This window comes from Gopherus evgoodei, chromosome 6 (genome assembly GCF_007399415.2).
Source record: "Gopherus evgoodei ecotype Sinaloan lineage chromosome 6, rGopEvg1_v1.p, whole genome shotgun sequence".
Taxonomy (NCBI): domain Eukaryota; kingdom Metazoa; phylum Chordata; order Testudines; family Testudinidae; genus Gopherus; species Gopherus evgoodei.
In genome coordinates this window covers 3,870,810-4,159,167 of record NC_044327.1, presented here as the reverse complement: position 1 = coordinate 4,159,167, position 288,358 = coordinate 3,870,810, and the positions used below count along the sequence as shown (strand labels likewise).

At 43.7% G+C, this 288,358-nt stretch overlaps 4 protein-coding genes and 2 long non-coding RNA genes across 9 annotated transcripts in view; 4 read left to right on the top strand and 2 right to left on the bottom strand.

Moving 5' to 3' along the window:
* Positions 1–58,768, top strand: part of FSD1L (fibronectin type III and SPRY domain containing 1 like) — a 60,764-nt gene extending 1,996 nt beyond the window's left edge. The window contains 15 exon segments of the mRNA XM_030567237.1: positions 2,020–2,115; positions 3,962–4,093; positions 14,218–14,319; positions 18,942–18,964; positions 24,449–24,570; positions 31,017–31,045; positions 31,048–31,109; positions 31,111–31,226; positions 31,668–31,766; positions 36,529–36,658; positions 38,720–38,752; positions 49,056–49,156; positions 50,404–50,655; positions 51,839–51,927; positions 53,603–58,768. Of these exon segments, the coding sequence (XP_030423097.1) occupies positions 2,020–2,115; positions 3,962–4,093; positions 14,218–14,319; positions 18,942–18,964; positions 24,449–24,570; positions 31,017–31,045; positions 31,048–31,109; positions 31,111–31,226; positions 31,668–31,766; positions 36,529–36,658; positions 38,720–38,752; positions 49,056–49,156; positions 50,404–50,655; positions 51,839–51,927; positions 53,603–53,725 (1,509 nt within the window). The 3' untranslated portion in view covers positions 53,726–58,768.
* A 3,673-nt stretch (positions 58,769–62,441) lies between these two features.
* FKTN (fukutin) lies at positions 62,442–107,721 on the top strand. The gene is given in 11 exon segments (XM_030565870.1): positions 62,442–62,517; positions 65,666–65,855; positions 68,934–68,993; positions 79,619–79,822; positions 83,746–84,023; positions 86,449–86,498; positions 86,501–86,580; positions 91,108–91,237; positions 92,462–92,602; positions 93,720–93,846; positions 104,726–107,721. Coding segments are annotated over 10 exon segments (1,389 nt in total). The 5' UTR covers positions 62,442–62,517; positions 65,666–65,750; the 3' UTR covers positions 104,940–107,721.
* Positions 107,722–156,335: 48,614 nt separating this feature from the next.
* On the top strand, positions 156,336–170,443 carry TAL2 (TAL bHLH transcription factor 2). Its single transcript, XM_030565869.1, has 2 exons — positions 156,336–156,474; positions 168,380–170,443. The coding sequence occupies exon 2, from the start codon at positions 168,390–168,392 to the stop codon at positions 168,741–168,743; it is 354 nt and encodes a 117-aa protein (XP_030421729.1). The 5' UTR covers positions 156,336–156,474; positions 168,380–168,389; the 3' UTR covers positions 168,744–170,443.
* Positions 170,444–175,681: 5,238 nt separating this feature from the next.
* Positions 175,682–186,652, bottom strand: LOC115653121. Its single transcript, XR_004000849.1, has 3 exons — positions 186,611–186,652; positions 182,953–183,069; positions 175,682–176,095 (listed from the first exon to the last, which is right to left on the bottom strand). It is a non-coding gene; the product is annotated as an uncharacterized LOC115653121 (long non-coding RNA).
* Positions 186,653–197,412: 10,760 nt separating this feature from the next.
* Positions 197,413–209,538, bottom strand: LOC115653120. Its single transcript, XR_004000848.1, has 4 exons — positions 209,409–209,538; positions 208,763–208,943; positions 207,295–207,400; positions 197,413–198,517 (listed from the first exon to the last, which is right to left on the bottom strand). It is a non-coding gene; the product is annotated as an uncharacterized LOC115653120 (long non-coding RNA).
* Positions 209,539–209,943: 405 nt separating this feature from the next.
* On the top strand, positions 209,944–279,954 carry TMEM38B (transmembrane protein 38B). 4 transcript variants are annotated; one of them, XM_030566559.1, is made up of 8 exons: positions 209,944–210,102; positions 239,640–239,796; positions 247,252–247,436; positions 254,614–254,701; positions 256,796–256,913; positions 260,338–260,443; positions 260,936–260,976; positions 279,709–279,954. In XM_030566559.1, the coding sequence occupies exons 1-7, from the start codon at positions 209,997–209,999 to the stop codon at positions 260,941–260,943; spliced, it is 768 nt and encodes a 255-aa protein (XP_030422419.1). In that variant the 5' UTR covers positions 209,944–209,996; the 3' UTR covers positions 260,944–260,976; positions 279,709–279,954. The 4 variants fall into 4 exon arrangements, with proteins under 4 accessions (XP_030422419.1, XP_030422417.1, XP_030422416.1 ...); XM_030566557.1 differs by lacking the exon at positions 279,709–279,954 and adding an exon at positions 261,543–263,350; XM_030566556.1 differs by lacking the exon at positions 279,709–279,954 and having other exon boundaries at positions 260,936–263,350.
* Positions 279,955–288,358: the final 8,404 nt, after the last annotated feature.

Below are 288,358 nucleotides of genomic sequence, written 5' to 3'. Positions count from 1 at the left end.
ACTTTAACCAATGGGAAAGCTTCTATTCTAAACCGAATGGTAGAAAATATATTCATAACAGTAATTTGAGAGAAGTAATGGATCCTTGTATACATCACCATAGCAATTTGACTGTCCTTAGTGAATAGTAATAAAAATTGGCAAGGTCTGGCAACTGTATGCAGTTGCACGCAATTAACCAGAGTAATATTGCATGGTTACCTCCTGCCAACTCTTGATAGGTGTAGAGGTAAACTTACCTTCCAATTTCAAGTTTGGAATCTTTTCCTACCAGAAGGCCCTTAGGAACCAGGGACTGTAGATAACTTGCTGATTCTTCCACTGAAACACTAGTCAGTGATGATCTCATTAAATAAAATTCTCAGAGTGCAGGTAGGTGGATGCTAGTATAATTCTTAGTGTTCTCCATGGCTTTCCTTTCAATATTCTACTGAACTGGATGTTGGCATACCCTCTAGAGACAATGGATACCATCCCACCAGTTTTAATTACCTGAGTGCTATACCTCTAGGCTGATCAGCAGGCTTGTTTCTAGGCAGTTACTCAGTTCCAAGTATTTTTTTAAAATAATTCTAATGAACTGGAGAATGGCAGAAATGCTTTATTTGTGAGGTCAGAAATAATAAATTTCCTGTGATGAATTCGTAGAATGAATTAAGGATGGGACTAAGAAGAAATGTTGGTATATAAGCAACTGTGTTTAAACGAACTTCTGTTGATAGCAAAGAAAACACTTAACTTTTAGCCACTTCTTATACAAATTACATGATCAAATATGTAAAGGAGTAAAAAAGACTTCTGAAAATCAGGAAAAACCTCTTAGATCAGTGCTTTTCATGTGGCCACAGCCTCCTGGGTGGTGGTATGGGGGGGGTGCAGGGAATGGGCAAAGCAGTGGCCCCTTCCAGGGCTGCCAGTAGGGGATGGCTCCTGTCCCCCTCTGGAGCCACAAATGCTGGAGGAGAAGGTAGGTGGCAGGGCTTGGGCTTCATATCTGGGGTGGTGGGTGGCAGGCTCCAGCTGTGTGATGCCTGGGGCCAGGGCATGGAGCCTGCCTTACTCCCGCCACCGCCTGTTGCCTCCTCTGGCTCTGGCCATTTGCTCTAACTCTGAGCTGCAGGGTTTTGGACTTCACCCCTGGGCCCACCTCATCCAGCCCCAGCCATGTGGCAGTGACTGCTGGCCCCAAGCTCACACCCCCACACACATCGCCCCTAGCTCCCACGGTGTCTTCTGGCCCGGACTCACGGGGCTATGCAGCTGCAGGGCTCCAGTCCCTGGACTCACCCCCACATCATCCCTGGCCCAAGCTGCCTCCCTACGCACCTCCCCATCCAGGGCTTAATTTGTCCCCCAGGGCTGAGTAAGTCTGTTAACATCACGTTTCACTTCCTGCTAACTAGCAAGTCTGCTGTGATGAAAAATGATCTTAACAATAAAAATATTAGTTTTCACACAGACTTACTAGCTAGCAAGTCATAAAAAAATAAGCAAGCAAAAGAAACCCCAACAAAAAGGGACAAGAACATGCAAAACACATTTGTTTCTATTCTATTTAGGTCCAGTAAAGAAGAGAGAACTGTATGTTGTTTTTATTACTGAGTCCGTGGAAAAAACCCTACATGAATAACAATGATTTGGACATGTGTATATTTGTTTTTCCTAAAGTTAATTAAGCATTTTAGGGAAAATTGTCAAAGCGGCCACCAGCAATAGTTGCTGGCCACACGCTGAGGCCACCAGAAAATTTCTTGTGAGAAACCCCTATCTAGATCTCCCATCTTGACTGTTTTGGGCCTTCCTAGCTTTAACAAAACTGTCATTTTCGCATTAGGACCTGAATTCATGTTTATGTTGTCCTTGTGGTGTTGCATTGGGAAGTGGTGGTAGGCAGGCAAGGTTTTCATTAGGTAATAAACATTGTCTTTGGGGTGGCAAACGATTTAAAATTGCTCACAAGATGTATAATAATCTTTACATAGATATTGAATTCTCTCTTGAATTTCTTTGTAATCCCAGGAAGCTCTACAAAGGATTATCTCTACTCTGGCGAACAAAAATGAGGAAATCCAGAACTTTATCGACACACTGAACCATACATTAAAAGGTGTTCAGGTACATGTGTTAATATTATATTTGCAAATGTGATGAAGTTGGGAGGTGGATGTCCAGTTCAGTCAGACTTGAATTATTTATGTTCCCTTAAAAAAAATTCTGGGTGTGTAAAGAGGTGATAATAACTCTTAAAAACAAGAAGGAAAGTTGTTGTGGTGTGTTCTGTTTATGGGTGATTCTATTGAAAGTATAAACTTTTAAATTCTGAAACTGGAAAATCCCTGTTTTTTGTGAAATGCTGTGACTGGACTCCTCTATTAGGGAAGAGTCTAAATTACTTTGAAGCTTCTGCCACCTTGTTTGACGTGGAAGCTGTGGTAGTTGGAGTTGTGTGTAAACTTTTTTCCTAGTTTAAATCCAGCTCACATTCTTCTGAAAAGCCAATATTCATCTGACATGTTGAGATTTCTTTGGTCTGAGCATCAACACTTGTCTTGCTTTTCAGGTTAGCGCTTTTAAATCAGTAAATTGGAGGATGACAGACTGTCAGGGTTGAGTTGATTCTTGTATTATCTACCCCTTATCTCAGTCTAAAACAAGGATTAATTATTTTCTAATTTCTCTACTGCCTGATGCTTATACCTCTGTACAGTGCTCTTTGCTCAGCATTGATATGCATGCGTCTGACGAAGTGTGTATTCACCAACAAAAGCTTATGCTCCAATACTTCTGTTAGTCTATAACGTACCACAGGACTCTTTGGTGCTTTTTGTAATACTGTAAATCTAAAAGCTAGTTTCTTAAGCAGGGACAAATAAAACCAATTGCTGCTCATAGAACTAGGTAACTTCTATTTTTTAATTTTTTTTTGTGAACAACTAGTCTTCTGTGTATGAGAGCTTGAGACTCATTAAAATGAGGGGCTTGTATTATTGGATAACTAATGGTCACACATGCCTGTGTGCTGTGCAGGATTCTGTATGTAGCTTTGCTGACATAACGGACTGGTGGCCAGTAATACTCTAAATTCTCTAGTCTGCTTGACAGGTTTCAGAGTTGTAGCCGTGTTAGTCTGTATCAGCAAAAACAATGAGGAGTCCTTGTGTTACCTTAGAGACTAACAAATTTATTTGGGCCTAAGGTTTTGCTGGCTAGAACCCACTTCATCAGATGCATAAAGTGAAAACTACAGTTTGCAAATTAATTCCAGTTCTGCAGCTTCACGTTGGAGTCAGTTTTTGAAGTGGTTGTCTTTTTGTTGAAGAATTGCCATTTTTAGGTCTGTTGAGTGACCAGAGAGATTGAAGTGTTCTCCAACTGGTTTTTGAATGTTATTCCTGATGTCTGGAATTAACTTGCAAACTGGATACCATCAGATTAGGCCTGAATAAAGACTGGGGTGGTTGGGTCTTTACAGAACCTAAACTTAATTTCCCTAATACTAATTTCTCCCTACTGGTACTCACACCTTCTTGTCAACTGTCTGTAATAGGCCACTTTTACCACTTCAGAAGTTATTTTTCCTTCCTTGGTATCCTGCTGTTAATCTTGTTAGACTGACCTCACACTTGGTAAAGCAACCCCCAACCTATCAGGTATTTATACCTGCACCTGTATTTTTTCACTTCATACATCTGATGAAGTGGGTTCTAGCCCACGAAAGCTGATGCCCAAATAAATTTGTTAGTCTCTAAGGTGCCACAAGGACTCCTCATTGTTTTAGGTTTGCTTGAGAGGCCACCATACCAAACTGCATTGTGGCTAGCAAATTTTCATGAGATGGAGGAGCATGACGACATGCAGAGTGAACACTGCAAATTGTAGTGTGTGGGGGAGCTTTCACTCTGGAAGACTGATCTCGTCACTGTTCTTGCACAACTGAAACACAATTACAATTCTCTCTTAGGCTAATTCTTCTAATGTAATTGCTGAGCTGGATGAGGAATTTGATGGTCTGTATGCTATATTGGATGAGATGAAGGAAAGTATGACCAGCAGTATTAAACAAGAACAAGCTCATAAATCTCAAGAGCTACAGGTAATTACATACATCTGAAAGCTTTTGCAGTGCTTAGAATGTAATTCTTGACAAAGTAGCTAGTTTCAGTCTTAACACAATAATTTTGCAGCATGTATTGATAACAAGTATGTTTACTCTAGCTAAGGTTGTGGTTCTATCTAAGTACTTACACGGCTTCCATTGCATGAGTTCCTCAAATTTTAAATCTATTTAACTCACAGGGATATTGAGGATAAGGAAGTGCTGTTGTCTCCCATTTTACTGATGGAACTGAGGCACAGAGAAACTAAGTGACATGTCCAGGGCCACACAGGCAGATGAATCAAACCCAGGTCTCAAGTCCTGGGCTAGCACCTACTTATTGATCCGTACTTTCTCCTCCTTGCTCTTTACACATAAGGAGTTATCTACTTTTCCAGTAGAAAGCAGATATAAGGTACTTGTTGCTACGCAGTTCCCAATAACATATGTTTTTCTTCTGAAGTGTTGAATTACTAAATTTGATATAAGAACAGGTATTACAATTTTACACACCATGTAGGGGAATATTTTTGGGAGTGTGAAGAAATATGACAAAATAACTGACTTTCTGAACTGGATATCAACTTTGGATTTTCTCCAATAGTTTGTCACTGATAAGTATATTTTTTGGAAGGTAAACATTGGCATGTTTGCAAGGGACTATGACTGTCATCTTTTTAATTGCTGTTCCTCTAGTTAAACACCAATATTTTTTTTAACATTGGAGTCCTCCTTAAAATAATTTCAATGTGGATGGAATGGCATCCTTATTTTTCTTTATTTTGAAAATGCCTAATTTTCCTCTTCGGCTTCCCTCCCTTTAAAAAAAAACAAAACACATCAGCAAGGAATAAAGTCCTAGAGGGTATGTCTACACTATGAAATTAGGTCACATTTATAGAAGTCGTTTTTTCAGAAATCATTTTTATACAGTCGATTGTGTCCTCACAAAAAATGCTGTAAGTGCATTAAGTCGGCGGACTGTGTCCACAGTACCAAGGCTAGTGTCGACTTCCAGAGCATTGCACTGTGGGTAGCATTCCCACAGTCTCTGCCATCCGTTGGAATTCTGGGTTGAGATCCCAGTGCCTGATGGGGCAAAAACAGTGTTGCTGGTGATTCTGGGTACATGTCGTCAGTCCCCCCCCCCCGGTGAAAGCAACAGCAGACAATCTTTTCATGCCTTTTTTCCTGAGTTACCTGTGCAGACGCCATACCACGGCAAGCATGGAACCTGCACAGCTGACCATCACCGTAAATCTCCTGGATGCTGGCAGCTGTGGGACTGCATTGCTACACAGCAGCAGCTCATTGCCTTTTGGCAGCAGACGGTGCATTACGACTGGTAGCTGTTGTCGTATTTCTGGGTGTTCTTTTAACTGACTTCCGTTAGGTCAGTCAGGACACCTGGGCAGACATAGGAATGACTTGGCTGAATCACTCCCATCTTCCACCAAGCACCCAGGAGCTGATGATGGCTAGCAGTTGAACTGCAGCATCTTCTGCCACCCTAAAGATCTAAAAGATAGATGGAGTGGATCAAAACAAGAAATACTCTATTTGTTTTGTATTCATTTGCTTCCTCCCTCTATGAAATCAACGCCCTGCTAAACCCAGGGTTTTGAGTTCGATCCTTGAGGGGGCCATTCTGTGTGACAGTTGTTTGTGTTTCTCCTTGATGCAAAGCCACCCTCTTTGGAATGTAATTCTCTGTAAGCCACGTCATCAGTCGCCCCTCCCCAGAGCAACGTCAGACAATCGTTTCACACCTTTTTTTCAGCCCAGGTGCCATAGCACTGGGATCATGGAGCTTGCTCGGATCACCGTGACAATTGTGAGCACTGTAAACATCATGTGCATTATCCTGGAGTATATGCAGAACCTGCCAAATCAAAACCAGGCGAGGAGGCGACAGCAGCATGGTGACGAGAGTGATGAGGACATAGACTTCTCACAAAGTACGGCCCCGCAGTGTGCACATCCTAGTGTTAATGAGGCAGGTTCATGCTGTGGAATGCCGCTTCTGGGCCTGGGAAACAAGCACAGATTGGTGGGACCACATAGTGTTGCAGGTCTGGGATGATTTCTAGTGGCTGCAAAACTTTCACATGCATAAGGGCACTTTCATAGAACTTTGACTTGCTTTTCCCTGTTCTGAAGCACCAGAATACCAAGATGAGAGCAGCTCTCGCAGTTGAGAGGCGAGTGGCGATACCCCTGTGGAAGCTTGCAATGCCAGACAGCTACAGTCAGGCATCAGTTTAGAGTGGGCAAATCTATTGTGGGGGCTGCTGTGATCCAAGTAGCCCACGCGATAAAAGATCTGCTGATATCAAGGGTAGTAACTCTGGGAAATGTGTAGGTCATAGTGGATGGCTTTGCTGCAATGGGATTCCCTAACTGTGGTGAGGCAATAGATGGAACCCATATCCCTATCTTGGCACTGGAGTACCAAGCCAGCGAGTACGTAAACCGCTAGGGGTACTTTTCAATGGCGCTGCAAGCACTGGTGGATCACAAGGGATGTTTCACCAACATCAGCGTGGTATGGCTGGGAAAGGTACATGGTGCTCGCATCTTCAGGAGCTCTGGTCTGTTTCAAAAACTGCAGGAAGGGGCTCTCTTCCCAGACCGAAAATAACCGTTGGGGTGTTGAAATATCTATTAGTTATCCTTGAGGACCTAGCCTACCCCTTAATGCCATGGCTCATGAAGCCGTACACAAGCAGCCTGGACAGTAGGCAGGAGCTGTTCAACTATAGGCTGAGCAAGTGCAGAATGGTGGTAGAATGTGCATTTTACTGACTCAGACTTCAGCAAAATCAATATTCTCATTGTTATTACTGCGTGCTGTGCACTCCAATATCTGTGAGAGTAAGGGGGAGACACTTATGGCGAGGTGGGAGGTTGAGGCAAATCACCTGGCAGCCAGACAGGAGGGCGGTTAGAGTACAGGAGGCCATGATATGCATCAGAGAAGCTTTGAAAACCAGCTTCATGACTGGCCAGGCTATGGTATGTAAGTTCTGTTTGTTTCTCCTTGATGCCACGCCCCAGTTCACTCTACTTCCCTGTAAGCTAGCCACTCTCCCCTCCTCCCTTCGATCACCACTTGCAGAGGCAATAAAGTGATTGTTGCTTCACATTCATGCGTTCTTTATTAATTCATCACATAAATAGGGGGAAAACTGCCAAAGTAGCCTGGGAGGGGTGAGGGAGGAGGGAAGCACTGGGTGGGGTGGGATGGTGGATGACAGGAAGAGAAAACAACAAGGACACTGCACTTTAAAACTTATTGAAGGCCAGCCTTCTGTTGCTTGGGCAGCCCTCTGGGGTGGAGTGGCTGGGTGGCCGGAGGAGGGCGGGAGGCAGGCATCGTGTTCTTGGGCATCTGTATGAGGAGGAAATGGAAGTTGAGAAGGAGGGTGGTTGGTTACACAGGGGCTATAGTGGCGGTCTGTGCTCCTGCTGCTTTTCCTGCAGCTCAGCCATACGCTGGAGCATATGAGTTTGATCTCCCAGAAGCCTGAGCATTGACTCTTGCCTTCTGTCAGCAAGCTGATGCCACTTATTCTCTTCAGCCCGCCACCTCTCCTTGTGTTCGTATTGTGCTTTCCTGCACTCTGATGTTGTCTGCCTCCACGCAGTTTGCTGTGCTCTTGTCAGTGTGGGAGGACAGCTGGAGCTCAGAGAACACTTCATTTGGAATGTGTGTGGTATGTTTTTTTTTTTCCTTCTAATCTTCACTCTCCTCTGTGAAGGAGAAACATTTGTAGCTGGTGGAGGAAAAGGGAGAGGGGTTAAAAAGACACATTTTAGAGAAAAATGGATACACTCTTTCACCTTAAACCTTGCTGTTCACATTACACAGCACATGTGCTTTCCTTACAAGGTCACATTTTGCCTCTTGTATTGAGGGCCTGCTGGTTTGGTGCGAGAGATCACTCATGCTTCCCCCTTCCGCCACTGTGTGGCTAACACCGGGGACATTTCTGTTCAGCCACAGCTGAGCAGAAACAGGCATCTCTGAATGTCCCCTTATAAAAGCACCCATTTCAACAAGGTGACCATGAATGATCTCTCTCTCCTGAGGATGACACAGTGAGATAAAGAACGGCTGTTGTTTGAATGCCAGCAAACACCAGGCCCATACACTGCTATGCTTTGTAATGCAATGATTCCTGACTATGTGCTACCTGTATAATATTTATGGAGATGTCCCTGGAGGATTTCTGCTCCATCTGCATACACATTAACAGACTTTTCCAGTAACTGTACTGGCTGTGAATGCCAGGACAAATTGATCATTAAACATACTTGCTTTTAAACCATGTGTAATATTTATAAAGGTACACTTACCAGAAGTCCCTTCTCTGCCATCAGGGTCCGGGAGTCTGCCTTGGGCGAGTTCGGGGGTTATTAGCTCCAGGTCCAGGGTGAAAATCATATTTTGCTTGTTGGGGAAAACAGCTCACAGCAAGGAAGCAGAGAAACCATCTTCAGTCTCTTCATAATCTTCCTCATCCCCAAAACCTGCTTCCGTGTTGTGATTCTCCATTGACTGAGTCAAAGCACAGGGTTGGGATAGTGGGTGGCTGCACCCCCTAGCCTGGCATGCAGCTCATCATAGAAGTGGCATGTTCAGGGCTCTGATCTGGAGCAGCAGTTTGCCTTTCTGGTTTTGTGGTAGGCTTGCCTTAGCTCCTTAAGTTTCATGCGGCACTGCTGTGCATCCCTGTTGTAGCCTCTGTCATTCTTGTCCTTTGACACTTTTACTAATGTTTTGGCATTTTGTTTACTGGAACAGAGTTCAGCTAGCATGGATTCGTCTCCCCATAGGGTGAGTGGATCCTGTACCTCTTGTTCGGTCTATGCTGGAGCTTTTGCAGTCCTGGGACTCCATCATGGTCATCTCTGCTGAAGAGATCTGCACTCACCTGCACCTTGCCATGCTGTCTAAACAGGAAATGAGATTCAAAAGTTCGCAGGCCTTTTCCTGTCTACCTGGCCAGTGCAGATGAGTTGAGAGCGATGTCCAGAACGGTCACAATGGAGCACTCCAGGAGAGCTCCCGGAAGCCAATACTGTCAAATTGCATCCACGCTACCCTAAATTTGACCCAGCAAGGCCAATTTCAGCTCTAATCCCTCGTCAGAGGTGGAGTAAAGAATAGATTTAAAGAGCCCTTAAGTTGGAAAAAAGGGCTCCATGTGTTCGGGTCCAGGCTTAAATCAAGGTAACGCTGCTAAATTCGACCTAAAATTGTAGTGTAGACCAGGCCCTAGACTGTGCTTCTCAGAACAGATTTCCATGGCTCCTTTAGGGGCCTGTTCACTGGTAATATTCATACTCAAAGGTTTGGCAGCAAAACTTGGGTTAAATTTTACAAAACAGTTTCCAGAGTACACAGGAAAGAAACATTTTTCTGGTTTTATTCTTTAGCCCTGCTATGAAGTAATGGGGCTGGAAGACCATTGTAGGTATTAAGATGCAAACGAGCACATCAGCCCCTCAACTTTTTGTTCCAGAATTCCTGCAAATAGACTCCGACTAAGGCACTTGATCTGCTTTCTTGTCTCTATTCATTATACTCTCCTAGCTCCCTCATAGCACTGCTGGTGTTGGAGCTCTGAGAACAGACAGAGAGGTTTTGAACATGCAGGTTTTTCCTATGTCCTTTTCAAGCAAGAAACTATACATTTTATACCAAATAGAAGAGCTAGTATTGTCATTCACATTTTTTAGTCTTAAAATACCCAAGTTCCAGTCAGAGCCTAACAATGTAACTAATTACATTTATGCAGTGTTTGAGAACAAAGGGTTTTGAAACTGGATTGGCTGACACTCTTTTAGAAAGAGGCAAGTTTTTTATTGTGCAAACTTTTTAGCTTGCTACTCAAGGCTTTTAAGGTCATAGACTAACATTTACTCACTGTGCAGCATGAGCAGATATATTTGGTACTTAACTCTGCCAGAGACTTCCTATGGAACCTTAGGCAAGTCACTTTTCTGTGCGTCAGATTCCTGTCTTAAAAAATGGGAATAATCCTCATTACTTCACGTGTGTGGGTGAAATCACTAATGTTTGTAAGGTGTTCAGTATTTTAATGGTTGGGGTGAGGTAGCTATGGGAGCAAACACCAGAATTCCTATCAGGTATACATGCTATTTAATCAGACCAGTGCTTTATTTAGACATGTATCATGTCTGATAGTGGCCAGTACCAGTTGCCTCAAAGGAAGGTGCAAGAAATCCCTAAGGCTGTCATTGCTTAGATCATGATCTGAAGCAGTTATACCATATAGAAAACTTAAATTAAGGATCTTAATTTCATGACCTAACAGAGGGCTTGACATTCTAAAAGCTTGTCTCAGTGTTGTACAATTGAACCAACAACTGTTACCTGAAACCTATGTATTGTATGACTGCACTACCACTTCTTGAAATTAGAAGGAAAAGAGGGCCCATGGTATGTTACTGGTCACTGAATGCTTGCAGGTTTTGTCAGCTTGTCTTTCAGGGTAGGTTGTCCTAGCTGCCAGCCCTGTAAATGTTTATTTGCTTAGTCTTCAAATTTGATCACCTTCAATGTCTCATGGTTTGAGGAGTCCCGTGATAACTTCTTTGGAGGGAGATGAAGAGGAGTTGGGATTCAGAATAGAACTGCACTTTATGAATCTCCAAATGTCTACTAAAGCAGATAAAGAATAGTATTGACTCTTCTGGATGTACCTTAATTGATCAAATTTTTAGTCAAGACCGCATGCTGGACTCCCTGTTGGCTAACAATGCACTATATAGGTCAACTGTACAAAAGTACAGCTGAAATAATGAAGCTTAGTCTAGGGTAGCAATTCTCAAACTTTAGCAACCGGAGGACCCCCATTTTGATCTAAAAATTTTCAGACCCCCAGGCCCTGTCTGCGCTCTTCCTCCCAGTGCCTCCTGCACACTAGTTAACAGCTGCTCAGTGGCATGCAGGAGACACTGGGAGGAAGAGCGGGAGTTGAGTTGATCAGCAGGGTCCGTGGACCTCCTGGAGTACCCTTGCAGGCCCCAGTTTGAGAAACGCTGGTCTAGGGTATATTAACTGGGTGTGACTCTTCGTTGGCATTGAGGAAGCAATATCCTCTAATTTTACTGTCACCAAGGAGTGTTTGTGCTGTATCTACACAGGCAGCCTTCCTGATACTATCTGGATTGGAAAACCACCTATTCAAGCCTTTAAATGGGAAGAACTTGTAAGTTGTACAGTCATGGTTGTATAATGATTGGTAGATTTATTTCGAATAAAACTGCTGATGTTGGTATATGAGTGATTTAATTTAACTCTTCTAAAGTTGATGCCATCTCACAAGAATATTGAACTCCTCTATAGGCCCAGGCTTAAAACTGGAACTGCAGGGCTGGAAGAAACACTGGCTATTTGTAGGACAATCTATCCTAATTACACTTGCAACTGACATGTCTCCTTCCTTTCCCAAATACTGATGCATCCATCTGAAATGCTAATACTAGTGTCTGGTTGCTGTATCTTGGCAAACTGTTTAGAGATGCCCTTAGCTGGACACTGCTGCTGTTGAGATGTCTGCTTTTATGGCCATATTATGCAGTGTTGTGCATTGTATGTCAAAGCTGATATATCCAACAGTCACATGTGGGTCAGTGGCAGAAGCTGACTGACTGCCTGGAAGGAGGTTTGCATTAATCTAGCATGTTTCAGAAATCGCAGAAAATTGGTATAAACTTTGAGGTCTCAAACATGTTTCTGCTGCTAAGACAGTTACTTAGATCCTAAACTGTTTAGGTAAAACGCTTAAAACAAACCTCTAGATGGATTCAACCTCTCACTGAACATCGATCTGCAAGTTCAGTATTGTGCAATTTTTTTTTGTTTGCTACTGGAAGCTATTCAGGGAAGAGACTTACATTTATTTTCTGTACAGTGTCAGCAGATCTATTGGGCACTTGCATTGCTGTATCCCTAGATCTCCAAGGTGAGTAAGCAGCCCTTTACAGAGAGAAATTGAAGCAGATTAAATGACCTCCACTGCAACAAGTTGATGGCAAAGCTGGGACAAAACCTACATCTCCTGTGCCGTACTCTTTGGCCTGCACTTAAGATGTTGTACACAATACCCCTTCAAATGTAATTTAGTATCTCAATAACACTGAACTAAAATTAAAACTGGAAAGGATGGTTCAAGCCATACTGAAAGCTTTTTAACCATATCTGCAACTTACGCTTTAATTTATTTGGTGCACACTCTGTAAAATGCTTACAATTTTTAGTATGGTGAAAGCAGTAGGCTGCAGTGTATACATCCATCGGGCCTTACGGGTGCCATCTAACAAATTATTTGCTCCTTAATTTCATAGGGCATAGTACACATCCTTAAATTTCAGCCCTAGAAACTTATTTAGCTAAGATGATGTGTCTTGCCAAGAAGGATGCCAAAGCCTTCGGGTGGCAGAGCTGATACTTAGTAACATTTATAGTGCAGCTGGGGTGAATGTCAAAATTCTGCACTTGTCCTATAGCTGACAATGGGGAATCTGTGACAAGCAGTAGGATAGAAGCACAGGCAGGACAGAATCTCCATTTGTGTGTGTGCCTTTGGTTGACACTGGTAAAACACAAAATGTCCCAGGATATGTATGTTGAGGGACAGTTTAAATGGCAGCTTAATTTTTTTTATTTGCAGCAAAATGTAGAGATCTAAGTATCTGATTGTGAGCCCTGGTAGCAAGGGGGTAGGCGTGACCATGCAGTGCTGCTGACTGGAGAGAGCAGTCTGAGGCAAAAGCCTCCATCTGGCATGATATTCCAGGCAGGACTGAATCTTCATCAGACAAAACTTAAAGAAGAGAATGACCTGGAGTCATTCCCATTTTTGCCCAGGCACTCCTGGCCAACCTCACTGAGGCCAGCCAGGAGCACACGGGACGACGATGATGGATACCGGTCCTACTGTACTGTCTGCTGTCAGCAAGGGAAGGGGATGCTGCTGTGTAGCGCTGCAGCACCTCATCTGACAGCAGTATCCAGTAGACATACGATGACCTTTCAAAAGGCGAAGATTTTTTTCCCTTTACTTTCACGGGGGGTGGGGCTGATGACATACCCTGAACCACCCGCTACAATGTTTTTGACTCTTCAGGCTTTGAGAACTTAGTTAAGAATTCAAATGGTTTTCGGAAAGTGCGGGAACTGTGGGATAGCTATAGTCATCAGTCACTCCTCCCTCTGTGAGCATCCATTTGATTCTTCGGCTTTCTGGTACACTTGTCTTAGCTCCTTAAGTTTCACGCAGCACTGTGTTGAGTCCCTGTTGTGGCCTCTGTCCATCATAGCCTTGGAGATTTTTTTCAAATGTTTTGGCATTTCGTCTTTTGGAAAGGAGTTCTAATAGAACAGATTCATCTCCCCATACTGAATCTGATTTCTGTATCTCCCGTACGGTCCATGCTGGAGGTCTTTTTGATTCTGGGACTGCATGGTCACCTGTGCTGATCAGCTCTCCACACTGGGCAAACAGGAAATGAAATTCAAAAGTTCGCAGGGCTTTTCCTGTCTACAGGGCCAGTGCATCAGAGTTCAGATCACTGTCCAGAGCAGTCACAATGGTGCACTGTGGGATAGGTCCCGGAGGTCAATACCATCGAATTGCGGCCACACTAACCCTAATTTGAAATGGCAATACCAATTTCAGCGCTACTCCCCTCGTCATGGTGGAGTACAGATATTGATATTAAGAGCCCTTTATATTGAAATAAAGGGCTTCGTTGTGTGGACGGGTGCAGGCTTAATTCAGTTTAACCCTGCTAAATTTGAGAAACTCATAGTGTTGACCAGGCCAGTGAGCCTTAGTTGAGCCTTCCCATGCGGAGCTGATCTCGGTATCTGTGTGAAGCTGCAGCTGGATGTGTGTATGCTGGTGAAAGAACAAGCTTGTAGAGCTTGGCAACTTATTACAGCACCACAGTGTGAAAGGGAGCCCAGGCCGTGGGTCAGGCGGGCTCAGTGGTACCCCAGTTCCAAGTGGCATTCCAGAGAGAGTTGGTAAACTGGCTCCTAAAATTTTAATATATGAAACTATCTTCTGTTTTTCTGACTCTAGAATCAACTTAGCCAATGTAGTAATGCCTTGGAGAATTCTGAAGAACTTCTAGAATTTGCTGCACGGTCACTGGACATAAAGGACCCTGAGGAGTTCTCAAAGGTAGAAAATTAAACTGATGTGAATAAGGAAAACTCAGTTCTATTTTCTTAACTTGAATGGGGTTTCATCATAAATTTGACACTGCAAACTGTTTAGAGTAGTGGTAGGTGAAGAGGAGAAGAATCTGGAAATGTAGCTAGCGCTTCTGGAGCCACAGTGCCAAGTTGGCTGTTACAAGGATGAAAAATGAATAGCTATATGGGTATATTTTTTTCATTCTAAACTACCCTAGTATTGCTTTTTGCTGCCTCCTGATTTTGATGGGATGTAACCATGACAGACATAGCCATTTGACTTAACTGCTTTTTAAAATCTTACATTAGCATCTGTAAGCTCCTCAGGGCAGTTTTTACTGTATGCTTTGCAGGCCTTCTAACGTGTGTGGATGGTGTGTGTTTTTTTGTTTTTGTTTTTTTTTTAAATCTCCAGAACAATGAGTCCAGACATAGTTTGAGTGATTCGGTGGAGCTAATATGAACAATATATGTACATTACCATTAACAAACTTACAACTGAGTGGGGGAAATGCAATACAACTGGTAAAATGCTGGCAATCCAGTTACTGCAGCTACAGGTCTATTACCAGGATATCCCATGTTTTGATTTTTCAGTGTCATGTACTGTATTTGTTTTTGTACTAACAATGCAGTGAGCCACGTCAAATCCAAAACCCAATTACTTGCGTTTTCTGCAGTTTTAATTTTCACTTGGTAACAAGGATACTGGAAAGGTTCTAGTAAGTAGGACAAACTTACTCTTAAAGTGACACTGAGTTCTTGCTTTCCCCTTTGGAAACCTGTTTGATTTTCCCTGAAGGACTGACAACTTAAAACTAAATATCTATCTAGTACTTAAATTTAGGGAGCCTAATACATGGTGGTTTGACTTGTCATTTCTTGACATATTAAAACTGTGTGTCAGATCTTAAACAGTTCTTCAGAAATATTGTACCCAAAATTATATTATAACTAGAGTTAACTGGAAAGCACACAGACTCTATTAATGAAAATCTTATTCATCTTACGCTAATTGTAATGACAGTTTCTTTTGGCATTTAGATCACAAAATCTGCAGGGTTAAAGATACTAAGAGCAAGTGTAGTCGGCTGTAATTTAGTATTTGTAACTTGCACTGTGTTAGCCTGGGCTGTAGTCTCAACTTCAGCTCTCTTTGAGCACAGATTTGCATGGGCCATAGGGCTCTGTTCTGGTCTACATGCTGCCACAGCTATGACAGTGGATTTTTGACTTCATTGAGCTTTAATACCTGGGAGGTAAGACTGTCCATGCTTTTTGGAGTACTAATGTTTAATATTTCTTAACTGTAGAAAAAATGAAGACCTTCTTACATTTAATTGCAGTATGCAAGAGCTAATATCTTGGAATTGCTAAAAGCTCATCTTTTTATTCAAACTAAACCCTTAATTTAAAAAAAAAAACCACTAATGAAATCCCCTGGGAAGTAGGGCTGATTTGTAATCTTATATTATCTTCACAATGTTCTTGCATATATGCAAAAGCACTTGGCTGCATCTGTTGTGGACACCCTGATGCATGCCTTATCTTATTTTTAGGTTAAAACTGCAGTACTATAATTAATTAGACCTTGAGATGAATCCACTTTTTAGGATGTCAGGAGTATCGTGTCTCAGATTTCACTGTAGATACCAATCTTAAGCAACAATCCAAGAGGCTGAGAAACTGCTTGCTTAATGGGAGCATGTTTCTAAAAAAGAAAATTACACTCAAATGTGGCAATATCAGCCAAAAACTACAGTAAAAATTACATGCACTAAATTAGTACATATCTCCATTGTAGGACTGTGCAGTGTTGGTACTTGGCTGAATATTAATGCTGAAGCCCTGCAGATCTTTACATGCCATAGTAACAGTATACTATCTTTGCAGAACTCATTCTTTTAGCTGTGGAATATTGATAAGTAAGTCAACTGATTCTGTGTACATAAAGTCTCTGCCTATGATGCATCTCTAAAATGGAGAGACTTGCTCTAAGTATTAATTACTAAATGAAATGGGAGCAGTAGAGTTGACTGACAAATATTCCAGCCATTGCAATTTTATGACATTTATACAGGGCACAACTTTTGTAATTTATTTCCCCCATATGTCCACAAAGTAAAAACTTGAGGGGAAGTTACTAGATATTTATACGTACTTGTGAACCATAGTAATGGTCTAAGTTCTCTACAGAACTTCTTTTAAACGTTTCCATGATCCAGTCTCAGCTGAAAATGGTCAAAATGACTCCATGTACAGCAGTATGAAGCAGGGTTGGTACTGACTCTTCTTGACTGGACAGTGAGCACAAAAGACTTTTTTTCCTTGCAAGTTTGTTTAATTTTTAGACACAAACTACATTTGATCAGTTTAAATGCATCAAGTCTAAATTTAAATGTCTCTTACGGCCACACTGGTGAATTGATGCAAGTCACTATTTTGTCATGTTATCGGCTCATGCTCCTCACTACATAGAGCCAAATACACTGTTTCTGTATGGCTAGTCAGTTAATGAGTCATTCAGCTTTCAATAACATGTAAAATTCCTTAGTACAGGAAATCGTTTGTTTTCAGAGTTAATTTGAGAACAGCTATCTCAATGTGCGGGGGAGATGTTGAATCCTATTCATGTCTACTGCATTTAAACTATGATTGAGGATGGATTTTTTTTATTTTGTTTGTCACAAGTGATAGTGAATTGGGCTTCTGTGAATTTTTGAAACAATCTGAAAAACTTGATCTAAATTGCTTACTGTGAAATTGACATGGAAAAACCATGAACAGCAATAAAAGCTACATTCATGGTAGTCAAAAGAAGAAAATTGGATCAACTGCAAATATCTCCTAGCATAGTCTGCTGAGCCAGCTCATTAGATCATCAGTTGTCATTTCTAAAATGATGTTCATCTTCCTTCTGAGTACAGAAACTACACTGACTCATCTTTCAGGTGTTTTTTTGAAGGGTAATTGCATGATTGAGAGCTACATGTTTGCTTCATGAGAGAAATGACCGGATGGATTCTGGTGCTTCCCTGGAACATCTTTAAATCCTGGTTCTAGGAGAAGTAGATCTTAGTTTCAAGAAGTTGTTCTCCCTCCCTCCCCCTTTTTAAAAGTTGATTCTTTCTTTTTAAAGGCGTAGCTACTAGGAATTGTAAACAAGAGCTGCTACATAAGACCCTACTAGGGTTGCCAAAGTAGGATCTCCTCCCTTGAGTATGATACCAAATTGGTGAGGAATGTCATTGATCCAGCTCTATTTTTAGTGTACTTTACACAATGGATATTTAGCAAATAAGGGCATTTAGAGTGAAATTCACCTCTGCTCAGTGGGTCCTCTGCAGGCACTCTAAATTGAAGTGAATTTCAGCCTTACTGATTTTTGTAGGTAGAAATAGTCCAACTATGTATAGGATATTGACTTGTAATTATACTAGATGAATGTCACATAAGATCCCCATAATGAAACCCTTGTGTGATATTGTAGTATCATTTCCTTACTACTGGACTTTCTTGTTAAACCAATAATGTCCCTAAAGTATTTCTAAGCAGATGTACTAAAAAAACAAAAACAAACCAAACTTGACTGGTGTTAGTTACTGTGTAGCTTAAACACTTTGCATGTCTGGAAATTTAGGTTTCCAACTGTGACATAAGAAAATTTAAAAGTATTCTCCAATGGAAGGAGACACAAACCTTGCTATTAGTATTTATAAAATACTCTTATGTCTAAAGAAACATCTTAAGCTTTCTAGTGGTGGTCCATCAGTTTTATTTTCAGGATTAACTATCTGAGTTGGAGGCAACCTCAAACCAACTAGAAACTCTAGCCGAAAGACTATTGGGTGGATGAATCCACCCAGCTCATCACTGTTAACTTGTCCAATAACCTTTTTATTCTTAAATGTAACCAGACCTCCCTATTTTCAAATGGTAAACTTAAGACTGATACCTGTAGATCAGCCATATTGATTCTGGGTATACTACAATAATAGCAGGAAGTTGAGTACTTGTGCAAGTCCATATATTGAAGCTTCTGTGGAATACATGGGGAAAATCTACAGTAGAGTAGGACTGACGAAACAGTACAATAACTTTCAGAGGGAATTTTTCCTTTTCTTGTGGAAGAGGTATCAGAGGAGTTAGGCCCCTACCAGTGTAAGGTATGGATAAATGCCATTGGTAACAAAACAAGTACTTTGCACTATTGATTCAAAAGAGCAGAAGCTAAGTAAATGCTGCTGTCTTTTTACTTTTTTTCTTTAAATTTCTTCCTGCATCCATAATTCCAAAATTTAAGTGATTAAACTGGATATCTGATCTTGCACTAGAAAAGAAACCCAGTAATTTGGAGTTGGTTTGGTGTGGCTTTTCAAGTTGATTACTCTGACCTGACTTATTACAGCATTTCTAACCATTGTGCATTAACACAAGCTTGTGGAAAGAAAAATCTTATATCAAAGTAAGTGGTGAAATATTGTTCAGTGTTTGAATCTGAGCTGCACAGCTGTGGGATTCATAATCTAACTCTTCTTGCATGTTACTGCAGTTGAGACTTGCATGGAAGCACTAATTACCTTCTCTCTCTCCCTGATATGCACCAAGGCTGCCAGACAGATCAAAGATAGGTACGGTATAAAACCCTACAAAACTTCTTGCTTTTTAATTGTTTATCTTTTCACTGAATTCAAGTCCAGCCTTAAAGGGGCACAGTAACTTTTCTGATACTCTGATATTACTTACAAGAATATCACAATTGAAAGATTATATACATTATTTGATGGCATTCCATATAGTCCGTTTCCTACTCTCCCCTGTCTAGCTGGTTAATCTCTTCCTCCTTTTGTGAGTCTTTCACACAGCAACAGAGGGAGAGAAATAGGTAACAACCTGGGAAGTGTGGTGAGAAAACCACATGGATATACAAGTGGGTGTAAAATTTGAAAACAGTTTTTTTACATTTATTTTTATCAAGTTGACAGTTTCCCTTTAAATTCCTAAATATAGGATCCCGACTTAAAGTTCTGCAGGCTTAATGCTCTGTTTTGAATGAGGGGATGCCTTGCAGATAATCTTTTTCTAGCTAAGTTATTCTAATGTTTACAAAGAATGAATGTCTTTCTGGTGGTATCACCAGTGCTGATGCCAGTGGGTTCACTGCCTGAGTTAGTGATCTTTTGCCAAGATGGTTTCTCTTTGAATGTGAAGAGTCTTCAACATATACTTAAATCACTTTTTAGAGTGAAAAACTTCTAATCTGCCAAGTATTTTACACTGAAACAATGTTAAGGTAAGCACATCTTTCTTCTGGACCAGGACAGTCTGTTTGAAATGTGCCCAACAAATTCAGGCAATCTCAGTGGGTCTCCATAGAGAATAGAAGCACTTTTTAAAGCTTTTAGACACAAGCTATATACAGCATGTGGAAGACCAGCCCTTCCAAGAGTTCCCAGAACATGTTGCTTCCGCTGAACCAGAAGACTGACTGTCTGAGTCAAACATTTTCATGAGAACTAACAAGTCAATTGCCGAAGAGTTAGTTTCATGCTGGAATTCCAGTCCAAGGTAAAATGTTGATATGGGAAGCTAAGCTTTCTATCCCAGCCCAAGCAGAAGTAGAGAACCCTTAATAGAAAGAAATTTAGAATGGTGCTGGCAGAAGTTTTGTTTAATGTGCTTCAGCTCTTTGAAAAGTAACATGCCTCCGGTAATCCCTCCCAAGCTCATGAAGCTACTCTAGCAGCTTTCAGCCAGTTTGAACAATGAATCCCTATACAGCTGGCTGTGTTGGCCAGACATGCAGAAGTTTCACAACTAAGTTGTAGTTATGGGGAGTTTCTACTTGAACAATTTGTAACTAACAGAACCTTGAGTTGTCAATGTCAACCAAGCTGTGGCACTTTTGGGGCTTAGTTTATTGTCTGAGCAGTGATAGCTGTGGGGCTGCTCATGATGCACGCTGGAAAGCTGGTGATGGGGAAAACTCAAGTATTTTTGACTTAGTTGTGAGCTATAGGGCTATTGGTATTGGATGTTGAGCTGCTTGTCAAAGTAAATCCTGTTTAGACTCCTGGAACTCTTGGGTACTGCCACTTTGAACTAGTAGTTTTTAGGATTACCAGCAAACTGTAAAAACAGTAAACTGTAAAATTCTCTGCAGGAAATGCTAGGTTTTTGAAGCTTTTGAAGATGCGACAGTCAGGTAGAAAACTTAGAAAGAATGGAGGTCTAAAAATGGATAAGGTCGAGTAGTAAAAAGACTCAGAACCTGGATAACTGAGGCCACTTCACCATCTGGACAAGACAGTTTAAGTACTCCAGGAGCGGGTGTATAATCCCTTTCATTCAAAGACTGAGAAGTCCCTGTCAGATTCTGTGATCTAACTATTTCACAGCCATCACAATCATGAATAATTTCATGGAGTCTAAAACTGATGGCTTGGAATTTTAAAATTACATCTTTGTTCTCTTGTCCTCAATCTTTTAATAAGAACATGAATTCCTAAAGTATCAAATTGAAACTTTCTAAACAGTGGAGAGAAATCTGAGAATAAAGGTTGGCATAAAATTAAGGTTACGAAAAATCACCAATCTGTTTAACTAGGTGTCTGAGGTTATTGGGGAGTGGGTCAGAGTTGGAATTGATCTTACAATAGTTCAGAATTTAGTAACCTTTTTGAAATGGAATATCTTCCAATTTCGATTCCTACTCTTATCTATTTTGGGAAATTAAATGGCCACAGTGCATCTGCTCTTTTCAGTATCAACTACATTGTCCTTTTCCCTCTGGCAACCTGTCATCCTCTGCACTGTTCGCTCTCCGTCAAGTCTTTCCAAGATCTGTTACTATTTACTCTTCCCTCACTGTCTATACTGCTAAAACCCTTTTTTGTGCTTCATTCACTCACTATTGTAATAGTCTTACTGAAACTACAATCTCTTTTCATGGGGTGGCTATGGGGATGTGTCCTTCCTGTTCCTTCACAAAAACACTTAAGAATCCTGTTGCCAGCCACTTCTCAGATGTCACAGATCCCTGGATGTGAATTTGGTAAAAATGATTTTTTGTTTAACTTTTTTGATTTTTTTTTTGAAAGAGCATGTCATTAAATTGCTACTTTTCAGAACTTGATTTTTCTTAATGTTTCATGATTTTTTTTAAAAGGATAGGATAGATTGAAAGTTTGATTTCAGAGCATTTGACAGATAGCACTCCACGGTAATGTTGTACAACTTTATTATAAGATGCTGAAGACCTAGCTGGAGGACACATACTCCCCTTTTCCTACTTCCTCCCACTTATGTAGAATGGGGGATGTTATCATACCAATATCAGTCTTTGCTGTTTCTGGAGCTAAGAAGTCAGATCTGAGAGTGAACATGAAAGCTGTTTACTAGTCTATGCTCTAGTCTCTACCATGATACTAGTTATATTTTGTATACAAGTAACCTCTCCTCATCCCCTAAATAAGATGAGTAGGATGATGCTAATAAAGCATGCCTATTTGATTCAGCAGAAAAGATTTTGTTTCTGAGTTGTACCCAATATTTTCAAAATGGGAATCTGCATTTTAAAAGACAACTGGAATTTTCTTCAATGGAAGATTTAAGGTGCTTTATAGTGAAATCTTCAATGGTCTTCTGTAATTGAGGAACAGGTTATGTTCTACAGTGTTGGCAGCTAAAGCATTTCTAATAATGAACAAATAAGTTGATACTTTAAATGTTGTTGGGTTTAATACTTTCTGAAATCTGAGAATCAGACTAAGGCCTTAATTCTTCAATGCCTTGTCTTTCATTTGGTCATGCTTCAAGTCACCTGGGCCTGATGAAATACATCCTAGAATACTCAAGGAACTGACTGAGGAGTCTGAGACATTAGTGATTTTTTTTCTTCCAAAAAGTCATGGAAGATGAGAGATTCCAGAGGACTGGAAAAGGGGCAAATATAGTGTTCATCTATAGAAAGGAAATAAGGACAACCCAGAGGATTACAGTCAGCTTAACTTCTGTACCCAGAAAGATAATGGAGCAAATAATTAAGCAATCGCTTTGCAGACACCTATTGGATAATAAGGTGATAAGTAACATCAGTATGGATTTGTCAAGAACAAATCATGTCAAACCAACCTAATAGCTTTCTTTGCCAGGGTAACCAGCCTCGTGGATGGGTGGGGAAGTAATAATGTGGTATATCTTGACTTTAGTAAGGCTTTTGATAGCATCTCCCATGACCTTTGCATAAACAAACTAGGGAACTACAACCTAGATGAAATTACTATAAGGTGGGTGCATAACTGGTTGGAAACCATTCCCAGAGAGTAGTTATCAGTGGTTTGCAGTCAAGCTGGAAGGGCATACAAGTATGGTCCCACAGGGATCAGTTCTGGGGCCTGTTCTGTTCAGTATCTTCATCAGTGATTTAGATAATGGCATAGAGAGTGTACCTAAAGTTTGTGGACAATACCAAGCTGGAAGGGGTTGCAAGTGCTCCGGAGATAAGGATTAAAATTCAAAATCTGGACAAACTGGAGAAATAATCTGAAGTAAATGGGATGAAATTAAATAAGGACAAATGCAAAGTACTCTATGTAGGAAGGAACAATCAGTTGCACACATACAAAATAGGAAATGACTGCCTAGGAAGGAGTACTGCAGAAGAGGATTTGGGAGTTGTAATGGATCACAAGCTAAATGAGTCAACAGTGTAACATTGCAAAAACTGGAAAATATCATATTGGGATGTATTGGCAGGAGCATTTTAAGCAAGACATGAGAAGTAATTCTTCCCCTCTGTGCTGATTAGGCCTCAACTGGACTATTTTGTGTACGGTTCTGGGCACCGCATCTCAGGATGTGGACAAATTGGAGACAGTCCCAGAGAAGAGCAACAAAAATGATTAAAGGTCTAGAAAATTACTGTCAAAGTTAGAATCAGGACTCACAATTCATCAGGCCACTTTGTTTTATTAGCGCAGCGCTCTGCCAATAACGCCCAGATAACGTGAGTGGCCATGCAAGACCCATACAGTCTTATTTATACAGATAAGAGCGGGAATTAGACAAAGGGACAAAGAGGAAAACAGTAAAATTCACCAGGGGCACAGCATGCATATCCTACTTCCTTACTAACTCTTATCGATCTAAGGCTAATACTTCACCAATTGCCCTTAAACGGTGCAGTTGTTCTGTGTGAATGTCTGTATTCCTGACGCCTGGATTGCAGCATTCCAACAGTTTCGCTTAAAGGTACAGACAGCATTTTTAAATTCTTTCTATTTTTACAATATAATTTATTCTACTTTCACATTACCTACGAAGGAAGATGGGGAGGGAGAGAACTGGGCTTAAGCTTTCAAGTCCATAAAAGGAGGAAGGAGAAAAATTGTTCTTAACATCTGAGGATAGGACAAGAAGCAATGAGCTCAAATTGCAGCAAGGGAGGTTTAGGTTGGATGTCACAGGAAAAACTTTGTCAGGGTGGTTAAGCACTGGAATAAATTGCCTAGGGAGGCTGTGGAATCTCCATCGTTGGAGATTAAGAGCAGGTTAGACAAACAAACCAGGAATATGGTTTAGATAATACTTAGTTTTGCAGTCAGTTTAGGAGACCAGACAAGATAACCTCCTGAGGTCCCTTCCAGTCCTATGATTCTCGGCTTGTGCAAAGTGGCTGTAAAATGCTGCCAAAATAGAACTTTTCACTTTCAGTGGCTTGTGTTACTCTGTCTGCACAGGTCTAAATGAATACTCCCCAAGCATGGGAGAATCGGGCTTGAAGTCTTTTTAGTAACTTCTAGGCTGTCTAACATGGACTCAGTGTTGCAGATCAAGTGAGAGGGAGGCACTTGCAACCGACACCAGATCTTTTGAGATATTCTCACAGCAGTGAAACACTTCTTGTAACTTAAACGTCAGAAAACTGGTTAACACCACCAAATGTGGGAGCTGATTTTTGATATAGGGAAGAACAGCGCACTCAAACCTGTAGCAACTTCTGAAGTGAATTATATAAAGAATCGCATGGTTTGACACCTCAAAAGTTAACTTCCTGAGTATAGAATTTCCAAAATACAAACTACATTTTCCTAATAAGCCTTTCTTTCCTGTAGAGTCACAATGGCTTCAGCATTCCGCATTTCTTTGAAACCAAAGGTCAGTGATAACATGACTCATTTGATGGTGGACTTCTCTCAGGAAAGGCAGATGCTCCAGGCTTTAAAGTTTTTGCCAGGTAAAATTAAGTCCTATAGTGACTTGAATGTTTATACTATAAGATATCTGGGATAAACAATAGTTTAATTCATGCATTTTAATATGTGGATTTTTTCAGCTACCTTAAGCAGTTTCTTCAACATTTACTAAAGGTTTATATCTCTCACAAATATCAGATCTAATCATCTGTTTCATAAAGGTGGTAGCGCACATATAGACCTCTATACAATAGTAGGGCCAGTCAGCAAAGGTGGGAATGTAACTTCTTATTTGCTCTGTACTTGTTCCTTTGCCATCATAGGTAATTGCCTAAGATCATACATGCACTGGCAAGGTATCAAGTATTTAACACATTCACAAGCTGAGTCTTGTTTGACATGTTGCTACTTCATTCAGTTCCCAAGGTGCCAGGGATATAAGTGCAGAGGCAAGAGTGTTTGAATTCCTTTGACTTCCCTTCAAAATATGATCAAATCTTTGAATTTCCTGGATTAGATGTTAGGTTCTCAAAGGCAACAGTCCACTAAACTTTAAATTGCTGATACTTAGTCTGAGCTCCAACTCAAGGAAGCCTTTCCTTTGGTGTGGGAATTAATAACCTCAGCACTGTTTCCAGAGCTATTAAGCCTCCTACTGGCAGTCAGGGTCACTTTCACTGTATGATGTGGAGGTAATCTTGGTCCTGTGCTTAGTGTTTGTCTCAAATCTCTATCCAGATGCTTAACTGGCAACTCATGATGAGCTGTGCTGAAATTATCATGCAGTCCTTAGACTGGATGAAAATAGCAACTCAATTATCATCTTACCCTTTCTAGATAAGGGAGGAAGCTTGAAATATTGCTTATATACTGTACTTGTTATGTGGGGTGACAATGGAGGACTTGAGTGACTAGTGTGTCAGTGAAAACATTGAGTTGACTCAATTATCATCTTACCCTTTCTAGATAAGGGAGGAAGCTTGAAATATTGCTTATATCTGTACTTGTTATGTGGGGTGACAAATGGGGACTTGAGTGACTAGTGTTGTCAGTGAAAACATTTGCAGATACTAAAGCCCCCTGCCCAATTACATTCCTTAAACTGGTAAAATTTTCAGTTAACCCTTGTTATGCAGCCAATTTCAACATAATTTTGGGAGCTACATACTTGCTCATGCAAGATAATTCAGCACTTAGCCTTAAGTTGATTTTTCCATACTTAAATGCCATCACTGGATTTTTTCTTTCTTTCTAGTGGATAGCTTGTAACTGTTCGGTACAGAGCTCTGTCGCTATGTATAGCAGCACAGATTCTTGCAGGCAAAACTTACTGGGTGTTGATTCAGACAGTTTGAAATCCCAAACTTGGTGAGGCAGTGATATCTAGGCACTTATATAATGCACATCACAATGGTACTGGAGTACCTTACAACTTCTAAAAGTAAACACATGAAAATCTCATCTTTCTGTCTGGCCAAGAATAATGGGTAGTGGTAGGTGCTTCAAAAATTGCTGGCATGGCCTCTGAATGATAGATGTCGTAGTGTATTTCTCAAAATCTTAAACCTGTTGCTGGCTGACTTCTATAATCTTCTCTCCAAATACTACTATATTTCTCTTTAAACCAGTTAGAATTGTTTTTGTGGTTCTCTAAGACTTTTTGTTTACCACTTTCTTAAACCTTTTTGTTCTCAATCCCTATACAATTTAGACAGCAATTCCCAAACATTTTGTACACCATGTGCCCTGCTGGAACATCAAGTTTTATGACTACAACTTGTCCTGTATTCTATTGAAATAACCCTTGTGAGAAGTGAAAAGCATTTACGCTTAAGTTGTGCTATTTAAAAATGTTCAGTACTCTTCAACGTAGCATGCTTGGGAGGCTGGCTGTGTGGGATAGGTATGTAGACTGAAGATGACTTTCTGATTCTGCTGGGAAGGCTAATAAACAAAGTGGAGGGCGCCAGATCTCCTCTTTGCAAGTTAAAATGTGCAGCTCTCTGGCTTAATGCTACCTGCACTTCATGTTATGAGAACTGAGCTGGAGTGAGTATTTTGTGCACTCTCAAACAGTGGCGTAGCCAGGTTTTCGTATAGGGGAAACGAACATAAAAGCATTTGACGAAGTGGGTATTCACCCATGAAAGCTCATGCTCCAAAATATCTCTTAGTCTATAAGATGCCACAGGACTCTTTGCTGCTTTTACAAACATAAAAAAGGCGCCCTCCCTTGGCTCCTCCTCTGGCCACGCCCCTGACTCCTCTCGTTCTCTTCTCCCCCCCGCCCCCCATTAACCCCAGACCGGCTCAGGACTCCTGCAGGCTTCCTGGGGGTGCGGATATTCCTTCTCTTCCCCCTTCCCCCTCCCGTGGACCTGGGAGAGTCTCTTGCCCAGCATGCTCTGCAGTATCACCTGCTGGGCTGTGTTGCCTGGCCCCACCGTGGGGTCCAGTGGCCCCTGCTCCAGGCTCCTGTGCCATGCCAGGGGCCCCCTACCCCATCCAGACAGCACAGCCTGCACCCCTGCCCTGTGGGCCCAGCCCCGGGGAGCCCCTCACCTGAGTCCCAGTCAAGGCACCAGACCCGCACACCTTCAGTCCTGCGCCACTGCCTGTCCCCGGCATGCTCCATGTGGGGCTTGCCAGCCAGGCGGCTTTAAAGGCACAGGGGCCCTTTTGCCTCGCCCTGCCCTCCACATTAGCAAGGAGCTGGGGCGGGGAGCTCTTGGCCGCTGAGCCCTGAGCTGAGGAGCTGGCCCCCTCGCTCCTGCGGCCGTGCCTGCCGCCCCCCTACAGCTCCTCCGGCTGTGCTGTTGTCATTGCCGGCCGGCAGGCACCGCTTCTGCGCCTGCCGCCCCACCATGGCTCCTCCAGCCGTGCTGCCGCCACCGCTGGCCCAGCAGGCGCAGCTTTTTGAAAACATGCTGAGGGGAAGCAGCTGCTTCCCCTAAACCCTGCTAGCAAAGCTACTGCTCACAAACCTTCTTTGTTTTCAGAGTAGCAGCCGTGTTAGTCTGTATCCGCAGAAAGAACAGCAATACTTGTGGCACCTTAGAGACGAACAAATTTATTTCAGCATGAGCTTTCGTGGGCTACAGATCACTTCTTCGGATGCATAGATGGAACACACAGACAGAAGAGATTTTATACATGAAAAGGTGGAAGTGCCCAAACCAACTCAGAGGCCAATCAATTGAGATGAGCTATCAGCAGCAGGAGGGAAAAAAACCTTTTGAAGTGATAATCGAGATGACCCATAGAAGGTGTGAGGAGAACTTAACATGGGGACATAGATTCAATTAGTGTAATGACCCAACCATTCCCAGTCTGTTTAAACTTAAGTTAATTGTATCTAACTTGCATATTAATTCAAGTTCAGCAGTCTCTCTTTGGAGTCTGTTTTGAAGTGTTTTTTTTGTCACTGAGTGGGTAGAAGGGTTGAAGTGTTCTCCCATTGGTTTTTGAATGTTATGATTCCTGATGTCAGATTTGTGTCCACATTATTCTTTTGCATAGACTGTCTGGTTGTGGCCAATGTACATGGCAGGGGGCATTGCTGGCACATGAATGGCATATAGCACATAGGTAGATGTGCAGGTGTACGAGCCCCTGATGGCATGGCTGATGTGGTTAGGTCCTATGATGGTGTCACTTGAATAAATATGTGGACAGAGCTGGCATTGGGCTTGTTGCAAGGGTAGGTTTCTGGGTTAGTGTTTCTGCTGTATGGTGTGCGGTTGCTGGTGAGTATTTGCTTCAGGTTGAGAGGTTGTCTGTAAGCGAGGACTGGCCTGTGTCCCAAGATCTGTGAGAGTGAGGGATCATCTTTCAGGATAGGTTGTAGATCTTTGATCATGCACTGGAGAGGTGTTAGTTGGGGGCTGAAGGTGACACTAGTGGCGTTCTGTTGTGTTTGGTTTTTTTTGCTGGGCCTGTCCTGTAGTAGGTGGCTTCTGGGTACTCTCTGGCTCTGTCAATCTTTTTTCACTTCAGCAGGTGGGTATTGGTAGTTTTAAGAATGTTTGATATCTTCTCCCCCCCCATGCTCTGACTAGGGTTCTATTTGCATAAAGAGAAACTGTACAATAAAAGCAAGACTTTAAGCTTTTCAAAGATTTCTCTGAGATGTCTGCTGATCTTCAGTGCAAATTGAAATTTTAGATAATTAATTTTTAACCACTCCCACATGTTTCATGCACTTCATGACACCTGCTGGGATCATCGAATTTAAACTTGCACTCTTCTACTGAAGTGTGCATCGCTATTTAAGCTGTACTACTATATCAGCAAAAAAAAATTTGTATGCTTCAGTGATGAAGAGGTTTAATAATTTTGTGTCTTCAGCGGTGGGTCTGTCCCTATGACTGACCTTCATTTGGGATATATGGAACAAGCACGCTGAACTGGAGAGCGGCATAGTGATTAAATAACCAAGTGTTCAGCTCTAAAAAGTGACAGAAAATGGTACCACCTTACTTGGTAAATGTGCTACTGTTGTGTATTCAGATGGGGAAAACTTCCTGTTAGAAATCAAAACCAACCTAATGGTACTGAATGTTTGTCACTATGAGTATTTACATGAATATATTTAAATGCCTTTTGATATTAAAAACATTAGGCTTCTAATTTCAGCATCTTCAAAAGCTGAAAAAGAATTAATATAAAAGTTCTTATGCTTAACTGCAGATGCTTTTGCAGTTTTTCTATCTAGAACCTAAAATGGGAATAGGTAGTCAGTGATGACTGGAAAGGAGCATGGTAGTAGGTAGAATTAAGCACATCAGGAAGTTGAACTTTCAAATGACCAGGATGTGTCCCCGCCAGGCAGTGTGACCACACATGGTGCTAATGCTTTCAGACTGCTTTTTTCAGCACACCTATTGCCAGACCAAACAGTTGGAAAGCATTGGGATCTGAGTCCGATCCTATTTAGTAGACTGATACTTGTTGGCGGTCCTTGCCTGAATTTGCAACCTGTTCATTTTGGTCAGTGTGTCCTCTGAGATGAAATACACTTAAGTCATTTGTATGCATAGGTTTCATTTAACAAAACCCAGCGAGGTTTTTTGTATGAAGGGAAGAAATCCTAACCCTGTTTTTGCTGGCTTGAATGACAGAGTTCTACTGCTTGGTAGTCATCCTCACTCTGCAGAGAGGATAGTTAAAAAAGGAGCTAAAAATTTCTACTCGCATCCTGTGCATCAACATAACTGCTTCCAAGTTTCAATTGGCTACATCTGTGAAAACTCAATGAAAGCAGCAGTATTGCAGATGTAACTTAAGTCTCAATTTGAAGACCACAGATCTTCAAGATTTAATTGCAGGTCTAAGTTAAACTGGAGAATGTCTATTGGTGATTCATGGAATACTGGAGTCATGGAAAGAAGCAGCTTGAATCAGAACTCAGACTATTTACAGGGCTGATCATTGAGTGGGGGAGAATCATCTACTGTAATAGAATGTACTTACACAGAAATAGAGGCCAAAATACGAATTCCATTAACGCATTTTTATGTGACTTGTCAGAGGAATAGCTTCAAAGTGGCAGGCCTCAGGGAAATAAATACCTTATGGGTTGTGAGCAAGCATACTTCAAAAACTATTTTCAGGACCCTTTTGAAAACTGCAGAAGTTGTTTAAGTATTAGGTAGAGAGGTTTTTCTTTAAAGGCAAAAACAGAATCTTGAACAAGAAACGCATGGATACTTCATTCCTTTCCTGTCAATTGTAAATTGACATCCTAAAGTTCTTGAAACACAAGTCTACTAATGATGTTTTGATACAAGTTCACTATCTTGAGAGAGAGAGAGTTTAATGTATTATCATCTTACTCATTAGTAATGCTTTATTTCCATTCACTGTAGTATTTGTATGTACCTTGTTTTCTCTGGAAATGTTGTGTTGTAAATCTATGTTTGGTGCTTGTATCCAAATATTATAAACCAGCCTTTTTAAAGTGATGAAAGCATGCTTTTGCTGCATGTTCCTATATCAGGGCTCTAGCTCTGAGTGCTCTGTAAAAAGATCTGTCTGAAGAGCTTAAGACAATTTAACCTCCTTAAAATGTTCTTCCTACTTGGCTTATTCCAACAATGAAACCACAATTGCCAGTCCCACCAGCTCTGTTTGCTTGTTACTGTTTATACAAGGAGGTCAGCCTGACCTGACTATCAGAAAACAGACAAGTATGGTAGAAGTTAATCCTAGAGCTAATGCATTTGTAGTAAAATGCTAATTTTGTGTTTAATTATAATCACTTAACACGGCAGCATATTAAAGAGCAATAGTCGATTCTATTTAAGTTCCAATTTGTAGATACTTGACTCAAGTCTCTGAAAAGAATGAGTGCTACTGAATCAAAGGCAATTTCTGATTCTCTTGTGTAGATCCAAAGAACAGACTGCAACACTGGGGTGGCAAACATCTTTTTTTGTCCATACTCTATGTTCGTTTTTTGGTTATTGTTTCTTTTTTTCTTTTACAGTTCCCAAAGCTCCAGAGATAGACCCAGGTAGAGGTGTTTGGTAGCTGACAATGCTGTAACAATAGTATGGAGAATGCCAGAAGAGACAACAAAATCGATCATTTGTATTGGAATATAGGAAAACTAATTTTGATGGGCTTCCTCGAGTAAAAGATGAAACATGCTGGGAGCTGATAGACTATATCAAGGGCACTGAATATACATTATCTGGTAAGATTGCTCGTTTATCTTCTTAAAACTAGGGGTTTTTTGTATGTAACAGAATCCTGTTAGAGACAAGGTGGATGAGATCGCTTCTCTTGGTGAAAGACAAGCTTTGAGCTTACACCAAGCTGCTGTTCATGTCTGGGACCAACATGGCTACAACAACACTGCAAACATAGAATGCTCAACTATACAAAACACTTGCTGTTGAAGGGGCATCCTTATTACAAAAACAAATGTTACTCAGTAAATGAATGTAGCCTCCAGACAACTGTTCAGTTACAGGGCCTTCCTATAGAGACTGAGTCACCTTGGTTTTAGCTACCAGTTCTCCTCATTCTATACTAAATAAACTTCTTCTTATTAACCTAGACTATATGGAACCAATCACTAGCATTATGACAAACTTTTTTTTAAGTGTTTCACAATTTTTTTTTTTCTTTTCAGGACTGAAGTTTGATTCAAAATATATGAACTTTCGGGTAAGAGCTTGCAACAAGGCTGTGGCAGGGGAATACTCTGATCCAGTAACTTTGGAGACTAAAGGTAAATGACATGGTAGCCTTGCATGAATTTGTAGAAAACAACATTGTAAACACTGAGGAGAATTCAACACTCTCTAGCCAGTCAGTCTAATGGCAGCAGACAGAGGCAATGAAAACTTGGGTCTGACGTTTGTGGGATGAAATTCAAACGTCATCTATTAGTGAGCCTACATGGAAAAGGATTAAGTTAGGCTGCCTTGTCCTGTTACTCTACTGTACATAAACACCTAGCTCTACTAGAAGTCGAAAAATCCCTGTAGGTATGTAACCATTCCTGGCTCCAATGTCTGAGATTGTCTACTGAAACTGCTGGTCAGGTCTCTGAAGTATTGGTGGTTGTTGCAGTTTAACTTTTCTGTGGAAAGATTTTGCTATTATCTGGAGCTGCTTGATGTGAGGGCAGAGCTTGACGGAATGCTCCTGAGCACCTTGGCACTATATATATGTTCACATAACTTGAACAGTAGGGGACAGCCTATTAACTTTTTGAGGATTGCTACGGGAGGGGAGGGCACGAATATCTGAGAAGTCAGTCTTGTGGATCTGTATAGTGAACAACTTGAACGGCAGAAATCCTGTAAGAATAGCAAAGAATACCCATATAGCCTCTAGTACTTCCCAAGTGAAGCTGTCTTGGGTAAGTACATGACCTCTGTAAGAGCAGCAAAGAATCCTGTGGCACCTTATAGACTAACAGATGTTGCATCTGAGGAAGTGGGTATTCATCCACGAAAGCTCGTGCTCCAAAACATCTGTTAGTCTAATAGGTGCCACAGGCTCTTTGCTGCTTTTACAGATCCAGACTAACATGGCTACCCCTCTGATACTTGACCTCTAAAAGATAGCTTAGAAAGCAGGTATACTTATTATTATGCTTTAAATCCCAGCATTGCACATTGTCACTCAATACTGGATACTAATCTGTAAGCTATACATTTTTTAGATTGCAAATAAGTTACTGAGTGTATATACACAATATTTTCCTTATTAAGGTGTGGTCAGTGACTGTTTTTGTAAGTGACATCTTTTTTTAGTCCAAGGATTGTTTTGTGGATTCAGAGTTGTATCTGCTTGGCTTGATGGCAAAATAGCTGTATAGTATTTTTCTTTTGCTATAAGAGTAAGCAGATTCTTGTGACTTGTGCTTTACCAACAGTTGTTAGCTGTTTCCTCTGAAGTGCTAAGTTCTAAATGCAGAAAATCACTACTACTCTGTGACTCATAAGCACAGCTGGACATTCAAATCCCAGGTTCAGTCTGCAGGGATGACACCTGTAAACTTAAATATATGCAGCCATTGTAAAATGAGCAAAGTTGGGGGTGAGGGGGTTGTCACTGAGATACAGCATAAAACCTCACACTTTATTTTGAAAAGTGAATAAACATCCATTATAGTCGAAATTGAACTTTTCTATATAGTATATCCCATCAAAAACACATACTGAAATTTGAGATCTTTCTTTTGTTTCTGCCTTTTAAGGGCCATATTCTGAACATACTCATCCTGTTGATCTAGAGTAACTTACTGCTCTTCAGAGCACCATGTGATGCTTATGGTGTTGGGGGATATAGTTGGTGGCAGTCGTGTTGAGACATTCTGCTCAGACAAACTTCAGAACATCACTACTATTTTTGGGTTGTAGGACAGCAAGGAACAAGACAGTGCACAATATTAATGGCAGGGCAGCTTTTCTGGACCAGAGCCACCACAGCCAACATCCTTACAAAAAGGGCAATTAGATATGTAATGTCCATGCAGAATCGACAAGGTTCCAGTTCTGAAGGGACGCTAATGTGGGTTCGGTTATCTGCTTTGGAAAAATAGAAGGCTAAGTCAACAGAGGATTTGAAACTCCGGTTCCAGCGAGATGAGGGATTTTAAGCTTAAACCTAGGTCACTAAGCTGTCACCTCTGACCCTGTCACTTTAAAATATTTCTGGAGCCATATGTCCTTTCGGGAAAGTATTGGGTTTTTTCCCTTTCGATTTTATAAAAAATCAATCATCAATTCCAATATTGTGCTGTCAGTTTTCCAAACTGCAGTTTGTCACTTACAGTTGACATTGAAGATCTAACTTTTTAGATGCATGTGTGTGTTTTGTCAGTGTGCTGTTTTTTTTGGGGGGGGGGGGGTCGGGGGGGGGCTGTCTTTGAGGGTTTCTCACAGCCTCCAGTCTACTTAAATCTAGCTCTTTCTGGAAACGTCAAGGACTTTATTGCTAGACCTACAATGTTTTATAGAGAAGAGTTTCCAAGTACCTTTTTCAGGAACTTCATAGATGTAATTAAGGTGCTTGGTTTTTATACTGAGGAAATCTTAAATAAATAAATGACCAAGTACATGTTTCATTCTGTTAGACTGACTTTTTATTGAAAACTAAAAAGATCAAACTAATGGGTGTTCTAGTTTGACGTTTTGGCTGGCTTACCAACCTTTCACTTTATCATGCTTAAGGATTAAATTGAGGTCCAACAATAAAAACAATGCCTTAAAATATGATGTGCATTCAAAAGAAATTAGCTGTATCTGCTTGTGCTTCCTAAACACTTTTTGGAACCTACACCAAATCCCGGAGATCACTGATGGATCTTGAGCCTGTGTTCTTATTGCCTTAGGGCTGTCTACACTATGGGGAGAAATCAATCTTAGATACGCAACTTCAACTACGTGAATAATGGAGCTGAAGCTGAATATCTAAGATCAGATTACTCACCTGTCCTCACCGCACGGGATCAATGTCCGCGGCTCCCCCTGTCGATTCTGCAACTCCGTTGGGGTTGGTGGAGTTCTGGAATAGATATAATCATGCTCGGGGATCGATATATCACCTCTAGATGAGATGCGATATATCGATCCCCGAGCAATCGATTTAACCCGCCAATACGGCAGGTAGTCTAGACGTAGCCTTAGATATCTATATGAAGGGCTGTTTCACTACTACTATATAACTTCAAGAGAAACATCTGAAAATTGTTTCTGCTTTATTTTAGGACTTAATCAGATATGATAGTAGTAATCTTTATAAGAATTTGCTGCAACGCAGTGGATATCCTGGAAGGGAGGGGGGGTGGCAGGGCTAGTAAATTTAGAAAAATTGGCTAATTCCATTTAGCTTCTGGTAAGTTGCTGCTTCATGATGGACAGCTGTATTTGAAATGTATTGTACTGTCTTTTAAATTGACCACTACTGCAATCTCCACTCTTAAAGCAATTATTTAAAAAATCGGCATATTGAAATGCAAAATGGAAATCTCTAATATATTCTAATTAAAACCTATTAATATGGCAATCGCTGTTAGGCAGGCTCCTTGCTTCAGTTTCAGAAGCATAACTCCCAAGAGGCTCAATTATTTTGCTTAGTCAGCCATAACAAAGATGGAACTTGCTTAAATAACAAATTCCAGTGAGATGTTGGATTCAAAGTGCTAGCATAATTTTTATCTTGGTTTTATACTGGGTATGATGGGCCTCTGATCTCAATCTGCATACTGCAGTAGTTCAAGCTTGTGAATTGTGGACCTCTTGATCTTAAACACTTCTCCCTGCAGTAAATATATTACTTTGTAATAGCAGGACAGTATTCAGAGGAGAGGTGAAAATCAGCTCTCTAAAATGATGGCTGCTGGTGGCTGGCATGTCTACTCTACTTGGTGCTGTCTTCTCCCCCCCCCCTTCTTTCCCTGGGTGAAGGATTTGATGCTAATTACTACTGAATCTTCATTAGTTGCTTGCATTCTAATGCCTGCTTTAATCTCTGCAGGTCATTTTGCGGGTCAACTGTCCAAATATATTTGCTGTTCCTTCAGCTTTATTGTAATCAACAGATTATGACAGCTACAGCTTCATCACAGAAATAGCTTGCAGAAGATGGGCTTAGTTTTTTGTCACTATCTCTTAAACTATAAATCTTAGTGTAGGTTGCAACTAGTAGGAAGTGTCAGATTTAATACTAAAATTTTAATTGCTGAGACTCTGATTTGAACGTGTTCTGGGTGGTATGGTTCGGAGACTACAGTTGGACTGGCTGGATTTCACTTTTTTATAGTAAAAGTCAGACCAACTATAATTCTTGTTACATTTTAGTCATGGGTATTTTTAGTAAAAGTCATGGGCAGGAAACAAATTCATGACCTGTGACCTGTACATGAATTTTACTATATACCCCTGACTAAAACTTGAGGGGTGAGAAAGCAGGGATTGCCAAGGGGAAGAGGGGGGCAAGGCGGCTGGGGCAGGCTCTCTTCCCAGCTTGTGGGAAGCAGCGACCCTAGCTCCATGTGCTGCCTCCTCTCCGCCCCAGGCCTCAGTTCTGTATCTCCCATTGGCTGGGAACTGCAGCCAATGGGAGCTGCAGGGGCAGTGCCTGCAGGTAGAGACAGCAGATGGATCTAGGAGCTGAGGGAGGGCAGTTCTTGTTGCCCTTCTGGGGAGCTTCCCCCCAGGTAAGCACCACTCTGCATCCTAGCCCTGAGGCCTCTCCCTCCCCAACTCTGAGACTGCCCTAGCAACAGCCAGTGCAACGGGCCCAAGGGCTACCCAAGCTGCACAAGCAGCTCCTGGGCCAGCCACACCAGGCTGCTGCAGAAGTCAGAGGTCACGGAATCTGTGACTTCTATGACCTGTGACAAAAACAAGTCTTAACTATAATTACTTGACTTTATAGTGCATTGTTGTCTACTACTCCTAAATTTTTTTTCTTAAATAGACAGCTTGGGGGGATAATCCCTGTCTTTTTACTCTTGGAAATCTTGTCTTGACCAGCACTTGTCTTCAATTTGGACAATATATCATCTCATCTGAACCTGAAAGTTGAAGATTCTTATGTTGAGTGGGATCCTACTGGAGGCAAAGGCCAAGAAAACAAAATAAAAGGAAAAGAGAATAAAGGCAGGTGAGAACTTTTAACTCTAAGATCTGTAACCTGAACTCTTAATTTGAATAAGGTTTATGTTTAGAGCGGCAAACTATTTTATTGCACTGTTCATGCTTAAGATACTTTGTATATTAGTTTTGAATTGGCATACCATTAAATGCTTATTCCCTGGACCATAAGGTTGAATTAAAGATCCTTAAATAGAGAGTTGTCAGGTAAACCTGACTTGTTGGACTATGGACAGGAAGTGAAGGGAGGAAAGTCAGTAGTATTGGTAGCTGCCATGCTCCTGCCTCTGTAGGAGTTGGCATCTCTCCTTACTCATTTGGCTGATGTAACTGCGGACACCAAAGGAAATTTCATCTAGACATTTTTATTTGGAAGAAATTTGCTGTGGTACAGGATGGGGAAGGCCCAAGAGAGGGATAAGGCGTATAGTCCCACTGAGAGGAGACATTCAAGCCACTTTAAATATTTGAAGAGAAGCCAAATCAAGAGTTAGAATTTCTTGAATCTAAAACTTTAACACCTACAAATCTGCTTTTGTGAATTCAAGGACTTGTATAATGTGCCAAGTCAAATAGAGTAAGCCATCTCCATTTACTTCAGACAGTTACTGTCCAATAGTGAACTTCAGATCTGACACACCTAGATATGGTAGATCCACCAGTTCGAAGAATGAAAGACTGACTCAGTCTTGCTAATACTGTATTGTAGATGGATTGAGTTTGATAAAACAAAAGGGAGAAACAGCATATAGAGAACCAATCCGTGGCCCTTTTTTTGAAATTTTATTGGCATACCCTGAAAAGCTGTCCTTTACACACATTTCCATCTCCAAAGTCCTGCTACATTCTGTGCATCAGCTGTCTGCCAGACTGCTGTTCTCAACCATGGAGTTAAGTTGCTTTCTATGGCATTGTATGAATATCTTTTTTGTTTAAGTACTCTAGACCAGTGGTTCTCAACCTTCCCAGACTACTGTACCCCTTTCAGAAGTTTGATTTGTTTCTTGTGTACCCCAATTTCACCACAACTACTTGTGTACAAAATCAGATTTAAAAGTACACAAATGTTACAGCACAGTAATACTGAAGAATTGCTTGGTTTCTCATGTTTACCATAAAATTGATTTAGAATATAAATATTATATACTTTCCAGTGTATAGGATATAGAATAGTATGAACTAGTCATTGTCTGTAGGAAATTTTAGTTGGTACTGACTTTGCTAGTGCTTTTTATGTAACCTGTTGTAAAACTAGGCAAATATCTAGATGAGTTGATGTATCTCCAGAGATACACATAGCCCTGGTTAAGAATCACTGCTCTAGATTTTCAAGCTTGAGGTCAGCTCAAACTCACTGGGTAAGGGGAAGGGGCCAAGTCTCCTACCTGAGTAGTCTTGAGTCTCTTCATGCACTATCCTTAAAATTATATACACCACCTCTAGGCATGACAGATCTTATATCTACTCCATTGAGGTGTTTTGGTTGCTCTTAACTGCCTGTCTATGACAGTCAGTTATTTCAACTTCTAAACTTACTGTCTTCCATCAGATATGGACAGTAAGGGATGAAATGGGTAACCAGCCACTTAATTTAAAAAATGGAATGAACTTCACATAGTTGGAGGCAGTTCAAGTTTGGGCTGCCTAATGGAACCATAGTTGGTTGATGAAGGAGAAAGGATACTGAGATTTCTAAACTATTGTCAGTGAGGATACCAAGATCTTTTGATAGCAAATGGAGTAAAATATTCTGTGAAAGTTAAAGGAGGGCTGTGCAATAAAAATTGTAGCCTTAACTAAAGATGAAACTTTACCAGAAGGCCAAATCTAGAGAAAATAACTAAATATCATATAAAAGTTACTTAGTCAAGACTTATTTGTATAATTATGAACATCTAATGTGACACACATTCAGTTACCTAACATTAAAACAACAAATGCCTTCCTGGCTGATGGTGGTGGTTGCCAGTGGTGTGACCAGTTTGAAAGGCTGTTAAGATTTGTCTCAAGTTAATGTGTACAATTTTTAGTAGTGACATCTTTTTAATCATTGCTTATTTCTGTCTGACAGTGGCCAGATTACCGTGCTGAAGAACAATACAAGGTGATAACTTATGACTCTTCTAGTTCTAGGATCTAGCCTCTAGCTTGGCTGAAAATCTTCAGAATTTTTCCTTTTTAATCCTTGCTCTTTCTCTAGATAAAACATGAGCCCATCCAACAGCCTTCATCAGTAACCAAGACAGTACCTTTTTGGGTCTGCTTTTATTTAATGGTTTAGTAATCTAATCTTCATCCATGGGGAAGGTTGACGCAGTACCCATTCTCAGGAGAACAGCCTGTTACCCTCAGAGTGGGATATGCCGTAACTCCTTTGAATCAAATGGAGCTGTACATGCTCATGTTTCAATAAAATCTAAGATGGTTAATTTATATTACCATTGTGACTAGAAGCCCCAGTCATGGACCAGGACCCCCTTGTGCCAAGCACCAAACAAGAATGCCCCTGCCCCAAACAGCTTACGATCTTTAGTTCTTCTTAGAGTGCTTGTTTATGTCAATTCCAGTCAGGTATCCACGCGCTGCGTGCACGACAGCCAGAAGATTTTTTTTTCCCTCTAGCTCTGGCACTGTCGGTGTGTGTGAGGAAGGACTCTGCTAGATAACCCTTGGCACTGTCATGGCTATGCCCACAGGTCCCACTCCCTAGTGCCCCTTAAAAGGGAAGGCCGACAGAGGGTACTCCCCAACCTGGTCTAAAGACCAGTTGGCCAGCAAGCTCCCATGTGGTACCCATTCGGTGGGGATTCCGTCAACTCCTGCCCCAGGATGAGTCCAGTTGAGTCCAGCCCACACCACTCACTGGTCCACCACCACAAGGACCTGTATCTCCCCTCCACACCAGTGGCGTTCGAGGTGGCAGCGGACTTCTGGCACAGCGCCATCTTCACCTCCTAGGTGGGTGAGGTTACTAGCACCAGTTATGGGCACTGAACATTCTGTGGGCAAACCAGCGATGATGTTGGCCATAAGATCACCATCTCTGTTGCATCAGCCTGCGGCACTGGCGACCCATGTGGGGGAGCCACTCCAGTCCCTCAGTTGTCATGGCTCTCCAGCATCAAGGGGCTCCACTCCTCCCTGGTCCTCGCAGTCCGACTTCTGAGTCGGAAGCAGAGGCGTTGCACTCTAGTAGGAGCAGAAGATCCCACTGCAACTGACAACTGTGCCTGGTGCCATGGCTGAGTCAGTGGCAGGCCCCACAAAGGCCCAGGGTGTCCAGAAGAGCCAATCACCAGAGCCAGGGTTCCAGATTGACATTGGTGGCCTCAGCTTCTTTTGCGCAGCTGCATGAGCCCTCCACACTGGTCTTCCCGGTGGGGACCTGTCTGCCAACATTGACTGTCTCTGCTTCAGCGTCAACTGCAGCACTGATTGATTGTGCCACTGACGGAGGTGTGGGTTGCTGCACCACCCTCAACACCAATCACTAAGCTGGCTGATGTTGGAGGCACCAGCCACAGTACCGGTTCTCCTTGCCCCCGGGGGGGGCCAAAGGCAAGGAACAGGCTCCAGTACCAGCCACCATCTCTTCCTTCTTGTTGCCAGATGAGGTGCTGGTGGGTTCCTCAACCGCTCCAGCCTTAGAGGACAGTAAAGTCTTTCAGCAGCTTCTGAGACAGGTGGCCCAGAACCTTAATATCAAAACAGAGGTGGTCTAGGAAGCGGACCCAGTGGTCGACATCCTCTCCTCTCCCTGGCTGTCCCCTATTGCGCAGATTATCAAAATGATCAGCGATGCCATTAAGACTGTGGCAGACCCCATCCTCATTGCCACTGACCGTGAAAAGGTACAAGCAGAGGTCCTTTGTTCCCTCTCAAAGGTATGAACATTTGTATACACACCCTCGCCCTTCTCCCGGACTCCCTGGTAGTGGACACAGCTAACCAGTACAAGCACCAGGGCTCCTCTCTCAAGAACTGAGGCCAAAAAACTACTTCTTTGAGAGAAAAATATACTCTGTGGGTGGTTGCAGCTTTGTATTGTTAACCATCAGGCAGTGGTTAGCAGATACAACTATAATACCTGTGGTGCAATGGAAAAGTTCAGAGCTCCTGCGTGCAGACTTTTCCACACTTGTCAAGGAAGAAAAATTGCTTTCTCATGTGTCCCTGCAGATAGCCACCCCTGAAGCCATGATGCGAGAGGCTGCATCTGTGGCTGAGAAGGAGTTCCTGGATGCAGGTCTCAGGCCTACCATATGAGATGCAGCAGACAACTCAGGATATCCCTTCAAGGGTCAGTTTTCTTTTCAGATAAGACTGACTCTCATCTGCACAGCCTCAAGGACTCTCCAGCCACCTTGAAGTCCATGGGCCTCCACACCACTGCCAATCAGTGGAGGTATTTCAGACCCCGGTTCCCCTGCCCCACCGAGGAATTATCAACCTCATGGTAGGCCAGACAGGTAGTGCAGGAGGAATAGGAACTCAGGGAAGACACCTCACCCCTCTTCTGGCCAATCTAAACCCTCATCAAGCTCAAAACAGGCACCCCGCCTTACCTTTTCATCCTGTCTATCCCCTTTCTACCAGGCATGGGCCCCATTACATTGGACCACTGGGTACTCTGCATGGTAGCGAGGGGATATTCACTCCAATTCTCTACCCTTCCACCACCTTCCTGATCCCTCTTCAAGGACCCTTCTCATGAGCAACTCCTTATTCAGGAAGTGCACCATCTCCTCTTGCTTGGGGCAGTGGAATAGGTTCTTCAGGAACAGAAGGGCGAGGGCTTCTATTCCCAGTATCTCCTAATACCCAAAGCCAAAGGGGGGCTCAGGGCCATCCTAGACCTGCGAAAGTTCAACAAGTTCATGAAGAAACTCAAGTTCTGCATGATCTCCTTGGCCTCCATTATCCCTTCCTTGGATCTAGGGGACTGGTATGCCACTCTCAACTTGAAGGAGGTGTACTTCCATATAGCAATCACACAGTCCCACAGAAAATACATTAGGTTTGTGGTGCACAACAACTACTTCCAGTTCACTCCCCTCGTTTGGCCTGTCAGCAGTGCCTCGAGTATTTACCAAATGCATGGCTGGCATGGTCACATTTCTTCACAGGCGCCAGGGACAGGTGTTCCCGTACTGTGATAACTAACTGATCCAGGGCTCAACCTTTGACGAACTGGGCCTTCTCCTGAACGTGGAGAAGTAAATTCTGTCCCCTGTTCAGAGGATAGTTCATAGGGGTAGTGCTGAATGCGACCCAGGCCAGGGCGTACCTACCAGAAACAAGGTTCCAGGCCACAGGCAGCATCATTTGGCATCTTAAGTCGTTTCCCAACACCACAGTATGCATTTGCCTAAGACTCCTAGGACACATGGCTGTATGCACTTACGTGGTGCAACATGCCAGACTCTGGGTAGTGACTCTGCCTCACCTGGTCCTTGACTCCCTCCTGTGGTGGCTTGATCCACAGATGGTGTGTGCAGGGATCTGCTTCGCCAGCCCCCAGGCAACTCTTGTTAGTGACTAACACATCAGACTTGGGCTAGGGGGACACATTTAGAAGACTTTAGGACACAAGGCCTCTGGTCTCAGGCAGAACTGGCTCTCCACATTAGTGTCAGAGAGCTGAGAGCGGTGTGCCTGGCATGCCAGACTTTCTGAGCCCACCTAACAGGGAAATATATATCAGTTATGACAGACAACACCATGGCGATATTTTATATCGGGGAGTAGGCAACCTATGGCACGTGTGCCGAAGGCAGCACGTGAGCTGATTTTCAGTTGCACTCCCACTGCCCGGGTCCTGGCCACCGGTCCAGGGGGCTCTGCATTTTAACTTCATTTAAAATGAAGCTTCTTAAACATTTTAAAAACCTTATTTACTTTACATACAACAATAGTTTAGTTACATATTGTAGACTTATAGAAAGAGACCTTCTAAAAACGTTAAAATGTATTACTGGCACACGAAACCTTAAATTAGTGAATAAATGAAGACTCGGCACACCGCTTCTGAAAAGGTTGCCAACCCCTCTTTTATATCAACAAACAAGTCGGTGCACACTCCTCTCCCTAAGCCAGGAAGCTCTGTGAGACTTCTGGGTAGAGCATTCAATACACCTGCAAGCATCATATCTCCTTGGGATACAGAATGAGTTTGTTCCACAGCCACGAGTGATCCCTACACCCAGAGGTTGCAAACTCCATCTTCCAATGGTGAGGCTTTCCCTGGATAGACCTCTTTGCCACGCAACTCAACAGGACGTGTCAGTAATGCTGCACCTTACGGAACCAGAGTCCGGGCTCCATAGTGGACACGTTCCTCTTCCCATGGGGAGACCATCTCCTATACGAGTTCCCACCCATCCTGCTCGTTTACAAGTTACTCCTCAAGATATGGAGGGAACAAGCTTTGGTAATATTGATAGCTCCAGCTTGGCCCCACCAACGCTAGTACACATTGGGGCTTCCACTGACATGTCCAGGAGCAGTCACCTTGCTCTTCCCGGACTTAACTCAGAACCACGGCGCCTTCAGCACTTGAACCTCTAGTTGCTGCACTCATGGCATGGAAGCTCCATTGCTGAACCCAGTGGAGCTTGCCTGCTTGGACAGGGTTAGACAAGTCCTCCTTGGCAGTAAGAAATTCTCTACCAGGACTACCTACCTTGTCAAGTGGAAGAGATTTTCAGTCTGGGCGGCACAGCATTTATCTCAGATGCTTGCCACTATACTGTGTATGTTGGACTACCTCCTCCATCTCAAGCAGCAGGGCCTGTCCATGTCATCAATAAGGGTTCACCTGGCCACCATTTCAGCATTCCATCCAGGTTCAGATGGCAGGTCGGTCTCTGCCAACCCTATGATCAGTCATTTTCTGAAAAGTCTTATCCACAGGTCAGGCAACTGATCCCAGGCTGGGACCTCAACCTGGTCCTTTCTAAACTGATGTGTCTACCCTTTGAACCATTGGCGATGTGCTCCCTGCGCGCATGCACTCATGCTCTCTCTCATACAAGGTGGCGTTTCTGGTAGTGATAACCTCAGCCAGGAGGGTATCTAAGCTTAAAGCCTTAACATCAGAGCCCTCTTACACTGTGTTCTGTAAGGACAAGGTGCCACTCAGGCTGCACCTGGCTTTCCTCCCAAAGGAGGTCTCCCAATTTCACATAAACCAGGACCTATTCCTTCCAGTATTCTATCCTAAGCCACACTGGAGCGGTAGGGAGCAGAGTCTTCACTCATTGGATGTCCACAGAGCACTAGCCTTTTGGAACAGCTTTGTTCTCTCAATATAAAAGTCCATTCAACTAGTCATGGCTTTGGCAGACAGAATGAAAAGTCTTCCTGTCTCTTCTCAGTGGATTTCGTCATGGATCACATCCTGCGTATGTGAGTGCTATAATATTGGTAGGGGTGGCTGCCCATCCGATTTACTGTGCACTCCACCAGGGCACAGGCCTCTACAACAGTATTCCTGGCTCACGTTCCTACCCTGGAAATATGCAGAGCGGCGACATGGTCCTCCATTTGTATTTTTGTTGCGCGTTATGCGATCATCCAGCAAGCCAGAGATGATGCAGCCTTTGGTAGTGTGCTGCTCCAGTCAGTAAACAACTCCAACCCTGCCTCCAGAACTTAGGCTTGGGAGTCATCTGATTTGGAATGGACATGAACAAGCACTCGAAGAAATGGTTACTCACTTTCTTGTAACTGTTCAAGATGTGGTGGTCATGTCCATTCCAATACCCATTCTCCTACCCCGATGTCAGAATAGCCAGCAAGAAGGAACTGAGGGGGGTCAGCTTGGCAGGGCCCTATATTGGGCGCCCTGAAGGTGCAACTCTAGGGGGCACCCAGACTGGCCCTATGGATTCTGTTAGGGGGAAAATCTTCTGGCTGTCGTGCATGCAGCGCGCACACGCACTTGATTGGAATGGGCAAGAGCAACAGTTATGAGAAGGTGAATCACTTTTTTTTCTCTATTCAGTTCATTGCCCCTCATGCTCAAACCCTTAATGCCTTCAGCCCCAAAATTAATATGCCATACCTATCGCTTGCTACCTATTAGATGCAATAGATGAAACATGGGTTAGCATATATAGATTCTTACCCCTCACTGTCTTCACCCCCTGCCCATCCCTCCCCCATGTCTCTGAGGCTACTGGGCATCTTTAGAGACTGGATACTAGACTATATTGATTAGTGGTCTGAATTGCATGGCTACCCTGATGATTAGACTTGCTTGATTGGAAGTCCTGGTACACCTGTGTAGTGTTTTTCTTTTACACCAATACTTTTTTCCTTTTCAAAGGCGATGAAATTTTTACTATTAGAGTTGGTTGAACTGTTTCATCTGAAACTTTTTTGGTGGAAAAAAATCACTTTACAAATTTTGTAAAATGGCTTAGCTGAATTCTTTCAGTCAAATCCTAAATTTCCCAAAAAATTAACCAATTCACTTTTAGACTTTCAAAATGTTTTTACTTTTATTCAAAACAACGTAGTTTTGAAATTTTCCTTAGGCATAGAATCTCAAGGTTGTAAGGGACCTCAAGAGGTCATCTAGTCCAACCCCTTGCAGGACCAATATTCAGACTTTTTTTAACCTCAGTTCTTTAAATGGCCCCCTCAAGGATTGAACTCGCAACCCTGGGTTTAGCTCTCCAGTGCACAAACCACCGAGCTATCAGGTGAAATATCTTTTTCACCCAGGATATCTATTTATTTTTTTTGAACTGGTAGTGAACTGAAGAATGGTCTGTTTTTTGTATTTGAAATGCAGAGTATTGCCCATGACTTTACTTAATGAAACTTTTGCCGAGTGGAATTTCTTTAGACAGATTATCCTTCCTCAGCTTATCTTTTCATCAGTTTAGTTCATTTTTATTTTGATCCCATATTGCCCAAACTCTCCTGTATCTCCCCCCTCCCCGTATTTATCATGCATACATGTTATAAACTTGACTGCCTGGGAGGTCAGCAGCAGTAAAATCTATCCAATGGGAAAAACTGCTCCTGAGATTAGCGTATTGCCATCAACATTTAGCTTTAGGAAGCATACTAAAGAGTAACTTCTTTTGCTGCTGCTGCTTCTAGAGACAACTACTTGTTCCATTATCTCTTGGATTTCTGTGTACTTCTCCCTTCATGGACAGATGTACAATGCATAGAAAAAATTCTAGCCAACTCTCGACATTTTTCTTTGTGAAAGGAGCCAGTCTAGCTTGAGGCAGGCCCCATTCCAGGAGATGCTATTAGACAAGCTTTCTGGTTCTTCGTGCTGGCAGCTTGGGAGAAACTAATGCCCCACCTCCTGTTCTGGACAGGCTTTCCAAGACTGTATTAGAATAAAATTTGAAGGTGGCCCAGTAGCAAGTGATAAGCTAACAAAATTGTATTGTGCCCATTTTATCCCAGACTTACTCCTCTGATTGCTAGTTTTTGTGAAGAGGACAGCTTAATTGTTTAAAAAAACACTACCTTATATACTAATCTTTCTCCAAGGTAGTAAAGGTTACTGTGTGAACTGTTAAAGGCTGTTGGAGTCAAATGGAGAAGGTCAAACCATTGGATGAAATGGTCATTTACAGACCACTTTTTTTTTTTTCCCCTCAAATAAAGTAGCATGTTTTCAATGTTTGGAGTAACTTGTTCTAAATTGAGTGGAGGAGGAAAAATCCCAACTTGCAAAATGTCTGCTTTTAGTATGCTTCCTTTTTCTGTCAAATGATGAGTCTCTAAATGACCATGTCACTTACTGCATATTTTGCTGGATATTCATCTAAAAGGAAAATCTAAGGTCTTGCTTCTGATAGAAAACAGAAGCGGATGGCTTCTCAGCAGTGGCGTACATGGAGCAGGATGGAATGTTGCAGTGGATATTGTTTTTCCCCTCTGAAAATATGCTTTAATTCTTGGCTTTGCTGTTTTTCATGCTTTCGCTTATTTCCTTTTCTTTTGGTAAGTAAACTGCTACTTTTTATTCCTATTTATCACAAGCTTTAATGTTTCAGTTGGCTTGCTTAGAAACTGTTACACGCTGCTTTTAAAGTACTGTTATCCTATATTATATCCTCTTCTTGCAGTATTGTAGCCATGTTCCTCTCAGGATATTAGAGGGACAGGGCTGGTGAGGTAATCTTTTTATTGGACCAACTTCTGTTGGTGAAAGACAGGCCTGAAGAGGTCTGTAGCTCAGACTTGTCTCTGTGACCAGTAGAAGTAGGTCCAATAAAAGACTATCCCATCCACCTTGTTCCTCTTCTTGCAAGCAGTTTAAGAGCTGCTATGACATCCTACAGTCTGGCAAATTAAGGTCTGCTTTTTAAGATGTATCTAAACTGCAATCAGGTCAGGGGACATAACCAAGTATTTTAGCACAATTTGAGAACACTACTAATCTGTCTTGCAAAATGCTGTAGTTGGTCTCTGAACAGTTAAATGCTGGAACCTTGACTATAGGCATGCACTTGAGAAACAGTATTCCATCACACTGCTATTACACAGTGACATTACAGTTAAATGTTGTCATTCAATATAGATTGGATATAATTCACAGGGTAAAAATTAAGCTTTTAAAGCCTTCCCCCCCCACCATACTGGCACCTCTTGATGAAACATAGGAGTCGGGAGTATCAGATGTGAAGCCGCATGAAGGTATTTGAGAAGACAACTCAGAGTTCCTCCTACACAAGCATTCAGGTCTTGAGCAGTCCAGGCAAACCAATATACGTTACAACAAATCTTAAACTTGTTCTTCATAATTTAAAAACAATACTAGCTGCCTATTTAATTTTTAAAACAGCAAAAAAATCTACCTCCCTTTCCATTTCTTGCAGTCTTGAAGGAGTCTTGAAGTTTAAATCTCCTCAGTGTGGTAGATATGCTTGCTCTGATCTGCTTAGCTCTAGGAAGTCCCCAAGGCTCTGGGCTGCTATCCCCATGCTGCCCAGGGTCCCTATGGAGAGCTGTCTGCCATTAAGGAATTTTTTTCCAAGAGCCCCCTGTAACATTTTGTGAACCCCTGGGGGTTCACAAACCCCAGTTTGGGAACCATTGCTTTAGGTGGAGATAACCTCCTCAAATGCTCTGTCTAGGCCTAAATTACTAGAGGAGTTGTGGTGGTGTGGGGCTTACCTAAAGAACAGTAAATGTTTAGTCTGTCTAACTAAATTCTTTCTAAAATATTGATTCCCACCCAACTGATTCCTTCAGTAAAGAGGGATAAAACCAAAACAAAATTTGACCCTGCCCTGTTGTTTCTGGAGAACTTTCTTCTTTTGGAGTCTGATTAGAGAACATAGACCTTCCTTGGTCTTACCTGAAAAATGCCCTATGAAGACTTAAAAGGTTCTATTTCATAGGACTGCTGAGGACTTTCACACTACAAGTTTAAGGGTACATTTATTAATATATTTAACAACTTTTAGAGGCTTCTCCAATACGGTAACAAGAAGTAGACCATATTTACTCCCCTGCACTTTTTTGGTCTGATCATCATTCCTGAGTGGAAGAACATTGCTTTATAAGTAGTTGGCTTTAATGCATTAAAAGAATTATTGAGCTGCTGAATCTCAGCTAGCTTTTTCCACCTCTGTCATCTGTAGAAATTCAGCACACCAACTTGTGTTTAGTATTTACGGAAATACAACTTAATGGACCTGATGCTAGTATAGTAAAATGCTTTTCTTAGATCTTTAATATTTCCTTTAAAAGATTCTCTTCAGTACTACTGTAGCATTGTTTGCCTCTTGGATTTTTAAACTTCTCTAAAAATATAATAAAGTGCCCATAGGATTTATCAATGAGTGTATAGACCTGCTACTTTTTTTCTGCAAGCAACTTAAAAATTGCAGTGACATTCCAGGCTATGTTGTGATGAACATCAGCACTGTGTCTCATGCTTCACAATACACCTGAATATCAATAAAAAGTGACCTGTCATGTTGATTAGTTACTTACAAATTTTGATGTTGGAAAATGGCAATCAAAACTTCCTAGGTTTCTACAAGAAATTGGGGAAAACTTATTTACCTCTTGCATATAATTTGAATGACAAATGACTAATTTAAATTCTAAATTTTGATTTTACTCTCCTCCCATTCACTTGTTCAGCAGCTCCTGGCTTTCCTCTTCACTACCTTATTTTCATTCAATCTTTTTTGTTTTTCATTTTCTTCCCTCTCCATCAGCCCCCCTTGTGCATGATCACTAGCTCACTTTTATATAGAAGAGGTTATAGTGCAGCTAATGGCTGGTCCAGCATGCCACTTGAAATTGCAACACAAGCACCTAACACTTCAGGCATGACTCATAAACTAACCTGTATCCTGCAAGAGAAATAACTTACTTCCCCATACTGGAGTGCAAATTATTTTGTTGTTTTATAGAAGTGGCACACCATCTCCAAAGAGGACATCTATTAGTTCGCGGTCACCATCGATAAGGGGCAGCAGAGATCGCTTTACTGGTGAATCATACACAGTGTTGGGTAGGGTGAATTTTTTGCTTTAATGCTTACTTAGTGTTTGAGCAAGGGCAGATACAGTAACTCTTCACTTAACGTTGTAGTTATGTTCCTGGAAAAATGCAACTTTAAGTGAAACAATGTTAAAAAAATCCAATTTTCCCATGAGATTTAATGTAAGGGTGTGGAAGGGCGCTGAGGGTGGAGGTGCAGGAGGAGGCTCAGAACTGGGGCAGGCAGGAGGGTAGCTCCTGTTTGCAGGGGATGCGCAAGTGGCTCTACACAACGTGGCACTGCCCCCATGGCCGCGATTCTGGGAGCTGCTCTCTTCTCTACCCCTCCTGGCAGGGCCACCCAGAATGCAGGGCCCTGGGCTAAGGGGGCCCCGTGTCCTGTCCTGTAGCTCTAAAGCCCCTTTCAGAATGCGGCCTTATGAGCACGGGCAGGAGGAGCAGGGGCAGCCGTGCAGCCAGCGGCCGGAGAGAAGCGGCACTTTCCTCTTCAAAGCCAGCCAGAGAGACGGAGGAAGGGAGGGGGAGGAGGCGGAGAAGAGGAACTTGTGCAATGCTCCCTTGTAAAGTCAGCCAAATGACATAAGGGAGCATTGCACAACTTTAAACTAGTATATTCCCTAATGGAGCAGCAACGTAACTTCGAAACAATGTTAAGCGGGAGGACAGTAAGTGAGGAGTTACTGTAGATCTGGGCTTCCATCAGAAGAGAATTTGTAGCTTGTAATCCCAATGTTTTTCTGACAATGATTTTCCCCAACCTGGGCTCAGACTGGGATCTGTTCTCTAGATTCTCCTTTTTAGAACTGTGCAGAAGTCCTTGTGGTCATTCAGGGACTGAAGATACTTATGTATGCAGGAAATTCTAGTATTTGAGAAGTAGCCTTTTATTGTAAAGTTATCCAAAAGATAGCTAAAATACTTCCGCTTAATGACATTTTGACATTAGCATCAAGGTGCACTAGTTTTGTTAAATACAGCATTCTGTTAAATTACCTGTCTTCCGTAGAGAGCAGAAAAGGCCTCTCTCTGTTCCACCTTAACTGAATGTGATGAATATACACAAGGTTTCTAATAGTCTTAAATTTATTGGATTTTGGTCTGTTTCCACAAGGCTCACTGTCTACAACATCTAAGTCTTTACTTAGCAGTTATTTCTTCAGTGTGAATCATTGTTTTGCCCAGTGGGAAGTATATCCTGTACTGCATGTGTCGGTGTAAAGAATAAAACAAAAACCCTACATCTGTGATCTGTTACAGGAGACACTGCTATTGAAAGTGGACAGCACTACTGGGAGGTCAGAGCCCAGAAGGACTGCAAATCCTACAGTGTGGGAGTAGCGTATAAAAATCTGGGAAAATTTGATCAACTGGGAAAGACTAACACAAGCTGGTGTATCCATGTCAACAACTGGCTACAAACCACCTTTGCCGCAAAGCACAATAATAAAGCCAAAGCCCTAGACATAACTGTTCCAGACAGAATAGGAGTGTACTGTGACTTTGATGGAGGTAACTTTATATTATTGTGGACTTCATAGATTGAAATTTAGTAATGACTGGGTACCACCAAATTGCAGAAGTACATAATACTGTAAATGTGGAAATACATTAGGATTCAACCTAGGACCAACACTAATCTGCCTTTTCATGGTGAGGAGGAAGATCATATTGAGACACGCAAAGGTACTGTCCATAACTGTCGAATTACTTGGCCCCATTTGAAAACAAGAGTTATGAACACTGGAAATTTTTCTGTAACACAGATGTTAAAAAGTCTGGATATAACGTGTGAGGGGAGACTTCTGAAAAAGGGTGAAAACATCCAGCCAATATGGAACTAAGAAATAGACATACACTTTGTCCTGCCTCTCACAACTTACTTGACAAACAAGTAGTTGAAGGGTTATGAACAGAAAAGCAGTGGTTTAATGGCAATATGTTGTAAATCATTGTTTGTCTTCAAGTAGTTGTCCCATTTTCAGATACCCAGATGAACTTGGATTAATCAAAAGATGACTTTAGCTATTTCTCAAATGGAAAGAGCAATAAAATAAAACTATTAAATAGTCTCTAGACAACAACTACTATGGAAACTGCCACTAGACTAAAACTAATCCTAGAGGTTACCTGGGCTTACTGTCTTGGGCTTTCTCTTTCCTTGCAAGTTCTGTGAACTGCCTTGCATTGCCTTCTCAGCCTTTACTTTGCAATGCTGCCACAGATTTTTTTGACAGCTGCTGTCCTTATGTCTGTACTGGACTCTTTGGCCACTCACAGGTGGTGGTGACCTTTTCTGGGCAATACGGTAACCAGGCTAACACACAGCTCTGTAAAGAGGGTAGTATTTGATTCCTTGCTGAAATAAGGAAGTGGAGTATATGGCACTAGTTGAAATTCCTTTAACTTTGTAAGAGATGTTTTTTTGATCAAGTACCAACTCCTCGAAGCAACTCCTGACCATAGCAGGTATAAGAACTTATGAACTTTATATATAAACACACATCATACTGCTCCAAATTCCAGGAATGAAGAGTAACAAATTTCTTGCTGACATTTTGCAGTATGCTGACCGCCTGAGTGTTACCTGTCACTTTGGGGCTCTAGTCCTTCATTGTTCAGACCAATTTTGGATTTATATCTTGTGTATGAAACTTGATGTTAGCAATTTTTAAAACCTGCTTTTCTCTTTCAGGTCAGCTCTCATTTTATAATGCGAGTTCAAAGCAGTTGTTATACACCTTCAAAACAAAATTTACCCAACCATTACTACCAGGTTTCATGGTCAGTACTCAATTAACTTTACTTCTATTTTAGCACTGATGTTTTGACCTCTGTTTTGGTTGCCTAACACTTGGCATATGGGATTCTTGTGAGCATTTTCTTTGAGAAGCTCTCCTCTTTTGTTTGTGGTAGCTCTTCATTGTGCAGCAGGGGGAAGTCTGTGTTAAGTTTATATCTCAACAAAAGCTTAAAAATCACCATTTCCCTTCTTGCCTGCCAAAATAACCAAGCATGCTATGTATCTAGTTCGGGTAGCAGCAGAGTACACTTTTCTAGGAGCTGTCAGAGTAGCAGTAGTGGGAGAGGGGATTGGCTGAGCATCCCTGAGCAGTAGTGGGAGAGGAGACAGGCTGGGGGAAACCACGTAGGGTAGCAGTTCGAACTCACATCATATAAAAGGACACAGCTGGACTTGTCTGGGCTTCCCTCACCAAGCACCTGGACTTTAGTCAACCTCTCCTCTGGGATTCCTATCTCTTGAGCTACAGGACAAAGTTGCTATTTGTGATGCAATATTGAAGATTCAAACCCTGCTCAGAATGTGGTGTGGGATTTTGTGGGGGTCTGGGAGGGGGAGTTAGTTGCCGGCAACCAGGCTCACGTGGGGATTTAAAGGCCCTAGGGCTCTACACGAATTCGTATATAACGTGGTAAAGCAACGGGGTTCAGGCAACACTTTAAAGGGCCCAGGGCTCCCCGCTGCTTTATCATGTTATATCTGAATTCGTGTTATATCAGGGTAGAGGTGTATTCTCATGGTTTTTCCTTTCAGGACCTCTGCATTATTCAGTATACAGGGTGGATGCACAAAGGGGCAGAATTAAGATCACATGGGCAACCTTTTTATTAGCGCACACCCACTTTGTGTCAAGGTCATTAATGAAAATGGTAAATAAGATTGGTCCCAAAACAGATCCCTGAAGAACATTGCTAGTAACCTTCCCCCAGTCTGACAGGTCACCTTTCTGTATCCCCTATAGTCATGATCCTTTCACCTGTAACATACCCACCTTTGAATTCTCATATCAATCTCCATCTTCTCCCATATGAAACTGTGTCAAATACTCTACCTGGATTTCAATAAGGTATCTATTGAATTTAGTTTTGTCTGAAAAATCAGTATCATAGAGATCTGATCTGGTACAGGCAGCAAAGAATCCCTGTGGCACCTTATAGACTAACAGACATTTTGGAGCATGAGCTTTCGTGGGTGAATACCCACTTCCTCAGATGCATCTGAGGAAGTGGGTATTCACCCACAGGGATTCTTTGCTGCTTTTACAGATCCAGACTAACATGGTTACCCCTCTGATACTGGTCTGGTACAATCTACCTTTGGTAAAACCATGTATTTTATCCCAATTACTGGGTCATTTTTCCTTAGTTCCCTGAAGGAACTCATTTCTGATTTCTTTGCTTTAACTCCACTGTCCCCTCTGACAATCTTCATCATGACATCACTGTGTACTAGGCAGTGCCTCTCATAGACACTTGCAGGTTATTTTGAGTAGAATTCCCCATAGGAAGTGGGTGTCTCCTGAAAGGGCCAACTGTAGTTTTATAATGTAAAGTTCATCTTTAATTTGCATTTGAAAATGTGGGTGGGGGAAAAATGGATTTTACTGGCTTTGAAACATTGACTTATTGTAGCTTTGTGTAATGGTTTATCTTCTAGGTCTGGTGTGGTGGACTTGCATTGAGTACCGGATTGCAGGTGCCGAGTGCTGTGAAAATGCTCCAGAAGAGTGAAAATGGATTAAGTGGTTCAGCTAGCAGCCTAACCAATGTTACCCAATAATGTGTCTATTTAGATACTATACTCCTGTTTCTGAGTGGGTTTTTCTGTGCAGCTGCTATTCACAGGAGCTTGTGAGCAATGGATTAACTGGCTTTGCTACCCACTGCTGCTTTAAGTCTGGGCACCAATAGTGCAAAGATTCTGGTTTGAAGCATTAGCAGAAATTTACTGTGAATCCAGAGAGCCAGACAGAAAGTGAGTCTGACTTTTTCTGATGTTTTGGATGGGGAAGTCAGGAGATGTAGCTATGTGCTTTTATATTAGACTGAATTTGATTGTATTAGATACTTGATCATTTCAGTATAACTGCACATGGCAGGTATGATCTTAGTTTGAAAAGCACTTACTGCTACTCACTTTTTTCACTCGTTTCCCTCACCTGAAAAGGAGTCCATTTTGAGCTTCTAAATGGAAGCTTTAAATATGTGACCCTCTGAAGAAACCGGTCCCTCAAATTTCAGATATGGCATGATACAAGTTTGAGATTTGAGATGTTCTCCTAGAGTAGCTAATACAATTTTGACACAGGTTGGCTACCCTCTGGTATTAGTTGAATAAATAGTCTATCATTTTGTGGTGGTCTTTAGTTGTCTAGATGGGCACAGTGCTGAGTATCCTTTTATAGGCTATTCAGTTAGAATATGAGCTCAGTAATCCTGCATCACTTTAGTGAAAATGAAGACGTCGCATCAATTTTACACCAGTGTTTTCAGAGCATTCCTGATCTTTACTGTGTGAGCCCTCTGCTTAGATTATTGGGGAGATACGCATAATAGCACACTTTCCCCGATATTACCCTTAATAAGCTTTCAGCTATATTTGATAACTTTTTTAAGCATCCGGCTTGGAGTACGGGTAGGCTTTAAAGTGCTTCCATGCTTTCTATATTTAAGTGTCTTGTTTTTAATATGCAGTTTAAATAAGAGTTTTTGTCCTGTTTCTACCAGATTTATATAATTTAAAACCTTTTTGAATGAGTTTGAAGTGTGTAAACATGCAAAGATGCTGGTGGTGGTGGTGGTGAGGTGTCTTAAGACTTCAAGAATGCAGCTAAATAAAGCTGAGTAGACAGCCCAACACTCATTCTGTGTTGCACTTATGACATTACATTCATTTTAATGAAGAAATAGTACCACTAATTTCACTAAATTACATAGTAACCATGCACATAATGTAGCACATCAGTTCATCGTACTTAATCTACTATATGCACTCTTGCTCCTTTCAAAAAGCAAGACATATGCATATCTAAAGTTAGACTGAGCAGCATATCACTTACTGCTCAACCCCACCTGTATCACTTGTAACATAAGTAGATGGCGAGTAGTAAGAACTACTCACTAGCAAAACATTGTCTAAATAGAATGAGACTACAAAACTGGAAAGCTACTAGGAGCTTAAAAATACAAGAGCATAACTTCAATGGGTAGGACCATCTTTGAAAGCTCTGGATTTTTTTTAGTTCTGAACCCCCTCAAGTTCTTACCTTTTTAAATGGACCCTCCCATCTGAAAGGCTCCCCAAGCAACTCTTTCCTTACTGCCTGCGATCTCCAGAATGAAACAATTCTGGTTGTGCTGATTAGAGAGAATCACTAAAAATTGCTGAGCTTCCTCTCATCCCTTTCATGGGACTGAATGTGACTACTTTTTCCAACTTCAGAGTTCTCCCCTGAAACAGGACAGAGCATTAAACTGTTACTAGACCCCTGCACCAGCCCCCCTCCTCTTATCATTTTAATGGTTTGTACTCCTCTGTAAAGATTGCTAATCTAAATTGTTTGTTTTTTTATAAAATCTGTTTATGGTTCTTATGCTGCTTTGGGAGAGACATATGCTGCACTCAATGTTTTTAACAAACAATAGAATCACTCTTCAGTATAAGGGATTTTGTTTTATAAATAGAACAGATGCAGACCCCTCCCACAGCAATTTCATATGGATGTCTGCTTCCGTGTACTTCTCCCTATTGAGGCAACCAGTTGCTAATTGGAGATCTTGGAGAGAATATCTAGTGACTAGAGAATATCTTTAGCAGCAAACCTTTGCATACAGTAGCAAAATTATTCATGTTAATGGAAAGAGCTAAGAGAACATTTTAGTATAAAAGTCTGTTTTGTACTAGCGTTAAATCTCTTAATCAGTGTTTCCCTTCCTAATCTAGTCAAGGATCCCACCAAATGACTTGCAGATGATGGACAATATTGTGACCAATTTTAATTCTATAATTAAAGGTCTCTTATGGTGCACAGTCACACTAAGACTTTTCTACGAGCATAATGCTGGTGGCTGTAGTGAAATGCCTCCCTTTTTGGGAGTTGAACTGAGATATGGGGAGGGGATGATTTGCACTCCACACATTCGGGCCCTGCAAACAGAGACCTTCATCTAAGTTTAGGAGCACTTCAGGCCTTCCTCTTGAAGGAAAGTAGAGTGAAGAAATCTCATGCGACAACTTTGGCGATCACAGGCAAAATCAGATGCATTTTAATCTGTTTTATACATAGTTGAATTTGGCCCATGATCTCGGGTAGTGTTGCACAGCATTTGCTACTCCTTTTTAAGAAACTGAAGATAAGCTAATTACCTTTTTTGGTATTCAGTTCCATATATGAATTTAACATTTTCTCATGGCTTATTTTATAATATGGTTATACAAATCTTTTTTTGTTGGGAGAGAGGAAGAAAACAGCTTCCAGTATGTTCTCTCCTTTGCTACACTTCTTGTTCAATTTGAATGTACAAAACTGAAAACTTCAAATGATTGGCAAATGGTTTTGTGCTAAATGAGCTCAATAACATCTGAATCAGCTTATTGTCATACTCTGGGACAGTCCAGGTTGTCTTAGTAAAGCCATCATCCTAATTACCTTCATTTTTGGAGAATCAGGTCCTTAATGCAGCAACATGAGCATTCATAAATGTCCAGTGAATTGAGGGAGTGAGGCATGCAGGATGGGGCATAAATTGTGATTTAGAAGGGAGGTGTAAGCTTTGTTTTTATTTTGAGACTCTTAAGTTGATGGTAATAAAGGTTAGTTTCTGCTCCTATCTGTCCATCTCTAACTTTTCAGTGTGGGATAGTTAGCTACAGTCCCTGCTAAGTTCTCCTTTACTTTGTATAAAAGTGAGTGTCTGCTACAAGGTAACACGTAAGGGGGGAAAAAAACAGTAACCACAGAGTCAAACCCAAAAATTGAATGCAGATACATAATTTTACTTGAACATATTTTAGCAAATTGTAAGGGAACCTGCAAGGCACACTTGATTATGCACACGATGTAGACAATTGAATTCTTGATTTTTTTTTCTTCTCTTAAACTATTATGGTATCTTAGTTTGAAACAAGCTGAAGTATTTAGTATTGACTTATGCTGCACAAGGTTTGTTTTGAAATCCAAGATATAGCTGTTCTAAATAATGTATGGGTTATTTTGCCCTTAAAGTTTGAAGTTACTCTACAGTAGTTAATGCACAAGTGTTGGATTTTTGCTGCTAAGTCTCCTTTTTTGTAAATAGAATATAGAGATAAGGAATTGCCTTAAGCACTTCAGATTTTTTTCTTAGAATATGATTTATTTGTGCTAACATCTTGCAGATCTGCTTTTTAAATTTGTGCAAAGTAAAGGTATATTTAATGGTATTGCATAGGATCTTGGGTGCTATTTTTAGGTACAGTGTAAGCAAAGGTAAAGTAATAGCTGCAGCTTCAGAATGAGTTGATATAGGAAGAATGTATGAATACCCTGAGACTTGTTTTTTTGTTTTTTCTGGCAAGTGGATTTTATTGGAGGCTACTCGACCACTTGATTTGATTGGGCAAATTTGCAACCCTCTTGAATGGTGGTGCTGACACAGCTCCTGTTAGAGTTGTGCAAGATTCTTTGTATCTAGCACAGTGTTTCCAAGTATGTAAGTAATCTAATGGCCTTGCCTATTGTAAAATTCAAGTATTTTGGGGGGAGGAGGGGAGTTGTAGCTAAATATGAGTTCTCTTGTAAAAATGTGATTTATCTTAAATGCATTTCTGTATATTTACAAAACCTTTTGGTTAAGGGTTTACTGTTTCTTTTTGTAAATTACATTACTTCTATTTGTTAACAGCCCATAATAATGGGTTTTTAATGTAGTGGTAAACTGTAAAAATACATTTGCATAAAAAGGTAGTGGAAGTATGTGAATCTACTAAAGTTAAGGGGTATTGGATAGTTGATAACATACATGCATTCATATCTTAAGTCTGTCTTCAGGTAGAGGGTATAAAGGGCAGTGACTGAATTTTCAGTTTAGACTTCTATGGTCTTTCAAAAAGCTTCTAAGTAGGAAAAATAAGTATGTACCCTGTGTAACAAGGTTGCAGAAGCATACACATCAGTTTCCTACATCTTTTCTAAATTATTGCTCCTTCACATCTCACACATACAAGATGAGGAAACTAACTGGTTGCTATAGGGAAAATATCCAGCTCTCCCCACAAACCCCTATCTTCTGAGCATAGTAGCTTATTGGATTTTAATCATCTTGGTAGACTAGTTCAAGTGTGATCTCCCATCTAAACTCAGATTTTTCTAAACATTTTATTGACTGTTGGAAGGGGAAATCTGGATTTTGTTTTCCCAGGCAATGAAGTGGGATTTACGCATAATCTCTGACTATTAGGCAAAGATTTTCATTTCCCCTCATTGTTTAACACCTCTTTTGCTGCATGTGCCTTTCATAAGTGGAGCTATAATCACTTCTCCTGCTGTGGCATAATGTGTTGAGTGTACTTGGTGATCCTGAATTGTCACATTGATTTTTACTCTACAGATTGCACATTGATTTCCATGTACATCACTTTGACAATACCTCAGGTATTCTGTAATCAGTGCTTCATTCCTCATTCTTTGTATAAAGTATCCTAAGATAACAGACCTGTCATAGCAAGACTACAGGGGTGCCTTAGAGCCCACAGAGTATTTTATTTGCTGTGTCTTTAACTCAAACTGTGTATGTCTTACAAACATTTTGTATTAATAAATTAATTTTGAAACATTAGCTGCATAATACCCTTGTTACAGCTTCTCCTTTTGATTTTCATGCCAGAGGAAGGCAGCATCTTATTTTGGCTGAAATATAAACTAACTTTAGGTTGACAGACGTTCCTACTTGACCATTAAGATATTGGTGTGTGTATTATACTGCAAGTATTAAATTAGATCAAAAACAAACATGGTCTACTGAACAGAATGAGTGACCATTCTATAGTTACCTCTTTCTGAATTCCAGCATTCTACTTCATCTTTTCTCTAATCTCTCCCCTTATCCGGTCTTAATTACTATTTCTTCAATATATTTTCCTGATGTTTTGATGTAACCACTAGTTTGAATGCAAAAGTTTATTCATATTTTTAATTCAAAGAGCCACATTCAACACTGTCAAAATGGAGCCTTGTAATAGCTGTAAGAATCTACTTAAATGTCAGGCAAAACTGCACTCTTCACTGAATGTCAGACTGACTTTATTAATGTTTTTCAGCAGTATAGCATAAAAGCTGCTGAATACAGAGTTTGAGAGCTGCACCCAGAGGGAAGCAGGTCATACCAGCAATAAGCTGAAGTACTAATGGATCTGTCTCTTAGGATCCAGTGCTGCATGGATTATAAGTGGTTTCCTGCTGTTTTTGAGCTGTCAGAACCATGTGGGGAAATAAGATGTCAATTTGTATCTGCATCTTGGCAAATGCACACTGCAAGTTTTTCTCCTGTCACAGGAAGGCTTATCCAGTTCCCCTTCCCATTTGTAGCTGTCTACTTCACCCATCCTATAAATAGCTGTTAAATAGGTTTTTGGGGGGGGGAGAGGAGACATGAACTAAAGTCAGCTAGTCCACTTCATCTATGTCACTTGTATTTCTCCTTGCCCAACTATTTTTCTATTTATAGGACTGTAGCCCTAACCTCTTTGTCCCAAGGTCATGTCTGTGTAAATAACAGTCCTAGCATTAAAGAGCTTTCTCCTAGGTGGCCAAAAAAAGTGAAGTCCTGCCTGTTTAACAGATGCAATTGTAAAATGATGCTTTGGGCCCCTGGTGCCATCTGTACTTCCAGGTATCCTTAAGGATCCAGCAGCACTCCAAATTGAAAACTTCTTAAATGAAAGGACAGGAAGGACAATCACCCCACTTCCCCTTAATACACACAGTGCCTCCCTTATGTCTACACTAAGCTTCTACCAGCTTACCTTTTATCTAAGGGTTCTATGTGTTCACTACCAACGTTAAAGCGGTGCAACATGGCTGTGTAATTGTGGCACCAGTGCTGGTAGAGCACTATCGCAGTGCTGTTTTTAAAAAAAAACAAAACACACACGCCCTGCAAGGGGAGTCACTACCAGCACTGATGTACTGTTTACACTACCCCTTTACAGCACTGAAACTCTCTCTGAGGGGTGTGGAAAAAAACCACGCCCCTGAGCCTTGCAAGTTTCAACACTGCAAAATGGCAGTATAGACAAGGCCTAACTGTTGCTCTCCGCCAGGCTTAAGGAAAGCAAAGATGCTGTACCATCTGGCTTTGATAGTTCTATGCCTGTTTTCTGTGTGCCATGTGTATCTTGATAGAACTACAGCCTAAATTGTTTCATTACTTTCCTCAGCATGACATACAGCAGGGGCAATCAAAGTCAGCCTGGCAGAACATGTATGAGAACTGCCTCTGGACAGAAGGAATTGATCAAAATCACATTCTCTGATCTCTTGGGGCCAAAGCCTGTTCAAATCAAAAGAAGTTGTGCTATTGATTTCAATGGGAACAGGCTTTGACCTTTTGGAGAAGAAGGAACAAAACCACTCAAGCAAGGGTGCTGTTGCTTATACCACAGGTATCAAAGACTGCTGCCTCTGTGAGCAAGTCAGCAGGCATCTGAGCTTTACTGACTTCTCCTTTGCAATAGACAATCTATGAGCTTGAACAGTCTTTCTACTGTATCCAATTCATAAGTCCAGCTGCAAAGGTTCAAGGAAAGAGGAAGGCTCCAGATTACCTCAGTCCCTAGGTTCGAATGATTCCATCGGTATATACTTGTAGGCCAGAGGCTGGAGCAGTAATCAAAAACAGTGTTTTAAACACCAAAACAAGACTACCAGATTTAAGCATAGGCTTTTGTGGGTAAAAAACTCACTCCAGCTGCATCAGATGTTTAAACACCTTCTATCCCATGCCCCCCTGGGCCCTCCTAGGACTCATGACCAACTTAACAGCACGCTGTGTTAGCATATGCAGTCTTAAAGTTTCTTAGCATATGTATTGAGCTATTTAAACTCAAAGAATGAATGCTGGTCCTAGATCAGAGTGCAGCTCCACTCCTCCTTGGGGGGGCTAACCTCCCCAAATCTTTCCAGTACTCTGTATCTGCTTAAAAAATCTCTTGCCCATGTACCACCCTACTTGCACTTCTGCCTGCAATGGATACAAAATCTGTATTCCTATCCATAGGCAGCAACTTCCATTACCATGGGGTGCTTGGGCACCAGGAATATTCAGAGCCAGGGGCCCTGCTCCACCAAAATTTGGGGCCAGGGCAGCCCCCTGCCCCCAAAAGTGTCCCATGGCCCTGACTTGTTGCCCCTGTCCCCCTGCTCACCTTTCCTGGGCCTGTGAGCAGAGCATTTATCTCTGTATCCTCCATGCTGCTTCCTTGCAGCAGCAGTGCCCCCTTTCTGCACTGCCCAGGCAGACTGACTCTAAGCCTGCCCTTCCCCCTCAAACCCTTCCCTTTTCAGGCAGGACTCTCCAGTAGTACAGCCCCCTGGCCCCATGCTGGGCAAGGTGGCAGCCCTATCCCTCACCCCCCCTGAGGCTACAGTCATGGGCAACAGCAGGGGAGGAGGTGCACACTGCACCCACTACAGGGGAGACAAGGGAGATTCCTGGACCTGAGGGTGGCCCTAGGAGCACAGGGGCAGGAAGGGGGGGCTCCTCCCCCAGACGCTGCTGCCAGCAGGGAAAGGGCTGGGGGAGTCCTGTCTGGCCCCTGTCCTGGAGCAGCCTGCCTGCACCCTAAAGTCATCCCCAGCCCTGACCCACCCCAGAGCCCCCCCACCTTCAACCTGAGCCCCTCCAGCATCCCAAACACCTTATCCCCAGTCCCAGCAAGAGCCCTCACCCCCCACACCCTTACTCTTGCCCTGAGCCCTTCCCACACCCCAAAGCCCCCATTGCCAGCCCCAGGCAGAGCCTTCACTCCCTACACCCCTACTCTTGCCCTGAGTCCCTCCCACTCCAACCCCCTTATCTGCAGCCACAGCCCTCACCCATCCCCAAACTCCCTCTCAGAGCCTGCACCCCCATCTCCACCCCAGCCTAGGGCCTGCACCTCAGCCCTCCTCCCAGAGCCCTGAGCAGGTGTGGGGGGGGGGTGGAGTAGGGGCAGGGGCAGGGTCTAGGCACCAGCAGAATCCCACAAACAGGCCACCCCTGTCCCCGCCTGCTCGGCAGACATGCTCCGCAGCTTTGCAGGGAAGTTCCAGCTCGCCTGGCTTTGGAGGCGAGCTTACCCCGGGCCTCCTGCCCACCAGGAACTCCCAGCTCCTGCGCCAGGCTCGTGCTGGCTCCATCGGTGGAGGCAGCAGCGTGACCCCGGCCGCCTGCAGCGCTCCCACGACCCGCCAGGCGGCCGACCTCGCGCCCTTGCTGACGCATGCGCAGACTGTCCCACTGCTCTACCAGCCGCAGCCCTTCTCCGGGCACGCGCTTTACGGCTGCTGCAAAGCGCCCCCCCGGCCGACGTTGCGGCGCGCGGCGGCAGCCCAGGTAACGGAATGGCGGCCCGCGGGCAGGGGGAGGGGTCCCTAGTAACGGGCCGGGAGGTGGCGGTGCTCGGGGCGGATCCGGCCCAGGTCACTTGGTGGGGCCCGCGGGTGGCGGTGCGGCGAGGGAGGTGCAGGGCCCCCCCCCCAGTAACGGCGGGAGAACCGGCCCCGAGCCGGGCTCTGCTCACAGCAGCGGCCGCTGCCTGCGCTGCGCGGGGCTGACTCGGGCCGGCCCTGGTTCGGCCCAGAGCTGTGCTGCGGGTCAGGGTTGCCGCTTGTCCCCTGGGGTGGGAAAGACGCAGCCCCCTCCCCACCAGAACCTCTTTAGAGAGCGCCGTGTAGCGCAAACAACGCTAGTGCTGAGCGCTTCCTGTGCTTGGGGCTGCCGGCTGCCTCATCACAGAAACCCGGTCCCAAAGCCCCTCTTCCGAGCCCCTTCCGCCGCTCACTCAGCACCCCCCCGGCTCTCCCTCACCCACTTTCACTGGGCTGGGCAGGGAGTCTGGGTGCAAGAGGGGGCTGTGGGTTGGGGTGCAGGAAGGAGGTGGGGGTGTGGACAGTGGGAGAGGGTTCTGTCCTGGGGCAGGGGGGTTGGGGTTCAGGCTCTAACCAGGCGGCACTTACCTCAGATGGCTCTCAGAAGCAGCAGCATCTCCTAGGCTCACGGGCGGCCTGGCAGCCCTGTGCCGGTAAGCACTGCCACCGCAGCTCCCGTTGGCCACGGTTCCCCATTCCCAGCCAATGGGAGCAGCGGAGTTGGCACTTGGGGCAGTGCGCAGAGGCCCCTGGCTGCATCTCCTGCTAGGAGCCGCTGGACATGCTGGCCGCTCCTAGGAGTGGCATGGAACCAGGGCAGGTAGGGTGCCCGCCTTAGCCCCGCTGCGCTGCGGACTTTAGCGGCCTAAAATCTCCCGGATTAGCTTCAGTAGCCTCTGAGAGATCAAGACCAATTCCGGGAGACTCATGGTCAAAACAAGAGGGTTGGCAACCATAAATATGCTTAAAGAACTTTTCAAAGATTAACTATTCTGCAGAATGTAGAATTCCTCAGAACATAGAATTTAAGGCAAGAAGGGGCCATGAGATCATCTAGTCCAGTGCTTTTCAACCTGTGATCCATGGACTCCTGAGGGGTCTACAGACTATGTCTAAGATTTCCAAAGGGGTCTACAGCTGCATGTGGAATTTTTTAGGTGTCTGCAGATAAAGGTTGAAAACCACAATTCTAGTCTGACCACTTCTGGATCACAGGCCACCACCTTGTACCTGCACAGTAACTGATGACCAAAATGAGACCCAAATATTACAGTCCACAGGAGACTAGCCTGTTACATGCCCCAGACAGAGAATAGGAGAGTGCACCAATGTCTGAGGCCCTTATAATGCCAGGGATTAAGTGAAATATGGCAGATTATCTTGGCAAGTCAGCCGCACCCACACTCCACAGAGGAAGATGACATCCCCTCACCCCCAGTCACTGCATATCTGATCTGGGGGAAAATTCTTTCCTGACCCCTCCTATGAGGCTCAGTTAGACCCTGACTATGTGAGCAAAATCCAGCCAGCCAACCACCTGAGAGAATGCTCTATGCTACTCAGAGCCCTAACCCTCCTTGTCCAGTGTCTGATCTGCAATGATGATTCAGAAGAATGAGATTTAAAAAAAAAAAGCCTGTCAGAATACATTTGGCGGGGGGGGGGGTTATTTACAACTGTTACGATAAAACTGGCATGCTTGAATTACCTGAAACCTAGTGAGTAGCTAGCATAGATGAGATTAGAATTTGACTCTCTATCCTGAGCTCAGACCACTCTGCCAACCAGACAAATCCTTTATTTTTGAAACTGGACACTGCTTTCATATTTCAGACACATACTGTTTGATTGTGTGCTGGTGTTAGTGCCAGAATAGAGTCCAGTTTATAAAGTAGCTGAAAGCCTTATTAGAGAAGAACTGTAGGTGTTTCCCATGCAGCAGATTTCCCAAATTATGCCAGATCAGAAGTGACCGATTGAGCTGGAGTCTCAAACTTTGATCCCCTGAATGATAGTTGTGTTCTATTACTACTGCTATATTTAAATGTTGGTGTTCAAACTCACTATGCTTAAGGCTCTGATTTATGTTTGGTTGACTAGCATCATCAGTACTATTTGAAGCTCATTTTATATCAGTGGTTCTCAAACTTTTGTACTGGTGACCCCATTCACGTAGCAAGCCTCTGAGTGCCACCCCTTCTTATAAATTAAAAACACTTTTTTATATATTTAACACCATTGTAAATGCTGGAGGCAAGTGAGGTTTGGGGTGGAGGCTGACAACTCATGACCCCAGTTTGAGAACCCCTGTCTTATATGGACAGGAAACCGGAAGCTATTTAGCTAAGGAAGAGCAGGATTGAAGAAAGGAAATGAACCAAATGTTATCACTCTGAGCAACACAATACATGAGATGTAATCACAGTGTAAATGACTGTTCTAGTATCTGGTATCTCCTTGAATGCAGGGTTTTCTCTCACATAATGAAGTTTCACTGCATTCTCATTAGATGTCCCAATTTCTGGTCAAGTGAAAGGAAAAATAAAACACGTTCTCTTTCCTATCAGTCAATCCTGGTTTCTTGCTCTGATTGTTGTGGATCTGTTTTTCCCCTTTCTCTCATTATAGTTAAATATTTTAAATAACAAAATGGTCTCAATACTAAAATTGTTCCTCTCCCCAGCCAATGAGTCTTTTTAGGTAGTCTCTCTTATTTAGTTGGCATTTCTTCCTCTTCAGTAGGTGATTGTTCCTTATTAAACATAATAGTTACACTTTGATAGTATTCTCACTCCAGTAGCTTTCCTAGATGTCTTGCTTATATAGTTAGGATTGCATCTAGATTGGCTGTAGTTTGAAGGGGTTTTATTTGTTTAAAATATGTTTTTTCAAAGATAAGACTAGAAATCCAGTAGTCTCACTGATTAGCACCCATTTCATGTGGATTTACTTATAATTTGCATTACTCTTGTTTTCTTTTGTAAGTACTTTATGTTCACACAATTTACTATAGTTTCAATTAACTTTTCAGAACTGTTATACTTTATTATTAAAAAGTAGATTTTGTATGTATTTTTTTTTACTGAAACTAAGTGACCTTCCTTTGCTCACAGAAAAGCAAAGAAGTAATACGCACTCTGAAAAGATGAAAAAGACTGAGCTGATTTCAAGTGATAATCAAGTGAGCCCTGAAGACTAATGCAGAGAATTAATAAGAACGTGGTTTTGGCTCTTCTTACTTTGACAAGTTCAGTGTTTCTCCTGTTCCAGTTGTACTATTATAAGTACTACTTATCTCCAAAGGTAAAAAAAAATCACTTTAAAGACTTGAATTTGGCAAAAAAAAAAAAAAAATTAAAATAGTACTTATGCTCAAGTGCATTACAAATATTAATTAATTATTACTCAAAAATCCCTGTGGGATTGACAACTATTACCATAAAATTGACATGCAAAAATTAAGTACATTACCCAACAGGACACGGTGAGCAGGTAGCATAGAACAGATGAGATTAGAATTTATTCTCAATCCTGAGCCACTCTGCCAGCTAGACAAAGACTTTACCTATGAAATTAGACACTAGACTAAATTTCCATGATTCCAGGTTTTGCTGCGCATTTAAACTCAATCTGGTACATCAAAACTTCCCAAGTGCATGCACCTTGACTTAACCCAGACTGATGTATGATTCTGTGTTGAAACTTGAGACAAATGGAATTTCTGCAAGGCTGTTTAGGGAAGCAAAAAAATAAAATGCAATTTGTTGTTTGCTGCATCTTCAACAGATGTGTTAAAATTAAAAGAAGCTACTGTTTCTGCAGAATTGGTCACCTTTAACTTGTCTCTGAGGTTCTGTTGTAAAGCTTTCTAGATACTAAATGTAAATTCCTGTAGTTACAATTCTGACTGAGAACCAAGAGGCACATGTGGCTAGATGTAATCTTTCCATAATGGGAAAATAAAGGCAATAATTAGCTAAAATGCTGCTAGAAGTGAAATCTTCCCTCATGAGGATTACATGGTTTATCTCTAGATTTCAGTACACACAGTACAAGAACGGAAGACAACAGTATATCTTCACTTTCTCCTTTAGAAGGAGAGTCTGTTGTTATCTAATTTCCTGGCTTAGCTCTTTTGGTGGGGGGAACCCTTATTCAGTCTGAAGTCGTCTTAATGTTACATGACATTACAGGCTGGCTTCCTCATATGCTGTCCACAGCAAGGTTGTGAATTAGAAATCATTGTCCACTAGGTAGCTAGGAATCTGAGGCTTTAACACAAATATTTTCTTATGACACAAATATTTTCCTTCTCAAATTTATCTACAGACGGTTATATCTTTGACAGGCTGCACCACTGAACTTCATGTATGACTTTTCCCCAGTATTCTGAGGCTACTGGCATTATTTCATCTTCCTCTTTCAGAGGAGTTTGATTTAAATCACTGACTTTAATCGTGATTTAAATCAACAGATAGGAAACCTTGATTTAAAAATCAATTTTAAACGTGTTTTTCATTTGTACATTTTAGTTATTTTCCGTAAGAAAGCTTGATTTTCATTGGTTAGTAACCATTCAAACATTGATTGCAACTAAATGTAGCCTTTTAACAGAGGGTACGTCTACATCTACAATTTTGCAGCGCTGGTTGTTACAGCTGTATTAGTACAGCTGTATAGGGCCAGCGCTGCAGAGTGGCCACACTTACAGCAACCAGCGCTGCAAGTGGTGTTAGATGTGGCCACACTGCAGCGCTGTTGGGCGGCTTCAAGGGGGGTTCGGGGAACACGAGAGCAAACCGGGGAAGGAGACCAGCTTCGCCGCGGTTTGCTCTCGCGTTCCCCGAACCCCCCTGCAAACCGCAGGGAAGGAGACCTGCTTGCACGGGGGTTCGGGGAACGCGAGAGCAAACCGGGAAAGGAGACCAGCTTCGCCGCGGTTTGCTCTCGCGTTCCCCGAACCCCCCTGCAAACCGGGGAAGGAGACCTGCTTGATTACCAGACGCTTCCTCAGGTATGCTGGGATACCTGCTTATTCCACGGAGGTCAAGAAAAGCGCTGGTAAGTGTCTACACTTGATTACCAGCGCTGGATCACCAGCGCTGGATCCTCTACACCCGAGACAAAACGGGAGTACGGCCAGCGCTGCAAACAGGGAGTTGCAGCGCTGGTGATGCCCTGCAGATGTGTACACCTCCTAAGTTGCAGCGCTGTAACCCCCTCACCAGCGCTGCAACTTTGTGATGTAGACAAGCCCTAAATGTGGTGCTTCTTTTTGCTAACCAGGTGGGTACATTGTATTTACGCACATTTATTTACGCAAGTATATTGCTTAACTTAAAAGAAGTTACTTAATTTTTATATTTATTATGTTAGAAAATAGTAAATGATGCATTTCTTATTCGCTAGATAAATTTTTTACTTGCATTTTGTGGGAAGCCCTAATTGGATGGAGATTCAAATTAAATTTAAAATGCAGAAAACCAGCATTTTATATTAAATAAAACTACCTTAAATAGCCTAGATGCATAAGAAAATAATTATCAAAACATATTTTGCCTTTATAACAAACTGATTTATTAAACCAAGTATTATCTGTGGTTAGTGAATTGAACTTATTGTTTCTGATTACCATGTCTTCATTTAGAAGTAGTCGATATCACCTTACATTGTTTTTAATCATAGACTGAAAAGCAAGAAAGCTTGTTTTCCTTTTCTGACTCCCAGTTAATTTTTTAACTTTGAATGCACTGAACTTGCTGAACAAACTGAAATGAAGGAAGTATTCTCGCTGCAACTGCAGAAGAGGCTACTGCTGTCAAAAGCTGGTTTAGCACTTCAGCATACTCTGATTACAAGTTCTTTGCCAGTGACTTCCATGAGTTCAGTAATTTGACTTTCTTTAATACTTTGGCCGCAAAACATGTACTGCTTAATATTATTTTTTGTATTTAATTTAAATGATTTTAATATATTATAAGAAGTTTAGGCCTAAACAAGGTTGTCAATTCAAAATGTAATTTTAAATAGGTTTATTTTTAAGTAAACCTATATTTAATTTACATTTTAAAAAATTGTTTTGATTTTTTTCTTAATCTATTCTTACCCACCCTGTCCTTTTTTCTTTTACTAATTGGCCTATTGACTTGGAAACATAAGGCTAAATCCAGCAATCCTTGCATGGTCCTTCTAAATATATTAAGTGAATACTACTGGCCTTGCTTTCTACTCCACGTAACATATATAGGTAACTTAAAACTGTAATCCTTGAAATGTAAAGTGTTAGTGAAAAAAATATGTAAAATTTCCTTTTATAAATCTAAACAAAACCACCATTTGGGATATCTTAGCTTTCAAAATATCTTTTGTTCTTCTTGCTAGAATGGAGCTGTTTTTTCAAAAGTTAAAGGAAGCCAGTCAGGACAAGATGGCATACAATGGGTATGTACAATGTTACTTATTTATGCAGCATCCCCTGTAAGTATCAATGAACTCTTACAGAATTGCAAATTATGGGTCCGCTTCTGCATCCAGTTTGGTCATTGAGAATTTTGTTGTTTTAAATGGAAGCAGCCTTAATCTTACTGCCCTGAACATGACCATTAAAGTAAAGGGGATTTCTGAGTGCTCAGCTATCTCAGGATCATGCCCTGTGTGCTGTACATATAGGCATCACTTCTGAAGTGCACCTGTTTCTAGAGTGAAACTTAGCTTTGTAGTGGTGGTATCAGTATAACAAAATAGTTTAGATACAGGAAGTGAAGAATAACTTATCCTATTAAAACAGCAGGGACAAGGTAGACAGACAGCATGTAATTTAACCTGATTAGAATTGAACCAAAACTCTAACACAGAAACTGGAAATCTTTAATTTTCTTTTTTTATTAGTGAATTTAGTGTTTGTGAAAGGGGGCAGATTGATGGATTTGAACACTGAAGTCTTCTGCTTATCCATAGAATACACTTGGGCATGCTAATAGGAGTGTAGTGCAAGCTTCTCCAAAGCTCCTGTGCCCCCATCTATAATATACTGGTTTCAAAACCTATTCAGTTGGGACGTTTTAAATTATTCATTCAGCTCTGTTTGACGCTTAATATAAATGGTGCTTAAGGGCTCAGAGGGAAGTCGTTTTCCATGTCTGTTCAATCGCTGACCCTTTTGATAAGACAACCAGCACTGGTCACAGTTAGAGCCAATTGTGACAGTTAATTTCATGATGTAAACTTCTCGCTGATCAGAATTGGACTGAGGCCACAACTCGGTTACGTGAGCCAGCCAACAATTATTTTTACAGTGTGCTCAGAGACATAACTTTTTTTATTGATTATGGTGGTACCTAATTGGGAGAACAAAGCTGAAGAACTGAAAGTTCCTTACCACCAAATTCTACTCTCTACCATAAAGATTAATCAGATTAATAGGTCATTGGGAGGCCTTGCTCTTGACTTCTTCAGATGACTTTTTGAAACTTAAAAGAAAAGGTTCAGATTGGTCACTTGCTATTTAAGAGCAGAAAAAATGCAGATCTGAGTGGTGGCATTGTTAAAATGATGGATCATCATCATCGTCATGTTCCAATTACACCTCTGGCGTTTAGGGCAGTGACGAAGCTCTTCCAATCCTATCTGTTTCTATCAAGTCTTTCAATGGTTCCCCAGCTGTGGCTCAGGTTTTTCAGCTCAGCTTCCACAGCTCTTTGCCATGTTGTTTTTGGGCGGCCTCATTTTCACTTGCCTTCAGGTATTCATCTTATTGCTACTCTGGTGATGGAATCAGTTTCCATCCAAAGCATATGACCAATCTGTCTCCAAGGCATCCTGGCAATGGTGGTGCTCAGATCTTCTTGGCTGCACTATGTCAATAGATCTTGGTTTGAAATTGTTCTGGGCCAATAGATGCAGAGGATTTTTTTAAGGCAGGTTGTGTGGAATGAAGACAGTTTGGACATGTCATACTTTCTCATTCCCCAGCATTCTGCACTATAAAGTAGTGTTGAAAGTATGCAGCTCTGATAAATCTTGAGGTTGGTTTTGGTGTTGTGTTTTGATGATTTCCAGACTGTATTTAAGTTCCTGAAGGTGTTCCTGTCTTTACTGATTTTTTTCTGGATGTCCTGGCTTGTTCCACCATCCTGGCTGATGGTGCTGTCCAAGTACGTGAATATTTCTACATTGGTGAGAACATAATCCTCTATCTGTACTGGTGATGGGGAGGCAATATTAAAGTTCATAATATATGTCTTATTGTGGTTGATTTTCAGTCCAGTTTGCTGGCTGAATGCTTTGAGTCGAGTTGTTTTTTCTTCTATATGGTTTTGGGTGTGTGCTAGGAGAACATCATCGTCTGAAAAAGTCCAGGTCTTCAAGGGATGAGAAGAGTGTCCATTTAATGCTCTTGGCATGTCTTGTGTTATATGCCGCATAACCCAGTCAATGGCAATGTTGAGGAGGATTGCAGACATGACACACCTGTGACATACTCCTGTTTTGATTCCAAAACTGAGCTCATTGTGATCAACATTGCATGTAAAGTTGAAATAGAAGCTTTTGATTACTTTAATTATATGGAAAGGAATTCCATATGCCCGCAGAATGCGCCATAGGCTGGTCCTGTGAATGCTATCAAAAGCCTTCTCAAAGTCTGTGAAACTTATGTATGCCATTTTAAGCACCGGTCTGTTATGTTTCATAGAGTGAAGATCTGGTCTGTGAATCCACGCCCTTTCTGGAAACCAGCTTGCTCTTTTCTGAGAACGCTGTCAGCTGCCTCTGATGTATGCTAGACTATGATCTTACACACTACTTTGCTTGGCACAGATAAAAGTGTGATACCATGCCATTTTATTACAATCATTAAGAGTTCCTTTCTTTGGTATCTTCACTATAATCCCATTGGTCCACTCATCTGGCACTTTTTCCCTTTCCTAGACTGATGTAAATAGAGGGGCCAAGATAGATGCTGCTAATTTAGGATTTGCCTTGAACAATTCTGCATTCAAGTTATCCTCGCCAGGAGTTTTCCCATTTTTTAAGGATTTGATGGCTTGAATGATCTCTTCTTTAGTTGGGATATCTGTTGATATCAAAGCAGCAAAGAGTCCTGTGGCACCTTATATACTAACAGACATGTTGAAGCATGAGCTTTCATGGGTGAATACCCACTTCGTCGGATGCATGTAGTGGAAATATCCAGGGGCAGGTATATCTATGCAAGCAAGAAGCAGGCTAGAGATAACGAGGTTAGTTCAGTCAGGGAGGATGAGGCCCTCTTCTGGCAGTTGAGGTGTGAAAACCAAGGAAGGATTGATTGATTGTTGATATCAAGATCGTCTTCTTCCTCTTTTGTGGCTCCCTGTTCAGCAATTATTTGAAATGCTCTGTCCAGCACATTTATTGTTTGTTAGTAGGTGTCCTTGTTTGTTCCTGATGAGAGTGTTTGCTGGTGTCTGCCATTTACCACTGATAAGCTGCATCATTTTGTAGATGGTTCCTTGTTCACCACAAGCAGCTGCATCCTCTTATGTTGCAAGATTATCACTATAATGTTGTTTGTCTGCTCTCACAAGGTGTTTGACCTCCCAGTGTGCCTTGCTATACTGCTCGGGGTATTTGTCCTTTAGCTTCTGGGATTTTGTGTCTAAAACTTTTTTCTTCAGGTCTTGTCTGGTTTCTGTGGCATTCCATGTGCAGTGTGTAATCCACTCCTTCCATCTCTTCTGCCTGTAGCCTAGACAGGCTTCACGGCTCTGTTTATAAATTGCTGTTACTTTGTACCACTTCGTGTTGATCTCCTCATCCGCATTCCCCTCCCCTTCATCCACGTCTGCAAGTGCCTGAAACCTGTTCTTTAACTGCAGAACAAAGGCTTTCTGTATTTCAAGGGACTTTAGCTTGTCAATATCATAATGTCTATGTCCCTTGTTTGGTGGATCCACACTTCTCAGTTTTAGCTTGATGGAGGCTGGTAGAAGGTGGTGGTCACTGCCAACGTCTGCCCCCCTTCTCACTTTCACACCTGTCAGTGAGCTTCGCCATTTGCCACGGATCATGATATGGTCAATCTGGTTCTTATCTCTGTCATTTGGAGAACACCATGTCAGCTTGTGAATGTCACTGTGTTGAAATAGGGTTCCGCCAATGACTAGATCATTCGTATTACAGAAATCAACAAGCCTTTCTCCGTTTTCATTCATGGTGCCATACCCATTTCTTCCCATTGCTCTGTCATTATTTGTGCTGTGCTTAACGACCTGGGCATTCAGGTCTCCCTTGATGATAGTTAAGTCGTGACATGGCACTCTCTCTAACTCTGCCCGTAGTATAAGGTAGAATTTGTCTTTACTTCATCACTGTCATTTGTCGGAACATAACACTGAATCAGGGTGATATTATTATGTTTCCCTTTCAATCTGGCTCTCAAGTCTGCTGCTGATGGATTTCCATTCAAGCAGGGAATGCGTCGCTCCCTTCTTCGAAAGGATGGCAACACCCTCATAGTGTTGTCCATCATCCCATCCAGAAAAGAGCAAAGTTTCTCCTGAGGCTGTTGTTAATCTTCCTGATCCCGTCCATCTGCTCTCACTGACACCTGGGATATGTAAGCTGTAGCATCTCATCTTTGCTGTGACCTGAGCTAGTTTCCATTTTGTACATTGTCCGTACATTCCAAAAAAACAAGTTTGTTTTTTGTCTTGGTGTTGAGCACTTCAGTCTTCATGCCAGTGGCTTCCTTTTGGCTTTCACCACTGGCAGTCATATGGATAATTGACTCCTGAAGGCTATCACACACAGTAATAGTTGATTTCTCCATCACTTTTTCTGTAACATATTTTGGTTTTTTACAGGCCAGGATTGTTAGCCCTGTGCCTGACCCCCAGGCTGGAGGACCAGGGTGTCTGTTTTGTCTGGCCTCTCCCCACAGACCAATCTGGGAGCAAAAAGCCCCTGCCAACACAGACTCTGGGGATCGTTAGAGCATGCAAGCTTTCCCACCATGACTGGGCACAGACACCAGAGGACAGAAAATGGATGGTCATGCCAAATTATCTACGTTTTAGAAACTAGTTTATTTTAACTACAGTTCATAATCCTGTGTATATGGTACAGTACACTAAGACTCTCAATAGCCTTCACGAAGAATCCAAAACCGAATATTTAAAGGGAGTTTATAGCAAGTGTGGAATTATGCAATGATTCGGATTTGGATTTTTGTCCAGAGTCCTTGCCGTTGCTGGTTAAATTTTATACTAGAAATGTTTGTAGCCGTGTACACCTTTCAAAAATCTGGGTAAAGTAAAAGATGCCTTCTGTCAGATCACCATACGGTGTAATACTTACGTTCCAAATGATGCCTCTGTCAGATGAGCAAAATTACAAAGCATTTGAAGACATTGGTTGAAATTTCCTATTTTTGAAATGGAAGTATTGAACTAGGGTTGTGGGTTTGGGCACCTCGGAGATTCTTTTGTCTGTATAGTCCTCAAGACACTTTTCTGCCTTTTAAGAAACATTTCTGCAGGACTTGGCTTTGTCTTTCCTTTTCTGATGTAGTTCTGATCCATACCTTTGTGTCCTTCCAAACTGAATATTGAAATGCTTTGCTTATTGGAATTCCAGCTTGTTTAATAGGCTGCCGCTGACACAAAATCACCAGCTCAAATTTTTACTGGCAAATAGTTACATTACATAATACTGCACACTTGTTTGACCTTGTTTTGCTTGCTGTCACTCTAGCTTCATGTTAGTTGTTTATGCTGACTTATAAAGCTCTTCACAAACGAGGCAAAGTTACCTTTCTGAGCTACAGCTCCTTACTCCACTGGTTGGAGGCAGTGCTGTAGGCCTTATTACTACTTCAATATCAAGAGATAGTTTGGTTGGCTACTTTTTTTTAGGGCTTAATCCTGCAGGCTGCTGAGCACTGCTGAAAGAAGCTCCGAGAGCGAAAGAGGTAATGCTTATGCTTGGTATTTGTTCAGAACCTCCTTAGAAAAGTGGGTTGTGAACAGATCTCTGTGCCTGCACTGAACTCCACACTGGTGGCTATGGAGAAAAGCGGATGAGGGGGGAGACTCTGTGTAGGGTTGCCAATTTAGTAATCACACAAAACTGAATATCCTTGCCCCATCCCTTCCCTTAGGCTCCGCCCACTGCCCTGCCCCATCCCCAAGACCACACCCCAGGGTGCGTGCTGGAGCTCTGGGCTGGGGCAGGGAGTTGGGGTGCAGGAGGCGAGTGACGGCTCCAGATGGTGCAGGCTCGGTGGTGGGGGTAGGGATGAAGGGTTTGGGGTTCAGGAGGGGGCTCCGGGCTGGAGGGTGGGACCGAGGGATTCAGAATTTGGGAGGGGACTGCTGGTTGAGGCAGAGGTTTGAGGTGTGGGAGAGGGTACGGGCTCTGGGCTGGGGCCAGAAATGAGGGCTCTTGGTTTGCAGGGGCTCAGGGCAGGAGGTTGGGGTACTCCTAGTCAGCGGCATAGCAGGGCTAAGACAGGCTCCCTGCCTATTCTGCTTCCACAATGCACCCTGGAAGCGGCCAGCAGGTCTGGTTCCTAGGTTTGGGGGGGCTCTGCGCGCTGCTCTCACCTGCAGGCACCGCCCTCCCCACTCTGGCCAATGGGAGTGCGGAGCCAGTGCTCAGGGGAGGGGCAGCGCGTGGAGCCCTGTGGCCCCCCTGCCTAGGTGCCAGACCTGCTGGCAGCTTCCAGAGCGCAGCGTGGTGCCAGGACTTTTAACGGCCCGCTCAGTGGTGCTGACCAGAGCTGCCAGGGTCCCTTTTCGACCGGGCATTCTGGTCGAAAACCAGACGCCTGGCAACCTTAAGAATGTGTCCTGGCTATGGCCTTTGGTTTAAATACAGTCCTGTGCTTGCAAGTGATGTGCATAGTAGCCATTTTCAAGAAGTTTAGGTAGTGCTAGCCAGGAGTAATGGCTACTCTGGTATGTTCAAGAGCTGTATTTGGGGAAAGTCAAAGCAGGGGCAGCTGCGAGGACTGTCTCCTTACACAGAAATATATGATGATTCTATGAAGTGGCATTTCTCATAGCCAGCTACTGAGTGCTTCGTGACATGTACTGGACATGATGTTCTTTCTGGCACAACAGCCTGCAGGAATAGCTCCCTTGTAGCTTTTACTTTATTGGATTGTTAGTAACAAAGCAGAATACTTATCCTGCTGGTGGCTCATTGCAGTTGTTTCTCAGCTTTCATTCTGCAGGATAAATTATTCAACTTCTCTGAATATCTGAAACTTCTTGACTTCAGGACTGTCCCCCCGGTACCTCTTGTTTAAGTTTAAACTTGAAGAGCATTTCCTCTGTGAAAAGTGGCTGTAGAAGTGACCCCTTCCTTTTTCCACAGATTTACTCCTTGTTATTCAGAGGCAAAACTGCTCACTTTAATGACAAAAGTAATACTTTTACTACTTTACCTTCCTAGTGGTTGTATTGGCTCTGCAGAGCTCAAGGGGGGAATGGATTTCATCCCGCCTTGTGAAATTCCTATAGAACTGGTTCCTATATTCAATTTGCTGAGCTATATTCTGTTGTCAGTTACACTTGTGCATCCCTGTTAAAGCCAGTTGTGTTCTAGAGGTAGCAGAACATGACCCACCAAATGTATATTATTGGACACAGTGTTTGACCCAGACAAAACTATAGCTTGGCGTTCGAATGCCAAGTTCAGTTTGCAGGGCTGGTAGTTGGAGGGTGGGGCAAAGTCTCTTGACTGAACACATTTGATCTGGAATCATTGAGGTATGATGAACATGCAGCCTTGCAATACCATTTTTATATTTTCTTTCAGAGTAGAACTGCACATTAAGGCATTTGTTCGTAATTGATTTAATCCATCCTGCAGTGTTAAATTAGATTAACTTTTAATTGTTGTCACAGTACGATAAATTGCTGTAAATGTTTGTTGGTTTTTCATCTGCCATGGAGATGTGAATGTATCTAATTGAAAGAATACCTATGTATGAATCAGGCTAACAAATCACCCTCCTAGAGACTCGATAATCTTGCTGAAGCATCTAGTCCTTACAGTGCTTTTTTATACTTACAAACATCAGAGTGGTGTAGACCAAACAAAGAGTGCATTACATACAAGCTTGCCTGAACAGTGCACCTTTTGTACATACCAGTAACCATAACATTATAAAGAGCATACTTGATACAAGATTGATGGCATGAATCGTGCAGTTCCGCTTAATGGGGTGACCAAATGTCCCAGTTTGCTCAGGATACTCTTGAAATCCACCTGCTAATTCTTCTCCCTTGCCCCTCAAAAATAAATATGCAAAAATTCCTGATTAGATTTTGCCAGTTCCACAGCATAGGGCACTGTGAAATAGTGCTACCATGAGCATGTTTTATGGTCAGAGATCATTTCCTTCACTCTCCTTGTCAGTTTCACCATTTGTAAAATAAGATAAATATTTATCTTTTTCTGTCTTATTGATGAGAATTAATTAGTTAATACATGTATAGTGCTTTGAAGACCTAAAGTGGTGAATACATGCTAATTATTATTATGGCATATAGTATCTACTAAGTGTAATAATAAACTCCTCTTCCTTCCAAATTTGAGTGACCATTTTGTAAGATAACTAGCTCATGTGACTATATAAACCTGTTGAATGGGATTTTTTTAAAGTAGTCTTGTAAAGAATTTTAATTCTAATTTATTTGAATATCACAATTTGTGCTTTCAGGAAAATTATATATTTCTGTTAACTTATTTCATAAGTGAAAAAAGCCAGTAAATTTCACTAAACCCACAATTTACTCTTAATTTTGCTGCTGTTGTCTAACGATCATTGTCTCAAAAGCTAGTGTGGCCCTACGTTTTCCAGTAGAGGGCTCTGCTGTACAGCAAGAAGTGCACTGGCCAGAAATATGGAACACAAAATGTGAGCTTAGAGTTCTTGAAAATATATGGACATGAGAGCTCCTATACGTCCACCTAAGGACTACATCACACACATGCTATTGCACATAAAGTATAGCCAGTCAGTGAAGGATTTTGTTCTTAAATGTAGAGCCCCGACCAGGGTTATTCTGTCTACTGCCCAAGATCCACAAACCTGGAAATCCTGGGCGCCCCATCATCTCGGGCATTGGCACTCTCACTGAAGGACTGTCTGGATATGTGGACTCTCTACTCAGACCCTATACCACCAGCACTCCCAGCTATCTCTGTGACACCACTGATTTCCTGAGGAAACTACAATGCACTGGTGACCTTCCAGAAAACACCATCCTAGCCACCATGGATGTAGAGGCTCTCTACACAAACATCCCACGCACAGATGGAATACAAGCTGTCAGGAACAGTATCCCTGATGATGCCACAGCACAACTGGCTGCTGAGCTCTGTGCCTTTATCCTCACACACAACTATTTCAAATTTGATGACAATATATAGCTCCAGATCAGTGGCACCGCTATGGGCACCTGCATGGCCCCACAATATGCCAACATTTTTATGGCTGACCTGGAACAACGCTTCCTCAGCTCTAGTCAACTCACGCCCCTTCTCTACCTACGCTACATTGATGACATCTTCATCATCTGGACCCATGGGAAGGAGTCTCTGGAAAAAATCCACCACGATTTCAACAGCTTCCACCCCACCATCAACCTCAGCCTGGACCAATCTACACAGGAGGTCCACTTCCTAGACACCACGGTGCAAGTGAGTGATGGTCGCATTAACACCACCCTATACCGAAAACCTACGGACCACTATGCCTACCTTCATGCCTCCAGCTTCCATCCCGGGCACACCACACAATCCATTGTCTACAGCCAAGCACTGAGTACAACCGCATCTACTCTAACCCCTCAGACAGAGACCAACACCTACAAAATCTCCACCAAGCATTCTCAAAACTACAATACCCGCATGAGGAAATAAGGAAACAGATCAACAGAGCCAGATGGGTACTCAGAAGCCTCCCACTGCAAGACAAACCCAAGAAAGAAACCAACAGGACTCCACTGACCATCACATACAGTCCCCAGCTAAAACCCCTCCAACGCATCATCAGGGATCTACAACCCATCCTAGACAATGATCCCACACTTTCACAGGCCCTGGGTGGCAGGCCAGTCCTCACCCACTGACAACCTGCGAACCTGAAGCATATTCTCACCAGTAACTGCACACTGCACCATAGTGACTCTAACTCAGGAACCAGTCCATGCAACAAACCTCGATGCCAACTCTGCCCACATATCTACACCAGCGACACCATCACAGGACCTAACCAGATCAGCCACACCCTCACTGGTTCATTCACCTGCATGTCCACCATTGTAATATATGCCAGCAGTGCCCCTCTGCTATGTACATCGGCCAAACTGGACAGTCTCTACGGAAAAGGATAAACGGACACAAATCCGATATTAGGAATGGTAGTATACAAAAACCTGTAGGAGAACACTTCAACCTTCCTGGCCACACAATAGCAGATCTTAAGGTGGCCATCCTGCAGCCAAAAAACTTCAGGACCAGACTTCAAAGAGAAACTGCTGAGCTTCAGTTCATCTGCAAATTTGACAGCATCAGTCAGGATTAAACAAAGACTGTGAATGGCTTGCCAACTACAAAACCAGTTTCTCCTCCCTTGGTTTTCACACCTCAACTGCTCGAAGAGGGCCTCATCCTCCCTGATTGAACTAACCTCGTTATCTCTAGCCTGCTTCTTGCTTGCATATATATACCTGCCCCTGGAAATTTCCACTACATGCATCCAACAAAGTGGGTATTCACCACAAAAGTTCATGCTCCAAACGTCTGTTAGTCTATAAGATGCCACAGGATTCTTTGCTGCTTTTACGGATCCAGACTAACACGGCTACCCCTCTGATACTGTTCTTTTATGTACATACTTCACTCTGTAATCTCCTTTGGAGCTATCAGGTTTGGTGCTTACTCCACTTTCTGTTCCCATTGGAGAAGTCTTATTGGGAGAGGTCAATTCCTAATAGAGTCATAATTTTAAAAGGTTAACTTTTACACACTTATAGGGTGACCTGATTCTTATTTTTTGCTCTTCCACACAGCACGTGATTAAGAAATTCCTTGGTTTAGTGTCCAGTCACAATGTACCAGTGTATCTCATTGATCCTTTGGTTCTGGGATTAATTCAGAAAGACTATGAACAGCTCAGAAGTTCTTCTGATGGCACGAGCCCAGAATGCAAGTTTTTCTGTGCTGCACGGGACTTCACCACATTTGCATTACTGGACAAAACATGGAAACATGAAGTAAGATTTTCTCCTTTTTCATTTTTGTCTGCTGTGATGCACCCAGCCATTATAGTATTAATGGTTGAACAGAAAATACTTAAAGACTTCCAGGTTTAAAGTTCATATGTGGAACTGGTCTAAAGTGGTGGTGTACTTAAATTTTTTTTAGAAACCTTGAGGTAAAGGGAAGTTATGCAACAGTCTGTTCAAGATGCATGGCACGTGGCAGGGAAGTCCCAAAGAGAGAATAGCTTCTGCCAAGGCTCTTGAGAAGCTCAGCTAAAATGTTTCAAAGGCTGTCTCAGTGAATTGAGAATTCATCAGATAGCCTAAAGATAGTTGGGCCACTGTCCACAACATACATAGACTGAGGTGAGAGAGGACCAACTTTCAGAAGGAAGAGAGGGAGAGATCTGTTAGAAAGGGAGAAGAAAAAGAAATAGAAATTTATCATACATATAGCCATAGTAAATTTTGAGTAGTATCCATTGCAGAGGTAGCAGAGCTGTTAATGTGCATTTATATGATTGTTTCATAATGTGCAGCAACCATATACTGATGTATGTTTGTTACCTTGTCATTTATTTTTTATATTATAAGATTTTAATTAAACTCTTTCTGACAGAAAAAGCTGGGGCTTTATGATAAAAAGAAAAGCTAAGTGTACAAAATTACTGTATTACTCATATACTTTAGGGTCAGAAGGGACCAATATGATCATCTAGTCTAACCTCCTGCACAAAGCAGGCCACAGAACCCTACCCATCCACTTCTGTAACAAACCCCTAACCTATGTCTGAGTTATTGAAGTCTTCAAATTGTGGTTCGAAGACCTCAAGCTGCAGAGAATCCACCAGCAAGTGACCCATGCCCCATGCTGCAGAGGAAGGCGAAAAACCTCCAGGGCCTCTGCCAATCTGCCCCGGGGGAAAATTCCTTCCCAACCCCAAATATGGCGATCAGCTAATCTGGAAATGTGTATTATTTAATTAACTTGCACAAGATATATGGAAATGACTTAAAATTATTTAATTTTTATTTATTTAAGAAGGGAAAAAAATGTGAGACAGGCAGACATAAAACTCTTTTACTCAAACACAGTGAAAGGTGGTAGCATTTTAGGCCTGAGTAAAGTAGGCCGGCTGTATTCTTTCTTTCTCTTTGTCAATACTAATTTTAGCTTACAGAAACTGAGCATAGGGCCATGAGTCAGAACACTATTCTAGCTTTCCCCTCTTTGTGCCTCAGTGATGCCATCTGTAAAAGAGGAGCTTACAATTTGGATTTGCTGTTGAAAAGAGCTGTGTAAGTCTTGAGTGATATTCTTCTTCTCTTTAGTCATCATCTTATTCCCCTCCTTGAGGAATATGTTAAAGCTGATTGACTTCATGTATCTTGTGAAATTTAGGCTAACATTTATGCAGATCATAAAAGAAGGATTTGCAAGGCATAAATAAGGATGTTAGAAGAGTCAGGTTCAATGGAAGGATGAATTTTGGGAGTGATCCAAAGCTAAAGACATGGTGCTGTGGGGTGGGAGGAAACAAGTAAATTCAAAGTCAAGGACTCTCTCAAGGTTCAGTGTTGGTATTTGATAGTGGATGGAAAGATGTGAAATCTCTACGTGTTGTGTATATGTGTGTGTGTTTTTTAATGGCTAAGAATTAGGATTCAAACAAGAAGAGAAGAATACCAGGAAGCTGAGTACTTGCATAAGGCATCAGGAAGGGTACAGTGTTTCATAGCAGAATCTATAAAGTAGCACAGAGATTGGCCGCTTCAGTGTAAACATTTATAATCATTCCGGTGAAAAATCTGTGCATATATATTTACACAGTGTCAGTTTTGTTAGAACATTATGTGAGAGTTGGATTTAAGTAAGGGCTTGTCTACATGAATACACCTCTACCCTGATATAACGTGTCCCGATATAACACAAATTCGAGTATAACGCGGTAAAGCAGCGCTCTGGGGGGAGCGAGGCTGCGCACCCGGCAGATCAAAGCAAGTTTGATATAACCACAGTTTCACCTATAACACGGTAAGATTTTGGGCCCCCGAGGACAGTGTTATATCGGAGTGGAGGTGTATTTAGTTTGCAGCAACTTGGGCTTTGAATCTACCCTGCGCTAGCCTGCTGTGTGCTGACAATGTCCACTAAGCTGACGGTCACTAACAGTCATTAATGCGATTGACCTCGTTCTTTTTGAAATGTGACTAATCAAAATGCGTTAATGAACTGCTAATGCATATCAGCAGGATCCACGCTGAGGGTGTGCGGCAGGCTAGTGCAGGGTACATTTACACCCCAGCTTGCTGCAAGCTAAGGCTTGTCTACATGTAGAATGTTTTAGTGAAGAAGCTAGTATGCTGTTGGGAGAGCTGCTCCTTTGAGTAGTTAATCCATCTCCGCAAAAGGCGGGTAATGTATGTCAACAAGAGAAGTCCTCCTGTCAAAAAAGCTGATGTGGTTTTAGGATGCATCAGGTGAGGTGTTTCCAGTAAAGATAAGGAGGTGTTAGTACCGTTATACAAGACACTGGTGAGACCTCATCTGGAATATTGTGTGCAGTTCTGGTCTCCCATGTTTTAAGAAGGATGAATTCAAACTGGAACAGGTACAGAGAAGGGCTACTAAGATGATCCGAGGAATGGAAAACCTGTTTTATGAAAGGAGACTCAAAGAGCTTGGCATGTTTAGCCTAGCCAAAAGAAGGCTGAGGGGGATAGTTTGCTCTTATAAATATATCAGAGGGATAAATATCAGGGAGGGAGAGGAATTATTTAAGCTTAGTACCAATGTGGACACAAGAACAAATGAATATAAACTGGACACTAGGAAGTTTAGACTTGAAATTAGATGAAGGTTTCTAACCATTAGAGGTGTAAAGTTCTGGAACAGCCTTCCAAGGGGAGTAGTGGGAGCAAAAGACATATCTGGCTTCAAGACTAAGCTTGATAAGTTTATGGAGGGGATGGTATGATGGGATAGCCTAATTTTGGCAATTGATCTTTGATTATTAGGAGGTAAATATGCCCAGTGGTCTTTGATGTGAAGTTAGATAGGTTGGGATCTGAGTTACTACAGAGAATTCTTTCCTGGGTTCTGGCTGGTGAGTCTTGCCCACATGCTCAGGGTTTAACTGATCTCCATATTTGTGGTCGGGAAGGAATTTTCCTCCGGGGCAGATTGGCAGAGGCCCTGGAGGTTTTTGGCCTTCCTCTGCAGCATGGGGCACGGGTCACTTGCTGGAGGATTCTCTGCACCCTGAGGTCTTTAAACCACAATTTGAGGACTACAATAACTCAGACATGGGTTAGAGGTTTGTTACAGGAGTGTGTGGGTGAGGTTCTGTGGCCAGCATTATGCAGGAGGTCGGACTAGATGATCATAATGGTCCCTTCTGACCAAAGTTTATGAGTCTATGAACTAGCACTGTCTATGCCGGGGATTAGGTGGTATAACTGCTTCGCTCAGGGGTCTGGATTTTTCACCCCTCTGAGTGATGTCGTTATACCAATGTGCGTAGTGTAGACCTGGCCTTAAATGTTCATGTAGGCCAAGCCCTAAGTAGTGGAAGAGGTGTTATATCCCAGTGTGTATGTATGATTACAGGGCTTCACCAAAAGAGGAACTCATCAGTGGTTTCATTGTGCACTTACAAAACTGAGAGAAATGGGGAACATTTAAGCTTTTTTTTTTAATCTGTTTATTTTGATATTGCTGTGATTTAAGGTAAGTGAAGTGAAAACAAGTAGAAAATGAACATGTGCGTAGACGATTACTATCCTTTTAAGGTTTAGGAGAAATTCTGGAATAGATAGGGCTGATTCTGATCTAATTTGTATGTTGTAAATCAGGAATAACGTATGTGAATGAAGAACTGGCCCTTAGTTTGAAATCTTGTTTTTGTCCTAAGTGGTGTTTCCTCTGATGTTAGGTGAGCTTGTTTAGGGCTGCTGAAAAAATGGGGTTCCAGTGGCTAAAGATACAGAACAGAGACCCCCGTTTGGAAGGGATGGATGACCTTTCTGGGATTGACATTCCCCTCCACTATATCTTCAAACTGGCAGCTCATGCCATCCACCTGGTGGTCTTTTATGAGAGGAATGGTAACTATGTCTGGCATGGCCCATTGCGGCTGAAGCAAAACATAGATAGAAAGTTTGTGCCTTTCCGAAAGCTACACTTTGGTCACTATGCTGGAGCTTACAACAAGTAAGTTAAAAATGGAGGAAGACAAGGAGGATGTAAGGCTATTATAGCATATTAAATACTACCACTTTGTCTTAAGATCAGTAATTCATGGTTCTAAAGGGCAAGTTATGAAATTCATCTTGTGTTCACTAAAATGCAAGTGAATCAAAAGTTTAAGGTGACAGATCCAATTATATTAATAGTAAAACAAGTATTTTCCCCAATTTACAGATGGAGAAATTGAGACACAGAGAGGTTAAGTGGCTTTACCTGAGCGTGAGAGATCCAGTAATGGGCCAACCCAGCATTGATTTGTGGTAGGATATTTTGATTTCCAAAGAGGTATAGTAGCACATCTTGCCAGCAGATAATTGAATGACTCTGCTTGTCAGCTTATGTCTGAAATATTTTGAAGTAAATATATGTCAGGAAAGATAGGGATTGTCATATTAGCAATATCTGATATTAAAGAAGTGTAACTTCTTTCTGTACCTTTTGTATTATGCTACAGAGCCAAAATGTGGTCAGAAAACTTCATATGTGACACTCTCAGCATTGAGAAAAGAGGAGGCTACATTTGCAACAAAGGTCATTGTAACAGCATCTAGTGACTAATGTGGAAGGATAGAAGAGAGACCTCTTTTATGCCAGCATAGCTGGATCAGAAATGCATTTGAACCCATTGCGTCAAACTCCTCCCCCATATTGGTGTATGCAAATAAGGGAACCCATATTTTTGCACAAGTGTGGGGGTTTTCTGGTGCAGTAGATTTAGGTCCACTTATTTAGTTGCTTATATATGGACTATTGAAACCAGTGGTTTTCAGCCCTGGTTACCTCAGAAATGGCCAACTGGAATTTTAGCCTCCCCCAAAAAATAAAATTTTGAACGAGCACAAGCAATTTCAGCCAGAATAGGAGTAGTAACATATTATCTGATTCTGCACCATTGAAAGCAATAGAAGGGTTGCTATTTACTTAAATGGAATTGCGATCAAGCCTATAGTGCTTTTATATTCAATGCACTTCACAAATGTTATCCTCACAACACCCCATCAGGTACTTGTATTCTTGCTGTACAAATAGGGAAGCTGAAGCAGCAACGTTAAGTGAATTACCTTGTCAGATGTGCAAAGTCTGTGTCAGATCAGGGATGAATTATTTGCCCCCAGTCTTGTGCTTAAACTGTGCTTCTCTCCCATTTTTAAAGTTACTATAAGTGACTGAAATAGGAACTTGGCATGAAAGTTTCTCTACTAAAATTGGTCAAAACCAGGTAGGCTGGCTCTGAACTTCCCCAGAATTCCAGGGTGATCACATCTGGAGTTTGAGGTGGGTTTTGAAAGAGGATTGACTTCACATTTTCTGTACTGTGACTTTATTTTTTTCATTATAGAGTCCTGATTCTTTTATTCACTTTAGGCAATGTGGTAAAATAGTAGTGTCAGAAGTAATTATAGTAAGGTTAAAATAAGGGAAGGTTAAAAAAAGGAATCCACGTAGAGTAACATCTTTGGGACCGCCCTTTGAGAAACTGATAAAGAGCTCAGTAATGGTTGACTGGAACTCTTGTAACTTGACTCTTTGCGTCTCAATTTCTCTTTCTGTCTTTCCTTCTATTTTTGCCTTCCCTGAGCAGCATGTTCTTTGGTGTTGTAAGCCCCGCCTTCTAAGCCACAATTAGGCTGCCTTCACTTATGCAGTGTTTCAGTAGCATATGAAAAACGGCAAATCTACATGCTTGCTGCAGTCTTGGCGAAGCAAGATGCATACAGCCTGACTGTGAGAATAATATTCCTGCAGTCTACTTGAAATTATCACAACAACCAGAACAGAAACCAACACTTGTAGTTAAGGAAAACACATTGATTTATTTTTGCTAAGAATTACTGAGTTACTAAACGGTGGATTCTTGTATTTATTATATGCATAAACATTTAAAATCCAGGGCATTAACTATTAAATGTCATTCAACATTTCAGTTGTCATGAAGGCCTAAACTATTGTTAAATTATTAATATAGGCCAAGACTTTCAAAATAGGGGCTAATATTAGACTCCTAAATCCATATTTAGGCACTGAATAAAAGGCCTGTTTTTTCAAATGCTCTGAAAAACAGCAGCTCCCAGTGAACTTGGTGCAAGCTGCTGGTCTATTTGGCACATTTGAAAAATAAGATGATTTATTCAGTTGTCTAAATATGGGTTTAGGGGTCTAATATTAGCCCCTATTTTGAAAATCTTTGCCTAGGAGAGTAGTTTGTAGATTTTATTACATCCAAGAGGTTCTAGTTTTGTGTAATCGGTTGTAATACATTTGGATATAGGTAGCAAGTGTTCAACATGTTTTAGATCTTTATAACCTGGCCCAGAGATAGGAGGTGGCATTTGATTAGTCACAGATGATGCATTCTTGGCCCGGATAATATATCTTTTTTTCACTGCAGGCCAGAAGTACTACAACTTTCCATTGATGACTTAAAAGTTCATATTCCAAAAATCTGTCCCAATTTCTAGAGGAGATGTCACACTCTAGGTTTTCTGAATGTAGGTACAGAGAAGCTCGAGCATTCTTTCAGGTGAGTGGTAATCAGGTAGTATTTCCATTGAAATGTAAAGTAGATTTCCACTCGTAGGCCTCCATCCTGCAAACACTTAGGTATGTGTTTGACTTGAATGGGTCTACTCATAGGCTTAACATTAAGCTCTTGCATAAGTGAATCATTGGGGCCTTCGTTCTCAGAAAGTAAATAAACTAATTTTTTTTTTTTTTTTTACAATTGAGAGTATAACTAGAACTTTTTTCTCTGAATAACTAAAGATGTTTCATTTGTTTGGTTCTATTCTGGCTGCATTTGTCTCTGCATTTGAAATCATACAGAGAATAGATAAATGGTTTTATATATAGATATATACACACTTTAAGACCCCTCTATTCTGTCAGAGTTGTATAAAGCAGCCTTAGGGTACGTCTACACTACAGGATTATTCCAATATTATATAAAACGGTTTTGTAAAACAGATTGTGTAATGTCGAGTGCACGTGGCCACACTAAGCACAATAATTCGATGGTGTGTGTCCATGTACCGAGGCTAGCGTCGATTTCTGGAGCGTTGCACTGTGGGTAGCTGTCCCGTAGCTATCCCATATTTCCTGCAGTCGCCCCCGCCCATTGGAATTCTGGGTTGAGATCCCAATGCATGATGGCGCAAAAATAGTGTCGCGGGTGATTCTGGGTAAATGTCGTCATTCATTCCTTCCTCCATGAAAGCAATGGCAGACAATCATTTCGTGCCCTTTTTCCGTGGATTGCCCCTGGCAGACGCCATAGCATGGCAACTATGGAGCCCATTCTGCCTTTTGTCACTGCTCACCGTATGTGAACTGGATGCCGCTGACAGAGTGGCATTCAGTACACATAGGCGGTACTGCAGTGCTACACAGCAGCAATCATTTGCCATTGCAGGGTAGCAGAGATGGTTACCAGTCATTCTGTACCATCTGCTGTGCCATTGTAAATTGGCGATGAAATGACGGTTATCAGTCATTCTGTACTGTCTGCTGCTGTCATGAGTGCTCCTGGCTGGCCTTAGCTGAGGTTGGCTGGAGGTGCAAAGCCAAAAAGGGAATGACTCTCCGGTCAATCCCTCCTTTATGTTTATCTAAAATAGAGGTCAGTCCTGCCTAGAATATGGGACAAGTGTACTAGAGAACCAGTGTATCAGAGAGCACAGACGCTCCGTGTCAGATCCCACAGAAATGATGAGCTGCATGCCATTCACGGGGGATGCCCCTGCAACAACCCCACCCGTTGATTCCCTTCTCCCCCCAACCTTTCTGGGCTACCGTGGCAGTGTCCCCCATTTGTGTGATGAAGTAATAAAGAATGCAGGAATAAGGAACACTGACTTTAGTGAGATAAAATGATGGGGAGGCAGCCTCCAGCTGCTATGATAGTCCAGGCAGGAGATTAAATGGTGGGGGGGGAGAGGAGTGCAGCCTCCAGCTGCTATGATAGTCCAGGCAGTACGGAATCTTTTCTTTAGACATGAAAGTGGGGGGGGCTGATGGAACTCAGCCCCCAGTTGCTATGATGAGGACGGTTTACCAGCCGTTCTGTACCATCTACTGGGAATGACTGGGAGTCATTACTATTTTTACCCAGGCGTCACCGGCCGGCCTCACCTGAGGCAGCCAGAGCACTCACGAGCTGATGATGACGATGGATAGCAGTCATATGGTACCGTCCTGCCACCGGGGAGGGAAGGGAGGGGAGAGGATGCTGCTATTCATTGCCGCCAGCACGCATCATACCAGCAGCAGCAGTGAGACATAGGGTGACATGTAAAAAAAGTCAAGAAACGATTTTTTTCCTTTTCTTTCATGGCGGGGATGGGGGTAAATTGACGACATATACCCTGACACACCGAAGACAATGGTTTGACCCCTACAGGCATTGGGAGCTCAGCAAGAATGCAAATGCTTTCGGAGACTGCGGGGACAGTAGGATAGCTGGAGTCCTCAGTACCCACTCCCTCCTCCATGACGCGTCCATTGATTCTTTGGCTTTCCGTTACGCTTGTCACACAGCACTGTGCTGTGGACTCTGTCTATCGTAGCCTGGAGATTTTTTCAAATGCTTTCTCATTTCGTCTTCTGTAACAGAGCTGTGATAGAACAGATTTGTCTCCCCATATAGCGATCAGATCCAGTATCTCCCGCACAGCCCATGCTGGAGCCTTTTTTGGATTTGGGACTGCATCGCCACCTGTGCTGATCAGAGCTTCATGCTGGGCAAACAGGAAATGAAATTCAAAAGTGTGCGGGGCTTTTCCTGTTTACCTGGCCAGTGCATCCGAGTTCAGATTGCTGTCCAGAGCGGTCACAGTGGTGCACTGTGGGATACCTCCCGGAGGGCAATACCGTCGATTTGCGGCCACACTAACCCTAATCCGATATGGTAATACTGATTTCAGCGCTACTCCTCTCGTCGGGGAGGAGTACAGAAACTGGTTTAAAGAGCTCTTTATATAGATATAAAGGGCCTTGTTGTGTGAACGGGTGCAGGGTTAAATCGGTTTAACGCTGCTAAAATCGGTATAAACATGTAGTGTAGACCAGGCCTTAGAGTAAACAAGAGTCCCAATTTTCTGGTAATTTTTTAATTTTGGTCACAGTAGGATTGACCATACATTACAGCACATTTGTAATGTTATGCTTAAATTTGAGGGTACATTCATTCAAAATTCCCTTTTTCAGGGGCTAGTAACTTTTGAAGTGATTGATTGGGTTGAATCTTTTTAGAGCTTGTTCAGAGTAAGGAAAAACTTTTTTTTGATTTGGAAAGTTGATACCAGAGTTATCCCAGTATGGGATGGAGACCGTTTGTTGTTAAGAATTTTTTTGTGCTCTGATAACTTGAAAATGCACTGCTACTCTTAAATGACTGTGCCTCAACTGAAATTAGTGTAAACTTGTAACTTCACTACACAATTGTAATACTTGGTGGCACCAGACAAGTTGTAAAAAGTGTGCTAAAAATAACCACAGTGAGCCCAATTCTGTCCCCAGTTGGTATCCATAAGAGTTTTGTAATTGACTTTAGGGAGAGCAGGATCACGCTCAATATGCATTATTTTTGAAAAGTTGTAAGCATTGCAGAGCTTTAATTTACATATTTTGTTTCTTTAATACATACATTCATCTTTTTGGTTTTGGTGTGGATCATTCCAGTAGTACGTTAATACTGACTTTTACATTTTATGAGTTTGGAAAAAGTAACAAAGAGGATGGTTTATTACGGGAGTTCTCAGCCTTTTTCTCTCTGAGGCCCCCCTCAACATGCTACAAAAACTGCAGGGCCCCGTGGGGGTGGAGGGGCTTCGGAGCAGGGGCCTTGGATATAGGCGTAGTTTGACTTCTACAGGGTGAGGGGGGAGAGACGGGGCCAGCGAGGCTCGAACAACCTCTGCATAGTAGGGTCCAGGGACTCACCTCAGCAGGCCAACCTCCTGTCTGGGTTGGGGGGGGGGGGGTGCGCGCGGCATGCAAGCAAAAATTATAACCCAAAGGTGGGAAGCTTAGCTCAAAAAGTTTGAAAACAGCTTAGGGTGCAGGGAAGGAGTAGTTGGGGGCTGTTGTGCAGGGAAGGGGTAGCTCAGCTTGCAGAGAGGGGATAGCTGGTGCTGTGTGCACACAGGGTGGCCATGGATACAGGGAGGGGGTGGCTAGGGGCTGTGTGCAGGCAGGGGGTAACTCATGGTGCAGGGAGAGGAGTGCTAGGGGCTGTGTGCTGTGAGGACTCTCCTGCGGTCCCTGTTCCACAAGGAGTCTGCCAGCCACAGAGCTGGATCTCCCCGCCTGGGGGGACTCTTACCAACTGCCTCTGCCGGAGCAAATAGGGCTAGTAGCTGAGGAGCATCTTTAACCTGGGGCACCAGCAGGAGAGGAAGGAACACTGCTGCTGCCTACTCCGTGGCGCCAGCCAGAGCAGCAGCTGCCCCGCACTGCCCGGCTCCAGCTTCTGACTCCGACCTGGCCAAGGGACAGGGAGAGGAGATTGAGGGGGGACTGCCCCAGGACTGCCATAATTTGGTGCTGCAGTTTAGGGGGGTGGGAATGCCTCCATGTCCCCAACTCTGCTCATAGGCTCAGGCTTCTGCCTCACAGGGAGCACCAGGGCTCGGAGCTCCAGGCTTCAGTCCCACGGGGGGTGCCGGGGATCAGGGCTTCAGCCCTGTAGAGTGGGGGGGGGGACGACGGTCAGGGATTGGGGCTTCAGTCCTATGCTGCTCGTCTTCAGCCTCGCAGGGTGTGCCAGCAATCGGGGCTTCAACTGACCCCTTTGAAAGGGCTCACAGATCCCCAGGGGGCCACGGACCCCCAGTTGAGAAGCACTGGTTTATTGTATAGGCATTTAAATTTTACTTTTCTCATTTCACTGTTCGTATTGCCAAACAGCCACAAGATGGCGGTGTGGACAGTGTCCAGAGACTAATTACGGTCTTGAAAAAAATTGCCCTTTTTTTTTTTTTTTAATTAAGAACTTGAAAACGTTAAGGTGCATTTATGTCTGAAAGTAGTTTAATGTTCCTTAACCCTTTAGCTGTATCCTGATGATGCCTCTCTTGATGCAGTGGAGTTTAGGAAAAAAGCAAAAGCCTTGCTGCATCTGGCTGCCCTGACATTAAATAACTTGGGAGTGAGGTTCTGGCTGAGCAGTGGAACATGCCTTGGTAAAGTATTTGAGCTTATGTTGTATTGCTTTTCAAACTCATTGACGCGCCTTTTGAAATCTGAAACATTTAATCCTGTTTAGTTCCAGTGCTGGTGACTGAGATTGACAGCTGAATGCATCAGGTTAGTAGGGAGTATCTGATAGGTGTGTGAAGCAGTGCGTTAGCACAGTTAAAGTAACGTCACTACTAAGTCAAAATGAGGAGTCCACAAATTACAATAAAATAAACAGTATTTGTTTTATTTCCAAGATCTCTTTCAGAAGCCACTTAGAGCCCAGCCATTTGAGATGCTGGACACGCTTCATGTGAAATGTTGAGCGTTTTCATTTAAGTCAGTAGTACTTCAGTACATTGATCACCTCTCAGGAAACTCTCAGCAGCTTGCAGGACCAGGTCACTAATAATAATTTGTAAAGGTACTTGAAAGAAAATGCAGAAGAATCTTGCTTCTCAGTTATCTTTTATTTTAGCTGCAGATATTTTTCCATCCCACACAAACTTCGTGTTAGTGTGATAAATTATTTATAAGACTTCAGTATAGGGGAGACCATATGGTAACCTATTGACTGTACCAAGGTTGAAAGCAATATCCCAAATTCATTATGGATGAAAGAGAATGTTAAATTCCAAAGTAGATTGTAGCCATAGATTTAATCATTCTTGTTAGTATTTCATGAAATGTTAGGGTTTATTTTTTGCTTAAAATGGAGTATTATTTTTGTGATGTGCAGTTACCTACGATGTGGGTTAAACAAAAGGAGGTGGAGGGTTTCTAGTCTCACCATTTCCCAACAGCAGCATGTAGGCAGTTTACATCCCAGAAATAACTAGTATTTGAAGTGAAGTAATCCATTTTTAAAAATAGAATTGTGACTCCATAAATATTAGATTAAACTTGGCATAAAGGGCTCAGATCAGGAATAGTTTTCTTCAAAAAATGTAAGTTAGAAAACATACTTTTAGAAGAGATTGAGGGACCGTTATTTAAGTGGTGATAGGCTCCTTCACAGTCCTCACTTTTCCAGAGGAGACAGCTGGCCACAAGTGGAGTAGCTCACGTTGCTCCTCCTCTTCCGATCCAGGTGTCTTTGTAGGGGGCAGCTGAGTGGCTCCCCCCAAAGATACCTCGGCTAGTGGCACATGAAACTTCATTCTTACTTTGTTTCAGCTCTAGCTGTGTATTCACCATGTCTCTGATTTCATGTTTTCTCCATTTTTTAGGCTGGTATAGACAGTGTAATATTATTCCCTATAGCAAAGACGTGGATTTGGGGGTCTTCATACAAGACTATAAATCTGATATTATTCCAGCATTTCAGAAGGCAGGACTACCACTGAAGCACAGTTTGGCAAGGTTAGTGAGTAACAAATCTGAACTGTGAACTTTACCTTCATTATAACATTTTTCTCAAGGTTCTGGTTGGCTGAAGGTGTTTAAAAACAATTTTCATAAGAGAGGATCTCGTGGGCCTTGATCGTGCAAATATTTGTGCACATTTAATTTACCCATGTGTAAACTCATTGATTTCATACACTTTCTTGGCTAGGGAAATGTGTGTTTGTACAATACCTTTCATAATGGCATCCTGATCCTGCCTCTGAATTCTACTCTGTATGTACTATTAAATTAAAGGGATTTCTAGCTGTGCGTTAGTGTCACTAGAGAACCTTAAATATGAAGGTGAATTATGCTCTTTTGGTATTGATTTTGCCTACTTATAGGGATATCGTTCTGCATAGACTTGTGCTTACAGCCAGCTGGAAGGGCTGCAAGAGAAGTGCCTCAGGGTGTCCATCAGTGACCCCCAGATGGTTCAAGAAATAGCATTGTTAGACTCCAAAGAGTTGATGGCTACAGTGCAGGATCACAAGGGTTGAGTGAAGAGACAAAATCACAAGTCTAGGGCAGAAATGCAGAAGACTGTGTTTTATCAGGGGCTATAGACAGCCCCTATGTCAGTGTGTGATCTCACAAACAGTCTTAGTTTAGCTTGGATTCAGGAAATTCATCATTAACTAGTGCTAATGGACATATGAAACGAAAGGAAGGAATGTTAATAAGTAATTGAGTTTATTCTGCTCTTTTATGAGGTTATTCTGCTCTTTTATGTGACTCTCAATTGGAGTCAGGTTTTTTGCATTTTGCGTTCTAATAAAATACTCCTGCTCTGAGATCTGCTTAAAAAATGTGGTTACACTTGCATTGTTGCCAATATGTATACAGAATAGAGCTATGGAAACTGGTCTTCTATGGTCTTAGAGAGCAGTTGTTTTCTTGGAGAGGGCTGTGTTAAAGGGTTTCCTGGTGATCAGATTTTTTCCTCTTTTTACCCTTCAAGTGTCCCCCACTGAGGGGACACCCAGATTGTAACAAGGCAGTTACTCTCCTGTAACCTGTCAGCACAAATAAATCACAGGCAACCTCTTGTTTTTTCCTGATTGTTATATGAGGATATGAAGTGTATTGTCTGTCTCACAGTAGAAGACAGCTTGGAACTCTCCTTTCAGGGAGAAGATGATGTGAAACTTGATATTTTTTTCTTCTATGAAGACGATGACCACATATGGAATGGAGGAACTCAAGCCAAATCGGGCAAGAAATTTAAGTATGAATTCATTTCAAATCTATAGAAGGGAAAACTAGTTGAACAAATTGTTACAGCATCAGATGCTATTATTAAATACTATGTGTTACTGTAATGGCAGTGTTTTAGAAATAGTAGTTACAATAGTTGGCATTTAGCTTTATCCTCCAAGCAAGAAGATGCTTCAGGAAGAGAAGAATTTGTGGAGATTTTGAACAGCAAGGGCTGGAGAAATGGGAAGAGATACAGTGACATTTAAATGTCTCATCAAATTGGTGTTGTATTCAGCATGTCGCCTGCTCTTTGCAAATCTTCAGTAACCTTGGAATCCAGTTGTTAAACAGATGTAATCTGGACTAAGAAAGCACTAGTTTAATAAAAGGGGAATCAAGCTACAATTTTTTTTTCTTTCAGGTACTTGTTTTTAGGTATTTTGTAGCACTGAGGGTTCAGTCATCTATTTGTGTGATTAGGAATTATGGCACGGGGGCTCACCAGTCCTTGCAAAATAACGCAGCTCACTGAGATTCTGCAGTAATGGTCCACAACAATACATTTCACAATAGCATTTCTGCAGTGATATGGACCATTACTCTTAAATGCCTTTGATATTTTTTAAAGTATGTTCCTGTTGTTAAAGTGGTTAGGAAACGTGGAACCCCATTTACAGTATCTTCCTCTTTTCTGTATCAAATATGCAGTTAAATGTAGATTTAAGCATGCAGGTTAAGTTCATGGAGGATAGGTCGATCAGTAGCAGCTAGCGAGGAGAGTCAGGGAGGCAACCCAATGCTCTGGGTATCCCTAAACCTCTGACTGCCAGAAGCTGGGACTGAATGACAGGGGATGGATGACTCAATAATTGCCATGTTCTATTAATTCCCTCTGAAGCATATGGTGGTGTGGCCACTGTTGGGAACAGTATACTGGGCTAGATGGACCATTGGGTCTGACCCAGTATGGTCATTCTTATATTCTTAGTTAAACAGTTAACCGATCAAACTCAGCCTGGATTTTGAGAGTTAGACAGGGTTCTTTCCATCTGATACCTCATCTCCAGTGATAAAGGTTGTGTGTGCCAAAGGTTGTGCCATACTTATGTTGTGACATCCAGTTCCTTGCCAAAGAGCTGATATCTCTTCCAAATTATGTGTGCACCAGTCATTATGGGCATGAAAGCAGCGTTTTTTCTCCCTGCACAAGGCAGGATGCCTCCCATGTGTGAGAATGGATATTGGCTTTGACTTCATGCTCCGTGTTGTGCCCAAGATGCTGCACTCTTGTTAGTGGTGCAGATGTTCCAACTTTCACAGATTAAGACAAAAATATGATTGTTCTAATCCTTTTCTTTTAAGCGGTATTGGAGGGAGGCTGGTGTGGAAGTTTGGTCTGTGATAATTGGGTGTGGTTAGAAAGTAGTCAATATAATGAAACTTGAAATCCTAAAGAGGTGCTTTCTAGGAATAGTAAACTATATCTAATATATATCAAAAAGAGTATGGAAATTAGTCCTCTTGAGGTATGTATATACTTCGAAATTAGGTCGATTTAATAGAAGTCGATTTTTTTTAGAAATTGATTTGATACAGTCGATTATGTGTGACCCCACTAAGCACATTAAGTGAGCAGTGTGTATCCACAGTACTGAGGCTAGCGTCAACTTTCGGAGCATTGCACTGTGGTAGCTATCCCACAGTTCCCACAGTCTCCACCGCCCATTGGAATTCTGGGTTGAGCTCTCAGTGCCTGATAGGGCAAAAACATTGTCGCGGGTGGTTCTGGGTACATGTCATCAGGCCCCCTCTCCCGCCGTAAGAGCAACAGAAAAAAACAGTTTCTCGCCTTTTTTCCTGGGTTACCCATGCAGCCGGCATACCACAGTAAGTATGGAGCTCGCTTAGCTCACTGTCACCATATGTCTCGTGGGTGCTGCTGGCAGACGCGGTTAGGGTGACCAGACGTCCCGATAAAATCAGGACTGTCTCGATATTTATGCAATTTGTCCCAATATTTTGCACTCTGTTTTGTTTTTTTTTTCGCTCCATCGGCGGCCCCCTCAGTGTGTCCCAATATTTTCTTCCTCTCATCTGGTCACCCTAGATGCGGTACTGCAGTGCTGCACAGCAGCATTGCCTTGCCTTGCGGATGGCAGATGGTGCAATACGACTGCTAACCGTTGTCATTGTCCCGTGGGTGCTCCTGGCCAACCTCAGTTAGGTTGGTCTGGGGCGCCTGGGCAGACAGGGTGCTTCTGGCCAGCCTTGGTCGGGGCGGCTCCAGGCCAAGCACGTGCCTGGGACGGCAAGCCATAGGGTGTGCTCTGTCGGTCGCCACGAGGGCAGCAGGCAGGTTGCCTTCAGCGGCTTGCCTGTGGAAGGTCCACTGGTCCTGTGGCTTCGGCGGACCTTCTGCAGACGTGCTGCAGGACCTGGGACCTCCAGCAGGCAAGCCACCAAAGGCAGCCTGCCTGCCCTGCTTGGGGCAGCAAAATACCTAGAGCCGCCCTTGGCCTCGGTGAGGTTGGTCGAAGGAGCCTGGACAAAAATGGGAATGACTCCAGGTCATTCTCTTCTTTAAGTTTCATCTAATGGAGATTCTGTCCTGCCTGGAATATCCTGCCAGCTGGAGGCTTCTGCCTCAGGCTGCTCTCCCAGTCGGCAGCTCCACCCAGTCGCATCTACCCAGCCTGCCCCTTGCTCCCATGGCTCATGAAGCCTGGACAGTAGTAAGGAGCAGTTCAATTATAGGCTGAGCAAGTGCAGAAAGGTGGTAGAATGTGCATTTGGATGTTTAAAAGCTTCCTGGTGCAGTTTACTGACTCAGACCTCAGCGAAACCAATATTCCCATCGTTATTACTGCTTGCTGTGTGCTCCACAATCTCTGTGAGAGTAAGGGGAGGAAGTTTATAGCGGGTGGGAGGTTGATGCAAATCACCTGGCTGCTGATTACGCACAGCCAGACACCAGGGCAGTGAGAAGAGCGCAGCAGAGTGTGCTGCGCATCAGAGAAGCTTTGAAAACCAGTTTCATGACTGGCCAGACTACGGTGTGAAAGTTCTGTTTGTTTCTCCTTGATGAAAACCCGCCCCCCCTTGATTCACTCTACTTCTCTGTAAGCCAGCCACCCTCCCCTCCCCCATTTGATCTCCGCTTGCCCAGGCAATATAATCATTGTTTCAAATTCTTGCATTCTTTATTAATTCGTCACACAAATGAGGGGATAACTGCCAAGGTAGCCTGGGAGGACGGAAGCACAGGGGTGGGGTTGTTGTAGGGGCACCCCCTAGAATGGCATGAAGCTCATCATAGAAGTGGCATATCTGGGGCTCTGATCCAGAGAGGCCGTTTGCCTCTCTGGTTCTTTGGTAGGCTTGCCTGAGCACCTTAAGTTTCACGCAACACTGCTGCGGGTCCCTGTTACAACCTCTGTCCTTCAAGCCCTTGGAGATTTTTTCAAATATTCCGGCATTTCATCTTTTGGAACGGAGTTCAGATAGCACAGATTTGTCTCCCCATGTAGCGATCAGATGCAGGACCTCCCATTCAGTCCATGCTGGAGTTTTTTTTCAGTTCTGGGACTCTATGGTCACCTGTGCTGATGAGCTCTGCATAGTCACCTGTGCTGATCTGCTCGCCACACTGGCCAAACAGGAATTAAAATTCAAAAGTTCACAGGGCTTTTCCTGTCTACCTGGCCAGTGCATCTGAGTTGAGTGCTGTCCAGAGCAGTCACAATGGAGCACTCTGGGATAGCTCCCAGCAAGGTCGATTTCAGCGCTAATCCCCTCATTGGGGAGGATTGTAGAAATCAATTTTAAGAGTCCTTTAAGTCGACAAAAATGGCTTAGTCGTGTGGACAGTTGCAGGGTTAAATTGATCTAACACTGCTAAATTCAACCTAAACTCAGTGTAGACCAGGGCTTGATCAGTAACAGAATGTACCTGTTTAGAATGTCTTAACCTAGCTTCCATTGTATTAAATACCTTCTTAAAAGGAGAGATACAAGGAGAGATTTTTTTTAACAGTTAAACCTTATTATTAATCACTCTTGACTTTAAAGGTTGTGATACCCACCACCATTAGGTGCTTTCACTTCGTTCTTTCAAAATGATTGTGGAACATGGGAGGAAATGGGGTTGGTCAACCAAGACAGACGTTACTCTGTTTAAGTCATGATAGAATCTAATTTTTCAGCTTGGAGTGAGTTTCTAAGAATTGTTATCACTTTAAAAACAGAGCTTCCTACAGTACTGGGCTGCAGATAGGAGAGTTTCTAAACATCAAAGTGACAACTATAGAGTTTAGAAGCTATAGAGTTACTGCTGCAGAAATTAGAAGCTCTATCATAAGTATATACGGAGCTCATATTAACTTTTTATATTCTCGTATCTCTAAGTGACCTCGACTAGGTCTGAGCCCCTGGAACTGTATGGACATACAATAAATGATCTCTGGATTGACTGTTCTTCAAGAATAAGTGGTGATAATACAGTAGAACCTCACAGTTACGGACACCTTGGGAATGGAGGTTGTCTGTAACTCTGAAAAGTTCATAACTCTGAACAAAGCACAGTTTGGGCTCCAAATCCAACAGCTGGCATTCCAAGCAGCAGCTGAGCTCCCTACTCAGCCCCGCATGAGTTTGCAAGCTTGTCCCCTTTGGGCAAGGGTGTGTGTGAGAGAGAAAACAGCATGTCCCCCTCCCGGCTGGGGATGGGGGTAAAAATAGCTTGTCCCCTCCTAGTGGGGAGAGGAAGGGAAGGAGGGGAGAAAGCTGCGCAGACCCCAGCATTGCTCCTGCTCTGCAGACTACAGCTGCCTTGGGCTGGCAGCCACAATGTCTTGCTGTAAGTGACTGCTCTGAAGGTGGGGGTGAGGTGGGGACAAGCAGCCCAGATGTGCCTACCTTTAAGATGCAATACAGGCACAGTACAGTACTTGCTTTTTTTTTTCTTCTCTCCTCCCCCCCCCCCAACCTGCTGCCTGATTGGTTACTTCCAGTTTCACATGGTGTCCAATTGGCTGGTCAGTCCATAACTCTGGTGTTCATGTCTTTGAAGTTCTACAGTACCAGAATTTCTAAGCTTGGGAGTGAATGCTGCAGAATTTAGAAGCTCTGAAGTTACTGTGGTGTAGCAACAACTTAATATCTCACAGTAGAAACAATAAGAAGTATTAGATTTAAATCAGCCAGCTAAACAAGCAAATCACCTTGGGAAATAAACAAAAAAACTTAGCAATAGAGTCAATAGTATTAATAGGAACACTATGAATTTCCTCATTTTCAAACATTAATTTAGTAAAATTTTATTTGAATAATGATAGTTGTGTAATTATTTACAACTGTAAGTATTTTAACAACATTTTTGCCTCTGAATTATAAGGACAGTGCAGCTGGTTGAGCAGCAGTGACTTTTATACTGGCATTTGAGAGACTGTTAATTTGACATCATAGGAGTGTTGTGCCTTAACTAGTGTGTAGTAAGGTTTGTTGCAGACTTCTGTTACGGAACTGGTATGATCAGATAGTGTCATTTTTCCCAGGACTTTGGAGCAGAGCCCGAAGCTGGAGCAGTAGGTTTTTGCCCGGAGCTGGAGTGAACCAATTCAAAAATTTGATTGCTCCAAATCCCTGATTTTTACCACACAGACTAAGTTACCAGTGTAGAATGCTCACCAGTTATTTACATCATACTAGAAGTGATCTTAATGCTTTACAGTCATGAATAAAAGCAGGGTCCCTACTCTAAGAAATGTATAATTTGAATAACCAAAATATAGATGAAGGATGTGGGAAAGGAAAGTATCTGAGCAGTTATGTTTGGCACGTATTGCTTTATTTTTTTAGAATTGTATCTATTTTTCTTGTTGTTATATTTTGTTCTTGTGGAGCTGGTTTCCTAATTTCCACAAGAAATGCCTTGAATAGATGACACTTGTGAGTATGGCCCCAGTCCTGCAAACACATATATTGTGATTAATTTTATGCATGGAATACTCCTGGGGGAATTCTGCACCAAAAAAATGAAACATTCTGCACACAGTATTTTAAAATTCTGAAAGATTCTGCAAATTTTATTTGTCAAAATAACACAATATAATCACACCAGTTTCAATTATTTTGGTAATTTATTTAAAAATACCTGTCAGCAGGTATGTCTGTAACAGTATAGAAAACAAAAAGATCAGGAAATGTTTTTTGACAAATAGATTCCTCACTAGGCATATTAATACAGACTTCTGAATAATAATTTATTTAAACAACAGAACCATATTTCCTGCACCCCTCAAAAGCAGTGCAAAGGCTTAGAGGAGTCAGTGTGGGAGAGGGAAGTAATTGCTGAGAAGGAGCCTGGGTATGAGCTTGTAGGGTTGCTGGGTATGGGTTTGGGAAAAGTATGGAACGGGTTTTTGGGGGGAGTGGGTAAGGATCCCCCATGCAGACCCTGGCTGACCCCTAGCCTCTCCCATTCAGTCAGCCACATCTCCACCTGTCCCCATGTGTCCCTGCACCCCCTTCCCCTGTCCCCATGTGTCTCTGTGCCTCTACTCAGCCAGCCTCCTGTCCCCATGTGGCCTTACACCCTTCCCCCCATTCCAGTATGTCCCTGCACCCCTCAGCCAGCCCCCTCCCCTCATCTCCATGTGTCCCTGCCCCACTCAGCCATAGCCCATCCCCCCTGTAGCTATGCACCCCCTCCCTCTCTGCCCATGTGGCCCTGCACCTCCCTCCCCCCCATGGCCCTGCGCCTCCACTCCATTCAGTCCCTGATCCAGTCTGTCCTCCTCCACTAGTCTTTATGGACCCTTGTATAACCCCCCCGCAGCCCCACGCTGTCTGTCTCCCCATATCCCCTGTCTCCTGACCTGGCCCGACAAGTGCTCTGAAGAAGACACTGCAGCCTCTTTCTCTTCCCTATCCTAGCTGGGGCTGGCTGGGAACAGCTGCTGTGTTCTGATGCTACAGCGCCCTCTGGTGGGCATAAGGTGGAACTGCAGCAACTCTTCAGCAGCAGCTTTTTTCTGCAAAAAAATAATATATATGCGCACGGCACATGTGCTGCTCCTGGGGCTGCTTGACTACTATTTGTCCAGGTCAGCTTGTAGGGTTACACTCTAACCCGAAGTAACTGGCCCTGGGTTTGTATCACACGTCAGTGACAAAGTTGGAAGTAGATCCTAAGCTCCCTGTCCTGTAGCTTCTCCATTGGATCACCTGGGCATTGCTGGTATATCTCATTCTACCACAGGTGTGAGAAGAGGGGGGGGCATTCTGCATAGTCTGGCAACTCGTTATTGCTTCAATGCCCCATGGCAGGTTTGGTTTTCTTTGTGATTTGTATTTTTAAAGGCATTGCATCTGCAGCGAAGCAATCAGGGAGCGCATATTGAGCATGTAGCCATAATAAAACTCCATCTTCAAAGCACATGACAAGTAGTCATGACTGGAGTACAGGTATTGAAGGCTATGTGCTGTTTAGGAAAGATAGAAATAAAGGCAAAGGTGGTGGAGTAGCATTATATATCAATGATGAGGGTAACTGTAAAGAAATAAGAAGTGATGGAATGGATAAGACAGAGTCTATCTGGGCAAAAATCACATTGGGAAAGAAAGCTACTAGAGCCTTCCCTGGGATAGTGCTTGGGGTGTGCTGCAGACCGCCAGGATCTGATTGGGTTATGGCTAGAGGCCTCTCTAATGTTTTTGATGAAGTAAACACTAATGGGAATTGTGTGATCATGGGAAACTTTAACTTCCCAGATATAGACTGGAGGACAAGTGCTAGTAACAATAATAGGGCTCAGATTTTTCTGGATGTGGTAGCTGATGGATTTCTTCACCAAGTAGTTGATGAACCAACAAGAGGGGATGCCATTTTAGATTTGGTTATGGTGAGTAGTGAGGCCCTCATAGAAGAAATGGTTGTAGGGGACAGGTTCGAGTGATCATGAGCTAATTCAGTTCAAACTAGATGGAAGGATAAACAAAAATAGATCTGGGACTAGGACTTTTATTTCAGAAGGTCTAACTTTAAAGAATTAAGGAAATTAATTAGGGAAGTGGATTGGACTGAAGGACTTCTGGATCTAAAGGCAGAGGAGGCCTGGAATTACTTTAAGTCAAAGTTGCAGAAACTATCAGAAGCCTGCATCCCAAGAAAGGGGGGAAAAATCATAGGCAGGAGTTGTAGACCAGGCTGGATGAGCAAGCATCTCAGAGAAGTGATTAAGAAAAAGCAGAAAGCCTACAAGGAGAGGAAGATGGGAGGGATTAGCAAGGAAAGCTACCTTATTGAGGTCAGAACATGTAGGAATGAAGTGAGAAAGGCTAAAAGCCATGTAGAGTTGGACCTTGCAAAGGGAATTAAAACCAATGGTAAAAGATTCTATAGCCATATAAATGAGAAGAAAACAAAGAAAGAAGAAGTGAAACCGCTAAACACTGAGGATTGAGTGGAGGTTAAAGATAATCTAGGCATGACCCAATATCTAAATAAATACTTTGCCTGAGTCTTTAACAAGGCTAATGAGGATCTTGGGGATAATGGTAGGATGTCAAATGGGAATGAGGATATGGAGGTAGATATTACCACATCCGAGGTAGAAGCCAAACTCGAACAGCTTAATGGGACAAAATCGTACGGCCCAGATAATCTTCATCCAAGAATATTAACGGAACTGGCACATGAAATTGCAAGTCCATTAGCAAGAATTTTTAATGAATCAGTAAACTCAGGGGTTATACCGTACGACTGGAGAATTGCTAACATAGTTCCTATTTTTAAGAAAGGGAAAAAAAAGTGATCCGAGTAACTATAGGCCTGTTAGTTTGACATCTGTAGTATGTAAGGTCTTGGAAAAAATTTTGAAGGAGAAAGTAGTTAAGGACATTGAGGTCAGTGGTAATTGGGACAAAATACAACATGGTTTTACAAAAGGTAGATTGTGCCAAACCAACCTGATCTCCTTCTTTGAGAAGGTAACAGATTTTTTAGACCAAGGAAACGCAGTGGATCTAATTTACCTTGATTTCATTAAGGCATTTGACGCGGTTCCACATGGGAAATTATAGTTAAATTGGAGAAGATGAGGATCAGTGTGAAAATTGAAAGGTGGATAAGGAACTGGTTAAAGGGGAGACTACAACAGATCATACTGAAAGGTGAACTGTCAGGCTGGAAGGAGGTTACTATTGGAGTTCCTCAGGGATCGGTTTTGGGACCAATCTTATTTCATCCTTTTATTACTGACTTTGGCACAAAAAGTGGAAATGTACTAATAAAGTTTGTGGATGACACAAAGCTGAGAGGTATTACTAACACAGAGAAGGACTGGGATATCCTACAGGAAGATCTAGATGACTTTGTAAACTGGAGTAATAGTAATAGGATGAAATTTAATAGTGAAAAGTGCAAGGTCATGCATTTAGGGATTAATAACAAGAATTTTAGTTATAAATTGGGGACACATTAGCTGGAAGTAACTGAGGAGGAGAAGGGCCTCGGAGTATTGGTTGATCACGGGATGACTATGAGCCGCCAATGTGATATAGCCGTTAAAAAAGCTAATGTGATTTTAGGATGCATCAGGCGAGGTATTTCCAGCAAAGATAAGGAGGTGTTAGTACTGTTATATGAGGCACTGGTGAGACCTCATCTAGAATACTGTGTGCAGTTCTGGTCTCCCATGTTTAAGAAGGATGAATTCAAACTGGAACAGGTTCAGAAACGGGCTACTAGGATGATCTGAGGAATGGAAAACCTGTCTTATGAAAGGAGACTCAAAGAGCTTGGCTTGTTTAGCCTAACCAAAAGAAGGTTGAGGGGGGATATGATTGCTCTTCATAAATATGTCAGAGGGATTAATATTAGGGAGGGAGAGGAATTATTTAAGCTTAGTACCAATTTGGACACAAGAACAAATGGATATAAACTGGACACCAGGAAGTTTAGACTTGATATTAGACGAAGGTTTCTAACGATTAGAGGAGTGAAGTTCTGGAACAGCCTTCCAAGGGGAGTAGTGAGGGCAAAAGACATATCTGGCTTTAAGACTAAGCTTGATAAGTTTATGGAGGGGATGGTATGATGGGATAGCCTAATTTTGGCAATTAATTTGGCAATTGATCTTTGATTATCAGCAGGTAAATATGCCCAGTGGTCTGTGATGGGATGTTAGATGGATTGGGATCTGAGTTACCACAGAGAATTCTTTCCTGGGTGCTGGCTGGTGAGTCTTGCCTATGTGCTCAGGGTTTTAACTGTAAAAGCAGCAAAGAGTCCTGTGGCACCTTATAGACTAACAGACGTTGATCGCCATATTTGCGGTCGGGAAGGAATTTTACTCCAGGGCAGATTGGCAGAGGCCCTGGAGGTTTTTGGCCTTCCTCTGCAGCATGGGGCACGGGTCACTTGCTGGAGGATTCTCTGCAGCTTGAGGTCTTCAAACCACAATTTGAGGACTTCAATAACTCAGACATAGGTTAGGGGTTAGTTACAGAAGTGGATGGGTGAGATTCTGTGGCCTGCATTGTGCAGGAGGTCAGACTAGATGATCATAATGGTCCCTTCTGACCTTAAAGTCTGTGAGTCACTTGACAATCATTAACTAGTTAATCCTCACAACATATCTGTAAGGTGAATTACCCCTATTTCACAGATAGGAAACAAAAGTGGGGAGGTTAAGTGACTCACCCAAAGTCATGCAGCAAATCATGGACAGGGAAAGAATTTAAATGCAGATGTCCCTGACTCTGTCTTATGCCCTGGCCACCGTACACAATCTGTACTCCTTCATAATTTTCAAAATCAAATGGTGTAGTGGCTGCCAAGGTTTTGTTTACTGAATATCATACCTATCTTTGAGTCTTAACTTTTGTGTTCTCTTATTGTAACATAGGTACCTGTTTCCCAAGTTTACACTGTGTTGGACTGAGTTTGTAGAACTGAAGGTACATGTGCCTTGTGAAACTCTCCGATATGTCGAAGCCAACTACGGCAAGGACTGGAAGGTACCTGTGAAGGTGTGGGACTGGAAAAGCTCTCCATCCAATGTGCAGTATAATGGGATGTGGCCTGTTGATGAATGGGATGATGTCATTCAAGTCTACTGATCACATGGATGTAACCAGGATTTGTTTGGTACCATCGGACTTATCCATGCTTAATTTTCCTCACCCCAAGATGTCGAGATCAGTTTTCTGATCCGTTTTCATCCATTTCCTAAGGAGAACTTGAATCTTTATTGGCATAATAGGTGGTGTGTGTACTTCTCGTGACACTTGTATCTGGCAGTCTCTGTGACAGCTAAAGGAAGAGAATGAGGGTAGTATGTGTGAACTGAGACGACTAGCTGAGAGGAAAGAGGTACAAAAGAAATATAAGAAAGATTGAAGTGGGAATATAGGTAGGAAAAAATTAAACTTGAACCCAGACCAAATGGCTCAGCATGCTTTGTCTCATGGGGGGAAATTCAGCACTGAAATACTAGAGTGGTGGGTACCACAGAAATACCTTACACAGATAGATGAATTGATCTAAAGCATCCCCTAGCGGTTGTGGCAGTCAGTCTGACTTCAGAGGTCACTGGAATGTTGTCCAGGTACTCAGAGCAGGAGTGACTGCTTTGTGAAGGGGCACAACTAAGATAGTGAGGGATACAAAGGTAGCCCTGGATGAAAAGGTGGGGTAAGACACTGAAGAGTCCTATCCACATCAGAGGAGGTGTGGGCTTTCCTAATATCATGCCCTTGGGAAAACCTGAGCTTAGGGTTCAGTTAAGAGAAGTAGAGACATTTTCTATTAACCACTTTGTGTAGCTGTGTCAGGGAATGCTATCTGCTGTTTATTTTTTTAACATGGAGCCATATGCTATAGGAGGACACTTCGTATAAAAGGAAAGTCCAGAATTCTGATCGTTGATGCTCTAAACCATGGGTCTCAAGTAACCTGGGAGTTGTAAACAGATTTTATGGGGTCATAATCACCCTCCCTTTCTTTAGAGTTAGATAGGAGTGGAGTACTGAAACTTCTTTATTGTTGTAACCTGGGGTCCTGGTCTGGAGGAGATTGAGAGTCACTACCCTCATCTTTTGAGTGTAAACCCCAGGCTGTTAATTTGTATACAGCTGCCAACTCCTCCCTCAGATTTACAACTGTGTAACCTAAAGGCTACTGCTGGTGTGTCACTGGATTTAAAAATCTCACAACTGTATCTCCTCTCATTGCTACTTGCATTTTTGGTCAGTTCAGTAAACTTTCTTGTATTTCGTTTTGGGGATGGATTGCTGAATAGCTTCTGTCTGAATCTGTGCTTGAATCCATTTAGCAAGATGGATCTCGAGTATTCCCAAAGTGAAGCTAAATGACCCTGATTTGTTCAGTTCCTTCTCAGTGGGCAAGTCAAGAGTTCTGGGGTTGTTAATGAAATGTGAATACCAAATGTACTGGCACTAACCCTGGAGCACTCATAGTGCCAATGTCAAGGAGTTAAGCAGTTTTGATGCTTTCATATCTGTGTATAATAAGGCTGTAGTCCAGATTTCCTTCCTGGATTATGATGGTTATCTACAAGTCACAGCTTTTTTGTCAGTTACTGGCAATAGGACAAATCTTTGTTTTGTATTCAGTTGATACATAAATACTGAATTTTTCAGGTATTTCTATCCAAGTTAATACAATTTTGAGTAGCTAACGCAGCTGCATCTGAGTGACTGTTTTACTGCTGTATCATTCCAGGTGCACTCTGGGGCTTCGCTGGTATTTACAGAGTGCACGACACACTTCATTCCTGCCAACTCTCCTAGTTCCAGAACTCTCCTGCCACTGAATACTGCAGTAAATAATTCAGAATTTGGCAAGTACTTTAAAAAATGGATTTATCACATCCTTAATTACTACTGGCTTTTTAAACACTACAAAAACGGTGTTTTTTGTCAAATTGGGGAGGGGAAGAGGTTAAATCCTAGTAATGTTTTTACTTGATGAGGTGAGGCACTGAATCTGGGAAGGGATGAGTTTTCATGTGGTACTTTTTTCATTCTTTTTTGTTGTTGTTGCATATGGCCTAAAGCTAATCTCCTTTTGATGGTTTTATTATTCAGAGCTCTGTGTTAAGCAGCACTATGCTATTAAATAAGGTACAGTTGCTCTCTATTTTTGGAATGGAAAGATAAGATAGTGTCAGGATAGAAAATGTGCAATCCTGTCACAAGTCTGTGATTTTATATTTGTAAATGGAAAGGCTAGTAGCAAAAACAAAAATGCTCATCCCCTAAGCAGAATAGAATGTTTTAAATATCTGACTGCAATACTGTATATATGTGTGTGTGTGTGTGTGTGTGTGGATGTGGGTGTGTGTGTGTTTAACTTATTGTCCAGGCTGTTAAAATCTTCAGAAGAAATGTATTCTTTAACACTGAGAACGGCCATGTCTACACTACCACTTATGTCGACAAAACTTACGTCGCTCAGGGTGTGAAAAAAACACCCCTAGAAGCAACAGAAGTTTCACTGGCCTAAGTGCCGGTATGCACAGCGCTATGTTGGCGGAGAGTTTTCTCGATGACATTGCTCCTGCCACTCGTTGAGGTAATTTTAGTATGTCTCTGGGAGAGCAGCTACTCCAGCACTCTTCCAGTGGTGCAGCTGCATTGGCACAGCTGTGCAGCTCTAATCTCGCTAGTGTAGACATGGCCTGAATGAATGAGTTTAATTTTTCACTCAGTTGGCTAATGGTACAATTACGTTTTGTTATCTAGGGCAGCATTTTTAACATACTGTTCAGTGTTACTGTGGAATAACTTGATGAGGAATGTTTTTTATTTTTGTTTTTCTAAACTGTTTATTGACCATGTTTACCTGAAACTTTTATTTTAATAAACTCTATGAAAACAATGTTGTTGTTTGTATGGAATACTAGAAATGATTTACTGTATCTGAGAAATAGGTGACATTATTATTATTGGATTAGATTCTCCCTTTACTTACACTGGTACAATTCCACTGACGTCACTGTGCTTGCACAGGTGTATGTGAGGGAAAAATTTGTGCCACCTTACCCAGCTCCTGCTGCAAACCTTTCTGACATTCCCTGATTTATTTACCCATTCTTGTCACTTACCTGCAGCCCTTTCTTTATGTAGTTGCTATGCCCACGTGAGAGTGCAGAAGGGCAATAGCAAGAGTAAACTCACATTTGTCAGAAATTTGGTAGCTTTTTAGCGATATCTGCACACTTTGCTCCACCTATAGAACTCTCTTGGTCTGCTTTCTTTACTTGTGAGCCTATTTTTTTCTTCCAGCAATATAAAGTCTAAACTTATTACAACAAATGCCACATGGTGAAACAACATAAGGAAAGAGGCAGAAGATTCTGGAAGAACCATGGGCAAAACCAGAAGCAGCAAACAAATATACCAGGGCAGGTTTGAACCCAGGATGTAGTTGCATCCATTTTGCAGAATATTTCTAGGGGTCCTCCTTGAGAAATAGCTTATTGTAGCTTCCCCTTCAGAAAATGGTTCCTCTGATGATAGATCAGATCATGTCTTCAACAGACACACAGTAAGATAGAAAAGTAGAAAATTAATGGTACATTATACTCAAACTGGAATCATTTCCTGCTGCCTTATCCTGTTATGCATCTGGCTTACCCTGTCATGCTGGAGATGATTTGTAGCTGTGCTTAGATCACCCCACGCAGTGTGTTGCTCTTGCTGTCGCGTAAGCTTGACAACCAGAGCCAGCGTGACAAAATTAATTCCTTGATACTGGAAGTCACATTTTCTGATGTTAGTGATCTATGCAAACGCCAAATGCAGATCTTGGACTATTGTAATAGTATTTTTCATCACTACTGAGTAAATGGCAGGCTTAAAAATCTCCATTTATTCTGTTATGAAGCACTTAATTGTGGGGGAGGCACACACAATCTAATCTCAGATGCATTTTTGACTTTGCAGATTTGTTCTCTTTTGATTTGTTCTCGCTAACTAAAAAGCCCACCTTATTTTTTAAAATGAAAATTTTTGTAGGCTGCATGGTGTGGTTCTGATCTCACTGCAACAGTGAGAGTGCTTAATCCTGCAAGGTGCCAAGTACTCTGGCCCTGATCCTGCAAAGCATTTAGGCACAGCTTAACTTTAAGCATTGGAATAGTCCTGTTGAAGATGTAGCCCGGTGGGATTCTTGGACAAGAAACAGGTGGGTTGGTTTTTTTTGGTTGACTGTGCAAGACCATCCATCGTGAGATCTCACACCAGTCTGTGCTCATTAAAAGTCATTAGTGGATTCCGGATATTGAGTTGAAAATATAAATAAAAAGGGATATAGAACTAATATGCAGAAGTTGATAAATACAAGGAAAATCACTAGTTATCTTTTTAAATATTTAAGTAAATTTACCTGTTGCACCTGTTAATATCCATGGATATGTATCTACAGGATGGGTCTAGTATTGATAACAGGATGTATGTCTCAGCTCTAACTTCAAAGAGGCTACTCATGTGAGTAAAGTGAAACGTTCTGGATCTAGTCAGGAAGAACCTTGTATGTAGAATCTGGGTATTAGTTTGATATAAATTTAATGCACAAATATTTTTATATAATCTTTTGTTCAATCCCTGATTTTAGATGTCATTTCTTCACACTTTATTCCATTTCTGGATGAGTTAGCTGCATTTAACGCCAATATTTAAAAAGGGCTCTAGAAGTGATCCCGGCAATTACAGACTGGTAAGTCTAATGTCGGTACTGGGCAAATTAATCGAAACAATAGTTAAGAATAAAATTGTCAGACACATAGAAAAACATAAGGTGTTGAGCAATAGTCAACATGGTTTCTGTAAAGGGAAATCGTGTCTTACTAATCTGTTAGAGTTCTTTGAAGGGGTCAACAAACATGTGGACATAGTGTACTTAGATTTCCAGAAAGTCTTTGACAAGGTCCCTCACCAAAGGCTCTTACGTAAATTAAGCTGTCATGGGATAAAAGGGAAGGTCCTTTCATGGATTGAGAACTGGTTAAAAGACAGAGAACAAAGGGTAGGAATTAATGGTAAATTCTTAGAATGGAGAGGGGTAACTAGTGGTGTTCCCCAAGGGTCAGTCCTAGGACCAATCCTATTCAATTTATTCATAAATGATCTGGAGAAAGGGGTAAAGAGTGAGGTGGCAAAGTTTGCAGATGATACTAAACTGCTCAAGATAGTTAAGACCAAAGCAGACTGTGAAGAACTTCAAAAAGATCTCACAAAACTAAGTGATTGGGCAACAAAACGGCAAATGAAATTTAATGTGGATAAATGTAAAGTAATGCACATTGGAAAAAATAACCCCAACTATACATACAATATGATTGGGACTAATTTAGCTACAACGAGTTAGGAAAAAGATCTTGGCATCATCGTGGATAGTTCTCTGAAGATGTCCACGCAGTGTGCAGAGGCGGTCAAAAAAGAAAACAAGATGTTAGGAATCATTAAAAAGGGGATAGAGAATAAGACTGAGAATATATTAATGCCCTTATATAAATCCATGGTACACTCACATCTCAAATACTGTGTACAGATGTGGTCTCCTCACCTCAAAAAAGATATTCTAGCACTAGAAAAGGTTCAGAAAATGGCAACTAAAATGATTAGGGGTTTGGAGAGGGTCCCATACGAGAAAAGATTAAAGAGGCTAGGCCTCTTCAGCTTGGAAAAGAGGAGACTAAGGGGGGATATGATAGAGGTATATAAAATCATGAGTGATGTTGAAAAAGTGGATAAGGCAAAGTTATTTACTTATTCCCATAATACAAGAACTAGGGGTCACCAAATGAAATTAATAGGTAGCAGGTTTAAAACAAATAAAAGGAAGTTCTTCTTCACCCAGCGCACAGTCAACTTGTGGAACTCCTTACCTGAGGAGGTTGTGAAGGCTGGGACTATAACAATGTTTAAAAGGGAACTGGATAAATTCATGGTGGCGAAGTCCATAAATGGCTATTAGCCAGGATGGGTAAAGAAAGGTGTCCCTAGCCTCTGTTCATCAGATGATGGAGATGGATGGCAGGAGAGAGATCACTTGATCATTGCCTGTTAGCTCACTCCCTCTGGGGCACCTGGCATTGGCCACTGTCGGTAGACAGATACTGGGCTAGATGGATCTTTGGTCTGACCCAGTACGGCCATTCTTATGTTCTTATTTTGATCAACATCTGAAACTGCAGCACTGTGTGACTTGTAGATTTTTTTTTAATTGTATTTGTGTTACGTACGCTCCTAGAGACCCCAACCAAGATTGGAGCCTGATTGTGCTAGGTGCACTGTCCAAACAAGTTGTCAGAAACAGGCTGCTGCAATCTAGATAGACAAGTCAGAAAAAGAGGGAGGGGGAAAGAGGCACAGAAAGGTGAAGCCACTTGCCCATGGTCACATAACAGGTCAGTGACAGCTGGAAATAGATCCTAGGGCCTGGGTCTCATTCCAGTGGACCATACTTTCCTTAACTTGTTTTTTAATAGTTATTCCTAGAATTCCACACTGTCATTTTGAAAATACTGTGCTATTTACTTTATTCTGCCTGTTGGCTGAAAGTTAGCATTTGTCATTAAATGATGTCCTATATTTGTTTTACTGTACATTTTGACTGTTTGTCTAAATGTGTCTATCTCTGCTGTCTTTCATTTCAGTTTTACTGATAAAGTCATAGCATAATTTTGTGCAAAGAGGGTTATTAAAAAGGAACTATTTTGCTTGTTGATCAACCACTGCCATCCTAACTTTCCAATAAGTTTAAGAAAAGCTGCACATGAAGGGCCAAATGTTTTAAAAAGCTCACCACCACCACCTCCCATTCAGGTGCTTCAATAGCAAGGCAAGATTTTAAAACATGGTACCTAACAGCTACCATTAGGAACCGTGGAGAATCCCTGTCACCCACATTGGGAATACTCGGAGTTGCAGGGTTCTGAGCATGCTTGAAGATCCAGTCCATTTAGGTGCTGAAGTGAGAGCTCAGCTTTTCTGAAAATCTGGCCCCAACTGAGGGTGCTGAGCACGTTGGAAATCTGGCCTGCAATAGATTATGGGCTGGACCCTGTATCTCTTGCAGGAAAAGGTCCTTTGAGTTGTCCCTCCACCCCAAGCTTTTAAAAATATGACTCGGAAGGCGTTATTGTTTTCTGCTGCTCTCCAGTCACCTGTCCTGCTAGCAAAGACAGGAAGAAATCATACTAATAAATCTCACTTTCTCTGCCATCCACATAAAGAAGTGCAGGTGCTTTGTATTATGCGCTTCCCTTGGAACAGGTACGGTTCATAGCCTTAAAAACAAGTGAACTTTAGCCCTCTGCTACTTCAGAAATCTTTCTGTTTATGGTGTGTGTCCCTTCTTTCTTTACGTAAAATTGCAGGAAGAAAAAAAACTGCATTTTAGCTGCCAATTTCTCCACAGTCAGGGAGCCTATCAGTTTTTTTTGTTTGTTTTGTTCTTGTGTATGTGATATTACAGTGATCGGGCCTGTATAAAAACACAGACACAAAGTTCCAAAGATCAGCTTGTCAGGGTAATGCCCATTTTCACTACTCATGTCTGTCTTTTATTAGTTGTTAGTGGAATGCTGTAAGGGTATGAGCCATCTCACAAAATTCTTGAGACAAACACCTCTGCCTGGAGAGGCTTAACCGGACCAATATGAAGCCAGAGACAACCGTTCACGTGTAAATAGCTGTGAAAATGTTATCTGTGTCCTGCATAACAGCAGAGCAGATCCCCTCACCAAGTACAGAGACAGCTTCAATGACAGCCAGTTTACACCAGCTGTGGCTCTAACCTAATAGCCTCCAGCCTCTGCCGTGCTTCAGTGTTATACACAGATGTACTATTGATTTAGACTGTAGCAGGATACTGTAGTTAAAATCTGAATAAGAGTTACAGAATCATCCAGGTCAGATCCATAACTAAGGAGGTTTGGGTGAAATCTCTTCCCAAGAAAACACCGTGCTCATGAAAGGTGAGTTGACATGATACAGTGTTTTATAAGGACAGGGTCACTGTAACGAGTGAGACTCACCACTGCGGTGCCTCCTGCTGTCGTCCTGACAATTAGCTCTTTCGCAGCCTTGGAGCACCCTCTGCAGGCCCCTATCTTGCCTCGCCGTGTCCCTCCCAGACCCTGGTGCCCCTTTCCACTGGGGTTCTGCCCCTCGCAATACCCCCACAGTCTTGGGGGGTCTCCCCTCTTGGGGGAACCCCCACCTTGCCTCAGTCTTGGCTACTGCCAGTCCCCACCTAGCCCCCATTCACTGGGGCAGACTGCAGTATGATTGCCACTCATCACTGGCAACGAGGGTTTGGGCCTGCTGCCTCTGCAACCCCAGTACCTTTCTAGGGGCCCTTCCTTCGGCCTGCAGCCTGGGGCTCTGCTAGCCTGGAGCTCCCCAGCTCCCTGGCCCTTCCCCAGCACTGCTCCACTCTCGGTACCTTCCTCAGCTCCCCAGGCAGCCTGGTCCCTCCCTCTCCAAAGGCTAGAGAGAGTGTGAGTGTTGGTGCTCCTGGCCCACTGGTGTCTTACAAGGGCCAGCTGAGCCCTGCTTGGGGTGTAGCCAAGCTGAGACTGCTTCCCCAATCAGCCTGGGAGCTACTTACTCCAGCAACAACCTTCCCCTGGGCTGTTTTAAGCTGCTCCGGAGTCACTTATCCCAAGTTCCTGCCCAGCGTTGTTTCAGAATTCCATTTGAACCAATTGATTGATCTCCCAGGTTTTTTCCCCAACCCTAGGGGAATCAGAACATCACACACACAATGTAGTGAGGGTAATGTCATACTACTGTAACAGGACAAAATTATTGAAGAACACTCTGTGACGGGTTCAGTCACAGAGACTCCATTGAGACTGTCACCTGAAATGTTGAAATTACCTCTGAGCCTGTTTTCCCTGCCAGCTTGGAACTCTTGAACCCTGCCTTGTTGAGCCAGACACGCTAGCCTGCTGCAACACAGACTCGGGGTCTGGGCCATGCCCCCAAAGCTGCAGACTTTGGACATGGCTACATTTGCAAATGTAGAGTGCTTTGAGTTAAACCAGCCTTCGTAGAGCGCAGTAGGGAAATCTGCAGTCTGTCCACACTGACAGCTGCAAGCGCACTGGCGTGGCCACATTTGCAGCCCTTGCAGCGGCCCTGGGAGTGGTACATTATGGGCAGCTATCCCACACAGCACCTTTTCTCATTCTGGTGCTCTGGCTTATGGGAAAGGGGTGGAGGGTGTGGGACATTCTAGGTCCTGTCCCTACGCCCCGTGATGCATCGGTTCAGATCCCAGCAATTCCTCTGCTCCCATCCACAATTGGCACCATCTTTCAATGCGTTTTGTACTGCGCGCTCTGTCTTCCCTTTCGGTCTGCGGGAATGGAGCCCAAACTGCTGAGGAATATGCTGACGAGTCTTGCCAGCACGTCACGTTTGGCAGTCGAGTTATTCCTTAAGTTCCAAAGTGACAGTGAGGACTCCAACGATGATACCTACTCAAGTAATGCATACAACACAAGATTGCTTCTGGCATTCATGGACATGCTCACCACCATGGAACGGCGCTTTTGGGCTCAGGAAACAAGCACTGATTGCAAGTTTGGGATGACGAGCAGTGGCTGCAGAACTTTTGGATGAGAAAAGCCGCTTTCATAGGACTGTGTGATGAGCTCACCCCCACCCTGCGGCACAAGGACATGAGATTGAGAGCTGCCCTGATGGTGGAGAAGGGGTGGCTATTGCAATCTGGAAGCTGACAGCTACCGATCGGTCACTAACCAGTTTGGAGTGGGGCAGTTGACCATTGGAATCGCGTTGATGTAAGTTTGCAGGGCCATTAATCACATCCTGCTCAGAAGAACCGTGACTGGGTAACGTGCATGACGTGGATGGCTTTGCACAAATGAGTTTCCCTAACTGCGGAGGGGCAATAGATGAGACGCATATTCCAATTCTGGCACCAGACCACCTAGCCTCTGAGTACGTTAATTGGAAGGGCTATTTCTCTCTGGTTCAAAAGGCTTGTGGATCATCGTGGGCATTTCATTGACATTAACGCAGGATGGCCTGGAAAGGTGCATGATGCACGCATCTTTCGGAACACTGGCCTGTTCAGGAAGCTGCAGGCCGGGACTCTTTTTTCCAGACCAGAAGATCACCGTAGGGGAAGTTGAAATGCCCATTGTGATCCTTGGAGACCTCGCTTACCCTTTAATGCCATGGCTCATGAAACCCTACACAGGGAGCCTTGACAGCAGCAAGGAGTGGTTCAACAACAGGCTAAGCCGGTGCAGAATGACTGTGGAGTGTGCTTTTGGCCATTTAAAGGGCTGTTGGCGCTCTCTGTATGGGAAGCTGGACCTGGTCGATAACATCCCTACGGTTATAGCTGTACGCTGTACCCTCCATAACATTTGTGAAGGGAAGGGTGAAAGATTCACTCAGGCATGGAACTTGGAGGTTCAACACCTGGAAACTGAATTTAAATAGCCAGAGAGCAGGGCTATTAGAGGGGCCTAGCACGGGGCTGCAAGGATTAGGGATGCCTTGAGGGAGCAATTTGAGGCTGAAAGCCACCAGTAATGTCTGGTGTCCTGCACAGGAGTGAAGTGCAGTGGTTCCAGTGTTAGTAGGAATCTGTTTTTGCTGTGCTGACTTGCAGTGCCTGTTGCTTTCCTGGGCTAAGGTATCTTTTACTTTATGCAATAATAAAGAATGTTTTCAAAGCAAAAAAATCCATTTATTGAAAAGAAAATGCATTTATTGAAAAGAAACCCAATTGCTTGGGAAACAGAAACAGCAAGGGAGTGGGCTGGGGAACAGTACAATCACAGATTTGTGTATGTCCTGTTATCATACTCAGCCCTCCTGTCTGGAGTGCTGTGCAATGACTGCTGCACTTCAGGATGACTATACTGCATGGTGATGGGGGTTAAGTGCAGTGGGTCATAGTTTTGGGGGCTGGGTGGTGAAGGTACAGGTTTGGAGGCAGCTGATGGCGATAAGATCCCAGATGTTGGGGAAAGTGGGTTGGAGGTGACATGGGGGCACAAGGGAAAGAGTTTTGGGACAAGGGCTGGGCTGGAGGGGTGGGCGCAAAAGTGCTCTGCCTGGATGCTACGAGCGCCTTGATTGAATCTGGTTGGTGCTCCATGATGCTTATCAGCCGCTCTGTGCTTTGGTGCCAACAATCCGCATTCTGTTGGCGGACTATCCTTTCAGTCTCCCGCCACTCCTGCACTTTTTGATTTTCATTAAGGGAGTGCTGCATGACTCCATGCAGCATGTCCTCTTTGCTTCTATGTGGCCTCTTTCTGATTCTTTGCAGCCTCTCAGCCAGTGATAACACAGACGGCCGAAATCTCAAGATTGTATCTGTAAAGGCAAAATGCAACTCTTAACAGAGGCAGCATTGTTCACACCAGACAGAGCAATGATTCCTCCATACTTAAGGAAGGCCAGCACAGTCTACACAGTAGCATAATTTGCGAAAGTGAGCGCACATAACCCACGGGAGCCCCAAAATGGTGAGTAAGCACAGGGTCCAGGGGGACTGATTCTTTCATGGCTGTACTGTCCTCTGGGATTCTGTGCCTTGGGGAGAGCCAACAACTGCAGGGGGCCCCTATACCGAACACAGTCCCCACACTTTCCACAGGATGTTTGTCCGGGAAGATATCTCGTTGCTGAGGGTGACCTGGGAAGCAGGGGAGGGTCTTCTTCTACAATGCGGCTTCCACCCTGGCCCATATGCAGCTTGCCTGTGTGCAGCAATGGTCCCTCCACCCCTCACGGCACAGTGGGGCAGACGTGTTTGCCTGACTGAGACAAGGACCACAGCGGCTCTCACGAAACCTGCACAAGCGCATTGCCCAAGTTCTTACTGAGACCTTTGAAAAGATCACTGAGGCTGATTACCACGATGTGAGAGAACACATCAATGCCCTATTCCACATCTAGGCATGCATGCACCCCTAACCCTCCTCGCCCCAAGAGCCCGCACTGAATAACTTCCTTCCCAAAATAAAAGCCGCTTTCCGGGCACGTCCTCTGGTGTTTATCCTTCCCCAAGCACCAGCCGCCACGACTGGCTACCTTCCTCCTGGCTGCATGCATCTAGGGATACCGGGGTGTCTTCCTCCTCCTCAGCACCCTCGCTTCTGCTTTGCTCCTCCTTCTCCTCCTCCTCCTGCCTTGTTGGACTGGGCTCTGAAGTGTCCATAGTGGTACTTGGGAGTGACCCCACCTCCACTCCAAGTATCGCGTTCAGCTCTTTGTAAAAACGGCAGGCCGCAAGGGCAGCACCAGAGCGGTGGTTTGCCTCACAGGCTTTATGGCTGGCATTCCGCAGCTCCTTCACTTTAACCCTGCATTGTATGGCCCCTTTCCATCACGTCCCTTGATATCTGCCCGAAGGTATTGTAATTCCTGCGGCTGGCGAGCAGCTGGGACTGGACAGCTTCCTCCCCCCAAACACTGATGAGGTCCAGCGCCTCGCCATTGCTCCATACTGGGGATCGTCTGGCATATGGAGGCATGGTCACCTGGAAAGATTCGCTGAGAGCACTCCACATCTGACTGAGCAAACAGAAACGGGATTTTCAAAATTCCCAGAGAATTTAAAGGGCGCATCTGACAGTTGGTCACCTGAGGGCTGGGCAGTAGAGTTCAAACTGATGACCAGAGTGGCTAGAACAGGCATTGTGGGACACTTCTGGAGGCCGATCAGAGCACATTGACAGACCAGGGCGTCCACACTGGCTCTGCGGCGCTCCAATAGGGGTGCATCAAACATTATTCCACTCGCGGAGGTGGAGAACCAGGAGTGCTCCAGCTGCAGAGTCGGAGCACTCTACGCGGCTTGCCAGTGTGGACACGTCATGAGTTAGAGCACCCGGAGCTGCTTTAATGCGCTCTAACTTGCAAGTATAGCCATGCCCTTTAACCAAAAACAGCTCAGCAGGTTACTTCTGCAGCTCCCAGACACCCAGTTCCCAATGGGATCCAAACCCCAAATAAATCCGTTTTACTCTGTATAAAGCTTATACAGGGTAAATTCTTAAATTACAAGTAAACAGGGCCATTTACAGTTCATTGATTCTGAAGCACCCTGAATGGCTTCCACTTAATATGTTTACATCAGTAATACAAGTTTCTATCTTATTCTTTTATTAAAGTTAATAAATTTATACAAATGAGATGGACACACTCAGTAGATTATAAGCTTTGTAATGATACCTTACAAGAGACCTTTTGCATGAAGCATATTCCAGTTACATTATATTCACATTCGTAAGCATATTTTCATAAAGCATATGGAGTGCAATGTCACACACCCCTAGATGTTCATGGCCCTTGCTGATAGGGTTAGGAGTCAGCTTCACAGAGATAACAAAGTGGATCTCCTACTGTATAAGAATAGGTTACAAGTTCACCACATAAGAGCTCATTCCACTGGAGCTCAAGCAATGTCTGCTGCCTGTTTGAAGAACATCCCTGTTTCTAACTAGGCAGAGCTTGAGCTGCACATTTATAAGACACTTATTTGGTAGAGTCTTCCAGATTGGATGCCTGTTTCAGCAGGGTTATCCTGCAGTCATTGTTCAGTTAGGATTCTTACTACCCGTCTCTGAGCAAGTAGACATTTGCTTGTTAGTCACCAAGTACGGAATCCATAGGGACAATCTCTTGAAGAAGAAAGCCAATTGCTTACCTCACAGTAAGTGTGGTTCTTTGAGATGTATTGTCCACGTAGATGACCACTCTTCTTCCCGATCACTATGGAGTCCCTCTATGGGAGTCTGTATTGGCAATGGAATTGAGGGATGGTAGGGCTCACTCTGCCCTTTGTGCCCTCGTGGGGGAGCATGAGGATCTCTGGCAAAGGCACAGCACCAACCAGACACTGCTGGCCAAAATCATCCAATGTCACACACATGGGGCCCTGGAATCTATGTGGACAACACATCTCAAAAAGATAGGTGCGACTTTCGTCAAGTCACATCACCGCTCTGTGTCTCAGTTTCCCCTCCCACCTTTTCTCTGTCTTGTCTATTAAGATTGTAAACTCTTCAAGGCAGGGATTATCTCTGACTGTTTGTATGATGTTTAGCACAATGGAGCCCTTATCTCAGGTGTGGTTTCTAGGTGTTGCAGTAATACATAAAACTAATAATGTCAAAACTTATTTGAGAAACTTGATCCAAAGTTTAAAAAAGTTATATTTTACATAATTAAGAAGGCAGGAATACCTGATATTCAAGTGCTCCAGATTTCAGCCATGTCTAATCTATATGCCATGCCACCTCCACTCTGAGCATCATGTCACTGATGGATGCATAACTGTGTGATGTTGGTGATTTCAATATGAAATTTTAAATGTGTGTTCAGTGAGACAACTGCTGAGAAAGTGGGAAAAATCTGGTGTGTACATGCATTTTTTAAAAATTTCTCTTAAGAACTGACACACTCGGGAATCTACAAATACTACAGGCCAAATTTTCAAACAGGGGCATCTACATTTTGCTTACACGGTAAGTGCAGTTTCCCCTTTTTGCTGATCTCGTGAGTACCTAGCTTCTTGTGTTAGAAAATTAATCTCTAAATATCCAGTCAGGATTCAAAATGGAAGAAATGAAAACCACGAGCAGCAAGCAACAATATTAAATCTTTTTGAAAGTGCAGATTTCTGGGATGCAGATGCTGCACTGGGAGAGAACCACAGACGATTGGGGTCCAGGCATTGGACTAAAAAAACCTGTTTTCACTCCAAAACCGTACATGGTGCTAGCTGGCCAGGGTTTGTTGTTAACTATACTGATCTCATTCTACTGCTGTCTTAGGCTGGTCATCCTGGTTTCAGTAGATCCGCTGCATGGTTAGTCTCCATCTACAGTTATGGAGAAATCTGAATAGATGACATTAGGAGTAAATAGAGTATAAGGAATGCCTTCTAGGTACTCCAGTGAAATTGCATCAGAGCAAAGCGCACACTCACAAGCACATAGCAGATGAATTTTGGTCCTGCAGTCAATGGGAGTCTTCCATTGTCTTCATTGGACTTAGGACTATTTGATACCGGCTGGAATGTTGTCTGAAGCTGTCCTTACAGTGCCCAACTCTCTTCCCTTCTCCCTGACTCAGCCATTAGCATTGCTGTTTCTACAAAAATAAACGGAACAGCCCCCTTTCCCACAAATACGCTAATTAATGCTGCTTTTGGCTTTTTAGCCAGTCACCTCCAGTCAGGAAAATCAAGACTCTTGAGTGTAGCTATAGTGCCATAGAATTGCTGTTTGACTTCTGTAGCCTCTCATCTTGAACTGACATTATACGCCACTTGTCACTCTGTGTGTCAGGAGCCATATCTCAGCCTCTGGCATGGCAGCAGCAGCGTCTTTGGATGAAAAGTCTGCGTGTTTACTCTTCGGGCTGTTAAAATCATCCCCCATTGTTAGCATTCAGGCTTGGTCGCCTGTTAGTAACAACCTTCCCAGCTGCACTGAAAGAGGGAATACTGAGCAAACACTGCATGGGCGAGCTGATTAAAAAGGTGCCAACCGCTAGAGACAAGAGCTAGCCCGGAATGGTTATTTTGGGACACTATTATGTGCATGTGGGTCTCAGCTTGGCTCCATGACTGATCAGACATATGGCACCTGATCTCCCGGGGAATCTGTTTTTCTTTATTTGTAAACACGAGTGCCTTGAGAATGATTTTTCTACATCCTTGTCAGCCTTAGCCCTAGTGAAAACACGCAGAAAGCCTAAGGGCTTGTCTACACACCATAATTCTACTCCTTCAACTAAACCAGTCTAGTTAAAGTGGTACAATGCCCCCAGCTGAATGCAGGTGTACTGGTATAGCTGTTCCCATATGGGGAAGGGAATAAGCTATGCCAATATAAAATGCCTTTATCCTGGTATAACTGCATCTGCACTCAGGGTTGTATCAATGTGACTATACTGGTAAAAAAAACCACTCTTACCAGAGTAGTTTAGACCTGTCCAAATCTGTGTATTAGACCAGAGCTAAAAGTAAGAACAAAGTTGCAAGTCAGAGTTTTTTGGTACATCCATTCTTCGACCTATAGTCACCTGCGCCTATTTATTGTGCAGCCACGGAATCCACCCATGGCCACAGAACTGTGCTCAAGAATCTGAGGTTGTGCAATAGCCATTCAAAACAACTGAATAATTCAACTCTCAGATCTGTGCGTCAAAAGAACATCTACAGCTGTGTTATTTATAATCCCAGGGAAGGACAGAGAGGAGGAGCCTGAGTAGTATGGTTTGCCGGGAATCTGATCTCTGTTTTATTCCTGACTGTATGTTTTATTCCTATGTTGGTTGTTCATAATGTGATCTCAGTCAAGTCACACAACCTGCCGGGCCTCAGTTTATGACCGACTTGTAGAATAGGACTTTTCTGCCTTGTGTGTGTATTGGAAGGCTTCATTCACTGTTTGTAAAGAGCTTTGGGATACTCTGATGGAAGATGATGTAGAAGAGAAAAATACTCCTATTTGCAGAACACAGTGACAGCATTAGGTGCCAAAGTTTAACTACAATTGAAACATAAGGGGAAGCTGTGAAGTGGAGAGATAAAATGTACTTATTGTATTTTCTGGTCTGTTAGGATCTTCCTGCAGTAAAATTCACTAGTGCTATGACAAGGGTGAGCATAGCAATGATGGCTGCAGTTACTCAGTCCGTAGGTGACTTTGAATAGATCTGGTTAGAAAAATTTAGAATAGTTTGAAATTTTGATGACAAACGATGACATCCATGTAATAAAAACCTGACTGCTAGAATCTGGACAGAGATCAGCAGCTCATGATTTACAATCAGACATGTGCCCACAGTTGATTTAGAAGAGAGAGGTCATCTCCCTTAAATGGGCAATGTTCTGGATGATGTCCTATGTTTTCAGTGTTAACAAACAGGTGTGTGTTTATCTCCTGGAAACTCCATTACTCTGCTGGAGGCTGTGGTTATTCTGTCCTCCTCCGCCCTAAAGGAAATGTTCTGGAAATAGCTTTAATAACACAGGAAGCTGGGAGAGAAGCTCATGCCTGATATCACTTCTCTGAAGTCCTGTCCTAAATTCGTGCTTGTGTATTTAGCAGACCCATGACTGTGTACTGAGCCAGCAGTGAGAGAGAATAGACTGGCCTTTATTCTCTTTATACGTTCATTTCCTTCAGACAATGTATTGAGCCATAGTGGACAGGTAGCTGCCATTATTACAATTGCTTCTTATTAGTTTATCCAACTGGGCACTTGGAAACTCCGCTAACTAAGGAACAGATTTGGCCCCCCTTATGTTGAGTAACGCCTGACTCTGTGGTTCGTCCTGCTTATTCCAGTGGGACTACTCAGGCCCTGATTAGAGAGGGAGTCTTCTGCAGAGACACATTGTTTGGGTTGTTCCAGTGTTGAGCTTTCCCCTGGGAGGCGCTGGGCGCTTTCAACAGCAGCTGAGGGGCACTCAACGCTACTCTGGCCGCACGGCCTCCAGGACAAGTCAGTTTGTCATTTCACTTCTCCGCTTGGAAAAGAACAGTGGGGAGGACTGGGACAAGGGGCCAATGTTTTTCTCTGGGAGCTATTGCTGCCGCCTCAGGAGTGGATCAGGGCGCTGCCCCCGTTACGGTTGTCTGAAGTCAGGAAATTCCACCGAATGCTGCTTCTATGGGACTGGTCCAAAGTGCATTGAATGCATGGGGGGAGGGGGTCAGTGGCGGATTAGCTATTGGGCCTGCAGGGCCTGTGCCCAGGCACAGTGCTGGGTGGGCAGGATGGCACAGAGGTGGGGGAAGCACCCCACGTCCCCGACCCCGCTCCTTGGTGGCCAGATGGGGGAAACACCCGGGCCCCTGACCCTGCTCTCCGGCGGCTGGGCAGGGGGAACCCCCATGACTCCAGACCCTGCTCTCCAGCAGCAACCAGGGGGCAGCAGGGGAAGCCCAAGCGCCCCCCAGCCCTAGCAGCAGCTGGGAGGCAGTGGGGAGGCTGCTGCCCCAGGACTGGAGGAGGTCTCGCTTCCTGCTGTGGCCTTAGGAATGGGGGGGGTACAGCAGGGTGGGTGCGAGGATGTTTTGCACCCTAGGCGAAACTTCCACCTTGCACCCCCCTCCCTGAGCCCTGTGGCAGCTCTCCGCCCCCACCTTGAGGTGCCCCCACTGTGGCAGCTCCCCCCATCTGCCCTGATCCCCCCTCCCCCGCAGCAGCTCCTCCCCGCCTGGGGAGCCATGCGGCAGCTCCCCAGCTCACCCCGCTCCGTCTCCTCCCCGAGCACGCCGTGGCTGCTTCACTTCTCCCGCCTCCCAGGCTTGCGGCGCCAGTCTGCTGTTTGGCGCCGCAAGCCTGGGAGGGAGAGAAGCAGAGTGGGGCAGTGTGCTTAGGGGAGGAGGCGGAGCAGAGGTGAGCTGGGGCGGGGAGCGGTTCCCCTGCATGCTGTGCCCCCCCCTTACTTGCTGCAGGAGGCCCTTCCCACACCCCCCTGCCCCAGGTCCCTCCGCCTAAATGTTGATGATGACCGGGGTAGGCGAAGATCCGGCTGCCGCAGTCACCACCGAAGGACTGGAAGTGCCGCCCCCCAAATGCTAGTGCCTTAGGCAACCGCCTAGGTCACCTAATGGGTTGCACTAGCCCTGGGGGACAGAGCTTCTCTGGTCTTGGGGCCACAGTGCGGGGACAGAATTGGAGGGAGCCTGAGTGGAGCAGGGGTGGGGCCCAGGGGAAGGGACAGAGAGGGGTAGGAGAGCCCCCATTTGCTCTGTCCCTGGGCCCCAGGAAACCTTAATCCACCTCTGGGGGGTGGGAGGCGGGGTCGTCTTACTATTGATATCAGTGGGGTTTGTGATTGGAGAGGGATGGGGAACAGCCAGGGCACATGCTGGTTAAAGAAAGCTGCACGACACTGGAATGTGATAGAAGGAAAGAGCAACGAAGGAAACAGGAAACAGGAGCCAAGGAGCCCTCTCGTATTCCTGGCTGGAAGCATGTGTGTGTATGGGGGGGGGAGAGGTGGGGGGTAAGGCTCTGAGCATGGGGGGTTCCTTTAAAAGGTTTCCAAAGTTGGGGGAGGGAGGTTATAGCAAAACCCCTGGCTGTTTCCCTAAGCAGGAGTCACAACAGAGCCTCTTGCAAACACCTGCCTGGCTTTGTGTGAGACGGGAAGGGAAGGGAAGGGAAGGGCTGCAAGGGGCTCAGAAAGCCCAGGGGTCTGCCAGTTAGAGACGGGGGGCTACTTTCTGAAAGGGGAGTGGTAAAATGTGTGAGAGAAACAAAACCCCTGTGGGCCAGATCCTCAGCTGGTGCAAACTGGTGCAGTGCTGGTGACTTCATGGTGCCTTACACCAGAACAACACGTTTCTACCCTTCCAGATCATTTGAATGCCAGCAATAATTCAAACAATGAGAGAGTAAAAAACAGAGAGACTGGGTGATTCCAGGATATTGTTCCCTAGGCACCAGGCTCCCAATCCCTGGATAGCTGGGACACAAGCAGGGGGCTTTATTTATAGAAAAATTGGTGGGGATGGGCATGCTTGGTGAGTGGGAAATGAGTTACCGTGATAAGCCCTTTGACTGTATTTTATTTTACAGAGATTCTTAACAAATAATCTTTCTGCAATGAGAACCGTCCTTATCAGGCCAATGCAGATTGTCTGAAATCCTTATCTCCACGGGCCAGTTAGCTGGAGTGATCCCCTTTCCACAGTGAATAGGGAATGGAGAGCCGAGCACAAGCCCTCCCCTCCTGCCTTCCAATCAGTGCCATTTACTGGCAACGAACCAAAAGTCTCTGATTTCCAACCTCATAAATAACATGAGGGCTACAGAACTGAACTGTCCTCGATTGCTGAGCGGCTGTTCAGCAGCGCAAACAAATGTAGCAGGAGAGAAGGGAGGGTGCTCTTTACAGGGTGTCCTTTTCCATAAAAGAGAAAAGCAACACATCAAGTTAGTTACAGGAACAACATCCATTTCCCCCCACCCGCTTGCTACACCACACACCACCGTTCTAGTCACTTGTGTCTATTGGAGACTGTCCGCAGTGGCCCTGAGGTCGAATGTGTTTCCTTGGCATGGCAATTGCTCCACAGCTCTGCTGGGTGCTGGAGCAAGCAGCCACAGTTGTTTGCGGGACTGAGGACGGGTTGAGATTTATGGTGAGAAATGTACCTGCTGCTCAAGTGAAGCTTTTCTTTCCTTTCTCGCCCATTTTGTTTTTTCCAGGGAGGTACCTGGGGAATGGATGGCAGTTAAAGGGATCTGAAAGCTCCCTGGGGCACAAAGAGATGGAGAAAGAGTGATGCTGACTGAGAGGAAGTTTTATTGACCCACTGCAAAGTTCAGGGTAACATCCGAAAGGGTCTGCCTGCAAGAATATGGGATGGAGACAACAGATGCTACTGTTGTGTGTCCATTTAGCAGCATGATTGTTCTCAGTGAAAATGTTCTTTGTCCTAGGGACATCGTGAGAAGCCAGACACTTAGGGCTTCTAGCTCCTCATTCCAGGAGCGGCAGTGTGGTCAACGGGGCAGGGACCTGGCATGGGCCTCAGAATGTATGGGTTCTATTCCTGGCTCTTTCATTTACCCAATGTATGACCTTGGCAAGTCACTTCACCTCTCAGTGCCTCTGTTTCTGTGTGTTGCCTATTTGGATTTTAAGCTCTTTGGAAGAGGATCATTCTTTAAGTTTATGTACAGTGCCTTGCACAATGGGGTCTCAAGACACTACTGTAATACTAATAAATAATAGAGTGGTCCCATGAATTCCAGCAGATCTATCCCTGGAGTAGGGTGGTATTTTGTGTTAGGGTATCACAGTCTGACCCTCATTCTGAAGATATCTGGACAAAGTCAAAATGGTGAGGGTGATAAGGAGAACTATGTCAATAACAGAGCTGGGCTTCAGCCACTTCACATGGATACAAAGCTGAACTATCCCAAAGTTCAGAAGTGTTTGGACCCAGGGATTTGGCATAGCTTCTTCTAGAGATCCAGACCAGCTGCTGCATTTGGATTTGAATCTGAGTTATACCAAAGTTCAGGGGGAGTTTTTGTCTTTATGAGCATTTGTCTGCTTCCCCTCACTGTGTGGTATCTGGCATCTTACAAGGTGTATTGGAGAGTCATAGATTGTGAGTCCAGAAGAGGGACCGTTATGATCCCCTTGTCTAACCCCCTGTACAGTACAGGCCAGAGATTTTCCCCTGGTGACTCATCAGTCAGGATCAGATTGGATCAGTTCAGATCATGATTTCTGCAGCTCAGAGTAAGAGAGCCAGCTGGTGTAAGTGGCCATAGCTCCGCTGAAGCTGACTTATACCAGAGGGGGATTTGGCCCAGAGAGCATATCTAGAAAAAGATGCTAACGGCAGTTTCTCACCCCTTGTTTTTTTTTTCATTTTGCCCTAAAAAAGAAGGAAAGCTCCCTTCCCTGTTACATGAATTGGAGAAAAAATAAAACAGCCAGGACGTCTTCCTTCTGTTGACGCTCTGTCCATTTCACAGATCATTCTGCATCATGATTTATTAACACTTACTGCTAATCAGGGAGGAGAAAAAAGAAATCCCAATGTGTTTGGGTGACGATTGTAGATGGCCGCTTGCAGCCCAGCCCAAGAAAGACAGCGCGGTGGGTGAATGTGGTCAGGGGGCACCAGTATGTCAGGACCTAGTTGGGGGTGTGGCCCTGTAAACAAAGGCTCACAAATTAGTCCCAGGTGATTATAAAGGGGAATCTTTAATGTTGGATTGAACCAAAAAAAAAGCCCTTTTCTTCTGGGGAATCCAGCGTCTGTTTGCCAGGATGGTTCATGGTCTCTTGGGGCTGCCAGGGTTGACAAAAGTGTACTCAGAGCAAGGGAAAGATGTCAAGTTCATTCCCCCTTTACCAGCAGCCAGAGCCTTTCTTAATGCTTTGGGTTTCTCCTGGTTGCTAGAAGAAGCCAGCACACGCTGCCTGGTATCTTCCCTGGTTCAGCCTCTCCAAAGCACCTTGCCTTTAAACTCTTGATTAAAAGAACCATCCCTGGAGTCTGCCTCAGTCCCTTAACATCAGCTCCGCAGTGAGGACAGATGCCTGGGATGAAATCCTGGCTCTATTGAGGACAATAGTAGAACTCCAGTCACTTCAGTGGAGTTAGGAGTTCACCTGTGGTTACCTTCTTCTATTTAGAGCCTAATACAAAGCCCATTGGAGGTCAATGAAAAGACCTTCTATTGACTGCACTGGGCTGTGGCCCAGGCCTTGGGTAAGAAAGATTTAACCTTTTATCTTTCTAATACAGGGGCCCAACACACCAAGCTATAAAAATGTTGCCAACGTGTTTTTTAAAAAGTCAGCGACAAGGCAGCCAGATTAATTACAATCTGCCTGGCGTAAAGCTTCGAAGTATATTTGGGGTTTTACCCCTGCGTCCTTTATCCATTTCTGATTTGATAGGAAGTTGCTACGCAATATGGCACCATCTCTCTCCTTTCTCCCAGGGTTATGCGGAGTTTTTTCTCCTCTCATTTCAGTGAAAATCCTTTGATCGTTCAACATCACTTGTGGGAATCTCTTGAACTGCCTAGCTTTTTGGAATGTTAGAGTAAAAACAGCTTCTCTCCATGTGTCTGTCCTCTGACACGGGTTACCCAGTTCTCTGGATGTGTACTGTGCTTTGTAGAACTCCCATTGTCTCATTTCTCTGGTCATTGTTTCATGTAGTTGTTCAAAGCGTGTCCTTGCTCTCCATATTCCGCTGGCGTGAGGTACTCTGCTAGAGTGTGATCATTCTGGGCAGCTAGATATAGATATGCTCTTCCCAGTAACTTTGTATCAATGCTTGTGACGATTTGGGGAATCTGTCTATGGACACCCCTTATGAATTATAGCTAATGTCATGAAGTTATGAAATTGTATCATGGATTGCCTTTGTGTAGCTGTGGAATACACCATTTGCGAGGCTGTAGCATGGCTTCAGACCTTTAATAGTTGCCTGTTCAGGTGGAAGCACCTTGCAACAATGGAAGAGATATAAAATCCAGGGAAGACTCATGCAGACAGGCAGGAAGCTTTGGGCAAATGCCTCCCCAGCCCGCCTGCCCCACCCTCCAAAGAACAGTGCACCATGGGATGATCATCAGTGCAAACTATTGTGCCATTAAATTAAGAATATTTTTGTCCTTGTAGCATCCCAGTCTACAGCATCACTCATGGATATAGTGTCATTGTTTTCCTTTTCCCTACTGTCCTGTGATATTGCTTTAGCATTTATCATCCTGTGCCATGTGTGCTATTCTGTACTGCTCATATCACTTGCACCTTCCAATAGTTCATTAAGCAATGTGACTAATATGTACCATGTGTGGTTCATTCTCTTCCTGTTGGGCATTGGCGGGAGATTGTAGGTGCAGTGTAGGGTTTTCATCTTTTTGTTCCCTCTTCAAAGTCAAATGTCCATTTTTGCTGAGAGGCTCACAATCTTCTCTGGGAGCAAGTTCCAGATTCAGGGGCCAGGTCACTGAAAGTGCTTTAACTCCTGTGCCCTCTTGAGGTGGAGAGTTGCATTGTTTCAGTGGATCATAGCTGTTATGGGAAGTTATGATCATGCAAGATTGTAAGACGATCCTCTAGTGAACAGCAGCCAATCCCATGGATGGTTTTGAAGATGGGGACCAAAATCTTGACTATGACCCAGTACTGGATGTAGAGTGGCTGAAGACAGCAAAGTGGGGGACTAAGTGGTCTCTGTTACTGAGAAGGCGAGCTGCTGTGTTTTGAACCATCTGTAGCATTTTTAAGGGCAGTAGTTACATAACTAGGTACCAAGAATGACGCTATGATCAAAAATGCTGGATCAGTGTGGCTAACTCGGAATCTAAAGAGCTGCAACTTCTGGCCAGACATACATTTTAAAAAGAGCATTTTTCATGGCTGTGGGTTTGTGTCTCCAGAAGCAGTGAGGAGTCCAGGTGGACACTGAAGGAGTGAACAATCATTAACAACCTGAGGGCACACACCCTCATTGGATGGTGACGATATATAGGTGGTGGGTTGTTCAAAGGGTTTCCTTCTACCCACTCGCATCGCCTCAGGCCTTCCTAGATTCCTCTTCACCCCCTTGCTGATCTCAGCAACGCCTGCCTGAATAGCCATGGCATGGTGCTCTTTCTGTATGAGGCAGCAGTAAGGTAGAGTGAGAAGCTTCATCTGCATGTTGCTGGCATTTAGTTGTTTCATTATATCCCTTTGTGGTGGGTTGAACAAGATGGGGGAGGGATAGCTCAGTGGTTTGAGCATTGGCCTGCTAAACCCAGGGTTGTGAGTTCAACTCTCAAGGGGGCCATTTAGGGTTCTGGGGCAAAAATCTGTCTGGGAATTGGTCCTGCTTTGAGCAGGGGGTTGGACTAGATGACCTCCTGAGGTTCCTTCCAACCCTGATATTTTATGATGCAGGCTGCTCCCAAGGCTGTGAGCCATAGATCCAGGAGTGAAGGAACTTCACGGCTGCAGAAGCATGTTCACAGTGAGGGGTGGAATGGATGTGGGACCATATACTGCTGCCCCCACTGATATTCTCCTCTGCCCCTTCTCTGTGGAGTAAGTTGGCATGGCCCCCACCCAAGGATACTTTCACTAATTTAATGTACAGATCTTCTGCCACTGGCCAGTTGGGTTCAGGGTTGAGATTACTATTGTATGGTTTACTCCGCCCTCTTTAGCACTGGCCACTTACAAACTCGGGTAAGACTGGTGGACACTAGTTCTTGCACATGCAGGGCACCTCGGTCTAAATTATCTTCTAGGCAGATCGTATTAGCTAATCCAACATTATAAATCACCCAAATGGAAACCAAGGAGGAGCAATGTAATTTGGCCCTTTTCAGAAACCGATGACCCTTCCCGATAACGCTAACTGGCCCTGCTTTCATTTTAGCTTCTTTAAAACTAATCCAGACAGTTCAATTAAAGGCTATGTCCACATGAAGCAGCATGTCTCTAAAATCCCCTCCCTCCCCACCTTGAAGAGCCCAGTAGAGAGCCAGCCAGTGCTGCAGGTGCAGTCTCTCTGCGGGGTGGTGAGAGCAATGAATAGTAAGGTTTTTAGCTCAAGCACACTAAGGCTGTTTAGCAGCCATTGGATAATCCCCTTTTAATCAGATTATGTAAATTCCTACTTCAACACCCCCCAACTCTTGTCCCCCACTCTCCAAGCTGCAAAACAAAATAGCTGCTCTAAAAGGAAAATTGGAACTGCAAAAAGGCAGGCAGCTCTGCTAAAAGAGTGGAGACACCCTGTCCATTTAGGGATGGGCAAGCACTAAGTACAGTCATGCTTTGTTTCTGTGTGGCAAAGCATTCCTGGCTGGCGCAGCATTCAGAAAGCAGTGAATCAAAGGCCAGGTTTGTGCACTGTCCGTGTATCACCACTGTCTGAGGACAGGTCGAGGAGGCAGTTATTTGCCATCCCTGTGGCTTTGTCCTTGGCTCAGGGACTCTACAGAGCTCAAGTGAAGCAGGGGATGTTTGACTTTCCATCCCTCCTGTTTCTAAAGCTCATTCAAGGTTCAAGCCTCTAGTGGCCATATCTGAAAGGTGCTGCCACTCACAAAAAGAGAACTGGATAAATTCAGGGAGGTTCAGTCCATTAGTGGCTATTTGCCAGGATAGGTAAGGAATGGTGTCCCTAGCCTCTGTTCGTCAGAGGATGGAGATGGATGGCAGGAGAGAGATCACTTGATCATTACCTGTTAGGTTCACTCCCTCTGGGGCACATGGCATTGGCCACTGTCAGAAGACAGGATACTGGGCTAGATGGACCTTTGGTCTGACCCAGTATGGCTGTTCTTATATTAATAGGGTTATGGCTTGAGGACCACTGACCAAACTTTTGTTCTTCAGTTTCAAGATGATTAAGCAAGACAACCAGGGGCCAAATGACCAAAAATGGCCATTTAAAGTACATATGCAAAATCTGTATGCATCAATTCATCAAAGTCTGTCTGTGTCATGCCATTAGAACTGATATTTTTACTCAAAAAACTCATCTGCATGCACCAAAGAGCCAACAGCACCCTACATTCTGGTTTGCACCACAGGACTAGCCACTCTGTGCATGTGTATGGCTTCTTGGCATCACAAGCAGCATGATTTGCAAATTTCAGAATCTGTACTTTTGGAGGCAAGTACTGGAAACTTGGCTCAAGGAGTGTTCCTCCTTTGTGTTCCAAGGAACAAGGGTGTTACATTTCTACACAGTTGACTGTCCTTTTGAACTATCCGCATGGGAAGCTGAGGCAGATGGGAATGGTCAGGCTTCAGCCAGAAAGCAGAAGTTCGTTGTTCTGTGTGTTACCATTTAGAGCTACTCAGCAAGCTGGGCTGGGCTGGCCTGTTCTGTGTAACCTTCTTTGGTTGAAGCCGTTAGTTTTGTTCATAACAAAGACAAAGGTTGTCTTTCCTATGGCACATGTAACATGCTGCTAGTGAGGTTTTCCAGGAGAGCTAGTTCAGCTACTCAGTGTGTATTAGCAGAATTGGTCCTTTCTTTCTGTTAACCCACAAGCGAAGCCTGAGGCTTTTCTCGTTTGTTGTCAGTAAGTAAAATATTTGAGCCCCAAGGCTTGTTCGTGAACGGTTGGAATTATGCCCTTGCGTATGCAATATTCAGAATTTGCTGGTTGATTCTGGGGGTTTTGTTCTCTGTTTGTACAGCACACTGCACAATGGAGTTCTGGTCCCTGACTCGAGCTTGTAGGCATTATCATTGTGATACAAATGATAGTAAAAACTCCTCTCCCAAAATCTTTGCAGACAAAATGTGGTTGCATGAAAGTCTGGGAAGCCTGCTCTTCAGAACAGATTCATAGCAGCATTTTGGAGAGCTGAGCATATACTTGCCTGCAATATTCAAAATAACCTCCCAAAGTCATTATGAAAATGCACCAGCCAGGACTTGCCTGCCCTTCCCATAATGGCCAAAAAGAAACTAATGAAACATTCTCTTGTTCAAAAACGGTATTCATTCCATCAATGGGTGAGTAGACTTTTGCAGGGCTGATTTAAAGTAGACACTAAAATGGCCCTTTGTAGAATAAACACTAGTGTTCTCATTTAATGGTGGCAGCAGGATGAGCTTTATTTGAGGGCAACAGTGGTAGGTAAATTAAAAATGTAACTTGCCCAAATCCTAAAATGGTGTAAATTAGTGCAGCTTCATTGTAGTCCATGGACCTACATCATCTTACCCAGCGGAGGAGCTGGCCCATATCTATTTATAAACAAAGAGGTTTAGAATAACAGCATCCCCCCATCCTCACTGTAACAAGTATGCAAGAAAGAAAAAAACATTAATGGCAAATCTTTAGAAGTGAAATAAGAAAATTCTGCGTTGAAAGTGAGAAAATCTAGCATCCTCTGGTGTCTGACTGGAAGAGTTAGTATCTCCTTGCAGAACAATACATGAAATTTTACTGTGATCAGAATGAACTGTGTTCTGAGTACAGAAACCTCACTGGATTTCTTGGAGATGATTTTCATACGGGGGAGGTCCTTGGTACTAAAGTGTCGGTTCTCCTAACCACCCCAGGTGGTAATAAAAACAGTATATAAGTGCCTATGTGTTGTCATCCCTCTGTCAAATGTCAGCAGATTCCAGGGTCTTGGAAGTCAGTGTCCCATTGGAGGAGAAATCCATGGCACAGTCTGTATATTTTATTAATGTAAGGTTTTTATGTAGGCACATATGCCAGTCCTTGAACAGAAGTGGTCACAAACAGCCCACAGTTAGCCCTTCTTTCAGGAATCTCAGCCAAACACCCATGCACAGTTCCCAGGGAGCAGATCTGCACCAAGGATAGACGCTGGTTAAAGGGATTAGTCATAGAGTTTGTAACCCTTCTGCCCATCTGAGTTGGCAGCAACAAGGGCCGGGTTCAGTATCCAGGGGTTCCATTTCAATAACACAATACAAAACCAGCTTGAGCACCCACCCAGTGACCTGGGACAATTACATACCACCCCCCGGGCACCTCTAGGAGGCAATACTTCCCCTCTCGCAAGCACGGAGTCTGAGTGAAGCAAAATCCTTTTAATAAAGGAGAGGAAACAATGTGGCATTATGTTGAGGACACACCACAAACAGGATTCATAATATAAACCATGAGCAAAAGACCTACCCCCAAGTAAGTTGGCAGTATCCTTTTCCCCTCAGGGTCTTAAGTCCAACCACCCAAAAGTCCAAACCCCAAAAGTCTCTTGTGTCCAGCAACCCAAAAAATCACCCAAAAGTCCAACAACCCAAAGTCTCTGTCCCTGGACGGTGCAGCCCCAGAGTTCAAAAGTTTATCTGCAGAGTTCTATCCCTCCCCCAGCCGGGTGGAAATGGGGGGAGGGGAGAAAGGGGCACACAGGGTGTTAAGGGGCACCTTACATTGTCCGAGGCTGACTGCCCTGCCTCTCCGTGTGGTTCTGCTGCAGCCTTCACCACAAGCCGAGCCACTCCTCTCCACCAGGCATCCTGTGAGCTGCTCCAGCCATTCCACAAACTGCTCTGCTCTGCACCACTCTGCTCCACTCCACTAGCCATCCTGTGGGCTGCTCCAACCATCCCACGAACTGCTCTGCTTTGCCAGCCACTCCCCCACTAGTTAACACAGCACTCAGTGATCTCAGCCCTTAGTAATTTTAGCTCTTTAATGATTTCAGCTTGTAGTAGGGGAGCCCCAGTGCTGGTGCACTAATGGCCCAAAGTGAATTCAGCACAGCAGCCTGTAACTAAACTCTTAATGGAATCAAAATTAGCTCTGCTATTTAACAGTGGAGAGAGCAGCAGCAATTGTGTTTCAGACCCTCAAAGAAGAACCAGTACTATCACATACAACCACATGTCCCCAGCCTCTCTCAATTCACTAGGTTTTGGAACCCATGTCTCTTGTCTAGTGAGTGCTACTTAGTTGACAGTGAGTCCCTCTATCATAAAACAGTTCCACTGGCCTTGATTCACATAATCAGGGTAACAACACTTTATTCTTCCTGCCCCAATAACAGAGAAACTGTGGATCCCATAGTAGCCAAAGTGACCATTTTGGCAGCTGTAGGCTCATGCTAGGTGAGGTGGGTGTGCCTATGCAAACAAGACCAGCCCCTGAAGTTCTTTTCCACAACTCACCACAATTCATCTCCAGATGTCAGGGTAGAGCTCATCCTGACTCTGCTTACATCCTCCCCCAGCCAAGAATTTGTCATCCCGACAAATCACACTCCTTATACCAACTCACTGGCTGCCTCCAAAGGGCCTCAGATAGCCCACTTTAGCTTCCACAAGCCTGTGTGCTAAATGTATTGGCTCCTGTCTAGTCACCACAGGTGCATCATAAGTTAACTGTTTTACTGGTCTTATTACCCTGTCTCGTCTATTGAGAATCTCTGTTGCCGTGGTACAGGGGATATCCTCTTGAGTGACAGATGGAGAGGTTTCCTTTGAGGGCCCCTCGGCTACTGGCATAGGCCCCTGCATTTCTAGTTCTAACAGTGGAGGGTCAAAGGTGCCCAGGACATCATCCACCAATAACCTGTGTGTGTCTCATCACACGGGGGTCCCACCAGCGGCACTGGGGTGTCAGAAATCGGCCTAAATACTTCTGTCATGGGGTTTAGGGCGGAAAAGGGGGAGCTTTCTTTTGGTTCAGCTGATCGAGACTGAAATCTTGTCTCCATTCCAGGATACACCATGGTGGTATCTTCCTCCTCAGACTCACTCTCAGGTGTGCTGAGTAGGGGTAGGTTAGCTGCAGGGGGCCAGCAGTCCATGTTGGATGGCGGCTTTGGTCCAGCACCTTTGTTCTGTCTGGTTGCCCTGTTGTGGCCCGTCTCATAAGGAGTGCCTACCAATTCCCCCACAGGGAGCAAAAGGTTTCTGTGCACTATCTTTGTCTGTCCTGGACTCGCTTCAGGTTTGATCTTGTAGACTGGCAGGTCTCCTAGCTTTTCCATCACCAAGTAAGTTATTGCCTTTCATCTGTCAGCTATCTTGTGTTTGCCAGCGACACCTAAATTTCTCAGCAGGACTCTGTCCCCTGGCTGGAGCTCTTGCAGATGTACCATCGCATCATATCAATGTTTGTTGCAGTCTGCGTTCTTCCGAGCCGCAGATGTAGCTAAGTGATAAGCATCCCGCAGCTTTTCTCTTAGTCGGGATACATATTGCTGATGAGTTTCATAGCTATTTCCATCCTCAGATACACCAAAGCACAGGTCTATGGGTAATCTTGGTTCTCGCCCAAACATCAAGAGATATGGGGTGACTCCCGTAGTGTCGTTTTTTGTGGCGTTGTAGGCGTGCACCAGAAATGCGACATGTTGGCTCCAGGTTGCCTTCTGCTCTGGTCGCAAAGTCCCCAACATATCTAATAGGGTTCGGTCGAACCTCTCTGGCTGAGGGTCACCTAGCGGGTGATAAGGCATTGTCCTAGGCTTTTTAATTCCCGCTATCCTCAGCACCTCCTTCAGAAGGTGACTCTCAAAGTCTCGTCCCTGATCCAAGTGTATCCGGGCTGGGAATCCATAAACTGAGAAATATTTTTCCCACAGTACTCGAGCAACAGTGGTGGCCCTCTGAACACATGTGGGATATGCCTGTGCATATTGCATATAATGGTCGGTCTCTACTAGAATGTTCCCAACATTCCTCTTGTCCACTTCTAAAGACAAGAAATCAATGCAAACCAACTCCAGAGGTTTATTGCTGGTGATGTTCTTTAGATATGCAGCCCTTGTGGGCAGAGTTTTTCTTTGAACACATCGAGCACAGGTCTCACATTTCCTGTGAACATCTTCAGCCATCCGGGGCCAATAGAACCTACTATGAATAAGTTCCAGGGTCCTCTCCATCCCTAAATGTCCAAAGTCATCATGCAGGGCCCTCATTGCCAGGCCTCTGTACTCTTTCGGCAGCACTAGTTGAGTTCGTTGCTTTTGTAAAGGGTCTGTGGTTACTCAGCGTAGCGCTCCCTGAATCAGTTTTAGTTTGGTCCATTCTCTCAATAGTAGTTTACTCTCCAGATTAGGTGGGACAACTGCAGATGGGCTTCGCCCCTCCCTTTTGGCAAGCAGTATATAACGAATGGCAATATCTTGCAGCTTGGCTTCCTGCCAGTCAGCCAAATTGAGCATGGGCAGGGGAGATTGGTCCAATGCAATATAATTCACAGAAGCAGAAGGCACGCATTCAGGGGGCAGGCCCAAAGCTTCTGCAGCACAGCCATGAAGTCTCTCATGGGCCTCTGGCTCTCGGCGACTCACACTGCAAATAGCTCTCACTCCATCCGTGGGTATCACAGCAACTTCTGGTGCCTGTGGACGCCTGGACAATCCATACAAGTAGTCTCGAAATTTCTCAGTGATGGCCCATTTCAAGGCCAAGAACTCCAGCTTGTGGGTGGGATAGTGAGTTTAACTGTTAAACAGTCCTTGGCTGGCAAAGGCTACGGGTTTACATTGGCCTTCCAATTCCTGGTACAATACTGCTCCCACACCCTCCAAACTGTATGCAGGATAAACGGTTTGCTTGGGTCAGCAAAGACTAGGACCAGAGCATGAGTTAGGCAAGTAATGAGTTTTCAAAAAGCCCTTTCACATCTCTCATTCCACCAGGGCCCAAATGGTTCAAAGGGCCATAGTGTCTCTGCACAGGAGGCTTTGGGGACCTTCCCTTATCCTTGGTCTTAGATTTGTTCTTACTGGACTGGTATCCCCTGGTAAGATCAGTCAGAGGTTTTACAATCGTAGCATAGTTTTTTCACAAATCTGCAGTAGTAACCACTAAACCCAAGAAAGATGTTGAGTTCTCTGTAATTACTTGGATATGGCCATGTAGTGAGTGCTTCTGTTTTATTGGGAATAGTACTCACACCCTCTTGGGACACAATGTGACCCACATACTTCACTGAGGCCCTGCAGAACTGGCATTTGTCAGTTGAAAGCTTCAAACCATAATCATCCAACCTATCAAGCACTTTAAGAAGTCTTTCTTCATGCTCCTTTAAGGTTCTTCCAAACACAATCAGGTCATCCAAATAAACTAACACTTGCAGTAAATTCATGTCTCCCACAGCTTTCTCCATAAGACATTGAAATGTGGCAGGTGCTCCAGAAATCCCTTGGGGCATACGTTTGAACTGTTAAAACCCTAACGGGCAGATGAAGGCTGTCTTCTCCTTATCTTCTCCCAGAGGGATCTGGTAGTATCCACTCTGAAGATCCAACACAGAGAACCACTGGTCTCGGGGCATTGTGTACTGGTCAACCACAGTACGGTTGTTTAGGGTGCGGTAGTCAATACATATCTGGATTTTCTCATTCTTTTTACGGACCACCACAATGGGTGAGGCATATGGGCTGCAGGACTCTATAATGATGCTATCATAAACAGATAAGTAAGAGTTAATAGAACAGAAGTACTTCATATCTCTTTTGCCTGGAAAGGGTTAACAAGATCAGTGAGCCTGTCTGTCACCTGACCAGAGGACCAATCAGGGGACAGGATGCTTTCAAATCTTGAGGGAGGGAAGTTTTTGTGTGTGCTGTTAGTGTTTGGTTGTTGTTCTCTCTGGGTTCTGAGAGTGACCAGACGTGCAACCAGATTTCTCTCCAATCTCTCTAATACAGTCTCTTATATGTCCAGAATAGTAAGTACTAGGTAGATAAGGTGAGTTAGACTTATGTTTGTTTTCTTTATTTGCAAATGTGTATTTGGCTGGAAGGAGTTCAAATTTGTATTTTGCTGAAAGGATTTTAATTTGTACTTGTATACTTAGGCTGGGAGGGTATTTCCAGTGTTTATAGCTGAAAGACCCTGTACCTATTCCATCTTAAATTTAGAAAGATAATTTTTACTGTTTTTCTTTCTTTAATTAAAAGCTTTTCTTGTTTAAGAACCTAATTGTTTTTTTTATTCTGGTGTCAGATCCCAGGGGACAGGATCTGGATCCACCAGGGAATTGGTGGAGAGAAAGGAGGGAAGGGGGAGAGAAAGGTTAATTCTCTCTGTGTTAGGATTACTTTCTCTCTCAGGGAGAGTCTGGGAGGGGGAAAGTGAAGGAGGGGGAAGGTGAATTTTCCTCTCTGTTTTAAGATTCAAGGAGTTTGAATCACAGTGATCTTCCAGGGTAACCCAGGGAGGGGAAGCCTGGGAGAGGCAACGGTGAGGGAAAGGGTTTACTTTCCTTGTGTTAAGATCCAGAGGGACTGGGTCTTGGGGATCCCCGGGCAAGGTTTTTGGGGAACCAGAGTGTACCAGGCACTGGAATTCCTGGTTGGTGGCAGCGCTACAAGTACTGAGCTGGTAATTGCGCTTAGAGGAATTCATGCTGGTACCCCATCTTTTGGACGCTAAGGTTCAGAGCGGGGAATTATACCATGACAGATGCCATTCACAGTCAACTCCTGAAGATGTTGTCGCACATCTTCCATCTCGGAGAGAACAATCCTCCTAGATCTCTCCCTGAAAGGTGGAGAGTCATGTAGTCTGATGTTGTGCTCTACTCCTTTTGCACATCCCACATCCCACTCATGCAATGAGAACACCTTGGATCTTTCACAAAGTTTCCTCCTCAGGTGATCTTTCCACTCCTCGGACAATGGTGAATCTTCAAAGTCAAACTTTGCTGGGTCTATTGTCGGAACTTGAGTCTCACACAGGTTTTACAATTGATTCAGGCTCGAAGAGGTCTGCTATCTTTTGTCCTTGCTTCATAACATCTCGACTTGTTTCATTAGCAATCAGTATAGTCACCTTTTCCTGGGCTTCAGCAGGTAGGGTTATGACTCCACTGGGGACCAGCACTCCTTCCGGGAGCTCTCCTTCAGCCGGCTGCTCTAATGTCCCTTTACTGCCTTTCAGCCTGGTACTCATGACAAGCACTTCTTGCTCTATCCTTGCAAGCTTACTAAGGGGTTTGTGCCCATGTACTTTAGTGCCCCAATCGATAGCGTAGATGTCTCCTTTTTAGCACTCTTAATCTTCCTATAGGCTTCAGCACAAAGCGCATGGATCATCAGGGTACTCAGGTACTGGTCCCCAGCCCGTCGTCTGCCGTAATCCGTGAGCACCTTGAAGAGACTGGAGTTGGTCCCTATCAGCACAGACACATCAGAGGTCCCTTTAGGGTCAGGGCATATTAAGGCAGCGGTGTCTACCTCTTCCCTTACCCCAGCAACCTCCTCTGGGAATTCCAGGTGCACTATGACATACCCTTGGTGGGGGTATTCATCCATGCTGAGGCCATACAGACCAAGGTTAGTCAGTGGCTGTACAGGCAGGTGCCTAAGCATCTGTTGGTAGAATGACTGAAATATAATAGTTACTTGAGATCCAGTGTCAAGCACGGCCTTACACTCTGCCCCCTCAATCCTCACCATGACCTCTGCTTGAGGCCCTATCAGTCCTGAGGGAATCCCAGCTGGACAGTCTTTTCTGGGGGAATCTTCAAATCCTGCAGGCCTGGGTGGTCCCTGTCCCCAGACCCTCTAGCAGCTACCGAATCTCTCCCAACTGATCCTCAGCTTTCCATACACTAAGGAGGGGTTTTCTTCATTATGGCACTTGGCAGCACTGTGTCCATCCTGACCCCATAGGTAGCAGAAGAATTGTCCTTTCCCCCTTCCCCTGGGTGGGATGGTGGCTCTAAATGCTGACTTCTCCATTGCCACAGTCTGAGGCTCCTTATTCCTGCAAATCTTAGCTCTGTCAATGGTGCTTTGCAGCTCAGCTATCTGTTCTGTTAGGACCTGCATTGGTTGGGCAAGTTCCTCTGTGGTGCTCACCAGCAGTACACTGGCCATTTGCAGTGGTGTGGTGCTGGTTGGCTCCAATGTTTGGGCTTCCCAACACTCGCTGGCTGCCTGCCTTTCTTCCTCGTCCCTGACCTCCTTTATCAGCTGGGAGTAACTTGGGGAATGTTCCTGCCGTTCTCTTAGACGGAGATGAAGTAGGATCGGGTTCTGATACTGAGTCCCTCTTAAAACTTGAGCCAGTCTGGTCTGATCCATCTGCTCAGCAGTCACTGCTCCCCTCATGACAGCTCGCTGAAGCAGTCTGTCCAGCCTCTGTATATAGGCTGAAATCTTCTCACCCCTTTGCTGTCGGGAATTAAGGAACTTACAGTTACTGTCTTCAGGGTCCTCTACACTCCAAAAGGTTTGATCAAGGGCCTCTAGGCAGTCCTTCACACTGATTCTAGGGTCAATGAGCTTCAGGGTGCAAATCACATCTAATGCTGGGCCACTAAGGCTCTCTATTAGACATCTTTGCTTTTCTGCATTGAGTACGGCCCACTCCTGCAGCATTTCAGTGGTATGCACCAACCAGGGTTCAAACTCCTCAGCTTTGCTCTGCTCCACATCCCATGGGCCACTCCAACCATTCCATAAATTGCTCCGCTCTGCCAGCCACTTAGCAATATATCTTCAGGCTCCCCCACTATTTAACACAGCACTCAGTGATCTCAGCTCTTAGTACTTTTAGCTCTCTAGTGATTTCAGCTTGTAGTAGGGGAGCTCCAGTGCTGGCACACCATTGGCCCTAAGTGAAGTCAGCACAGCAGCCTGTAACTAAACTCTTAATGGAATCAAAATTAGCTCTGATATTTAACAGTAGAGAGAGGAGACAGTGCAGTTGGTGTTTCAGACCCTCAAGGGTGACCCATACCATCAGGTACAAATACCTACCCCCAATCTGCACCTCTCTCTCAATTCACTGGAAATTGGAACCCATGTCCCTGGTCTAGCGAGTGCTACTTAGTTGACAGTGAGTCCCTCTGTCATAAAACAGTTCCACTGGCCTTGATTCACATAATCAGGGTAACAACACTTTATTCTTCCTGTCTCAATAACAAAGAACCTGTGGATTCACACAGCAGCCAAAGTGACCATTTTGACAGCTGTGGGCTCATGCTAGGTGGGGTGGGTGTGCCTATGCAAACAAGACCAGCCCCCAAAGTTCTTTTCCACAGCTTGCCACAATTCACCACCAGATGTCAGGATAGAGCTCATCCTGACTCTGCTTACACGTTTAAGGCTGGAAGGCACCAGCAGATGACGGAGTCTCACCTCTTGCATACCACAGGGGTTAAACTTCACCCAGCTACCTGTGTATTAAACCAAGTAATTTGGATAAGACTAAAGTATTACAACCCTCTGGAGATTAAACTGTTGTGTTTACGCAGGCAGCAAATAGCAGGGATTCACATGCACTAATGCCTGAGATACAAAGCAAACTTTCTTGCTGTTTGCAACAACTTTCCTCAAAGAACCTGTGCTACAAAAACAAATGACAGGACAGCATGCCTTCAAAAACTGGACCTTGCTCAAGCACCAAGGAAAAGAACTTGTAAGACTATGGAGCAGTGCCACATGCTGGCTCCCACCCAAAACAGTATTCTCAGAGTGAATAGCACTCAAAGCATGTTAAAAAGTAGGGCAAGCGTCATTACCCTCATTTTACGGATGAATAAAACGGGCACGTGAAGGTTAAGTGACTTGCCCATGTTCACACAATGGTAGAACTGGAAACAGAATCCAGGTCTTCTAGTACCCAGTCCTCTGTGTTAATGGACCACTCTCACTTCCCTAAGGCAGGTGCTTCTCAAGGTCATAACTGATATGAAAGGTGGCTGCAGAGTTTTACAACAAGCCTTCCATTGTAGGTGATTATTTTTCCCTGTTAAGTTCCTTTTCCTTCAGTAACATTGCACACAAACTTAAGGCTGATGGCTGGACTGTGATCTGTACATTGGAGTAAATTGGCTCTGCTGTTTCTTGGAAGCAAATGCTTCATTACCCCATTGGGATATATGGGAAGTGGGAGTGGGCTCTCTCTCTCTCTCTCTCTCTCTCTCAGATTGAGGGTGTGGGTTGAGCAGTCCTGAAGGAGGAAGCAGGGGGTCATAGGCTTTCATTAAACTATGTCAACCCAGTGTTAATTTCTTTGCTCAGAAAGCACACCCCAGCAAGGAGTTATATGTGGTGTGGACTGGTTGGGAAAGGCCCTTTCTCACACAAGCTTGGTGAGATAGCCAGCTCCCAGGGGTGAAAGTAACTTACAGGACTTACCAGTACTGCTGGAGTCCTGAGGGGGGCGTGGCCTCATCTGGAAGAGGCGGGGCCTCAAGCAGAAGAGCCTGCACCTCTCAAGATTTAAAGGCTCTGTGGTACCAGCTGTGGCTGGGAGCCCCAGGGCCTTTAAATCAATCAGGAGCTCTCAGCTGAAGAGGTGGCTGGGAGCCTCCAGGGCTCAGGGGCGAATTAAAGGGCCTGGGGCTGTGGCCACCAGGGGGAACCCCGGGCTTTGTGGGGCTGGGGCAGGGATTTAAAGGGCCCAGAGCTCCTGCCACTGAGGGGAGCCCCGAGACCTTTAAATCCTTGTCCCAGTCTGGCCACCACAGACGTGACTGGGATTCAAAGGGTTCTAGGCTGCCCGCAGCCACAGGGAGCCCTGAGCCCTTTAAATCTGGCCCCAGCCCAGCCACTGGAGCTGCGGGCGGGATTCAAAGGATTCTGGGCTGCCCGCAGCAGCGGGGAGCTCTGAGCCCTTTACATCCCTGCCCCAGCCCATCTGCCGGAGCCGTGGGCAGGATTCAAAGGTCTCTGGGCTGCCCGCAGCTGTGCCCGGAGCCACAGGCGGTATTTAAAGGGCTCTGGGCTGCCTGCAGCCATGGGCAGCCCAGAGCCCTTTAAATCCCCGCCACAGAAACCGATGCAGTCTGGCACAGCGTACTGGCTTTTGCTGGTATGCCATGCTGGACCGGACCAGCTTACTTTCTCCTCTGCCAGCTCCTGACAAAATTGGATACAAAAGTCTGGTTTTAGGACAAGGTGTTATTCTGATGCATTTAATTTATTTTCCCTTTATTCTTCCTTGCTTTCAAGAAGTCCTTTCATGTCTAGATACTTCTGTGATAAAGTGCAGATTAGCTTCTTGGTTTCCTCCCCCTCCTCCAAAACTAGTGTAAAAAAACATTAAGTCCCCAATTTCTTCCCCGGGGAAATGTTTCCATCTAGTCAAACAGCGAGTTTCAGCATTCAAAGGGAAGCACTTGGCATCTGGAGTTAAGTTGAAAGTAGGCCTAGAAAGCCAAGTACTGCTCCTTCCCCCCCCCCCCCGGGAATGTTTTGTTACCACTAAAAAGACATTCAAAAGGTACAAACACCTTCAGATGATAGAATTTTAATAGTACAGTCCAGCTGGTACCGGAACCTCAAGGAGCCTTTCTAACTAACTGTATTTAGGCTCTAAGGATTAACATTTATTAAAAGGGACAATGTGGGTAAGGTAATGACTTTTATTGGACCAACTTCTGTTGGTGAAGAGACAAGCTTTTGAACAGATGTGTATAATTGTTGCTTATTGTTCCCATCTGTAGTACGTAGCTCTGAGTGCATGGTGGTAAAGCACACACATACACAAAAATGCATATATCTCTACCCCGATATAACACAACCCGATATAACATGAATTCGGATATAAGGTAGTAAAGTAGTGCTCCGGGGGCGGGTGGGGGGGCGGGGCTGCACAATCCGGTGGATCAAAGCAAGTTCGATATAACGTGGTTTCACCTATAACGCGGTAAGATTTTTTGGCTCCCGAGGACAGCGTTGTATCGGGGTAGAGGTGTACTATTGCTCCTCCATCAGTCACTTTCATGGGCATTTTTGTCCTCAGATCCAAATATGTGATCCAAAAAGGGGGAAAGTAATTTAAGCCGGGGGCCACTTTCTGAAGCCTGGGCTCAGTTTTCACTCAGGCCATAGACAGGCAAACCTCTCATTGGCTTCAAGAGAGTCCAATCACTTTCAACGAGGGCTTTCCCTGAGTAAGAAGGGACTCAAGATTGGCCTAGCAGGAGACACAGACAGACGTAGCAATCGTTTTCTCATCTCTGATCCATATGTTCTGTCTGGGTGTGCTCCTGTGCACATGCTTCTGCTCTCACTCAAGTCAACAGGAGTTTTCACTGACTGCGGTGGTAGCTGAATGATGCCTTTATGCTACAGTGTGACTAGTACACAGTAGAATAAGCCAAGAACAGATTTGCTTTCTTTCAGATGCCTGGTTTTGGCAGTGTCAGAGCATGTGATTTAAATGCTGACATGGCAAATGGACACAAGGCACCTAATTCATGTGATGACATCCACACCCTGATGTCACATGTATGGACTTGCCTTCTTTGAAGTGTTTGTGTCCGTCCTCTTATCTTCCACTCTAACAATCACAGGTACACTTATACAAGCTGTTGTTGCATCTGGATCTATCTGTCGCCCTTAGCAACAGTATCTTAGCATGCTGAACAGCTGGCCATAATGTATCTATCAGAGCTTTAGAACAGTGAAAATGATGAACATCTTGCCAGAGCTTTACCTCAAATAATAAGACAAGACCAAACATCACAAGTGGAAACAGGAAAGTTGGTCAAGTGAATAAGGCCCTGGACCGGGGCACAGGAGTTCTGTATTCAGTTCTTGGTTCTGTAACAACCTCCTATGTGACCTTAGGGCAAATCTCTCTGTGCCTCAGTTCCCCAGCTGTGAAATGGGCTAATCAGTCTTCCTTTCCTCCCACCCTTTGTCTATCTCATCTACTTAGACAATACGTTTATCAGGGTAGGGACTGTCTCTTATTATATAGATGTACAGCACCTAGCACAATTCAGCCCTGAACTCAGTTGGGGCCCTTACATGCTACCATAATACAAATAACAAACAGAGTTCCATAGTCAGGATGGATAGTCCCATTGACACCATTTTATAAGTGAGGGGCACGCAATTAACATACTGATTCTGGGAGGAAATGTAAAGGTCAGCAATTGTATAGTTTAAAACAGACAAGGATTGTTCTGAGGATGTTGAGGAAGCACCAAAGGGCCTGTTTTGTTGTTGTTGTTTGTTTTGTTTTTTAGTTAAAAAAATGTCTGCAGATAACTCATGACAGTTTGAAGAGTTACTGAAATAATAATTGCCCACTGGCTCAAAGGTATATCATGGATTATAATGTCAATAACACAGATCCACTGAGAAATCCTAGCACGCGAAGGAGGGCACTTTGGGTCTGTAGGAATTATTTCTCTTTCTTGATTAACCATGTGGTTAAATGCACAGTGAAGGTGCCCTTTCTGAAAATAGTCAGTCATTCCACAGAATGGGCTCTAAGACTTTAGAATCATAGAATATCAGGGTTGGAAGGGACCTCAGGAGGTATCTAGTCCAACCCCCTGCTCAAAGCAGGACCAACCCCAACTAAATCATCCCAGCCAGGGCTTTGTCAAGCCTGACCTTAAAAACCTCTAAGGAAGGAGATTCCACCACCTCCCTAGGTAACCCATTCCAGTGCTTCACCACCCTCCTAGTGAATAAGTTTTTCCTAATATCCAACCTAAACCTTCCCCACTGCAACTTGAGACCATTACTCCTTGTTCTGTCATCTGGTACCACGGACAACAGCCTAGATCCATCCTCTTTGGAACCCCCTTTCAGGTAGTTGAAAGCAGCTATCAAATCGCCAGGGCCAGCTCCAGGCACCAGCATTCCAAGCTGGTGCTTGGGGCGGCAATCTGCAAGGGGCGGCAGTCCCTATTGTTTTGTCCCCAAGCAGCGCGCCGAATTGCCGCCGCGGGCGGTGAGGGCAGTCCGTGTGCCCTTAGGGTGGCAGGCACGTTTCCGTGGTGAGGACAATTCGGCCGCAGCTTCTATGTTTAGCTGTCCAGGGCGGCTTCAGCTAAACATAGTAGCTGTCGCCAAATTGCTGCCACTGCGGAAACGCGCCTGCCGCCCTAAGGGCATACGGACTGCCCCCGCCGTCTGCGGCGGCAATTCAGCACGCCGCTTGGGGCAGCGAAAACTGTAGAGCTGGCCCTGCAAATCCCACCTCATTCTTCTCTTCCGCAGACTAAACAATCCCAGTTCCCTCAGCCTCTCCTCATAAGTCATGTGCTCCAGCCCCCTAATCATTTTTGTTGCCTTCTGCTGGACTCCTTCCAATTTTTCCACATCCTTCTTGTAGTGTGGGGCCCAAAACTGGACACAGTACTCCAGATGAGGCCTCACCGAGGTTGACTAGAGAGGAATGATCACATCCCTCAATCTGTTGGCAATGCTCCTACTTTGCAGACTTCTTATCAGTAAGTTATTAGGGGAATTCTGCTCTGCTCCAGTGCCAATACCAGCGGCAAGGAGAACTAAATAAAGAAGACAGTGAGCAAGTCCAGCTGGGATTATTAGGGCCAAGTAGAGTGAGTGCAACAGAAAGCTTAATAAAGACAATGAGCACAGACATTTACACTAACCTTAAAAGCAATCTGGCAGTGTAAAAGTGCCTTAAGTAGGTGTAAAATGTAATGGCCCAGGGCTATCACATTAACCTTTTTTGTGATTCTCCACCTCCTTGCATTAATTAGTGAGAGAACTACCCACATTATGCAAATAATCATGGATAATAGTGGGTGAAATTCTGAACCCCATTGAAGACTAAATCAAGAAGCTATGAATTGTAGAAAATTGATTAGAGAAGCAAAGGGACCCAAGGAAAAAACTCTCACCAACAGAGTTAAGGACAATAAGGAGGAGTTTTGAAAGTATAACAGGAACAAAAAGAATCCTAACAATGGTTTTGGTCCATCACTAGATAGAAATGGTGGAATTATCAATAATAATGCAGGAAAGGCAGAAGTGTTCAACAAACATTTCTGTTCTACATTTGGGGACAAAACAGATAGACTCATAGACTTTAAGGTCAGAAGGGACCATTCTGATCATCTAATCTGACCTCCTGCACAATGCAGGCCACAGAACCCTACCCATCCACTTCTATAACAAACCCCTAACCTATGTCTGAGTTATTGAAGTCCTCAAATTGTGGTTTGAGGACCTCAAGCTGCAGAGAATCCTCCAGCAAGTGACCCGTGACCCTCACTGCAGAGGAAGGCGAAAAACCCCCAGGGCCTCTGCCAATCTGCTCTGGAGGAAAATTCCTTCCCGACCCCAAATATGGAGGTCAGTTAAACCCTGAGCATGTGGGCAAGACTTACCAGCCAGCACCCAGGAAAGAATTCTCTGTAGTAACTCAGATCTCACCCCATCTAACATCCCATCACAGACCACTGGGCATACTTACCTGCTGATAATCAAAGATCAATTGCCAAATTAATTGCCAAAATTAGGCTATCCCATCATAACATCCCCTTCATAAACTTATCAAGCTTAGTCTCGAAGCCAGATGTGTCTTTTGCTCCCACTACTTTCCTTGGAAGGCTGTTCCAGAACTTTACTCCTCTAATGGTTAGAAATCTTCGTCTAATTTCAAGTCTAAACTTCCTAGTGTCCGGTTTATATCCATTTGTTCTTGTGTCCACACTGGTACTAAGTTTAAATAATTCCCCTCCCTCCCTGATATTTATCCCTCTGATATATTTATAAAGAGCAATCATATCCCCCCTCAACCTTCTTTTGGTTAGGCTAAACAAGCCAAGCTCTTTGAGTCTCTTTGAGTTTTCCATTCCTCGGATCATCCTAGTAGCCCTTTTCCGTACCCCTTCCAGTTTGAATTCATCCTTCTTAAACATGGGAGACCAGAACTGCACACAATATTCCAGATGAGGTCGCACCAGTGCCTTGTATAATGGTACTAACACCTCCTTATCTTTGCTGGAAATACCTCGCCTGATGCATCCTAAAATCACATTAGCTTTTTTAATGGCCATATCTCATTGGCGGCTCATAGTCATCCTGTGATCAACCAATACGCCGAGGCCCTTCTCCTCCTCGGTTACTTCCAGCTAATGTGTCCCCAATTTATAACTAAAATTCTTGTTATTAATCCCTAAATGCATGACCTTGCACTTTTCACTATTAAATTTCATTCTATTACCATGCATCTGAGGAAGTGGGTATTCACCCACGAAAGCTCATGCTCCAAAACGTCTGTTAGTCTATAAGGTGCCACAGGATTCTTTGCTGCTTTTACATCCTATTACTATTACTCCAGTTTACAAGGTCATCTAGATCTTCCTGTAGGATATCCCAGTCCTTCTCTGTGTTAGTAATACCTCCCAGCTTTGTGTCATCCACAAACTTTATTAGCACATTCCCACTTTTTGTGCCAAGGTCAGTAATAAAAAGGTTAAATAAGATTGGTCCCAAAACCGATCCCTGAGGAACTCCACTAGTAACCTCCTTCCAGCCTGACAGTTCACCTTTCAGTACGACCCGTTGTAGTCTCCTCTTTAACCAGTTCCTTATCCACCTTTCAATTTTCATATTGATCCCCATCTTTTCCAATTTAACTAATAATTCCCCATGTGGAACCGCATCAAATGCCTTACTGAAATCGAGGTAAATTAGATCCACTGCGTTTCCTTTGTCTAAAAAATCTGTTACCTTCTCAAAGAAGGAGATCAGGTTGGTTTGGCACAATCTACCTTTTGTAAAACCATGTTGTATTTTGTCCCAATTACCACTGACCTCAATGTCCTTAACTACTTTCTCCTTCAAATTTTTTCCCAAAACCTTGCATACTACAGATGTTAAACTAACAGGCCTATAGTTACTCGAATCACTTTTTTTCCCTTTCTTAAAAATAGGAACTATGTTAGCAATTCTCCAGTCATACGGTATAACCTCTGAGTTTACTGATTCATTAAAAATTCTTGCTAATGGGCTTGCAATTTCATGTGCCAGTTCCTTTAATATTCTTGGATGAAGAATCTAGGCCCCCTGATTTTGTCCCATTAAGCTGTTTGAGTTTGGCTTCTACCTTGTATGTGGTAATTTCTACCTCCATATCCTCATTCCCATTTGTCATTCTACCATTATCCCTGAGCTCCTCATTAGCCTCATTAAAGACTGAGGCAAAGTATTTGTTTAGATATTGGGCCATGCCTAGATTATCTTTAATCTCCATTCCATCCTCAGTGTTTAGCAGTCTCACTTCTTCTTTCTTTGTTTTTTTCTTATTTATATGGCTAGAGAACCTTTTACTATTGGTTTTAATTCCCTTTGCAAGGTCCAACGCTACATGGTTTTGGCCTTTCTCACTTTATTCCTACCTGTTCTGACCTCAATAAGGTAGCTTTCCTTGCTAATCCCTCCCATCTTCCACTCCTTATAGGCTTTCTGCTTTTTCTTAATCACCTCTCTGAGATGCTTGCTCACCCAGCCTGATCTACAACTCCTGTCTATGATTTTTTCCCCCTTTCTTGGGATGCAGGCTTCTGATAGTTTCTGCATCTTTGACTTGAAGTAATTCCAGGCCTCCTCTGCCTGGATGTAATCATACCATGTTATAGTACTTTTTGTTCAACTAGTATCTTGGGAAGATGTTAAAAAGCAGTTTCTAAAGCCTAGCTTTAAAACAGGTGGTCCAGATAACTTGCATCTACCAGATTTAAAAAGCACTGGCTAAGGAACTCACTAGACCATTAATGTTGATTTTCAAAACTAAGGAACAGTGGGGAAGTTTAAGAAGACTGGAAGACAACAAATGTTGTGCCCATATTTTAAAAGGGTAAGCGAGATGACCTGGGTAATTATAGGCCTGTCAGTTTGACATTGAACCCTGGGCAAGATAATGGAATGGGTGATACAGGACTCGATTAATAAAGAATTAAAAGAGAGTAATGTAATTAATGCCAATCAACATAGGTTTATGGAAAATAGATCATATCAGACTAACTTGATAACTTTTTTTGATGAGGTTACAAGAGTTGAGCAAATAGAAATGCTCCTGTTGTGTTTTGAGTTTGCTCCCAAAATTCTTCTAATTGAGAAGACTGAATTACATTTACTGGGCTGTAATGTGCAAAGTGACAGCTGGAGACAGACTGAATCACAAAAAGGCACTGCATATGTGTGTATCATTTGCTATGTGTTTGTACAGCACCTAGCACAATGGAGCCCCAAACTGGTTCCATCTTCTAGCTGCTACCACAATAGAAATGTTAAATAATAATGACTTCACCCAGTAGAACTGGCCGGCATGTTTCAGAATTCTGTCTGAGTTCCAACAAAGGTTGTCTGTTCCTTGTAAAGCAACACCTATTTCTAAACTATGGGAGAGGGTTTGGTGTATGGTGTCTTTCAGGATCTGATCAAGGAGGGAAATTTCACTTTTAGTACCATGAGAGACCACAGTTCTGTCACCCATTAGGTACAGTGGGAAAGCCAGTTCCTCAGCTGGGGTAACTCCCCTGAAGTCCATGGAGCTTTGCTGATTTATGCCAGCTGGGCATCTGGCCCAGCATATTTAGCACAGAGAGAAGGGACGAACTGTGAATGGGCACCCGAAGCAAATCCTCTCCTCAGTTAAAAATGACATTGGCACATAGGGAGGGGGTTCTTTTGCAAGTTGGAGACAGAATACTCCTCCCAGGACAAGGAGCAGCTCCATGATGGCCACTACAATCAAGCCCTCAGCCTGGGTGTCTCCTGACTAAATGTTCTTTCCACTGCCCAGCAGGGAGGGGCGTGAAAACAGAGACTGGTGGGGCTTCCTAGGGAGATACTCCTGTGATATTGCATTCCATATGTTTTATGGAAATACATTATATATCACACTTATAAACATAACTGGAATATGCTTCATGCAAAAAGTCTCTTGGACCGTGATCATTACAAAGCTTATAATCTACTGAGTGTGGTCATCCTATTTGTATGTATGTATCATTCTTGTATCTAAGGGTTTGTCCACACTGGCACTTTATAGCGCTGCAACTTTCGTGCTCAGGGGTGTGAAAAAACACCCCCCTGAGCGCTGCAAGATACAGCGCTGTAAAGCCTCCATGTAATCAGTGCTGCTGCGCTGGGAGCGCGGCTCCCAGCACTGCAAGCTACACCCGTAAGGGATGTGGTTTACGTGCAGCGCTGGGAGAGCTCTCTCCCAGCGCTGGCGCTCCGACCACACTTACACTTCAAAGCCCTGCCGCGGCAGCGCTTTGAAATTTCAAGTGTAGCCATACCCTAAAACTAGAAATATGTAGCATAACTCTGAGATCCTATTATAATTATGCAAAGTGTGGGCCATTAATGGTGGTTTAGAATCTTGGTGGCTCCCATTGACTAGGACAATTGATTGTAGATGTCTCTGTTTACCTGCAAGTCTCCACTGCATACTTGCGGGCCAGTCCTGGAGGAATGAAGGCTTGGGGTCTCACAGGACATGTGAATATGTCACATGATACTGAAATTCATCTTTAACCTGGTGCTTTTCCATTTAGAAGGAGGGGTGGGAACCCAGAGAAACACAAAGCATTCCTGCCTTGTGCCAAAGCTATAAAAGGGGGTGGAACAAAACAAAGGAGGCTGCCAGACATGAGAAAACCCCTAGTTACCGCCTGAGCTGGAACTAACAAGGTCCGTACCAGGGGAAAGGTTTGGGCCCAGACTAGGAAGGAGTCTAGTCTGTGAACGAAGCTTATTGGAACATCTCTGAGGGTGAGATTTACCTCTAACCGGTTTCTTAATGTATTTGGCCTTAAACTTGTGTGTTTTGTTTTATTTTTCTTGGTAACTTTCTTTGTCCTGTCTGTTATTACTTGAAACCACTTAAATCCTACTTTTTATACTTAATAAAATCACTTTTGTTTATTAATTAACCCAGGGTAAATAAGTAATTAATACCCGGGGGAGCAAACAGCTGTGCATATCTCTCTACCAGTGTTACAGATGGTGGACAATGTATGAGTTTACCCTGTATAAGCTTTATATAGAGTAAAACTGATTTATTTGCGGTTTGGATCTCATTGGGAACTTGGTGTCTGAGTGCTGAAGACAGGTGACCTATTGAGCAGTTTTTGGTTAAAGTCTGCAGCTTTTGGGGGTGTGGACCAGACCTGGGTCTGTGTTGCAGCTGGCTAGCGTGTCTGGCTCAACAAGGCAGGGTTCTGGAGTCTCAAGCTGGCAGGGAAAACGGGATCAGGTGACAGTCCCAAGGGGATCTCTGTGATCAAACCCGTCACAGCCCCAGAGGACACTGGAAGGAGAAGACTTGCTACCTGTCCACGCAGACAACAGCAGGTAGGCTGGCTAGCTTTCTGCATGCTCTGTTTTGTGGCTGGGTTATGGAGGCATGGGTCTGCGAGGTGCTTGGAAAAGGAGGGGCTTTGCCCTTGGAGAGTCCTAGCAAAAGACATGCTGTATGGAGCTCCCTGTGGATGCCCGCATCAGGCAAACCCCGCTCCAAGGGCAAGGATTTCTCAAGGTGCCAATGCTCTCAGGCCCTTCAGTGTAGCCTTCTGTGGCATCCACCCACACTGCAAGCTAGGCCTGGAGTAGTGGCATGTGGTGTTACTTGTGAGGAGAGGCCACGTTTAGAGCAGGGAGCAGAGCTGTATGTTTGAGGCCGGGCACATATGTTGGTGCTTGGGCAGCTTTAATTTTCTCATTTCTGATTTCAAACTTTGTCTTAGGGGTTGGGGGCATGCAATGGGATGGCCCAGTCATGGGATTATGGTTACAGCTGGAGAAGGCCTGGTGCCTACACCCTCTCTGCTCTCTCGGTTGCTCCCTCTTTCCTTTTCCCGCTCCTGCCTTCAGATCTTCCTTTGTGTTATTCCCTGCGCAGAGAATAACCTCTCAGTCCTGGTGCATCGGGCCCTCCCACCACCTTTCCTCACACAAATCCCTCCAAGAGACTCCCTCCCTCTGCAGCTGTCACAACCACTAATCTCCAAAGTCAGTACAAGTGCAGAGTAACCACCTTCCTGCTGAGATGCCTCTTTATGGCCCTGATTGTGTGAACTCAGGAGGGTGGGCGGACCCCTGCCCCTGCACTGAGCCCCACTGACATCAGCGATGGGGAGTGCTCACCCCTATGCACTTGCAGGATTGGGGTTATAGGTGGTAAATTCCCTAGGGCAAGGAGGAACCGGCACCTGGGCTGTTCCTACTGAAGTCAAGGGCAAAATCCCTGTTGACTGCAATGGGAGCAGGATCTGACTGTTTATTTTTTGTTTTGTGCTGATAAATAATAGAACAAGAAGAATTAATATTAGCCCATGCAGCTCTCACCCTTCCATGGCAGACACACTCCCGCCAGTACATTTTCCAGTGTTTTATCTGGTCTGGTTTTGAAAATCCTGAGGAGTCTAAACAACCCCGGATACCAGCTTCTCTCTTTCCCCATTGTGGAATGGCATCCCCGGTTCCCCATCCATTGTGTACTGGCTGGAGTAGCTCATAGCATTGCTCATTGTGAGTAAACAATGATTTGAAGAAAGTTACACAGAGGAGGTGCATTCTGCGACTGTCCAATGTAAATTACATGGAAATTAGGCTTCTGTGAGGCCAAACGCCCCTGTGGAATAGGGCTGTTAGTTAACATAACACTTGTGCTAAATGAAGCAGTTGACACAGCTTTCAGAGTGTAGTACTGCTTTTAATTTACCATGCAAAAGGGCTGAAGGTTCACTTTAGCTCTTCAGGAAGAAAACGGCAGCCGCAAATGTCTGTGACTTGGTCTTCCCCGAGAAAACGACGTCACTCCACAGGGGGTTTGTTAATGGTGTAGGGCACAATCCAATTACATAAAAAAACTAGCAAATCCTTTAAAGTCCAGAAGGACAGAGATGAAGGCAAACCCTTCCAGCCTTTGATACCCTGATTCAGGACAGGTTTATGATTTTGGGGGCTCCCTCAGTGCCCAGTTCAGGATATCATGTAAGTTTGTGGTTAACATCATGTCCCATTGACTTTAATGGAATTTAAGCATGGACTTGAAGTTAAGTGCTGTCCTGAACAAGGATGTTTTTCTGACCTGGGTCTAAGGGATGTTATTCTTCAATCTCTCATTCTCCCTCAGTCTCTTCTCCCTCACAAAAGTGGTCAACCTCCCCTTCCCTGCCCTGTGTAGTCAGTATGCTTAGAGATCAGCAAGCTCCATGGTCCATGTCCATCCAAGCTGGGAAGGAGATCTAGGTTACTGCTCTTGAAAGCCAGCGCTGTTTATTTTAAACGTAAATGGTAATTTTCAAACCAGGCCAAGCTCCTGACTCCTTGGCTGGTGCCCTGCACTGCCATGTGAGAGCAACATAGGGGACTTGGCTATTTATGGCAAGAGTCCCCCGTATTGGTCTGCTGCAATGTGTCTGGCCAATCTGAGAGCTTTCGCGGGGCCAAGGAGTCCCACCCAGCTCGCCTTGGTCAGAAGACAGGTTGATGCAATGTGCCACTTCAGAAGAGGATATGGGGATGGTCTTCAATGGCTTAGCCCTAAGTGGAGGGAGTTGGGTACTGGTAAGATGGGAGACAGCCTGGCTCAAAGGATTGGTGATGTGATATCCAGTTTCTCAGCTGCAGGGCCCTAATTCGAATCCAGCCCTATCTGTAGTGACTGAAAGTTGTTACCATCCGAGGGCTATTCAGTGGCCCTGTATTTTACAAATAAATAATCTGTGGACAATCATACACATACATATACTCACTGCTCATTTCACAGTCATGCGGCAGCAGGGTATAACTCATGACTTCTGCTTCGAAACCAAGGGCCTTTGCTGCCTGAACAAAAGATAAAGGACTGCGAGCTTTAGTAGTAACAAGGTGCTATGAAGTGGGGATTTTCCCTTGTTACATTGTATGTGAGTCTTACTGTTGAGCCAATGTGTGTTCTACTGTTTTGCATGACTACTCTGTGTGCCTCAGTTTCCCTGTGTGCTGCGCCAATACCTCAGTGGTGGGAATAGGGGTATGTGACTTTGAGACCTCTGGGGCAGGTGAAGATGCTCCAGCTGCATGCACATATGCTATGACCGGTGCCTTCAAAACCTGGGACTTAGGAAGGGGATGCAACCAGGTGACGACCAGGTGACTCTTTGCCCAGGAAGTGAGACAAAGAGAAGGAGAGGAGCAATAGGGGTGTCTGAGGTCAGGTTGCTGGAAGTTGGCAGTCTGCTTGGAGGGAGTGGAAGAGGAGGAGTCCAGGCCGCCTGGCCCAGGACTCCCCAAGGTGGACTTGGCTGAAAGTCACTGATTTCTGTGCTAACAAGGTCTGTTCCACGCTGCGTCCTGTTGACTAATAAACCTTCCATTTTACGCTGGCTGAGAGTCACGTCTGACTGCGGAGTTGGGGTGCAGTGCCCTCTGGCTTCCCCAGGAGCCCCACCTGGGCAGACTCATGGTGGGAAGCGCATGGTGTGGAAGGGGATGCTGAATGCTTTGAGGTCAGACTCAGGAAGGTCAAAGCTGTGTAATCTTCTTGCCCTGGGGACAGTCTGCTCACAGAGAGGAGGCTCCCCCAGAGTCCTGCCTGGCTTCATACGGAGTAGTTCCAGAGACTCTGTGGCACAAGTTTCATATCCCCTGATATTTAAAACCTCTAGCAGGCAACATGTTGCCATGCACACGTATTTGAATAGCTCTGGTATTCTATCCAGGAGAAGGTAGCAGTCACACAACCAACCAACACCCCATTCATTCTGTGTGGAATGAGGTGGGAGATATCTGCCCAGCTGCTAATGAACAGGTGTACATCATGCAAGAACTATAAATGCTAACTGGCATTTTTGTTGGCAGCTTCAGCAGGGTGGCCAAGGTCCAACTGGACCATAGGTACATTGCCCTCCATCCCTAGAGCTGATCTTTCTGAATCAGACTGGTGGGGCAGTGTGGGGAAGCTGGGATTTCAGTTGCCCCAGGCTGTCCCTGTTCTGTGAGTAGTTCAGGCTTTGCTGACTTTTGAACTTAAAGCAGAATCCAGTATATCCTCTCTAAACTCGCAGTATTTAGATTTTGGCTACAGAATGAATCTTCTGAGAATATAAGTAAATCTGCTAATTAGTTTTTTAATTAAAATTCATTTTAAGATGAGCAGAGGATTATAGAACATAAGAACGGCCATACTGGGTCAGACCAATGGTCCATCTAGCCCAGTATCCTGTCTTCCGGCAGTGGCCAATGCCAGGTGCTCCAGAAGGAATGAACAGAACAGGCAGTTATCGAGTGATCTATCCCCTGTGTTCCACTCCCAGCTTCTGGCAGTCAGAGGTTACGGACACTCAGAGCATGGGGTTGCATCCCTGCCCATCCTGGCTAATAGCCATAGCCATGAACATATCTAATTTATTTTTTAAACTCTGTTATAGTTTTGGCCTTCACAACACTGGTCTCTGGGAGCATCACTTTGTCACCTTTCACAAGCACTCAGTGTACTAAAACAATTAAGAAAATAAAATTCTTGCTAAGTTATGCCCCAGAAATGCCCTGTCCAGCTTTCCCCAAAGTGCAGCCAGACCCTGCTTAAATCTCTGCGGCTGGTAGCTGCTGTTTCACCTAAAGCGGCATGGCTTATCCTTGCAGAGAAAGGAGAGGGTGCGTAGGGGAGAGAGAAAAGGCAGGACAGAGAGAATCTCCTGGGAGATGCAAAACAAGCTCCCTGGATTGCTAGGACTAGTGGTGACACGCGCCAGACAAAGGAGCTGGCATTCTATAAATGGGGCAGCCAGGATCAGCAATTGGCTGAGTGCAGCAAGAGCAGCCTTTCTGTCCAGGGTCTGTGAGAGCAAAGAGAAAGGAAGGGGAATCATCCTATTCTGCTGGAAGTTCACTGGCTGAACCAGGTTTCAAGAGCAGCAAGCACCTGTGTTTGGGAAAGTAAGTGACAATGGCTTTCTGCTTAGCTAGTCATCTGAGGGCTTATATGTCTGTATTGCAACTTTCCTGGGTGTGCACAAGTTTGCCGTCAGGTATACACAGCAAAGTGTATCCTTCCAGGAATGAATTCCTGAATTCCTTTTGCCATCAGCTGGGTCTTTATTAATAATGACTCCCCTGTGTCCTGTCTCTGTAAAGCTAATAAAAAAGTGCTATGAAAACTGCTACTTACAGGTTAATGAATTCAACCAAAAAGAGACACTTGTGTTGTACTCCTTATGAGCCTATATTTTTTCAGGCTGTTTAAAATTTGCTAAAACTTGGCAATAAAAATCTCAAGCAAGGAGCAAATACTTGCTGCTTTTGATCATTTAAAAAAACTGAGTGGGGATATTTAAAAATTATATGAAATCCATACACACTTCTTAAAATGCTGGATTCTGTGATTTTATAACCAAATACTGTGAGCCTAATTCTGTGTTGCTCTGCTCCCGGTGCAGTCATTTCCACCAGCGCAAAGTGGGTGTAGAATGGCACTGGATCAGAATTGACACTAATTTTACAGTGGTGTAAATGACTGCGCAGAAAATAAAGCCCTTTGATTTCAGAAATAAAACTAATATAACTCGATAGCATGGTCTAATGGCTTTGGGCATTTCAAAACAAAGCTTTTAGAAAGCCTAAAGTAGCCAGCTTGTTATGCATATTTGTTCAGTAGATTGTGTGTAAATAATATGCATCTAAACACTATGAATATCAATAGATAAAGATATACAGAGAGAGCTTTAAATTCTAGATTCACACATATACATTTAAAAAATCCATATTCCATCACTACTCCTTTACCCTGGAGAGAGAGAGAGAGAGAGAGTGCGTGTGTGTGAGATTTTCATTTAATGGAACAGTTCCCTAGGAGGAAAGATTTAGGTTTTTCCCCCTTCCAGTCTATCTGAAAAAAATAATATCAATAACAATATAAATAGCACTTTTTAAAAAATATAAAAAAGCTTCTTAAATTGGTTCTTAGCTGCTAGTCTACGGTGGTTCCAAATTTCACGTTCAGGTCTGTTTCATAAAGCTCTGCTTGACTAAGGAAATGACTAAATAATAGACAGAAAATGTTTCTAAAATAACTGGTCAGAACTTCCACAGGTGCAGGATTGTATATGTTAGATCCTTTCTCTAAAGATGTGTTCCTTTTTTGTTTTTAAAATTCCAATATATAAACAACCTTCTCTTTTCCCCTTTACATAAATGATTAAAGTTGTTATGACCCGAATCCCTAAACCAATAAATGCCGTGTTAACAAAGCGTATAACCCAGCTGAAATGCCGTTTGGAGGGATATGCACAGCCAGCAGATGTGGTCAGAACAACATTGTTCTGACCACACTAACTCTGAATTTTACAGACCTAATCCTGATCTCATGCACACTGCCGGAGATGAGTAGTAGCCCCATTGAAGTCAACGGAATTACAGTGGAGTGAGATCAGGATTGGGCCCTTTATCTCCTGGTAGTTTCCATCTTAACATAGAAAAGTAGGATTTGCCACAGTGGATCAGTTTCTCAGTGATTATGGGGAGCAATAACTTTACTTAAACACAGCAAGCCAAATTAATTCCTGGGGTAAAACCGTGCTAGCCAGTAGAGCTGCACCAGGTATGATTTTAGTCCTGTGTGTTTGGAAGTTACTATGTACTGAATACACACAATATGATACACATACATATGTATGTATCTGCTCTCACTGAAGTCAAAGGAAGGCTGCTCTGTTGCTGAACTCTTAGATCCAGAGTGTACTATCCCTGCTTCCTTCTCGACACGGCACAGATTTCTTCTGTCGCTAAGAAAGGGGAGAACTCTCCTCACATGCAAGGCAGATCTAGGTGGTTCAAGCAAATGGGTACCCTTCCAATAATAATTTTTCCCTTCAGCTTTGTGGCAACAGATGCACAGGCAGAGAGATAGGGCCAGATACATCAGTTGTCATGAGTTGGTGGTATAACTGAAGGGTGATCTTAGAGCAGAGGTTCATCCACAATAGGGGGCCCCTCAAGAATTCCTGTAGTATTCACACAGGCTTGGATTTTCTTTCTGATCAGGAAAGCCTGAACCGTGACACTTGTATATAATATTTGGGAAATAAATTTGATGGAGAGTCTGTGTTTTAAAGAAAACCATTTGGACCAGGGATCCATGCCGTGGCCTGATAAGGTTCAATTACCTCTACCTTCCAGGATGGGGAAGCAGCACAATGGTAAAAGGGCAAGAAAATAATTTCTGACACTAATGGGGGCTTAATGGATACAGAGCACAGGTGTTTAACTAACATTGCTTCATAAATAGCACTGAAGCTCATCATACCCATGCAAATCATAGATTATTAGGGACCTCAGGAGATCATTTAGTCCAACCCCCTGTTCAAAGCAGGGCCAAGTCCCAAATGGCCCCCTCAAGGACTGAACTCACAACCCTGGCTTTAGCAGACCAATGCTCAAACCACTGAGCGATCCCTCCCCTCTCTGTTAGACCTTGCTCACACCAAACTCCCCCAGAGCCCATGAGACGCCTCCTTGAGCAAGGACTCTCAGGTCTGGCTTTATAGAAATATAAGTGCAGCAAAACAAAGAAGGGAAAAGAATGTTCCTAATGAGCGAGCCATGGGAAAAGGAAAAGGGCAAAGAGGTCTGTTTGTCCATGTGCATGGGAATTTAAATCTCAGTGGCATTAATGGAAATCTTTAAATTCACATTTTGCTGAGAGGAGAACAAACTCTCTGTGCTCTGCCAAGGCTCAAAACTGGCAGATCTACTGGCCTAATTTTGGAAAAGTGACTCCTGATTTTAGGTGCCTTCATTTTTAGGTGCCCAATGTGAGATCTCCTAAAGAGAGTGCTAAACACCCATCCTCTGAAATTCAGGCCCATTTAAGGGGTCTCAAGTTGGAGCACCCAAAATAACGAGTCACTTTTGAAAATTCAGGCCATATTTCTCAGTAAGTGTCAGATCTGACCAGGCTGAAAAGCAATACTGAATCGTGTTAAAAATGCCTTATCGAAATGTGCAGTGAAGTTGTAGCCATGTTGGTCCTAGCATATTAGAGGCACAAGGCAGGTGAGGTAACATCTTTTATTGGCCCAATAGCTCCCTCTCAGCACCAGAAGTTGGTCCAATAAAAGATATTATTACCTCATGCCCCTTGTCTCTCATAAAAATGCGATGATAAATATTCTATGGTATCAGAGGGGTAGCTGTGTTAGTCTGGATCTGTAAAAAGTGACAAAAGGCTGGTCTACACTGGCAGGGGGTGGTGGTTTCGAACTGAGATATGCAACTTCAGCTACTCTAGTTGAGTAGCTGAAGTCAAAGTATCTTAGTTCGACTTACCTGGCCATCCTCATGGCGGTGAGTCAACTGCGCTTACCCCTCCTGCGGAGGTGGAGTACAGGCGTCGATTAGCGGATCAATTTATCGCGTCCAGACGAGACGCGATAAATCGATCCCTGATACATCGAACACTACCCACTGATCCGGCCGGTAGTATAGACTTGCCCAAAGAGTGACAAAGTGGCACCTTATAGACTAACAGATGTATTGGAGCATAAGCTTTCATGGGTGAATGCCCACTTTGTTAGATGCAGGACGTAGTATCCCCAGAATACTGTAATACTAATTGAAGCATGTAGGTTTTAGACCATTGGTTTAGAACACGGCAGTCTCTTTTTAAAATACTTTTTTATACTTTGAGTGTTCCAGCAAACCCTGGTTTCAGAGGGAAAGGTTCCTGGGCTCCAAGATTTCACAGGGTAAATTTTGTCACAAATTTATAGACATTCAAAATCTCTGCCTTGGCTGCTTTGGTTCTTGTTGTGTATTCTCCGCAGTGCTATGCTTTCAAATATTCCATAGTGAAATGACCACAATGATGGAGGTACATGGCTTGAGAGTACAAAAGAGCCTCCAGTTCATTATTTTCCCCTTTTGCGTGTATTTATTAAAGTTCATTAATGGTGGTCATTATAACTCAGTTAAACACAAGAAATATTTATTATTGTTCTAGTTCCTACAGGCCCCTAATAAGATCAGGGCCTATTGGCCTAAGATCAGTACAAACACACAATAAGAGACAATTCCTGTCTCAAAGAGCTTACCATTGAAATAGACAAGATAGGCCAAGGAGGAGAGGAAAATGGAGGCACAAGGAGATGAAGGAATTGCCCAAGGCCACACCCCAGAGATAGTGGTAGAGCTGGGAATAGGATCCGGGTTTCTTGATTCCTAGTCCAAAGCTCTATGCACTAGACACCACTGCCTCTTTTTTTATCTTCTTGCCTTTAAATCTGATACCCCTGCAATGGGAACTCCTGGCAACATGGCTCCACCCTCTATAGGAGACACAGGGAGCTATGGACAGGTAGTGGTGGTGGTGGTGACATTGGTTATTCCCACACTGATGAGCATTAGGCCCAAAAGCCTACTATCCATGTTCCGCTTTCAGTCTAGCTCATTCACTTCAGTTACAGGGAACTCAAACTCGTTTCTACTGGGTTTTCTACCAGGACTTCAAAAGACCCTGGGTGTTAGTGCTCGCCTGTGTAATATTGTGACATCCATGCTAAATCTTCTCCTCCCTGCTGGCTTGAGTCCCACAGCCCAGTGCTACCGTGAAATTGAAGGGCGAAACAATGGGTTTCCTTTCTCTCCTTTGTTTCACAATGCACACTGAACAAAACTCAGCACTAAGTGTTTCTCTGGGGCTCTTTGACCCCTGTTTTAAATCAATCTGGCAAGTATCTGCCTGAATTGTGAAGAAGGCTCCATCTTTTGTTTAATTTCATTATTCAAGGGCCAAGGGGACTCAGAAAACCTCTATATGAAGTATTAAATAGTGAGTGTTAACACACCATTGGGCCTCCCTGTTTGAAAAACAGTGCAGTGCTGTGGGTGTATTTATGAGGGGCCAGATCCTTGATGTCAATGGGAGTGATGACTGAGCGAGGATTTCAGGATTGCAACCAAGAGGCCAGATTCAAGGGGCAAGAGAAGAATGGTTTAATTCCACGGAGGTCAAAGGTGTTAGACACGGGATAGATTTAGTCCAAGATATTTGTTTATAACCAACCTGTTAGTAATTACTGAGTCCCAGCCTCCATTGCAGACCCGTTCACCCCCCTCCCTCCATTAATCACACCTTCAACAGCCATTCGCTTTGGAATATCCAAGCAGAAAAGTCGCTTTGTGCTGGGAATTCCTGCTGCCGCTTCTGCCTGAACACTCATTCAGGGTGTTTAATGCTTGTACGTAGCGAGGCTGTGAGAGCCGCTGCTATTGAGAAAGAGATCTTCATCTACTCTCTGCATTGTTTAACTTGTATGGCTACATCTGAACCCATGTGCATTTTTTTTCTGAGGAGGTGGACGGGGTAATGAGCTGCTTCTGGTACTCGTCTGCTTGAGGTTTATTCTCATCGCTGCAGTTGAACTGCTTTGTGAGTGACCCACAGTTCGGCTGGGCGGGGTTATATTTAGTCTGCATGGCTTGGTTGAACTATAATTCTGTGAATACAGCTCTCATGTCACGAACCAGCATCTGTCACATGATTTTGGGTCTTGCTTGCATGATCCAAGGGAAATGAGCCAAATTCGGTTCTCGGTTACAGTGATTTAAATCCGGAATAACACCACCAATTTCAGTGAAGAAACCCTGGATTTATACCTCTGAGAGCAGAATTTGTTCTCTTGGATCTAAGCTGGCATTTGCCAGCATTTCTGTTTAAGTGAATGTAGGACTTTTTGTCTGTGTCTGGTGGAGGTGAACTGAAAGAGTTTAATGATGAATCCACACTTGCTAATTAGTGCAATATATATTCCTGTATTATAAATGTATAAAATAGCAGCTTTGACACACTTTCACAATGAATAAGTAGCTACACAACAAACAAACAGCGGATCGATGATAAAAGTTCCATATACTCTATGGGAGAGAAATTAATAATACAGCCCTTAGATGTGTAATATTAGCATTAATCAGAAGCGGCAAATCGTTTGAAAGCAAGGTGGGGAGCGGGGAAGGAAGCACTGATGCAGCTGAAACATAAGGCAGATCATTCCTTTGTATGCTGGCCACCTTTGCAGTGTTAGATGTAGGGGACACAGAATGCCTTAAGGGATGTATGTGGCAGTAGAAGAATGGGCTAGAAGAAAGAAATGGACCAGAGTTGTGGTTGATTGCTGAGACATTAGAATTACTGCTGTGTTGGAGTAGGTTGATTGTAACTGGGGAGATCTCTGTCCCAAACCCTGAGTAGATACAGACTCTGTAAATAGGATTCGACGGGGGAGGATTGTGGTGTTTGCTGATCTTGAACAAATGTCACAGACGCAGTGGTACATTTTTAATATGTCACACAGGAGCTGGACTGATAAAGACAGCTGTTTGCTTACAGGACTTGTGTTCACAAATCCGATATTGTCCGCCACTGAGAAAAAGAGAGGGGAGCCAAAGAAAGAATGATGGGAAGGAGTGGGCAGTGCTCATCTTTCCAAAAATAATACCCCTGCCATGATGGCATCAAATACTTGGAGAGATTTGCTGAAGTGAGGCCAGTGATCTATTCTAAACCATTCTCCTGGAGCATTTCACTCAGTGCTATAAGTAAACCCCAGAAAAGAGGCCATTGGTCAATGTTTGCACTCTGGATTTAAAGTAGTCATTAAGCAGACTAAGAACTATTAAAACGCACATGCCAGTATTAAAGTCCAGACTGTAATGGGTACCATCACCACAAATAAAATAAGCAAGAAACCACTGGAGAGTTGCCCAGACTTTTTAATGTATCTGCTTTCACACACAAATAAACTTCTCTATAAGCAAAGCAACCAGCATAAGCTGCACATGATTATAATAAGTATCTGCTAGGAAGACCTCGTTAAAAATATACAAGAGAAAGCATAAGCATGCAGGCAACTTCTGTACCAAATTAGGGATAAGGATGGGGAGCATGATGTACAAAGTCAGTGCAATACCCATGCTTCAGCAGTGTTTTGGCAAGTTAAGTACACACAAGCTCTTTTAAATGGGTTCAAGAAACAAATTAAATATACACTCTGTAGTGCAAACATAAGGTAACAAACCAGAAGCACAAAATGAATGAGAGAAGATTCCCAGCAGGAACAATCCAATAGGACCTAACATTTCTGTTATTTGTTTTTTTTAACAGAGACAAGGGTGTTTTGGTGAGATCATTTTACCCTCTGGTAAAACACAGTTTAGAAAAATCAGGTCTTGATAGCAGCTGTGAAATTATAACAAAATACAAATGTTCTAGGACCTGACTGAATGTAATTTCATTAATGATCTGGAGGACGGCGTGGACTGCACCCTCAGCAAGTCTGCAGATGACACTAAACTGAGAGGAGTGGTAGATACACTGGAGGGTAGGGATAAGATACAGAGGGACCTAGACAAATTAGAGGATCAGGCCAAATAAATCTGATGAGATTCAACAAGGAGAAGTGCAGAGTCTTGCAGTTAGGACGGAAGAATCCTATGCACTGCTACAGACTAGGGACCAAGTGGCTAGACAGCAGTTTTGTAGAAAAGGACCTAGGGGTTACAGTGGAAGAAAAGCTGGATATGAGTCAACAGTGTGCCCTTGTTGCCAAGAAGGCTAATGGTATTTTGGGCTGTATAAGCAGGGGCATTGCCAGCAGATGGAGGTACGTGATCATTCCCCTCTATTCAGCATTGGTGAGGCCTCCTCTGGAGCACTGTGTCCAGTTTTGGGCCCCACAGTACAAGAAGAACGTGGAAAAATTGGAAAGAGTCCAACGGAGGGCAACAAAAATGATTAGGTGACTGGAGCACATGATTTATGAGGAGAGGCTGAGGGAACTGGGATTGTTTAGTCTGCAGAAGAGAAGAATGAGGAGGGATTGGATAGTTGCTTTCAACTACCTGAAAGGGGGTTCCAAAGAGGATGGAACTAGGCTGTTCTCAGTGGTAGCAGATGACAGAACAAGGAGTAATGGTCTCAAGTTGCAGTGGAGGAGGTTTATTGGATATTAGGAAAAACTTTTTCACCAGAAGGGTGATGAAGCACTGGAATGGGTTACCTAGGGAGGTAGTGGAATCTCCTTCTTTAGAAGTTTTTAAGTTCAGGCTTGACAAAACCCTGGCTGGGATGATTTAGTTGGGGTTGGTCCTGCTTTGAGCAGGGGGTTGGACAGATGAGCTCCTGATGTCCCTTCCAACCCTGATATTCTATGATTCTGTGATAATTGAAGGCACCAAAGTAAAGCTGGGGATTAGCCATGAGAACATATTAAAAAAATGGAAGGGTGCATATTCAATGACGAACTCAGGGGATTTTGCACCTCTGTTCAATGCTTTCACATCCAACACATTAAGATTGAAAGCTCTATGGTCAGGGACCATCTTTATAACACTTTATATAATGCAGTTGGGCCTCAATCTCTGACTTTGGCCTTCTAAGCACTACTGTAAAATAAAACATAGTAATGCTAAAGCAGCAAAGAATCCTGTGGCACCTTATAGACTAACAGACGTTTTGGAGCATGAGCACGAAAGCTCATGCTCCAAAACGTCTGTTAGTCTATAAGGTGCCACAGGATTCTTTGCTGCTTTTACAGATCCAGACTAACAGGGCTAGCCCTCTGATACATAGTAATGCTGACAGTCAGGGCCGGCTTTAGGAAGTGCGGGGCTCAATTCGAACATTTTTGGCAGGGCCCTGGCAGGGATGACTGAAAAAAAAAAAGTGTAAAAAAAAGCCTTTTATTTCTTCCATGTATTATTTACTTTCCATAACTATATAAATAATACAAATATATTATATGTACATTGCATCATATATGCTGTTGATTGCTTATTAATGACCGTCACTTCACATGTGTGGGTCCCTGCCACTCCCTGTGGGTGTGCACATGTGTGGGTCCCAGCTGCTCCCTGCCCCCCTCATTGAAGCAGGTGTGCAGGGTTACTGCCCTGGGAACTGCAGGGCAGCAGTGGACATGAGGCTGGTTGGAGGCAGGGCAGGGGCTGGCTGGAGGTAGGGTCTAGCTGCAGGCAGAGCAAGGGGTGCAGCGCTGGCTGGAGACAGGGATGTGGGGGGTGGGCTGGCTTCAGGCAGGGCCGCAGGGGGATGCAGCAGGGGTTGAGAGGGCTGGAGACAGGGCAGGGGGTGCGGGGCTGGGTGTAGGCAGGGCGGGAAGGGTGGGCAGGGCTGGTACGGGCAGGGCTGTGTGTGGGGCTGGCTGGCTTTGAGCAGGGCCACAGAGGTGTGTGGCAGGGGTTGGCTGGAGACTGGGCAGGGGGTTTGGCAGGGGCTGGCTGTGGGCATGGGGTGCAGAGCTGGTTGCAGGCGGGGGGGCAGGGCTGGTGCGGGCAGGGCAGGGGGTGCAGCAGAGGCAGCTGGAGCCCCCGCCCTTTAAATAGCCCCCAAGGCTCCCGCTATCCCAGGGCTCTGGGAGTTATTTAAAGGGCCTGGGGCTCCCCTGCTTCTACCCCCCCCCCCACCTTTTAAATAGCCGTGGGAGCCCTGGAGAATACATGGGGCCGGGGGGGCTCTGGTGGCTATTTAAAGGATGGGGTGGCAGAGGCAGCTGGAGCCCTGGCCCTTTAAATAGTCCCCGGAGCCCCCCGCTACCCCAGGGCTTTGGGGGCTATTTAAAGGGCCCAGAGCTCCAGCCGGGAGAGCAGGGCTGCAGGGTAGCGCTTGCGCTCCGGCCGGGGCTCCAGCAGGGAGAGCGGGGTTGCAAAGTGGCTTGCCCCGCTCCAGCCGGGGCTCCGTCCGGGAGAGCGGGGTTGCGGGGCGGCTTGCTGTGCTCCGGCCAGGAAAGCGGGGTTGCGGGGCGGCTTGCCCCGCTCTGGCCGGGGCTCCAGCTGGGGCGGCGGGGCTTGCCCTGCTCTGGCCGGGGCTCCAGCAAGGGACCGCAGGGTGGCTTGCCCTGCTCAGGCCAAGGCTCCAGCCGGGAAAGTGGGGCTGCGGGGCTTGCCATGCTCCGGCCGGGCCTCCAGCTGGGAGAGCTGGGCTGTGGGGCAGCTGCGCTCCCGCCGGTGCTTTGGTCAGGGGAGCGGGGCCATGGAAGACCCCGGAGCAGACTGCAGCCGGGGTAAGTAAAAAAAATTTAAAAGGCGCTTAAGGCGCGGGGCCCTCTTAGGCACGGGGCCCGATTCCAGGGAATTGGCTGTATCGGCCTAAAGCCGGCCCTGCTGACAGTATTGTCCTGATGGTTTGGTACTTAGGGTGCTGGATCAGTACTTAGAAGATCTGATTTTGAACTCCCAGTTCCGCCACAGATTTCCTGTGTGAACTTGTGCAAGTCACATAATGTTTGCTTTCCAGCCTCTGCTCAAACCATGTCACCAAGGAGCACTTGCACTTCATAAATGAAAAGATGATGATGACGGTGATGATGATCGCGTAGCAAAGACTGTGCAGTGAGGGGATGAAATCTGCTGATAATTCTGAACTGTGGATGGGAAGGCAAGTGGAGAAGGAATACTTAGTCAAGAAAAAAGAGAAGGGAAGTGTAAAGCACTGAGCAGCAGAAGGGTCTAAGTGCCTAATGGCACTGGCAGATACCAATCAACTTAGGATGGGATTTTCAGAAGAGCTCAGCATTGGCCTAACTCTGCCGCCAGTGACATCAATAGGAGCAGAGTCTGGCCTATGATGGGTACTTTGTGAAATCCTACCTGAGAACCACATTTAAATACTATAGGATGTAAATGACTTTAGGTTCACTGTAAGGCCATATTGGTTTGGAAATTGGGCTGTATACTCTGTGCAGCCTGCGAGATAAGCTGGTCAAAGCTAGGAAAGCTACATTTTGGCTGAAACTCAGATTTTTTGTGTCACAGTTTCCCCTGCAGAGCCCAGTGCAGTAGCATTTATAGCAGACTGATTAATACTGAGCGGTGAAAATAAAACCAGAGTTAATATCTTTCCATTGAGTGTTTGCAGCTTTTCCAAGTTGCTTTACCCTCCCGTTGAGCCCTGTCTGTTCTAGTGAGAAGTCCTTACTTCCAGCAGCAAGAGATTAATGTGGATTGGGAGGAGAAGGAGGCCACTGCTTCCCTGAACGGTTCTACTAACATATCCTACAGTTACAGTCAAAATTAGACAACGCTACAGTGCACCAGTACTGTTTCCCTAGGGAGAGTATTTCTCATGGTGACTGGTAGATGTCAGGGTCCAGCTGGGCTTTGCTTGGTTTAGGACCCAGGGTGGAGGTGGGCAGCAGTGGCTGTATGCCATATTTATCCTTTTTGCCCTATTCTGAGGCGGCCTGGGAGTGGTTTGGCCCCAAGCACTATTCAGAGCAATTTCAGGGCTACTGGGACTTGTGTCAGCTGGTAATGGGCCCCAGAGGGGCAGTTATGCTGGCTTGGGACTGTCAGAATGGTGCTGCTCTCTGGCCATGTCCCCTCCCCAGTAACCCCCCCGTGCTGGGATCTGGGAGGAGAAGTGGTGCAGAGGCAGCTACACTGACTCTATGCTGTCTGGGGACTCCGTGCCAGAAGAACCCTCAGATGTGTGGCTAAGCGAGCTTTGCAGCCCCTTGGGTGGCATAAAGGCACTGTCTGGGGGAAGTCAGAATCTGTCCCTATGTGTGCTCCTTCCTCAATCCTCTGACAATACAAGGCTAGTTCTCTATTTCTGACTGCAGTTAGTGAGATCATAGTCTGGGCAGGGAGAGGGACACAGGTCACCTTGGGATTATGGTTAATCCATAGCTGGGAATGGTAATCCACCAGCCAGGGCAGGGACAAATTTCAAATTGCTAGCAACCCTCTCACCTTCTGTAGAATGCTACCATTCCACAGCCTGAAGGAAGGTCTGAGACCTCTAACTTCCCCCGTTGTCCTCTTTGCTTTTCAGAGCCTTGAGTATGACCAGAAAGATCTTCACCAACACCAGGGAGCGGTGGAGGCAGCAAAATGTCAACAGCGCCTTTGCCAAGCTGAGGAAGCTCATCCCCACCCATCCCCCAGACAAAAAACTGAGTAAGAACGAGACACTCCGCTTAGCCATGAGGTACATCAACTTCCTCGTCACGGTCCTGGGGGAGCAGAGCCTGCCGCAGACAGGAGTGGCTGCCCGGGGCAGTATACTGGGGCTGTTTCAACAAGCCCCACATTTGCAGAGTATGCAGGAACTAACTCTGATTGAAGACTGTGGAGTCCCTTCTCCGGGCACAAGCAGCAATATCCCAGAGTGCTGGTCAGAGACGTCATCTCCCTAGCAGGCAATGAGTGAGGCAGTCCTGGTGTTAGTTTGATAGTCTCCTTTGCATAACTTGTGGGTTGTTTGCCTCTGTACAGTATTTATCTATTTATATCTATTACTGTTGTATTAAATATATTTTTATTTAAAAGGAAAGGAGGTGGAAGGAATCATTGGAAGGAGGACAATGACTTGGATGAATAGGGAGTGGTGTTCGACCCTTGGAAATTTGCAAGGATTCAATGTAGTGATTTCACAGATTCATGGAAAAATCAAAGCCAAGAGGGGACCATTATGATCTGAGCCCCTGTATCACAGAAACCATAGAATTTCATCCAGTTATTGCTGCAGTGGAAGAGATTATTCTTCCTTGCTACATAAGGAGACGCTATCGAGTCCAGTTGCTTGTGGCTCAGCTGGCATGTTTCACTTAAAAAATATCCAGCCTTGACTGAAAGGTTCCAAGCAATGGAGCATTTAGCACATCCCTTGGTCGGCTCTTCCAAGTTAAGAGTTTACATCTTATTTCTGTACTGAATTTTTCTAACAAGTAGCTTTCAACTGCTGGGTCTTGTTTTGCCTTTGTCTGTTAGGCGGAAGGGCTCTCTAACACCAGAATGAAGCACAAATGAGTAAATAAATAACAGCCACCAAGAAATTAAAACAGAAATGCCAGCCTACGTTGAAAGAAGAAATTTTATGGGCAAAGTTTCAGCAGATGCAGTGGATAGTGTCCATCAGCAGATCTATACCCAGCTGTGGGAGCACCAGAGGGAAACTGGCCATCCTCATTCTGGCTCCTTTCAAAACCCACAGAGAGTCTGCTCCTCTGGCCTTCCATGGCAGGACTTAATGGGCCCGGAGCTAGCCTTATGTGCATGAATCCCCTGGGCCAGCAAAGACACCTGTATGCAAACGTCTAGGCAAATTCCACATCACCCGCAGACCATGCCAAACAAGAGTAGGAAGCGGGGACTCTGCGAAGCTGTTGCTGACCAGAATACAGGCCTGCAGGAGTCCAGCTTTTGCAGCAAACATGTGTGCCCATTTGGCATGCTTCCAGAGTTAGGTTTCCTATGATCGTCACGCCAGCCTATGAGACCAGCGCATCTCTCTACCAGAATGGCTGAGGTCGTGTTTGTACATGTATCCTGTGTGTGTATGGACCATGGGCTTCCCTTAAAACGTGCTGATTTTGCCTTTGATAATTAGATGAGTTTGAGCCAAAGCCCAATGAACTCAAGGAAAAAAATGCAGTAGGAAATACTTCCATTGAACTCAGTGGGCTTCGGCTCGTGCCCCATTAGCAGTAGCCCCAGTACAAATTACTGTAGGGCAGTGGTTCTCAAACTATGGGGTGAGCCTCCCAAGGGAGGCACAGGAATGTGTCAAGGAATGTGCATGCTCCGTGGGGGGTGGAGGGTTGTTTTTTTAAGCACTCTGGGCTGTGGCTGTCAATCCTGAGTGGCTGGGGCCCATGCAGAAGGAATGTGCACACCAAGGAAGCAGGGATAAAGGGGACAGCCAGAGCCCTGCTGCCCCGGGGGTCGGGTTCTTCTTTCCACCCACCTCAATCCCTCACTGGAAGGCAGCCGGGGCTCAGGCTATCCTTTCCCTCCCACCCCCAATCCCAATCCCTCACCTGGCTGTGGTGGGGCTCTGACTGTCAATCCCGGTGTGGCTGCAGCAATGCAGAAGTAAGGGTGGCAATGGGGCGCTAAATCACTTTTCACATTGCCACCCTCATTTCTGTGCTGCTACTGGCTTGCACTTCCTTCAGAGCTGGGGGCCTGGCCAGCAGCCACTGCTCTCTGCCCTGCCTTCAGAGCTGGGTGGCAGTATATGTACTTGCGGGGGGAGGGATGGGGACATAAATGACTATAGACACAAAGAAGGGGGGGCCTGATCAAATAAGTTTGAGAACCACTGCTGTAGGGAATACCTACATTATCTCATAGAGCTGGAAGGGATCTTGAAAGGTCAAGTCCAGCCCCCTGCCTTTACTAGCAGGACCATGTACTGATTTTTGCCCCAGATCCCTAAGTGGCCCCCTCAAGAATTGAGCTCACAGCCCTGAGTTTAGCAGGCCAATGTGCAAACCACTGAGCTATCTCTCCCTCCCTCCTTCAGATACTGAGAGGACAACATTTAAGCATCTCAGGCAATTGTCAGGCATTTAAGGATGACCAAGTGGCATGGGAGAGCAATTGTACCGTAGAATGTTGCTCACCAATCGGTTCATTTGAGTATTGGAGTTGCCCTCCTGTGTCAGCAAAGATCTGAACAGCTCATAGGTGTTAAAAATCAACTTTAACAGCAGGTAGAAAGTCTAAGGATTCAAATGTAAAGGGTTTGGGGTCAAATCCTGCTCTCACTGCAGTCAATGACAAAATATCTATTGAGTTCACAGAGACCGGGAGGTGGCACACATACCTGAGTTTTAAGTACATCCATTATGGTTCAACAAGTGAAAGTGACCCGTGCTCTACCAGACCTCCCTGGCTGCTTCTGCCTCCTAGTGAGACTAAGAGCCACCTTCAGAACCTGCAGTTAGGGCTTTGAGTGCATTACAATGCTTGAAACATTTACGCTTGTAGTATAGGGAATCTATCACCCGATGATGAGTTTCCTATCAGAATCACACAAACCAAACATACAAACATCTCCACATTCCCTATATATTCATTTGTCTCAGGGCAGTGGACAAGGAAACAGATTTGACCCAACTGGGCATGATTTTTTGCTGATCTGAACACTTACGAAGACTAAAGTTGTCAAAAACATTTCTACAGTGGCTCTGTGATTGCTCCTGAATTGCACAGTGGAGCTAGCAGAAACATTTCAAATATTGACCAAAAAAAGCTGAAAATTTTAGTGAACAATTAATTTTTTTTCAAAGAGCTCTGGTTTCCAGCCTAGTTACTCCTAGATTTTGGCGCTTTGAGGACATGAAATGAGTGAAGACACTGAAGAGCTTCTGAGTGGAAACACGCCGAGTCTTTTTCGTGATCTGTGAAGTTCATGCTTTATCCTTCCCTATGCCCACTTTAATGTGGCTACATGGATTGATATTGTCTATTCCAGGCATAGGCTTGAATTTAATGGGCTAGCTTCTCATCCTGGGTATCTGTTGGCTTCAATGGAGTTACACCAAGGATAAATTTGGCCAAATAGGTGTAAACATTTACATGTGAGGATTGTTGGTGCTTTTCTTTCCATCAACCCATTGCTAGCATTGGAAATGTTTGATCATCAGCAAAGCACGTCAAAACAGATCCATCTTTGAGCTGAGTATTGTTGTCATGGAAAGGGAAGAAAGCCTAGCAGTTAAGTAATGTGAAATACTTGTTATTTATATATTGAAAACTTTTTCTTATTCTTGGCTCAAATGTTTTTTGTTCTCTTTTCATTTAGGATCTCCTACTCGGAGGCACAGCATGTGTATGACTAGATTTATCTACCAAAGATTTGTTTGTCAGAACTTCTCTTCATTTTTTGTGATTTCTTATCTGTATGGCTGTGAACAAATATGGTGTAACTGATCACATTTTGTTGTATACAATGTTATTTAACTGCTAATATATTCAAAATAAATTATTTAAGAAACTAACCTTTTTATCTTTCTAAAATTTACTCTTAAATTCAAAAAAACATCTGGCGGGGGATATCAAATAGTAGAGCAGAATGGATTATAATGCCAGGATCATTTTCATGTTCAACAAACACCTACCTGCTGCTTCTGATTCTTCAGAACAGTTTACCAGCAATGATTAGAAGTTGCAGACGGTCCAAAAAAACAAGGACAAAAACCAAACCATCCCCCTATATTTTTTTTGGAAAATTTTCTTACTTTTTTTTAAGTCAACATGTCATCAAAATGTCAATATTTGAAAGCTTATGGCCAGCTCTTTGGTTGATCAAAAAGTTATAGATTAGAAAAAATGTGTTGCAAAAATGTTACTCCCCCCCACCACAAAATTTAACAATTCAAAAGATTTAAAACAGCTCCATTTTAAAAAGTAGAGATGGTCTGAAACCACAAAACTGGGACCCAGTTGTGGATTTTGAACCCCCCCAACATATTGGGATATTCAGCTTGGGCACACTTGCCATGTTCTTATTGGGATCCAGGTTTGAATTTCAAATATCCCCAAAGCTCAGTGATACTTAGAATCCAGAGTTTGTTTCTGGCCCATACCTGTTCCCAAAGGGTCGGTTTTACAATCTAGTCCCCAGTGATTGTTGGATGGGGTCTAGGAAGGCCAGTGGTGGCAACCCTGTGGTGAAAAGATGGGAGGAGAGTCTCCTGTCACTGGGAGATGGGGCTGGCACGGGACTCAGGCCTGCAGTGGGACTCATTCCAATTACAGGAATGGAGGCACCGAGAACTTGGGTCTGTTAACTTCAATGGGAGATTTGCTTGAAAAAAGCGTGATCGGGCCAAAGGGCTCTGGAGGAAGAAAATCGGGGACCTGAATCTCATGTCTCTTAAAATTACCAGTGTTAAAGTAGCCTCAGTGTCAGGAGAATATGACCTATAGTTTTAAGGTCCCTGCAGAGCTTTCCACTGGAAATCAACAATTTCTGTACAGTGGGGCTGTGTGACACAGTGTGTGTGACCTGCGCAAGGCACGGCACAGAGGATAGTAACCACTCTTGGTGAGGAGGGAAGGAAATGTGCCTGCCATGTAAAAAGCATATGTGGTTAAGACCAATTAAGGCAGCATCTCTTGGCAGCAACCAATAACTGGATGGAAAGTAGAGAAGGAAGGGGCATCTCAACGCTCTCCTTCTTGCGAAAAGATAGGATTGTTTGCTTCTACCCAGCACAAATGGAGACTGATGTAGTCCAGCTAGATGTCTTCACAAAACAGAAATTCTCAGTGCTGTACGTAAATACCTAGGGCTTTTAGGGATCTCAGAGCCTGGTCTCCAGCCTAAGCCCAAATGTCTACATTGCAACTTTATAGTCCCACAGCCTAAGCCCCACAAGCCTGAGTCATCTGACCTGGGTTCTGAGACTTGTTGCCAAGGGTTTTTTAATTGCACCCCAACCGTTACCACAGCTACTAAATTGGGACCAGAATATTCTTAACACATACACCATGAAAGGAAATGCACACATATGAAAATCAATACCAATAGAGTGCAGCACACTGGTAGATAAGGTGGTGTGATTGGGCACACCCTTCCTGTATGCTTCCCTGATGGCTTTTTCTGGCCCTGCAGTTGTGTTGAACTCCACACCCTTCAGGTTCTTTCAATCAATTGTCCAGTCTTAGGCTGGTTCAAAACATGTCCCCTCTTTGTGGGGTCTGATTTACTAATTGGTCCTACAAAGTGTAACTCCCTTTGTTAGTTGCTCCAGGTTACCCCACTCTAGGTCCATATAAGAGTCAGGGTCAGCTCTCACTCTGGTTCAGGAGATTCCCCAATCCCCTTTCTAAAACTGGGGATGTGTTTCAAATTGTCACTCCCTCAACACAGAAGTTCCCAGCTCTCCCCTGGAAGCCAGATTGTGAGTTCACCAATCCCTTTGTCTCTCCTTAATCAAGAGGCCACAGTTGTTCTCCTTAGGAACATAAGAAAGGTCATATTGGGCCAGACCAATATAAAATATATCTGGAGATATACCTATGTCATATAGCTGGAAGATCATTGAGTCCAGCCTCCTGCCTTTGCTAGCAGAATCAAGTACTGATTTTGCCCTAGATCCCCTCTCAAGAATTGAACTCACCACCTGGGGGTTTAACAAGCCAATATTCAAACCACTGAGCTATCCCTCCCTGTGATGTTGCATCTTGCCCTGTCTTCTGACAGTGGCTGAGGCCAGGTGCTTTAGAGGGAATGAACATAACAGGGCAATTTTGAGTGATTCATCCCTTTATCCAGTCCTAGCTTCTAGCAATTGGAGGTTTAGGGACACCTACAATCTTTGGAGCTGGATTGTACTTTAGGCAACTGTAGGTTCTTAGCCAGCTTTTCCCTCCACTGGCCCTTTTTCCCCAGGCTGAGAGGGTTCAGCAGGCCGGCCTTTGGCTGGTGTCTGCCCAGCGGTGAGGGAGCAGGCAGCATTTATGCTAGTCCCTTCCCCTAGCTCACCCCCAATTGGTTGGGTGGGAAGAGAGCCTCGCCTAGCCCTTTCAGCCAGGCTTCTGGCTCTGGGCACTTAAAGACACAGTGACAGGATTTCCTCCTGAGCACCACTCACTCCCAGGACCTCTTCAGCTCCATCAATATCGCCTACGTCTTGTGTATATATATGGGGTCTTTCAAAATCATAAAGGGCCACCCCACATGATGGGAGTGTGTGCTGATGGCTCATCATTAGGCACTTTTACCCTTAAGGAGGCAGACTACCTTGTCACAGGTGCTCAATCCAGTTTAACTCCCTAGCTCTGGCTACTCACCATTGTCTCAATACCTCCCTATCTCTGAATACAGAGCGCTAGTAATCATAGCAGTTAGAGGTCAGAAGAGCTAGCTACGAGAAGAACTATAGTGCCACTGTGGCTTGCATAGTTAAAGTGCCCATCTAATAAAGACAAGCTGTTGGCTTCCAGCCCTAGTGATGCCTAACGGATGGTTTAAGGCGAAGGCTAGTCTTGTGATAAAGCCATTGGACGGGGATTCAGGAGGTGTGGTTCAATTCCTGCCTGTGCCATAGACTTCCTGGGTGACCCTGGGCAAATCACTCCCTCTCTGGGCCTCAGTTCCCTATCTGTAAAACAAGTAGGGTAACACTTCCTTTGTCAGGTCTATTAATGCAGTAAGCTCTTCAGGGGAAGAATGGTCTCTTACTACATCTATGGAGAGCACAGTGAGACACCCGAGAGCTGAAGGGCCTCTAGACATTATTGTTCTCTTACAAGAAAGCTATCTGGGCCATCTCTTCCCAGGGCAGAATTGTTCCCAGTAGTCCAGTTCTTTCAGTAACGGCCTCTGGATTTGGCCCTAGGATTCTATTTTTCACCTCTGTGTTTGATAAACATCCCAGTTCTTTGTGTAGCACGTTTAGAATGTGAATGACTTGTACGACCGATAATGTCCCCGTTTTGATAATCATTGGATCCCTTTGACAAGATTCTAGTGCAATGGTACAAAACAGTACAGCTTGCAACAGTGAGACTGCAGGGTTTGGGGTAATTGCTGTAGACTAGTGTTCTATTTTCTTTTGCTACAGGAGACATACTAGATTACAGCCTGAGCCAAAGCTCAATGAACGCATTAGAAAGTCACCTATTGACTTTAGAACAGGGTCTAGAGTTCATTTTGGGCACACCCCTGTAGTACTGATGTTAGTGGGCGTTTTGCTATTGACTTCAGTGACTGCAGGATCACGCCACTGGCCAGCAGAGAAGGTCAGGTTACCTGTCAATATGCAAGGGGCAATAATTAGTCATAGATCTGCAAGCAGGTAAACAACAACAAATAGAAATGCTCTTTACTGGCTGAAACATGGAATGTAGGTCCTTGCTCTCGTCATGAAGCAGTCTCCATGGTAGTGGAGATTTAGTGACATGTTGCTTGCCATGCTTAGCACAAGGTCTGTGCTCAACAGCTCTGTTAGCTATGCTGACTCTGAACATCATGAGAGGAACATGAACCGAGCAGTGTGTGTGTGTGGTGGGGGTGGGGAAATCAGTGGATTTCTTATCCAGCCGGATTTGATTTAAAAAAGGATATGAAAGGCATGATTGGAAAAGGTTATTGTGAGAAAGAGCAGTGTAGCAATGGCAACACAATTTTCAGCCTCTGATTTTAGGCTATGGTGATGGATCCTGGTACTGAGTAGGTTCTACATCTGGACACCAAGAAGTATCCTAGAATGATATTTAAAGGGACAATATTTATCTTGCTAGGAACCTCCAGAAACCACTGACCAGGAAAAGACTGATTCTAGTCTGATATGTTTCAGGGAAGTACTATTTGAAAGATTTTAATAAGTCATTCATATGAATTTAAGATTGCTCCCTATGAATTTTTTTAGACATAATGGAATTGCCTGAGATGACCAAGTGAAAACAAGGGTGAGCAATGCACAACTGACTTTTGTTCTTTGAAGGCTAAGTGAGGAAGGATGGGGGAGAATGGACAGCTTAACTGCTGACCTGCAGGTCAGAGGTCACTTTAAAGTCACATCCTTAAATCTTAAAGCCAGAGATAAAGCAACAGACTCTAAATCCATCAGTTTTCATTGCTGTAATTGTACTTTTAAAGCAGCAGGTGCTAAGGGAAGAATCAAAGGGGGAAATGGTTCAAAGAATCAACTCTAATAAATATTAGGTTTATACAAGGTACATATCACTATATTTCTCTCAACCACAGAAATAACTCATACTTTTGTTGACGTATCAATATGTTATGGCTCGATGTTGGCCGACCTCTGTTCCCATCCAGTAGGAGCAGAGTTAGGCCACTGCTCAGCAGTTCTGAAAATCCCACCCTTCAAGTAAGAATATACAGCCCAGCTACATGCTTTAGTCTGATGACAGGGATTTTGAACCACACAGTTGTAGATTAAAGCAGGATTCTTGGAGTTCCAGGCTCCCGGATTCAAGTTTTGTGGAGTTTGGTCCAAGAGGTGAACATAGCTCAGAACTGCTCAGTAATAGCAACCTTAGTGTAATTAAATTTAACATCCTTGTGGGAGGGAAAATACCAAAGAAACCTGCCACAGTAACATTAAACTTCAAAATGAGGAACTGCACAAAAATGAGGAAGCTAGTTAGATGGAAATTAAAATGAACAATCACAAGAATGAAATGCCTGCAAGCTGCATGGAAACTATTTAAAAACACCAGAATAGTGGCTCAAACTAAATGCAAACCCTAAATAAAAACAAAGCAGGAAACAGACCATAAAAATGCCGGCATGGCTAAGCAGGAGGGTAAAAGAGGTAGTTAGAGGCAAAAAGGCAAATTTTCCATTGACTTGGCTGAGACTAGAGATGGGCCATCATGGAGTGTTGCACAGAACCTCTCATGGTGACATCTGTTTCAGCCCTTTCCCCTGAATTACACCATGACGCAGTGACAGAGTTCACAGGAAGATCCCCTCACCCCGAGAAATTAGGTTTATGTGTGGTGCCTTTTCAAGCATATTATGCAATTGACAAAAGGGGCTGTATGACACATGTTTTTATACAGGGCTGGAAAATGAGCCTACCCTGCTCTCACACAGCAGTGACAGCTCCTGTCCCCCGGACTCGACCCAGCTTCCAGCTCTGGGCATTGTGGCCTGGTGCCACCATTCAGGTTTGTCCTGGCTGCCCTTCCATCATGAAGAAGGCTCAGATGGGCCAAATTGGAGTAAGGGGTGAGTGTGTTGTGACATGGGTCACAGTGCCAGGTCACCGTGTGCACCATGTCACAACGCCTGGGATCAGGATCCAGGCCCAGCTGCGCAGGACAGGAACTACTGCTGCCCGGTGAATGCAGGTTCGCTCTCCAGTCCACTACCAATGACCAACCCACCGTCTCTCTCTCTACCCGCCGCAGCTGGCTCTGTCCCTGCGTGAATGGTTTTGTTATTCCTAAGTGATCTCCAGTAGATGAGTGCTCAGTCACCTACGCTTTTAAATGGATCCAGTTGAAAAATGAAACCCAGTTGGTATGTTTGCCATGGGAAATGCTAGTCTCAAGGGGAAATGCCACTCTGCAGAGATGCACCATGCAACTTCGTGCCCTAACCCCAGCTTTTGGAAAAGCTTTCAACAAACCAGTGACTTTAGATGGCAAATAGTGACGTGGAATTTTAATTAGGAAATCTGAGCTGAATATCAGAACAGATAAAACATCCTGCTTTTTTCCACTCCTGGAAACTTGGATCAAAGTCAATGTGAGAATCATAATTAGTAAGCTTAGCCATTAATGTTGTTTTTTCAATCTATCTTATTTTTATTTCAGATTAAGGAAAAGGAACAAAGAAAGAATGAATATAAAGTCTCCGGGAAAGAGAGACAGAGAGAACACACGGTGACACATTCTGCGTCGGAACTGACACGCTGAAATGGAAGCTGCCCCTCCTCTACATTTAAAGGATATGGAATTGCGACACCATGTATCAGTTACGTAGCTAAGTATATAACTGAGCTCCGAGAACCTGATCCAAAGCCTCCGATTGACTTCAGGGGTCTTTGAATTAGGCCCCCACAGTCGAGACAGGCCAGCAATGTAACAAAATATTAATCAATTATCATAACTGAAAAATCCAAATTCATCTAATCCTTCATTTGGAAAATATATTTGTGAATTAATTGCCCTGCTCAACAATCAAATAACTGAAGAAATATTTGTCAAAAATGCCTTAAAAATAAAATTCCTCAGATAAATTTGATTGGTATTATTTAGCCTGCTCTTCATGACGCTACCTTATGTAGAACTGGACTGAAGATGGCATCTCTTCTCTAGAAAGCATCAGGTTGGAGTCAGTACAATAACTGTGGACCAAATTCTGACATTCTTATTAAGGCTAAAGTCTTGATGAAGTCAAGGGCTGAGATTTTTCATAAGTGACCAGTGATCTTAGGTGCCTACCCTGAGACACTAGGACCCTGAGACACTAGGACAATCTGATTTTCAGAAGGTGAGTGCTCAGCACTTTGTAAAGATCAAATCCCTGTAATATATTTACATTTCAGCTTGGCTCTCACAAATGTAGGCACTCCAAATCACTAAAACCTTGGCCGGTGATTTCAGTGTTCTGAGAGCATTCCCCTCCAAGCAAAGTCAGAGAGGAGAGAATTAAGCAGGGTGCTGTGGGAATCATGTCAATCAATTTACATCATGGCTGTATGTAGCAAACCTGGGTGACTAAACAAACAGCTTACATTTCCAACATCATCATAAAGCTTTGCACCAAATTTGAAGGATATGGAACTGATTTCTTATACCCACCAACTACCTCTTGCATGGAGCTGAATCTTTCTGCTCTTTTGTCTTTTTTTAAACTGTGTTTTCCAAATGATGGCAAAAATGAAAGATGGGCAATTAAAACTCTGTTAGGGTGGAAATGTAATATAAAAACCGAGCATTCCCCCAGATTTAGAAATGCAAACCAGCCACAAAACCAGCAAAATAACAACAGCCAATGGGCCTTGTTCCTACTACATTTCTTATCAGTCTCCTGCAGAGACTCTAAAACTCTTATCTCGATAGACCAGATTACTGGGCTGATCGCTTCTCCATAGTGAGTAGGAATCAAACGACATTTTCCATTGTCAGCACACTGCACATTCCCAGTCCAGATAAATCAATTAATGGGATGCAGGGCTGATTCTTTCTTTCTTTCTTTCTCCCCTCCCCCAGTTCCAAGTTTTAATACCATCTAAGAGTCCTTGGTCAGAAGAGGACTTGCTGGCAATGCAGGTGCAGGTTTTCAGAGCCTCCACACAACGGCAATAACACCCCCTTCTGCCTTCCTCAGGCCTTCTCTTTGTGAAACACTTTTTCTTTTCTTTCCTTTTCAAATGTACAACCCCTGCAGCTAATCTGATTATGCTAATTTGTACTTCATGAACCCAAACACTGTAACAGGATCTGGGCTGGGCTGCAGGGATGATGATGGTGGGGATGGAAGGATGGGAGGGACAATGAGTTCAAGTTAGTTAACAAAAAAAGTCTTCTGTATTGTTGGACAAAGCGCACTCTGGGAAACCCATGCAGCTCTTGATAATTTAGAGTGTTCAAAACTGGCCTGCGCTATTGAGCAGAAAGAGCAGCACTGTGAATATACAATGAGGGGCACAATGAAAAGTCTGTTTCCTGTTGAAATTTGTTTTTCCTTTTCAATAACTAATCCTGTCCAGAATCTAGTAACTGAAGTATTGCACACCAATTTCTAGTCGGGTGGTAGCTGACTGTGACATTAGACATCTTCTAAGTATAACCGGCCTCATTGGTCCTACTGGTTTGACACTATGTTAAATCCACTTAAAATCTGGCAGCATGGTTTGTGGACACACAACATTTTAAAACAATATTATAACCATGATTGAGCTCTGTTAGGCATACCTTCCCCAAAGTAGCTTTGCCTACCCAACTTTTCATGACAGTTATAATAAGCACTTGATTTGGTCTGACAACTTTTGAACAAAGTATTACTTAAAAAGTTAAGTAACCCAGGTGTAGAATTAAAGTAATCACTGCTGGCATTGCTTTGTGATGTTTGCTGTATGGCACTGTGTCAATATGGGATGACGTTGGGCTAGTTCCTCAGCTGGTGTGACTAGGCATTACTCCATTATTATACCAGCTTGGGACCTCATCCATTGTGGTGTTATAAAATGGAACTGAGACGTTTATTTTGCAAGTTAGATTGGAAACTCTTTAGAGTAGGGACTGTGTCTCCATACATCTGTATTTAAGCACCATCTATGCATAGCACACTTCATAAATGATAGGAATCGTAAAGGGGCTTTTCAGCAAGAGATGGGCCTGAACCAAACCTTCCAAACTGACGAAGTTTGAGACCAATTTCTACCTGCAAAGAGAGTGTATCTTTAATTTTCCAAAGACAGCTGAGTTGATTTTAAATGCTCCATTAATAGTCAGTGTATCAGTCTCAGTCCCATGCTCTGTGTCCACAAAATTCAGATGGTTCCTTTCTCGGCTATAACTCCTCTCTCTACACGCAGTCTATTTGCAGCTAGTTGCAAGAGGAAAGGGGAATTGAGAGAATTTGTGCTCTGTCTTTCACCTTAATAAAGAAGGTGCCATGTCTAGTACAGAGCGGCATCATTATGGGGTTAGTTCACCCGCATGGCATGAAGCAGAATATTCAGGGTTATCATTTTATGAAAGTGAACAGAGGAGGAAAAGTGAGTTCCTTAAAGCTGATGCTTTATGTTTTCTCACGTTAAACTAAGCTTCCATGAGTGCTGTGATAAACGAAAGGGCTGGGGTAGCTCCCTTTTATGGACACCAAGCCAGCCGATAGCTATAAAATCTCTCTTAGTAGCTGTTCTCTGATTGCTCTACCTGTAAAGAGTTAAAATGTCTCACAGCTCTGCATAGGTAAAAGGAAGTGAGTGGGCACCTGGTCAAAAGAGCCAATGGGAAGGCTAGGACTTTTTAAAATTGAAAGAAGACTGCCCTTCTGTCTGTCTGTTGTTGTTCTCCCAGAGAGAGGCGGACAGGGGAGAGCTATGCGGTAAGAAGGTTGGGCTGGGTATAAAAAAATCATCAGTATCATACCTAGAAACTACTCATTTAAACCCCAGACATGTAAGTAGATCAGGAAATGTCTAGGAAGATGTGATTAGATTTATTTCTTTTATTTATTTATGGCTTGTGGATTCCTCTGTGCTAAGCCCAGATGCTTTTCTTTTGCTTGTAACCTTTAAGCTGAACCTCAAGAAAGCTATTCTGGGTGCTTAATGCTTGTAATTGCTCTTTTAAAATCTAACAATAGCCTGAGTTCCCAGACGTATTCTTTTTTTTTTAATTAATAAAATTTATCTTTTTTAAGAACAGAATTGGATTTTTGTGTCTTAAGAGGTTTGTGGACATGTTTTTAATTAGCTGGTGGAAACAGCTGATTTCTTTTTTTTTTCTTTCTCAGCTCTTCCCTGGAGAGGGGTGTGTGGGTGTGGGTGTGGGTGTGTGTGTAGGCACTTGAGGGTACCCCACAGGAAGGAATTCCCAAGTGCGCCTTCCTGGGCTCTCAAGGGGGTTCTGCACTTGGGTGGTGGCAGGATCTACCAATCCAAGGTCAGAGAATAGCTGTAACCTTGGGAGTTTAATACAAGTCTGGAGTGGCCAGTATTAAATTTTAGAATCCATGCGCATCCCCAACTTCTGCACTCGAAGTGCCAGAGTGAGGAATCAGCCTTGACTGGTGCTTTAAATTCACATTATTTCAGAGTGGGAATGATAATTTATACAGTAATATTTAACAACATTAGCTCCAGTAGAGCAGTGAGCAGGCAATGGGGGGAAAAACCCACACAAGTGAAATAGGATTAACACGTTAAGTTCAACCATAAAGAGTGTATTGTTTAGATTTGCTGCATAGTAACTGCCATTGCTCTGATGTGAAGGAAAAATATACAAAGCAAGTTATATTTATAATATACATGCAAATGTCCTTCTGAGTCTTTATCCGATATGAACCAAAACAAATGCTCGTTGTATGAGCTATGCTTGTGTTGTACATAAATATCTCTGTTTAGAGAAGCTGTGCTAAATCTAAGACAATTAGCACTTTCAAATCCCGTGATAACTTACCTCTCCCAAGATCCAGCAATAGTAGGGGGTTGTTTGCTGCAAGTGTTTGGTGGAATGGCGATATAACCAATAAACCAGGCTTTATGTCTGTTCTGGCATTTGACATTCACTGGTATGCTATGAAAAATAAAAAGGCAGCTATAAACCTGTCTTAATTAACAATTATTTAACCTATAGCAGCCATAGCTTGGCCTGAATGTTCCATCTTATATGAGCGGAGAGAGGAAATTCATATTTTTACTTTAAACAGAAGAGAGTGTTTTCAGGGCTGTGCAGGCGGTTGCTTTAGGGTCTCATTATGAATGTGTACAGTATTTTGCTCTGAATTTACCATGGTTTGAGTTATAACAAAACTCAGGTGTTGATTACAGCCACTCAACTCTTGTTAGCAGTTGAGGGTGCTACAAACATCTCCTCCTTGGCGGTTACCATGAAAACAGGGACAGATCCTTACATCCAGGTGTGAGAGGTGAGCAAGTGCACTGGGTGAGACGTAAAAGGGGGAGACTTGGTTGGGATGTTAATGTGAGGGGCAAGAGGGGAATAAGAGGAGTAGGAAGACACTGAGGGGCTGCAGAAGGACTCAGGAGAGAAGCGGCTGAAAAGGGACAGGGAATACGGAACCTGGATGAGGCAAAGGAGGAATATGCTAGGAAAGCATAAAGAGGCACAGAGGAATGTGTGGGCATAGGAAAGGGCTGGAAGGTGCATGGGGGGCTGGGAAGCTGAGGGGGGAGCAGGAGAATGTGGGGGCACAAGAGGAGGCTGAGGGAGTGCAGGGGATTGTGGGGGTATGGGAGGAGGCTGGGGGGTTGCAGGGGAATGGGGTGCAGGAGGAGGCTGAGGGGGGCCAGGGAATGTAGGGGTGCAGGAGGAGGCTGAGGGGGGTGGGGAATGGCGGGTGCAGGAGGAGACTGAGGGAGGGGCAGGCAAATGTGGGGTCACAGGAGGACATTGAGGGATGGGCAGGGGAAAGGGGGTACAGGAGGAGGTTGAGGGGGGCCGGGGAATGTGGAGGCACAGGAGAAGGCTGAGGTACAGGCAGGAGAATGTGGGGTTGTAGGAGGAGGCTGAGTGAGGTGCAGGGGAATATGGGGGGTCAGGAGGAGGTTGAGGGGCAGAGGAATGTGGGGGCACAGGAGGGGGCTGAGGGGAGCAGGGCAATATGGGGGTGCAGGAGGATGCTGAGGCTGTGGTATGGGGGCACAGAAGGAGGCTGATGGAGGGGCAGGGGAATGTGGGGACACAGGAGACTGAGGGGGGCAGAGGAATGTGGGAGTGCAGGAGGAGGCTGAGAGGGGCAGGGGAATGTGGAAGTGTGGGAGGAAGGTGAAGGAGGGGAAGGGCAATGTGGGGGTGTGAGAGGAGGCTGAGTGGGGCAATGGAATGGAGGAGTGTGGGAGGAGGCAGGGGAATGGGGGTGGAGGAGGAGGCTGAAGGTGGCAAGGGAATGTGGGGACACGGGAGGAGGCGGGGGCAATGGAATGTTGGGTGTGGGAGGGGGCTGAGGGAGGAGCAGGGGAATAGGGGTGCAGAAGGAGACTGAAAGGGGCAGGGGAATTTGGGGTGTAGGAGGAGGCTGAGGGAGTGGCAGGGGAATGTTGGGTGTGGGAGGGGGCAGAGGGAGGAGCAGCGGAATGTGGGGCGCAGGAGGAGACTGAGGCAGGGGCAGGCGAATGTGGGGTCACAGGAGGACATTGAGGGGCACATTCCACTGCCCCTCTCAGCCTCCTCCTGCACTCCCTCTGGAGGATGCAGGAGGAGGCTGAGGGGAGCAGAGGAATGTGGGGGTCTGGGCGGAGGCTGAGGAAGGGGCAGGGAAATGTGGGGACACAGAAGGAGGCTGAGAGTTGGTCAGGGGAATGTGGGGGTGTCGGACAAGGCTGAGGGGGCAGGGAATATGGGGGTGCTGGAGGAGGCTGAAGGAAGGGCAGAGGTATGGGGGCATGGAAGGAGGCTGAGGGAGGGAAAATATTAGCCCTGTGGCTTTAAAAAACACTTGTGACAATTTTAAATTGTTTAAAGGTGGGGGAAATACTTTTAAGAGGGAGAAATATTCTTTTTTAAAAAACCTTGCCAGGACATAATTCACATGTGATGTAGGGTTTCATTGTAAAGTCTCTTTGTAGTATGATTTGAAACTTTCCTTGATTAGACTGTGAGCTCTTTGGGGCATGTACTCTCTTGTCACAGTTTGTCCATTAGACACTGTGACATTATTGGATTAAAATATGACCATACAGATCATTGTTGCAACGACTATTATATATTTGCAGCAAATATTGTACAAAGGTTGTCGAGTGAGGAGCTTATGAAAAGGTTATGATTTGCTGGTTATGATTATGCTATCTGTATGCATGTATCATGTTTGTATTTGAAGTTAAGTATTGGCTCTATACTTGGATTTCAGATGTTGGCTCCTGTGGTAACTCCCACAAGGTAACACAACCAGCACATCTTGGAGGGACTATTTGAATTAAGTGGCTCATCAAGAAACACTTGGTTGACAGTGACCATTACTGTATGTTATTGATTCCTTTAACCAATTTTGACTCTCAACTTTCTTTTTATAAATAAACCTTTAGATTTTAGTTAATAGGAATTGGCTGTAGAATAGAATAGAATAAAATATCAGGATTGGAAGGGACCTCAGGAGGTCATCTAGTCCAACTCCCTGCTCAAAACAGGACCAATCTCCAATTAAATCACCCCAGCCAGGGCTTTGTCAAGTCTGACCTTAAAAACCTCTAAGGAAGGAGATTCCACCACCTCCCTAAGTAACCCATTCCAGTACTTCACCACCCTCCAAAAAGTTTTTCCTAATATCTAACCTAAACCTCCCCCACTGTAACTTGAGACCATTACTCCTTGTTCTGTCATCTTGTACCCCTGAGAACAGCCTAGATCTATCCTCTTTGGAACCCCCTTTCAGGTAGTTGAAAGCAGCTATCAAATCCCCCCATTCTTCTCTTCTGCAAACTAAATAATCTCATTTCCCTCAGCCTCTCTTCATAAATCATGTGCCCCAGCCCCCTAATCATTTTTGTTGCCCTCTGCTGGACTCTTTCCAATTTTTCCACATCCTTCTTGTAGTGTGGGGCCCAAAACTGGACACAGTACTCCAGATGAGGCCTCACCAATGTCGACTAGAGAGGAATGATCACGTCCCTCGATCTGCTGGCAATGTCCCTCCTTATACAGCACAAAATGCCGTTAGCCTTCTTGGCAACAAGGGCACACTGTTGACTCATATCCAGCTTCTGGACCACTGTAACTCCTAGGTCCTTTTCTGCAGAACTGCTGCCTAGCCACTCAGTCCCTAGTTTGTAGCAGTGCATGGGATTCTTCCGTCCTAAGTGCAGGACTCTGCATTTGTCCTTGTTGAACCTCATCAGGTTTCTTTTGGCCCAATCCTCTAATTTGTCTAGGTCCCTCTGTATCTTATCCCTACCCTCCAGCATATCTACCACTCCTCCCAACTTAGTGTCATCTGTGAACTAGCTGAGGGTGCAGTCCATGCCATCCTCCAGATCATTAATGAAGCATGTATTAGGGTAAGATCTGGTAATGTGTCCAATACTTTGGGATTGGTAGTACCTTTTCTTTTATATGATGAGATAAGATTTACAGAGATTTTCATCATATTTGACGTGGGTACCTGGATGGAGGCCTGAGGCTGGATCACTTTAAGGGAACTGTGTTGTTTGGACTTCTGAGTAACCTGTAAGGTAATAAAGTAGCTGTTTTATGCTGGCCTGGTAAACCTAAGTACCGGAATATCCACCAGCTTTATGGGGCTTGTCTGCCCCATTCTTTACGGTTCACCCTAATTGAGTGACCACAGCTGACTCCTCACTAAGACCCCAGTCACACACACCCATCGTGGTGTATAAATATAAACACTCCCTGTGTGTTTTAGGTTTGTGGGACTTTCTTCACTCACCTGTTTGTAGGGATTAAAGGTTCCAGCATGGAAGAGGTGACATTCTCAAGGTTAGTATATATGAACAGAGGTGGTGTTTCCAGCACAGCAGCCATATATCATTAGCACCCTATCAAGGGGATCCACTCAGTGACTCTGTGTGGGGCAGGCAGGAATAATTTTAAATCTATATCTGGGCTCTTATGTGTGCACGTGCATATGTGCTTTGATCTGAACTGACTGTGGGGTTTGAATAGCTTTTCTTATTCTCAGTTCACTAATTTTTCAAAAGTCTGGCACCGGATCCCCATATTCTACCATCTGATCTTTTCCTTTTATTTCTTGAGCAGATTATGAACTGGGAAAATCCAATGTCCTGCCCTATTATCCTTTGGTTTTAGGGGTTACTTTATGAGGAAACCTACTCTCTCAATTTGAACACCTGAGCCTTTATTTGATCAGTTAAAGATCCTAGAAGTAGATTTAGAGCTGACACTCTGGGGGATAACACAAATAGAGAGAGGTGAGACAGGAGCTGGTGTCCCTATATACTACCACCCATATACTTCACTGCTGCACTCTACCAGAGGCCAAACACAATGGAGGAAACTTTGACTATGGAGTGTGGTAGGAGTTGAAGGTTGTGTGAAATCCCCATTTAAGACACAGGTGCGACCCAGAATGGCCCCATGTGTGTTTCTGTTTGAGGCGAATGAGGAAATCCCTTTTCTCAACTTCATGGGCTGAACTTGGTTTATTCAACTGGGACTATATCACAAACTCGACCGACAACGAACACACAGAGGGGGGTACATTATGATAGGGGTCAGATTGATGCTGGCTTTGGCTGCTTCACCTTCCCATGTTCTTACTCTACTGTTACCTGCACACATTAAAGCACCCTGCCTTTTCCCAGTGCGTACGGCTCCAGGCAAAAAGCACCTACCTGTACCCAATCCATAGTGCTCAGGGTGTAACTAACCTGATCGGTTTAAGTACCCACACCCTTTCCCAATACGCAGGGCTTTGGGTGTATACTACTTCTGCAGGTGTTCAGGACCTTTTACCAGTGAAAGAGCCCTACACAGTAATAGCCTACATAATCTCTCTTTATTCAAAAACAGAAGGCAAGCACTACACACAGAGTGCTCACCACTCCCAATGAGACAGATGAACTTTTCTTGATGGCCAGTCAGGATCAGGTCCCTCTGGGGACTCCAGTTTCTGCACAGTGTCATTGGCAGAGTGTTGAGGTTTGGCAGCATTGATCTTTGGGGCTGTGTTCTGGAGTTTGTTACCAAAGAACTTCCTTTTGGACTCCGTTTATACAGTAAAAATTGAGTTCTTTTTTAGCTATACCTTAACCATTTGTTATACTAAAATTTTACTAACCAATCCTAACACAGTGTAACAAAATTCTCTAACCAATCCTACCCCACCACCTTAATTAATTTACACCTAGAAAAATTAATTATGTAACAGACAGAAACAATTAAAGAACCAAACAGAGACTATACAGATAAACAATAGGGAAGTGGGCACCATAACGACAAAACAATAAAGAAATGAGGATTTTTACAACCACACCTATTGATAAGTGATTTCTTGACAGACAGATGATACCAAACTCAGGCCATGTCTACATCTAAAATTTTGCAGCGCTGGTTGTTACAGCTGTATTAGTACAGCTGTATAGGGCCAGCGCTGCAGAGTGGCCACACTTACAGCAACCAGCGCTGCAAGTGGTGTTAGATGTGGCCACACTGCAGCGCTGTTGGGCGGCTTCAAGGGGGGTTCGGGGAACGCGAGAGCAAACCGGGAAAGGAGACCAGCTTCGCCGCGGTTTGCGCTCGCGTTCCCCGAACCACCCTGCAAACCGCAGGGAAGGAGACCTGCTTGTTCGGGGAATGAGAGAGCAAACCGGGAAAGGAGACCAGTTTCGCCGCGGTTTGCACTCGCGTTCCCCGAACCACCCTGCAAACCGCAGGGAAGGAGATCTGCTTGTTCGGGGAACGAGAGAGCAAACCGGGAAAGGAGACCAGTTTCGCCGCGGTTTGCGCTCGCGTTCCCCGAACCACCCTGCAAACCGCAGGGAAGGAGACCTGCTTGTTCGGGGAACGCGAGAGCAAACCGCGGCGAAGCTGGTCTCCTTTCCCGGTTTGCTCTCTCGTTCCCCGAACCACCCTGCAAACCGCAGGGAAGGAGACCTGCTTGCTCGGGGGTTCGGGGAACGAGAGAGCAAACCGGGAAAGGAGACCAGCTTCGCCGCGGTTTGCTCTCGCGTTCCCCGAACCACCCTGCAAACCGCAGGGAAGGAGACCTGCTTGCTCGGGGGTTCGGGGAACGAGAGAGCAAACCGGGAAAGGAGACCAGCTTCGCCGCGGTTTGCTCTCGCGTTCCCCGAACCACCCTGCAAACCGCAGGGAAGGAGACCTGCTTGTTCGGGGAATGAGAGAGCAAACCGGGAAAGGAGACCAGTTTCGCCGCGGTTTGCACTCGCGTTCCCCGAACCACCCTGCAAACCGCAGGGAAGGAGATCTGCTTGTTCGGGGAACGAGAGAGCAAACCGGGAAAGGAGACCAGTTTCGCCGCGGTTTGCGCTCGCGTTCCCCGAACCACCCTGCAAACCACAGGGAAGGAGACCTGCTTGTTCGGGGAACGCGAGAGCAAACCGCGGCGAAGCTGGTCTCCTTTCCCGGTTTGCTCTCTCGTTCCCCGAACCACCCTGCAAACCGCAGGGAAGGAGACCTGCTTGCTCGGGGTTCGGGGAACGAGAGAGCAAACCGGGAAAGGAGACCAGCTTCGCCGCGGTTTGCTCTCGCGTTCCCCGAACCACCCTGCAAACCGCAGGGAAGGAGACCTGCTTGCTCGGGGTTCGGGGAACGCGAGAGCAAGCCGTGGAAGGAGACCAGCTTGATTACCAGAGGTCAAGAAAAGCGCTGGTAAGTGACTACACTTGATTACCAGCGCTGGATCACCAGCGCTGGATCCTCTACACCCGAGACAAAACGGGAGTACGGCCAGCGCTGCAAACAGGGAGTTGCAGCGCTGGTGGTGCCCTGCAGATGTGTACACCTCCTAAGTTGCAGCGCTGTAACTCCCTCACCAGCGCTGCAACTTTCTGATGTAGACAAGCCCTCAGTTTTCTTTAACCATCTTAAGATCTGTTTCCTTATCTAGTGATAGTGGGTGTCATTAGGATGGAGTCTCCTTCTTAACAGCCTGATATTACAGTGTTTTAATGTAATTTAGATGGAATGTGAGGATGTGACTTCCTGCTTCTCTGCTAATGGCTGCTGCTCGGCTGCTCTTTTAATCTGGCTGCAGACAAAGGCCTTACAATATGGCTGCATATAAAGGCCTGATCCTTACACTACCAGGCAACCTATTCTGTGACTCTTTAAAGCACTTAAACAAATATGTGCTTGGACAGAAAACTGCAAGGAGATGGAGGAATCTGACCTTCAGGAGGAAGCAAGGCGAGGAACAGGAGGGAAGTTTGGAAGTGATGGGGAAATGTGAGGTGGAGCAGGGAGAGTAGGGATATAGTGAATGTGGGATGCAGCAGTAGTGAATGAAGGCAGTGCACAGGAATGTGAGAAGCAGAAAAGACAATGAGTGGGACACATGGGGAGACTGTGGAATGGAAATATGAGGATCAGAAAGGCTGTGGATGGGGAATGTGGGGTGCAGGAAGTGATTGAGGTGGGATAGGAGAATATGAATTGCAGGAGGAGACTGGGTGATGGTACTGTGGGGGAGTAAGAGGCAGACTGGGTGATGGGGAATGAGAAAAGAGACTATGGGAGTTAAAAGGGGGTGACTGAGTGGATTGCAGGAGGATAGCTGATGGTAAAGAGAGGAGAATTGAGGGAAAATATGAGAACAGATGAATGTAGGGGGCATGTGGAGGACAGAAGGCTGTGTGGGAGCCTGTAGGGAGAATGCAAATGAGGCAAGAGACTATGTGTGAAGGGGAGGGGAGGGAGAGAGACAATAGATGGGTGAGAGGACAGCAGAGGATAGATTGGCAGCTCCCTGCATACCAGGGAATAGCACTGGGTAAGAAGCCAGTGGAACTAGCATGGTTTGAATGTGTATCAAGATTATATCTGACACTGGAATGACTGCATACAGATTGGGGGTTGGGAGGCTTCTTATAAAGGCACAAAAATCAAACCAAAAAAAGCCAGTGTTTTTGAATATTTGTAATGTCATGGTTGTTGGGGATCTGATGGGATTTATTTGACTGTTTGGTGATGACTCTTGAGTATTCTCCTCCTTGGTTGCTTCCCTGAGACATCCTCCGCGAACTCCAGCTGTAGGACTGTGATGGGATGCACGAGCTCCACACTGGTGAACTGAGAGTGTCAGGGTTCCTTCCCTGCTCTGAACTCTGGGTTACAGCTGTGGGGACCCCCATGAAAGACCCCCTAAGCTTATTTCTACCAGCTTAGGTTAAAAACTTCCCCAAGGCACAAATCTTTCCTCGTCCTTGGATAAGTACTGCTGCCACGAAGTGAGTTAGACAAAGATTCAGGAAAAGAATCACTTGGAGTTCCTGTTTCACCAAAATATCTCCCCCCGCCAAGCCCCTTCACCCCCTTTCCTGGTGAGGCTTGAGAGTAACTAAGGTGAGCACAGACCAGACCCTTGAGTTTTTACACAAAAAACCCAATCAGATTCTTAAAAAACAGAACCTTATTATAAAGAAAAAGTATAAGAAGCACCTCTGTAAAATCAGGATGGAAGGTAATTTACAGGGTAATCAGATTCAAAACACAGGATTTCCCCTCTAGGCAAAACTTTAAAGTTACAAAAACAGGGATAAACCTCCCTCTTAGCACAAGGAAAATTCACAAGCTAAAACAAAAGATAATCTAATGTATTTCCTTGCTATGACTTACTATTTCTGTAACATTGGATGCTTAGTTCAGATATGGCTTATGGAGATGTATTTTCCCTGCCCTGGTTCCTCGCTGACCCAGAAAGAACACACAAAGAGACAAAACAAACAACCTTCCCCCACAGATTCAAAAGTATCTTCTCCCCATATTGGTCCTTTTGGTCGGGTACCAACTAGGTTATCTGAGATTCTTAACCCTTTACAGGTAAAGGAGGGATTTTGTGCTACCCTTAGCTGTATGCTTATGACAGAGGGTTAAGGAGCAGCTCTGGGTCCAGGAAGGCCCTGCCCAACAGCAACTGCTGGGCATGCGCATAGTGGAGCAGGGCTCAAAAGGGAGCAGCTCAGTTCAGCCTAGCCTAAGCTCCTGCAGAGATGCCACCGGGGCTCCACGTGGCTGGGACCAGACCCAACCACCAAGCCATTGCAGGCCCTCCATACACAGGGGTGGGAATGACAGGCTATGACTGACAGAGGAAAACCCTTCGGAGCATGAACAGAGAGAACTCCAAGGGGAATCCAGACACAGACCAGTGGTGTAAGTGAAACTTAAGACGAGATAGGAAGTGGCTCAGGGAGCAGGCATGGGGAGCCCTGGCTGCACAGTTGAACCATTACTCACAGGGCCCCAGATCAGAACCTGGTGAAGCAGGGAAGGCTTAGGTTCCCCTACCCCCCAGCCATTGACTCTCGCCACTGGGTGACACAGCTGTTGACTCTTGCTGTTAGACCCTATTGCCAGGTTCGGACTTCAAACCTCAACAAGGTTCCCAGACATTAAGACATTAAAGGTTAAATAAGTAGATCCAATTTTCACTAGCTACTTTACTAGAAAAGAAGCAACCAGTCCTTTTTCCCATGGGTACATTCTCCACCATGAGGTATGAAATTAATACCTTGTTGTATGCCTCCGGCCTCTTTTGTAAGATCTGGAGAGTCACAGGATGATGGTGTCAAGTATCAGAGGGGTAGCCGTGTTAGTCTGGATCTGTAAAAGCAGCAGAGTGTCCTGTGGCACCTTATAGATTAACAGACTTTTTGGAGCATAAGCTTTCGTAGGTGAATACCCACTTTGTCGGACATGCATCCGACGAAGTGGGTATTCACTCACGAAAGACTCTTTGCTGCTTTTACAGGATGATGGTGTCTGTCTTTTAAACTGCCACTTTCTGTTGTGATGGGGTGGTGGATTTGGGGATAGTCTGTCACAAAGTCAACATGCACTTGGACTCCTTTCTCAAAGTCTCATTTTTCTTCAGAAAGGGAAATTACAGCTGTCAAAATATTTCTTAGGCAGTTGTAAAAACTGGTAGGTGAAGTGCAGATGTCTAAGGCAAAACTTTTTTTTGCTTTAGGAGGACGTTCATCCAAACATTTCTTCGGCTGTAGAACCATTCACGGCTTGTGCTCTGGGGAGTTGATTGTGAATTCCATAGACTCATAGACTCTAGGACTGGAAGGGACCTCGAGAGGTCATCGAGTCCAGTCCCCTGCCCTCATGGCAGGACCAAATACTGTCTAGACCATCCCTGATAGACATTTATCTAACCTACTCTTAAATATCTCCAGCGATGGAGATTCCACAACTTCCCTAGGCAATCTATTCCAGTGTTTAACTACCCTGACAGTTAGGAACTTTTTCCTAATGTCCAACCTAAATCTCCCTTGCTGCTGTTTAAGCCCATTGCCTCTTGCTCTATTATTGGAGGCTAAGGTGAACAAGTTCTCACCCTCCTCCTGATGACACCCTTTTAGATACCTGAAAACTGCTATCATGTCCCCTCTCAGTCTTCTCTTTTCCAAACTAAACAAACCCAATTCCTTCAGCCTTCCTTCATAGGTCATGTTCTCAAGACCTTTAATCATTCTTGTTGCTCTTCTCTGGACCCTCTCCAATTTCTCCACATCTTTCTTGAAATGCGGTGCCCAGAACTGGACACAATACTCCAGTTGAGGCCTAACCAGCGCAGAGTAAAGCGGAAGAATGACTTCTCGTGTCTTGTTTACAACACACCTGTTAATGCATCCCAGAATCACGTTTGCTTTTTTTGCAACAGTATCACACTGTTGACTCATATTAAGCTTGTGGTCCACTATGACCCCTAGATCTCTTTCTGCCATACTCCTTCCTAGACAGTCTCTTCCCATTCTGTATGTGTGAAACTGATTGTTCCTTCCTAAGTGGAGCACTTTGCATTTATCTTTATTGAACTTCATCCTGTTTACCTCAGACCATTTCTCCAATTTGTCCAGATCATTTTGAATTTTGACCCTGTCCTCCAGAGCAGTTGCAATCCCTCCCAGTTTGGTATCGTCCGCAAACTTAATAAGCGTACTTTCTATGCCAACATCTAAATCGTTGATGAAGATATTGAACAGAACCGGTCCCAAAACAGACCCTGCGGAACCCCACTTGTTATACCTTTCCAGCAGGATTGGGAGCCATTAACAACTACTTTCTGAGTACGGTTATCCAGCCAGTTATGCACCCACCTTATAGTAGCCCCATCTAAATTGTACTTTCCTAGCTTATCTATAAGAATATCATGCGAAACTGTATCAAATGCCTTACTAAAGCCTAGGTATATCACATCCACCGCTTCTCCCTTATCCACAAGGCTCGTTATCCTATCAAAGAACGCTATCAGATTAGTTTGACACGATTTGTTCTTTACAAATCCATGCTGGCTATTCCCTATTACCTTACCACCTTCCAAGTGTTTGCAGATGATTTCTTTGATTACCTGCTCCATTATCTTCCCTGGCACAGAAGTTAAACTAACTGTAGTTTCCTGGGTTGTTTTTATTTCCCTTTTTATAGATGGGCACTATATTTGCCCCCTGCCAGTCTTCTGGAATCTCCCCCGTCTCCCATGATTTCCCAAAGATAATAGCTAGAGGCTCAGATACCTCTTCCATTAACTCCTTGAGTATTCTAGGATGCATTTCATCAGGCCCTGGTGACTTGCAGGCATCTAACTTTTCTAAGTGATTTTTTACTTGCTCTTTCCTTATTTTCTCTTCTAAACCTACCCTCTTCCCGTGAGCATTCACTATACTAGACATTCCTTCAGACTTCTCAGTGAAGACCGAAACAAAGAAGACATTAAGCATCTCTGCCATTTCCAAGTCTCCCGTTACTGTTACCCCCTCCTCATTGAGCAGTGGGCCTACCCTGTCCTTAGTCTTCCTCTTGCTTCTAATGTATTGATAAAAAGTCTTCTTGTTTCCCTTTATTCCCATAGCTAGTTTGAGCTCATTTTGTGCCTTTGCTTTTCTAATCTTGCCTCTGCATTCCTGTGTTATTTGCCTATATTCATCCTTCGTGATCTGACCTAGTTTCCATTTTTTATATGACGCCTTTTTATTTTGTAGGTCACGCAAGATCTCAAGGGTAAGCCAAGGTGGTCTTTTGCCACATTTTCTATCTTTCCTAACCATCGGAATAACTTGCTTTTGGGCCCTTAATAGCGTCCCTTTGAAAAACTGCCAACTTTCCTCAGTTGTTTTTCCCCTCAGTCTTAATTCCCATGGGACCTTGCCTATCAGCTCTCTGAGCTTACCAAAATCCGCCTTCCTGAAATCCATTGTCTCTGTTCTGCTGTACTCCCTTCTACCTTTCCTTAGAATTGCAAATTCTATGATTTCATGATCACTTTCACCCAAGCTTCCTTCTACTTTCAAATTCTCAACAAGTTCCTCCCTATTGGTTAAAATCAAGTCTAGAACAGCTTCCCCCAGTAGCTTTTTCAACTTTCTAAAATAAAAAGTTGTCTGCAATGCAGTCCAGGAACTTATTGGATAGTCTGTGCCCCGCGGTGTTATTTTCCCAACATATATCTGGATAGTTGAAGTCCCCCATCACCACCAAATCTTGGGCTTTGGATGATTTTGTTAGTTGTTTGAAAAAAGCCTCATCCACCTCTTCCGCCTGATTAGGTGGCCTGTAGTAGACTCCCAGCACGACATCACCTGTTTTTTACCCCTTTTAGCCTAACCCAGAGACTCTCCACCCTTCCGTCTCCTATGTCCATCTCCACCTCAGTCCAAGTGTGTACATTTTTAATATATAAGGCAACACCTCCTCCCTTTTTCCCCTCTATCCTTCCTGAGCAAACTATACCCATCCACACCAACATTCCAGTCGTGTGTATTATCCCACCAAGTTTCAGTAATGCCAATAATGTCATAGTTGTATTTATTTATTAGCACTTCCAGTTCTTCCTGCTTATTACCCATACTTCTTGCATTTGTATAAAGGCATCTAAGATACTGGTTTGATCTTGCCTCCCAGCTTTGCCCTGACCCTCCTTCCTCTCTGCCATTATAGCCCGTGCTCCCTCCTGTTTCCAACCCATCTCCTAGGTCTTGTTCCCCACTTACCTGTGGGCTTTGCTCACCTGTCCCCGTCGAACCTAGTTTAAAGCCCTCCTTACTAGGTTAGCCAGTCTGTACGCAAATAAGGCCTTTCCCCGCTTCGAAAGGTGAACGCCATCTGTTCCTAGCAGTCCTTCCTCAAATAGCATCCCGTGGTCGAGGAAGCCAAAGCCCTCCTGGCGACACCATCTTCGCAGCCAGGCATTCACCTCCATGATGCATCTGTTTCTGCCCGGACCCCTACCTTCAACATGCTCATGTAATAAAGCTGAATGCCTTGCCGTGCTGATGAATGCGCTTCCCTCCTCCCCCAATTTCTGTTAGGTCTAAGGAGGCATCTGATTCCCACTCTCCCTTGTATTGTGAAGTTTATCTAATAGTGCTACAGGCATACCATTAGGCCTGCACCTCTACCATCTTCAGCACCTTTGTTTTTACTCATTCCACACAGGGGAGACATCAGCTCTCAGAGTGGCTGCATATCAGGTAGAAGGCTGGATATGATTAATTTCAGGTATATGCTCTTCATCTGTCGTCTTCTAATTACTCTTGAAGTATCTTTGATCTCTGGAAAGTCTGTGACCAGTTGTTGTTTTTTTCTAGATCAGATTCCAATTCAGCACTAGCACTGACCATGTGTTGCTCATGTCTGATTTATTTTTGGTGAAGTAATTTTTTCCATAATGAGATGAAGAACCTGCCACACTCCTTGTTTTTCAGTAACAACTTAGGAAACACTGGTAATCTCCTGCTTGTGCTCTGTCTCTCACTGCATCAGAAGCAAACCTTTTTTTTAAATTGTCAATATACATTCGGCATCCAGCTCCTTCTCTTATATCTCCAGGAAGTAAGAGAATTGGTTGCCACTCTCATTTTGATGTTTCATTTAAAAAAAACTGTTCCCAGACCATAAAATCAGGCATGGCCCACTACTGTTTTTAGAGCCCTGAAAATCTGCTGATATCCACTGATCATGTCTGTGGATTGCCAATCGGATGCACCTGGGTCTCCCTCATTCCACATAGAGGGAATCATTAGTATAGCATGCCTAAGGCCTCTCTCCAAAGGAACATATAGTACTGTATAACAAAGCAATGAGTACTTTTAAAGTGGCTTCCCAAATGTACCTATTGCCATTTTCTCTCCCTCTCCCATGTCCCATAACCACATGCAAGCTAGTTTGAATTGCTTTTGCTTTTCAGAAATGAACCTGATGCCACTCAGTGGGAAAAAAGCAGTACTACAAGGAGTGAAGTAAGCTAGAAAGGATATTTCTTTATCAAGTCAGTGACAGGAAGACGCATGTAATTAACATCCTATAAAACATTATCAACATTATCAACATTATTCTTTGATGGATACAGCAGTGTAGATGTATCACAGTTCATTTAATGGAAGAAAAAATTACATTTTAACTTAGGACAGAGACACAATTTACTAACTTCCTACTGAATCACACTATACCTGAAGATCTGCTAATCAACATTCTACAGTGAAAAATGACCTATGATTTCCATTTTTATAAGGATAGGTCAAAAAACATTAACAATTTGTGCTTCAACTGCTTTTCCTGAGAAGTGATCTTCATATTAATAGTTGTATAGAGAGAGTAAAGACGATCATGTGATTATGACATTGGCCTGGAACTGAGATTTAGGAGATCTGGGTTCAGTTCACAGCTCTGCCACAGATTGACTGTTTGACATTAGTCCAGTCATTTAATCTCTCTGTGACTCAGTTCCCCATCTGTAAATTTGGGGAAATAGTATTTCCCTCCTTTTTCCTGTCCTGTCTATTTACACTGTAAGTTCTTTGGAGGCAGAGACACTCCCTCAATATGCATATATATAGTGTCTGGCATAATGGAGTCCTAATCTGGACATAACTATAATACAAATATAACAATTATAAGAATTTTCCAAAATTCTCTTCCAGTAACTGGGATAATAAAAAAGCAGCTTAGTTACCACTTTATCTTCCTTTAATTTAAGAATATCACTACAGAGACCAACTGGGAGGATTTTTTATATAACATTTATGGCAAGAAGCAAAGCAAGTGGGCTCATTGCTGGGGTGCTGGATGATTGAGCAGCTGCTGGAAGGAGCTGGAAAGCTTGTCATGGATGAAGTCAGGAGCATACGGGCAGCCAGAAGTGGTGTTAGAATGGTTCTCACTTGAGGGTGTCCATTGAATGGTGCAGTCCCTCCCTTACACAGGTTGCTTCTGGAACCTCAAGCCTGCAGTCACCTGGATCTCATCTCTGTTGCTGGAATTATTCCACAGCTCATTCCTCCTAGTTAATGAATATATCCTGGTCCAAGAACCTTTGCTGCGCTTGCTAGGTTTGCTGAAAAAATTCCTGAAGCAAAGTCCAGATCACAAAAACGGTCACCCTGCCTCCTATTTTAAAATTCCCACTGACCCTTGCTGGGTTAGAGGAATGTTGTATACACCTATCACCACCCTTGCCTCGACATTAAGACAAGGGTATCTAGTCAGGACCAGGAGAAGCTGGGGAAACACCCCTCAGTTCATGGAATACCCAGCCATCCAACTAAATCTCTTCTTGTTCCTCTATCACGGCCTTCAACAGGCATCATTCCTCTGTATCACTCAAGCAATCACCTCACAGCACAGCCCATCCTTTATACCTTATTCATCACCTACTCCCCTCCCACAGTGTACAATTTACATCACAAAAATTAAAACTATAGTCTTTCTATCCTGGGAAGGATAGCAGAGCCTGGTGAGCCCTTTAAGGTCAAGTCCTGCTAAAATGGGGTAGATTACTGGCCCCTTTAATAGAATGGAATTTTGGGAAATGTAATTTCTCAGGAGTGAAGTGTATTCCTGGATCACCTGATCAAAAGGGAATCATGTGATGAGTGTACTCGGGCCATATATAAGCTGAGAGGTGATATTATTGGAGAAGGATTTAGGAAGTGCTTGGTGGCAAGAAACCGAAAAAACAGGGGAACAGGAATCTGGTTAAAAGGTTTTGTCAAGAGAAGAAAAAGAAGCATGAAACCCATGAAGCTGTGGAAAGTATGTGAGAAGGAAGGTCATGGAAGGCAGCTGAGGGGATGCAACAAGAAGGAAAAGGCTTGAGGCAATGTATCATTAGCAGGATTGCCAACCCCAGGTGTTTAAAAGTAATGAGTCAGGCCTCAAAATGGAATGGAATTTACCAAACAACAACAACAAAACATTTTGGTTCTGTTTATTTGGTGTCTGAGCCCTTCGGGTGCACTCAGGTCACATTTTCAAGCTTTTCTCCACATCCCTGAGGGCTAGAAACCTACTTTTGTTTTTTAAATGAAAACTGAGCTTTTCATGTAATCACTTTGCCAGGAGCAGACAATTTAGGGATTTGTATGGAGCAGGAGCTTTAAGTGAAACATCATATATCATGAGACTTGTGATATAATCATGGGAGTTAGTTAGTCACATGGCACTAGTAGGAGCTGGAGGACTGGTTGGTTTACCAATTTATTTTGGGGATTCAGGGAGCGGGCTTCCAAGGAGGGAAAGAGAGAGGACATCCCTCCATATATCATCAGTGTAAGGAACTTAGTTAGCTTGGAGACTATTTATGGTTCTGAGCCCTGAAAGCGGAAGGACTCTACCTAGACTCATAGACTTTAAGGTCAGAAGGGACAATTATGATCATCTAGTCTGACCTCCTGCACAGTGCAGGCCACAGAACCTCATCCATCCACTTCTATAGAACACCTAACCTATGTCTGAGTTACTGAAGTCCTCAAATTGTGGTTGAAGACTTCAAGCTGCAGAGAATCCTCCAGCAAGTGACCTGTGCCCCATGCTACAGAAGAAGGCGAAAAACCTCCAGGACCTCTGCCAATTTGCCCTGGAGGAAAGTTCCTTCCCGACCCCAAATATGGCAATCAGTTAAACCCTGAGCATGTGGGCAAGACTCACCAGCCAGCACCCAGGAAAGAATTCTCTGTAGTAACTCAGATCCCATCCCATCCCAGACCACTGGGCAGGGCCGGCTTCTACCAATTCCCCCGAATCGGGCCCCACGCCCAGTGAGAATCCCTTTCCTGGTTAGAGGTGCCTTTTTAATTTTTACTCACCTGGCAGTGCTCCGGGTCTCCAGTAGAACTTCGGCAGTGGGTCCTTCGTTCACTCCAGGTCTTCAGCGGCACTTCGGCAGCAGGTCCTTCAGTGCTGCTGAAGACCTGGAGTGAGTGAAGGACCCACCGCTGAAGTGCCACCAAAGACTCGGAGCACTGCCCGGTTAGCACAAGCCCCATGTGTTTTTTTACATTTTTTTTTAAGTCATCCCTGCCAGGGCCCCGTCGAAACTGTTCGAATTGGTACCTGCACTTCCTAAGGCCGGCCCTGCCACTGGGCATACTTACCTGCTGATAATCAAAGATCAGTTGCCAAATTAGTTGCCAGAATTAGGCTATCCCATCATACCATCCCCTCCATAAACTTATCAAGCTTAGTCTTAAAGCCAGATGTGTCTTTTGCCCCCACTACTCCCCTTGGAAGGCTGTTCCAGAACTTCACTCCTCTGATGGTTAGAAACCTTTGTCTAATTTCAAGTCTAAACTTCTGGATGGCCAGTTTATATCCATTTGTTCTTGTGTTCACATTGGTACTAAGCTTAAATAATTCCTCTCCCTCCCAAATATTTATCCCTCTGATACATTTATAAAGAGCAATCATATCCCTCCTCAACCTTCTTTTGGTTAGGCTAAACATGCCAAGCTCTTTGAATCTCCTTTCATAAGACAGGTTTTCCATTCCTCGGATCATCCGAGTAGCCCGTCTCTGAACCTGTTCCAATTTGAATTCATTCTTCTCAAACATGGGAGACCAGAATTGCACACAGTATTCCAGATGAGGTCTCACCAGTGCCTTGTATAATGGTACTAACACCTCCTTATCTTTGCTGGAAATACCTCACCTGATGCATCCTAAAACTGCATTAGCTTTTTTAACAGCCATATCACATTGGCAGCTCATAGTCATCCTGTGATCAGCCAATACTCCAAGGTCCTTCTCCTCCTCTGTTACTTCCAACTGATGTGCCCCAAGCTTATAAAAAAAAAATTCTTGTTATTAATCCCTAAATGCATGACCTTGCACTTTTCATTATTAAATTTCATCCTATTACTATTTCTCCAGTTTACAAGGTCATCCAGATCTTCCTGCAGGATATCCCGGTCCTTCTCTGTGTTAGCAATACCTCCCAGCTTTGTGTCATCCGCAAACTTTATTAGCACGTTCCCACTTTTTGTGCCAAGATCAGTAATAAAAAGGTTAAATAAGATTGGTCCCAAAACTGATTCCTGAGGAACTCCACTAGTAACCTCTTTCCAGCCTGACAGTTCACCTTTCAGTACGACCCGTTGTAGTCTCCCCTTTAACCAGTTCCTTATCAATCTTTCAATTTTCATATTGATCCCCATCTTTTCCAATGTAATTAATAATTCCCCATGTACCTGAGTTTTGGCTGGAGGGTTAAACTCTAACAAGCCACATTACCTGCCCAGCAGAGGGAGACTACAGACAATAACAGAGGTAGAGGGCAACTGAGGTGCAGATACGTGATCAGATGCTTGGGAGATGTAAGAATTTCATTAAAAGGATCAGCAATAAAGGTTCACCCTTGCTCCTCTCTGTTGGAGGAGAAGGTATTTGTAGCTATTTGTATTTGTATGTGTAGAGGCTGGTAGGAGCAGTGTGCTGGGAGAGAAGCTGAGCCCTGATTAGGGAGCAGGACTTCTCTGACTAGGGGTTCTATAAAGGTAGCCAGCCAGTTAGGCAGCGGCACAGACAGCTGCAGTGGCACAGGAGTCAGCAAACAGAGCTGTAAACAGGGGAGTTTGTAAGGGGAGTTTGGGGGGAAGACTAAGAGGCAGGCAGAGGAATAGACAGGCTAGTGAAGGGAATGTGTGGTGTTCTGGCAGTATTTTGTTGGGGTTTTCTTTTGGTTTATGTTTCCCGGATTTACAGGATTTAGGTGGGAAGCCTATGACAGATACAGAGGCAGCAGTGGTAGTGACCCAAGCAATGGAAGACACAATGAAGATGACTGGATGTGGAAGCTGCGGCATGTACATGAACCTGGAGGGGTACCTGAAAAGAGTTTCGTCTGCATGAAGTGCCACTTGATAGAGCTGATGGAAGAAAAGATCTGAGGATTGGAGATGCAGGTGGAAATTCTGGTTGAGTTTAGAAGGGGGTTTGAGCAGATGATGGAGCAAAGACATGAGGAGTGTGAAGGGAAAAGCTCAGACTTGCAGATGGAAGCAGGACCAAAGAACTCTGAGGGGAGACTGCTGGGTGAGGACAGTGGAAGCATGTGACTAAGAGAACCAGGCAGAGGAAAAGACGGGCTAGGGAAAGAGAAAAAAAGCTCAGGAACAAGTTTGCAGAGTTGGAAAATGAAGAAGGGGCACAGCAGGTGCTCACTGAAGGTGAGAAGGCAAGGAAGAAGAGAAGAGCAGCTAGTCCTATAGGAAGAGGGGAAGAGTCAATGGAGATAACACCAAATATGAGCCCCAGGATGATACAGGATGGGTTGCAGAGGATTGCAAGGAACAATAGGAATCGGGAGGACTTGTAGCCAGAGGAAACAGGAGATAGACCAGAGAATCGCACCATCACCAGGAAAAAGCAGGTCTACGTGACTGGGGATTCCTTACTGAGAAGAATAGACAGACCTGTAACGAGAGCTGATCCAGAGAACAGAAGTGTGTGCTGTCTGCCGGCTGCTAAGATACAGGATGTGGACAGGAGGCTGAAGAGGATCCTAATGGGAGCAGGAAAGAATCCACTGATTGTCCTTCATGTGGGAACAAATGATATGGCTAGATTCTCACTGGAACGTATCAAAGACTATGCCAGGCTGGGGAAGACGCTTAAGGAAATCGAGGTTCAGGTGATCTTCAGTGGGATTCTGCCTGTTCCTAGAGAAGGGCGACAAAAGTGTGACAAGATTATGATGATCAATAGATGGCTCAGGCAGTGGTGCTTTAAGGAGGGCTTTGGGATGTATGGCCACTGGGAAGCATTCATGGACAGAGGATTGTTTTCTTGGGATGGACTTCACCTGAGTAGGGAGGGAAATAGACTTCTAGGATGGAGGCTGGCACAATTAAATAAGAGCTTTAAAGTAGGCATTGCGGGGAGATGGCTAGGAGATGTCCAGGTAACTTCCATGCCAGATTTTAACACTGAGAAGGAAGAAAACGAAGAAAGAAAGGATATAGCTGTAGGTAGGAGAATGGACATAAGGAGGAAGGGTACTGTAGATACCAGTCAAATAGGTGATATTGGTGGTAGAACATCTGGGCCTAATTGGGTAAAGAATGTGAGCGAAGCCAAACATAAAAACTAAGATGTTTGTACACCAATATGAGGAGCCTAGGTAACAAAATGGAGGACCTAGAGTTACTGGCGCAAGAAGTAAAACCAGATATTATAGGGATAACAGAAACACGGTAGAACAGTAGTCATGACTGGAGTACAGGTATTGAAGGCTATGTGCTGTTTAGGAAAGACAGAAATAAAGGCAAAGGTGGAGTAGCATTGTATAACAATGATGAGGGTAACTGTAAAGAAATAAGAAGGGATGGAATGGATAAGACAGAGTCTGTCTGGGCAAAAATCACATTGGGTAAGAAAGCTACTAGAGCCTCCCCTGGGATAGTGCTTGGGGTGTGCTATAGACCACCAGGATCTGATCTGGATATAGATAGAGACCTCTTTAATGTTTTTAATGAAGTAAATAATAATGGGAATTGTGTGATCGTGGGAGACTTTAACTTCCCAGATATAGACTGGAGGACAAGTGCTAGTAATAATAATAGGGCTCAGATTTTCCTGGATGCGATAACTGATGGATTCCTTCACCAAGTAGTTGCTGAACAAACAAGAGCGGATGCCGTTTTAGGTTTGGTTTTGATGAGTAGTGAGGACCTCATAGAAGAAATGGTTGTAGGGGACAACATTGGTTCGAGTGATCATGAGCTAATTCAGTTTAAACTAAATGGAAGGATAAACAAAAATAGATCTTTGACTATGGTTTTTTATTTTAAAAGGGCTAACTTTAAAAAAATAAGGAAATTAGTTAGAGAAGTGGATTGAACTGAAAAACTTGTGGATCTAAAGGCAGAGGAGGCCTAGAATTACATCAAGTCAAAGTTGCAGAAACTATTAGAAGCCTGCATCCCAAGAAAGGGGGAAAAAAATATAGACAGGAATTGTAGACCAAGCTGGATGAGCAAGCATCTCAGAGAGGTGATTAAGAAAAAGCAGAAAGCCTACAAGGAGTGGAAGATGGGAGTGATCAGCAATGAAAGCTACTTTATTGAGGTCAGAACATGTAGGGATAAAGTGAGAAAGGCCAAAAGCCATGTAAAGTTGGACCTTGCAAAGGGAATTAAAACCAATAGTAAAAGGTTCTCTAGCCATATAAATAAGAAAAAAACAAAGAAAGAAGTGGGACTGCTAAACACTGAGGATGGAAAGGAGGTTATGGATAATCTAGGCATGGTCCAATATCTAAACAAATACTTTACCTCAGTCTTTAATGAGGCTAATGAGGAGCTTAGGGATAATGATGACAAATGGGAATGAGGATATGGAGGTAGATATTACCACATCTGAGGTAGAAGCCAAACTCAAACAGCTTAATGGGACTAAATCGGGGGGCCCAGATAATCTTCATCCAAGAATATTAAAGGAACTGGCACATGAAATTGCAAGCCCAATAGCAAGCATTTTTAATGAATCTGTAAACTCAGGGGTTGTACCGTATCACTGGAGAATTGCTAACATATCTGGGTAACTACAGGCCTGTTAGTTTGACATCTGTAGTATGTAAGGTCTTGGAAAAAATTTTTGAAGGAAAAATTAGTTAAGGACATTGAGGTCAATGGTAATTGGGACAAAATACAACACGGTTATAGAAAAGGTAGATCATGCCAAACCAACCTGATCTCCTTCTTTGAGACAGTAACAGATTTTTTTAGACCAAGGAAATGCAGTGGATCGAATTTACCTTGATTTCAGTAAGGCATTTGATATGGTTCCATATGGGGAATTATTACTTAAATTGGAAAAGATGGGGATCAATATGAAAACTGAAAGATGGATAAGGAACTGGTTAAAGGGGAGACTACAACGGGTTGTACTGAAAGGTGAACTGTCAGGCTGGAAGGAGGTTACTAGTGGAGTTCCTCAGGGATCAGTTTTGGGACCAATCTTACTTAACCTTTTTATTACTGATCTTGGCACAAAAAGTGGGAACGTGCCAATAAAGTCTGAGGACGACACAAAGCTGGGAGGTATTGCTAACACAGAGAAGGACCGGGATATCCTGCAGGAAGATCTGGATGACCTTGTAAACTAGAGTAATAGTAATAGAATGAAATTTAATAGTGAAAAGTGCAAGGTCATGCATTTAGGGATTAATAACAAGAATTTTTTTTATAAGCTTGGGGCACATCAGTTGGAAGTAACAGAGGAGGAGAAGGACCTCGGAGTATTGGTCGATCACAGGATGACTATGAGCTGCCAATGTGATATGGCTGTTAAAAAAGCTAATGCAGTTTTAGGATGCATCAGGTGAGGTATTTCCAGTAAAGATAAGGAGGTGTTAGTACTGTTATACAAGGCACTGGTGAGAACTCATCTGGAATATTGTGTGCAGTTGTGGTCTCCCATGTTTAAGAAGAATGAATTCAACTGGAACAGGTACAGAGAAGGGCCACCAGGATGATTTAAGGAATGGAAAACCTGTCTTATGAAAGGAGCCTCAAAGACCTTGGCATGTTTAGCCTAACCAAAAGAAGGCTGAGGGGAGATATGATTGCTCTCTATAAATATATCAGAGGAATAAATACCAGGGAGGGAGAGGAATTATTTAAGCTCAGTACCAATGTGAGCACAAGAACAAATGGATATAAACTGGCCATCTGGAAGTTTAGACTTGAAATTAGAAGAAGGTTCTAACCATCAGAGGAGTGAAGTTCTGGAAAAGCCTTCCAAGGGGAGTAGTGGGGGCAAAAGACATATCTGGCTTTAAGACTAAACTTGATAAGTTTATGGAGAGAATGGTATGATGGTATAGCCTAATTTTGGCATTTAATTGGTCTTTGACTATCAGTGGTAAATATGCCCAATGGTCTGTGATGGGATGTTAGATGGGGTGGGATTTGAGTTACCACAGATAATTCTTTCCTGGGTGTCTGGCTGGTGAGTCTTGCCCACATGCTCAGGGTTAAGTTGATCGCCATATTTGTGGTCGGGAAGGAATTTTCCTCCAGGGCAGACTGGCAGAGGCCCTGGGGGTTTTTCGCCTTCCTCTTCAGCATGTGGCATGAGTCACTTGCTGGTGGATTCTCTGCACCTTGAAGTCTTTTAACCATGATTTGAAGACTTCAATAGCTCAGGTATAGGTTAGGGGTTTGATACAGGAGTGGGTGGGTGAAATTCTGTGGCCTGTGTTGTGTAGAGGTCAGACTAGATGATCATAATGGTCCCTTCTGACCTTGAAGTCTATGATTCTATTATTAAAGTCTATGATATTGTGATGGAACAGCAATCTGGTGTATGCCTTCAGTCTTGGAAGGGAGCTTATTGTACTTTAGTTATTTCCGCCCATACAGAGAATTTCTTGTTAGATTCTGACATTATTTGATAAGATTCAACTACTGTTTTCCTTAAGGTAACTCCATTAACTTCAGTGTTTCGCATGCATGTTCATTGGAGAAACAGTTCAAGTAATTTTTCTGTAGTTTTGGGCTCAGAAAAACGCAAAGTAGAGAAAAACAGTGACGTGTACTGGTGTAACCAGAATCAATTTCCACAGACTTCAATAGGGCATTGTGACGGGTTGGGTCACAGAATCCCCTTTGGGAACTGCCACCTGATGTGTCAAGACTAACTCTGAGCCCGTTTTCCCTGGCAGCTTCAGGCTTCAGTGCCCTGCGCTAGTTTGAGCTAGACACGCTAGCCTGCTACAGACACAGACCCAGGTCTGAACCACATCCCTGCAAGCTTAACTGAAAACAGCTTAAGAAGTGCTCCTGTCTCCAACACTCAGATACCCAGCTCCCAATGGGGTTGAAACCCCAAATAAATCTGTTTTACCCTGTATAAAGCTCCATGTTAAAGATGGATTCCAGTTCAGGTGACGTGATCACGTCACTGTAAGACTCCAAACCTTCATTCCTCCTAGCCTGACTCACAGGAAGGCCTGCAAGGAAACAGAGCCATCCATACTCAATTGTCCTGGTTAATGAGATTCCTCAAGATTCCAAACCACCAGTAATGGCCCACACTTTGCAAAACTACAATAGGACCTCAGAGTTATATTTCATATTTCTAGTTTCAGATACAAGAATGATACATTTATACAAAGAGGATGACCACACTCAGTAGATTATAAGCTTTGTAAAGATACCTTACGAGACCTTTTGCATGAAGCATCTTCCAGTTACATTATATTCACACTCATTAGCATATTTTCATAAAATCATATAGAGTACAACACCACAGGCATAATCCTGCTTACTCTAGCACTGAAATTTGTTCCAAATTCAGTATCAATTAAAGTGGTATGTGTTCAATGGGGAGATTACCTCCTATGCTTTCAGGATGGATTGTCATTTAATATATCTACATCCTCTCTAATTTCTATCATCCTATAGGAATCAAGCAGTTTTTTTTATAGGCTGGGATATTTTAGATTTATGTAGTCACTTATTGATTAAGCATAGAGCTTGCTCAGCTCCATACAAAACACAAGTATTACGACAAAGACCAAATACCGTAAGATCCTTTGGTGGAAGGCAAAAAAATGAAAAATAAAAATACAAATTGAGTGACTGTGCACATGGAGGGACTCTCTAAGTCTTGCTCCAAACGACTCATAGTAGCATGAATTGTCAAATGACCTGTTAGTATTAGTAACAGGTAACTTCACACAAGCATTATTAATGTCATTTTCTGGAATGAAGAGAGAAGATTGGCTATACATACAACATAACTTTTTATGCCCTATTTACATTTTTAAAAATTGAGTGTAAAAATAACACCTTAAGCAGTATAACCATCTGGTTTTGAAGCAGATCTGCATGAATTTAGCCAATACAGCTATGGCAAAATGAGCCAGTTTTTCTTCTGGTTCCTGTAGCATCATCAGCAGAACTATTTAAGTGCTGATATCTTTGTCCCTATGACTAGTGATGGTGGATGAGATGGACAGAAACCAGCTTGACTCTTGGAGTCCAGGCTGAGTTTGGGGTGTCAGTTAGATGTGGTTTTTTTTAACTTGTAAATGGAGCATATGTGTGTCTTGATGCTTCAGTCACATCTGTATGGTTTGACCCTTGGGTCTGCAAGGATCTGAATGCATCATTGAGGCATTACAGTGGAAGCAGTGTGGGAGAGCAGCATATTTGTTGTCACCTTGGATAGGCTAACACAACAGAAATAAGTCAAGTGCACATAATTTGAGTTAACTTCTCTGAAGAGGCACCTTTTTTTGTAAACGTGCTTAGATTTTAAAGGGTCAAAACATTAGGCAAGGCTGCTAAAAGAAGAAAACACACCGTACCTTCTGTTGTTGTGCACGTGGAGGGAGAGAGGATGGTGATAGTAGTAATGTAAATAAACCATCAGTATAGTACCAGCAGGAAAGCTTTGTTACACAGGGCAGAGAACTCCCCTGTATCTCTAACCACTTTACTGGTAGAATTTCAAGAGGTTTTTCTAAAAAGTGATGTAGGATTCAAGTCCTGTGATTAAAGCAAAACTGTTTAAGGAATTTACAGTGTTCATCTAAGTACAGGTCTCAAATCCCTTTCACCAGCAGAACCTTACTCCCAGTCCTCGTACCAGTTCCTAATCCCCTGCATCCATCAGACTTCATACACTCTCCCACCCCATATACATAATCTCCCTAATCTCCCTCCCAATCCGCCAGTACCCATACAGGTCCCAAATACCCCCCACACCCACACTGGTTCTTAATCCATGCAGTAGAGTCCCTCTTTCTCATAAGCATAAAGTTCCCTAATCCGCCTACCAACCCCCCATTCCCATTTGGGTCCCTAATTCCCAATCCCCACATACTGGTTCTGTAATTCACCCAGGCAGATGTTCCCCTCATGCCCTCGGTCCTCCGACCCCTGCCTTGAGCAGACCACCCCATTGGTACCTGGGCCCTCCCATGCAGGGAGAGCTGCAGCGCTTGTACTTACCCGGGGGCGGCCCGCGTCTTCGCCAGCACTGAGGGGCCCCCCGCCGCCGGGGCAAACTACCCCACTTGCCCCTGACCCTGGGCGGCGCTGCTCCCGTAGCCATACAAATAATAACTCCCCCTGCCCCTAGCAACCCTCCCAGCAGATCCGGCCCCCCCTCCCCCTGCCCCTAGCAACCCCCCCACCCCGCTCCCAGCAAATCCCCCCGCCCCTAGCAACCCCTCCACCCCGCTCCCAGCAGATCCGGCCCCCCTCCCCCTGCCCCTAGCAACCCCCCCACCCCGCTCCCAGCAGATCCGGCCCCCCTCCCCCTGCCCCTAGCAAACCCCCCCACCCTGCTCCCAGCAGATCCGGCCCCCTAGAAACCTCCCCACCCCGCTCCCAGCAAATCCCCCCGCCCCTAGCAACCCCCCCACCCCTCTCCCAGCAGATCCCCCCCTCCCCCGGCCCCTAGCAGGTCCCGCCCCCCGTGCTGGTCCCACCAATGAACACTCAGCCCCTCCCTTCTCCCGCCCCGCCGCTGTGTGGGCGGCGCGTGAGGCAGGCCCGGGCCCGGGCTGAGGGGAAGGCGGAGGCGCTGCCGCCGCCATGGAGCTGGGGCAGGTGCCGCTGCTCTTCTCCCGCCTGCCCATGTTCCCCTTCTTCGACGTGGCCCATTACCTGGCCTCCGTCATGGCGCTGAAGGAGCAGCCGGGTGAGCTCGCCCCCCACCCTCCCCCTCCCCCAGGCACCGCCTGTCCGGGGCCCGGACCCCTGCAACTGCCGCTTCCATCCCCCGGAGAGCCCGGCGCCTTCCCCCCGTGCCCTCCCCAGCCAGGGGCCCTGGTTCTCGGGCTGCCCCGACGCCCCCTCAGGTGGGAGCCCCAGCAGGGCCGGAGGAGGGACACTCGCCCACCCGGGGGAGACCCCGGCAGCCGCGGGTGGTGGGTAAAGTATATGGTCAGCCCCCCCCCATCTGTCTGGTAACGCCGGTGGGCTGTACATGGGGCGGTATGCGGGCCCCCCCTCGCCCCCACCTTCCCTGTCCTGGGTGCATCTCCCTGACCCCCACCCATCTCTCTGGGGAACCCCGGAGCCCTCCCTGCCCCTAACACGCCCTTTTGCTGAAACACAACCGAGTCTGTCAGAGCAGGAGGGAGGGTATCTCAGGCCTGGTCTACGCTATGCATTGAAACCGATTTTAGCAGCGTTAAACCGATTTAACCCTGCCCCCGTCCAGACAACGAGGCCCTTGATATCAATATAAAGGGCTTTTTAAATCGGTTTCTGTACTCCTCCCCGACAAGAGGAGTAGCGCTAAAATCGATATTGCCATATCGGATTAGGGTTAGTGTGGCGGCAAATCAATGGTATTGGCCTCCGGGTGGTATCCCACAGTGCACCATTGTGACCGCTCTGGACAGCAATCTGAACTCGGATGCAGTGGCCAGGTAGACAGGAAAAGCCCCGCGACCTTTTGAATTTAATTTCTTCTTTGCCCAGCATGAAGCTCTGATCAGCATGGGTGACAATGCCGTCCCAAATCCAAAAAGAGCTCCAGCATGGGCTGTACAGGAGATACTGGATCTGATTGCTGTATGGGGAGACAAATCTTTTCTATCACAGCTCCGTTACAGAAGACAAAATGACAAAGCATTTGAAAAAAATCTCCAGGCTATGATACAGAGTCCACAGCACAGTGTTGTGTGACAAGCGTAACGGAAAGCCAAAGAATCAAATGGACGCTCATGGAGAGAGGGAGGGGGTACTGAGGACTCCAGCTATCCCGCAGTCCCTGCAGTCTCCGAAAAGCATTTGCATTCTTGGCTGAGCTCTCAATGCCTGTAGGGTCAAACACATTGTCCGGGGTGGTTCAGGGTATAGCTCGTCAATTTACCCCCTTCCCCCCGTGAAAGAAAAGGGAAAAAAATTATTTCTTGACTTTTTACAATGTCACCCTATGTCTACTGAATGCTGCTGGTAGTCGCGATGCTGCGGCAGTGAAGCGCAGTATCCACTCCCCTCCGCTCTCCTCTCCGGTTTCAGACGGTACAATATGATTGCTATCCGTCGTCGTCATCAGCCCATGAATGCTCCTGGCTGGCCTCAGGTGAGGCTGGCCGGGGGCTCCTGGGTATAAATAGGAATGACTCCCGGTCATTCCCAGTAGATGGTGCAGAACGGCTGGTAACCATCTTCATCATAGCAACTGGGGGCTGACAGCCCCCTCCCTTTCATGTGTAAAGAAAAGATTCTGTACTTCCTGGACTATCATAGCAGTGGGATGCTGGGCTCCTCTTCCCCGCACCGCTTAATGTCCTGCCTGGACTAATAGCAGCTGGAGGCTGCCTTCCCCCATTTTATCTCACTAACAAGTCAGTGTTTCTTATTCTTGCATTCTTTATTACTTCACACAAATGGGGGGACACTGCAATGGTAGCCCAGGAGGGTTGGGGAGCAGGAAGCAATGGGTGCGGTTGTTGCGGGGCACCCCCTAGAATGGCACGTAGTTCATCATTTCTGCGGGATCTGACACGGAGCAGCTGTGCACTCTGGTTCTCTAGTACACTTGCCCCATACTCTAGGCAGGACTGACTATTTTTAGATACAACATAAAGGAGGGAATGACCCAGGGAGTCATTCCCATTTTTGTCTTTGCGCCCCCGGCTGACCTCAGCCAAGGGCACCTATGACAGCAGCAGACAGTACAGAAGGACAGATAACCGTCATCTCATTGCCAATTTACAATGGCACAGCAGACGGTCCAGAACAACTGATAACTGTCTCTGCTATCATGCAAAGACAAATGAATGTTGCTGTGTAGCGCTGCAGTACCGCCTCTGTCAGCGGCATCCAGTACACATACGGTGACAGTGACAAAAGGCAAAACAGGCTCCATGGTTGCCCTGCTATGGTGTCTGCCAGACCAATCCAGGGAAAAAGGGCGCAAAATGATTGTCTGCTGTTGCTTTCCTGGAGGAAGGAATGAGTGACGACATTTACCCAGAACCACCCGCGACAATGATTTTTGCCCCATCAGGCACTGTGATCTCAACCCAGAATTCCAAGGGGCGGAGGAGACTGCAGGAACTATGGGATAGCTACGGAATACCTACCCACAGTGCAATGCTCCAGAAATTGACGCTAGCCTTGGACCATGGACACACACCGCCGAATTAATGTGCTTAGTGTGGCCGTGTGCACTCGACTTTATACAACCTGTTTTACAAAACCAGTTTATGTACAATCGGAATAATCCTGTAGTGTAGACGTACCCTAAGGAATTAAACATCGGCCACAGCCTGTTGGCACCTATGACCTGCATAGACTTGGAAGAGTTAATTTGTGTCTGTAAATGTCGGTGAACACCCATTGCAGCGTACACAGGCAAACTGACAAAAACAATATTTTCATCTCTAAAAAACGAAGTTCTGCTTGAGAACCACAGTGTGATTTAAGAGTATTTACTGTGTATGTTTTGACGTGTTATGTTGGCAATTTAAGGCTTAACTTTGTGAATCACAGCATCTGCTGTTAAATAATTCAGACCCCTTCCCCCCATAACTTGTTCCTGCTGTGAAAATTTAAATAGATAACAATGGGAACAATGTTTAAACCCATAATGTTGCACAACTGAAAATTTACATCAGTAAACACTGGAAAAAATGCGTAAGAATAAACAGCTAATTTTTCTGTTGAAATTTTATTTAAAAAAATTGAGTTCTGCCAAGCCTGTATGTATCGGACCATGGATAGGAAATGGAGACTAGTGCTCTTGGCAGTTAAATGTGTGCGTGGGGCACAGATGTAAAGGGTGGGTTCAACATGACTGTGAAGATTCCCCCCCCGAAAGATGTGCTCTACTTCAAGCAGGAAATACTGCAGGGAAGTTCCATGACTTCTGTTATTCAGGAGGGTTGGTTACATAATCACAGTGGACCCTTCTGCCTTTATAATTTGTGAATTGTATGCATTTAAAATTGCCACTGATTTCAGCCCCAGAAATTGAATCTCTCTGTGTGTGTGTAGGCTCTGAATCTGTTGTCTGATGTACCTTTTACTACTCCTCCAAACCCCTTCCATGCCAGCACTGCGGGAATGATATACATAAGCTCTGTTGGTGAATGGGGTTGTCAATATTTGCAGGTGGTAGGGAACAGTAACATTAAGCAAAGTTAGGTAATATAATGGTAAACAATCTTGACCCTTGTCTACACTATAGCTTCTACTGTTGCTACAAACTTTGAAAAACTATGTTTCCTTTTTTGCTGTTGTCAGTGCAGACACAAGAGATCTTAAAGAACTTGTGTTCATTTTCAGAGGAATTGAGGCTTGCTCTGGTGGCCTTAGATAACCATTCCTATTTATGCATGTTCTGTGCATCAGCTGGTTGCTGCTGTCCACCCCAGAGGTAGCTGCACTTCAATTGTAGTACATACAGTTTACAAAATAATTAGGGATGAATGGTGTTAGAACTGTAAAATTATTCTGAAAAAGTTACGTTGTTACACTTTTTCTAAAATGTTCTGAACTTCAGAATGTGATGATATTGCAACTGATCATAACTTGAAACTTCAGTTCTCTTATGTCTATATTCCTGAAGCTTTAGTTTTCTCATGTCTGTTCCAATACAATTTTCAAGTGGTGTATGTCCTGACTAATTTAGTGGCAAATTACTGGAAAACTTTCTGTTAAAAAAAACTTTGAAATGAGTGTCCCCAAGCAGGAAGTCTCTAATGTTATATATGGATTTGTAGGGATATCTCTCCTTATTGACTTTATATTTGTACAGTTCAAGTCAGGTGATTGTGCTCTTGCTGCTCTTCTTTCACATAATACACAAAATTATACACATCCTTTTATTTAGGTGCTTTTTGACAATTTTGAAATATACAACAGTGAAAGACCCCTTCATTAATCAGCGTATTGACAACAAATAGCAGTAAATCAGCAACAAAAGCCACATAGTTGTGATCTCCTACCAATGCCATGCTCTCCCATTTTCTCAAGCTAGGGAAAATAAATTGACACATCATCCAGTAACTTGCTGGTTGAAAGCCTTGCTACTGGTGCTTGACTTTTTTTTCTGCATGGCTTTGGACAGAAGGGATGAGTGGTTCAAGTTCCTTGGAAATTCAAAACATAGCATTTTTGAGGGATTGAACAAAGATGGGCCCAGAAACTCTCCAGAGTCATCATGATGCTCAGGGTATGGCTACACTTGGAGCTGTACAGCACTAGGAGTTAAACCTGTCTTCGTACAGCTGAGTAGGGAAAGTGCTGCAGTCTGTTCACACTGACAGCTACCAGCGCACTATCATGGCCACATTTGCAGCATCTGCAGCGGCACTGGGAGCAATGCATTATGGGCAGCTATCCCAGCGTTTAAGTGGCTGCAATGTGCTTTTCAAAAGGGGGGGTGGGGTGGAGTGTGACAGAGAGCGTTGGGGAGAGAGTGAGTGGATTTTTGGAGCTGACACTGTCAGCACACTGCCTTGCAAGTTCTGACCCCCTCCCTCACCCCTCTCTTAGCAGCTGTTTTTTTTCCTCACAAACCAGATAAGCAGTCGCTCCGAAACAGACCCCCCTCCCCGCCTGCTGCGCTTCTTCTCTCCTCAAGCCCCCTCCCTCCCCCTCTCTTCAAGCAAACACTAGCTGTGGGCGTTCCAATGGGAGCCCCCCCGCCTCTGTTCATTCATAGCAATCAGTAGCTGTGTTTGTTTTTTTGATAAGCAGCTCTGGGAGCCGGGGTTGACAACAAAACAAAGAGCGGGACCTTCACTTAAAAGGATTATGGGAAGCTTCTGGAGGTCAGTCACAGCGTACTAAGATTATTCCCTATTTATACTGATGCCCCAGTGCTGCAGTAGCAGCGCTATACTCTTTATTCCTCTCGGGGAGGTGGAGTACAAGCAGCGCTGTAGCCACGGAGATACAGCGCTGTATGTGCCTTGCCAGTGTGGACGGGGAGTGAGTTACAGCACTATAAAGCCACCAACAGCACTGTAACTCTCAAGGGTAGCCAAGGCCTCAGTCATGTAGAAGCTAATTCAACTGTTACAAGAGAATATCCTTCCCTGCTATGGAAAGCGTTGTTGCAGCATTTCTAACATTTTTCTTCTGTATAGGTGTTGGGGCAGTATCTGGAATGTCTGTGTTGGGGTGCAAGCTCTGTGGGGCTGCTTGTGCACTATGGATTTGGGGCTATCAACTAGCCTTCACCTCTCATAGAGTTGGGTCAAATGTTGTATAGGTTAATCCAGCCTTGAGACTGGAATAGCTACTTTAGAGTGACTTAACTCTTTCTGTAAAAGAGTAACTGCTCCAGAGTAACTTCTCTATATTTGGGTCTTTGGCAGTTCATGAATATTTTATCAAACATGCAGATTTAGGAAGACCATTGCATTACTTTGTTTACTTCATGTTCTGAAGGCTATTTGCTACCTGAAGGGCTAGACACTTTATTTTTGTTTAAATGAAAGCTTGCTTCTGTAATAACTGATGAGTAAATTCACCAAGAAGTTCTACTGTTTGCCATTGGCAAATGGATTTGTGAAGGCTTGCTTATTACTAACATAGTGTCCAACAGTATTTGAAATTGCTCTAATGTCATGATCTAGGTAAAATAACGGAAAATCTAAAGATTATAAATATATACAATGTCAGTTATTTGCATAATATCAAAGTATGGTAGGCAGATACATTAAAAATACCTAAACCACACATTTTTGTCTTCCACAGATACTAATCTATGCAGATTACTCTAATGGTAATGTTAACAGAAGCTTGGTTTTTTTCCCCCTTTTTTTTAAACATTTTGCTTCTCCTAATGGATTGTAACATCTCTTCGTAAACCAGTTGTGGTAGTAAATTCTCTACTGTAAAAGTGATTGTGATGTCACAAATATTGGCTTATGACATTATTGAATGAACAAGCAGATTAAAAATGAGAAATCTATTTATAGATAATGGAGAAGATGTTGCATTATTTTCAAGTCCCAAATTCCTCTCAGCTTCAGAATTGGGTCCAAATTCGAGATGAACATTAGTGAAAAAAGGACATACTTTCCCTCTCCTCTCCACCTCCCCCCCCCCCATGGCACATCTTCAGTGTGGCTTTAGTAAAATGTTGCATTTTAGAAAGTTCCCTAGCTCTGGCTAGAGCTGGACAAATAATTAATAAAGATAAAATATGTCAAATGAGTAGTTCTGTTTTGACAGGGTTGAACAGAGCTTGATTTAAAAAAAAATTTAGAACTGCTGGCCAAATTTCAGTGAATAAATCTTTGTTACTCATTTGCAAGCAGTTCATTGTGGCTATTTGATATTGAAAGTTTAAGCTATTGAGTATATTGGGTACTTTGGTCTTATGGTATATTTTTGTTCTCTGATTGTAATTTTTTGTCTGACTTGCTTTTCTTTTGCATGCTTCACTTTAGTATCTGTGCATCTCACAAACATTAATAAAATGCCCACGTTTTACAGATAGATGATCTGATTCAGTGATTAAAGATTGTTGTAAGGTCATACAGGAAGTATGTGGGAGAGCCAGAAATAGAGCCCTGATCTCCTGTATCCTCAGTCCACTACTTTAAATATAGCAAGATCATCATTCCCATTTTAGAATCAGGTTTCTGGTAGGAACAGTTATGTATATGTATTCAAAATTTATTTTCATTTGCTTAATTTTTTTTGTTGCTTCTATACATACTCTTATCAACAAACAGAAATGCTGTAAATGACCATAGAATCGGTTTGAGCAGACACTGAATTCACTTAAATTTGTTTTTGTAATATTTATCTCGGTTTAAGTATAGCTCATCTTCTAACTTGAGCATGGAATTAAATATTTTTTTTTGTAGGGGAAGGGGTCTTGAGGCTTCCCCCCCCCCAAAAAAAAAGAAAAGAAAAAAGAATAACATAAATATTGGAGTTGCGAATGGGCCAAAATCATTCCAGCTGTAACTCAGTCAGTAGACTTGCTGTATAGGTGGTGTCTCATTGTGTCAGAGCATAGTCAGTCAGCAGCCTGCATTTAGCATCACATTTTATTACCTTGAGGTTTTTCTGCACTCTTTTTAGAAAAGGACTTTCCTTTTTTGAAATGCTTCCTTTGTTTTCATAACTTAAACTTTGGACCATGTATTATATATAGGACTCCAAATTTTATTCTTTTCTAACTACTCTGTAGGGATAGTTTGTGGAAACTATCTTTTTTCAGTAATGTTATGGTCACCTGTTAAAGTATGAGGTTTTTTAAGAGGGAAAAAAACCCTTTATTTACTATACACTTTGTGACATAAGAAACATTTTCTATAAATTGTGAAGGGAAATTTAGTTTTCATGAGTGAGGTACTGGGACCACTTATTAGTCATGTTTAATATAGAGGTTTTATTTGTAGGCTTCTCCACATAAGCTGATTTTTCTTTTTTTTTTCAGGAGAATTATAGAATCCTTGGCATAGGGTTTTGATAAGTGATCTGATTCTGTTTTTTTAGTGCTAAGTTGTTATTGTTATATTGTTACTGATATGGAAACTAAGTAATCTTGAACAGTGTTTAAAAGCATTTTATTTTAAAAGGGCTTTTTATTTCATGCTTTAGGGTATGTCTACATCTACAATTTTGCAGTGCTGGTTGTTACAGCTGTATTAGTACAGCTGTATAGGGCCAGCGCTGCAGAGTGGTCACACTTACAGCAACCAGCGCTGCAAGTGGTGTTAGATGTGGCCACACTGCAGCGCTGTTGGGCGGCTTCAAGGGGGGTTAGGGGAACGCGAGAGCAAACCACGGGGAAGCAGGTCTCCTTCCCCGCGGTTTGCTCCAGTGTTCCCCGAACACCCCCCCCCCCAAGCAGGTCTCCTTCCCTGTGGTTTGTTCTCGCGTTCCCCGAACCCCCCTGCAAGCAGGTCTCCTTCCCAGCGGTTTGCTCCGGTGTTCCCCGAACCCCCCTGCAAGCAGGTCTCCTTCCCAGCGGTTTGCTCTGGTGTTTTTTGAACCCCTGTGCAAGCAGATCTCCTTCCCGGCGGTGTGCTGTCGCGTTCCCTGAACCCCCCTGCAAACCGCAGGGAAGGAGATCTGGTTGCACGGGGGTTAGGGGAACGCGAGAGCAAACCGCGGGGAAGGAGACCTGCTTCCCCGCGGTTTGCTCTCACGTTCCCCGAACCCCCCTGCAAACCGCGGGGGAGGGGACCTGCTTGATTACCAGAGAGGCTTCCTCTGGTATGCTGGGATACCTGTTTATTCCACGGAGGTCAAGAAAAACGCTGGTGAGTGTTTACACCTGATGACCAGCGCTGGATCACCAGCGCTGGATCCTCTACACCCGAGTTTCAACGGGTGTACGGCCGGCGCTGCAAACAGGGAGTTGCAGCGCTGGTGATGCCCTGCAGATGTGTACACCTCCTAAGTTGCAGCGCTATAACTACCTCACCAGCGCTGCAACTTTGTGGTGTAGACAAGGCCTTAGATGAATAACCAAGACAAGCATGGTGAGTGATTAATATTAATCATTTATTTTGTAGGTTGGAGGAGGACAGTGAGGAAAAAATTACAGGGGAAAGCATTAAAAAGCAGGACTTTGTCACGCTGTTTTACAAGAATAGTTATTTAATGACAAACAGTTTTTAAAAACCAACTCAGCAACAGCCACTGCTTTTGAAACCTTAACTTCACCCCTAAACTATGGCATTTGCAGACTAGTTGGCTTTGCTCAAATCACATTCTGCATGATTTCATGATGCCCCATTAGAGTTAAAGGATGCTTCATGGGGAAAACATAAATGACAGTTTATTTGTAAGTGAATGACCTACTTGAAATTGAATTTCTGTGGTTTTGAAAGGTTTTATTCTACCCATAATGTTGTTAGCAATAGTAATACTAGAGGACAGTTAAAATAGAAAAGCAATGAAGCAACAAACTTTCTAGCTATGTCAGCACTATAGCAAGAAAACAGTGATTGAATTGCAAAACACCAGTGTCTTGAGCCCAGAGACTTCTAATGATGCCTTAGCGTAATCTTTGCTAGGCTACCTTATAGTTTTGATTTGTTTGTGATACTTAAACTAACTTTTTATTGCTTAGTGCAAGAGATTCCCAAACTTTGATCTCTGCTGGCTTTTGGAGAGCAGGGTGGTCATGTGATGATATTTAGTTTCCCGCTGTTTTTCTGTCATCAAAAATTGCTATGAGCCTGGAACTATGAAAAAGCGGGTGGAAACAAGGAAGAAGCAGTCAGCTTATCTACGTCTACTAGAGACTGCTGCTGTGGATGAGGAGGAGACTAAGGGTATGGCTACGCTTACATTTGTGCAGCGCTGGGAGTTAAGCTGTGTTCGTACAGCTGTGTAGGGACAACGCTGCAGTATGGCCACACTGACAGCTACCAGCACTGCAGTGTGGCCACATTTGCAGCATTAGCAGCGCTGTTGAGAGTGGTGCATTGTGGGCAGCTATCCCACAGAGCACCTCGTCCCATTTTGGCACTGTGGGTTGTGGGAAGGGGATGGAAGGGTGCGGGTCATTCCGCTTCTGGTCCCAACGCCCCGTGGTGCATTGCTACACATTCCAAGCAGTTTGGCGCCATTGTGAGTCTGCAGCGCGATTTCGGTTACAAATGGAGCCCGAGCTGCTGAGGACCTTGCTGATGAATGTTGCCAGCACATCACGTTTGGCAGTTGAGCTATTCCTTCAGCTCCAAAGTGACAGTGAGGAGTCAGACGATGATATTGATTCGCTTGACTCGCAAGACACTAACTTGCTTTTGGCAGTAACGGACGTGCTCAGCACTGTGGAACGCCGCCTTTGGGCTCAGGAAACAAGCACTGAGTGGTGGGATCACGTCGTCCTGCAAGCCTGGGATGACGAGCAGTGGCTGCAGAACTTTCAGATGAGAAAAGTCACTTTCATGAGACTGTGTGCTGAGCTCGCCCCTACCCTGCGGCGCAAGGACACGAGATTGAGAGCTGCCCTGCCAGTGGAGAAGCGGGTGGCTATTGCAATCTGGAAGCTGGCAACTCCAGACGGCTACCGATCGGTGGCCAACCAGTTTGGAGTGGGAAAGTCGACCGTTGGAATAGTGTTGATGCAAGTTTGCACGGCCATTAATCGCACCCTGCTAAGAAGAACCGTGACTCTGGGGAATGTGCAGGACATTGTGGATGGCTTTGCACAAATGGGTTTCCCTAACTGTGGAGGGGCGATAGATGGGACGCATATTCCTATTCTGGCACCACCCCACCGGGCATCCGAGTACGTTAATCGCAAGCGGTATTTCTCTGTGGTTCTCCAAGCTCTTGTGGATCACCGTGGGTGTTTCACTGACATTTACTCAGGATGGCCTGGAAAGGTGCATGATGCACGCATCTTTCGGAACAGTGCCCTGGTCAGGAAGCTGCAGGCTGGGACTTTTTTCCCATACTGCAAGATCACAGTAGGGGATGTCGAAATGCCCATTGTGATCCTTGAAGACCCCGCTTACCCCTTAATGCCATGGCTCATGAAACCGTATACAGGGAAGCTTGACAGGAGCAAGGACCAGTTCAACTACAGGCTGAGCCGCTGCAGAATGACTGTGGAGTGTGCTTTTGGCCGTTTAAAAGGGCGCTGGAGGTGTCTCTATGGGAAGCTAGATTTGGGGGAAAGCAGCATCCCCGCTGTTATATCCACGTGCTGTACCCTCCATAATATTTGTGAAGGGAAGGGTGAAAGATTCAGTGAGGAATGGACCTCCGAGGTTCGACGCCTAGAGGCTGAATTTGCACAGCCAGAGAGCAGGGCTACTAGAGAGGCCCAGCAGTGGGCTTCAAGGATTAGGGATGCCTTAAGGGAGCAATTTGAGGCTGAAAGCCAACAGTAATGTTTGGTGCCTTGCACGGGTGTGAAGTGCAGTGGTTACAATGATTTGCTGTGCCTGTTTTTCCCTTGGGGTACAGTATTTCTCACTTTCTGCAATAATAAAAAATGATTTAAAAGCCAAGAAATCATTATTCAAAATACAGTACATAAAAGGGCAGGGGGGTAGGGTGGTGGACTGTACATTCAGAGGTTTAAATATGTCCTGCCTGGATTGCTGTTCAATGCCTGCTGCACTTCAGGATTAATATGCTGCATGGTGATGGGGGTTGAGTGCATAAGGTAAGGGTTGTAGTTCTCAGGGCTGGTAGGTGAATGTACAGGTGTTGGGGGCAGCTGGTGGTGGTAAGAACCAGGCTGCTGGAGAAAGGTGTTTTGAGCAAACACTGGGGAACAAGGGAGAGAGCTTTGGGGGGAGGGGGGGAGGTTAGCACGGTACTGATCTGCCTGCATGGCTTCGAGAGACTGCATACAGTCTGTTTGGTGCACCAGGAAGCTTATCAGCTGCTTTGTGCTTTTCTTGGTAGCCAATTCCTTTCTCCTGCTCTGTGTTTCCCTCCACTCATGCATTTTCTCTCTCCAGTCCTGCAGCCTCTTACTCTCTGTGGCATACTGATTCATAACTGCTTTGACCAAATCTTCCTTGTTTTTCCTTGGCTTCTTCCTCAAGTTCTGTAGTCTTTGAGCAGGCTGTGATAGGACTGGAGGATTCAAGGACACTGAAAAAAACAGAAATAGAAACATTTAATACAGAGGCTACATTGTTTATTATCACAGTGAAGGAGTTTGTAGACTATTTGTAGCATCATTTACACATAGCAAACATAGCACAGAGAGGCCACAGCAGCGGACATGGCGAGTACTGGGGTGAGCGTTTCTGCTGCAACTCACCTGGGAAGGGGAACTGCTTGAGTCAGGGCTCACTGGGGTTTCTGTGCATTGGGGAAAGCAGAGAGCAGCTGGGGGGGAACTGCACTGAACACCACCCCCACAATTGCCACAGCAGTGACTCCTCTGGGAAGGGGAACTGCTTGAGTCAGGGCTCACTGGGGTTTCTGTGCATTGGGGAAAGCAGAGAGCAGCTGGGGTGGAACTGCACTGAACACTATCCCCACATTTTCAACAGGATTTTCTAGTGCCAGATATATCACTGCTGCATGTTACCTGGGAAGAGAGGGAGGGTCTTCTACAGCAATGTGGATTCCGCCCTGGTCCCTATGCAGCTTGCCTGTGTGCAGCAATGGTCCCCCCCACCCCTCGCAGCACAGTGGCGTGGACGCGTTAGCCTGACTGGGACAAGGACCACGGTTGCTCTCTCTATAAACTTGTGCAAGCACATTGCCCACGCTCTGGCTGCAACTTTTGAAGAGATTACCGAGGCCGATTACAGAGACGTGATAGACCAAATCAATGGGCTTTTCCACATCTAGGCATGCATGCAGGCAGCCATAACCCCCACCCTCCTCTCCCAAAACAGTTCCATCCTAAAAATAAAATCTGCTTACCAGGAACCCACTCCTCTGCTTCTTCTTCACCAACAAGTTCCAGCTGCTGCGACTGGCTAGCTTCCTCCTGGCTTGAGAAGAGCTCCTGGCTGCATGCCTCCTGGGACTCCGGGGTGTCTCCCTCCACCCCAGTAGCCTCACTCTCTGCTTCATCTACACCCTCCCCCACTTCTCCCTGCTCTGAACTCTCCATCGTACTCCTCGGATTGGCAGTGGGGTAACACCCAAGTATGGCATCCAGCTCCTTGTAAAAACGGCAGGTCGTGGGGGCAGCTCCTGAGCGGCGATTTCCCTCACGGGCTTTGCAATAGGCACTGCGCAGCTCCTTTACTTTTACCCTGCACTGCAACGCGTCCCATTCATGGCCCCTTAGCAGCAAGGACTTTGATATCTGCCCATAGGTATCATAATTTCTACGGCTGGAGTGCAGCTGTGACTGCACAGCTTCCTCACCCCGAACGCTGATGAGGTCCTGCAGCTTGGAAGTGTTCCATGCTGGGGCTCGTTTGGGGCGTGGAGGCATGGTCACTGATTGATTGATTGATTGCACTCCACACCTGGCTGAGCAAACAGGAAGGGAATTTTTAAAATTTCCGGGGCATTTAAAGGGTGGGTCACCTGAGCCCAGGGCAGTAGAGTGTGAAATGATGAGCAGAGTGGCTGAAAAGGTATGCTGGGATACCTTCTAATACCCTGGAGGCCAATAAAAGCGCTTTTGGTGTCCACACTTGATGACCAGCACTCCATCACCAGCGCTGGAATCGCTACACCCCAGGCAAACCAGGTGTACAGCCAGCGCTGCAACTAGGGAGTTGCAGCGCTGGCTGTGCTTTGCAAGTGTGGACACAGAGTGAGTTGCAGCGCTGTAACCCCATCACCAGCACTGCAACTCTCCAGTGTAGCCAGGCCCTAAATAGGAGCCATCCTTAGGCCTGGTCTGCACTACACGGTTAGGTGGATGTAAGCTGCCTTGTGTTCACTTAGCTGTACAAGTGTCTTCACTTAAATTTGATCTCACCAATGTAAGTGCCTCACTATGCCAATTTAGTGACACCACCGATCTGAGTGGTGAAGAGTCATGGTTGATTGTAATTAGGTTGACGCAGTGTCAATGTAGACACAGTGCTGCTTACATTGACTGTTACTGGCCTTCAGGAGCCATTCCACAATGCCCCACACTGACAATATAATCAATACAAGCAGTCCTGGTGAGGATGTGCAGTGCTGACACAAGAAGCCAAGTGTGTGTGCACACAAATGATTTAATAACTGCGTTGGCCATAGGTTGACCTAATTTGGTAGAACTGCCCAGTCAGGCTCAGCCACAGAGCGTACCAGGTCAACATGATGGAACTGTACTGAGACGGAGAGGAGGCTGGTACTGGCCATGTGTGGCCAATGGGAGAAGGGGGAAGAGCTGGCCCCTTGCTGGAATCAATTCCCCTCTGACCAGCTAACCCCTGCCCAGCAGGCAGAGATCAGAAAGATGCTGCATTCCTACCAACAACTGTTTTCCAACTGGCTTGGGCTCACTTAGAGATGGAGCCGTCCACTGGGGGGAGGCGGCCCTCCCATCAGGTGTGCCCCATTCAGAATACAGTAACTGGGAACACAGCCCAGGCCCTGGAGGGAGAGGTCAGAGACATGCTAGCGTTAGGGGTGATCCAGCCCCAGGGATCTCTCCCGTGGTGCTGGACTCCAGGAAAAATGGGTTGATTGGATTCTATGTGGCCTATTGGAAGCTCCATGCCATCACCATGTCTGGTGCCTGCCCATACCTGGGCCTGATGAGATCCTGGACAAGTTGCGGGGGACTTGGTACCCCATGACCAGAGATATCACCAAAGGCTACTGGCAGGTGCCTTTGAATCCAGATGCCAGGTTGAAGCTGGCTTTTGTCACCCCTTTGGGGCTGTTCAAGTCCCTGGTTCTACCTTTCAGGCTCAAGGAGGTGCTGGTCACCTACCAGCGCCAGGTGGATCGGTTACTGAGAGAGATGGAGAATTTTACCCTATTATACTTTGATGATATTTGTGCCATTCGCCAGACTTGGGAGGACCATGTGTGCCAGGTGAAGAGGAAGCGAAGTCACCTCCTGGATGCAGGGCTGACTATAAAAGCTGGGGCGTGCAAGGTGGAGATGGCAGAGGTGTCGTATCTGGGCCACAAAGTGGGGAGTGGCTGCCTAAAGCCAGAGCTGGCCAAGGTAGGAGCGATCAGAGACTGATTTGCTCCCCAGACTAAGAAACAGGCCCAGGCCTTTATTGAGATGGTGGGGCACTTCTGGAAGTTTTTGCCCCACTTTAGCTCTGTGTCAGCTCCTGTCACTGAGCTATGCAAGAAGGCTAAGCCAGGCAAGCTGGTATGGACTGGGCAGTGCCAGAGGGTTCTCTGCATGCTGAAGGAAGATCTGATCAAGGGCCTGATGCTGGGAAACCCAGACTCTGACAAGCCCTTTATGGTGTTCACCGATGCCCCAGACACAGGGCTGGGTGCAGTGGCGAGGCGGGCCAATGCAAAGGGGGAGAAACACCCCATCATGTACCTGAGCAGGAAGCTGCTGCCCCAGGAGCAGGGCTATGCAGCCGTAAAGAAAGAATGCCTGACCAGGGAAAGGGCTCTTAAAAGGCTGCAGCTGGATCTATTTGGGTGGCATTTCACAGGGTATCCAGACCACTCGCCCTGCTGTGGCTGTACCAGATGAGAGGGCAAATGCCAAACTCCTGAGGTGGAGTCTGGCCTTCCAGGATTATGGGATGGAGGTGGCCCACATTAAGGGGAGTGCAAATGTTATAGCTGATGCTTTGTCCCAGAGAGGGAGGCCTGAACTTCCCCAGGTCACTGGCCAAAGTGACCTCGCTCAGTTCAGTCTCAAAGGTGGGCGAGATGTGACGTAGTATGGATTTTCCCTTGTTATGTTGTATGTGAGCCTATGTGAGTCTTACTGTTTTGCATGAATGCTGTGTGGGCCTCAGTATTGCACCAGTGTCTAGGTGGTGTGAATAAGGGTGCATGACTTCAGGGGGGCTGCGCCAGCTGCCTGCACGGATGCTGTGGCTGTCCCTTCTTAACCTGAGACCCAGGAGGGGGATGCGACCACGTGACTCTTGACAGGGAAGCAAGACAAAGGTTGGAGGAGGAGCAACAGGCAGGACAGGGGCCAGGCAGCTGGAAGTGAGTCAGTCTTGGCTGGCTTGGGGTGCAGGGGGAGGGCTAGGGCCCTGGCTCTGGGATCTCCTCCCCCCAAGATGGACTAAGCCCAGGTCAATGGGGGTGGCAGGAAGTGGCGTGGGCTGAGGGATGTGCTGGCCACTGCTTCCTGCCACCCTCATTGGCCTGGGGCAGTGAACCGTGGCCAGTGGGAATCGCAATCGGACGAACCTGCGGACGCAGCAGGCAAACAAACCAGCCTGGCCTGCCAGGGTGCTTACCCTGGCAGGCCGCGGGCCAAAGGTTGCCGATCCCTGTATCAAATATTCATTCAATGATTCTATAGAGTTTTTAAAATCATCAAATGTTGGTGTAGACCTGTTTTATAACCCAGCCTCCGCTCTTTGATGCATCACTTTTTACCAAAAATATTTGACTTATGAACAAGTATATACGGTATGTCATGGGGCCTGTCTGTGCTGGCAACCTTAACATGGCTTGTGTAGTCGCAGCACAGCACTGGGGGAGAGCTCTCCCAATGCTCTAAAAAATGAGGGGCGTAGCTCCTAGCGCTGTTCCCAGCCCTGGTTCACTGTCTAAAGTGGCACATTAGAGCGCTGTAAGTTTTAGCGCTCAGGGGATGTGTTTTTTCACACCCCTGAGCGAGAAAGTTGCAGTACTGTAAAGTGCTGGTGTGGACAAGCCCATGGAGAATGCAGCCATTTGTCAGAGAAGCATATGCAGGGGGTTGGCAAAGAGGAACAAAAGAGGGAGTGTGATTAACTTTGTAAAAAAACAAAAGGAAACCCCAAACAAACACACACAACACTTACTGCATTAGAAAGCTAGAAATACCCTTGTGACAGTGTAACCCATAAGGCTTTATGGGGTGTTTGTGCTTATAAATGTATGTATGATCTAACTGGAGTCGGGTTTTGCTCCATATGCCATGTAACACATCTATGTAAAGGTTATGAGCTACTGGTTATGTTCCTCCTAGTTGTATGCAGGTACCATTTGTGTGTTCAAAGTTATGAACATTGGCTATACACTTGATTTCTAATTAGAACATTTGGTCACTTCTTGGGAAAGGAATGTGCAAGTTAAGTGCTCAATCAGGAGGCACTTGACAGACAAAAGAGCTTGCAAGACTCCAATTCACATAAGAAGTCTACCTGAGTGTGTCTGGATTCTACGCAGGAGGAGGGAGGGGTGTCTACCCAAAAGAGAGTCTATTTAAACCGTTGGGAGACCCCTCCATTTTGTCTTCAGATGGCTAAAGAGAGAGTATCTCCCCCACCTCTCATACTTGGAAGAAACTGAAACAAAGGAGTGTGAGTGATTGTTGGACCCAGGCTAAAAGGAGATTAGTCTGTAAAAGGGAGCATTCTGGAACTGGTGAGGATCTTATCTGTATTCAGTTTGATTAGACATAGATTTGCGCATTTTATTTTATATTGCTTGGTGACTTACTTTGTTCTGTCTGTTACTACTTGGAACCACTTAAATCCTACTTTCTGTATCTAATAAAATCATTTTTTACTTATTAATTAACTCAGAGTTTGTATTAATACCTGGGGGAGCAAACAACTGTGCATATCTCTCTATCAGTGTTATAGAGGGTGAACAATTTATGAGTTTACCGTAAAATGGATTTATTTGGGTTTAGACCCCATTGGATCTGAGTGTTAAAGACAAGAACACTTCTGTTAGCTGTTTTCAGGTAAACCTGCAGCTTTAGGGCAAGTAATTCAGACCCTGGGTCTTTGTTGGAGCAAATGGGTATGTCTGACTCAGCAAGAGAGGGTGCTGGGGTCCCGAGCTGGCAGGGAAAGCAGGGGGCAGAAGTAGTCTTGGCACATCGAGTGGCACCTCCCAAGGAGGTTCTGTGATCTAACCTGTCACAATCCTCAAATGTTTTCTGCTTTCCTGTTGCTGTTGGAAAACCTGCCAAACAGAAAACAGACTATAAAAGAGAGTGTGAATTATTTTACTTGGAAAATGTGTCAGAAATGCACAAAGTAAACAAACTAGAAAAAATGTTTATCTAAGCTTTCAGTCATAATAGTTGTTTACAGTAACAAATAGCACATAATTTTTTTGTCAGAAATGTGATTTATTTTGGTGACACCCCCACCAACACCCCAAAAACTATTGCTGCTGCCTACTGCGAGCAGTCTTTCTGTATAGGTTTGTTTTGTTGGGTTTTTTATATTAATCACTTCTATCCCTGTGTCTAGGTGCAGGTACAAAATATAAAAAGCAAAAGTTATAAAAATCTAAGACACGGTATCAGCTGGAAAACTTTCCCTTCCAGCCCAGGAATGAGGAAAGGAGCCAAGCTACTAAACTCTGATCTCTGTTTGACAGCTTGATGGGTCATATCTTAGGGTATGTCTACATCTACAATTTTGCAGCGCTGGTTGTTACAGCTGTATTAGTACAGCTGTATAGGGCCAGCGCTGCAGAGTGGCCACACTTACAGCAACCAGCTCTGTAAGGGGTGTTAGATGTGGCCACACTGCAGCGCTGTTGGGCGGCTTCAAGGGGGGTTCGGGGAACGCGAGAGCAAACCGGGGAAGGAGACCAGCTTCGCCGCGGTTTGCTCTCGCGTTCCCCGAACCCCCCTGCAAACCGCAGGGAAGGAGACCTGCTTGCTCGGGGATTCGGGGAACGCGAGAGCAAACCGCAGGGAAGGAGACCTGCTTGCACGGGGGTTCGGGGAACGCGAGAGCAAACCGCAGGGAAGGAGACCTGCTTGCACGGGGGTTCGGGGAACGCGAGAGCAAACCGCAGGGAAGGAGACCTGCTTGCACGGGGGTTCGGGGAACGCGAAAGCAAACCGGGGAAGGAGACCAGCTTCGCCGCAGTTTGCTCTCGCGTTCTCCTTCCCTGCGGTTTGCAGGGGGGTTCGGGGAACGCGAGAGCAAACCGCGGCGAAGCTGGTCTCCTTCCCCGGTTTGCTGTCGCGTTCCCCGAACCCCCGTGCAAGCAGGTCTCCTTCCCTGCGGTTTGCAGGGGGGTTCGGGGACCTGCTTGCACGGGGGTTCGGGGAACGCGACAGCAAACCGGGGAAGGAGACCAGCTTCGCCGCGGTTTGCTCTCGCGTTCCCCGAACCCCCCTGCAAACCGCAGGGAAGGAGACCTGCTTGCACGGGGGTTCGGTGAACGCGAGAGCAAACCGGGGAAGGAGACCAGCTTCGCCGCGGTTTGCTCTCGCGTTCCCCGAACCCCCCTGCAAACCGCAGGGAAGGAGACCTGCTTGCTCGGGGATTCGGGGAACACGAGAGCAAACCGCAGGGAAGGAGACCTACTTGCTCGGGGGTTTGGGGAACGCGAGAGCAAACCGGGGAAGGAGACCTGCTTGATTACCAGAGGCTTCCTCAGGTATGCTGGGATACCTGCTTATTCCACGGAGGTCAAGAAAAGCGCTGGTAAGTGTCTACACTTGATTACCAGCGCTGGATCACCAGCGCTGGATCCTCTACACCCGAGACAAAACGGGAGTACGGCCAGCGCTGCAAACAGGGAGTTGCAGCGCTGGTGATGCCCTGCAGATGTGTACACCTCCTAAGTTGCAGCGCTGTAACCCCCTCACCAGCGCTGCAACTTTGTGATGTAGACAAGCCCTTAGATCTTTTAGTACATCTACTATAATGTATCTTCTATATACATTTGAGTTTGTACCTGGCCTAGACAGTACAGTTGACACCTGGTCCAGTGTCTGAGGGAGATAGGGGCATGGATAAGAGCTAGCAATCTGGATAAAACTGAGGGGATGTTGGTAGGTTGGAGGACTCCTATTGGAAGATATTGCAAGGATTATTTCTACACCTGTGTTTTGAGAGGTGTGCCTGCCACTTGTGAAGTGGTGTGTTACTGCATCCCCAGGTACTGTTAGATGATCATATGGCAGCAGTGTCCAGGAATGCTGCTTTACTGTCTGCACCTGGCTGGAAAACTCTGTTTTTTGAATGTGAACCCTGTTATTGTGATACATACTTTTGTCACTCCAAGACTGGATAAGTACAATACATTCTGCATAGGGTTGTAACTTTGAAACTAAGGCTAGTACAGAATGCAGAAGTCTGCCTAGTAAATGATACTTCCCAGTTGAAGCACATTATACCTGTGCTCAGTGATTTGCATGGGCTACCTTTTGGTTTTCTGACTGAATTTTAAATGCTGTGTCTGATCTATATAGCCCTAAATAGCTTGAGAACTTGCTGCTTGAGATACTCTCTCTCTCCTTGTGCCCTATTGCCACAGTTGTGATTAGTGAAGGTTTGCTAGGTGGATCCTCTTAAATTTAAGAGGTGGAGCATGGTTAAAAGAGATGATAGTGTATTCTCTGTGAGGGTCCCTCAGTTCTGTAATTTCCTTTCTTCAAGTTCTAGTATGAATGGCATGCTGCAAGGTTAATCTATTTGTACCATTTAATGCAGGGGGAGGGAAATTGTTTTGCTGGAGGTTTAGTCCTGGTGGCTGGCAGAGGGGTAAGCTGCTGTTTAATTTATTTCTGACTTTTGTAATGGGAGGTGGGTTGGGGCAGCAGAGCTCTGGGTAGATGCCCCTTTTATTATAGTAGAAATGCAAATAAATATTTAAAAAGCCAAAACTACCCCATATTCTGCATGTCTTCCCCTCTTGTATGTGTATTGTCTTTTTATTATATAGGATCTGGATCTAATAACCCTTTTATACACTTCACATGTGTCATTAAGTGAACCTGATAGTTCACCCAGATCATTATCTCCTTTGTTAACCTTGTCAGTTACAATTAAACTTAATTAACTGCAACTTTAATGCCCAAGCAGTGATAATAGTATTCAAGATGAACAGATATCCTCTGATTTTGAACCCTAATAATTATTGCAGTATTGTAAAACAAATCATGCAATACATATTAAATCTTTACAGTCTGTATTTTATGTTTAAATTTGAAACTCCAAGATACTAGGGTGTCTGTTCTGTAAAGTTGGCTTTTGTGCTGGAGTTCACAGATATAAGAGCTGACTTGACTGGGGGTATGGCTACACTTGAAATTTCAAAGTGCTGCCGCGGCAGCACTACGGGAGCGCTACCACGGCAGCGCTTTGAAGTGTGAGTGTGGTCGGAGCGCCAGCGCTGGGAGAGAGCTCTCTGCGGCACTGATTACACTGAGACTTTACAGCGCTGTATCTTGCAGCGCTCAGGGGGGTGTTTTTTCACACCCCTGAGCGCGAAAGTCGCAGCGCTGTAAAGTGCCAGTGTAGCCAAGGCCTGGATATTTCCTTGTATCTGTGATTAGAAATGCAGCCTCTTGTGAATATTCCAATTAAGTGAATACATAAGGGCTGTGTGTAGCCTTTGCCCCACTGTGTCAATAGGTGTCTTCTCATGGTTCAAGGGCAGTTTAAAAAGGATAATTAGAGGGCATCTTTCTTTTGAATTTCATTTGCTTGTAATAACCTGTGGGCTGGAAATGTACTTTTCTCTCAGTATAATTCTTCTCTCTCCCTTTGGCAACTATTCCTTTTCCTATGCTTAGAGCAGAGATTAAATTTAATATTGCTTGCTTTCTTGTTTGTACATCTCTAGGGACACTTTCACTTTACTAAATGTAGTTTAGGACTTATAAGAGGAGGAAAGGAAAAAACAAAACTTGATTTTAATTAAAAAAAATATTTAGAAGCTGCAATGGAAACTGTAGACTCACTTAAAAAGGTAAAATGTGGTAATTGGGATGGGTTGGACCCCCCTTCTGGGATGACACCTGATGTATTGGAGTTTCACTGAGCCCCTCCTGCTCCACCAACCTGGATTCCCTCACCCTGTTTTGCTGAATTAGGCTCTCCAGCCTCTTGTAGCATATATACACACACAGGGAGGGCCACACGCAGCTGCAGACACAGACTGAAGTCAGCTCTGTGAGAGGATTCACCTAGTACTCACATGCACACCCCCTTTGGGAGTAAACCCAAAATAATGCTGTCTTGCGCTGTATAGAAAGATCTGCACAGCGCAAGCTCATCAAAATTCACCCTCTCCCTCAATGTGAAGAGAGAGATGCACAACTTCTTGCCCCCCTGTTAGAAAGTGCACAAACTGGGTTTAATAATAAAACAAATGTATTAACTATAAAAGGCATATTTTAACTGATTATGAGGGATAGCAAACAGAACAAAGCAGTATCAGAAGGGTAGCCATGTTAGTCTGGATCTGTAAAAAGCGACAGAGTCCTGTGGCACCTTTATAGACTAACAGACTTTTTGGAGCATAAGCTTTTGTGGGTGAATACCCACTTCGTCAGATGCATGTAGTGGAAACTTCCAGAGGCAGATATAAATATGCAGGCAAGAATCAGTGTAGAGATAATGAGGTTAGTTCAATCAGGGAGGATGAGGTCCTCTTCTAGCAGTTGAGGTGAGAACACCAAGGGAGAAGAAACTGCTTTTGTAGTTGGCTAGCCATTCAGTCTTTGTTTAATTCTGAGCTGGTGATGTCAAATTTGCAAATGAACTGAAGCTCAGCAGTTTCTCTTTGAAGTCTGGTCCTGAAGTTTTTTTGCTGGAGGATGGCTACCTTTAAATCTGCTATGGTGTGTCCAGGGAGACTGAAGTGTTCTCCTACAGGTTTTTGTATATTGCCATTCCTAATATCTGATTTGTGTCCATTTATCCTTTTACATAGGGACTGTCCAATTTGGCCTATATACATAGCAGAGGGGCATTGCTGGCACATGATGGCGTATATTACATTGGTGGATGTGCAGGTGAATGAACCAGTGATGTTGTGGCTGATCTGGTTAGATCCTGTGATGGTGTCGCTAGTGTAAATATGTGGGCAGAGTTGGCATCGAAGTTTGTTGCATGGATTGGCTCTTGAGTTAGAGTTACTATGGTGCGGTGTGTGTTTGCTGGTGAGAATATGCTTACGGTTGGCGGATTGTCTGTGGACGAGGACTTCGAACAAAGCAGATTACTGAGCAAATAAAAGAAAACATGCATACTAAGCTTAAGATCTTAAGACTGTTTTTAAGAAGTAATTTCTCACCCCAAATGAAGTTTTAGGCAAGTTGCAGAGTTTCTGTAGCTTGGAGTTCGTTATTTCTTCTTACAGACTGGTCCCCTTTCTCAGTCTCGACTCACTTCTGCCTTTCCCCTCAGGTTGGTTCCTTTGTCCCTTCAGGTACTTTCAGCAGTCCTTCTTGGGTAGGCAATGGAGGAGAGTCTAGATTAATTCACTCGCCAGTCTTAAAAAGGATTTACCTAAGGCAGGAAACCTTTGTTTGATCCCCATTCCCGTACAGAGGAAAAGGACCAGCAGTGTTCAAGGTGGTATTTTGGGTCAGGTAATCTTATCACCTGACCTTGCAGTGTCAAAGCAACTATGAAACCATGTTTATTTGCAGTGTCCACAGGAAGGAATTCCAGGCAGATGGGAGATCCACATCTTCAAAGACTTATTGTCTTTTTCTAATGGCCCATTACGTCGGATTGCTTACTGTCTGGTGGGCATTTCCCCAAGTACACACAGTTGTAATTGTTATATAGTCAGTATTCTGAACTTTAATTACAGAGATGATACATGCATCCTAATTGGATATTCACATTCAGTGAATCATAGCCTTTCCAATGATATTTTACACGAGTCATCTTGCATAAAGTACATCTTAGTTATGCCATATTCATATCATAACCATATTTCTATGAAGAATATGGAGTATAACTTTCCAGTAATCTCATCTGTCCAGTTCAACAAAGCAATCTTTTGAATAATAACTTGAAAGTACCTTTGAATCCTGACCATCTGAGACATCTTGAAAGTGAGATTAGTCTCCTCCCCCATCCCAAAAATATACTCTCTCCTTCCTGTCTCTTTCCCATCCCCTGGTAGTCAGATACAGATTCAAGTTGGATCACCCCCTGAAAAATGTCAGAACTCCCATATCCCTGCAGACAAATTAAGTCCATATAATTGCAGGGAAAGCAGTTTTAAAACTTTCTCCAGGAATGGTCATGCATCTCTATAGAGAAGATTTCAGGATCTGAAGGTGGGATTAAATGTTTGCCTCCCTTCTCTAGAAACTAGGAAAGGGGGAGAGAATACCTTAGTATGTAATAGGGGGCAGTAGTCCCAACATTTCAGTCTGCGAGAGAGCAATGCATGAATGCCCTTAACTTGATTACAAAAATGAGGCAGGATGGGAGTGATTGTTTTTGTCCTTTTAGGGTTAATGTGACTAAACAAAGGTGCGAGCTAGGAATGCTTCAAAGTAGAATTGATAAAAATCCGTAAGTCTTTCTAGCAATCAAAAAGATATTTTATCACATCCATAGATATGCAGGGTGCTTATTTCCATATACTTATTGATCCTTTTAATCAAAGATGCCTTCATCTTTTTTCCTGTTAGTTACATACCTGCAATATCAAGAATTTCCATTAAGCCCACTATCCATGTACTGAGTATTTACCAAACTACTGTCCTTAGGCTGACTGCCATTATGATACAGAGTGTAGCTGTCAGAACTGGATTATTGACTTGTGAGAACCATCTCACACTCAGGAGCTGTAATAATCAGAGTAATTTATTGTTTCATAATCTGAGACTAATAATAAATCAAGAGTTTAACACTACCTGCTGAACATAAAATCATAGAATATTAGGGTTGGAAGAGACCTCAGAAGGTCATCTATTCCAAAACCCTGCTCAAAGCAGGACCAACACCAACTAAATCATCCCAGCCAAGGCTTTATACAAGGCTGATACACATTTAAGCCTATTTTTAAATACAAAACTAGGCAAAACCATTATAGAGCAAAAGTACAAGCAATAAGAGTAAATCCGATGTCAATAAATGAATGTTTCTATCAGCTGAATCTCTTGTTGTAATGTGTAGACCTGCTGTGGGTATGAGTTCATTCCAAATGAGCTCTATTTTTAAGGAGAAACAAATGAATTTATGATCTGGGCAATATCAGTGTTTAAAGCAAGTATTCCAAAACTCTGACCACAGATTTTAGTGGCGGATGTTTTCTAGGGGAGGACATAGCGCAAGTATAGCAGTCTTCAGAAAGACATTGTTCTACTTACTGCTTTCTTAGAATTCATTGCATGCACTAGACTTTTCTGACCACTATTATTTCTAACAGTACAAGAAATACTAGTTCAGATAGACTGTTCTGTAGTCCCCTATACAAATGAAGCTTTGTTTCCCACAAGGTTTTAGGAAAGTTTGGGAGTAAACAGCTTCAAAAGTGCAAAATTATGTGGTAGGGTGGAGAGGATTAAATAATATAAAAAAGTATCTGGAGATATACCTAGCTCATAGAACTGGAAGGGACTCTGAAAAGTCATTGAGTCCAGCCCTCCGCCTTCACTAGCAGGACCAAGTACTGATTTTGCCCCAGATCCCTAAGTAGCACCCTCAAGGATTGAACTCAGAACCCTGGTTTTAGCAGGCCAATGCTCAAACCACTGAGCTATCCTTCCCATTCCATTGCTGCTTCTTTTTCCTTTTCCAGGCCTCCTTTATCCCAAATGTACTTTTAGATTAGATTGCAGTTCTGAACAAACTGTTGTATGGCAAGTTGCATTTATCAGATCACTTTCATTGTTGAAGTGTGAACACCTACCACCGCGACTGATATTTCTGCTTTGTCTTGGTGCATGTTGTTTTTTCTTCTCTGCAACCTTTTTGTCTTTTCCACTTTGCATTCTTTTTCTCCCTCTTCCTGCTGCTTATTTTGCTTTGGGATATCTGTAGGATCAGTAACTGAAAGTGCATCTCTGTCAGTTTCTCATTGCAGTTCATGCTGTCTTGAAAGTGATATAGCTAGCTGGTGGTCTGTCACCCATTGTGCATCTGTATAGGCTGTAGGCAGACAACTGGTTGGGAAGAGTGATTTGGTGTCAATTATATGTGTGTAAACTTGCCAGACACCAGCTGTGTGTTTATGAGGATGGGGGGAAATTGGTGAATGCTTTCTAGGGTTTACTTGAGCTAGAGGGTGTGAATTTAGTGGGGCTTATAGGAGCAAAATAGGTTTCACATGCTGTCTTATACTTTGGAAGTGGCAGACTTTAAGAACAGAAGAACAACCATGCCGGATCAGACCAATGGTCCATCTAGCTCAGTATCCTGTCTTCTGATAGTGGCCAATGCCAGGTGCTTCAGAGGGAATGAACGGAACAGGCAATTGTTGAGTGATCCATCTCCTGTCATGCACTCCCAGCTTCTGCAGTCAGACTTTAGGGACACCCAGAGCATGGGGTTGCAGCCCTGCAAGCTTGGCTAATACCCATTGATGGACCTATCCTCCATGAACTTATTCTTTTTTGAACCCTGTTATAGTTTTGGCGTTCACAACATCCCATGGAATGAGTTCCACAAGGTGACTGTGTTGTGTGAAGAAGTGTTTCCTTTTGTTTGTTATAAACCTGCTACCTATTAATTTCATTGGGTGACTCCTGGTTCTTGAGTTATGTGAAGGAGTAAATAATACTTCCTTATTTACTTTCTCTCCACCGTTCATGGTATGTTAAAGGTCTATAAAATCTCCACTTAGCCATCTCTCTTCGATGCTGAAAAGTCTCTTCTTAATCTCTCCTTGTATGGAAGCTGTTTCATACCCTTAATCATTTTTATGCCCTTCTCTGTACTTTTCCCAATTATAGTATACTGTATCTCTTTTGAGGTGGGACCACCAGAACTAAATTTCAGTAGATTAAGGATTCCTTTATTAGGAATCCTGAACTACTCAGATATCGGGCATTCCAGGATCTGGAAGTAAAACTCCATGAAATCAGCAGTTTGGAAAATATCAGGAGAGGGAAATGATGGTATGCATTTGTTAAAATGTTGATGTTACCAGATTACTGGTCCCTGAATATTTCCGCATCTGGAGGAGAGGTTGGGAGACTATTTTATCAGACTATCAACACCTGAGTTAATGTGCTTTAGTGTCTTGTTTCAGGAGGTATTCTTGATGCTTCAGGATCTGCCCTGCACTTTGGTGCTGGGTAACTCTTTTGTCTTGGCACACATCCATTGTCTTCAGGGGGCAGAAAGAATGCTGCTTATGGGTTCAAATTATGACAGGGAACTATATCTGTGAAGGGCAACCATGTTGGTTATGGTATCTCCCTTTAGTAGACCATGTTGTGCAGGAATGTTAGATGCTTGCTTGCTTGCAGATGTCATCTTAGCCACTAAAGAAATGTTTGAAGCCATCATAAGAGGTTCCTAATTGCTTTTTTGCTGTCTGGATTAAACTATTATGTCTGGCTGCTGTGAGGTTTGAAGGTGTATCTGACCTTTTTATGTTTGACCTGGCAAGAGGGCACATTAAGTTTAATTTTGTTTCCATTGAAGCTGCTCATAAATCCAGTCAGCATGAAAGGAGGCATAAAGTTATTTAGCTAATTTGTGACAAGAATTCAATGAGAAATTAATGAATGGCCTGTCTTACCTAGGCAATTTGGTGACGTGATGCCATATGATATTCAGTGTAGTTAAGTGTGGGGTGGTGCGTGTTGAAAGTAATAATTTGAACTAATCTCAGTAATAAATTCTAAATGAACTCTAGCTACTCAGGAAAAAAGATCTTTGTCGTTGTGGATAGTTCAATGAAAACATCTGCTCCATGTTCAGCAGAAGTCAGAAAAACAGGTAATGTTAGGTTGTATTAAGAAGTGAGTATAGTGTATATATTGAAAATATTCTGATCCAATTATATACATTACTGGTGTGTATTGTTCGATTCTGGTCACCTCGTTTTAAAAAAGTATATATTTAGAACTGGTTGAAAATGCAAAACAGTGTTATATTTTGATGACACTTCAAATTTTAACTTTGAAAATTTGGCCAGCTCTAGATACATCAGAAATAGAAAGGGTCTGGGGGGGAAGAAGCGATAATGATTAGAGCAGTGGTTCTCAAACTTTTGTATTGGTGACCCCTTTCACACAGCAAACCTCTAAGTGTGACCTCCTCCCTTATAAATTTAAAAATACTTTTTAAATATATATTTTACACTATTATAAATGCTGGAGGTGAAGTGGGGTTTGGGGTGGAGCCTGACAGCTTGCAGCCCCCCGACGTAATAACCTCACAACTCCCTAAGGGGTCATGACGCCCAGTTTAAGAACCCCTGGATTAGAGGCATTGCAAGGTTTCTCAGACTTCTAAAAAAGTATATACCATATACACTTGTTCATAAGCCAAATTTTTTTAGTAAAAAAGGGAAGGACTAGAGAAGGGGGTTGGCTTATGAACGGGTATAGAGGGAGAGGTGGGACACAGTCCCTCCCCACAACAGAGGGAGTAAGGAAAGGCAGCAGAGCCAGAAGGGAAGAGGCGGAGCCAGAGTGTCTCTGTTTCTGGCCACGCTGCTCGCCCCCAGCATCCGAAGCAGCTGCAGCTCTGGGGCTGGCAGACTGCGGCCGTGCCACCCAGCCTGGCCCACCGGAGCAGGCTGCGGCGGCGCTGCCCGGCCTGCCAGAGCAGCTCCAGCCAGGCTAGAGAGATCCTCCCCAGGCCCTACTTAGATAAGGTGAGAAGGGATGGTATGGGGAGAGTGTGCCAGGCCAGGGCCAGGCCTGGGGTCATGTGGAAGGTGATCACAGGGGTTACTCCCCTGAACCCCAGCTTCTCACTCCCCAAAGAAATTTCCCCACCAGTTGCTGTCCCGGCCTATCAGGGTAAGCAGCTGGCGCGCCGGGACACTTTGTTTACTTAGGTTTACCTCTGTGCCTGCAGATGCTCGAGGTAAACAAACCCTCTTGGCCCACTAGCAGCTCATCCTGATGGCCCGGGAGCCAGAGTTTGCTGACCCCTGATTTTTAGGGTTGGCTTATGAATGAGTCATAAACATTTTCCATTTTTACTTATCCATCGCAGGGGGGAGTCGGCTTATAAACGAACTGGCTTATGATTGAGTTTATACGGGAGTTCATAGAGGAGATGAATGTGAGGACATCCGTTATAAAAGAATAAATGATGTATAAAAGAGTAGTCATTTTTATCCATTATAATACAATAAGGGGACGCACAAAAGGCTTTGAAAGATTTTAAAGTGATGATTAAACCCCTTTTATGCAACATCTAATTAACCTATGGAACTTGTAGATTCAAGAGACCTCTGAAACCAAGGATTAGCTATCTATATGAATAGTAACATCCACAGTAATATTAAATAGGATAAATATTTTTAAGGGATAACTTTTCTTTCTCCTTTCCCTGAAACATCTGGTACTAGCCACTGAAAGATTAGATGTGATCCATCTAGCCTGATAAAACTTGATGTACTAGGTCAGTCCAATGTTACTGTAAGTGCCTCAACTTTGTGTTTCATTTGCACAGTGAAGATACTACCTATTGTAAAGTGTTTTGGGATCTTCTTATGAAAGGCATTGTTGAGTGCAGTATAGAGCTTTGTTGTTGCTAGTAGGTTTCATAGCAATATTTTGGCAATCAAGTTCTCATGCATAGATGTTTTTCTTTTCGTGATCTTTCATTAACATGTTTGTCTTTTTCAGGGGATTGATGTGTAGAATTTTGCATCATCGGTCATAATATTACCTGATGTTCAGTGCTTATTTTCAGTGTTGTGTAATCTTATCAAACATACCAAGTCTAAATTATTTGCATGTTACTGATATTTTAAAAAGTTTTAAAATTTGGAATGTTTGATACCTTCTTACTTGTCTTGTACAAATATGTCATTTACATGTTGCCTTTTTACTTTGTTTTATTTCAGGAGCAGTGGAAGTGTCACGCCAGAGTCCAATTGCATGTTGGTTTAGTGCTATGCTTTACTGCTTTGGTGGGTCTATTCTGTCTTCCTTGATGCTTGCAGAGCCTCCTGTAGGGTTCCTTGCAAACAGCACTAATATCTTCCTGGCGTCTTCAGTCTGGTAAGCATGCACAAGAGTATAAAATAAGTACCTTTGTTTTTTGTATTAGTGAACTCGTACTGTGTGCACACTTATTAAGTGTAGTGCTTATGCAGCTGCTTGAGCTCCACTCACAGTAGGTGACAATGGGGCAGCTGTAGCAAAAAACCTCCCTAGATACAAAAGCCCTGGTGTGGACACAGTCAGAGAGTCTTCAGAGTTAACGCTGATTGGAATTAATGGAAGCAGCTTGACTCTCTTGAAGGAGCACGATTATCTTTCATTCTCTGTCTTTGGAAGGCTATCTCATGTAGGGCCATTCATTTGACTTAAGGCATTTTCTATTTATTATTGGCAAGTGGGTCAGTGGGTAAGTCAGTCTCTTCAAAGTTTTGTAAAGAAACTAGAGGGGTAAGTTTGTCCAAGGCAGAGTTTATCATTGTTACTTTTAAGAAGTAAGCTAATTCCTAGAAGGATGAAACATGTGGTCTGTCTAAGTTTAAAGGATTTTGGGGTAGCTATTGGACATCCAGATTCTACCAAGAGGTAGGTGTTTTTCTGCTGCTAGAAAGGAGGGTTTGTTGGGACTGATTCCACTACCCCCCTCTCGTTCAGCTTGTGCTTTTTGGCAATGACCTCCTTTATTTACTGCCAGCTCCCAGCTTGAGCTTCTGAAACTAACAGGAGACAGGAGTCATTTTGGGAACAAAGGTGAGGGAAAAATTTACGTGGAAGTCAGCAGCAAGTTTAATGGGAAGGCAGGTAAGAAGAGGCAGTGAATTGCTTGCTATGGGAAAGGGATAGGTTCCAGAGCTTGGGGCTGAAGGGTGAAGGAGATCTTGTTTTGTTCCCAAGCGTCTGTCTATGTTGCAAAAAAGCGTGTTCAACTCAGGTTAGCTTGCTCGGGTTAAAATAGCATTGAAGACATGGCAAATCAGCTTTTAATTTGCGTTAGCAGCTCAAATTAAAGCCTATAGGGCGGTCTGGGGTTGAATTTAAACTGCTAGCTCAAGTTAAAAGCAGAATTGCTGTGTCTTACTGCTATTTTAACCCAAGTTCACTAATGAGGGTTTGCTAACCAGAGCTAAGAATGTACCTTATCTGTGGTATACCAAAAGAGTGGCTGCTGGGACGAAGGCAGAGTTCCAGTAGAGAGGGGAGAGCAGAGGATGTACTCTTCTTTAGTATGTCAGTTCAGAACCCGATTCTTCAGTTTTCCAGTAGTTAACCTATATTGTATATCTAAATTGTTGTGAGATGCACCATTATCAGATATGGGGTTTGAACAATTTTGTTGTTGATAAATGCAGACCCTACTGGACCGTTTCAAGGAAGCAAAAAATGGAAGCAGTTAAACTCAAATTAAGAGAGAGTATCCTTTACTTGTTTAGATTTTTGCAAAAACTAAATCTTTTTTCTTATCGCATCAATTTCTGTTCCTTATGGTTGACATTGCAGACAATCATCAGCAAAATACACTTAAATCTTCTGGGGGTCTAATGCAAGTTTCACTTAAACTTTGGAACAAGAAATGGATTGGAACCTTTCACAACTTATAAAATGGCACTAGTTGCTTTAAGAAAAGTTTTTGCTTTCTCTTTTTTTTTTTTTTTTTAAAGCAAAGAACTTGGAAAGCACAATATTTGTGTTTGGAAATGATAAACCGCTACTAGACAGCAAAAATTTAAATCCTAATTCTGCTTTCTGGAGAACTTGAAAACCTGGGGAATATTTAGAGTCAGATTTAATTAACATGGTTTGGGTACTTCACCACCAAAGTGCCAGATGACCCTTGAAATCAATTTAATGGGGTTTGTGCTGGCTTCTGAGAAGTCTTTTTTTTTTTTTTTTTGGTTTGTTTTTTGTTTACCCATGGCTTTCTTTAACTACCATAAGGTGTAGTGAAACTTTGTCCCATATACTTACCTGAATGAGGCTTTTTTTAAACAACTAACAAAATCATCCAAAGCACAGGACTTGGTGGTGACGGGGGACTTCAACTACCCAGACATCTGTTGGGAAAATAATACAGCAGAGCCTAGATTATCTGGCAAGTTCTTGGAATGTATTGGAGATAACTTTTTATTTCAGAAGGTGGAGAAAGCAACAAGGGGAGAGATGGTTCTAGATTTGATTTTGACAAATAGGAGGAACTGGTTGAGAATTTGAAAGTGGAAGGCAGCTTAGGTAAAAGTGCTTATGAAATGGTAGACTTCATGATTCTAAGGAATTGTAGAAGGGAAAACAGCACAATAAAAATAATGGATTTCAAGAAGGCAGACTTCTGCAAATTCAGGACGTTGGTAGTTAAGACTGCTTGGGAAGCAAGTCCAAGGGGGAAAACAGTTCAAGAGAGTTGGCCATTTTTCAGAGACACATTGTTAAGGGTACAAGAGCAAACTATCCCACTGCGTAGGAAAGATAGGAAGTATGGCAAGAGACCACCCTGGCTAAACCAGGAGTTCTTCAGTGATCTGAAACTCAAAAAAGAGTCCTACAGAAAGTGGAAACAAGGTCAAATTACGAAGTATGAATATAAACAAGTAACACAAGTATATAGGGACAAAATTAGAAAGGCCAGGACACAACACAAGATTAAACTAGCTAGAGACATAAAGGATCACAAGAAAATATTGTACAAATACATTAAAAGCAAGAGGAAGACCAAGGATAGGGCAGGCCCATTACTCAATGAGGAGGGAAACAATAACAGAAAATGTGGAAATGGCAGACGTGCTAAATGACTTTTTTGTTTGCTTTCACCAAAAAGGTTGGTTAGTGATTTGGAAGTCTAACATAGTGAATGCCAGTGAAAATGAGGTAGGATCAGAGGCTAAAATAAGGAAAGAACCAGTTAAAAATTACTTAGACAAGCTAGATGTCTTCAAGTCACAAGAGCCTGATGAAATACATCCTAGAATACTCAAGGAGCTGACAGAAGAGAGATTCGAGCCATTAGCAATTATCTTCGAAAAATTATTGAAGGCAGGAGAGATTCGAGAGGACTGGAGAAGGGCAAGTACAGGAAATGAGGACAACCTGGGGAATTACAGTCACTCAGCTTAACTTCTGTACCTGGAAAGATAATGGAGCAAATAATTAAGCAGTCACTTTACAGACAGCGAGAAGATAATAAAGTGATAAGTAACAGTCAGCATGGATTTGTCAAGAAGAAATCATGTTAGACCAACCTAATAGCTTTCTTTTTACAGAGTAACAAGCTTTGTGGATGAGGGGAAGTGGTATATGTGATTATATATTGACTTTAGTAAGATACTTTCTCACATGACTTTTGATACTTTCTCACATGACTTTCTCATAAACAAACAAGGGGAGTACAATCCAGATGAAATTACTATAAGGTGCATACATAACTATTTGGAAAACCATTCCCAGAGAGTAGTTATCAGTTGTTCATAGTCAAGCTGGAAGGGTATATCAAAAGCAGTTCCACAGAGACCAGTTCTGGGTCTGGTTCTATTCAATATCTTCTTCAATGATTTCAATAATGGCATAAAGAGAAAACTTAAAGTTTTGCGGACATTACCAAGCTGGGAGGGGTTGCAAGTGCTTTGGAGGATAGGATTATAATTCAAAATGATCTGGATTAAACTGGAGAAGTGGTATGAAGGAAATAGGATGATATTCAATAAGGACAAAGTACTCCACTTAGGAAGGAACAATCAGTTGCATACATACAAAATGGGAAATGACTGCCTAGGAAGGAGTACTGCAGAAAGGAATCTGGGGGTCAAAGTGGACCACAAGCTAAATATGAGTCAACAGTGAACACTGTGGCCAGAAAAAGCAAATGTCATTCTGGGATGTATTAGCAGGAGTGTTGTAAGCAAGAAACGAGAAGTAATTCTTCAGCTCTACTCTGCGCTGATTAGGCCTCAGCTGGAGTATTGTGTCCAGTTCTGGGTGCCACATTTCAGGAAAGATGTGGACAAATTTGAGAAAGTCCAGAGAAGAGCAACAAAAATGATTAAAGGTCTAGAAAACATGATCTGTGAGGGAAGATTGAAAAAACTGGGTTTGTTTAGTCTGGAGAAGAGAAGAGTGAGAGGTAACATACCTTTTCAAATTCATAAAAGGTTGTTACAAGGAGGAGGGAGATAAATTGTTCTCCTTAATCTCTGAGGATAGGACAAGAAGCAATGGGCTTAAATTGAAGCAAGGGTCAGGGTAGTTAAGCACTGAAATAAATTGCCTAGGGAGGCTGTGGAATCTCCCTCCTTGGAGATTTTTAAGAGCAGGTTAAACAAGAACCTCTCAGGGATGGTCTAGATAATACTTAGTGCTGCCAGGAGTGCAGGGAACTGGATTAGACCTCTTGAGGTCCCTTTGAGTCCTCCGATTCTATTTTATACTCTTGTTAAATTAAATGAGTTTTTTCATTGATGTACTCAGGTGGAAGAGATGAAAGCTACTTTCTGAATGTAGTCTAATAATAGTTGTTAGTTTAATTTCCTTTAAAATATATTTTCTGAACAAAACTTCAAACTCACAAATCCCTATTTAGAATTTACTTTTAGAAACCAGTTACAAGAAAGTTAACCATTTGATTTCTTTAAGGACACAGTCTCCTTGAAATCTAGTCAATTATAAAAGACTAAATAGTATCAGGTACTATGTGTCCCCTCAGTCCTCCTACTGGCTTTATAATTGTAGCCTGTTATAAAATCACATTTTTATTTAAAAAAAATTGTACTCTTGCTGAATGAGATGTGCAAAGAGACAGATTCCTGTTTGGTTGCATCCAGGGAAAACAGTAAAATGGTATGCAAACTGGGAAAAAAGAGAAATATATATTCTGGGTTCTTGAGTGTTACATGTAATGTAACTGGAATAGGTATACCATTTTCACAAGTGACTTTTTTAGACTTGAAATTAGACGAAGGTTTCAAACCATAAGAGGAGTGAAGTTCTGGAACAGCCTTCCAAGGGGAGTAGTGGGGGCAAAAGACACATCTGGCTTTAAGACTAAGCTTCTTAAGTTTATGGAGGGGATGGTATGATGGGATAGCCTAATTTTGGCAATTAATTGATCTTTGATTATTAGCAGGTAAATATGTCCAATGGTCTGTGATGGGATGTTAGATGGGATAGGATCTGAGTTACTACAGAGAATTCTTTCTTGGGTGCTGGCTGATGAGTCTTGTCCATATGCTCAGGGTTTAACTGATCACCATATTTGTGGCCGGGAAGGAATTTTCCTCCAGGGCAGATTGGCAGAGGCCCTGGAGGTTTTTGGCCTTCCTCTGCAGCGTGGGGCATGGGTCATTTGCTGGTGGATTCTCTGCACCCTGAAGTCTTTAAACCACAATTTGAGGATTTCAATAACTCAGACATGGCTTAGGGGCTTGTTACAGGAGTGGGTGGGTGAGATTCTGGGCCCTGCATTGTGCAGGGGGTCAGACTAGATGATCATAATGGTCCCTTCTGACCTTAAAGTCTATGAATGTCAGGTTTCAGAGTAGCAGCCATGTTAGTCTGTATCCGCAGAAAGAACAGGAGTACTTGTGACATCTTAGAGACTAACAAATTTATTTGAGCATAAGCTTTTGTGGGCTACAGCCCACTTCATCAGATGCATAGAATGGAACATATACATATACAGAGAACATGAAAAGGTGGAAGTAGCCATACCTACTGTAAGAGGCTAATTAAGATGAGGTTGAGGTATTTGCAGCAGGAGGAAAAAAAAATTTGTAGTGATAATCAAGATGGCCCATTTTAGACAGTTAACAAGAAGTGTGAGGATACTTAACATGGGGAAATAGATTCAATATGTGTAATGACCCAGCTACTCTCTCTATTCAAACCCAAGTTAATGGTATGTAGTTTGCATATTAATTTAAGCTCAGCAGTTTCTTGTTGGAGTCTGTTTTGACAACGCACCAAAAGATGTGAAAGAGCAAAGACGACAGTATATAAACCAAATGTACTGTTAAATCAGACTTAAGTGAAAATGGTGTGTATTGCTCATGACCCGGTACAAACATTATGAAACCTTTAGAACTATTAGTTATGTAAAAACCTGCTATTCTTGCTCACTACTAGAACTTTACATTGACTTATCATATGATTCCTTTTTGGTCTTAAAGTAAATAAAGCAGAATTCATACCCCAATATATAAACTGGTAATGTGACTCTTTTTCTCTATCTGGTAATTCAGCATCAATAACATTTTAAAACATTATGTGGAATAGCAACATCTACTGGTAGCTGTTGGTAATTGCATAAAATAATAGTGTTTGGAGAGTAGTAGAAAATAACAAAAAATAGAGAACTGTGGATGATTCTGCCATTTTTCATGTGCTGATTTCCAAAGGGCTGGGGCTGGGCTAAGGGGCTGTAGTTCGCATCTAGCATGTGATTTTTCCCATCTTGGGTAGCAATGAAACTGTAAAGACTGATTTAAGTACAGTCCCCAACAGTAGTGCACTCAGTTTAAGACACTAGACCCATGACTGTGAATCAGACCCAGTTAAATAAAAAAAATGGCAGTATAATCTAAAAATGAAAAGGCTATGAAAGTAAAATATGTAAGGTTTTTATTACATCTTGGTATTGTTATAGAAGTAAATTGTTTGAACATATGAGTGTCCTTGAATTGTTAAACCATGAGACTACAAAGGACCATCCTGAAGTCCAGCCCGCTTGTGCTGGAAATGGCAAGTGGGGTAAAAGAGCCCATTTTGGATAAATTGGAGCTTGTGGCTGTAGAGTCCTTAAATTTGGAACACTGCATACCAGTGTTCTTCTTTAAAGAAAACTACAACAGTTTGCTTAGCCCCATATTCTGTTCAAAAAGCTGAAAGCCCTGCTCACTGTAAGAAGTGAAATGTATTTGAAAATAGCTTTAAATCACAACTGGCATTGACTTTAACAAGGGATGGCAGTCTTGCTAAAGTTACATAATTTTGTGTCACTGGCAGTATGAGAGCCCTGTGTCAGAATATAAGTGAATTCCCGTTCTGCTCTAATACTATTTTAACAATCCAAAGAAGCTCAAATGTTTACACAAAGTTTACTTTTTGAAACAATAAACCAGCATTCAAGCTGGATAGCAACTTGAGAGAGGAATCTTGGTGGTCTATAAGCTTAAAGAAATGTGTTCCATTCCAAGGATGGGTTCAATTTGTTCTATTGTACTTTAAGGAAGCCTTTATAAACTATTTATGATGTGTTTGGGAATATATTTTGTGTAATGACCTTATATTTTAGGTGCTCAAATATCAGGTGATGGGTGCAGTATAAATACCTGGAAAGAGATTTAATTAAGTAAATTCTAAAAAGGGACTATTCTAATTTTCAATTTGGAGCTAAAACACTAAAGGATATATGGTGTATAGGGATAATATTAAAGAACTCTTAGTGATGCTCCAAAATTTAATTTTAAAAGATGCTTTAGGAGAGTAACTTTGTTGCCAAGAGATTTTAAGTAGAAATTTTCTTCTAAATTTCAGGTATCTTGTATTTTTTTGTCCACATGACATAATCTACCGATGCTTTTCCTTTCTGCCTCTTCGACTGATGATTGCAGGAATGAAAGAAGTGACTAGGACTTGGAAAATAACAGCTGGAGTTGCACATGCAAACAGCCACTACAAAAATGCCTGGCTTATCATGGTAGCTGTTGGTTGGGCCAGAGGTAATGTGTAAAATCTCGTGTTCTGTTGAATTGTGAAGTTTAAAGTGATATTTAAATTGTGAACCATGTGGTCTTAGTGATAATGCCATGATCTACTATGTGGGAATGGCAGCCTTTAATTCAAACTATTGTCCCTCATGGAGGGAAAGCCTGTGTGTCTGTGCAGCAATTTCTCTGGTCAGATGAGGAATGGCATTGACTGGCTTTGGAGGGAACCATGGAGGGCCCTTAGGAGGTGTCTGTTACAGCTATCCCCTATTCCATTTTGTTTCTTACAGCTGTCCCCAGACTCCATTTTGTTTTCTGTTCTCCTGTGGCCGCCCTTCCCTGGCTGTTAAGTTGTTTACCAGGGCCACTGCCCTTCTCAAAGGGAGGGCCCCTTAAGTTGTTTAACAAGAGCCATTGCCCTTCTCAAAGGGATGGCCACTTGTGCTGCGTGCTAAGTGGGACCACTGCCCTGTTCAAAGGGTTAGTCCTGTTATCACCTCGTTGAGCCTGGGCTTGGTGTAGGGTAGGCAATGTCCAGAGCTGCAAGACCGAATGTGTTTTTAAGATCCTGGGCATGAGTCATAGGCCTCATGTGCTCTTGAGTCACCTATTGCACAGGACTATGTCCAGGCATGTCTCTGGGCTTACCTTCAGTTTTTTCCCTGTGCCCCCTCCCCTGTGACAGAGGGAGCCTATCAGGATTACTGGCGGGAAACTGCCCAAGTTTGCCTTTAAAACCAGACATTTTTGAAACACACCTCAGAAAGGTTCCTGCATTGCTGCCTGGTCTGATCAGCCAGGGGTTCTGGGGGGTCCTTTCTCCGCTCTCATTTTATTTTTGAGCGTACCCCCGTTTTTTGAACGCCCCCCCCCCCCCCCCGAAGAACGAATTGCTACCTGACAGATCTCCTGATTATTGAGACTGTACCGAGCCCTCCTTGCTTCTTCTGATGTTGCTGCTGCTTCTGCCTTTGCTGCTGCCTTGGGGACTGGTAAGAATCCCTCTGTAAAACTTTCTATACTTTTATTTTATTATTTTAGCTGCTGGCTCTGTTTCCCCAGCACACAGACTCAAGCTAAACCTTGGTCTGTGTCTTAAAACCTCTCTTAAACTCCAGGGCTCTTAGCAGCGGCACAAACTTATTTTTAGCGGCAAAGCTCTGCTCCTGTGGGCTTTGCCTTGGGGCTCTCTGCTTTCAGCTGTATCCATCGCTGTAGCCACCATCCCTTGGCTTCCTTGGGAGCTGGGTCCTGGACACATACCACTCTGCCCTCTGTAACCTCCCCATAGCATAAGGTGCACCATAGGTCTTGTTTTTTTAAGTTTAATAAGTCATAGTTTGTTAAGATTGTAGAGCTTGTAAGTTTCAACTGCCTTGTTATAGTTTACTGTTTTGTTGCTCCCTATAGTTGCTTGTTATAGTTTTGCTTAGAATTGTGATATTTGTTGTTTTGCCTAGTCGTTGGTTAAGATAAATAAGGTTTTTTGCTGCTTAAATTCACCTTCCTGCTGTCCCGATCTCTCCCTGAACTTTCCCGTGTCTGTTTTTCCCCCGCTCCAATCTCCCCCTCTGTGTGCTCCTCCGTGTCTCCCTGTTATAACCCTTTGCTGCTTTTTCCCCCGCATCTGCACTCTCTCCGAACTTCCCAACCCCCTTGCTGTTTCTCCCCCGGTGAAACTTCCCAAACCCCTTGCTGTTTTTTTTTACCTTTGTTTTTGGTGTCCACTTGTTGCTTAAACCTCTCTCTAGCCCTTCTTTGCACTTCTCCGCTGTCCCTCCCCTACCGAAGATCACCATCACACTGCTCCGTTGTCCTCACCCTGCAGGGCTTCAGAGTCTCTCGCTGCTTCCAGCTGCTCGTCTACATACCACTAATCACTCACTCCCCCCCCCCCCCTGTTTCTTGACCCAGCCTTTATATTGATATTGTATTGTTGTACTGTAACTCACATTTTACTTGTAATTATAACACCCCATTGGTTGCCTCCACTTTTCTGATATACTTTGTATTTACATTGATGCCACTGTGTTACATTGTGTATCTAGCTATTAACTCATATAGAAGCTATCATTTTATTTTGCATTTCTTTTGGGTACGCTTTGCATTTCCACACTGTATCTAGAGTTGCTTATTGACTGTACTGTATCCCATTGTGCTGAACCCCACTTGCTGTAGCCTACTATTAGAACTCCCTACACTGTTCAATAAGAAGAACCCCCCCCATCGTTGTCTATTGTAAACACCCTATACACCCCATCCCATCGTATTTCATTATTAAATTCCCACCATTTCCTTTTTTTCCCTTTAATAAAGAAATTAATTGGAACCCCAGCTGTGTGGTAATTGCTCCCCAAGATCCCATATACCTGCAGGCAGGGACAGGAGGAAAGATGCCTGTCCTCATTTAAGGATCTTTAGGATCTGATGGTTGATGGCAAAAGGAATCAACGAGGCTATATATAACTTGATCATTATAATTATAAACTTTTCAATGAAACTATTCTTACAGAAGTTGCACTTCTATATAGCAGGACTGTTACTTTTCTAATTTTTTTGTCTGTCCCCATCCTTTAATCAGATTGAACACACTAGAGGCATTTTATCTCATCTAATCGAGTTGTCTCCTAAATTAAATAACTACCACATAGTATATCTAGAAATGTATTGTACACTTCAGAGCAGCAGTGTTTGCTTTACTCCTGTACTTTATATCCCACTCCAATAGAGAGACCACTGGCTCAACTCTGGCTTCAGTTCTGCATTGTAGTTTATTTCCACTCTGCTTGGGAGCCCACAGACATGTTAACAAAAGTAATTCTAACTTGTGTTGGATTTGTTACAGTGTTTATTGAACAGATAGTGCCACATTCTTCTTATGCCTTATTTCTTCTACATGCACACACACATATACCTCTAGTAATCTTTGATTATTTTCCCTATTATGGAACTCTTCTAGATTTTGTACTGGGATGTGTGCACTCATGCTTGCTCTCTCCCCCATATTTGTATGCTTATATATAAATTGCCATCTGTGATCCTGGAAGAAAATGGATTCCCATAAGAATGGCCATAATGGGTCAGACCAGTGGTCCTTCTTCTGACAGTGGCCAATGCTAGATGCTTCAGAGGCAATGAACAGAACAGGGCAACTTAGTGACTGCTCCATCCCCTATTGTCCACTCCCAGCGTCTGGCAGCTTGAGGCTTAAAACACTCAGAGCATGGGGTTTCGTCCCTGACCATTTTGGCTAATATCCATAGATGGACCTGTCCTCCATGAACTGGCCTAATTCTTTTTTGAACCCAGTTACAGTTTTGGCCTTCACCATATCCCCTGGCAACAAGTTCCAAAGCTTGACTGTGCGTTGTGTGAAGTAGAACTTCCTTTTGTTTGTTTTAAACATGCTGCCTATTAATTTCATTGGGTGACCCCTGGTTCTTGTGTTATGTGAAGGGGTAAATAACACTTCCTTATTCACTTCCTCTACACCAGTCACGATTTTATAGACCTCTATCATATTCCTTCCTTAGTGGTCTCTTTTACATGCTGAAAAGTCCCAGTCTTATTAATCTCTCCTCATATGGAAGTTATTCCATACCCTTAATAATTTTTGTTGCCCTTCTCTGTACCTATTCCAATTCTGATATATCTTTTTTGAGGTGGGGTGGCCAGAACTGCACACAGTATTCAAGGTTTAGCATACCATGGATTTATATAGTACCATTATGATATTTTTCTGTCTTATCTATCCCTTTCCTAATGGTTCCTAACATTCCATTAGCTTTTTTGAGTGCTGCTGCACATTGAGCAGATGTTTTCAAAGAACTATCTACAAAGACTCCAGGATCTCTTCCTTAGTGCTAACAGCTAATTTAGACCCTATCATTTTGTATGTATAGTTGGGATTATGTTTTCCAACACGCATTACTTTGCATTTATCAACATTGAATTTCATCTGCCATTTTGTTGCCCAGTAACCCAGTTTTGTGATAACCTTTTGTAACTATTTGCGGTCTGTTTTGGACTTACAAAATTACTCAATTTTTCCACCCCCGTTTACCCCTTTTTTCCAGATAACTTGTGAATACGTTGAATAGCACTGGGCCCAGTACAGACCCTTGGGGGATCCCACTATTTATCTCTCTCTCTATTCTGAAAACTAACCATTTATTCCTTTCCTTTGTTCCCTGTCTTTTAACCAGTTACTGATACATGACAGGACCTTCCCTCTTATCCCATGACTGCTTACTTTGCTTAAGAGCCGCCTTTGGTGAGGGGCCTTGTCAAAGACTTTCTGAAAGTCCAATGACCCCTTCAAAAATTCTAAAAGAGTAGTGAGGCATGATTTCCCTTTAATAAAGCCATGTTGACCCTTCCCTTACAAATTGTGTTCATCTATGTGTCTGGTAATAGTTTCAACCAGTTCGCCTGGTACTGAAGTTAGGCTTACCGGCCTGTAATTGCGAGGATTACCTCTGGAGCCTTTTTAAAAATTGGCATCACATTAGCTATCCTCCAGCCATCTGGTATAGAAGCTGTTTTAAGTGATAGATTATGTACCACAGTTAGTAGTTCTGCAATTCCATATTTGAGTTCCTTCAGAACTATTGAGTAAATACCGTCTGGTCCTGGTGACTTATTAGTGTTTAATTTTTGAGTTTTGGTCCAAAACCACCTCTATAGATACCTCAATCTGGGACAGTTCCTCAGATCGGTCACCTACAAAAAAGAGCTCGTGTGTGGGAATCTCCCACACACCCTCTGCAGTGAAGACTGATGCAAAGAATTAATGTAGCTTCTCTGTATTGGTCTTGTCTTCCTTTAGCTCCTCGTTCATTCAGTGGCTTCAGTGATTGATTGTTTGGCAGACTTCTTGCTTCTGATGTTCTTACAAAAACTAACAGCAAAAAATATTTGATCTTTTGCTAGTAGCTCTTCAAAATCTTTTTCGGCCTGCCTAATTATACTTCCACACTTGATTTGCCAGACTTTATGCTCATTTCTATTTTCCTCAGTAGGATTTGACTTCCAATTTTTAAAGGATGTCTTTTTGCTTCTAATCTCTTTTAGCCATAATGGCACTTTTTGGGTCACCTTACTATATTTTTTTTAATTAGGGGTTTCCATGCAGCTTAGGCCAGTTCTTGATATAGTGCCCCGAACAGTCCACTACTGAGTTCCGTGCCATGTCTTGTGGGAGCGTTAGCTTGGTTCCTCCCACTTTTTTCAGAGCAGCTACTGCAAAGGGGGTTTTACGGAAGTATTTTGCAATTTTAACAACATTAGCCTTTATTTCTGATACCCTGAAGTCTTTGGCTAGGAGATGCATCAAATGAGCACTGCAACCATATGTTAGCTTGAGACTCTCTTCTAAATAATTTCTTCTCATCTTGGATGTGCTTGCTGCCTGCAGCAGTTAGCTGGCTTGCGGTGTTCAGGAGGGAAGGGAGAGGAGCGAGGACTTGGCACACAGGTTCCCGCTCCCTCCCCTGCCTCCTGAACACCGCAAACCAGCTGATTGCCACAGGCAGGAGGCAGGGGAGGGAGTGGGGAGGCGCGAGGATGCAGTGTGCAGAGTAAAGGGAGAGGGAGAGAAGAAGAGGTGGGATAAGGGTGGTGGCTTGGGGAAAGGGGTGGCGTGGGCAGACCGAGGGTTGAGCCCCCCGCCCTGTGCTTGCAGAGTAGGGGAAGCTACTGCTACTGCTGCGCAACATGCTCCTCCTAGCCTACAGCACCTTCAGCCTCCTTGTCTGCCTCCTTGGGCTGGTCCACACTAGTGGGGGGAAATCGATCTTCAATACGCAACTTCAGCTATGTGAATAACGTAGCTGAAGTCGAATATCTAAGATCGGATTACTCACCCGTCCAGACGGCGCGGGATCGATGTTCGCGGCTCTCCGTGTCGATTCCGGAACTCCGTTGGGGTTGATGGAGTTCCGGAATCGATATAAGCGCTCTCAGGGATCGATATATCGCTTCTAGATTAGATGCGATATATCGATCCCCAAGCAATCGATTTTAACCCGCCGATACGGCGGGTAGTCTGGACGTACCCCTTGTTTGCAGTGCCAGTGGGCTGGGCCTCTGTGGAGTAAGGTGGAGGCACCTCCCAACTAGAGTACTGTACTGTATGGCAAAAATTTTTTTTCCTGGAACCTAACCCCCTATTTACATTCATTCTTATGGGGAAATTGGATTCACTTAACATCGTTTTACTTAGTTGCATTTTTCAGGAACATAACTACAATGTTAAGTGAGCAGTTACTGTATGCTGCTCAAACAGTTTCATTTTTGTTTCTACTGCCTGTCCCTCCCTTCTCACATTGATCTCCAGACTTCTCCTTGTCCAAATCTATTCTGCCCCCAACAATCTTCTAGTCATTGAACTTTTTGAAACTTTTCACTTTTAGAGAGAGGCAAGGGATTGACTCTGTGTACACAAATTTGCAGAGGGACAATAGGGTTGAGGTCTGTTATTTCTCACCTATATTTATTTAAAAACATTTTTGCTGTTAACAAGCATATTATCTCTGACAACACAAATCCACAGTTTGAAAACTGCAAAACTAAGCATCTCTGATGGTATCTTCTAGACTGAGCAAAGAGTCCCATTGGGTAGATAGAAAGATTAACCTAAATATTCTATACAGACGCCCTGGGAACCCCATAAAGTTGGATCCCTAATCCATGAATTATTGGAACTCATTTACAAAACTTTTCTTAAACATTACATGAATACACTGTCTCATTCTATAGAATTAGAATTTATAATCCCTATTCCATGATGAGATATCTTTGAGCTATAATATATCTTAATTAAAACTATCTTTTAGATAGGTTTTTCCTCAAAAACCATTTTATCCAAAAAATCAGATTTTTTTAATACATTTTTAAATCGTTTTTTATCCACCTTGTCTGCACTACACAGCTTTTAGTGACATGGCTGTGTTGCTACAGTTGTGCTGCTAAAAGTCGGGCTGTGTAGCTGCTGTTTGGCTCTCCTGCCAAAAACGCACTGTTCACACTGGCACTTGTCGCAGCAAAACATTTTGTCTTTCGGGCGAGGAGCGGGTGTTTAACGCCTCTGAAAGACAAAAGTTTTGTCGTTCAATTGCCAGTGTAGACATGGCCTTAGTCACTAAGAGATCATACCACTGAGACATGTTATAATTTATTGGATTTTCAGGAGCTGGTGGTGGCTTAATCTCTAACTTTGAGCAGTTGGTGAGAGGTGTTTGGAAACCTGAAAGCAATGAACTTCTGAAGATGTCCTAGTAAGTTTATGTAAACCGTAGTACAACTGGAATAATTGTAATAACTTTGTTCTCTTTGGCTCTCACATTCAAAGACCTACATGAGTAATTTTTTTGGTGTAGCGTTTAAAAACAGGTGCTAGTAGACTGCTTATAAATCCAAAGTAATTGGGACCAAATCTTTACTATCTGTTGGCTGGCCTGACCTACGTGCAATGAGTTGTTAGTCTCAAATGATTTCCTCATGAATAATTATCTCCACTACAAAATCGCCACAGAATTGGAACTAAGTGGTACACATGTTAGCTACTTGTGTAGAGAGGACAATCATTTGAATGGGCAAGAAAAATTAACCTTCTCTTCCAGACCTGTGGTTCATCCAAGTCAGAAATGAAGCACATTGTGGCAGGGTTATGTGAGTGCTGGTACATATTCTGAAGGTAGTTAGATGACTTTAGGTCTGTTAGTCTAGTAGATATATTCCACCAACGCTAAATACTTTATTTAAAAAAAAACAAAAAACAAAAAAACCGGTTGCACTCTTCTGAATACACTTTCAACCGATCTGTTAAATGTATAGCATTAAAACACATCAACACATGCCTCTGGTGCATTGCAAGATAGAAGATGCTACTTGAGTTTCAGCTTTCAGTTCTTTGTCTCGCAGAAGCTAAATTGGGAGTGTTACATAGCACCCAGTTTAGCTTCTGCAAAAGAGAGAATTGGAACTGGCTGGCAGGCCACAAACTACTGTTGTAAAGCGAGACAAGCTCATAGGGGATTTAAAAGGCCCACTTTGCCCTCCCATGTGACTTCCCAGCTGGTTTCTGTGGAAATGATTATTTCAGAAACAGGATTATGACTTTTGATGTGATAAACATTTAGAGATGCTGTTTTCATGTAACTATCCTGGGTAGTAAAGAATGACAGAAGAGAAATACAAAAATTATGAGCAGAACTATTTCCAAAAGGAAGGATTGTGAGGCTTATGGTGTCAGCTGCACCTAAATACTTCAAACTTAGTGAAACAAGTAATTATGCTAGTTTAAAACACTGCAGTCATGTTCTTTTTTAAAAAATGTGCTAGCTGAAGGAAGAATGAGTTTTAAATGTTAAAAAATGTTGTATTGCATCGTCTTATGAAGGATAAAAGCTGAGATTGCAATATGCCAGAACAGAGAGGTGTTGGACACAGATCACTGTCCTCACATCCTGAAATTATTTTGGTTAAAAATTTGCTTGACAATTTTTTTTTTCAAATGTTCTCCTTTGGTTGTAATGCTAAATACATTAATCTAATTAAAGGTGTGATAAGAAATGAAACTTGACAAATCCCAAATAATAAGAATATAAGTATACAAGTAGAGTTATACTACTGGCTTCCTGATCAGGGGAAAGATACTGAGTGCTCAAAGTTGAGGGTGAACAGAGGGAACTAAGTCTAATAAACAGTAATCATGGATAATTCCAGTCTCCTATAAAGTGGTCAAATGTCGCAGCGGTATAAGATTTAGACAGGCAGTTTCTTGACACCTTAAATGTTTGGTTCTTAGAACAGCTTGCTCTGAGCACACAAGGAGGAGAGCTTATTCTTAACTCAGTCCCATGTAAGAGTTGACTGAAGTAATAAGTTAAGTTGAACCACTAAGTAATGGTAACTACAGTAAAATTAAGCTGAAAATCATCAGGGGAAAGAAAGTACCTCAAAATGATTAACAGCGTGGCAAAAACTTCCATAAGAAGACTGAGTGCAAATATTGGCACAGTTTAGTTTAGAGGTGACTAATAAAGGGATATATCAGATATATAAATTAAATAATGGTATGGAGAAGGCAAATTGGGTGGAGTTCTTTAAATTCAGGAACGAAGATCTAAGAAATGGAAAGCTTGCAAACTAAAAACTAGTAGAAGTATTTTTTTAACAAAACATGTAATTAGCCTATGAAACATGTTGCCATATTGTTACCAGAAGCTTTTTATCATTTACTTTCAGCCAAGCAAATATTATAGTTATATTTGTTGTATGCTATTACTTTCCAGATCATAATTTCTATCAGCATAGAAGTGGGAGGAGAGAAAATTCACACACTTGTCTTTACTTTGTTTGGTTTCCAGCCCCGTGAAAGTGGCTCTGGTAGGTGCAGTACTCTTCACATTGCAGCATGCCCAGAACCTGCCGATAGCAAGACACAACCTAATGTTCTTTTATACCACCTTTCTAGTGGTCACAAAGGTAAGAATTTGGAAATGTATAATTATTTAAACATATGCAATACAGCAGTATTTCTCACTGTACTTTCTAAAGCAAGATACATGTTGTTGAATATTTCTCTTTATATTCCCCACCAGAATACTAATTTCAGTTTTCTCTTTCTGGAGAGGTCTGGTCAAACTCAATTGGTGAAAATGACATAGCTCAATAGAAGTCAGTGGAGCTACCCTAATACTTGTGGAAGATCTGACCCCCATGAGCCTTAAGTAACTCTTCCATATGTGAAGCAGACCGACAGAAAACCGCATCGTGACCTTTGCTAGTTGTATTAAAAAAATATTTCAGAAGTTTGGCACAGGGAGTTGATATTTCAAGTTACTAAATTATTTGAGAGAAAGAGATAATTAAGACACAACAGGTTGCCTTGCCAGCCTGTTAATACATGTTGAGCAAAACTGAACTGCAGCCAAAGGCCACGTGTTTCTAGTCACCAGATACATTTATAAGTTTAATAGAACATGCTCTGTTTGTCTTCATGCTGGTTTTTTTTTAAATAGTTTGTGGTTTTGGACACGTCTTTCAACTACATAGAAAATAATGGTGAAGGAGAAGAGAAAAATAATGTGAAAAGTGTTTACGATCACTTTTGTTTATAAAAAGTGTGGATATGTATATCCGCACACGTGTGTGTACAACATGTGAGATATATGCACATTATTGTTCTTCCCTTTAATCTTCTTATGGTTGAACTCTAATTCATCCCATTCTGCATTTATCTCCTTCTGGAAAGTTGGGCTATATTCAGGACTGTTAATCCTAAAAAAGGCAAAGTTGGAATCTCAGTATCATCTGAGCTGTAACAATCTTGAAGGTGGCCCCTCTGTTCTTGAGAAGATGTTAAAAAATGGGTGAACTATGGAGGAGGGTTTAAAAAGAACTGCCTGCCTCCCCCAGGGCATCCCTAGAAACATTGTTTCTAAAATCTGACTGAGATATTGGGTCTCCTGGCTGCTACAGTAATGCAAGGAATCCTTATCTTTAATACTCCAGACTTATCTTTTGTTAAAACATCTAAACATCAGAGATTCTCGGGATACCACGGGTGTGGTGTTAGGAGATAGTTAGCCTCAGACTCCCTGTATTGCTAAAACCTGTAGTACAGTGACACACAACTTTGTGGCAACAGTTCTGCATTGGTGACTTGTTAGGAGCTTGAAGTCAGCTAGTAACTGTAATGTACTGCTAAACTGACACCGTTCATGCAAGTCTGCCACAGACTTATGAAGTAGTGTCTTGCTTTCCAGACACTTCTGAAACCTCTCTCAGAATCAGAGTATTACTCTAGTCTTTAGTGTTGGGTTATAAATACCATATTGGGTCTGTTAAGCAGGTCCTTTTACCCTAGTCCTGGAGGAAGTTCTCCCAATAAGTTTGTTTTAACGTGGGGGTGTTTTTTAGGATACGTCTACCTAAATCAGTGACGTTCAACCTTTACAGCTGGGGGGCAATGGAAGGTCAAGGGGCCACAAACAACACTCTAGGGCAGATTCATTCTTTCCTTCCGATCCGCTCAACTAGTGCAAAGGGAGTGGAATTCAGCCACAGGCCCCCTCTGGGGATTTACCCCAGTGCCTGGAGTCTTCAGTGGTGTAGAACCAGCATAACCTCATTCCCCATAGCCTCTGGCACAGTGACAGTGTTGGGAGCAGGAAGGGGAGGAATGGCTGAACCTTAGGATGAAAACTACAACCAGGAACTAATATTCATGCTGGAACAAATATTTATGAAGAATCTGTATTAGCATTTAAAAATCATAATAGTTAAGACATTCGTTAGTTGCCAATTAGCGCACAACATGACTAAGAATTCAAGTCTAGACAAGGCTCTAGAGTATTTGTTTTATACATGTCACTTTTTTAAAGATACTTTATTTCAGTGGTCAAGATACATTTGATAAATCTACAGAGAGCTTCTGTTTCATCTTTCTTAAGCTTAGTTTTATTTTGTGTGTGTACACTTAGACTGAAATACAACAAATAAACCTAAGTTGAAATAAAATCATAGGACTGGAAGGGACCTCAAGAGATCATCTAGTCTGGTCCTCTGCACTCATGACAGGGCTAAGTATTATCTAGATTAAGGGTGCACAAATTTTTTTTGCCTGGGCCACATCTGGGTGCAGAAATTGCATGCAGGGCCATGAATATAGGGGTGGGGCAGGAGGTTGGGGTGTGGGAGGGAGTGTGATGTACAGGAAGGGGCTCAGGGCAAGGGGTTGGGGCAGAGGAGGGGTGTGGAGTGTGGGAGGGGGCTTAGGGCAAGGGGTTGGGGTGCAGAAGGAGTATGGGGTGCAGCAGGGGGCTCAGCGGGGGTTGGAGTATAGGAGGAGTATGGCAGGGGTTTGGGATGTAGGAGAGGTGCAGGGTGTGGCAAGGGGCTCAGTACAGTGGGTTGGGGTGCAGGGTGCAGCGGGGAGCTCAGGGGAGGGGGTTGGGAGTGCAGGAGGAGTGCAGGATGCAGCAGAGGGCTCATAACGGGGTTAGGGTGCAGGAGGGGGCTCCAACCTAAACTGCCCTTGCTGCAATTTAAACCCCTTGCTTCTTGTCCTATCCTCAAAGGTTAAGGAGAACAATTTATCTCCCTCCTCCTTGTAACAACATTTGATGTACTTGAAAACTTTTATGTTCCCTCTCTGTCTTCTCTTCTGTAGACTAAACAAACCCAGTTTTTTAATCTTCCCTCGTAGGTCATGTTTTCTAGATCTGTAATAACTTGTGTTGTTCTTCTCTGGACTTTCTCCAATTTGTCCACATCTTTCCTGAGATAAGGTGCCCAGAACTGGACACAATACTCCAGTTGAGGCCTAATCAGCACAGAGTAAAGCAGAAGAATAACTTCTCGTGTCTTGCTTACAACACTCCTGCTTATACACCTCAGAATGTTAGCTTTTTTTGCAACAGTGTTACACTTTAGGATTGTTAACTGCATTTCAACTGAAAGTAGAAGTAATTTTGGACAAAGATTTGCACCAGAGGCTAGAAATGCCCTATATTTATAACGTGAAATACAACACTGTCTTCAAATTAGGGATATATGGAATTCAGAGTGCTGAAAGCTTAGAGATGGTCTACATAAACTTGCACCAAAATAACTACATAAGTTTCATTTGTATCTTTTGTTGTTTCAGTGCAGGTCTGTGTGATTTAGCAGATGAGAGTTTAATGTAAAATTGAAATAGGAGCTTCTGTTAGAGGAGTGGCCACACACAGACTTGTACTGAAATAACAAAAGTGTGAATTAAAACTGGTTTAGGTATTTCAGTGCGTACTTTTATGTGCACACCAGCCCATATATGCTGATTCTTCTTCTTAAATAGTCTTTTTTTTTTTTTTTTAATTTGGAGAGCTAAGGCTTTCTAACTTACATTTGACCACTTTCTTTACAGGTAACCATGATGTTGACACAATCTGCAGTTTCTCCATTTGCTCCTTTCGAGTCTGTGCTGGGCTGTATGCTCTTTGGTTGGCAACAAACTCCATCCAAAGTAAAGGGTGAGGCCAGAGTATCTTCCAATGGGACCTCTTCAGTCTGTAATCATTCTGCTGGAGAGGCTAGTGAAAGTATTAAGAAAAGACAGGCAAAGAAAACAGAATAAGTGGCCAAAAAAATTATCTTGTTACAAGTGGCCATAACACTTTAAAACATTTCTATTTCAAATGATGGGAAAAAAGAAATACATGTGACAGACTGGCAGCAGTGATCAGCTTTGTGTACTACTGTAATGTAGTTAGCCTTTAAAGTATATTTTGTAAATTGTAATTCAAATTCTGGGAATGTGTGTATCATGGTAGACGTTTCTAACTTAAATGGTACTAAAAAGAGATTTTTATAGTGATGATGATTTTATTAAATGAGAGATTTATTGTGATTTTGTTTTTATATTTATAAAAAACTAACTTTTAAATGTAGTTTACCCTGAAGTTAGTAACAAAATGAGGCAATCAGATCTGACTGTTTTTTCTGTTTTGATTCTTGTTTTTCAGCTGAATAAAATGGATACTTATACACAGTAGCATATTCCAAGGTATGAAAAGCTCCTGTAGTCTTGTTCAAATGAGCAATGGAGTTAGAGTAAAATTTTACCAAACATTCACATTATGTGAATAAAAAATTACCACTGTAAATAGTTTGCACTGCAAAACTGTGGAAATGTGCCAAAACTAAGGCCTTTGTTCCCTAGAAAAATATCTGAATTACTACTATAATTCATGTTACATTGATCTTGATTCTGCTTAGTCACAAACTGGAAAATGTTTTTCATTTTCTACTTTCCAGAATAAGACTAAATTCTCTTGCATTTTTTAAAAAAAATATTATAGTTAGTACTGAAAATTTTCTATTTGCTAACATTTATCTAGCTAACCCACTTTGATACTGTCAGCTGAAAACTTTTGATTTATATGTTTGCTGTTCTGTACGCAGTAAATCAGATAGTAACGTAATATTACTGTTATTAAATTGCTAATGTGCATTTGTATTGAAGCATATGGTTTTTAGCGTTTCTTCCATTTTCATTTTGCTGTGACTGGATGTGTTCTAGCATGGCATCTTATCCCAAATATCTAATATCATCTTCTCCTGCTTTCTAAGGTAGACCGTCATTGTGAAAGGAACTCAGAATTACATGTTGCAAGTAATATCCATTTTTCGAACCCAAAATGTTTATCACCTTAACCTTCTCCCTGATTGTAGGATAAATACATGTTTTTTACTTCCTGCACACTCACCTTTTCTGCACTAGTGTTTTTATTAAAATCTCCCATCATTTTGCTACTACCAGTTAAGCTGCGCCAATGGCAATAGCACTGGTGCAAAAACTGTGTTCATACCTCTGTCATTTAACCCTGTTTAGATTAGGGTCATACGATGTGGTAATAAAAATACTTGTGCCCTGTCTGTTCCACCACTTATCCTGGTACTAGCATACTGGTGGAGCAGTTACTTGCTGGTCGTAATGAGTAGGAGTACTTCTAGTGTAAGATGCACTGGAATTGTCCATCAGCTTTTGCTGAAATGCCTCTTCTGTTCCTTGCGTACGTTGCACACCAGTTTGGTAACTCATTTGTAGCAGCTATTGCCTTAGTGAAAGTCTCTCAGTTTTAGAAGATGTAATTAGTGTTTCAGAGATGCCACTCACAAAATGCAACATCTTTCATTTGGCCTGTCATTCATTTTGTCATCAAAACTATTTTCTTCTGTGTTTCTTCCGTCAACACCAGTCTGCACAAGCCTAACTTTTGTCTAACAGTGAGCACTTTTGAAGCATTTCTGTAGCTAAATTAAACCAGTTACCTCCATGTGAAAATGGCAAGGGGGAGAGAAAATGTACATTTCTCCTCAGATTGCAGTTCAACTCTGAAAAATGATTGTGGGTAAACAGTTATCCAAGTAGCTCAGGGGTCAGATCTAAAATCTGAAAATGAAATTCCTGTTGCAAGGTACACTTCTGAATTTGAGATAATCTGAGTTCAGATATATGCAAATATGGCACCTAATTCAACAAAGCTTGTCATATATACTCATTCTTGTAGCCAACATTTTTTTTACTGCTTTTTCCTCCTGTTAGTCCCATCCAACATAGCTGAGAGAGCATGCTGAATCTATTTGATGTATTTGCAGGGTTGGCAGCTAGAAAAAACCTCTTCACCTATGCACTGAGAACCTCTGATAGGGAAATAAAGATGCAGCTAGAATTCCATGATGCTACTTCAAGTCACTTCTCAGATAAGAACCCCAACTTTATAGTAAACCTTAGATTTTAGGCAGTGTCCAGGTAACTGGCCATCTATTTCAGGTCTTTTTAACTAAAACAGCAACCTACTTCAACGTGGAAACAAATACATGAAATCCATCTCATCGTTGGGCAAAAGTCTTATGAGTCTAGTGCCTAAAGGACAGAATGTCAAGATTCTTGCCTTATAACCTTGGGGCTTAGTTTATTTTCCAGTAATAAGTGGTAGGAGCATTGAATCACCTCATACCAGAATATTGATTACCCATATGATTTTAGGTTATAAAAGGGTATTTGGATGCCATTAAAAGTAACTACTAGTTTCCTGGTTAACAGGGAGCTAAAAATGAGACACCAGTAACTGCAGTACTTCCTGCACATGTAAAAGTTTCAGGTAACTCTTAAGTCCCTAAGAGGTGTATTAAGATTGTGAACAAGTGTTTGAATACTTCATAGTACTAGACTTGGTACATTGGGTTGGAGACACTTTTTTCCCCCCAGGTAACTATATTGTACTACTGTGAAATACTGGCCAATATCACTATTTTTAACCCAAATGGATATGTGAAAATATCTTTGTTTACAATAATTTGAAGCAGAAAATGTGGTGTGTTATACTCAGTGTGGATTTATAAAAATTACATTATTAATAAAATAAGTGGAAACAGTTGTGTTTTTCCTATTCTTATTTAGATGTTTTAGACAAATATAAGAACATAAAAATCCAAAGCCTGTAATGTTACTTTCAAATGGAAATACAGTATAATCTTTTTGAAAAACGTAATAAATTGTGTTCCCATTCCAGAGGAACTTTGAAACTACTTCATATTAAAATACTTTAGAGAATGATCTTGCAGGACAGATTTCTAAAAACTCAGCATACGACAGCTTCCATTCCACCTAAATGAAAATCTGGCCACTCCAAAAATGCCCAATATCCAGGAGATCCCATTGTTCTCAGGTTCTGGATGCTGAGCACTCTTGAAAAATCTAGCTATAATTGTAGGTGCAGAGCATGCCTGAAAAATCTGACCCTTGCTGTGAAAACTGCACTATGATGTGTTGATAATACTGAATAACAAGACAAAGTTTTTGCAGTTTCTTGGAAAAACTTATACCAGAGCTACAGCAGCAGAACATACATTACTCCTACACTCAAGATTTTTTCACATTTGTCAGCTCTGGTTTTTAACATAAAAAGGTGTCTATCTGCACGTCTTTCAGTTTACTTATCATCCGTTTCATTCGTTAATCTTTCAGATCTGATATCTTCTTGTGTCGTAGTCAAGTAACTTTTGCAACAACCCTGGAAAAGTTAATTTGGGGATACTTGCATTATAAATACTCAACTAAATCCCATCCTTCTTAGGTGTGGATTGGTTCAGGTAAATATCCCCTTCTCTAGCTATCATCCCTAATATACCTTTGCTAAATTTTTCTCTGCAAGATCAAACAGTGTATTCAATGTAATTGCTGTGCTGGCTAGATACAGGATAAAGTATTCTTGATTAACCAGATCCAGCACAAGTGCCATATATGAATTTTTTCCTGTCTTTCATTCGTCAGATTGTTTCTTTAAACGTATCTTTTGCTAATACAAACTAAGGCTCTGATCTGCCTGGGAGCCCCACTGACTTCTGAAGTTCTGTGTGGGCAGAGGGATCTGCCTGCATGGATCAGATTACAGAATCAAGGCCTAAATTGACAATAGAAGAAAGTTATAGAGTAATATCAAGTCATGGGTGAAGTGATACACATAAATGTAACAAAACAGAACCATTGTTCAAAACTTGGACCCAAATACTTTTTTGAAGATTATAAACGTTTCCTTTTTGCACTCTTTCCAGTACTACTAAGTTTTTGGACTGAAGTGGAAATAGTGAAAGCCCACAGCTGCTATTTCTAATTTGGCTAAAACTAGAAACTAGTGGGAATAGCGTATGTGTGATCTCTCAAGAATTCCAGCCTCTGTTACCAGGTTAAGTAGGTCTGAATAATCTAGGTTTTATACTGTATTCATCACCATGATACATAAATAGAACCCCTGAGTCTTGTCCATTACTAATATGTAAATACAAATTCAGCATTTATGAACAACACTTGAAGCTGGAGAGTCAAATAAATCCCTCTGACTAGATTCTAAACAAACCAAACAAATGCCCAGCAGCTAAAGTAGCATTTAATAGCATAACAACAATCAGAAGATGTGATGTGATGTGAAACAAAATGCTTGGAATTATTTGTTCGTAAAATGGCCACTACATACAGGCAAAGGCCGTTATTGCAAGCCTACCCACAGCAAGAACAAGGAGACACCCATCCAAAGGTAGGTACAATCATGAGAGTAAATTGTTTAAAGTGACGTACAGAAGGAACACACAAATATTCTCAAGAATAGTATGTTGCCATTCCTGTGTTTTGCTTTGAAAATGGATCTTGTGGCTTTTGTGAACACTAATATATTAGAAGAATGTAGTCTGCATGGAACAGCATATCAGAAACACAACCAGCATCCTAACCTAGCTCTCTGCTTCCACCAAGTCTAATGTGTGTACAGCTTCTACGGAGAGACCATCAGATGAGCCGCCAATCTTGCAAAGAAAGTCAAGCCTGTTTGCTTGAGGGAATCATGAATTCAGAGAATGTTGTGTGATCAGGGAAGCAGTTCATTAAATCATAAACCTAACAATTACTTATACTGGAATTCTTAATGTTGGAAACCCAATTCCAGTGGCACTTGGTACTGTACTTTTAAAAGGCTTCCAAAAATGAAATAGTGCATAGATTTTCATGGGAGTTGGTTGAAAATCAGGTAAGTAACTATGAAGAATTTACCACCATGCGCTTTGGTACATTTTGTTAATCAAGGAGAATTTCTTTGTAAAAAGACCAAATTTTGTTCAAGATGCTGGTGGAACTACTATTTGATATTTACAGTCCCCATCCCTATAGTACCGATGTGCCTTCCAAGTATTTAAAAATAGAAATCTTCTTTCTCAGGTTGTGGAAATCATTAGTTTGGTCAACAGGGTTCTTGTTTGCTTGTGAGAAGGAAATATTGAGGGAAGCAATATCCAAGGAGTTTTGCATTTCTTCTGAAAACATTTAGTTTCATGGTTGCTCTCATTTCCTGCTGAAGTGAGTTCCATAGTTTAGGTCCTGCTCCTGCAAGAGCTTTACCTTCTGAATTTACAAGCCTCCCCTTATTGGCTAATAGTTCCATTGTTCCAGTGGAAGATTGGTTGCAAGTGAGAAGGGTTTTCTTACCTAGCTAGATTCTATCCTGTGAAAGACTTTGAACAGCAGAGGGGAGGCCTTGAACTGGTATTCAGATGTCAAGCCAATAACTAAAAGAGAGTTCTGAGGTGGTGTATTCTCACAGACCTGTGGTGCTGAGCAGATGGGCTGCTGTGTTTTTGTACTAGCTTTCAGACTGTGTGGCTTCAATTTATTAGGATGGTATTTAATGTATTTGTAGTGCTCTCTAATGTGATGTAGCAGCTGGAAATGAAGAGAGCCAGCACCACATGATCTGCCAGCTCACAGTGGACACACCAACAAGTGCTCCGTGGGTCATAGTTTAGGAACCAGTGAATCCATCAGCAGATACCTGCAGAGTTTCTTGCCCTTATGTGGGAAATGCATGAAGGCATAGCAGGTGATCCAATGACTTTTTAACCATAGATAAGCTTTTTAAAAACCATTTAGACCAACATTTAATACATCCTCCATTTTCCTACTCCTATCCATTTCCACTGTTATCTAATTAGTTTTATTTCTTCTTTTGAGTTACAACCTTATAGTTTATAGCTCTGCCATCGTCCTTGTAGAATTTGATGTCTTTATAGGTATAACTTCTCATGAACTCTCTTGGGGTCTGGGTTTGGACTTAGAAGTCTGACAATGCATGGAAAAATACAGGGATTGGCCTGAACCCCAAAATTCAGGTCCAGATTTTGGAAGTTTCCTTCCCTCAAAATTTTGGGGGTGGGTTTCACAGCCCAAGGCTTTGATTTCACCAACACAGATGTAGGACCCAGAGTTCTGATCCAGACCAATACTGGTTCTGAATGTGAAATCCAAACTTCAGTTCACATGTTTGTATTTGGGTTTTGGTTCCAGGCCAGTTCTTTAAATGAAACCCTCTAAATAAAACCTAATGTCAGATTTGGGTGCCCAGTTCTTACTTAAACTAAACATCTGTTGATCTCAAATGGGTATTTTTCCTTGACTAAAGACTGCCAGACAAGTCCCCTAATTTTGATAAGCTGAACAAACCAGAAAGACATTAGAATTAAAAAAAAAAAAGTTGTCTGTCTCTCCTGTTCTTGAATAAGTCACACATATTAAACAGTGAAAGTTTTATTGAATGAAGAATCTAGCAGATATGAATAAACGCTATATGATCACTCAAGATAGCCACTAAAAAGTAGACAACAAACAAAGCTACTCATCTTACTGAGAGAAGTTACCATACGAAGCTAGGTGAAACAGGCATGCCAAAACTGCAATTTGCTGTATGAACAATCTCTCGCCTTGAATGCAAACTATACAGAACATAAGGATAACAAGGTTCAGGCCAAAGTGAAAAAAAGTTGAAAGCATGCAAGGAACGAGGACAAAGAAAGATGAACAGCAAGTGAAATTGCCGATAGACATGTTTCACTTCAGTAGCAGCATGTGCTCTCTATGTAAGAGGAGGAACCTAGCAGGTGTGATCAGAAACAAACTAAGACCATGGACCCTAATGCTCGTCTCACAATCTTACCCCTACTGACCTAGATGAAGATGCTACACTTCTCATTTAATGTGAATCTGGTCTGTGCAGATGTTCCTGAAATGAACACATCAAAATATTATGAGGAAAAGCAACAATTAAGGAGGTCAAGCAGGGCAAGACCTCTGGGGATAAATGTTCAATGTGATGTGCAGGAATGCAATCAAGCGTATCACATTGTTAATAAGATGTGTTTCAAAAATCCCCTCCATCATGCTGAATTTTTTACCCCCTGGTGTTAAGAATCAGGCTGAAATGACTTAAAAAATGGATTTGTGCTTGACATGCTTACTAACACACAGGAAGCAGAAAAACAGCTTAAATTATGTGCTTGGAATGAAATTTATCCCTGTGCAAAGTGCCAGCCAGCATCACATAACTCCTTGAAGCTAGAGCAAGTTGAAAGTGCTCAGCACTTCTAAAAATGAGGCCATCAACATCTTTGTTCTGTTCTCATCTGTAAAATGGGTGCCATTCCTTTTTAACCTCACAGGGGTGTTGTGTAACTTAATGAATTGTTTGTGAAATGCTTTCAGATCCTGACATGAAAGGTACTATTAGAAATGTGAAGTATTATTAGTAGAACTTGTCAAATATTTTTCACCGTCTTTTTTTCAACTGAAAGTGGATTTCTGACCAAAACAAAATTTTTTTTGGATTTTTTCCCCTCCAAACATAAACAAACAAACCCCTTCCCGAAACTGAAAATTGAAATTTTTTTCAGTAAAACTATATCTTTTTTGGTTTTTGAAAACTTTTTAAAAATACTGATTTTTCTGAACCAAAATATAGCTTTAGAAAATAGTTATTTGGTTTGATTTTTTGCATCCAAAACCCAAATCTCACACATCTTTTTGGGGAGAGGGTGGAATCCAATTTTAAAAAAATTTATCATGGAAAAATTGGTATTTTCAACCCGCACTAATTACTATTAAATTGAATGCTTTTGATTAGGGCTGGTAGAAAATTGTTCATTGTGAAGCTGTTTTACAGTTAAAATTTTTTTTTTAATTGAACTATCTGCTTTCTGTGGAAATTTTTTTTTCTTTTGTCAAATAATACATTTGTGTTTCAGACTAAATATTTTGGTTTGATTTTTTTGCCATAAATTTGAGGTTTTGTGAAAAATTTCAGTGAAAATGTTTTGTTTTTGTTATATCAAAATATTCTGCAAGAAAAAAACCAATCGTTTTCTGACCAGCTAATTTTGATTACATTGGCAACATTATTGATGACTTGAATTAAAAAACACAATGCTTTAACTGCATTCTCATTTTAAAAATACTGTGACGCATGAAAACAAAGATAGTAACTACACCGTTAGGCAGCGGAAAGCTCCACCACCACAGTAAAAACAAGTGTATGGAGCATCACTGCCAGGAACATAATGGAGTATTTTTATCCTTAAGGCTTATTTATAGTAGTATGTCAAAGCTCCCCATGGAGCATGGCAGCAAGGTATGGCCAGTTAGTGTGCAGCAAACTTGGGTGATGTAGACTCATGCTCCAGCTTGCCCCATGCTTTATCTCCATCTAGACACGCCCTTAGTATTTTATAAATCATTCTGCCCATATTCCTTCTCACCCTAATCTGATGCTAAAGTAGAATGTGTGGATCTGAATCCAGCACAATCAGTTTATTTCACATTGTTTTAATCAGTGCCTGGGAGTTGAGATTAGTATGCACAAGCGTATATGTCATAAACAGATAAGAAAAGTTAATAGCACAGAAGTACTTTATATCTCTTTGACTGTAAAACGTTAACAAGTTGAGTAAGCCTGGCTGTCACCTGACCAGAGGACCAATCAGAGGACAGGATACTTTCAAATCTTGAGGGAGGGAAGTTTTTGTGCTGTGCTGTGCTGTTAGTTTTGGTTGTTGTTCACTCTGGGGGCTCAGAGGGAGCAGATGTGCAACCAGGTTTCTCTCCAATACAGGCTCTTATAAGTTCAGACTAGTAAGTACTAGGTAGATAAAGCGAGTTAGGCTTATGTTTGTTTTCTTTATTTGCAAATGTGTATTTGGCTGGGAGGAGTTCAAATGTGTATTTGGCTGAAAGGATTTTAATTTGTACTTGTATACTTAGGCTGGGAGGGTGTTCCCAGTGTCTATAGCTGAAAGACCCTGTACCTATTCCATCTTAAATTTACAAGATCATTTTTACTGTTTTTCTCTCTTTAATTAAAAGCTTTTCTTGTTTAAGAACCTAATTGTTTTTTTTATTCTGGTGAGACCCCAGGGGACTGGGTCTGGATTCACCAGGGAATTGGTGGGGAGAAAGGAGGGAAGAGGGAGAGAGAGGCTGATTTCTCTCTGTGCCAGGATTACTTTCTCTCAGGAAGAATCTGGGAGGGGAAGAGAGAAGGAGGGGGAAGGTGCATTTTCCTCTCTGTTTCAGGATTCAAGGGGTTTGAATCAGTGATCTTCCAGGGTAACCCAGGGAGGGGAAGTCTGGGAGAGGCAATGGTGAGGGAAAGGCTTTACTTTCCTTGTGTTAAGATCCAGAGGGTCTGGGTCTTGGGGGTGCCCGGGCAAGGTTGTGGGGGGACCAGAGTGTACCAGGCACTGTAATTCCTGGTTGGTGGCAGCGCTACAGGTTCTAAGCTGGTAATTAAGCTTAGAGGAATTCATGCTGGTACCCCATCTTTTTGGACCCTAAGGTTCAGAGTGGGGATTATACCATGACAGTATAACATCATGGTTCTTTGCTGCCACTCTTGCACAGTGGAATCTGACTCCTGAGCAGGAGGAAGAGGCTAGTGGTTTAAACCAGATATGTTTGAAAGACCAATTGGAAGTGAAATATGAAGGTTGTTGGCTACACAGCACCAAGGCCTCAAGACAAAATCCTTTAACCACAAACAAGCCACAAACATGTATAAAGTAAGCAGCAACCACAGTGCAAGCTTCTGCCCCAATAATGTGCCTTTACAACAACCTGAAAGGATCATCTGTAGGGTGAGATTGAAGGTAGGTTAGTCATCTTGTCTATTCAACTCTTGGTGCCTCTGTTGGCAGCGCTGACTTCTGACCATTGTGACTGTGCTTTGAGATCTGAACACTGGAAACTAGACTAATGTGATCAACTTCTTACATAGACCCATGAACAACCTGCAGATTATAATAACTTTAAGTTGCTAATAAGCTGGGGCCCAATCTGTTTTCCATTGGAGTCAGCGTGGGCCTTTACATTCAGTGGGAGATGGATCAGTTACCTGGTCTGGATTCAAACGAGAAAAGCTCTAAGCCATCATGTCCTATGGAATTATGACCTCCTGGTCCCTATTAAGAGCTGCCCATTTCAGTCCATCCCAAGAGCTATACATAACCTGCAGAAAAATAGGATAGATGGTTCATTGTACAGAATCTAAACGATAACTATATTTCTGTATCTTGCTGATGTCTTTTGCCTGTATAGTTGAACTTGATTTGTAGATATGCAATAGCTTCTCTGGCTGAAAGCTTCTCAAAATCCTCTTCTATCCAAGAAATTAATTTACTATTTTTATATAGAGTATAAGAAGTAGGACACTTAAATATAAAACATTGACATTGGTCCTCAGTATCGTAGTTTGCAGAACAACATTGAGAGTGTTTGCGAGTTCTTTGTAGAACTTGCACTGCGAATCCTTGCAACAGTTGCTCAGGCTTTTCACCAATGGCATTACAGTACTTGTCATAAACAGTTAGTTAAGGGTTAATGTCTCTTTTATCTGTAAAGGGTTAAGAAGCTCAGTAAACCTGGCAGACACCTGACCAGAGGACCAATGGGGGGACAAGTTACTTTCAAATCTTGGTGGAGGGAAGTCTTTGTGCTCTTTGTTTAGGGGGTTGTTCACTCTTGGGACTAAGAGGGACCAGACGTCCATCCAAGCTCTCCAAATCTTTCTGAATCAGTCTCTCATGTTTCAAACTTGTAAGTAACAGCCAAGCAAGGCATGTTAGTCTTATTTTTGTTTTCTCAACTTGTAAATGTTCCTTTTTGCTGAGAGGATTTTACTTCTATTTGCTGTAACTTTGAACCTAAGGCTAGAGGGGGTTCCTCTGGGCTATATGAATCTGATTACCCTGTAAAGTATTTTCCATCCTGATTTTACAGAGATGATTTTTACCTACCTTTCTTTAATTAAAAGCTTTCTTTTTTAAGAACCTGATTGATTTTTCCTTGTTTTAAGATCCAAGTGGATTGGATCCGGACTCACCAGGAATTGGTGGGGGAAAGGAGGAGGGGATGGTCAAATTCTCCTTGTGTTAAGATCCAAGGGGTTGGATCGGTGTTCACCAGGAACTTGGTGAGAGAGTCTCTCAAGGCTGCCCAGGGAGGGGAAGGTTTTGGGGGGGGTCAGGAAGTGTTCCAGACACTGAAATTTCTGGATGGGTGGCAGTGTTACCAGATCTAAGCTAGTAATTAAGCTTAGAAGTGTCCATGCAGGTCCCCACATCTGTACCCTAAAGTTCAGAGTGGGAGAGGAACCTTGACAGTACTAAACCACAAAAAAAGCCCAGGGTTACATTCTCTGTTGGTGTGACGCATTGACTTTAATAGTTATGCTAGCAAAGAATTTGGTCCCGTTATCAAATTATATTTAAGATGTCTTAAAACTATGAAAGGCATAAAAATCAAAGCAAAAGATAAATCTCCCTCTTAATTACGCTCCTTAGTGTCTAGGCATTGTGCTGTAATGAAGACCTCAGACATACCAAAGGTCAGTGGGCTTTTAATCTGAACACTAAAGGCGAGATTTTCAAAGACATCTAAGGGATTTCAATACTCAATTCTCATTGGGTGTCCATCCAAATCCCCTAGGGCAGTGCTTCCAAAATTGGCCCGCCGTTTGTTCAGGGAAAGCACCTGGCGGTCTGGGTTGGTTTGTTTACCTGCCGTGTCCGCAGGTTCGGCTGATCGCAGCTCCCACTGGCCACAGTTCGGTGCTCCAGGCCAAGGGGACTGCAGGAAGAGTGGCCAGCACATCCCTCGCCCCGTGCCACTTCCTGCAGCCTTCATTGGCCTGGAGCGGCAAACCGTGGCCAGTGGGAGCTGCAATCAGCCAAACCTGCAGACGTGGCAGGTAAACAAACTGGCCCGGACAGCCAGGGGCTTTCCCTGAACAAGCAGCGGACTGGCTTTGAGAAGCACTGCCATAGGAAATCTGACTGAAGCTCTAATGCTGAACGCATCCCAAGGTATTGACCACCTTCTGCTCCCAATGATTTGATAGTGCGCAGCACCTTGGAGGATCTGGCCCTAAGTACGTATGTACAGGCCTCTTTTATTGTACTAGTTTGTAAGGGGAGCCAGCTCGTGCATGTGGCATGAAGCCATTAGAGCCTATTGTGTAAATGCACATTTTAGAAGCCTGTATTTCTCCAGTGAGGAGTTTTCTTTATGAGACAGAATGTAACTGCTCAAACATTCTACTTAGAGCTTTTCCAGCATATATTTACAAGCCCATATGGGCATGCTGGGGCTCCAGCTGGAGGAAAGTCCCTGCTGCAGTGACTCCTGGCTCCACATCTTGCTGCCTGTAGCGATTGAAAGGAAGATTTTCAGAGGCACAAATTGAAATCGGATTCCCAGTTCCCATTGGCCTGGATCAAAGTTGGGTGCCTGACTCTCTTTGGAAATCCGCCCATTTAGTCTATGACATGAAGCTCTGTGCTCTGGTACCTGAGCCACACTGCACCTATTCCCTCAGCCTCCTGCGTGTCATTTGTATCTCTACTCACTTCCCTTGGGGGTAGATACGGCTTTTGTTCCCCTAACACACCATGTTTTTTCTGCCTTTCTAGGATTCTTTTTCTCAATTTTCTTGGCTCAGTCTTTTGACAATAATAATCTGTTTTAAAATGTTTATTACATAACAAAACAATCACTTTGCCCTTCTACAGCGCCTTCCCCTCTGTGGATCTCAGTTTTACAAACTTCAGTGAACTAAGCCTCAGATTGACCTCACGCGCTAGGTGTTATTGTATAACATCAGGAACTGAGGTACAGAGACAGTAAAGTATCAGAGGGGTAGCCATGTTAGTCTGGATCTGTAAAAGAAGCAAAGAATCCTGTGGCACCTTATAGACTGACAGATGTTTTGGAGCATGAGCTTTCGTGGGTGAATACCCACTTCGTCAGATGCATGTAGTGGAAATTTACACGGGCAGGTATATATAAGCAAGCAAGAAGCAAGCTAGAGATAACAAGGTTAGTTCAATCAGGGAGGATGAGGCCCTGTTCTAGCAGTTGAGGTGTGAAAACCAAGTTTTCAAGCCATTCACAGTCTTTGTTTAATCCTGAGCTGATGGTGTCAAATTTGCAGATGAACTGAAGCTCAGCAGTTTCTCTTTGAAGTCTGGTCCTGATGTTTTTTTGCTGCAGGATGGCCACTTTAAGGTCTGCTATAGTTTGGCCAGGGAGGTTGAAGTGTTCTCCTACAGGTTTTTGTATATTGCCATTCCTAATATCTGATTTGTGTCCATTTATCCTTTTCTGTAGAGACTGTCCAGTTTGGCCGATGTACATAGCAGAGGGGCATTGCTGGCATATGATGGCGTATATTACATTGGTGGACGTGCAGGTGAATGAACCGGTGATGGTGTGGCTGATCTGGTTAGGTCCTGTGATGGTGTCGCTGGTGTAGATATGTGGGCAGAGTTGGCATCGAGGTTTGTTGCATGGATTGGTTCCCGAGCTGGAGTTACTATGGAGCGGTGTGCAGTTACTGGTGAGAATATGTTTCAGGTTGGCAGGTTGCCTGTGGGCGAGGACTGGCCTGCCACCCAAGGCCTGTGAAAGTGTGGGATCGTTGTCCAGGATGGGTTGTAGATCCCTGATGATGCATTGGAGGGGTTTTAGCTGGGGACTGTATGTGATGGCCAGTAGAGTCCTGTTGGTTTCTTTCTTGGGTTTGTCTTGCAGTAGGAGGCTTCTGGGTACACATCTGGCTCTGTTGATCTATTTCCTTATTTCCTCATGCGGGTATTGTAGTTTTGAGAATGCTTGGTGGAGGTTTTGTAGGTGTTGGTCTCTGTCTGAAGGGTTAGAGCAGATGCGGTTGTACCTCAGTGCTTGGCTGTAGACAATGGATCGTGTGATGTGCCCGGGATGGAAGCTGGAGGCATGAAGGTAGGCATAGCGGTTGGTAGGTTTTCGGTATAGGGTGTGTTAATGTGACCATAACTTATTTGCACTGTGGTGTCTAAGAAGTGGACCTCCCGTGTAGATTGGTCCAGGCTGAGGTTGATGGTGGGGTGGAAGCTGTTGAAATCGTCGTGGAATTTTTCCAGAGTCTCCTTCCCATGGGTCCAGATGATGAAGATATCATCAATGTAACGTAGGTAGAGAAGAGGCGTGAGTGGACAAGAGCTGAGGAAGCGTTGTTCCAGGTCAGCCATAAAAATATTGGCATATTATGGGGCCATGCGGGTGCCCATAGTGGTGCCACTGATCTGGAGATATATATTGTCATCAAGATCCACAAAGATCCACAAACCTGGAAATCCTGGACGCCCCATCATCTTGGGCATTGGCACTCTCACTGAAGGACTGTCTGGATATGTGGACTCTCTGCTCAGACCCTATGCCACCAGCACTCCCAGCTATCTCCGTGACACCACTGATTTCCTGAGGAAACTACAATGCATTGGTGACCTTCCAGAAAACACCATGCATGTAGAGACCCTCTACACAAACATCCCACACACAGATGGAACACAAGCTGTCAGGAACAGTATCCCTGATGATGCCACAGCACAACTGGCTACTGAGCTCTGTGCCTTTATCCTCACACACAACTATTTCAAATTTGATGACAATATATATCTCCAGATCAGTGGCACCGCTCTGGGCTCAAGATTAAACAGAGACTATGAATGGCTTGCCAACTACAAAACCAGTTTCTCCTCCCTTGGTTTTCACACCTCAACTGCTAGAACAGGGCCTCATCCTCCCTGATTGAACTAACCTCGTTATCTCTAGCTTGCTTGCTTATATATACCTGCCCGTGTAAATTTCCACTACATGCATCTGACAAAGTGGGTATTCACTCACAAAAGTTCATGCTCCAAAATGTCTGTTAGTCTATAAGGTGCCACAGGATTCTTTGCTGCAGAGACAGTAAAGGCCATGTGAAGGCCCTGATCCTGCTAACATACTAAGCATGTTAGTAGTCCAACTGAAGTAAAGCGATGCATAAGTTTGAAAGATTGAGGCCTGAGGTTCCTAGAGCTGAAGCCATCATGGGGAGAAGGACCAGGTGCAGTGGTGGTAGAAGGCACTATGCCTGCAGACAGAGACGTTATCTAGCTCCATTACTTGCCCTGCACACCCTGGCAGGCATTTCTATATATTTGGGAACATGCCCCCAAAACAAGGTCCTCCAGCTGCATGTTCCCATCCCTCCAACCAGGGGTTGGCAACCTACAGCACACGTGCCAAAGGTGGCATGCGAACCGTTTTTTGATGGCACGCAGGGCGAGCGGAGACACTCTGGGGTTCCCACTGCTGACCCCTTGCCAGCTGGGGTCCCACCACCGGTCCCACTCAGTGCCTGCTTCTGGCCTGGGTGAAGGAACCCCAGGCTGGCAGTGGGCTGAGACCCCAGCTGGCAGGAGCCAGCGGCTGAAACCCCAGAGCAGGGGCGAGCGGAGATGCTCAGCCCACCGCCGAAACCCCAGAGCTGGGCGGGCTGACCTACTCAGCCCCCCGCTGCTCTGGGGTTCCAGCTGCTGGCCCCTTGCCAGCTGGGGTCCCTGCTGCAGCCCCACTCACCTTGCTTCTGGTTGGAGTTCCAGCGCAGGCCCCTGCCAGACAGGGTCCAGGCCTCCGGCCCCACTCAGCCCTACCAGCCGCCACCTCCAGTCACCTCAGCTGCTGATCTGGAGTTCCAGATGGTTAACAACTGATCACTCGGAAGCCTATGTGCAGCTTAAAGTATCCAAATACGTGCCACCAGACATCGGAAAACTGAGCAAGGAAAAGCAAGGGCAAGGATCACACTAAACTACTGAGATCTGCATTTTAATTTAATTTTAAATAAAGGTTCTGAAACATTTTGAAAACCTTGTTTACTTTACATATAACAGTAGTTTGGTTATAGACTTATAGAGAGACCTTCTAAAATACGTTAAAATGTATTACTGGCACGCGAAGCCTTAAATTAGAGTGTATACATAAAGACTCGGCACACCACTGCTGAAAGGTTGCCGACCCCTGCTCCAACCCATGGCACCTCTTTGGCACCGTTAGTACAGCATCCCTTAGATGTCTTTGGCACTCAAATGCAGCCAAATTGTGGCTGCCCCGTGTGCATAAATACTAGTGATAGAAGGAGGTCTCTACACCTTTCCCTTTTTTTTCCCCCATCAGCCAAAAACCTTTGCCTGGGCAGCTGTAAGTTGTCCAAGTGACTCAGTCCAAGGTCAGACAAGAAGTCCATGGCACAGACAGGAATAATATAATGCAAAGACTTTTTTGTTTTGTATTTTCTTTTTGCATCATTTCCTTTCTCTCCATTCTGCTCTGACTCCATCACTGTGACATCAGAGTCCTTTAGAACCACCTCTTCTTTGTTTTAAAGGTTATATTCTTTGCACTTCTTGACTATTTTCTGGAATTAGATATGTTTCACATTTTTAACATATTTGGGATTTTAAAAAGTCTCTGGTATTTGCTGCTCATAAAAAAGAGATAGCAGGCGTTGCTGAAATGAGCAGCTAAAAAGGGTTCTGGTATATAGGTTAATTCATTTTGCTGCAAAGCATGTTGGGTGAAATTTGTCTGCTGGTGCAAAGTCCTGTGTACTTTGTAAACTCTGCAGATAAGATGTGCAAGGCATCAACAGGCTATGTACACTCTGTGTTGCTGAATTTCTCTCCTCACTAGACCACTTTGGAAGGGATAGGGTCCAGAGTGACCTAGACAAGTTGAAGGATCGGGCCAAAAGAAATCTGGTGGGGTTCAACAAGGACAAGTGCGGAATCCTGCACTTAGGTCAGAAGAATCCTATGCACTGCTACAGGCTGGGGTCTGACTGGCTAAGGCACAGTTCTGCAGAAAAGGACCTGGGGATTACAGTGGATGAGAAGTGGGATATGAGTCAGCAGTGTGCCCTTGTTGCCAAGAAGGCTAACAGCATATTGCGCTGCGTTAGTAGGAACATTGCCCGCAGATCGAGGGAAGTGATTATTCCTCTCTATTCGGCACTGGTGAGGCCACAGCTGGAGTATTGTGTCCAGTTCTGGGTCCCACGCTACAGAAGAGATGTGCACAAATTGGAGAGAGTCCAGCAGAGGGCAACAGAAATGATCAGGGGGCTGGGCACATGATTTACGAGGAGAGGCTGAGGGAACTTGTTTAATCTGCAGAAGAGAAAAGTGATGGGAGATTTGATAGCAGCCTTCAACTACCTGAAGAGAGGTTCCAAAGAGGATGGAGCTCAGCTGTTCTTGGGGACAGATGACAGAACAAGGAGTAATGGTCTCAAGTTGCAGTGTGGGAGGTCTAGGTTGGATATTAGGAAACACTATTTCACTAGGAGGGTGGTGAAGCACTGGAATGGGTTACCTAAGGAGTGGTGGAATCTCCATCCTCGGAGGTTTATAAGGCCTGGCTTGACGGAGCCCTGGCTGGGATGATTTAGTTGGTGTTGGTCCTGCTTTGGGCAGGGGGTTGGACTAGATGACCTCCTGAGGTCTCTTCCACCCTAATCTTCTATGATTCTAAGACGAGCTGAGGATTTGTGTTCATGCACAGTGAGTAACCCGCACATCTGTACGGGTGAAGGGATTGCAGCTCGGCTCTGGGGTGCCCTGTGTGTGTGTGTGTTGTATATTATAATTTCAACTCCCTATGTTCCATTCACTCTGAGCCCCATAGTTGGAGCATTCCAGTGGGGTGAATTACATTCACTGTGGCTTATCTAATCCTGCGAGTTCTGCTCCTGCTATGGAGTTAAGACAGATGAAAAACTCCCATTGAAGAGAGCTCGATTTGGGTTTTCAGAGCCTCAACAGTTCTGCCGTATCGTATGTTTCCCCACCATCATGTTGAGCCTTCCTAGTACAATTCTCCTGGCAATGTGTATTAGGGAGTGAGATGTACTCAATGCTGGCTTAAGGGGAGAGGAAGATGTAATAGACTGGAGCTTGGCTTGATCCCCATCCTTCCCCATGTTAGCAGTCTCACTGAAGTCAATGGGGGCAATTCCATGAATTAGGACTATTGGTATGAGAAAGGGCTGGAGAGCAGTGTTGCGATGTGGAAAGTCATAGTGTCTCCCAAGTAAAGCTGGGCAGCAAACAGTTTTTCTGTCCTGCAAAAAGTTGTGAGATATTTTGAACATTTTTCCTGCAATAGGACAAGAAGTCGAAATCTTGAAATACTTCGTGAACTCAAAATAAAATAAAATAAAATAATCAGATTGGGTCAACTGAAATTTCTTTCAATCATTTTGAAACATTTTTGTTTTGATTTTTGACTTTTTTTTACATTTTTAAACAAATTAACTTACTTAAACTTTACAGTGAAAAGTTTCAACCCAAAATAGGAGCATTTTCATTCAGAAAATGTCAGACTAGAATGACAATTTTGAATCTTTTTTCAAAAAAAAAATTCAAAATGGGAAATTCATCAAGACCCTTTCTTACAAACAGTTTTAGTTTAGCTGAATCAGTGTTTCTCAACAACAACAAAAAATCCCCAACCAGTTGTAGCCTTCCTACTACATATTTTATATGTAGTAATGAGAGAGATGCTGCTGATTTACTAATATTAAAGACAAGGGGACAAATTTATCACTGGTGCATCACCAGTTGAGTCAATGGAGGAATTTGCCTCTGTACATTGAGGAAAAATTATAAAATCTATTAAGCCTATCTAATACATAATTATAAAGAATCATAGTACTGTAATGACTCAACTCCAAGTCACAAAAAGAACCGTTGTCTTTTATTATCTATACATGCCTGAAAGGAATGGGGCATTTGTTCTGACAATATTAACTATTACAACCTTTTTTCTTTGTGCATTAATATTGACCTGACCAATGTAATACACAATAAAGATCATTTTAACAGGGTAGGTGTTGTGTATAGAGGCATTTATGGACAATATTCTCTTCAACACTTTGTATTTTTATCGAAATAGTCTGATTTTCATAACATTTTTCACACACTTATAGCTGGGATGCTTTGGGGGTTCTCAGTTCGGGGTTGTCACAGGGTGCCCTGTAACCTTGGATGCTTCTGTGCTTTGCAGCTTTGGCTCAAACCCCAATACCATCAGCCTGCTTACAGCAGTGACCTCCCCCTGGAGCCTAGCTCCTCCTGCAATGTGTTGGATCCTGGCGAAGGACTGGCCAGCCATGCTGGAAGATTGACTGTGGTAAGAAAATTACTTTGAACAAAAGAACTCTGGTTTCCTAAGTCAGGTTTTAGTCTCATAAGCATATTTGTTAGTTTAGTTTTGTTTGTAACCATTTCAATCCCAGTTCCTTCTACTTGGGATCATTTAAATATCTGTCCTCTGTTAATAAACTTAATCTTGTTTTATTGGAGTGTTTCAAACTGAAGAGTAAAATCCTCAGCCAAACTAACAGGCTGATGCTGTGTACTGTGTGTCTAAAGGAGAAGCAAACGTGATAAGGTTTTGTGAGGGCTACCATGAGAAGGGCTGAGCACTGCATGGGAGACAGTTTTGGGTAGACACAGGGCCAGAGGGGCAGTTAGTATCACCCTGCGTGGAGTGACCAGGCTGGCGGAAGCCAGGGTGAGGTCACTATGCTCTGAGCAGGCTGCCGGTGTCAGGCCTCCGAGCCAAAGCTGCACAACACAGAAGTACTCAAAGTTACACAACCCCTTCCTGGTCTGGTTGAACCCCATCGCGCCACAATAGCACTTAGTCAATATTGTTTTTTGTCTTTGGGGTTTTAAAACTAATTCTCAAAACTGGAACCATATTGGGAGTAAGTATGGCCAGTGTTCTGTGATGAGATGTTAGATGGGGTGGGATCTGAGTTACTACAGAGAATTCTTTCCTGGGTTCTGGCTGGTGAGTCTTGCCCACATGCTCAGGGTTTAACTGATCACCATATTTGTGGTTGAGAAGGAATTTTCCTCCAGGGCAGATTGGCAGAGGCCCTGGAGGTTTTTGGCCTTCCTCTGCAGTATGGGGCACGGGTCACTTGCTGGAAGATTCTCTGCAGCTTGAGGTCTTCAAACCAGAATTTGAGGACTTCAATAACTCAGACATAGGTTAGGGGTTTGTTACAGGAGTGCATGGGTGAGATTCTGTGGCCTGCATTGTGCAGAAGGTCAGACTAGATGATCATAATGGTCCCTTCTGACCTTAGTCTGAGTCTATGGAAGCCCTCCGCTGTTGAAAATTACCGTTGTGAAAAACATTGCGTGGCTATTGCTAGTTTTGTATTATCCATCTGTCTCCCTAGAAGGTGGTACTATAGAGAGGAAGTAGCAGGTGTGAGAAGATATTCAACAGACCTTAACCAGGTCTCTAATTGTGCACATGCAGCTTGAGTGCACACAATTACCACACCTATTTTCATAAAAGGGAATATACAGATGCAGACTTGTGCACATATAACTCCATGATCAGACAATGAAAAGCTGCTGCTGGAAAGTTTGTCCCCAGATGCCGGATGCGTACTGTAAAAGATAGTGAGCTCAAATCCCATACAGATATAATTTTATTAAACTTTCTATATATTCTTTCCTTTGATGTGATCAAAGAAGAATTCATGCTTATTCTTTTTTCTAAAGTGAAATGCAAACCAACTTAGACTTCAGTGGAGCAGTGCCAAAGCACACCAGCTAATGATCTCAGCTGAGGTATTTGGGAAAAACCATTTTGTCTTTTGTTTTTTCCCTGAACCAGGAACTGACAAAGTTCCTATAGCAAGAGAAGCTCTTAAATGATGGGGAATAGAAGTATGACATTCAACTTCGCACGCTTAGGATGTGTTTGTTGCATTGCTATGCAACAGGCAAAGCAGCAAGTCTCAACCACCAGACAGATATGCTGGTTGATTTTAAAGCTCTGTTCACCATTGATTTCAATGAGGAGTTTGGCATAAAAATGGATGGCTCAGTGTTAGTGCCCACCTCATTTAGCAGCAAACATGCATTTCACTATCATCTATTTTTCCCATATCAATTTCCCCTGGAGAGACAATGGACCAGATTCTGCTCTAAGTTGCCCTTCTGAAATAGGTTTCAGAGTAGCAGCCGTGTTAGTCTGTATCTGCAAAAAGAACAGGAGTACTTGTGGCACCTTAGAGACTAACACGTTTATTTGAGCATAAGCTTTCGTGGTCTACAGCTCACTTCATCGGATGCATACAGTGGAAAATACAGTAGGAAGATATATATACACACAGAACATGAAACAATGGGTGTTACCATACACACTATAAGGAGAGCAATCAATTAAGGTGAGCTATTATCAGCAGGAGAGGAAAAGAACTGTCTGTAGTGGTAATGAAAATGGCCCATTTCCAGCAATTGACGAGAAGACGTGAGGAACTGTAGGAGGGGGGAAATAAGCATGGAATAGAGTTCTAGAATTTAATGGGAAACGACAACCCTTTCTATCGTTTTTTTGAACAATCCTTGAACGATATCCCTTCTATTGAGCTATCTGATGGTTTAAAAATGAACAAAAATCCCCCAGTTTTCTTAGCCCAATGTGGCATTGGATCAGCTGAGCATTCACGCAAAATCCCATTGACTTCAGTGGCATTCCATTCAGGTGCAGACGAGTGCACTAGTAGGTCTGGATGAAGGATTAGGATCATAGAAAGGAGATAATTTTCTATGACAGTCTAGAGACCCTCAGAGTGATTTTTATTCAATCTGAGCCCTATTAGTCTCGTCCCTATTAAATTCCACAGGATTTTTTCCATAAGGATTAAAACAATGCAGCCCTCATGGATTTCAATGGAATAGCTCTGGTATGGCTGAGAGAAATTGGCCAAGTGAGCATGTTGATCATTGCCTTGTCAGAACCTGTTTGCATATGCCAATTGTGAGCCTTTAAGCGGCAATATTATTTAGACATCAGGCCCACTTCTCTGTGTCTTCATATAGACAATATGTGCCACGGATGAAGCCCATCATTTGGGAAGTTCCAGTGGTAACTAGAGCTATTTTAGAGGGCTCCTGACAAAAGACATTAGCATTCAGCAGCTCCTTGGCCAATTCCAAGATGATATTTAAATAGCTGACTGCCTTACATACCAACTGTTCTTGTTTAGGAGAAACAAGTCCCTGTTTTTAAAGCAAAATAACGCTCATTCTTCCACTTTGCTCTACCTGAAAGCTTTCTTAGTCCGATTAATTTAAATGGACTAAAAATTCACATGTTCCTATTTTTCCTCTCTATCTTCCCCTATTTATAACATTCAAGTGCTGGAAAATATGTGCCAGAGTCCAGGGAGGAGGAACAGATTTAAGATTTTAAGCTCAAATATTTTGTTCTGCATAGGACTGAGCTGCTGTTGATGAAAATATTAGAAAGAAAAACGAAGGGGCGGCACAGTGGGGAAGCCCTGGGAGAAAGCCATGTGTTGCATTTAGGACACCATTTTTTAACAGTGGGTGATTTGAAGAAACTATCCAGGGATATGGTGGATCACCCTCTCCTAAAGGGTTCAAATCAAGACTGGATGCCTGACTGGAAGATAGAATTTCATCATGCCTAAAAGGTATTTCCTGTGTTACACCGGAGGTCAGACCTGAAGATACGATGGACCTCTCTGTCTTACAATCTGTGTCAGGAGAAACAGGATGCTGTATTATGTAAAAGAAAAAGTCCCACAATATATAGACGTTCTTGGCCAAACTCAGCAACCCTTATTCACACTGATTAGAATAGAATAGTCCAACCTCCTGCTCAAAGCAGGACCAATCCCTAATTACATCATCCCAGCCAGGGCTTTGTCAAGCCTGACCTTATAAACCTCTAAGGATGGAGATTCCACCACCTCCCTAGGTAACCCATTCCAGTGCTTCACCACTCTCCTGGTGAAAAAGTTTTTCCTAATATCCTACTTAAACCTCCCCACTGTAACTTGAGACCATTACTCCTTGTTCTGTCATCTGCCACCACTGAGAATAGCCGAGCTCCATCCTCTTTGGAACCCCCTTTTCAGGTAGTTGAAAGCAGCTACCAAATCCCCCCTCATTCTTCTTTCTACAGACTAAACAATCCCAGTTCCCTCAGCCTCTCCTCATAAGTCATGTGCTCCAGCCCCCTAATCATTTTTGTTGTCCTCTGCTGGATCTTTCCAATTTTTCCACATCCTCCTTGTAGTGAGGGGCCCAAAATTGGACATAGTACTCCAGATAAGACCTCACTAATGTTGAATAGAGGGGAATAGACTCATAGACTCATAGACTCTAGGACTGGAAGGGACCTCGAGAGGTCATCGAGTCCAGTCCCCTGCCCTCATGGCAGGACCAAATACTGTCTAGACCATCCCTAATAGACATTTATCTAACCTACTCTTAAATATCTCCAGAGATGGAGATTCCACAACTTCCCTAGGCAATCTATTCCAGTGTTTAACTACCCTGACAGTTAGGAACTTTTTCCTAATGTCCAACCTAAATCTCCCTTGCTGCAGTTTAAGCCCATTGCTTCTTGTTCTATCATTGGAGGCTAAGGTGAACAAGTTTTCTCCCTCCTCCTGATGACACCCTTTTAGATACCTGAAAACTGATATCAGGTCCCCTCTCAGTCTTCTCTTTTCCAAACTAAATAAACCCAATTCCTTCAGCCTTCCTTCATAGGTCATGTTCTCAAGACCTTTAATCATTCTTGTTGCTCTTCTCTGGAACCCTCTCCAATTTCTCCACATCTTTCTTGAAATGCGGTGCCCAGAACTGGACACAATACTCCAGTTGAGGCCTAACCAGCGCAGAGTAAAGCGGAAGAATGACTTCTCGTGTCTTGTTTACAACACACCTGTTAATGCATCCCAGAATCACGTTTGCTTTTTTTGCAACAGTATCACACTGTTCACTCATATTAAGCTTGTGGTCCACTATGACCCCTAGATCTCTTTCTGCCATACTCCTTCCTAGACAGTCTCTTCCCATTCTGTATGTGTGAAACTGATTGTTCCTTCCTAAGTGGAGCACTTTGCATTTATCTTTATTGAACTTCATCCTGTTTACCTCAGACCATTTCTCCAACTTGTCCAGATCATTTTGAATTTTGACCCTGTCCTCCAGAGCAGTTGCAATCCCTCCCAGTTTGGTATCGTCCGCAAACTTAATAAGCGTACTTTCTATGCCAACATCTAAATCGTTGATGAAGATATTGAACAGAACCGGTCCCAAAACAGACCCCTGCGGAACCCCACTTGTTATACCTTTCCAGCAGGATTGGGAGCCATTAACAACTACTCTCTGAGTACGGTTATCCAGCCAGTTATGCACCCACCTTATAGTAGCCCCATCTAAATTGTACTTTCCTAGCTTATCTATAAGAATATCATGCGAAACTGTATCAAATGCCTTACTAAAGTCTAGGTATATCACATCCACCGCTTCTCCCTTATCCACAAGGCTCGTTATCCTATCAAAGAACATTATCAGATTAGTTTGACACGATTTGTTCTTTACAAATCCATGCTGGCTATTCCCTATCACCTTACCACCTTCCAAGTGTTTGCAGATGATTTCTTTGATTACCTGCTCCATTATCTTCCCTGGCACAGAAGTTAAACTAACTGGTCTGTAGTTTCCTGGGTTGTTTTTATTTCCCTTTTTATAGATGGGCACTATATTTGCCCCCTTCCAGTCTTCTGGAATCTCCCCCGTCTCCCATGATTTCCCAAAGATAATAGCTAGAGGCTCAGATACCTCCTCTATTAACTCCTTGAGTATTCTAGGATGCATTTCATCAGGCCCTGGTGACTTGCAGGCATCTAACTTTTCTAAGTGCTTTTTTACTTGCTCTTTCCTTATTTTCTCTTCTAAACCTACCCTCTTCCCGTAAGCATTCACTATACTAGACATTCCTTCAGACTTCTCAGTGAAGACCGAAACAAAGAAGTCATTAAGCATCTCTGCCATTTCCAAGTCTCCCGTTACTGTTACCCCCTCCTCATTGAGCAGTGGGCCTACCCTGTCCTTAGTCTTCCTCTTGCTTCTAATGTATTGATAAAAAGTCTTCTTGTTTCCCTTTATTCCCATAGCTAGTTTGAGTTCATTTTGTGCCTTTGCTTTTCTAATCTTGCCTCTGCATTCCTGTGTTATTTGCCTATATTCATCCTTCGTGATCTGACCTAGTTTCCATTTTTTATATGCCGCCTTTTTATTTTGTAGGTCACGCAAGATCTCAAGGGTAAGCCAAGGTGGTCTTTTGCCACATTTTCTATCTTTCCTAACCATCGGAATAACTTGCTTCTGGGCCCTTAATAGCGTCCCTTTGAAAAACTGCCAACTTTCCTCAGTTGTTTTTCCCCTCAGTCTTAATTCCCATGGGACCTTGCCTATCAGCTCTCTGAGCTTACCAAAATCCGCCTTCCTGAAATCCATTGTCTCTATTCTGCTGTACTCCTTTCTACCCTTCCTTAGAATCGCAAATTCTATGATTTCATGATCACTTTCACCCAAGCTTCCTTCTACTTTTAAATTCTCAACAAGTTCCTCCCTGTTGGTTAAAATCAAGTCTAGAACAGCTTCCCCCCTAGTAGCTTTTTCAATTTTCTGAAATAAAAAGTTGTCTGCAATACAGTCCAGGAACTTATTGGATAGTCTGTGCCCCGCGGTGTTATTTTCCCAACATATATCTGGATAGTTGAAGTCCCCCATCACCACCAAATCTTGGGCTTTGGATGATTTTGTTAGTTGTTTGAAAAAAGCCTCATCCACCTCTTCCGCCTGATTAGGTGGCCTGTAGTAGACTCCCAGCACGACATCACCTGTGTTTTTTACCCCTTTTAGCCTAACCCAGAGACTCTCCACCCTTCCGTCTCCTATGTCCATCTCCACCTCAGTCCAAGTGTGTACATTTTTAATATATAAGGCAACACCTCCTCCCTTTTTCCCCTGTCTATCCTTCCTGAGCAAACTATACCCATCCACACCAACATTCCAGTCGTGTGTATTATCCCACCAAGTTTCAGTAATGCCAATAATGTCATAGTTGTATTTATTTATTAGCACTTCCAGTTCTTCCTGCTTATTACCCATACTTCTTGCATTTGTATAAAGGCATCTAAGATACTGGTTTGATCTTGCCTCCCAGCTTCGCCCTGACCCTCCTTCCTCTCTGCCATTATAGCCCGTGCTCCCTCCTGTTTCCAACCCATCTCCCAGGTCTTGTTCCCCACTTACCTGTGGGCTTTGCTCACCTGTCCCCGTCGAACCTAGTTTAAAGCTTAATGTTTAATGATCACATCCCTCGATCCGCTGGCAATGCCCTTACTTATACAGCCCAAAATGCTGTTAGCCTTCTTGGCAACAAAGGCACACTGTTGACTCATATCCAGCTTCTTATCCACTGTAACCCCTAGGTCCTTTTCTGCAGAACTGCCTGGCCATTCAGTCCCTAGTCTGTAGCAGTGCATGGGATTCTTCCATCCTAAATGCAGGACTCTGCACTTGTCCTTGTTGATCCTCATCAGATTTCTTTTGGCCCAATCCTCTAATTTTGTCAAGGTCCCCCTGTATGCTATCCCTACCCTCCAGCGTATCTACCACTCCTCCCAGCTTAGTGTCATCTGCAAACTTGCTGAAGGTGCAGTCCACACCATCCTCCAAGTCATTAATGAAGATATTGAACAAAACTGGACCCAGGACCTACCCCTGGGGCACTCCACTTGAGACCAGCTGCCAACTAGACATCAAGCTGTTGATCACTACCCATTGAGCCTGACAATCTAGCCAGCTTTCTATCCATGTTATAGTCCATTCATCCAGCCCATACTACTTTAACTTGCTGGCAAGAATTCTGCGGGAGACCGTATCAAAAGCTTTGCTAAAGTCAAGGAATAACACATCCACTGCTTTCCCCTCATCCACAGACCCAGTTATCTCCTCATAGAAGGCAATTAGGTTAGTCAGGCATGACTTGCTCTTGGTGAATCCATGCTGACTGTTCCTGATCACTTTCCTCTCCTCTAAGTGCTTCAGAATTGATTCCTTGAGGACCTGCTCCATGATTTTTCCAGACTGAAGTGAGGCTGACTGGCCTGTAGTTTCCCAGATCCTCCTCCTTTCCTTTTTTTAAAGATGGGCACTACAGTAGCCTTTTTCCAGTCATCTGGGACCTCCCCTGATCACCATGAGTTTTCAAAGATAATGGCCAATGGCTCTGCAATCACATCTGCCAACTCCTTTAGCACCCTCGGATGCAACGCATCCAGCCCCATGGACTTGTGCTCGTCCAGTTTTTCTAAATTGTCCTGAACCATTTTTTTCTCCACAGAGGGCTGGTCACCTCCTCCCCATGCTGTGCTGCCCAGTGCAGCAGTCTGGGACCTGACCTTGTTAGTGAAAACAGAGGCAAAAAAAGCATTAATTACATTAGCTCAGCTGTGCCTTCACTGCCACTACCAGTGCTACTGTGGCATCACAGCTGTGTATACTCATGCTTGCTCAATGAGAGCTAGCACGAATGTGTGTACATGAGCAGAGGAATTACACCCCTAGCTCCGAGTGTAGACATAGCCTGAGAGCACAGGTACAACTTGATATGTGTCATAAACATACAGCAAAGGGTAGCATAAAATCCCTCTTTACCCTTTAAAGGATTAATTCCTCTTTTACCTGTAAAGGGTTAAGAAGCTCAGATAACCTGTGTGGCATCTAACCAAAAGGACCAATAAGGGGAGAGGACACTTTCAAATCTGTAGGGGAAGGTTTTTTGTCTGTGTCTT

Coding starts and splice junctions, on each gene's coding strand:
- TAL2 (XM_030565869.1), top strand. CDS start 168,390: ATGACCAGAAAGATCTTCACCAACACCAGGGAGCGGTGGAGGCAGCAA.
- TMEM38B (XM_030566555.1), top strand. CDS start 209,997: ATGGAGCTGGGGCAGGTGCCGCTGCTCTTCTCCCGCCTGCCCATGTTC. Junction 210,103..239,639: donor GGCGCTGAAGGAGCAGCCGG/GTGAGCTCGCCC, acceptor GTTTTATTTCAG/GAGCAGTGGAAGTGTCACGC. Junction 247,437..254,613: donor AGCTGTTGGTTGGGCCAGAG/GTAATGTGTAAA, acceptor TTGGATTTTCAG/GAGCTGGTGGTGGCTTAATC.